This window comes from Mesoplodon densirostris, chromosome 5 (assembly GCF_025265405.1).
Source record: "Mesoplodon densirostris isolate mMesDen1 chromosome 5, mMesDen1 primary haplotype, whole genome shotgun sequence".
Classification (NCBI taxonomy): domain Eukaryota; kingdom Metazoa; phylum Chordata; class Mammalia; order Artiodactyla; family Ziphiidae; genus Mesoplodon; species Mesoplodon densirostris.
The window spans coordinates 12,144,038-12,432,395 of record NC_082665.1 but is presented as its reverse complement, the minus strand read 5'-3'; the positions used below and the strand labels follow the sequence as shown (position 1 = coordinate 12,432,395).

At 45.9% G+C, this 288,358-nt stretch overlaps 2 protein-coding genes across 2 annotated transcripts; both read left to right on the top strand.

Annotated features, from left to right (window-relative positions):
- The first annotated feature begins 132,456 nt into the window (after nucleotides 1-132,456).
- Nucleotides 132,457-133,470, top strand: OLIG2 (oligodendrocyte transcription factor 2). The gene has a single exon (XM_060099824.1). The coding sequence runs from the start codon at nucleotides 132,499-132,501 to the stop codon at nucleotides 133,468-133,470; it is 972 nt and encodes a 323-aa protein (XP_059955807.1). The 5' UTR covers nucleotides 132,457-132,498.
- Nucleotides 133,471-175,399: 41,929 nt separating this feature from the next.
- Nucleotides 175,400-176,239, top strand: OLIG1 (oligodendrocyte transcription factor 1). The gene has a single exon (XM_060100172.1). It carries the CDS (start codon nucleotides 175,427-175,429, stop codon nucleotides 176,237-176,239), a length of 813 nt encoding a protein of 270 aa, XP_059956155.1. The 5' UTR covers nucleotides 175,400-175,426.
- Nucleotides 176,240-288,358: the final 112,119 nt, after the last annotated feature.

The window sequence follows — 288,358 nt, the reverse complement described above, 5'->3', positions numbered from 1 at the left end:
ATTTATGTTTCAGAGCCTTGCTGCCCACTGTGGTACCTGGTCTCCTAGGATCATCAGCAGCACCTTGGAAATGGTTAGGTATCTTGCCCCAGCTCTACTTAACTGAACCAGATCTGCAAGTCCTAGGGAATCCCCAGGTGCCTCCAAGGCACATTAAAGTTTGAGCAGCCCTGCTGTGAGTATACACTGTTTCCCTTCCAAGAGTTTACGATCAAGTGTATCTTTTCTGTTAGGTTTTACCTTCATTCAAAAATTTGCTCTTCCCTCCCCTTTGTGCTACATACAAATCATTTGCTTTCAGAGACTTGATATTTAACATTGCAGCTGCAGAGATCTTTTTTTTTTTTTTTTTCCTTTTTCCCGTTTACTGTTTCATCTGCCTCTAAAAGAGGCAGGAATTAGATCAGCTGGAATTAGAAAAGAAGACCCGCTGCAGAGGTGACTGCTAATTAAGTCCCATCTAGAAGATTATTAGTTTAATACAGGAACAAAGCAAACAAACAAAAAGAGAGCATATTTTAGTTTTGGTTGAGAAGGGTAGGACCCAGGAAAACAGAAGTATGTGAAAAGAATTGCTAAGTGACTGATAAATAGGCTTAAGTTATTTAAACTGGCACCGAGCACGGCTTAAACAGTATGTTTTGCATCATCTAAATTTCTAAATACCTGGAGTATATTTGTAAACATGGCAATCTAACATGTTATTGAACGGCACATTCATATTCAAATGAGCATAAATGAGGATTTAACAGCTGATTGCACAGTGTGAATGATAGTAACTAATTGTCAAGTCGGAAAGTTGCGCAGATAATAGTACTAATGCGATCGGCACGCAGCCGCAGTGATATGACTTACAGTAGCAAATCCATGAATTTTCAGCTGGCTGCCCAAGTCCTCGTACATAAAAGAACGAGTCTGGATTAGGGCAACATGGGCCAAATGGGCAGTCAGAAGGGAAAAGAAGGGCGAGGAGGAAGAATCGCAGCTAGGTTTGAGGGGCGGTGTGAAACTTTTCTTTCCCCCGACGCCGGCCTTTACCTCTTTCATAACAGTCATCAATGGGGCTCCCTGGCCATTCAGCGCTGTCCCTCTTCTAGGAAGCAATTGTTCAGAGGTGTGGCTCATTTCAGGCATTAATCTCCACTGAATGGCGGCTGTGTTACACATTCTGTCTCTACTCGGAGCCTGCAGGCAGCTGGTCAGTGGAAAGTAACAATGACCACAGGAGGAGAATGGGGCAAATGCTTGCTGCAGATGCTGCATCCCCAACCTTGACCTTGGTCATTTCCCTCCCAGGGTGGCTTAGTCCTTCGCAGCAGGAGCCTGGCTTTGCGAGGCTGCCATGGCGGGCAAGGTGGCAGCTACCTGCGGATTTGTCCCCTCCTAATAACCCTTAGACCCGACAGGCAGTCACCGTGAGGACTGGAGACGGAGGCCAATGTGGAGGAGGCTGCTAAGGGAAAACATGAAAACAAAACCCTTAATTTTTCAGGCAGGGGCTTTTCCAGCAGGGATGAGGGGCTCCAGTTCCCAGCGGGTTTGGTCGGTGATCCAAGCCTGGGTGTTGGGCATTGGTCGGGGCAGTGGCTGTTCTTTTAGGCCAGCACTTGCCTCCTGCATCCTCTGTCACCCAGTCTCCAGCCTGTGCAGAACGCTGGGAGAGGGAGAAATGTAACAAAAAATCCTGTCTTCTGTCCACCCCTAGTGCCTTCTATACCTCCACCCCCAGGGGGAAAAGCATATCCCTATTCTCATCCCTATCCCATCTTCAGCCCATCTCCATTCTCATCCAGTCTCCTTCTCCATCTTTCTCTACCTCTGCCTTTCTCTCTCTCATCTATCTATTATCTATCAATCAATCGATCATCTATGTATCTATTTATGTATCTATTATCTATCAATTATCAATCAATCAATCATCTAGGTATCTGTCTAAGTATCTATCAATCTATCATCTATGTATCTATTTTCTATCTCTGTCCATCATCTATGTATCTATTATCTATCTCTGTCCATCATCTATGTATCTATTATCTATCTCTATCATCTATGTATCTATTATCTATCTCTATCTATCATCCATGTATCTATTATCTATCTCTGTCTATCTATCATCTATGTACCTGTTATCTATCTCTATCTACCATCTATGTATCTATTATCTATCTCTGTCTATCATCTAATACAGAAACGCAGATTCAGTCTACTACTGCTTATCACTTCCTTGATTAAACCACTAATGACTGCTCATTGACAACAAAAAATGCAAACTTTTTACTAGAACCCTGCGAGTCTTTCATAACCTGAACCACCTTGGTTTTTCAACTTCTTCTTCCCCTTCCCTTCCTCCCTCCTCACTTCCTCTCTCCTTTCCTTCCTCTGAGGTCACAGACATGGTGCCAGGCACAGGACATCCTGACACTCCCTCCCACCCACTTCCTGATGACTGCCTTTCATCACACCCTGCCTCTGCCCTCATCTCCATCACCTCCAGGGTTTGGTCTCAGAGCCACGCTGGACCTCTTGTCTTCCCCCCAGGCTCCCTGCTCCTTCCCCTCTCCCAGCCTCTGTCTTTGAGGTTTCCTCTCTAGCATGCTTGTTCCTGAACCCACATTCTGGCCATAAATCGTTCCTTCTTTAGAGCTCTCTTTGTCAAGAGCAAGCACAGCTGTACCTCTTACCAGACTGAGGGTCCCTTTCTCATTTTATCCCAGTGCCTAGAAGGGTTTCCAGGTTAATAATATGTGCATGTGAGGGAGAAGGGGGAAGAAGCCTTGACTGCCACTTCTACCTGGATGGAAGTCAAGAACTCGGACCCTGGAGCCAGGCTTCCCACTCAGACCTACCTCGGCCATTCACCGGCTGTGCATCCTTGGGTTGGTTTCCTCATTTTCCTGAGCCTCATTTCATCAAGTGTACAGTGCAGCTTGTTACTGTGCAGGATTTGGTTTTGCTCTTACTTTTCTATATCAAATAGAATTGTTTTTCTGTTTGTTTTTGACATTTCTATTTTTTCTTAACCTTTATTTTTTAGAGCATTCTTACATTCACAGAAATAGAATTGGTTTTTGTTATAGCTTTTATATGATTCCAATTTCACAGAAATTTTCTACAATCTACACATTTGTATTTGTGCCATGGTAAATTTCATTCAGTTTTACTTTTTAACTTTTCATACAGAAGAATAAAAATAAGAAATTTTAAAAAATCACTGATTCATGAAACACTGGTTTGGCAACAGTACAGCTATTGAGATGGGACTGTGGCGACCTTCTTTTGACAGAATGAGGACAGATTATTGTTCAGATTAGAGTAGTTTATGAAATTAACCAAAATCACCAACAAAATATTAGCAAATAGAGTACAGCAATGTATTTAAAGAAGAATATATCTTGACAAAGTGAGGTTTATCCAAAGTGTGAATATTTGTTGAACATTAAAAAATCAATGTCATGGGCTTCCCTGGTGGTGCAGTGGTTGAGAGTCCGCCTGCCGATGCAGGGGACACAGGTTCGTGCCCCGGTCCGGGAAGATCCCACATGCTGCGGAGCGGCTGGGCCCATGAGCCATGGCCGCTGAGCCTGTGCGTCCGGAGCCTGTGCTCCGCAATGGGAGAAGCCACAACAGTGAGAGGCCCGTGTACGGCAAAAAAAAAAAAAAAAAAAAAACCCTCATCAAAAAATCAATGTCATAAGGAATAAAACCTTGTGACCATACTGATAAAAGCTGAGGAAACATTTGATAAAATTCAACACCCATTCTGTGTTAAAAAAAAGAGAAAACAACAACAAAAACAAAAAGCTCTCAGCAGAGTAGAAAATCAAGGAAAGAAACCTCCTCTCTAATAAGGGATATCTATTGAACACTTAGAACTAACATCACACTTAATGGTAAAATATTAGATGCTTTCCCTCTACAGTCAAGGCAAGGATATTCACTCTTATCACTTCTATTCTACAATTCAGTAGAGGGCCTAGCTAGTGCAATAAGTCAAGGACAGAAATAAAAGGCATAAAGATGAGAAAGAAAGAAGAAAAACTATCTTTATTTGCATTTGACTTCACTGTGTACATGAAATATCCAAAGGAATCTACAAACTACTAGAATTTTTTAGTGAATTTAGTAAAGTTGCAGGGTAAAAGACCAATGTATAAAGATTAAATTGTATTTCTCTATACAGGCAACAAATGATGGGAAAATAAAATTAAAATACACTATTGAAAGTAACCTAAGAATCAAATACTAAGAATAAATTTAATTTTAATGAAAGATATGAAAGGTCTCTACACAGAAATTTATAAAATATTGCTGAGACAAGTTAGAGAAGTCTTAAATAAATGCAGAGATATACCATGTTCATGAATTGGAAATTTAGTATGTTAAGATGTCAGCTTTCCTCATATTTATCTATCCAGTTAATGCAATCCCAACCTAAATCCCAGCAGAGATTTTTGTAGAAATGAATAAGCTGATTCTAAAATATTTATGCAAAGGATCTTAAATAGCCAGAACAATCATGAAAAAGAAGAACAAAGGTGGAGGAGTTATGCTAGCTGATTTCAAGACTTACTAAAAAGCTATAGTAATCAAGATAGTGTACTATTGGTATAAGGTAAAAAATAGATCAATAGAACAGGATAAAGAGTCCAGAAATAGATCTACTGTGGTTATTGGGCAACATATAGATGCAGGGTCAATTGCTTTTTGTCAAAAATGTCAAAGCAATTCAATGTAGAAAGGCAAATAAGTCACATGTCAGTAAATATCAGGGGAAAATGGTGGAAAAACTAGATATTGGCACAGGAAAAAAATTAACCTTGACTCCTACCTCATACTATACATATAAATTAATTTGAAGTGGAAAACATACGTAAATATCTTCACTATTTGGGATGGGGAAAGATTTCTTAGAAAGTCATAAAAGACACTACCAATAAAAGCAAACATTCATACATTGGACTTTATCAAAATTAAATACTTTTCATCAAAAGAAACATCATTAAGAAAGTGAAAAGTCAAGATACAGTTTGGGATGAAATATTCAAGAAGCGTATATTTGAAAAAGACTTCATCTAGAATATATAAAGAATTCCTACAAATCAATAGTAAAAACCCAATTAATAAAAAATGGACAAAAATCTTTAACAAGCACTTTCAAAGGAAGATACCTGAATAGCCAAGAAATATCAATATATGAAAAGGTGTCCAACATCATAAGGCAATATGGGATTGCAAATTAAAACTACAATGAAATACTGCAACACACTCATCAGAATGTCTAAAATTACAAGACTGACAATACCAAGTGTTGGCAACCATACATTGTTGGTGAAAACATAAAATAGTAAAATTTTAGTTCAACATGTTATCTAACTTATGAGCAGAAAATCCACTTCTAGGTACATACCCAAGCGAAATGAAAACATATTCCTCAAAAAGATGTGTCCAAAACGTTCATGATAGCTTTATTCATAATAACTGGGAACATCAGCAAGAGAATAGATAAACAAATTATGGTATATTTTTACAATGGAATACTACTCATCAATCAAAAGAAACAAACTCTTGATGAAGGCAACATCGTGGATGAATCAAAAACATTATATTGAGCACAAGAAGCCAAACACAAAAGAATACATACTTTGTGATTCTATTAATATGAAGTTCAAGAACAGGCAAAACTAACTTATGGTGATAGAAATTAGAACAGTGCTGGGTGACTAGAAAGAGTCACAGAGGAATTTTCTGGAATGATGGAAATGTTCTCTATCTTGTATTGCGGATAGTTATATGTGTTCCCATTTGTCAAAAATTTAAAGAGCAGTAGACTTAAGATGTGGGCATTTGACATTATCAAGGAGTACTGTCAGTATAGAAGAAAGAAAGAGAGGCCAAGAGAGAAAGAGAGAGAAGTGTATTGCGGGAGGATTGCCTCTTACATTAGTCAAGTCATAGAAAATGAAAACAGCCCTTAGGTTATAAGCACTAAAAATAAACCGTGAAGCCTCTATCCTATGACTTTTGGTTCCTGGATGGCTTAAACTTTCTTTTAAAAAGTAAACTAGGGACTAATGATTCTCATTGGGGTAGGAACTCATTGAACTTATTTCTAAATTCAAGTCAAGGCAAGAGTGTCCAGCCTTTGGGACAGCCTCCCCACGATCCAGGTCCCTAGTGGATCTCTAAATAAGTTGGCAGTTCTGCAAGGAGACATTTGCTACAATCAGCTTCCTTAACTTGAAAGCCCCAGTGGCTGAAGTTAATTGCGTCTGGCCTTGGCCCCCTTGGCCTTCCCCCCCTTTGATGGGTTTCTCTTCTGTTCCAGCTATGCCACAAGAGGCATTTTACTAGGCCTTTCCCAGCAAGGAATAAAATTGCAAACATATTGGAGGTATCCTTTTGTTTTGTTTTGTTTCTAAGGAAGGACTGCTTATGGCTGAACCCTGTGATAACCACGAGTATTAAATTGCAGTTGCTTATGTGGCTACAAGGGGGGAAGCAAGTCGGATGGGTAATCTCTTCAGAGAAATTGACATCAGATTTGGGTAAAATGTTGGGTGACTCCAGGCAATGTGTAAATCAACAGTTCTTATTGTTAATCCTGGAAGCCTGGTATTTCTTTGTAAAAGAGGAAAAAAGGAAAACTGGAATCCTCAGCAGCTCTTTGTACCCACCAAGGTAGAGACCAAGTCCATATTAATCCATGTAAACAAAATCGATACTTCTGAAAAAGTCAAGGTTTGGGGAGCAGGCACACACATACCTGCAGGGCCTCAGGTATCTTGTGATTTAAGGATGAAGGCCACATGATGAGGATGGTTGGTCAGGGTGACAGAAGAGCCTCCCTCTTTGATGACATTGTTGGTCTGCCTGCCTCTGGTCTTCTTGTTCCATGAGAAAAATTAACATTTTACTTTTTAAGTCATAGTCAAGATTTCTGTCACTCAATGCAAAACCCACTTCTTATTGAAAAAGATTCTTTCATAAAAAGATAATAGAGAGGTAGATATTGCATGTTAATTATTTTTCAAAAAGTGTCAAAGGTGGAAGATGGCAATCTTATTTGCAATTCTTCCCCCCTCCACATACCCGTGCCCTTTGCCATGCCACCTGGCCATTCCTCTCACTTGTGGCAGCACCAAGTATTGTAGTTTCCCAACTTATTGGTACAAGGCTTGGCCGTGGACTTGCTGTGGTCATGGAATGCTGGTGGACGTAAATGAGCAGAGGCTTTAAATTTGGTTATGGGTGGGGCTTGTTCCACTCTGAGAATGTGCCCCTGGGAGCTGCTGTCCTGGAGGGATGAGAGACAACGAAAATAGGCCTGAACCCACCTGCAGCTGGGAGCCCATTCCGCTGCCCCAGCCTGAAGAAGAGCCACCCAGCAGAGCCCAGCCCTGATCAGCCTTACCTCAGACAACCTGCCCACTGTGAGCATGAGAGTAACTGTCTGTGGTAAGCCACTGAGTTCCGGGATATTTTGTTTTGCATTAATATTGTGGCTAATGAAGTAATACTAAACCTGCAGTTTTGTAGCTTAGTTTTTCAGTTAGCAATATACCATAAACACAAATATGCTTCTACAACTTGAATTTTAAAGGATGCATAATATTCCATAGTATAGAATATCCTAATTCTTTTCTTCAGTTACCTATAATTAGACACTGGGGTCCAATTGTTTTATTAGGCTTTTGCTAATAAAGCTGCCACAAAATCCTTGTATAAGTCTCTATGCATGTTCTTAGGTTCCCTAAAATAAATCTTTAAAGAACAAATTTCTAGAAGTGGAATTGCTAAGTCAGAGCAGATACACATTTTAAGGCTTTTCGTACATATTACCACTTGGCCGTTCAGAAAGACTGGAATAATTCATGTTTCTACCAGCAAGGAATGAAAGTACTCATTTCCCCAGATCTTTCCAGGATTAAATATCATCATGCTTATCATTTTTGTACAAAATCTTGATGGTTGGATGATAGTGACCATGTTTTAGTGTTATGTGTGTTTTTTCTTATTATAAAAGAAATGCAAGTTAAATATGGAAATATAAGTATGTGAAAAGAATAAAATACAAATCACCCAAAACGCCATTTCCAAATGATACCCAATGCTAACATTTTGTATAAATCTTCAAGTGGCTTATATTTGAACTGTATACACTTAGATATTTACATGTTTTTGCAGGTCACACACGTAGATGTGAGCAGAGAAACTTAGTTCACCTCTCTGTAATGGAAATAAACTTGATCTTGAGCCCCTAATCCAACTGCATAGAAAAAAGCACTTAAATTTGCTACTTGTTATGGACTGACTTTTTGTGTCCCTCTCCACCATCTCTCCATCACCCCCGCCTCCCCCTACCCCCCACCACCACCCAGCCCAGTTCATATGTCAAAGCCTTGACCTCCAGGGTGACTGTATTTGGACTAAGAAAGTATTAAGGTTGGGGCTTCCCTGGTGGCGCAGTGGTTGAGAGTCTGCCTGCCGATGCAGGGCACACGGGTTCGTGCCCCGGACCGGGAAGATCCCACATGCCGCGGAGCGGCTGGGCCCGTGAGCCATGGCCGCTGAGCCTGCGCGTCTGGAGCCTGTGCTCCGCAACGGGAGAGGCCACAACAGTGAGAAGCCCGCGTACCGCAAAAAAAAGAAAGTATTAAGGTTAAGTGAAGTCATAAGGATGGCGCCTTGATCTGACTGGACTGACGTCCTTATAGGAAGAGACACCAGACAGCTTCTCTGTTCCCTCAAACACACAAAGAGGTCATGTGAGCACATAGCAAGATGGCGCCATCTATATGCGAAGAGAAGAGGCCTCAGAATGAAACCTATCTTTCCAGCACTTTGATCTTGGATTTCCCAGCCTCCAGAACTGTGAGACAATAAATTTCTGTTGTTTAAGCCACCCAGTCTCTGGTTATTTGTTACGGCAGCTCGAGCTAATACAGTAACTTAAATTATCATTTGATAATTTCAGGTTTAAATAGCGTCTTTTGACCACTCAGTGTCTTTCAGGTAACTAATCAGTTTTTTCAGGATTTCTCCCTATTTGCCTTTTCCTCCTCCTTTCCCAAAGGGGTAACTGATGGTCAGAGAGGGCAGAGGACTGGTGGCATCTGCTCTTTGGCCTTCTCTAAGTCCCAGATCATCCCTCCTGCTCATGGGCATTTTGGCTGAGTCTACAGAGCTGTGTCTATTACCATCTTATGGGCCTGCTGGCTGGCTCTTGCTGCTAAAGTCTGTGGTCCGTGGGAAAGTCCCTGCTTCAAAGATTCGTACAATCCAAAGCCTCCCTGTCCTGGTCTCAACCCTCTTTTTTCCCATAGATACTCTTGGCACTTCCGCAAGCCCAAAGGGGTATGTGCAGCTTCTGAATGTCTTCCTCACGTGCCACGCTCAGGGGTGGGTGTGAAGGATTAGCTCAGGTCCTCACTTTTGCACCTCCTTCCTCAGACCCTGCTAATCTCCTGCCTGGGAATCATGTTGCCTCCAGACTCTCCTTTCTCCCAAGGTACCCAGGTTCCACTGGGTCTGTCCAGGTGCTCCTGCCATTGCCTGTCCCTTGGCTGCCCAGGACTCAGCAGGATATGGGTGCCAAGTGCTTCTTGAGACTCCTTCTCTCATCCCCTTGGAATTCTTTCCAGGTTCCTCCCCAGGGCCCTGGAAGGGCCTGTCTTCTTCCTATGGGCTGGGAGCTCCCCTCATGTCATAGCCTACACACTGTGACCTACTCTGTGGCCTCTCCTCAAAGCTTTAGTTCTTTTTTTTTTTTTAACTTGGCTGTTTTCTTTTTTTCTGCAGCTTTATTTTTTATTTTTTATTTTTTTTGGCTGCACCAAGCGGCATGTGGGATCTTAGTTCCCTGACCAGGGATCGAACCCACGCCCCCTGCATTGGAAGTGCAGAGTCTTAACCACTGGACAGCCAGGGAAGTCCTCAAAGCTTTGGTTCTTGATATATAAAATGCAGCTTTGGAAATTCTAAGAAATCCTTTTTCTTTCTCTTTTGAAAACTTGGCTTTCAAGTCTACTGCCTTCCTTTTCCCCCAACTACTCACCAAGGACCTTGAAAAATTTAGTTTGAAGCACCCAACAAATTGATGAATTCTCTCCTGAGCAGTATCCATTCTCTTTGCAAAGCAGTGAAACTTTCAGCTTCAATAAGCTGATAGTCACCCAGTAAGTAGGAACAAATCGTGTCTTAATATTTTAAAAAATATAATCCCTGCTACCTATGATATATACATATGTACAACACTGACCTTTTTAAAGGCTGCATCTTCTTCAGGATGTTCAATATTCCATAATGAATTCAAACAAGCTTGTTTCTCTGACTGTAATTCCGAGTCCATGTCCTGCTATGCGTGGGTAAGGGACTACTCCCCAAACTGGGAGACCTTAGGTCAGGGTTGATTCAGGGGTGTTGCACCCAATATTGTCTAGGAAGCAGAGTATGAGTTGAAAGTGGTGGGTTAGTGTACCAGAATCAAGGAATAACATAAAGTAAAAAGGTGGCCTTCAGTGACAGACGAGGCATGAGAGTGGGGCAGGATTCAAGGTGAAGTGGAGGTGGCAGAAATGGCTAATACACCTTCTCTTCTTCTGGAGCAGTGATTCTTAACTGGGGGTGATTTTGGCCCCTAGGGGACATTAGGCGATGGCTGGAGACATTTTTGTTCATCACACATAGGGGGCTGCTACTGGCATCTAGAAGGTAGAGGCCAGGGATGCTGCTAAATGCTCTACAGTGCACAGGGTAGCTTCTGCATCTAAGACTCATCAGGCTCAGCAGTTGTGCCAAGGTTGAACAGCCCTGTCCTATCTTACTGGAATCACTGATTTTTAGGTCCCATGGCTGCCAACACTGAGGACTATATTTCCCAGCCTGTTTTGTAGTTTGGTGTGACCATGTGACTAAGTTCTGGTTAATGAGACCTAGGCTAATGTAGCAACTTCTGGGAACTGTCCTTGAAGAAAGAAAGCATGCTCTTCTCCTTCCCTTTTGTCCTTCCTCATGGCTGGAATGCGATTGTGTTGGCTGGAGCTCTGGCAGCCATCTTAGAACAACAGGATGACTTTGAGGCCATCTGAAGTGGAGCAAGAAGGAAAAAAGGGTTCCTGACACTGTGAAGCATCTTTCTACTCTCAAATGTCCTCCCCTAAACCCCTTCCAACTAAACAGAGACCCTCTATCTTGCTTAGTCTTCTATTATTTCACGGTTTTTTTTTTCCTGTTACTTACAGCTGAACTTAATTCTAATTAGTACAGTGTACTATTTGCACCTACCTTCTGCACTCTGGAATGTTCTAGTTATTGAGATCTGCCATGCCATGATGGGTTAGGGCTACTTTCTGGAAGGAGCTGAACTTGGCAAGGAGTAATCTGGGTGGATTGTGGGCAATAGCACAAGAAGTCAACGTGGAAATGGGCTAAGAAAAGGAAGGGGTTGGATTTAAGCTTCATCTTTTTCTGCAGGCTTGCTTAGGTTTGTCCTGGAGTCGGACCAGTGTCCACAACCAGACTCTTCATATGTTTTACACACCAGCACTCTGTCGCAAAGATGTCCCCAGCATCCTGGTGGCTAAGGTTGGATCCATCTACCTGACCAGGCCTGGCAGCCCTGATAAGCTCAGCCCTGTGAACAAGCCATAGAGGTAACAGGAAATGTGGGCATGGCTCTTGTTCATGGTTAATGGTCGTGGATGAAAGGAGCTAAGATAATCTGGTAGATTGTAATACTAGGTATAATCAATTTTGAAACCCCATAATTAACTGCAAATTCAAATATGGATAAAACCACAGTTAGCCTCAGCAAACTGTGATGTAGGGAGAGCTTATCTTCAACACCTTCTTGACCTTCAGTTTAGAATCTGTCCTCAACTCGCTAAGGTTTCTGGTGCTCTTAGGTTAGCCCTCGGGTTTCCATAGCCATCATGGAAACACGGCCTCTGACATGCCCTTTGCTTGCACCACCCTCTCCTCTGGATCTTCCAAGCTTTCCCACTTTGACACATTTTCTATTCCTTTAAAATGCTGTTCTTTGCCAGGTGATAATAGCTAAAGCACCCATACTTTCTACTCAGTTGAAGTGTTGGTGTATTCGTTTCCTGGGGCTGACATAACAAAGTATCACAAATGCGGTGACTTAAACAACAAATTTATTCTCTCATATTTCTGGAGGCTGGAAGTCTGAGATCAAGGTGTCTGTGGGGTTGGTTCCTTCTGAGGACTATGAGAGAAGGACTTGCTCCCGTCTGCTCTCCAAGATTCTCATGGTTTGCCATCAGTCTTCGGTGTTCTTAGACTTGTAGACTCATCACTCCAATCCTCCACCTTCACACACATTCTCCCTGTGTCTCTTTCCTCTGTGTGTGTCTGTGTGTGTTTGTGTGTGTGCGTATGTGTGTCTAAATTCCCCCTTTTTATAAGGATGTCAGTCATATTGGATGAGGGCTTGCCCTAATGGCTCCATTTTAACTTGATTACATTTATAAAGATGCTGTTTCCAAGTAAGGTCACATCCGAAGTCCTGGGGGTTAAGATGTCAACCTATCTTTTTGGAGGCACACAATTCAACCCATAAAAGTTGGTCAGCTGAGTGGCACAGTTACATTTTAACAGAGGTTTCTGCATCTCCACTTGTAGGAGTATCTGAGCTATTTAATAAGGAGGGAGTCCATTCTCCCCTCCCCATTCTGAGCCCAGGGTGCATACCCCTCAGTCACCTGTCACGGGAGCTGTTTTCTCAGTGTATCACAGGACAAGGCCAGACCTCAAAGCTCCATTGACATTCAGAGATTCATACTCCCTCGTCTCTACAGAAACCTCATGGGAACAGTGTTGAATTATTGCTTTTTAAGAAGTATAGACTGAAGCAGGACGAGTATGTCTAAGGAGAAGGCTGTGGACCTGAAACCAGTGGGCAGTGACAGTTGTTTTCAACCAGAAAAGAAGCTGGTGATAAATATTAACAACATAGAAAATGTTCCAGAAATCAGGCCAGCAAAACTTAGGCAGGAGTGTCAGGTACAGCTTCTTATAAATGCTTCTTGTTGTCATTAATCCCAGTTTTAATTTCTAGCCTTATTAAAGACTTAAGGCTTTATCTCCATGTCTTCCCCCTGGAAAACCAAATGCATGTAATGATCTTTATTTCTGTAATTTTCCCAGTGGTCACAGTGTCTGTGCTGCTTAATCTTTTCCATGTGGATTATTAATGAGTGCTGGGAAACTCCATCTTTGTCCCCCTGATGAGTCCCAGTGACAAGATCTGTGGATTCAGCATCGTTTCTCAGAGCTAGATTTTTACCATGAAGACAAATATTGCAGGGGAGGGGGCCAAATACCCATTTGCTGACCTGGGTCACAACAGAATCCAGTGTCACCACTTCTATGTCTCCTTATGAATGTGTTTACATTCCACCCATGGACCTTGTCTGAACACCTGTCCCAATTACAGATATCCACAATACCCACAGTATCACAGAATAACAGGGAAAGGAGCATGATCATATAAGTAGAGTCTTAAAGCCAAAATTGACCTCAGACATGATTTAATCCAGACTGCCTCAAATAAAACAAAACAGAACAGAACAAAACACCAGAGAGGTTGTGTGATTTTCCAAAGGACACACAAGGAGTCTCTGAAAGAGACGATTCAGCCTTAATCTAATGCCCCGTTGACTGTAGCCTAATGACCTATTTGCAACCAAGGGTGAATATTTGTTTTGCATCTGCTTTAAGAACTTGTGAAAAATTAGGGGATTAAAATGTCAGATACCTGCCAGGGACATGTTCTTATGTTATGAGAAGAGCAGAAATCTTGATAAATATGTACTTTAATATATACTTTGCAGGGAGGAAGGCTTAACATCAATATTATTCTTCTTCCCTAATGCAATATTGTATATCAACTAACTTGAATGAAAAAAAAGAAAAAAATATTATTGTTCTGCCCCATCAAAAAAAATCTATTTGAGGACATTCCAAAGAATGTAAATAATAGGTGACCTATTTTTTAGAGAGGATGTCATGCATTTGAACAGGGAAGTAGCAAAAAATAACTTTTAAAGTATACCATTACACTATATATAAAATAGATAACTAATAAGAACCTGCTGTATAGCATAGGGGACTCTACTCAGTACTCTGTAATGGTCTATATGGGAAAAGATTCTAAAAAAGAGTGGATATATGTATATGTATAACTGATTCACTTTGCTGTACACCTGAAACTAACAAAACATTGTAAATCAACTATGCTCTAATTAAAATTAAAAAAAAAAAGTACATGATTAGTAAAAGGCAGGGTATATGCATGCTTTTGGAATTAAAAGAAATAAGAATGTTTTAAGAGCTTTATTCTGGTTATTCATGATGCATTGGCCACAATTAAAAGTATCTGGGATTTAGATGAAGCCCCTATCTTTCTTGCTCCCCTAAGCTACTGAGGGTTGGAGGTATTGTCATGGGTACTACGAAGTTTCTAGAAGAAAGTTGGTTCTCACCTGTGCATGGAGCTGATGATATCTATAGGGAATTTCTCTAAGGACAAAAATGATGGTGGTGATAAGGCAGTTGGAATTTTACCAATAGGAAAAGAACGTGATATAGAAAGTACAAATTAGGATGTAGGATTACGAATACTGCATTTTATAAATAGGAAAGAGCTTGGTTCAAAGAGGACAACTTGGAGGCCAAGCTTTCGTTGGTTGGTTTGTCTTTCTTGAGTCAGAGTAAGAAGGCTGAACACTGGGGTGAAAAGGAGTGACAGAAATGAGTGGGTGGGACCTTGGTTTGGAGGGCTGTAGAAGCAGCAGTGCTGAAGGCTTATGTAGAGTTGTGTGTTTGAAGGCGTGATGACTCTGGCCTCCCCAGTCTTCATTTTGAGTTGACTGTTTTATACAACTGCAGCCTGGTGGCCAAAAACATGAGCCTCACCTTCAGATAAACCTGGTTCAAATCATGCCCCACTCTATTTGCATGTGGCGTTGGATGAGTCCCTTAACTTCTCTAAGCCTCAGTTTTCTCAGCTATAAAATGGGGTTAATCATATGCACCTCATAGAGTTGTAAGAGTTCATGGGATAATGGATGTAAAGCACTTTGTACTGCGCCTGGCACATAGTAATTGCCCAGTAATTGATGGCAATTATGACTATTATTACTAATAAGAAAAAAAAGTTCTTTAAAATTCTTTAAAGAGAATGGAATAATTATCACAATATTTGTTTGTTTCAGGGGCTTCCCTGGTGGCGCGGTGGTTGAGAGTCCGCCTGCCGATGCAGGGGACACGGGTTCGTGCCCCGGTCTGGGAAGATCCCACATGCCGTGGAGCGGCTGGACCCGTGAGCCATGGCCGCTGAGCCTGCGCATCCAGAGCCTGTGCTCCACAACGGGAGAGACCACAACAGTGAGAGGCCCGTGTACCACACACACAAAAAAGAATTTGTTTGTTTCAAAAATTGTTATTATGGATTTTACTGGTTGGCTATTTGCCCTGCTTAGGGAATCAGGGGCATTTCCTGCCTCTTTAAGCAGATAAAATAAGACTTGCCCCCCACGTTGCCATGGGGCACTGCATCCCCGGTCTTTTGTTCTCCCTACCTACCCAAGGGACTCCCATTCCAGGCTCCTTCTCCCTAAATGACACAGTCACACATACAGCAAGCCATTTCTTGGAACTATTTGGAAGCTTACCATCATACTTTTCCTATACAGAGCAGGTTGTTGTGATTTCTTAAGTTAAATAGCATGTGATTCAAAGGAAACCATGGAAGTCAACAAACAATAGCCAGAAAAAGGGCAACAATGGCCCTAGTCTCGTCTGTGTAGCCAGACAGTGACTGCGGCATGACAGCCAGCTCTGAGGCACCCACGTGACAGGGGATGCAAAAGACATGGAACACGTGCAAAGGAGAAGAGCTGGTGTGCTCAGGGGGAGCAGAAGCTGTGTCATAAGAGATACATGTTTTGGGGGCTTCCCTGGTGGCGCAGTGGTTGAGAGTCCGCCTGCCGACGCGGGGGACACGGGTTCGTGCCCCGGTCCGGGAAGATCCCACATGCCGCGGAGCGGCTGGGCCCGTAAGCCATGGCCGCTGAGCCTGCGCGTCCGGAGCCTGTGCTCCGCAACGGGAGAGGCCACAACACTGAGAGGCCTGCGGACCGCAAAAAAAAAAAAAAAAAGAGATACATGCTTTTGGTTAAAATGGTAAATTTTATGTTGTGTATATTTCACCACACACACGCAAAAACAAACAAACAATGACAGCCTGGCTGATATGGAAAACATCAAAAACTGCCGCTGTGAAGAGGCTTCCTTGACTTTAAGCGCCTGGAGATTAAGGGTCCAGGAGTTAGACTTCAGTAACTCACTGTAACTCAGTAACTCAGCTGAAAGGAACGGGATGGAAAATTGAGGGAAGAAAAGACACAAGGACACACGACAGTACCTCCTAGTAGTGGAAAGGCTGTCATGGGGGAAGATAAATTGGATAGGGACGACCTCAAGAGGAGCATATGCAGTCAGTAGGTGTAAGCTCTAAAGAGAGAGATTTTGGGTTTGTTACAAAAAAGAATTGTCCAAAGATGGAATCAGTTGCTTCAGAAGAGTGGATATATGTATACATATAACTGATTCACTTTGTTGTACACCTGAAACTAACACAACATTGTGAATCAACTAGGCTCCAATAAAAAATTTTTTAAATATATGTACTAAAAAAAAAAAGTGTAATAGTTAGGGTTCTCCAGAGAAACAGAAACAATAGGCTCTTTCTATATCATCTATATCTACCTGTATAATGAGATTTATTATAAGCAGTTAGCTTATGCAATTATGGAGGCTGAGAAATCCCACAATTGTCATCTGCAAGTTGGAGACCCAGGGGAGCTGGTGGTATAAATTCCAGTCACATGCTAAGGCCTGAGAACCAGGAAGGCTGATGGTGTAAGTTCCAGTCCCAGGGCAGGCAGAGAGAGAGAATTCAACCTTCCTCAGCCTTTTTGTTCTACTTGGGCCCTCAAAGGGTTGGATGACGCCCACCCACAATGCGAGGGCAATCAGCTTTACTCGGTCCATCAACTCCAAAGCTAATCTCTTCTGGGAACACCCTCACAGGCACACTCAGAAATAGCGTGTAACCAGATATCTGAGCATCCCATTGTCCAAGCAAGATGACACATTGAATTAATCATCACAAGAGGGCTGTGGAGTGATTTTCCTGTTCCTGGAAGTATGTAAGTCTCGATGACAGGGTTTCTTGACTGGACCGAGAGGGAGGGGACGAAGGCATTAGATGGGAGTTCTAGATGGTCCAAGAGGCCTTTTCTATCCTGTGTGGATAACTTACCTAACCCACCACCATATTCCCCACTCTGTATGCAAACCCAAGCCACCTCTGTATGAGTTTTGTGAGGCTGCCAAAAAAAACACAAATACTAAAAGCAACAGAAATGTATTGCCCTACAGTTCTGGAGGCCAAAAGTCTGAGATCAGTTGTTGGCAGGGCCACATCTTCTGAAGGCTCTGGAGGAATCCTTCCTCTCCTCTTTCAGCTCCTGGGTGCCCCTGACATCCCTTGGCTTGTGGCTGCATCACTCCAATCTCTGCCTCCATCTTGACAAGACATCTCTGTGGCCTCTCCTCTTCCTATAAAGACACAGTCACTGGCTTTAAGGACCATCCTAAATCCAATACGATATCTTGAGATCCTTAATAATATCCTGAGGTTCTGGATGCACATGAATTTTGGGAGGATGCTATTCAACCCACTCCATCCTCATTTTGGATTATTTCCTTTGTCCTTTAGTCAGAATATCTGATAAAGGATGTTGCTGCTATTTCTTTTCCTGGTAATTTGTCTGGGACATTTTGCCGAACATAAACAACCTCTACCTTAAAGATTCAGTTTCAATTAGAATCCGCTTTCAGGAGATGTTAGGAGGAAATTAGGTCTTTTTTGAACTCACCTTAGGAAGGATGAAACCGTGAGAGGATCAGATGGGCTTGCTCGTGATAGGCCAGGTGTGTACGATGCCTAAGGGTCCTGAGCACACCATTCCACAGGGGCCGGGGTGGCCAGCTTCTTCCAAATGGCAGGGCTCAGGAATTAAGCAGTGGGAGCTTCCACTTAGAGGCAATGCATTTCTTCATTCGTTTTATACGTACAGATGACCGAGGACCCCTTATGTGTATAAAGACTGAAGGTGTCTTCTTTTTCTTTTCTTTCCTTTTCTTTTTTTTGTTTTGTTTTGTTCCTAGAGGATCATGGTTGCAGTTGAAACCTCTCTCCAAATATACAGCTGCTAGAGCTTTTGCAGCAATGAGTGACATTTAGAAATTGTTTTTCTTCCAGCTTTATTAAGGTATAATTGACACAAAACTTTGTTTTAGTTTCAGGTGTACAACAATGATTTGCTATGTATCAAATAACCACAATACTTTTAGTTCACATCCATTATCTCACATGGTTACAATTTTTTTTGTGTGTGTGATGAGAACTTTTAAGAGCTACTCTCCCAGCAACTTTCAAATATACACTGGCCACCACTCCAAGTCAAAAATCCATGTATAACTTGATAGTCATGTCTCCGTATCCACATGTGTGGATTCAGTCAACCAGGGATCGTGTAGTACTGTACATATTTATTGATAAAAATCTTCATGTAAATAGACCCGTACAGTTCAAACCCGTGTTGTTCCAGGGTCAACTGTACAATACAATTGTTAACTATAGTCACCATGCTGTTCATTACAGTCCCAGAATTTATTTATCTTATATCAATAACTAGACCTTTGTACCTTTTGACCCCCTTCACCCATTTCCCCAACCCCCATCTCTGGCAACTATATCTGTATCTATATCCATCTATATCTATACCTATATATATCTCCACATCTTCTTTATCCATTTAGCTGTCAATGGACACTTAGGTTGTCTCCATTGGCTGTTGTAACTAATGCCACAATAAACAGAGGGCAGGGGGATGCGGATACCGCTTCAAGACAGTTATTTCATTTTCTTTGGATATATATCCAGAAGTGGAATTGCTGGATCATATGGTAGTTCCCTTTTTAACTTTCTGAGGGACTTCTATGCTGTTTTCCATAGTGACTGAACCACGAGTAACATTTTTAAAAATTGATTTAATTTCATGGGTTTTTAAAGGATTCTCCATTGTTTCTGAATTTAGGATAGGCTCGTTTTTTTCTGTAAAGAGCCAGATAGTAAATACTTTACAGTTTTGGGGCTCTGTCACAACTACTCAATTCTGTCTTTGTAGCACGAAAGCAGCTGTAGCAATTTGTACACAAAAGAGTATGTCTGTGTCCCAATAAAACTTTATTTGGATTTCATATAATTCCCACATGTCGCAAAATATTTTATTCATTTAATTTTTTTCAGCCATTAAAAAGATGTAAATTCTTACCTTGTGGACCATGCAAAACTAGGCAGCAGGCCCTGGAAGGGCTTATAGAATCTACGGAATCATTGCCCAGCCAAGATGCAGAAAGGAAGGACAGAGCTCAGCTTCAGGAGCAACTACCACCTCCAGGGACCCTAGAAGACCCAAGAACTTCCCTCTGCTTCTTGTCTTTGCTTCTTTCTTCTCTCATGTAGGAAACTCGATCACTGATGGCTTCTGAGCCTCACGTCTCATAGCTGTGGCTGTGGAGACTTGCTGAGCTGTCCCAGATCTATACATTTTGGAGCAGGGAGGCGCTGGTCTACTTGGGTCGAGAGCCGGTCGAGAACAGATATCTGAGGCTGGCGGGTAGGGGGGTGGTAGGAACATGGTAGATCCCATGGGACTCCTAGAGGTGTGAAGCGCAGTTCCCAGACAAGTGGGAGTTTGGGGTGGACTAAGCAATTGTTGACTTGCCCAATGGCTCATAAAACAGGGTGTGTGTGTGTGTGCGTGTGGTGGATGAGCTAAAACATCCATACATTATTACAGGTTCCCAGAGTGTGTTCTAATAGGGTCTCTAGAACATGCGCTGGCTCAATAATTGCATACACCAGCTTTTAAGCACTTGTAACTGAGCAGGACCCTATGGAGCCTTCCCAGAACGGGACCCCTGCCCCTACTGTCCTCCACCTGCCTCTTGTCTGTAGAAAACCTTTAGCCTCCCAGGCCTCCTCTAAGTTCCAAAGAGCAAATTTAATCAGAGAAGTGAGAAAATGCAGAAAGAAAGGAAAACAGTCAAGCAAGAAAAAATAATAATAGCTTGGCCATTAAACAAAGTCAAGTCCCTTTAGTTTCTCCTCAAGGGCCAAAGATAATATGCTGAGCCATGTCTTTGAGCTGTTTTGCAGATACTGAAACCCCCACAAGGTGGAAGAAGTTAATTGCATGCTGCCCACAAGCACGCAGACCCCAGACAGGTTGGAACCAGAAGGCTGATGATGTTGACTCCTGATTACCTCACCACCAACCAATCAGAAGAATGTCCACGAGCTGATCACGCACCCCACACCCCTCTCCTTCACCCTGTCTTTAAAAACCTTTCCCTGAAAGCCATCAGGGAGTTCAGGTCTTTTGAGCATGAGTTGCCCATACTCCCTGCTTGGCCTTGCAATAAGCCTGCACCTTCCTTCGCCACGCCCTGGTGTCAGTAGATTGACTTTACTACATGCAGGCAACTGGACCCATGTTTGGTTCGGTAACAGAGGACTGATTAACAACACTCCCAGGAAAATAGGCTGCTGGAGCCATGTTGGGAAGATATGTTGACACCAGGTATTTTTCATTTGCAAGTTTAAATATTCCTCTTTGTTTGGGCCCAGGATTTGATAAGCATCTTTCATAGAAAAACTTTTTCTGCATCTGTACGCAACATTTGCTCTCATTTCAGAGAGAAAATTTTAACGACTCCTGCTCTTCTCACAGGGAAGTGGCTGCTCTTTTTGCAGAAGTTTAACTAATGGCTTCTCAGCAAGATCAGAGCAGACAGGTCACTACAATCTTCCAGAGGTCTTGCTCTCAGATATAAGTCAAAGGGGTGACAACACAGGGGAGGACGAGTGCGGTCATGCGGCCAGCTGGCTGTGTGCCTGTTACCAGCCTGTTTGCTTGTTAGTCCCTGGAAAAGCGTGGGGTTTCACAGTCTGATCAGAGGAACAAACCCACATGTACAAAACACTCTGCAACAAAAAGGCCAAGGGTGGGTTGTGAGGCCGTTTGTGCTAATCAGACTTTCTAAATTTATACTTTTCCTCTTCATCCTTGACAGTAAGGGTGGAATGCTGCCGCAGTTTTTGGTTGAACAGCATGCAGGGAGCAAGAACGTCAAGCACTCATGGGTCCATCACAGTGAGGCCTGTCTCTACAAAAATTATCTGCAGCCACTGGGGAGTAGGAATTGTGGTAAAGGGGAAAACTAAAATATTAACCAGACCAATCCATTCCAAAGCTATTGGGTGCCAATGGAAGAGAGTTGAGGCCCATGTGAAGAGGGAGCAAAGTGCCTTTATGCCCACGTAATACCAAGGCAAATGCAACACACAACACACATAGCACCCTCATTCACTCACCAAACTTTAATTGAGGACCTAATATATGCCAAAGACTGTTGGAGGGGGAGCTGCGGTGGATAGAAAGGATAAAATATCTCCCACCCTCAGGAGATAATCACACATGTGAGCCAATAATAGGATCCGGTAGGATAAATAGTAAAAGAAGGGAAACCAATCAGGATGGGATTCAGAGAGCAGGTGACATTTGACAGAGGTCCTGAGTGATGAATGCACTTTGCCAGGTGCAGAAGAAGAAAGGCTATTTCAGGCACAGCGTGTAGCAAGAGGTGAGAAAGGATCATGAGTTTTATCGGGTGGAGAATTGGTGAGTAATTCAGTGAAATGAGACTTGATGGTACCTGACATGTACCTGAGGATACATGAGGGAAGTCTGGATGGTTGGATTGGAGTCAGGCTGTACAGGGCCCTGGGCACATGTTAGGCATTCAATTAATATTTGCTCAAAGTTGAAAGATAGAAGAATAGCAAGCATGCAATAGTAAAAATGATAATGACAATAAAAATAATAGCTATTTGGCTTCCCTGGTGGCGCAGTGGTTGAGAATCTGCCTGCTAATGCAGGGGACACCGGTTCGAGCCCTGGTCTGGGAGGATCCCACATGCCGCAGAGCGACTAGGCCCGTGAGCCATGGCTGCTGAGCCTGCGCGTCCAGAGCTTGTGCTCCGCGGCAGGAGAGGCCGCGATAGTGAGAGGCCTGCGCACCACGATGAAGAGTGGCCCCCGCTTGCCACAACTAGAGAAAGCCCTCACACAGAAACGAAGACCCAACACAGAATAAATAAATAAATAAATAAATAAATAAAATCCTACCCCCAACATCTTAAAAAAAAAAAAAAGTGATAGCTATTTACTGAGGGCCTACCCATTGTTTTACAGATTTACAAGGTATCAGGAGAGAAATAAAGAATTACAGAAATTCAACTACTTATTACATTACACTACATCATATCTATCTATCTATCTATCTATCATCTATCTATCATCTCTCTATCATCTATCTATCTATCTATCTATCTATTATCTATCTATCTATCTACCTATGAATGAAAGAGATAGTAAAAGAGAAAAAGACAGTAGAAGAGAACTGTGGGCTTCTCTGATCTTGAGTCCTGTGATGGGACGACAGTGGGTAAGAGGGCAATGTCAGACCATCTGCCCTTCCTGTCCCAGCATCTGTTCTGGGCAGTGGTCCCTCTGAAGATGGGACCAGGCCCCTGTGTGATGCTGAGGCCAGTATCTTAGGGGAAAGCTTCCCTCCCAAGGGTCTGGACCATGCCCATTCATGGAAGACTTCCTGCAGGGTAAGAGCATGACCTCAGACAGAGTTCACCGAGCTAGCCAAGTCTGAACCTTGACCCTTGGGTAAAGAGGGCATCGAGTTATCTGGCCTGAGATGATCTTTTCACCTGTTCCGAGGGTCAGGTCACCGCTCAGGGCACTGTCATCTGGCAGGTCAGAGGGAGGGAGCTGCTCTTGACAGCGCAAGGGAAAGTGTGTAATGGATCCTCCATGTCTCAGAAACTCTATCTCTGGAGTAACCGGAGAGGATGCACAAGGACTCAGCACTAAGGAAGGAGGTGTCACTCACATGCTTCGTGTAGGAGGCGGTTAGCACGCATGAGAGTAAAGCACAAACCTGCCTCGTCCTTCTCAATATAAAAACTCCTGTCCGCCATCATCCTGGGAAGTTCAACATGCATCTACTCTACTGACGCTGCCACTGTGCAAGCCTTTTTTGGAGCTCCCCAAACTTCAGAGCCTGTTTATGAGTCATAAAAGAAATTTGTCTCATTGAATCATGTCTCATTTTGGACCCAAATTCATATGGCTCAGACGGACCCCTACCTTATTCCCCAGACAAGTTCAACCAGCACAATGTAATAGCTGAGATCTATGAAGCTCTTATACATGCCAGGCACTGTGCTAAGCGCTTTGCATCATTTAATGCTCTCGGGGATGCTAAGAAGTATAAATGATTGTTATATCCATTTGACAGATGAGGGAACTGAAGTACAGATTTGTAACCACTGATTATAGACAAAAGAATGTGCCTCTGGAAAAAAAAAAAAGAATGTGCCTCTGGCTCTGAAGAGAATTCAGAAATAGGAGCCCCATCCGCTTTAAGTCCTTTTGCTGTTGAAATAAGCATATGAAAAGCCTCTCCTGTTTATCACTTTGGAACAGCACCCATTCTGAACTTTAACTTGCACGCGGCAGGTGCATATACCTGGATTAAATGCTCTGAGTCTGCATTTGATGATGGAATATCGTGATGAGAAAGAGAGAGGCTGCATGACAGCTCATGCCTGGGTCATTCAGCCAAAACATCATTCACCTTTCAGCATTCATCCGGGCCCTGGAGCTCTCAATATTGCAATCTTTTCTTTTCTGTTTTTAGGTGAGAAGATCAGCATCCACAGTCACAGGTATAAGCAGCAGAAAATTTCCAAGACACTAGAAGCAGAGTCAGAAGGAAGTCGATTCGAGTTATGGCCCTGCATTTACTAGCTGTGTTTATGGAGAGTTGTCACATTTTCTAGTTTCCCAGCACCCTTTAATACGCCTCTTGTCATGATTTGGGACTTTCTTCTCCCTAAGGTAGAAGCAACCGTCACAGCCTTCTTGTTGGTAGGGCTTAGGCTGGGCTTGTGGGTGCACCTGTGGGAGGCCCCAGTTTGGAGGAAACCAGAGTGAGGAAACAGTTCTCACTGCAGAGAACTCTGTCTCTGGCAGGTGTGGCGGCGAAGGCATCCGGCTGTGCACTGACAGCCATCCTGGGTCCAGTCCCCCTGTGGCAAGCGCCATGTCTGTGCACAGTGGGCCAGGGGTGAGATCTTTGTTCTGGGATGTGGTTGGGTTTTCCAGCTCTGGGTCTGATCTTCTGGCCTTTCTAGAAACTCTGAACTACCTAAGGAACACTTTGAAGAGCAACTTCTCTCCTTAAGCTACGCAGAGTGGGTTCTGCTATTTGCTGCTTAGAACCCACTGGAATCTCTGTGATCCTACTTTCCTGCCTACCCTTGATTTCCTCATCTGCAAAATGGGGATTGAAGTAACACTCATCTTGCAGCATTTTCATTAGGATTTTATGAGATTTTTAAAGGAAAGATGACTTTGAAAATTCTAAGTAATTGAATCAACATCAGTTATTTGAATTTAAAAAGAAGCAATATGACACAGCCACTGTGGAAAGCAGTTTGGCGAGTCCTCCAAAAGTTAAACAGAGAATGACCTTAAGATACAGAAATTCCACTTCAAAAGAATTGAAAGCAGGGACTTAAATAGATATTTGTACACCCATGTTCATAGTGGCATCATTCACCATAGCCAAAAGATGGAAGCAACCCAGGTGTCCATCAGTGAATGAATGGATGAACAAAACGTGGTCTATCCATACAGTGGAATATTATTCAGCCTTAATAATGAATGAAATTGTGCTACATGCTATGACATGGATGAAACTTGAACACATACTAAGTGAAAGAAGCCAAACACAAAAGGACACATACTGTAGGATTCCACTTATGTGAGATACCTAGAATAGACAAATTCATAGACACAGAAAGTAGAACGGTGGTTGCCAGGGGCTGGCGGGGACAGAGGAATGGGACTTGCTGTTTAATGGGTATAGTTTCAGTTTGAGATGATGACAAAATTCTGGAGATGGATGGTGGTGATGACTGTACAGTAATGTGAATGTATTTAATGCTACTGAACTGTATCCTTAAAAATGGTTACCATGGTAAATTTTATGTTATGTGTATTTTAGCATAGTAAAAAAAGTCCAGAAGAAGAAGAAGGAGGGGAGGGAGAGGAGAGAGGAGAAGAGGAAGGGGAAGGAGAGAGAGGGGAGAGGGAGAAAGGGAAGAGGAATTATCCCAGTGACACACTTGATATGCAGAAACTTTGGTATCAGCCCATCTTCATTTAGTAGATTGGGAAAAAAAATCCATGAATTTGGTAATTCTCTGCTACGCAGACTGGGAGGAGACAAGGCACTCTTAAATAAGTCTGAGGATGTGAATGGGTACAACCCTAACAGAGGGCAGTCGGGCAATACTATTAAAAGAGCAAATGTATATACATATCCTTTGGCCCGGCAGCTTGTGTAACTTAGCCTGACTAATACCATCCCTGCCTGCTCATACCTGGTCTCTGGTCTCACCATCCTCAATGCTACCTCTGGATTTTAGCGGGAAAGAAATTTCAAAGAGTGGGAATGACCTCGCCCTCCATATCCGCGAGTTCTGCATCCATGGAAGTGGAATCTGCAGATGCAGGGTGGGAGGTGCGGGGAAACAACTGTACTATGCCTTTTTATAAAGGGACTTGAGCATCTGTGGATTTGGGTATCTGCTAGAGGTCCTGGGACAAATGCCCCACAGAGACTGAGGGATGACTGCATGTGAAAGTTAACATTTCTTCTTCTGGAATAGCTGAATGAGAGGAGATGTTTGTTAAGAAAAGTTTTCACAAATCCTTCATCAGGAAGATTTTCAGGAAAGGTGCTGGTGAACCTTGTTAAGGTGACTTTTTGCACACCAATTAAATATCTTGATTCAAGGACTTCAGGGCACGAAGGGAGCTGGCAGCCGCCTTGGGTGTTCTGATCTGAGCCGCTCATCAGCACCTAATAGCCCCTTTGCTACATGTGGATACAAATGACCAAACTCAGGCTTTATCACCCCCCCTCTCCTAGATTTTCTTTCCCTAAGGAAATATGAAAATGTCACTGGTTGCTGCCTCTACATCTTATAAGTTTATGTCTCTATTTTATGTTTCAGAGGGAGAAAAAGCTCACAGTCAGAGAGAAAAGTAATTTTTCTTGTTGCTAATAAGCTAGGTATGTGCAGAAGGTTAGTTTCTGAATTCATTTCAAAGATTCTCTGATTCAAGGTAAGAGATTTGGTAAACTATAATGGATAATTGTGAGAAATGAGAAATTAAAGGGAGTCTGAAGTCTCCTACGTATTTCTAGTTTAAAAACAATTCAGTCTATGCATCATTAAAACTAAACTTTCACCTGCTGCAAATTTCCTTCCTTGTTCCGAAAGCTATTGTTTGTTTGAACAGAGAGGAAAGGAAGCTGGCGGAGGCCTTTTATACAGTGCAAATGAGAGCAAAAATCAGCCGGACCACAAATGTTAATGAGAGAATGACTGCTGATCAAGAGGGTGGATTGGGACACAGAAACTTTATCTTGGATCTAAGAAGTTTTTCAGTTGGTGATTGCGGGTCACAGTAAAATGAATTACTTTTTGAAAATAAATATTAAGTGATTCAAGATATTTGAAATTATTATGACCACACTTTGTAGATCTTGCGTTGTGACCTATACCTCACATTTAAGCAATCAACCTACACTCAGAATTTTTAGATCTTATGTATTACTGCACATATATTTTAGAAATATATACATAAATATATAGTATTTAAGTCAGTACATATAAAAATGCATTTCTTTCAAAAGACAGGTGAATACTATAGTTTCTTGCCCTATGGACTCACCAAAGTATGCTTTTTGATCCTCTTTTTATGGATTTAACATTTCATATATCAATCTCTCAAATGTTTTTTCCATCCAATAATGTCTCGTTTTACCTTCAGAACAACTCTGTAGGTCAGGGATTATTATCCCTATTTTATAGATGAGGAAATTGAGGCTCAGAGAATGACATTGACTCACTGCTGAGAAAAAAGTTCAAACCAGGCAGACACACAGGAAGATGAAGGGTCTCTGAGGGGGGCAAATAAATTAAAATGAACAGGTGAATTCTTGTGAATACTGTGAACTAATTTTAAAAGATGAGAAATGTCTCTCTCCCACTGGAATGGGGAAGCAATATCAGTGCAAGATACTGACATGCAGAAAGGCATTTAATCTAGAGAATTATGCTTACATAAGTGCTAGAAGGTCCAGAGTAGCAGAGGCAGAAGGCATTCCCTGGGCTTCGAGGTCACATCACAACAACTGTGTCCAAAGAGGAGGAACTCTCCATCATCATCATCAGAACACCCTGGTTGGCAAAGCCAGGTGCCAGAGGGGAGCAGGAAATCTGGCTGGTGTGATGCTAGCATCTGTTGGAGCCTACCCATCAGACACCTCTCACTGGAAGAACAGCTCTGCCTTATCACTGACTTCCAAATGGTGCACAAGTGCATCTGATTGGCAGAGCCTAAATTGTGTCCAGAAACCTTGTGGGAGAGAGTCTGGGGGATGGAGTTTAAGGCTTCCAATTTCTGAATACAGGAGGGGACAGAAAAAGAGGATAGGAGTCAGGGTGGTCTGAACTATGGTAACAAATAGACTCCACACATTCAACATCTTTAAGAATAAAAAGTTTATTACTCAGTTAATAGTCCAAGGCAGGGGTGAGGGTAATGGAAACTCTGTTCCATGCAGTCATTCAGGGACTCAGGTTGATGATGGCTTTGCTATTTTCAACATGGGGCTTCCAAGGCTGTCCTGGGTGTTCATCCTCTCAGTCAGCTAGAAGAGGGACACAGCATGGAGGAACATGTGTGAGAAGCTTTTGTGGGTGGTCCTGAAAGTGGCAGGCATCATTTCCGTCTGTATCCCATTATAAAGAATGTGGTCTTGTGGCCACATTTACCTGTGAGAGAGGCTGGAAAACATCCATTTGTAGCTGGACAAATATATGCCTGGTGCCTCCACTAAAATGGAACAATAAAAATATGGATTTAAGACAGCCGGCAGTCTCTTATAGTGGATGGAAAGAGTACCAGTATCCAATAGATGATATCCAGCACAGGGAAAGAGAGTCTCTCTTGCCAATCTTCATTTCTATAATCTGCAGGTATAATTTGGAGTAAAGTTAGCCCGGAAAATCTACATGTCTCATTATAAGGGGACCTGTGCATTTTCTCTCTTGTTCCTCACAAAGTTAAAATGCACTTTCTGTAATTGAGAATTAATATTGGTTGGCCAAAAAATTCATTTGGATTTTTCATAGGAGGCTACGGAAAGCCCGAACGAACTTTTTGGCCAACCCAATACATTCTACTCAAGCTGTGTTTCCACTTAACGGTCAGTTGTGATAATATTGCAATTAATTTCTCTTGTCAGAATGAAAATCCCCTGTGCTGATCTATGTTGTTATATGTTTTGGTTTGTAAATTCACTACTGGAATATTTCTCTTCACCCTTCACACACCCTCCAACACAGACACAGACACACTTTATTTTGTTTTGCCTGCAATTAGAGGTGCTGCCAGCAGGTGGTGACAGTACACTACTCAGGCGGATGTTCTGAACTGAGAGCACAGGGTCTTAGAAATAAAACATGGATTTTAAACTGATTTTTAGAAAATAAATAAGAAATAAGAAAAAAGAATTTTGTTAAAATTCCTTAACAAAATAGTCATCCTTAAAGAGCATTACTCAGCCCTATACTTTAAAACCTACCCTCCTCAGATATATACATACACACCCTTGGAAGTCAGATTAAACTTACTAAAGCACAGGTCAGATCTCCTGGGACTCTGTTAAAGTCATGATCTCCTCTCTAGTTTAATCCCCAATTATTCCTATTCACTTAACTGTGTCCTCTGGTCAAACTCCACAGCTTTCAGTTTCCTAAATCCTAGCCTTTGCTCAAGACATGACTTCTGCCGGAGAATCCTTCCCCCTTCTCATTTTCCAAGGACCAGTTCAAATATTGCCTCCTCCACGATGCTTCCCACCACACCATGGTATAAGGGAGTTTCCTTTCTCTAGCCTTTTACCTCTCTCAGGTACGAAGACCATTACTCTCCCCATTGTGGTCAAGTTATTTGTCAAAGTCTGATATTTTCCATTAGACTATAAGTTCCCTGAGGCAAGAGCCATATCTTACTTACCTCTGGGCTGCCAGACAACCCATCTCCCCTTTCTATTTTTCTAACAACTAAAATCAGAGTTGTTAACAAATGAATAAAAAGGTAAATCAAAACAATGCTTGGGCCTCCCTGGTGGCGCAGTGGTTGAGAGTCCGCCTGCCGATGCAGGGGATACGGGTTCGTGCCCCGGTCTGGGAGGATCCCATATGCCGCGGAGCGGCTGGGCCCGTGAGCCATGGCCGCTGGGCCTGCGCGTCCGGAGCCTGTGCTCCGCGACGGGAGAGGCCACAACAGTGAGAGGCCCGCGTACCGCAAAAAGAAAAAAAAAAAAAAAAAACAATGCTTAAGGTACAAAATTTGATACCTTTACCTTTGGGACTCAATTCTTCCCCCCCCATATTATTTATTTATTTATTTATTTATTTATTTATTTATTTATTGGCTGCACCCCGTGGCATGTGGGATCTTAGTTCCCCAACCAGGGATTGAACCCACTCCCTCTGTATTGGAAGTGCAAAGTCTTAACCACTAGACTGCCAGGGAAGTTCAGGACTCAATTCTTAGCAGCCATCAGCCATGACTCAGTCTAACTCTTATCCCTAGAATTAGTTTGCAGTAATTCTGATTGCTACTATCAGCAACTGACTTTGGTTAGAGAAATTTTGGTGATCTTTAATTTTTGGCTTACCTTATTTCTACATTTTTTTCCTTTTTTGTGGTAAACTATGCATAACAAAAAGTGCCATTTTAACCATTTTAAATGTACAGTTCAATTACATTAAATACATTCACACTGTCATGAAGGTATCACCACCATCCATCTCCTAAACTAAAAACTCTGTATCCATCAAACACTAATTCTGCATTCCCACCTACCTCCAGACTCTGTTAACCTCTCTTCTACTTTCTGTCTCTATGAATTTGACTATTTTAGATACCTAATATAAGGGTAATGATACAGTATTTGTCCTTTTGGGTCTGATTTACTTCATTTAACAAGGTTTTCAAGGTTCATCCATGTTGTAGCATGTGTCAGAATTTCCTCCTTTTTAAGGATGCATAATATTCCATTTATGCAATATCTATCTATCTATATGTATGTATGTGTACATACATATACAGATAAAATGTATATACTACATTTTGTTTATCCATTCATCTGTTGATAGACACTTGGGTTGCTTCAATCTTTTGCTTATTGTGAATAATGCTGCTGTAAACATTGGTGAATAAATATCTGTTCAAGTTCCTGCTTTCAGGTTTTTTGGGTATATACCTAGAAGTGCAATTGCTGGATCATATGGTGATCCTTCCTTTAATTTTTTGAGGACCCACCATACTGTTTTCCACAGCAGCTGCACCATTTTACATTCCTACTAGCAAGGCAGAAGGCTTCCATTTTCTCACATTTCACACACATTGTGGTATCTGGGGAAAGTTTCATAAAGGGACCACTTACAAAAGTGTGGGCTGGGAGAAGGGCAACCACAAGGAATAGTGTGGCATTTTGGGGCTAATAAATCATGGGCGATGCTGTTACCACCCTCAGGCCTGAGAGCCCGGGAGCTTGAGACAGAGAAGCCTGGGGGAGTGAGGACACCTGACCCTGGTCGCCTTTGGAGGGACTCGGCCAGCCTGCGGCGGCCCCTAGAGAGGGATCTAGAGAACACAGGGCCTGGCCTCACGTCTCAAGCACCCTCTTGACTGAGGATCACGGGAAGTTGGGGATCCCGGAAGCCTTTCCATACCATCCCCCCACCTCAGCCTCCTGGGCACAGAACAGCAGAGAGGGGTGGGGAGAAGACCTGGGGGTGCCAGCGGAAGATATTCGGCACAGGTCACCCCTCTACCCCCCAGTTTTTCCTCTTGTCTTTTGTCCAGTTGAAAAATGGGCATCCCCAGCACGGGGTGGAGAGTGCAGAGCACGTTAAGTCCCGTCAGTGACTGCATCATTGTGGGGTGACACCAGTTCAGTCAAACTCCTACCTGAAACGGAAAACATTAGCTGCTTCCTTCCACCATCCTCCTGTGCCCTTCCCTTATCTCATGCCAGCCACGGTTAGGCTGAGCTCTTTACCTAGAGGGATCACCTGAGCCTTCATTCCAGAAGGATCTAGACCTCGATGATCGTTTTTCCACTGTCCCGGACTATTGGACATGGAAGTACTCAGAAGTACCCCAGTGAATCTCCTGGGTCCACACATAAGAACTCCATTCCCTTATTATATCATTTGCCCCTTGCTTTTGGGGATCCATCGCCCTGGTCAACACAGTGATCCCTCCTCTGCCTGTTGGTTAGGCAACATGAAGTTCCCCCCCAAAACAGTCATGACTCATCTCCTTGGGCAAGTCATCTTACCCCGGACACTATATCAGTCAGGGTTCCACCAGAAAAAATGAATTATTTTTTTGCAAAGAATTGGCTTACCTGATTGTGGAGATGGGCTAGGTGAGTCTGAAATCCACAAGGCGGGCCGTCAGGAAGGACAGGCTGGAACTCTCGGCAGGAGCTGAAGCTGCAGTTCACAAAGGATGTTTCGTCTTCTGCAGGGAAACCTCAGTTCTGCTCTCAAGGCCTTTCAACTGATTAGACCAGGCCCACCCAGGTTGTCAAGGATAGTCTCTCCTTTACTCAAAGTGGACTGAGTGTAGGTGTTACTTGCATCTACAGAATACCTTCCAGCAACACTTAGACTTATGTTTGGTTGAATAACTGGGGGCCAGGCCTAGCCAAGTTGACACGTCAAACTGACCACTACAGGCACTAACGACAGCTCCAAACCCTCCAAGTCCACAGCACCAGGGATGGGAAGCAAGCATCACTTCAGAGGGTGACACAGTGCAGTAATGAGAGGGACAGTCTCCTCTGCACCTCCTTGCTTCCCAGGCCCCTGCATTCTGGCCAAGGTAAAGATAGTCCATACATTAGCTCTCTTTAAAGGCATGTGGGACAGATGTGACAGCATTCTGACCCCTAGCTTATCATTTCTCCATTAGTACTGCACTTGAGCCTTCAGCTAGCTCTTACCCTCTTCCATTAAGCCAGCAGCTTCTGAGTAATGTGCTATTTGGGCATTAGCTCATTGCCACTCTTCCTTTACCCTAAAGTGGAGGTGAACAAAAGGGGGACATTTTGGTAAGGGATGTGCTGGTCCCTTACAAGGTAGACCTGATTTTTGTCATAGATTACCAATAATCATGATTTCTACAGTACATCAAATGATACATAGCAACAAAAAAAATGTTCTCCCTAGCTCTTAGGCACTTCTATTTGAAAAATAAAGTTTCAAATCATCTTCTTGATTTCTATGAAAAGTTCAGTGAAACTGCAGAAAAAATAAAATGAAAGATTTTTGATACCTTGTCCAAATAAACCCTAGACTTTTGTTAATCTACTCCCACATTTGGCTGATGGTGCAAATGTAAATTCTGGAAAACTCCTTTCAGACTAGAAACTTCTTACCAAAGAAAATGAAAAGATCTTACCTGCTAATGGTCTTGCATTCAGGGAGTGTAATTTGCTTATTTGGGATACAGTAAGTTCCCTACATACAAATGAGTTCCATTCCGAGTGCCTGTTTGTTAAGTCCACTTTGTTCGTAAGTCCAACAAAGTTAGCCTAGGTACCCAACTAACACAGTCGGCTATATAGTACTGTACTGGAATAGGTTTATAATACTTTTCACACAAATAATACATTAAAAGCAAACAAACACAAAAATTAAGGAAAACATTCTTCATCTTAAAGTACAATACCTTGAAAAGTACGCTAATACCAGCTACATCACCGCTACTTTTATGTATGCTTCCGACATCCTGGGCTTGAAATAAAGATACTGTACTACTGTACTCTATACAGTCCTGTACAGTAAAGTACACAAAAGCACAACCACTTGTAGAGGATTCATACACATGACAGCGTATGCCAGACACGTGAACAAACTTAACGTGATTGGACATGTGAACACACGTTCGCATCTTCAAAAGCCCACAACTTGAAGGTTCATATGTAGGGAACTTACTGTATTGGTGCTTTCATAATGAAATTTTTGGTCACCTTGTAGCTTTCTTAAAACGTGCAGAAGCACTTAGTGAGACTTTTGACTTTATAGAAATGCAAGGAGATAGCCTCCCTTGCCGTGTGCCTAGGAGATGGCTCTCGTTATCTCCTGCCATAGAAGGGATGTTGACCTGTTACAAAGTCATATTTTCAAAGTTTGGGAAAAGAAGAGTGTCCTTCTCTAATTTGGAAAGAACATTGAGGATAAGAATGGAGAAAAGGATTATAGCAAAGCAGAATTAATCTGCTCTTTCTCCAACTGTTTGATGATCTTTGAAGAGGCCATCAGGAGCCTAGCAAAGGATGAATCGACTGAACCTGGGTTGTTTTATGTTATGTGAAGGTTAAGACAAAAACTCATTTACAAAAAAGACTTTTTAAAAAATAAGACTGTTTAAAAACTAAAACCAAACCAACCAAAAAACAAACCAAATCACCAGAAAAGGGCAACAGGATTTTCTCAATTTCTTTACTAATTTTGGACATGAATACCCATACAGTGAATTTCTAGATGCAAAGGGCCTGACAGAGAAACAGCTGGTCAACCTAGACAAGCCCATAGATACAGAGTGGATGGGCATTTTTGGAGAGCTGGAAATGAACTCTTGCAAGTCTAAAAATGCCCTCTTTATCATGTATTAGTCAGGGTTCTCCAGAGAAATAGAGACAGAGAGCCAAAGAGACAGATACAGAGAGATTTTAAGGAACTGGCTCATTTGACTGTGGAAGCTGGCGAACCCAGAATCTCTAGGGTGGGCAGGCAAGCTGGAGACTCAGGTAACAGCTGATGTTTCAGTCTTGAGTCCAAAATTCATGTGACAGGCCAGCAGGCCGAAAACATAGGCAGGATTTCTATGCTACAGTCTTAAGACAGAATTCCTTCTTTCTCAGGAAACCTCAGTCTTCGCTCTTAAGGTCTTCAACTGATTGGATGAGGCCCACCCACATTATGGAAAGTGATCCATTTCACTCAGTGTCAACTGATTGAAATGTTAATCTCATCTAAAACATACCTTCACAGCAATGTCTAAACACCTGGGCTCCATGGCCCAGCCAAGATGACACATAAAATTAACCTTCAGAGCCAATAAAAAGTATCCCTTGTTCAAACACTTTTGTTAAGAGACTATTCAGCTCAATGTCATCACCTTGGACTGGTATCAGGCATCAGCGTAATGTGGGCTTCATAAGAGGAGTGCTATAAGTCAAAGTGAATTTTACTTTGGGCTATGTTCAGTTTTATCAGTACATAGATGAAAAAGGCAGTTCAGAGAAGTATTACTAGAGAAGGAAACAAAAAGGATAAAAATATCCTATTATAACACTGCATAGGAAGAAACATATTATTGCTATTTTTTTATTAAATATAGGTAATATCTACTTAATTAGGCCTTTTGTGTTTGTTTTCCTTTCCTTTAAAATTTTACATTTATATACCTTAATATAGCCTACGAGATTTAAATATCCAATAAAGAGCTGAAATATATTGCTCTATCAGAGGACCGAAAGAAACATGACAAAATAGTTTTATTTTCTCACATATATTATGTTTAATTAGTGCATCTACTAATTACAGTCAGCCCTCCACATCTGTGGGTTGTGCAGCTGCAGATTCAACCAACAGTGCAGGTTGAAAATATTTTTTAAAAAATTCCAGAAAGTTTCAAAAAGCAAAACCTGAATTTGCTGCACTCAGGCAACTATTCACATAGCATTTACATTACATTTACAACTGCTTACATAGCATTTACATTGTATTAGGTATAATAAGTAATCTAGAGATGATTTAAAGTAGACAGGAGGAGGGAATTCCCTAGTGATCCAGTGGTTAGGACTCGGTGCTTTCACTGCCGTGGCCTGGGTTCAATCCCTGGTTGAGGAACTAAGATCCCACAGAGCTCGGCCAAAGAAAATAAATAAATAAATTAAATTAAATTAAATTAAATTAAAATAAAGTACACAAGAGGATATGTGTAGGTTATATGCAAATACGACACCATTTTATATAAGGGGCTTGAGCATCAGAGCATTTTGGTAAGGGGGCGGGGGTCCCCCCATGTATATCAAGTGACAGCCGTGCTACTAATTGCCATTGTTAACTAGTCCTAGTGCTGTTTTGTTTAAATAATAGCACTTACATAACAGAGAAGTAAGTAATATAGAATAATATATCATTTTGGATAAATGCCTATTTTTCATATTTTCCTGTTAAAGGAATAAAACACATGTATTTGAGTATTGATTATATATTATATTACTATAGGTAGTGGTGGTTGTTTTCTAGTCTTTTTTTTTTTTTTCTTTTTTGCAGTATGCAGGCCTCTCACTGCTGTGGCCTCTCCCGTTGCGGAGCACAGGCTCCGGATGCGCAGGCTCAACAGCCATGGCCCACGGGCCCAGCCGCTCCACGGCATGTGGGATCTTCCCAGACCGGGGCACGAACCCGTGTCTCCTGCATCAGCAGGCGGACTCCCAACCACTGTGCCACCAGGGAAGCCCTCAGCCCCTACTTTTGACTACTAATACAGTGCTTTGTAAAGCCAAGATAACAACCAGGAACTATTCCCTGTAGAGAGATTTTTGATAAAATATTGCAGAATGGTGATGAGATGTGTGTACTGCAGAGAGTATTAAACTCCATCAAGATTCAGGCTTTGAGCCTTCCATCGGCACCAACAAAGAGTAATGATAGATTTAAAAAATTGCCATGCTCAAAAGAAGATAACATCTTCATCAGCCAGCGAACCTAAAGTGAAAGCAAGACTGAAGCTACCAGCCTCCTGGACTGTGGGCCTGGAAGCAGTTAAAGGAAGCAGGGAGCTTGTTTCCTACACAGTGGTTGAGAGTACAAATGGCTCATACAAGGCAGGGAACAGAGCCAAGGATGGGGTGCAGCTCCCTCTTTATAAAGAGGATAAAAATGCTTCTATCAACCACTGCCTAGACTCAAGATACATACCTATTAAGATGAGGAAAAGCATATAACAACTTGAAGCCAAGAAAGATCTGGTCAACTTATCAAATGGCTCAGTGACTGGGATTGCAATATTCCCAGTTACCTCCTTAGGATGAACACTCTGAAAACCCACTATAAGATGTGATTCTGGGGCTTCCCTGGTGGCACAGTGGTTGAGAGTCTGCCTGCCAAGGCAGGGGACACGGGTTTGTGCCCCCGTCCAGGAAGATCCCACATGCCGTGGAGTGGCTAGGCCCGTGAGCCATGGCCACTGAGCCTGCGTGTCCGGAGCCTGTGCTCCACAATGGGAAAGGCCACAACAGTGAGAGGCTCACGCACCTCAAAAAAAAAAAAAAGATGTGGTTCTGAACTGGAGACTCTAAGGGGGCTGATAGAGGCAACAAAACCCCCAGAAAGGGAATGGTGAGTACAGAGCCATGCAACTACAACAAAATGAAACAGAACAAAAATAAACTAACTCTTTTTTTTTTTTGGAATACTTACACCTGGAAATGTTTTTTTAAAAAGAATATTTATTTATTTATTTGGTTATGCCAGGTCTTAGCTCTGGTACGTGAGCTCCTTAGTTGCGGCACATGGACTCCTTAGTTGTGGCACGTGAACACTTAGTTGCAGCATGCATGTGGGATCTAGTTCCCTGACCCTGACCAGGGATCGAACCTGGGCCCCCTGCATTGGGAGCACGGAGTCTTAACCACTGTGCCACCAAGGAAATAGCAAAATAAACTAACTCTTGATGAACTCACACTAAATCAACAAAATCAGCAATCAGGAGATGAAATCACTTTAGAGAAAAATTTACTATGCTGAGTATCTTCTAAGAGTTAAAGGCAGGAGTAATAGAGATTTAAAAAAAAAAGGAGTAAAAAAAACACAACTAAGGAGTTGAACCTGGTGGAGATGAAAAAAAGAAGAGATGGGTCTGAAAAAGAACCACTTAGAAATCCTGGAGATAAAGCAGCTTATCACTAAGATTTACAAAGCTTGATAGAATTGATCAAAGTTTAAATTGGAAGGCTAAAGAGAGAATTGATGGGCTGGAAGATCATTAGGGAGGAATTCATCTAGAATGTAGCACAGAGTGATAAGTGATCCAAATGACCAACAACATGGGCAAGTATTTGACATCAATATTCTCAGGTTGCATTTTTAAAAATAGCTAGATATTGGTTACAAGTCTTAAAACAAAATGAAGCAGAAATGTTGAAAATATGAGACATAAAAATTCACCATGTGTAAAAGCTAAACGAACTGCTATATTAGTCAGGATTCTCCAGAGAAACAGAACCAGTAGGATGTAAATGTACAAAGAGATTTATTATAAGGAGCGAGCTCACATGATTATGGAGGCTGACAAGTCTCAAGATCTGCAGAGTGTGTTGGCAAGTTGGAGACACAGGAGAGTCAGCAGTATCGTTCCAATCTGAAGGTTTGTGCAATCTGAAAATGAGACCCAGGAAGAGCCAGCGTTTCAGTTTGAGTCCAAAGACAGGAAAAAGCCAATGTCCCAGTTCCAAGGCCATCAGGCAGGAAGAATCCTCTCTTACTTGGGGGAGGCTCAGCTTTTTATTCTATTCATACCTTCAACTGACTGGGTGAGGCCCACCCACATTAGGGAGGGCAATCTGCTTTACTCAGTCTACAGATTCAAATGTTAATCTCATCCAGAAACACCTGCACAGACATACCCAGAATAATGTTGACCAAATATCTAGGCATTCTGTTGCCCAGTCATGTTGACCTATAAAATGAACCATCACATGTGCCCATGGGAAACTTACCAGGCACAGCACCCTGGTCAGCCAGGGAGATAAAGGGAGGAATTGCCCCTTCTTTTTGGAAAGAGAGGTGAATGGATCATAAGGCTGGGGATCTCTGGGTGCAGATGTCTGGGATTCTGGGTGCTATTGTAGAAAACACATGTACTTTGAAACTAGAGAGACCTGGGTGAGACTCTCTCCCCCCCACTAGCTGTGTGACCTTGGACATGTTACTTAATTCCTCTGAGCCTCATTTTCCTCATCTCTTAAAAGAGAGCAATAATAGTACCTACCTCAAAGGGATATTGAGAAGATTTTACAAGATGATATGTAAAACCCTTAGCAAAATATTTCAATCTACAATAGCTCTGCAATGGTCAGCACTGGGGATGTGGACAGCAGACCCACCTCTGGTCACAGCCAGATCCATCCTTTTCGTGACCAGGGAGGACTGTGCAAAGGAATGAGATCTGATGGACTTGCATCTAAATCCCGCTCTGTCTGCTCTGTACTACCTGCAAGAGTTTGAGTTCTCCCTTTATGCTCTGTTTGCTTCTCATCTACAAACTGCGGGTGGCACACCTGTCTCTAGAGCAGTGTTTCTGAACTGGGGACCACTTTTCCCCCAGGAGACTTTTTTTTTTTTTTTTTTTTTGGTACGTGGGCCTCTCACTGTTGTGGCCTCTCCCGTTGCTCCGGACACGCAGGCTCAGTGACCATGGCTTACCGGCCTAGCCCCTCCGTGGCATGTGGGATCTTCCCAGAGTGGGGCATGAACCCGTGTCCCCTGCATTGGCAGGCAGATTCTCAACCACTGCGCCACCAGGGAAGCCCCCCAGGGGACATTTTTGACTCTCACAGTTGGGTGGGGGTTGCTTCTGGAGTCTAGGGGGTGGAGCCTAGGGCTGCTGCTCAACATCCTACCATGCATAGGACAGGCCCCCACCCATCTGATCTGGCCCCAGATGTCAATTGTGTTGAAGTTGAAAAACCCTAGGAGAGAAAACTTAAGTGAGATCATCTTTATAAAAGGCTTGACTTAAGAAATACAGATAAAGGCTGTCATCATCATCATCACCATGATCCTCATCACATGAAGTGGGCAGATAGACAGTGGGTGGGTTTCTGCTCTTCTTGCCCTCCCTCCCCCAGCCCTCCCCTGTGGCTGGGGGCACTAACGAGGAGAGGAAGTATGACTGCTCAGCTGGCGGCATTCCCCCTGCTCAGCACCTACTTGCGACCTCCCATAGAGAAAGCCTGCCGGCTGCGGGTTCTATGTGCCAAGTTCTGGAATGCGGCTTCCGGGCAGCCGCATCTGCAATGCTTCCTGGCTCACTCTGCAGACCTCCAGCCTCCTGCAGCTCCTCCGCTGACTCAGGGGGAGCCTCAGGCCAGGCAGGACCCTGCAGGTCACCCCAGCCCCTAGATGAGCCTCTTCTCCAAGGGCTCCCACACACCTCCCAGCTGCTTTGGGGGATTTGGGCTCATTCTGCTCAGCCCTTAGCTGCGATCCTTTCCTGAAATCTTAAAGAAGCCTTTTCTTTATGATCCTGTTTGTGCTTGTTTTGTGTGCAGGCATCGAAGGAAGAGACAGCTAGGGAGAAAAGCAAAGGGGATAGAAGAGCCATGGGCAGCCCGTCTGCAGGAGCGCCGTGCCCGCGCTCCAGACTCAGTGCCCTGAAATTTCCCAGAACAGAAGTTCTTCCTCCCACCTCTGCAAGGGAGTCCAGGCGGAAAGACCCAACCCCGCACTCCCAGACGAAAAACACAAACAAAAGCAGCGTCCCCCTGCCAACGTGCATATGAGAGCTCTGGCCGTCCCTCCGAGCCTTCCCGGGGAGCCCAGCGTCCCCAGGTCTGTCCTCAGCTGGCTTCAAAAGACAGGGACAACAGACCACACTCAAATCCCTCCAGTGGAGCATTGCTGCTTCTCATCTGTTTAGCCACAGTCGAGAAAAGTCTAGTCGCAAAACCTTCCCCCCAGGCTGCAGAAGATTTCTCCTTTGAGGTAGTTCCCAGCGATAACACTGTAATGGAAACAAAGCCTGCTTTCCTGGAGAACCACAACTGGGGTTACAGGGAGAGAACAAGCCTTCTTCCCCAGAACATGCTTTCCTGGCCCGCGATGGGTCCAACTTTTTTCTCTTTTTCCACAAGAGAGCCATAAACACAGAGATACCAAAGAGTTAATTTGCGTTTTTTAAACCTCCTTCCCAATGCCCGCTCTCATTCCTGCATAAAATCCTCATGTCCAGACATCAAATCAGTAAGCCCTGTTGCCTGTCAGAGAATACAATGTCAGGCCATTAGTATGTTAATAAGTCCGGAGGGCGACAGGTGGCCTACTAGACAGCTCAATTAAGCTGCTCATTAAACACACGCTAACGAACAGCCCAGGCAGGGCCTGAACAGCACCATTCTGTAATGACATGATGTCAGAGTGAACAAATGAGGAAAAATAACAAAAACATTACAGCAGGGACAGACGCCACTAATAAGGACCCCTCGCACTACATCAGCCCGCAAATCAATGAGCCACAGGGATCAAAAAACTCGACCCAACATTCTCAGGAGACTGAATGCAGCAAGATTTTTTTCGGGCAGTGCTGAAAAAAAAATCCAACCCCCCAGTGGAAAATTATCACAGAATATCCCAAATTAGCTGCTAAAAAAAATTAAAAAGAGCAAAAGTTTGACACGGAGCTAATCACAAAGTCTGAGAAATTTGTATTGTTGAGTTTGAATGAAAATCATTATTTAATGGGATCATCATTTACATTTGATTGGCATCTTTTTTTTTTTTTTTTTAAAGCCCACAGGTTCGAATCATTTGCCTGTTCTTCTCCTCGGCCAGCATAAGGGCGCAGCGGAATGTAAAAGAGCATGGAGCCAAGTTTCTTAGGTGAAGATCCTACTTGTTATTATTTGAAAGGAAGAGATTTCCAGAGGTTGCTAGAGGTTTTTCTCATTTTCAAGTAAGGGGCTTCCTGAATAATAAAAAAACCAAATCTCCACCAGGCATGGCTTTGACGTTGGAGACACATATTGCTAAACTAATAGGCTGGTTCACCATTAGAAGGTCATGACCTTGGCTCTTATCTTTGTCAAGTTAGCAGCTGACGCCTCCTCTGTGAGTAGCTTTCTTCAGGCCTTAGGGAGGTGCTGCTCCTCTCGAGGGCGAGGATGGTAAGCCGAAGACAGGCAGGAAACTCCTAACCATGGCTGTCGGGTTTGCTTTTGTGAGCTGGAGCAGGGATCCTTGGAAGCATAGTCCTTTCCACGTTGGTTGAACTTCCTCTGCGCAAATTTATGGTCCCAATCTATGATGGGGGCTGGCAAAGCTCTCGCCTAGGAGTAGGTCACTTTGCCTCCCTGACTCTATTTATCTCCGTTATTTATAAAATGCAATTAGATTGGGTGTTCTCTCTGCCCTTCCGCTCTAAGAGGGTCTTTAGTACAAAATAACTGTAAGATGCTCACGGAATTGGCCATTTGGTTGGAAAGACAAAGCTAGTACAGTAACTGAAAATAATCCAAATTCAAGAACAAAGTGCAGTGTGTTACCTGAAGATACACTAAGAATTTAAAACTGGAAGACACCAGCAGTTCGTAAGGCTCTATGTCAATTCCCTGAAAATCAGCTGGGCCTCAGTGGACTCAGAGGATACAGGGGGTAGGGGTTCTGCTCACTCCTCAGACACAAGCAGGACCAGAAATTGGAAGGGCAGGAGGTATTCCAAGGCAATTTCACACGTACTCCTATCAATAAAAATAAGTTAGAGTATACCTCAAATATGTGTATTTAATCTATAAATAAGCATCTATTACTATACTAATATATTATTAAAATATTAAAACATACAGCAGAACAAGATAATTTTTCTTTTTTTGGCCACACCACGCGGCTTGTGGGGTCTTAGCTCCCTGACCAGGGATTGAACCCAGGGCCCCACCAGTGAGGGTGACAAGCCCTAACCTCTGGACCACCAGGGAATTCCCCAAACAAGACAATTTTAAAAGATGAGATTAAAAAAAAAACCCAGGGGCTTCCCTGGTGGCGCAGTGGTTGAGAGTCCGCCTGTTGATGCAGGGGACACGGGTTCATGCCCCGGTCCGGGAAGATCCCACATGCCGCGTAGCGGCTGGGCCTGTGAGCCATGGCCACTGAGCCTGCGTGTCTGGAGCCTGTGCTCCACAATGGGAGAGGACACAACAGTGAGAGGCCCGCGTACCACGAAAAAAAAAAAAAAAAAAACCAAACAGGGAATTCCCTGGTGGTCCAGTGGTTAGGACTGGGCACTTTCACTGCCAAAGGCGCAGGTGCCCAACATTGAGGCAGGACAACAACATGCCTGTTCCCTATTTGCATATTAGATAAAACCCCCAAGCAGAAGTCCAAACATTTTCTCTCTATACTCCAGAAGATCATAGTGGGCAACTCCTGGGGATGCACACACCTCAATTTAGAGACCACTCTTCCAGGTGCGAGGAGGGAGGTCAAAGGAGGTCAAAGAACAAGCATGGAGGGCATGTGTGTGTGTGTGTGTGTCTGTGTGTGTGAGTGTGTCTGTGTGTGTGTGTAAGGTGTGTAGGGATGATGGTGACCAGACCTCATGGGGAAGCAATGAGAAAGTAGGTGGGATGTGGCAAAGCCTCAGGAGACATTATGTGTGAGGACAGAGGTGAGGGGGAGTTTGGTGAGTCTGGGGAGCACAGCAGTCCAGCTTTTTTTTTTTTTTTTTTTTTCCCTTTTTGCGTTATGTGGGCCTCTCACTGTTGTGGCCTCTCCCGTTGCGGAGCACAGGCTCCGGATGCGCAGGCCCAGCGGCCATGGCTCACGGGCCCAGCCGCTCCGCGGCATATGGGATCCTCCCAGACCGGGGCACGAACCCGTATCCCCTGCATCGGCAGGCGGACTCTCAACCACTGCGCCACCAGGGAGGTCCTAGTCCAGCTTTTTGTCTTAGTGGGTGCTAAGTCCGTCCTCAGGCTGACAGTGCTCAGAGCATGTGACAATCCAGCAGACATTTACTACGGTTCCTCCTCTGCTCAAGGAACTGTGGGGAACACAAAAATGAGAACATTTCATTCCTGCCCTCAGGAAGTTTATAATCAAGCCACTCATTCAGCTAACATTTATTCAGAAACTTCACTTTGCCTGTTTCTACTCTGGGGGTTGGGAATAATAGCAGATGGCACAAGATTGGTCCCAGCCCTCATGAGCTTATTATGGTCAAGTGGGAGAGACAGGCGTATTATCTAACTAACTCCATTTCAAGTCGGATTGTAGTAGATGTGGCGGCAGAGGTGGGAACAAAGACTTGTAGGAACATGGGTGAGGCTGTGGTAGATTCTGTCTGTGAGAATCGTCCAGGTACCAGTAGGAGCTCTGGGTCAGTGCTGTCCAATAGAACTTTCTGCAGCAATGGAAATGTTCTCCATCTGTGCTGTCTGATATGGTAGTCACATGTGGCTATCAAGCACCTGATATGTGGCTAGAGTGACTGAGAAACTGAATTTCTAATTTTAATAAATTGACCTTTAAACAGTCACACATGGCTAGTGGCTACCGTATTGGACAACGCAGCTGCAGAAGATCGTGGGGTGAAATGACTGGAGGTGAGTTTCATGTGGATGACATGTCTTCTTTCTTAAAACTTGTACTTTTCCTTTTGTACAGGGTAGTGACAGCCTAGAAGTCAGGAAAATAGTTTTCCCACCATAATGCTAAATCCCCAGTGATAATTACAAGGCCACAGACAGTGGGTGTACTGATTGATGCTGGCCTGGACATACTGATTGATAAGAAATGAAAAAGAAGTTTCAATTTAGAACACATTTTCCCCCTCTTCTCTTCTGGTCTGAGTTCAAATCTCACCTCCTCTGGCAGTAGTATCTTGACCTCACATCATCATCTTGGAAAGCATGGAGAGGACCTGAAAAGCAGTACCAGCTTGTCCACCAGGAGGCAGTGCATGTGCATCAAGATCACACAGATCAAGATCTCTTGGACCTTTAGACAATTGTTTTCCAGAAAATGGGGAGAACTACTTAAGTCCAATTTTAGATATTTTTTCTCTCTTCTCTATTGTGTTAGGTGCTCTAACAAGCACAAGTGGAGAAGTAGAGAAATAAATTTCTGTTCATATGTTAAAGCAAAGTTAATCAGAAGGCAATGGATACTGGAATGGGCTTTTGTTTTCTTACTTGATTGTTGCTATGATAAAGACAGGAAAAGTTCCAAAGCCAAGGCCATTGAGAGGAGATTGGGGGAACCTCTATTCAAAGATGGTAAGTTGAATGCAAGGGTTATTCTCCAGTCCCTCCTGAAACCCCACTACAACAACAGCAGAGGAGATATTTTGGAGAACACACAAACCTACAGGCTGAAGAGAACAAGAGTGCGATAATAGCAATAAACTTTGGTAGCTGGAAAGTAAATGTATGTTTGGTAACCGATGTAACAGAACCGAGAAAGCTGAATCATAGCCGCCAAGGGGGGAAGCCAAAAGCAACCCAACTGCTCAGGAGTTGGTGGCATTAGGGATGAATGGAAGTGGGAATAAAGGTAACTCTATAAGCAGGATGACTGATTAACAGTCCTTTTGAGAAGTGGTTAGATCTCCTACCTTCCTTTCCTATTCTGCAAAACCAGGCCAGACAAATGTTCACATTCTGAATGTTGACATCTCCAGCCAGGTTCTCCATCTCGTTTCCAGAATAATGATAGTAAGGACTATAGCTTCCACATGAGAGATAGTAAGAGCTTTCACTACAGTTCTTCTAAAAATGCAAGAGAAAAGACTTAAAAATAGTGATACCCAGGGTTCCCCAGGAAAATGACCCAAGAAGGTCACCCTACTGAATCCCATAGTTGCCAACGCTATGCATGTGCACAAAGCTTACCATCAGCTCTTAGCGTCCCATTTGTAAATATAGAGAGATGCTTAAGGATCACTTGACATTTGAGAATGGCCTCTAACAGAAAAGGCCGAACCAAAGAGGAGGGGGAGTCATTTGGAGGCAACAGAAGCTATAGAAGTTATATAGGGAGAAGAAAAAGTTTAAAAATCATTATTAATATTCTCAGAGAGCAAGAAGAAAATGTTGTTTTCATGAAATAAGAATACGATTCTATTATGCTATATACCTTAAACTTATATAGTGATGTATATCAATTCAATCTCAATAAAACTAGAAAAAAAGAAAATAGGATTCTAATTTAAAAAAAAAATTCAGAGAAAAAACAAAAGTGCTTGGAAAGAGCAGAAATGAAAAAGGCAAGGATAGCAATCAGAATGCGTAGCAAAAACACAAAGAAAAAAATAGAGAGAGTAATGCAATTATAGGACCACGCCAGAATGTCTAAACCCGAATTTGGAAAGCAGATCCAGAGACAATGAGAGAAAATTCTCAAAGAAATAATTCATGAAAACTTCCCAGATATCAAGAGCCTAAATTTCCCAATTATACCCAGCAGCATGGATGAAAATTGATTCACCAAGACATATCATCATGCAATTTCATCACACTGGGTCAGAGAGAAGATACTAAGCGTTTCCAGGAAGAAAAAAGAAAACATGCTTTATGCAAAGGGTCAAGAATCAGAATGGCTTTGGACTTCTCAACAACAATATTATAGAAAACAATGGATAAATGTTTCAACATCCTGGAGGAAAGTATTTCCAAAGGTAGAATTCTATACCCAGCAAAACTATTAATTAAAAATGAGGGTATAATAAATATGTTTTCAGATATGCAAGTCCTTATTGAGGAAGCTGCTGGAGATATTTTTACTTTAAAAGGATTAAAATTTTTAAAAATTTTAAAAAAGGAAGATGTGGGGTCTGGGAAACAGGGGCTCCATCACAAAAGAGAAGTAAAGGTACCTCTAATACAACAGCTGCTAGTAGACGTAGAGGGTAACCAATCCAGAAGGTTCTGGAAAAGACTTCTTCAAAAAGATGGAATTAGTGTGTGAACACATTGAAAGGAGGGCAGAGTTTCATGATAAATTATTAAAACTGATCAAAAATATAAGAAAATTGTTAACTTCAGGAAAAGCATAAGTTGTTGAGGAATACAAAAAGAAACATAATATTTAGGGTTCCACTATTCACAACATTTACAGAATTATAATAATGTAAAAGCTTAGTATCAGTCTCCAAAACTTCAGTGAAACTATAGAGGGAGAATGGAGGAAAGGCATCTGTGTGTGTGTGCACGTGTGTGCATGTGTGTGTACGTGTGCTCTATGTGAAAGAGTAAAATCCTTTTCTTCTGTAGAGAAGTTAGTAGGCAATGCCTAAAACCAAAAAACCAAGAAATAGCAATAAAATCATGTTATTACAGATATATAGGATGTAAGTATCAAAAGAATCTGTTAAAATGAAAGTGATTGCCTCGGATTAGGACATGGTAGAGGGGAAACGGAGAGTTGAGGAACTCCATTTTATTATAAGCTTTTCAAACCTACTTGACTCTCTAAATTCTGTGAATTTATAACTTTGATTTTAAAAAACCAAATTACAATAAATTTGACATAAAAGAAAGAGACAAAAGGCCCAGAGCAGGGAACAGAGTAGGTTTTTCTGGAGACCTCGCATTCTGGATCAACACACTGGTTCTGGGAGGAGATCACACCCACCTCCATGCTGCCAGGCTGCTCGCGTGGGGTACAAGGGAACAACTCTGGTGCTGCACGGCCTGCGTTTAAATCTCCATGCTGTGACATCACAGCTGTGTAACCTTGGGCAAGTCCCTTAACCTCTTTGTGTCTTGGTTTCCTCATTCATAAAATAGGTAGAATGATAATCATACCTAGTTCTCAGGGCAATATTTGGAACAACCTTCTCTAAAAAATTATTCATTGTCCAAAATTCAAATTTAACCAAGCTTCCTGTATTTATCTGGTACTTCCCCAAGGGAAGGTAGACCCTTGAAGAACCCAGCTCAGGGGTTGTTGTCTGTGCCGGCACCAAGTTTGCCTTGGTCAGCTCATTCCACGGGGTTCCTCCGGTCCTGGGCTCCAAGGCAGTATCGGGGGATGCAATGGCCTCTGGGCTCCAGGTAGGCACAGACATGCTTGCTTTGATCACCAAGGTGCCCAAGCACTCTGCGTAGAGTAGCACACAGACCAGGCGCTTTATAAAGAATTGACAAATATGCAATTAATGAATCTAGCTAGACTCTTAGAAAAATAAACTGGAAAGAAAAAAGTCAAGTATTTTCTCGGGTATAAGCCTTTCTTAGAGGGTGTTTTCCTAAAATCCTATTTTAGAAACTGTCATAGAAAAATTAATTTCACCCAGAAATGATTGTAAATTGTGTGCTTTGTCAGGAATTTAATTGCAAGAGGAAATTTGGGGTAGACACATGTTTCATCAGGCAATGTTCCCCCAGGGAGTTGTTGGGGATCAACTCTGTGCCCCAAAAAGGTGCTAAGACAGCCTCTGCAATGGGAAAGGCCAGAGCTCATGCAAAGCAGAAACCGGGCCCCAGGATTCCCACCGACCAAGTCCTCCTGCTCATTCAACTGGGCTTCAGAACATTTACGAGAAGATTAATTCTATGGGTCCCTGAGCCTGGGCCTTAATCTTTCTATACCTTTGTGAGGCTCCTGAATGGAATAATCTAGACAAAGGATAGTTTGCACCACTTTGTAAAGGTGGTAATGATTTTATGCAGATTAAGATGCTATAAGTCTGGGACAAGGCAAGACAAAAAGGGATCAGAAGCCAAAGGTCTAAAAGAGTAGCCTTCACACTTTGGTGAGCTTTTAAATTACTTGGACTTTACCTGAAACCTAGTGTATCCAACACCAGAGGATGGGTCCATGGATCTGTCCTGGGCTACTGCCCTAGAGTAATCTGAGGCAGCTCATGGTATTTATATTCCAGACAGAAGTGTGGGTCTTCAGGCTTGGTTTCCTGAGACAACCAGAGGCATCCTATCTCTGTCTGTCTCTGTCTCTCCTTTCAAATGTGAATGTCATATGATATTTGTCTTTCTCTATCTGAGATCACTTATATGTGGAATCTAACAAACAGGAACAGACTCATAGGCGTAGAAAACTTACGGTTACCGAAGGGAAAAGTGGCAGGGAGGGATAAATTAGGAATTTGGGATTGGCAGATACAAACTACTATATATAAAACAGGTAAACAGGGCTTCCCTGGTGGCGCAGTGGTTGAGCGTTCGCCTGCCGATGCAGGGGACACGGGTTCGTGCCCCGGTCCGGGAAGATCTCACATGCCACGGAGCAGCTGGGCCCGTGAGCCATGGCCGCTGAGCCTGCGCGTCCAGAGCCTGTGCTCCGCAACGGGAGAGGCCACAACAGTGAGAGGCTCGCACACCACAAAAAAAAAAAAAAATTAATTAAAAAAAAAACCAAAACAAAACAGGTAAACAACAAGGTCCTACTGTGTAGTACAGGGAACTATATTCAATCTCTTGTAATAACCTATAATGCAAAAGAACCTGAAAAAGAATAGACATACATGTATATGTATAACTGAATCACTTTGCTGTACACCTGAAACATTGTAAATCAGCTATATTTCAACTAGAAAAAAAGTGACTGTCCCCTTTCACACCCAATGCTTGATTGCTACCTGGGCTGAACCAGAAAAGTAAAGTCTAGTTAGTCTGGGTGTAGGTGGAACCATAAAACATTAGAGCTGGAAAGAGTATTGGAGGTAATTGATCCAACCAGATGAAGAACCAGAGACCTGGAGATGGAATGTGCCTTGCCCAGATCTCCAACCTCACACCCAGGCTCCATCCCATCCACCCATCTCTCAGGGCAGCATCCTGTTAAAGGAGATTCCAGGCCCTGTGGCACGGGCTGTGGCCAAGAGGGTGCTGTTCATTCCACCTGAGGTGACCACGCTCAAGATGCTTGTGTTTGTGGTTGTAGCATTTCGCTTTTGCCTGCTTTGGGGGCTCCCCACATCCCACTTCCTTCCACCTTCACACCCTTATCAGTAATAAAGAAGTGAAGGGACTCATGGGCTGCTCAGCATCTGCAGCACTGGGCCTTGGGAATGCTAGGTTTCCTCATGGTGTCGGGTGGGCTGAACCCTTGCCTGTGACCTCTCAGAGCAGGCTGCCCCCAAGGAGCAGGAATCCAGCCCACAGCAGGGTACTCTCGCAGGCTCTGTGGCCCCTCTTCTTTGCCCCCGTCAGGTGGCCCCATGTGTGGGTTTGCTGGCCTTGCTTCTAGTCTCCAGCCTTGCAAGGAAGTGGGTGAGGATGGTGTAAAAATCCAGACCCCTTTGCAGGCCCACAGGGAGAACTCTGTGGCTACATGAAAGCGCCTGCTTCCTTCTGAAAAAGGATTAGGTGCGACAAAGTGCTTGAGCCCTCAGCTCTTTTGAAAAGAAACTCAGTCTTAAGTGCTAAGCTCAGATTCCGGGAAACCAGGCCTGTGGCCTCTGCAGCTGCTCGGATTCCAGCGCCACTGGCTCCCGCATGGGGGGATTTGCACCAGCTCTTGGGCTGGGGGTGGGGGGAACAGACCAGATGTTTTAAGGGGATTATTGCCTGAAAGAAAAGTCCAGATTTCCTGTATGTCACCCACTTCTTAACCGCGCTTTTTCCACTTAGTGCCACCAAAGTGGGAGGGAATGGAAAATAAGGGTTTGCAACTTCTGATCTCATCCAACACCCTCAGCGTCATGTGTCTTATCTTATTAATCCTCACGATGACCATATTACCTCCATTAAGGGCTGAATTTTGTGGGCCTCCCCAAATTCCCCTGTTGAAGTCCTAAACCCTCAGGACCTCAGAATGGGTCTGTATTTGGACATAGGGCCTTTAAAGAGGTAATTAAGTTAAAATGAGATTATTGGGGTGGGCCCTAATCCAATATGACTGGTTTCCTCATAGGAAAAGGAAACTAAGACACAGACACATGCAGAGGGGAGACCATATGAGGACACAGGGAGAAGGCAGGTAGCTATAATCCAAGGCAGGAGGCCTCAGCAGAAACTAACCCTGCCGACACCTTGATCTTGGACTTCTGGCTTCCAGGACTGTCGGAAAATAAATTTCTGCGGTTTAAGTCATTCAGTCTGCGGTATTTTATTATGGCAACCCTAGCAAACTAACACAAGCCCCATTTTACAGAAGGGGAAAGCAAGGCTTAGCCAGGTTCAATAACTGGCCCAAAGGTAGATAGCTCCTAAGTAGCCCATCTTGGGCCCAGATTTGGTTTCTAAACTTATTTTCAAATTAAAATCTTGGGAGCAGTTTGAAAAAACAAGAACCACCTTTCTGGGCTTGGCTAAGAGCCACTTGAGGTGAACACCTGAAATCGGCATTTTTGACAGATTTCCTAGATGATTCTAATGTATAGTCTAGTTGGAGAATCAGTTCAGGAGAGAAAGTGCTCACAAGGCATAGCTCCTGGTGGAGAATAATTTTCATATGTGAAGGACCATTTATTTAAGACAATTTCACAGCCATGTCCCCTCCCCCATGACTGTGGAGGGACATCCGGAACTCATGGCGGCCTCTGCTGGCCTTTTAAGCCTCCTACGAGCATCGGGGTCACCCCAGCACAGAGGTGGATCCACCACAGCCCCGGGAGTGGGATCCGTGCTTTCCACCTTCCAGGCAGCAAACAAGTCTCCCTTGAAAGGTCTCCTGCTGCAGGTACTGCCGTTCTCCCTTGAAGAACCTCAGTAGAGATACAGCATGCATTGGTCACGACCCTCACAGTGTGCCTCTGAGTCATTAACATAATTACTAGGCTGTAGGCCAAGCTTCTCTGATGGGCCCGGGTGCAGCTTCTTCAGCTCAGAAGTTGCAGTTGGCCACTTACTTAGAATTCAGAGGAAACCTTGTTGCTTGGGGCCCTGAAACCTCACAGCCTCCTAGGGAAGGGATTCTGCTCCCCTGAAGTCCTTTAGATTGGAAAGGACCCATCAGGTTCCAGCCATGAGGGGTATTTTCTCAGTCGTAAACTCTGTCGTACCTGCCTTATGGGTTGTGGGGAAGACCCACTGTATTAGTTAGCCATTGCTGTGTAACAAAACACCCTAAAACTTAGCAGCTTAAACTAAGGAGAAACACTTCTCGCCTCACAGTTCCAGTGCACCAGGAATTCAGGAGCAGCTTAGCTGGGTGGTTCTTGCTCAGAGCCTCTCACCTGGCTGCAACCGAGATGTCTGGGGTTGCAGTCATCTGAAGACTAGATTAGGGCCAGAGGACCTGCTTCCAAGGTGGCCCGTCACATGCCTGGCAAATGATGCTGGTGGTTGGTGGGAGGTCTCAGTTCCTCCCCTGTGGGCTGTCCACAAGCTACTTGAGTGTCCTCAGAGTACGGCAGCTGGCTCCCCCTCCCCGAGAGATAGTAACCCAAGAGGGAACCAGGCAGAAGCTGCAAAAACTTTTATGACCTGGCCACAGATGCCACGCTGAAATATCCTACGGGTTACACATGTCAGCCCGATTCATATGGGAGGACACTACAGAGAGTGTGAACGCTGGGAGGTGAGAATCCCTGAAGCAGCCGCCACACCACTGAGATGGGCTGGCTGAGAGATTTTGCCATCGAGCAGTACAGACGGTCAAGGCATGATGGTGCAGCTGTCAAAGGCTGTGCTCTGTGGTGAATGGTCCTGGCCCAGCTGTGAAGAGCCTTCCTCCATGTTGCAATCGCCATTTGTGACTGAGTCTTGTTTGCCTCTGGGGAGTATCCAGGAGAGCAGTGGTTCTCTGAAAGAAGCAGCCAGACATTGCAGAATAGACACAGTGTGTCTATCTTGTATCCAGTTCCCAGAAAAAAAAAAAAAATCCACAAGCATGTACCCCCTGATGTACATTTGACAATACCTGGGACCATCTTTGGTCATCACATGTTGGGGAGGAAATGCTAGTGGCGTTTAGTGGGTGGAGGCCAGGGGTGCTGTTAAACAGCGGCGAGATACAGGACGCCTCCACAGCAAGGATGACCAGGACTGAATGTCACCAGTACCAAGGTTCAGAAGCTGCCTTAGAGACGAACCCAACTCTCCCAATGGGTCCAAGACAGTGGAGTCAGAGTCACATTCGTTTTTCTTGGCACGGCTTGATGTGAGGGTGGGGGCAAAGTTAGTGCAACTTGGACAGGCTTCGTACATCCAGTAGCAACATTCGAGATTAGAAGGAGCGCTGGGAACAGTAAGAAAGTAAACTAAGATCTGAGTTCAGAATTGCTACCTCTGTTGTCCTTGGGGAGTTGGAAGATGCTAAACTCGGCAAATGAGTTTCCCCAAAGAGCTCCTCCAGCTTTCTAAACGAAGAAACTGCGAGTGACTTGAGACCCCTTTGGACTCGGTGAATGAGTCCTGTTGTCATTACCTCAGAACACCAGAGGGCGCTCAAGAGAGGAAGAGGTGATCAGGTGCCCGCCAAGGTTCTCTCGTGTGTCTTTAGATGGCGCATGCCAGGTGCTGGGGAAGAAGCTAGAGATTCAGCCCTGCCCCTTTCATCTCAGTCACCTCACTGACCAACACTGGGTCCTCCCATTCTTCTGCCCAAAGCGGCTCAGCAAAACTTCCTGACATCAAAGCTAAAGAAACCACAGTGAAACCTGCTGGCTGAGGGGCTGAACCTTGGGCACTTTCATATTCTCAGCCCCTTGGTGCTACAGAGGGAGATTTTAATTGAAAAAGAAGCCTTGGAAACTGATGCTACAATGACCTCTCAATGCAAGGACTAGGATTATTTCCTTGACCGTGAGACTGATGGTACAGTAGTGGAAACATCATCGACTGCAACTCAGGATCGAAGAAGGCTCCATTTTACCCTTACTGCTTATTTCTATGGGACCCTCAAGACTCAGAGGCTCATCTGTAGACGTGGGTGGATTGGATGGTGGACTGATTTCCCGGGGTTGCTGTAACAAAGTACTCCCGACTGGGTGGTTTAAACAACAGAAAGGTATTCTCTCACAATTCTGGAGGCTAGAAGTCCAAGATCAAGATGTTGGCAGGGTTGGTTCCTTCTGAGGCTGTGAGGGAGAAGCCGTCCCCAGCCTCTCCTTTAGCTTCTGGTGGTTTTCTGGCCATCTTTGGCAGCCCTTGGCTTGTAGGAGCATCACCTTGTGTCTGCCATCATCATCACATGACGTTCTCTCTGTATGCGTCTGTCCTGTATCCAAATTTCCCCTTTTTATAAGGACACTAGTCACATCGAACATCCTTTTAGCTTGATCATCTGCAAAGACCCTATTTCCAAGTAAGTTCACATTCCCAGGTACTGGGGGTTACCCTTCAGCATCCTTTGGAGGAACATAATTCAATCTACAACAGATGACTTCTGAAGTCTCCGCCGGCTTCTTGCCCTGACAGCTATGGAGTCCTGAGAATAGGACCGACTCCATGCTGTGCTAACCATGTGTCCAGCGAATGCTTCCCAAGAGGAAGGGGTAGTGGTTCCAGGCAGGGAAAACTGATTCCAGCTAGGCAGCGGCTGGAATGTTCAAGCTGATCGGTGACGATCCTTCCCAAGGGGCGGTTCCCACTGTTTATTGCCACCCTCAGTGTTTCAGAATCACTTTGTTGCCAGTTGGAATAAATGGAAAACGTGTTTAACTTAAAAAGCGAAGCGTACAATGCTATTGTATTGCACAAGCAAACGTGCAGCGGGCCAGGGGCAACGGCCGTTTCAAGATGATTGAAGAATTTGATCCAGTGTCTGGCTGCACAACTGCATCCTTTGAAAGGCACCTCACAGATGGGTTTCATAATTGAGAAATGCATTTGTTCTTTGTTCGCGTATAAAAATAACGTGATTCAAAGCTTAGGGTCGGATGTCTTTCTGAAAGTGATTTCCTTCTATCATGCACACAAGTACTAGTATGTTTTCACAGAAATGACAGGCAGGTGGAAAGGCAGGGTTATTACTGCACTCTTTAGGAAAGAGTGCATGTCCATCAAAAAAAAAAAAAAAAAAGTCCAAGGGTTTGTAAGCAGACAGTGCAAAGGGAAAATGATAACCAAATAGAGCATCTTGCAAGCCTTGCTTTGTGTTTAGAACACTAGTTGCAGAAAATGAAAGGCATGGCATACGCTTGGTGCCAAGTGCTTCACAGAGGGTGGGGAGTCACAGGCTTGATAAATTTTCAGGTTCTGAGACATACAATATAGAGCAACCTTCTCCAGTAATTAATTATTCCCTACTCAGCATTTTCCAAAGCCCACAGTACATGACCAGCTTCACATAATATTTCAGTCTCTCCATCAGCCCGTGAAAACAAATGATTTACTTCAAAAAGGAAGAAGTAAGCCTGTCCAAGAATCACACGATTAGAACTTCCTACTGGTACCTGGAAAGTGGGGCATTTTCCGAAGCCCGATGACTCTGATTCCATCCTGTTTGGCTGATTTTGGACCCCAAGACATCACAGGACTATTCAGTGTTCCCAGGATCACTGACTTTTTTTGTAGAATAAAAAGGAAACCTGTCTGATGTTTTCTTTCTTGAAAGACCTACATACAAGAAGGCTCTGAGGGTTTTTCTGGAGTGGGAAACACATGGGTTCTGGTTTTCAAACACCTTCATTTGGTCTGAGCAAGTTCCTCAAATCATAATTTGTGAATCGATGTGTTCATAACGGGCCCTGCCTGAACCCTTTTCAATTCGAGACACAGGACCCCCTTGGTTACTGACTCACAGCAGGATACAGAGAACGGAAAGGGCACTGCTGATTCAGTTACCCACAGCAGAGGTTCTCCAAAGCCAGGGAGCAGGAGAATCATGTCAGGGCTTATGAAAGCACAGACTGCCTCCGTGGGTCTCCCATCCCACCCTGGGAGCGAGGCTAGCGTGCGGGATGCAGGAAAATGACCCAGTGACAGCTACCATACCTGCATGACCTGAAAACAGACACAGTCACCCCTGGTTAATTGCAAGCTGGCTCGGCATCTGATTAGGAGAGCGTAACAGAGACAGACCCTCCAGGAGGGACCGTGGCCTGCGCGTCCGACGTCATCAGAGGGTGGGATGTGAGATGGGGATGTCTCTGGCTGAGTCAGCTCAGCTGCTGCAGGCTGAACAGTGGGAGCAGGGAGGGGAGTTCCCGAACCCCTCCTTGACAAGGGGATTTCAAAGACTGTCTGAACAGCAGACTTATTTAAAAATATACAAAACATGGAGATAGAGCTTCTCTGGTTGAAGTGGGAAGCAAGTGAGTGAGGAGTCTGGAGGCAGGAGAGGGTGGGGAGAAGGACCCCCCCCTTGGCATCGCCCTTCTCTTGATCCCCCAGTGCTGGACCTTGTAGTACCTCCAGGGAACCCCCCACCCAAGTTCCTCGGAACACAGTTTGGAAACCACTACATGGTTCTTTCCCTTCTCCTTCAACCACACATCCTCCAAAAGCTTTCCAAGCTCCTCTGTAGGAGGGAAGTCTGAGGTGCTATGAGACACACAGATGCCCACAGCACCCTTTCCACCTTCAACAAAGTAGAGACTGTCTAGAAAAGATTGGACAGAATTTTGTTGGAGAATTGCTGGATGATACAAAAGAATGAGTATGTCTGGGGGCATCAGCAGGTAAGAGTTGTTCTGTGTGGGTTTGCCCAGTAACGGCAGTGCTATCAGAGACCGAGAAGCTTAACCAGAGAGAAGCAATCCCAGGTCCTGGTAGAAGCCCGCATGAGTGAGTGTATATGTGTGCTCACGCACGGTAATGGGGGTCCTTTCGGACAACTGGACTTCTGCACGTAGCAGGCCCTCGGGGGATAAGGCTGGGACTGCTCGTTTTGCCTACTCATAAGACCACTCCATCCGTTACATTATGGGGAGACGGGATAGCCTTACAGTTAAGAACAGAGACTGCAGAGCCACACTAACCAAGTTCAAACCCCATCTCCACCGCTTTCTGCCTGGGTGAACTTGGGCAAGTTACTTAAGGTCTCTGACCTTGTTGCTTCATTTGTAAAAACGGGGATGATGGTGATGACAGAGCTTGCTTCACAGGGTTGTTGAGAAGATTAAATGCATTAATATATTTCACACCTTAGTGTGTGACAAGGACTATACAAATGTTCGATATTTTTATTTGATTACAAGACGCTTTTTATACTTACCTATTAAACTCTCAATAAATATTTTATTTTTATTTTTAGGGAACAGGGCTGGAAAAGCGTTTGAAGCTGGATTCTTAGAGGACTAAATCCTCCAGCTTCTCCTCTCAAATCTTAAAAATCTTTTTTAATGGCACGTGGCACCTTCAAGGCCAGATGTGAACATTTTTGCATGATGAGAACAGGGATTATCTGATATAAGAGCTGGGTAGCTCTTAAGAGAAGCCAACGGGGGTGGGACCCAAGATTGACCCCTGATCTCTAGTTTTTTGTTCTCCCCACCTCTTTCTCGTAATTCAAGAATTAGTGCTAAAACTGAGGGGCAAGTAGGAGAAGAGAAGGGCATCCTTCAGAAGCTTTGGTCACCAGAACAGCAAAGCTCATAACGGGGGCTGTTTAATGAGCACATACTACGTGCTCTGGGCTGTGTTCAGTGGTTGACATATGTTCTGGCCTAGGCTAGGTTTCCCAGGAGACCCAGAAGCAAAGGTTCACGTGCAAGTGATTTATCAAGGATAAAAATCCTTGATAAATCAAGGGAAATCCTTGATAAATCAAGGAAATCAGTAAGGAGGTAAGGAGGCAGGACAAGGTTAAGGGAGGAAACCAAGCAGAGATGTCATCTCAGGCAGAATTGTTCCGAGGCAGTTTCCACCTGATTCTGCAGGAGACTGTGGAGTGTCAGTTACACCTCAGAGTCAGTTACACCCAGTAGAGGCAGGGAAGCTGGGGCTTTCTTTTTTTGTTTGTTGTTTTTGGTTCTTTTTGTTTTTTGTTTTTGCGGTACGCGGGCCTCTCACTGTTGTGGCCTCTCCCGTTGCGGAGCACAGGCTCCGGACGCACAGGCTCAGCGGCCATGGCTCACGGGCCCAGCCGCTCCGCGGCACGTGGGATCTTCCCGGACTGGGGCACAAACCCGTGTCCCCTGCATCGGCAGGCGGACTCTCAACCACTGCGCCACCAGGGAAGCCCTGGGGCTTTCTTAATCACACTTCACCAGTTAGACAATAAGCACCACGTTGGGGGAATATAAATTCCCAGGCACTTCAGCTCTACATTGTTGAGCAGGGTGAGTCTCCAGTAGCCAAGGGAGGCCACAGGTGCAGGCTAGGGGAAGCAGAACAATTGTCGGGGGAAGAGTGGAAAAATGAGAAAAAGGGATTCTAGGAGATCCCCAAGGGGAAGGACTTGAATAGTCCAGTCCTTCTGCAGCAGTGTGCCTTTGTCCCAGGAGACAAGACCTAGAGGTCACGATCTTGGCCTCCATCAACCGACTGTCAACAAGTGCCAGCTGAGGTAAAGTGGTACATGGCTGTCTCTTGAGTTTGATTCGAATCCTCCTTCTCTGCCTGTGTGCACTTGGTCATCTCTTTGACCTCATTTTCCATATCTGTCAAACTGAGGTCATAATAGAATACATGACAGCTATTACTCTGTGGATGCAGAGTAGTTCCATCAGGAATAGACACAGTGAGACAGGGGTTGGCCAGGAAACAGCGGGGTCAGGCACTAGCTAAGCAGACAGGGGCTGGTGGACTGTGCAGACGGGGTAGGACACGAGTCAGAGTCCATGGAGGTCCAGTCCAGGCAGGAAGACTCAGGCACCAAGTGCAGATGGCTGGCAGGCTGTTTGGATGCACACCCAGGAGCTGAGGCAGTTAGCAACAAGAGCGCTGGAGAAAATCCCAGGTCGTGGGTAAAGACTCTTTGCTCTTGGGCCCATTTCATTTTGGTTGCCGGGTCAACCCTACTTCCCTTTTTAAAAAACATCTTTATGTTTTTTCCAAAAGTATTTTAATTAATTTATTTTATAAATTCTTTGATCGTTGAATTAAAAGGAAATAACATAATGCTGAAAATATTTTGGTAATGAAAACTCACAAATAAATATCACATGTCAGCTAAACGCCAAACAAGAAACATCTTTATTGAGATAATAATTTGCACGCTATAAAACTTCCTCATTTAAAGTAGACAATTCAGTGGTTTTACTATAGTCACAGAGTTGGATAACCATCATTTCAAACTAAGTTTAGAATATTTGCATCACCCTCCACAAAGAAATCCCATATCCCTTGGCAGTCACTCCCAATTCCCACTTCCCAGCGACACCTGGCAAACACTAATCTATTTCCTTTTTCTATAGATTTGCCTATTCTGAGCATCTCATAAAAATGGAATCATACAATGTGTGGTCTGTTGTGACTGGCTTCTTACATTTAGCATAATGGTTTCAAGATTCTCCCATGCTGGAGTATGTATCAGTACCATATTCCTTTTTATTGCTGAATAATATTCTGTTGTATGTATATGCTACTTTTATTTACTCCTTCTTTAGTTGATGAACATTTGGGTTGTCTCCACTTTTTAGCTAATATGAACAATGCTGCCATGAACTTTCATGTATATGTTTTTGTTTGGACGTATGTTTTCATTTTTCTTAGATAGATACCAAGAAGTGGAATTATTGGGTCATATAGACCTCTGTCCTTAAGCTTTTGAGGAAAGCACCTGTAATTACATATCTTTTTTATTCTAGTCCATCCTAGTGGGTATGAGGCAGTATCTCACTGTGGTTTTGATTTGCATTTCCTTCGTGGACAATAATATTGAGCATCCATTTTTGTGCTTATTGGCCATTTGTATATATTCTTTGGAGAAACGTCTATTCAAATCCTTTGTCCTCTTTTAATTGGGTTGTCTTTTATTATTGAGTTATAAGAGTTCTTTATGCATTCTGGATACTTCCCTTATGAGATATATGACTTGCAAATATTTTCTCCCAATCCGTGTGTTGTCTTTTCACTTTCTTGAAGGCGTTATCCATAGCACAAAACTTCTAAATTTTGATGTAGTCCAACATACCTATTTTTTCCTTTGGCTGTTTGTACTTTTGGTGTCATGTCTGAGAAGTCATTGTCTAATCCAAGGTCACAAAGATTTACTCCGATATTTTCTTCCAAGAGTTTTATAGTTTAACTCTTATATATAGATTTATAATCCATTTTGAATTAAATTTTGTGTATGGTGTGAGGTAAGAGTCCAGTTTCATTCTTTTGCATGTGGATGTCCATTGTTGTTGCTGCATGTGGATGTTCTCATTGATTTATATATGGTACATTGGTTTATACATGTTCTTTTCACCAGTGCAGGCCTTGCATTAATTGTGGTAGAAAACATGAAATTGGAAGCAAAACTCTTAAATGTATATCCTTTCCATTTCACAAAAGAAAATTGGTGAAGCTGAAAATATTCACCATTCAGCATTTACTTTTGGAGACCTCTAGCCTCTATTATTTATTGTTTACTTACTTCTTTTTCTCCAAATATATTTGAAGTATCTCTCTTCCTAGTATCTCTAGGGCCTGTGTAGCCAGTTGAAGAAGCCACACAAAGCTACAAAAACCAGCAGAAAATAAAAAACAGTTGAGAATCAATTTTCTTTATCTATACTACAATCCACCTGAAAGAACAGCATTCCTGGGTGATTTGGCTTCCTGTAGGGGCAGCCTTTACTCACAAGAGCTTTCTGACCCAGCCAGCTTGTCACCTGGGACTGGATTCCCTTGGTTTTATCTTTTCATTTTGCCTTTCCAGAGACTCAGATTGAAATGCACGTTGTAGAACTTTGATCTGGACTTGGCAGGACTGAGAATCCCCTGAGTGCCTGCCTTTGTTAGAATTAGGTTCATCTGTCTGAAACCAAGGCCCTAAATAAAAGTGGCTTGAAAAAGACCTGAGATTATTTCTCTCTCATGTGTCCAGAGCTGGTGGGATGGTTCTGCTCCCTTGGTCATAGGGGGCTGCTTTGCCTCCTTAGCACAAATTTGTAGTGTGTGAGGCATCCAGCCATCCCATCTGCATTCCAGTCAGCAGGAAGAAAGGAGAGCAAAGAAGGGAATGCCCCTTCCCTTTAAGGACACTTTCCAGAAGCTGTACACCATTTCTACCTTCAGCCTTTGGCTAGAACTTAGTTACGACATCATACTTGGCTGTGAGCAATTCTGTTAAATATGGTGTTCCTTGTCTGGGCTGACATGTGCCAGGCTATGCATCGGGGTCTCCATTGCAAAGGGACCAGAACAGAACGGACATTGCAGGGGGTCTGGACTTCCCTACCAGAGTCCAAGGGCGCTCTTTCCCAAGACTCAAGGAATCTGCTTCCAATTGCAATTCTGCAAATGATTTGTCAGCCCCTTTGGGGAGCTGGCTGGGGCAGTGTGCGCTGCTGCTGTCTTGCTTGATTTAACACTTCTTCATTCCTGCATTTTCATTTCATATATTTGGATTTAGTACAGAGCGGGAGACTAGAGTTCTAGACACTGAAGGAAAGGAAACCCCCAAGTGGCTCCGAGGGCAGTGGTTTCGCTGCTTGAAATACGGTTGTACTCTGCACTTTCAAATGAAAATACTGACATTGTTTTTCAGAACAATTGCACCACCCAGACTAAGGGACCCACAAAAGTGTCAATTCACCACATGTTAGCTTTTTTTTTTTTTTTTTTTATAACTAATTGTAACAAGTGGTTGCTGTGAAAATGGCAGGCTCCCTAAGGCTGCCCTTTCAATGACCCATACCCTGACCTGGACAGACCACCTTCTGTCCAAGGGAGGAAAAGTTTTGTTCCTAGATCAGATGAAACCCTGGCTTTACCCCTGGTGACCAGTAGGATTAATCAGACACCAGTAAAACAGCTGACAGAGACACTGAACCAACGGGCAATAATTAGCACACACACCAGGCAACATCCGTCCGAGGGGTTCAACTTGTCCCTTTCTTTGCCCTAAGATGCAATACCTGCTCTGTGGCTGGGCTGTCCGCGCTCCATAAAGGGAGCACTTGTAAGCTAAGAAGCTGCACGTTTTTAGGATCAATATGGTATTCACCCGAGCTGGTTAGGAAACACAATGCCAGGGACAGAGCTTGCTGTGGGAGCTTGTGTGGGATTAGGCTATTTCCCCAGGATTTACCCCCCAGCGCACAGCCAGCGCTGAAACTTGTATGGACAGCCCTGTGGTTTAAGATGGGCCGAAAGGCGTTCTCTTCAGTTTTGGGCTTTTTCAAAGTACAATCTCCCCAACATGCAAAAAGCAACCACTAAAACTGAAGCACATTCAGATGCAGAGGAAGAGTGAAAGTCAGCAAAAGGAAAACAAATTTCTGAAATTTTACTTGGGAGGTTCCTGTAAGAGTCTTTCTTGGAGAAACCATCAGGCTTGATACCTCTGCAGCAGTGTAAGTGTCAGAACTTAACTTGCCAATGCAAATTTCTTCTTCACCTTACTACCTACAGAGCCACTTTCTTCACTCAATAATTGTTTGGGTTCTGTTTTACTTTTTTCTCTCATTCTGTTTTCAAGGGCAAAGAAGAGAGGAGATAAAGTCTCACTTGTGCTAAGAACTTAATATCAAATTGACTTTATTTCCAAGTGATTTCCCTCCAATTTTATTTTAAAACATGTTTGAGAAGAAAGCAAACTTAGATTTTATTTCTGGTCCTAAATACGGCTATCTCAGAATTGCTATGGAAACCCTGGGGGTGGCATGGAGGGATGAGCGTGATGCTTTAAAAAAAAAAGGTGACTAACAGACACAGAAAGAAAAATATCATATGATATCACTTATATGTGGAATCTAAAAAAATGGTACAAATGAACTTGTTTACAAAACAGAAATAGAGGCACAAATGTAGAGAACAAACTTATGGTTATGGGGGGAAAAGTGGGGGACGGATAAATTGGGAGATTGGGATTGACATATACACACTACTGTATATATTAAGGACCTACTGTATAGCACAGGGAACTCGACTCAATACTCTGTAATGACCTGTATAGGAAAAGAATCTAAAAAAGAGTGGATATATGTATATGTATAACTGATTCACTTTGCTGTACACCTGAAACTTACACAATATTGTAAATCAACTATACTCCAATTAAGAAAAATAGGAGATGAAATTCTCCAGATCAAGAAAGACAAAGTCAAAAAAAAAAAAATAAGGTGACTTAGAAGGGCGGGCAAAATATCACCCAGTGACTGTTTTTGAAAGTGTTATACTGGGGACAGGAGAAACAGTTAAGAACCAGCCGTATTTGAGACATAAAGACTAGACGTGGGGAAACGTGGTTATATGGGGGAAGGGATTTAGTGAATTTAAATCAGATGCCAAAAAAAATCTTCCTTGGGGAAATAAATAAATAAATAAATAAATATGTGCTTAGGAGGAAGTGTTTCAAAGCAAGACAATCTCTATTTCCAAAAGCCTTCTGGAGGCTCTCCCCCAAGGACACAACACCAGTGCTATTAATCTTGACTTAGTGAATGAAAGTATTACACAGATTTCAATCCAGACCTTCCAGCCTTAAAGAGCTCTGAAGAGCATGGATAAAGCGACCCGTTTTTCGCTTTGGCGATTCCACAGGGGTAACTCACTTTAATTTCCCTTTCATCTCTTTGGGAGGGACTCGAGACTTTAAAAGCAAACAGGTTTCCTTTTCTCAGCCCTGGAGAGAAGTCTTCTGTTGCTTTCTTATGTGGCAAGGCTGAAGGTGGGTGACTCATCTTCATTTGTTACCTTGGAAGACGTAGAGAAGCAGAAGTAAGTCCGAAATAATAGGCAAACAGGAGATTCCTCCCTTGTTCGAGAAAAGTTATTGCCCTTCCAAATGCCAGTTTGTTTTTTGATTTTCCACGGTCCAGCCCTGTATTTAGCACAGAAAGCCACGACACTGATAATAACCCCAAACATACACAAGGACAAAGCCAGAAGCCCTGGCCATTTTGTTCTGTCAGGCAAATTATGATCTAAGTTTTCTGCCAACACTACTTTTCTCGGATTGTTTATGGCAACACCAGCCTGTTTGCTGAGATTCTAAAATGCAGCTAAATTTTCTGGGATTAAAAAAAAGAGTGCGTGCTTATTATGTAGATGTAAACTGTTTCGAATGCAAACACTTCCCACTGTGAAAAAAAGAAAAGCGTCGTGGAAAAGGATACCAGGTTATCCAGCCTGAAGGAAAGATTTTATGCCTCGCTGTGCTGCTTTCCAGGGACCCGGGAGGAAAGGGTACACCTGGAATTGTATGAAAATAAACGACTAAACCAGGGTGCAGGGACAGCAGCCTCTGCTAGGTTTAGTCCAGCTTGTGCTGAAATGATAAGCACCCACCCGCCGTTACTTTCCAACCAAGTGCCCAGGAGGAAAATAGCTCTGGGAGGGTTAAGTTTCACATAAAATAAGAAGACAGGACAAACATCAGCATTTTCCCCCCTAAGGCATTACTAAAAGACACCAACTTGTCTAAACATGGTATGAAAATTGAATGATGTTTTAATTGATGCCATATGTTTTATTCTTCCATGTGTCCAAATCCTGGGCTAGGCTAAGAAAAATAGAACCTGGAGCCTCAAAAAATTTTTCTTTTTTTCTTTTCACAATAGTTGTCACATGTGTGTGAGAAGATTGTAGGAATGGGAAAAAATTGGGTAAAATGGCATTTTTAGTTATGGAAAAGAAACTTTTAAACTGTTAATGTTTCTATGAGAGTAGTATAAACCTGATGGCTAAATCACTAAATACTGATCACATCATGGGTAAACATTAAAATGAAGTCACTTAAATTAAAAGAGGGGGAAAGAAAGATCCTACTTCTCGTTGGTTAATTGTGGCTTGGCAATGTGCATTTTTTTTTTTTTACTCAAGTAAAGGAACTTCCCAAATGCTTGGACCACAATTATACAAGGGAATACAAAAATATAGAGATTATGCAACAACGCGAAAAGGTAGCTTTTGTCTGATTTTGTTAAACTCTAGAAGGCTTATTTTTGATGTGAATTAGTCAAATGGGTCTAATGTGCTCTCTTTCCACCCACCAAAAATATCTGTGAATTAAATTAGGTAAACAGGGTCCTCAAAAGCTGAAGTGTTGCTACGCACCCCTCCCACACATGAATAGTCACATATGAGTTTCCAGAAAAGTCTGCAGTGTGCATTTTTGCAGTGAGCAGAGCCTTCTCTGGGCTGACTCAGAAAGCAGCCCCTTTCCAGTGGCTTCTGAGATGATGTGCCAGAGACCAACACATCTGACCAAGAGGTCTCTGAAGTTGTAGCCTTTTGTATTTACACTTTTGAAATATCTCTATTGTGATGCAAATCTTGATTTTCAATCAAAATTGGCTGGAAAAAAAAATCTTTCTCTGGAAACTGTGGTAGGAAGTAAGTAAGCCTAAATCTCAATTTTCTCTCTCTTGGATTCCTATTAAGCCAGAAAACAATGATACTAAACACAAGCATCTTTTGCAAATGCTGATGGAAAACTCCACTGTGTCAACCAGTACTTCAACTGCCTGGTGTGAGTCTCCAAAGGCACCAAGTTTATCCATTTTAAATGACCAGTTTGTGTTTTTTTTTATCTTTTTGTAATTTGGGTGCCGATGTAAAAAACATCTAAGAACAGTGGCTTTTGTTGACTGTTCAAAATCAAATCCATTTTAGAGAGTTTGTCCTTCTGGGCATGGATCCTTTCTTTAAGTCTAAACAAATAAAATAAAATGGAAACAAAGGAAAGCGTCATCAAAGGCACGAAGGCTTCCCACTTTTAGTTTATTTTAAAAGCTGCGTGTTGAAATATGGAATCCTCTGAACCTCCACAGCAAGTTTGAAGACTTTTAGGGCTGAGGACCTGGGCTCCTCGCAGAAGCCTTTCTTTCATCCGCTCAGGTTAAAGATGTTTGTGTGTGTCCGTGTGTGCGCGCCTGTGTCTCTTACGGTACCCTTCGAGATGGAGTTCTGAGGGAGGGTTTCTCCGACCAAAATACACACAGCCTGGGATTAAAAGGGCTGAAACCTACCAGCAAGTTCTTAACGCCCTCCCACAATCATTAGACCAAATCCACCATCATTCTAGATTCATTTTTCCCTTATTCATCTGTCCAACTAATTCCTGCCGCATTCACCAGGCTTATATCTTAATCTTTTCTGTTACATAGAGAATACATAATGAAAAGCTGCATTTTCTGGGTACATGCACACATTTGGAGCGGATGAACCATATGTGAAGTGACATACAATGCTGAATGCGGGCTGAATGGTGTCCAGTGCGAAAAACACTGCGAAGGCAGGAACAAAAAGCAGCGAACAAGAGCCAGTGCAGGGCTGGTCTCCGCTACAACACCAGGGGATTCGCCGCTAAAACATGGGTATAATTTCACTGTTTTCACTCACACAAGCTGTGGGAAAGGAGTCACCATCTGATGTTTGATTGTGTGGGATATGGTTTTGGCAGCGGCCTTGTATTCCGCATTGACAAAAAAGAAAAAGAAAAAAGAAAGAAAGGAAAAAGGAAAAAAGGAGGCGGGGGGAGGAAAATAAAAAAGAATAGAGGTACATTGGCTGTTTTTAATTTGCCGTCTGGGAGACTGGCACAGCCGACGGAGTTCTGACCAGTGGCCACCTGAAAAGTAGGGCCGGGGCCTGGCTAGTGGCCCCTCTTATGCTGATGCTACCGCAAGGGGACTTTTATCTGTCCACCCCTGTTGTCTGGTTAACGTATTCCTGAGCAGCGGGGTCGACGTGTGCCTGATTTAATAAAGCCTTTTGTCCAAGATAGTGACTGGGGAAACATGCCCAGGGAAGCAGGGTCCTGCCCGCATCGACACCGACGTGGCACTCAGGTAGCACTCAGGTAGCACCAAGGCAGAGAGGCCCACACTTCACAAGGAGGCATTTCCTGGAGCCTCAGAGGGCCCCTGGGAAGTGCATCTGGGTTGCCAACCCAACTGCCAGGTGGCTACAGGTATCTCACAGGAGGACCCCGGCTTGAAGGTTTCTCCTGTGGTTTGTGGCTGCAAGCAGGCAGGGTCCCCACCCCAAACAGAGATTTTAGAAAGAAATGCATTGTCTTTTGTCCCTTCTCCATCCTCCCCTCATCCAGGAATGCCAGATGGAGCAAATAAAGAAGGATGCCCAAGTTAAACTTGGATTGCAGGTAAACAACAAATACTAAAAAGTGACGTGAGGTTTACCTGCAATCCACATTTAACTGGATGTCCTGTATTTTATCTGGCAACCCTCTCCCTACCCCTCTGGGCCTGCTGGGCTGCCCACTTCCACCTCTCCCCAACCTCCTGCCCCTCACCTGTCAGGGCGGCAGCCTCCTCTGCCTGCATCTCAGAGTGTTAAGAGGATAATGAGAATATAGATGGGTAGCTGCTTTCCAGAAAGATCCCTAATTAGCCTGGCTGGTTAACATGTGGTTCCCACGCCCCAGGTGTGCTAAAAGACATTCCTCTTAACTTCAGCTTCAACTCGGAGACATCACCAGTGCTGCTGGACAGAGAGAGTTTGGTGTCCTCACCTTCCGCTCCCCATGGCCTCTCCTCCAATGGTTTTGTATCATTTTATGCGGACCACGTTTTTAAGCCAAACCAAACTCCCCAGAGGCAGATACTGTGCTTAATGGAAGATCTGTCGAGAGAGCCACCTGTTCCCCACCCGAGTATGTGCATACTCTTCAACTACCCTGCTCCCACCATGTGCCCTGTCCCCACCCCTGCCAAGTCCCCTACCTTCAGTGGCAATTGTGGCTACAGCTCCTGTTCGTTGGGATATTGGATTGCTATTTTTGGTCACTGGTGTTTGTTCATAAGCTGCTTCCAGGATTTGTCCTGAGTCAGCGCACTGCTCTGAGTTGCCCATGTGTAGATCTATGAAGCATATCTGATTAAGGGTAGCAGGAAAGAAGGAGCTTCCCCTGCGAGCGGCGGGTGGGGAGGGTAGGGAAGGCAAATCTTGTGGCCAGCCAGTGCTGGGCTCCACGCTGTCCTTTGTCTGCAGGTGGAAGTGGGCAGGGGCTTAAAAGCTGGTGACTCTGCAGTAACCTGTCCCAAGCTCTGATCCTCAGAAGTGCAGCTGAAAAGAAGATTTCCTAAGGAGCACTGCTGTTTTGAATGCTTCCGTGATTGGAGACGGTAGTGGCTGCATGTATCGGCCGGGACTGGAAGTGTGGTTTTCTCCGTGTGGCGGAATTGGTCTCATTTCCAAACCTGATGCAGGGCCATAACGGCCGTTGGTAATGACCACATTAGCATCCTATGGAGCAATATATCTACAATAAATTAAGACGGCTTTGCAATTAGTACCGATGATCACAGCTGTGGAGACAAATGGCATATGTGCTAATTAAATAATTTGTCACTTGACTGCTAAACAAACAATTCAGCCTCTTTACATTACAAACTGCCATCTCCAGAGCACCACCATGGGCCATTAAACCCAGGAAGGAATGGCGTGCTGTGCCCACAGGGCTGGGAAGCCGGGTCTCGATAGCAGGATAAAATGGACAGAGGAAAACTCACTTGGATTAAAAATCCGCTCATCGGATTGGTAGGAATCAACAAACACGGCGTCACATTGTGTCTCGACTTAGTCTCGTGTCTTCGGCCACAACATCCTCCCCGTTGGCAACACCTTTTTTATGGTTTCTCTCTTTCCCCCCCACCCCACCAGCCCTCCTTCCCCCACCTTCACCCCAAATGCTAATCCATAAAGCTGAATTGTGGAATATGCCTTTAACGGGGGCCCCTGCTAGCCCATAAAATGGCTTTGTGTGAATTAAGGGGGACTCAGCCTTGTGCAGAGTGCAGGTAAGCAAGGTGCAGGCTGGATTTCAGTCTCTGCTCACCTCCTTGGTCCAGGGCTCTTGTGCAGTGAACAACCCGCCCAACCATACGGGCAGTCCTGTTCTCAGCTGCTTCTGAAAGCAGGAGAGGTTTGGGTAATTTCAAGCCCCAGAAAATCCCAAAACCAATTGTCCTTTCTTCCTTGCTCTTTTATCAGACTTGTTAACTAAGGGAACTTGATTTCACCTTCTTATTCCTACCCCTGCTCACGTTCAAGCAGCACTTTGGTCAGACAAGAGGAGAAAGGCAAAGCAATGAGGATTTTGTGTCGTTATCCATTGGTCAAATCTCTCCTTGGGTGCCACATTTCCAAGGAGCTTTCAGCACTGGTGTGGTGCTGAGTGTAAGGCTTCGTGTGATGTAACCATTTGGGGCAAAATACTCCAGCATCTAAGTTTCATGCAAAGTGATTCTATTGCAGTAAATTCCAAAAGGCTGGAAAAAACCTCGAAGCTGGAATACTGAGTCTTCCATAGGAAATTGAATCCCTGGATAATTTCATATTAGGCTTTAATAACTACTTTTGGGTAGACTATGGGAACAGAAAGGAACCCAAACCGTGTTTTATCTTTTTGAGAACCTGACTGTTTGGACATAAAAGTCTGTAATGGAGGCAAGTTTGTCAGCCAGATGATGCCTTATGCACCAAAAAGCCATTCTGTTTCTTTTATAAGGTGAAATCTAGCTTTATCCCAGAAGGACTGGGCACAGAGAATCTCAGCTAGCATCACATAGGAGCGAGCTGGGCACGTGGAAAGTGCTCAATAAAAACCAGCTCTTGTTATTGTTATTATTATTAATATTATTACTGTTACCGTTTATAACTGAATTTTGTATCATTGAGTGTCTTCTTCAGCACTTGTTAATGTTGCCTATCTGGTGCATGCAGAGTGGGAGAAGCAGATTACTATGAAGCAATGTTTTGTTTTGTTTTCTCACATCTTTATTGGAGTATAATTGCTTTACAATGTTGTGTTAGTTTCTGCTGTACAACAAAGTGAATCAGCTATACGTATACATATATCCCCATATCCCTCCCTCTTGAGCCTCCCGCCACCCTCCCTATCCCATCCCTTTAGGTCGTCACAAAGCATCAAGTTGATCTCCCTATGCAGCAGTTTCCTACTAGCCATCCACTTTACATTTGGTAGTGTGTATACATCAAGGCTACTTTCTCACTTCGTGCCAACTTCCCCTTCTCCTGCTGTGTCCTCAAGTCCGTTCTCTAAGTCTGCGTCTTTATTCCTGTCCTGCCCCTACGTTCTTCAGAACCTGTCTTTTTTTAGATTCCGTATATATGTGTTAGCATACGGTATTTGTCTTCCTCTTTCTACTTCACTGTTTTCTGTTTGTTCGTTTGTTTGTTTTTGCGGTACGCGGGCCTCTCACTGCTGTGGCCTCTCTCGTTGTGGAGCACAGGCTCCGGACGCGCAGGCTCAGCTGCCATGGCTCATGGGCCCAGCCGCTCTGCGGCATGTGGGATCCTCCCGGACTGGGGCACGAACCCGTGTCCCCTGAATCGGCAGGCGGACTCTCAACCACTGCGCCACCAGGGAAGCCCTACTTTACTGTTTTTAAAAGAACTTTTTCCTGAAGGCTGTTCACACATCAGGAAATGCGGGGGAGCTCAGGGGAAGTCAAGAGGCCTTTGAAGCGCTACCAGGACACAAGATGCTTTTGCTACAGTCACAAGATACATTACTCTCTTCTCTGTTTTCTTGGCAGCGTCCCATGTTCTGGGACTGACTTTCATCTGCCCAGATGGGACTGAGATGCGAGTTGGGAAGCACCCAGACCAGCACCCAGACCCTACTCATCCAGCCTCTGTTTTCGCCAGAGAGAAGAAATGGAAGTAAGTGTGAGAAAACAATGTCCCTAAATCATGCTGTTCGCATCCTTCTCTCTGTGTGTGGTGTGCCCCCTCCACCCACTCCCACTCTATTTGCTGATATAAGATGAAGAGGTCCAAAGACTGTCCTTTCCTCTTGATGTTAATCAGGGCTCAGAGATTCCACCAGCCATTTTCTTCTTTCTGGTATAAGGTATTTTTGACCATGTAATCTTTTTGCCTCTTAAAGGAGGTGTGTGGTGAGAAACCTGTCTGGGCAGGGTCTTGTGTAGCCCCAGTGAGAACAATGCTGGAGTCTGAAAAGGTCATTAGGAAATAAAAGCTTAGATTCTTGAATAGCTTCTTGACCATTGTCCTAGGACGTGCAATCTGGGACACAGGGGATACCAGCTAGCCCCTCACCCACTGGCCTACCCAGTTAGATCACATCCTGTCTTTTAAGAAAATTCACTAAGTTTTGTACCATTCACTTTGAGAATCAAGTTAAGAATTTTAATCTTCAATGTCATTTATTTATACTGAGTCCCTAAAGCATATACAATAAGTGTATGTTTAACTTAGGTTATGTTAAATTTTTTTGCCATACATTTTTAGAATCTTGAAAAATATTGCCAGCACTTTAAAAACTTATTTTTACCAATATATATTCTCTCATTTGAGAATCAAATAGTACTTAAATGGATTATAAGGAATAAACACAATACTGTGTTCCACTTCTGGAATCTCACTTTCATGCCCTTGCAAGGAATTTCAACTATTTGATCTGTTTTTTTTTTTTTTTCTCAAATTTACCTCCATATTTCTAGATGGTATGCTTCTAGGAGATTTCCTTGATTATATTTTCTAACACTTCATTATATTTTATTTTTAATTCAGTTATTCTTTTTTAATTTTCAAGAACTCTGGTTCTCTGACTGATCCATTTTTATATCTTCCTGTTCTTGTTTCATGAATGAATATCCTCTTTTGTATTTCTGAAAAAGTCAGTTTTATTTTTTAAAAAGTCTACTTGGTTAGAAAAGTTTACTGAATTGTCTCTATTTCCTCTGAGTTTATCTGTGTTCATTTTTGTCTTCATCTTTCCCTTTGGAGCTTTCCTTGGACATAAGAGGGAGGCAGTAAGCAGCTCACTGGATCTCTGGTTACGTGATGAGCTGGAAGCCAGATTTTATATCAAGAGCAGTTGTTAAAGCTTTCCAGCACTGGATCAACACCTGACAGAGCTACATAATTATTTCTTTGTTGTGCAGCTCATCCTGGTCTTGTGTAAGTGCCATGAGAACAAAAGTTGGTTTATGTGTTAACTACTGCAGTCCCAGTGCCTAGGACTGTGCCTGGCACATAATACATGCTCAAAAAATACTTGTTGGATGAATGGAGAAATGTGAAAAAGTGCTGTACAGAGCACAAAGTGAATGAGACACTAGGAGAGGGAGAAATTCATTTTGCCCTAGAGCATGAGAGAGGCTTTTTGGAAGACAAGGGATTTGACCAGAAACCTGAAGAATGGATAGATCAACGTCAGGCGGGGGTAAGTGGGGAGAGGAGAGAAAATGGTCTGAAAGGAGGCACAGGGCACTTGACTTCCCAGGGCCTTAAAGATCATCCATGCAGTGCTCTTCAAACTTACCTCTCATAGATCATGAGATCAGTTTAATGGGTCTTGACTAGCATTTTAAAAAATGGAAATATCAGACTGCATCATAGATAGCTTGGTGAGTTTGGTGAAATTTATTTCAGAAGTGAATGTATATGTGTGTTATATATATGTGTATATATGTGTTATATATATGTGTATATATGTTGTTTTACTATTGTTGCTTTTAATCAGACATTGCACTAGGCTATGGAGACACAGCATTGGATAAAACCTGGTTCTGCCCTCAAAGTTTCATAGTTTAGTAGGCTGCCTCTAGATTCTTTACTCTTTTTAAAAAAATATTTGTTTGTTTATTTCTTTATTTAATTTTCCTTATTTTTTTATTTTTTTTTTTTTGGCTGTGTCAGGTCTTAGTTGCAGCACGTGGGATATAAATCTAATCTAATCTAAAACTTTTTTCAAAAAAGTTTGAAAAACACTGTTCTAGAATGATCCTCCCTTCAAATCTAGGCCCTTCCTCTCTGGGGAATATACATCCCTGCCACATAGTCACCGGCCCCCTCTTCTCCAGGACTACTGATGAACGCTCGCTGCCTCACAGGGAGCCTACTGGCAGCACCAACTGCTAGAATCCACCCCGTGTCCTTCGTTCAGTCCAAGAAATTATGTAAATCAGCCCACTGTGTCTTTTTTTATTTTGATAATTTTAAAGACACAGAAAAGTCCATAGAATAACATATAATCATCGAGAATTCACAACAGTTAACATATTTTCAAGTTAGCTTTCAGTGTTTTTTTTTTAAAAGGAAAAAAAACATTCCTTTCCTCATTCCCCTGTTTGTTGGTATCCTTCTTGTCCAGTTTTAATACTTTCATATGCATCCAGGAACATAAGGTATAATTATTTGGTTTTTGGATTTGAGTTTCTATCAATGTGTAAAAGTATCAGTCTGGGTCTTGCTTTCTTCACTGAGACTTAAAGTCTTGAGATCACAGGGGATGTTCTCAATCCAAAGGAACTAAACCCAGATTTCAAGGACATCATCTGCCCAAGGATTCTGCTTAAGGGGATGATCTTCTGTTGCTAAACTTGCAGATGAAGCATCTGCTTGCTTGCACAGAATGAGATTTCCTTCTTATTCCCTGGAATTTCAAGGTTGCTCCCAGTAATCAGGCAGGGAAAGGAACTGTTGAATTGCCCTTGATATGCCCTGAGGGAACATGGGCATCCTCCCAGCCTGAGGGTTTGCACAGCTCCAGTCCTACTGTTAACATCTCTGTGGGAAAATCTGGGGTCTGGCCCTGAAAGACTAAAGACCAGTTTTGGCAAAGAAGGAAGTGTAGCTCTAGGATGAGATAACATAAGTCTGAGTTTCTTTCACAACCTAGACTGAGAGCATTCCAATAGTGCCAAGACACTTGCCCAGGTGTTTTCCAGACGTTCTTTTATTCATGTCACCAACATCTGTTGAGCACCTACTATGTGCTCTGAAGCAATGTAGCCAGGTGGTTAAGGGAATGGGGTTTGACATTGAGATCTGAATTCTAGCTCTGGCTGTGTGTCTTTGGGCAAGTTACTCACCTCTCTGAGCTTTAGTTCCTTTACCTCTATAAGGAAAGTTATCATAGTACTTACTTACAGGATTGCTTTAAGGATTAAGCGAGTTGATGCATGTAAAGAGAGCTGGGCACAGAGAAAGAACTCACCTATTAGTTGTTTTGTTTTACTATTGTTGCCTTTAATCAGACATTGCACTAGGCTATGGAGACACAGCGTTGGATAAAACCTGGTTCTGCCCTCAAAGTTTCATAGTTTAGTAGGCTGCCTCTAGATTCCTTTCTCTTTTTTAAAAAATATTTGTTTGTTTATTTCTTTATTTAATTTTCCTTATTTTGGGGGGCTGTGTCTGGTCTTAGTTGCAGCACGTGGGATCTTTTTGCTGAGGCATGCAGGATCTTTTCATTACGGCATGCGGTCTGTTTGGGTTTCTCTCTAGTTGTGGTGTGTGAGCTCCAGGTGTGTGGGCTCTGTAGTTTGCATCCCGGCAGCCTCTCTCTTTGAGGCGTGGGAACTCAGTAGTTGTGGCACAGGCTTAGTTGCCCCACGGCATGTGGGATCTTAGTTCCCTGACCAGGGATCGAACCTGCGTCCCCTGCATTGGAAGGCAGATTCCTTACCACTGGACCGCCAGGGAAGTCCCTAGATTCCTTTCTTCCTTAATATCTCATGAAACTTTTTTAAAAATAGAAAGTACAAATTACCTCCATAGGCCAACAAAATGATTCTTGAAGGTTTTTTTGTTTGTTTGTTTTTCTTTTGAGGGAGGGACCAAGGATTCACATTAAACTGGCTTACCATCACCTCAGGAGAAGGCAAAGACCAGCAAAGGGAGAGGAAAATAACAAGTCTACAGCCTTTTCCCCAGGGGCTCTGGCTGCACTGGGGCTATAAATAGCAGAGACTTGCTCAGGATTAAGGCAACATTTCAATCACAAATCTGGGAAGTTGTGATTTTCCTCAGTGACAAACCCTATTGCTCCTGGTGGAAAAAGAAAAAAAAAGACATTGCAACTTTCTCCTACATTTGATTAGAACTTTGGCAAAGTTGAGAAGAACACTTCGTTTTCTCCAGACTCCTACTTGTTCCCACCCTGACCTTGTCTAAATATTGCTTTATTATTCTGTAAAAGGATATTTTGAAAGATAGAATTGCTGACTTTAAAATTTACTAAAACGTCCATTTTCTTGGTTGTTCGGTTTCCTTGGTTGTTGTGGTAATATCTACATTTTTAAATGCAGCCCATTTTCATTTGCACCTGTACCCGACCTCTATAAAATCTATAGCACGTATATTCATCCAGGAAGGCAGCACAGAAATCCCCAGACAAAGAGAATGGTAAAGGATCAATTATAATTATTAGCTATGGAAATAAAATGTATAGTATTATGTCTTCTTTACGAGTTTTACAGTTAATTTTACAACTTACTATTTAAAATAGATCGGTGCCAGAATTTGCTTGTTGGGATGTCTGTTTTGTAAATGAAATGGGCCCAAATATTCATGTCAATGGTAGACAAACCAAATCAAACCAAAAAATGTTCGGGTGTCAGGGGAACATCCTCCCCAAACTTTGAATCAAATCTTTGGCCCGGATTCCAGCTCCATGCAGAGTTTCCTTGGCAGTCAGACACCTTCTGAGGAAGGTACCGGGAGGGAAGGGATCTTTTAATGACACCCATGGGTCACTTTTAAATGAGGTCAGGACCCAAGCACAGGAGGAAGGAGGAAAACCAAAAATGTTAGGGTATTCTGATGGAAGCAACCACTAAATTCTTATTCCCAGTGTTATTTTTACTTAAAATGTTTTCACTTTTGAAAAGAAAACTTTAAAAAAAATCATTGTTATAAGGCTGGAAAATAGGGCTTCCCTGGTGGCGCAGTGGTTGAGAGTCTGCCTGCTGATGCAGGGGACACGGGTTCGTGTCCCGGTCCAGGAGGATCCCACATGCCGTGGAGCGGCTAGGCCCGTGAGCCATGGCCGCTGAGCCTGCGCGTCCGAAGCCTGTGCTCCACAACGGGAGAGGCCACAACAGTGAGAGGCCCATGTACTGCGCAAAAAAAAAAAAAAAAAAGCTGGAAAATAGAGGGGGAGAAAATCACCCATTAAAACCCATTATAACATAACCGAAATACAACCATTGTAATGTTTCTGTATTCCCTTTCGTTTACTGGCCCACAAGCATTTATAATTTTACAGTTATAATTATATTATGCATAACAGTTTATGATCTACTTTTCCCCTGAGCATTGCCAGGCAGCTCCAGAGTCTTCCAAGTAATTATTTTAATGGGTGCATAATGTTTTGTTGAGTGGATATATCATCATTTAACCACTTCCCTATTGATGGGCTTGTAAAAGAGGAAAAATAACCTCCTTCTACCTTTCTGAGTTGTTAGCTGAGGCTTCTATAATAAAAGATAGATTAGCAAGAGAAAAACAAACAGAAGTTTATTCATGTGTCTACCTCATGATACATGGGAGATACCAGGGAAAAATGAGTCACTCCTGAGGTGGCTTAGAATTCAGGATTAAATACCATATTTTTTTTTTTTTTTTTTTGTGGTACGTGGGCCTCTCACTGTTGTGGCCTCTCCCGTTGCAGAGCACAGGCTCCGGACGTGCAGGCTCAGTGGCCATGGCTCACGGGCCCAGCTGCTCCGCGGCATGTGGGATCTTCCCGGACTGGAGCATGAACCCATGTCCCCCGCATCGGCAGGCAGACTCTCAACCACTGCGCCACCAGGGAAGCCCTAAATACCATCTTAATAAGGAAAGGGAAGGAGGGAGGCAGGCCTCTTAGGGGAGAGTAAATGGTTTTTAGGAAAGATGAAGGGACCCTTAGAAGACGAGATGGAAGGTATGATATTTGTGACAGTTTGTCTGGGTGTGGTCCTGACTTCTAGTCTCCTCTCCTGTGATATGGGGCAGTCTTCCCTGGTTGATGAAACCCCCCAGGAAGAGACTGATGTGTTGTGTTCCTTTTGGAGGATCTGTCTGGATAAATGGAGTTCAGAGAAAGCCTCTTCCTGCATTTGCTGTTTTTCAAGTGCCTATAAAACCAAGTCCCCTTGAAATCGAGTTCTCTCACTCAGGTTAGGATTTATCTCTTGATCCAAAATTTTATTCCTTTTCTTGTCTGCTCTGACCTCAATTGTGTGCTAATTGAACACTAATCACCCAGAGTCAGATGACTAAAATTGCTGTTGTCGATAACATGGTTAATGTACTAAAATTGCAAGTATTGGTATCATCACAAAGGTACAAACTCAGATTGTATCTCCAGGACAAAATAGGCTCACAGACCTCCGAGTCATGGACCACCTGACCTGAGAATCATAAACCAGAGACATCCTGACTCCTGAAGCTACGATTAAAACATGTCACAAGGCAACGATTAATCCCAGCCTCTTTGTTCTTCCCCTTGGAAAGAAACCTCAGAGACCAGGTGGGAGTGGATCTGAGGCTTGTCTCCCACTCCCTTGCTTGACGCCCTGCAATAAACACTGTACTCTTCCTTCACCACAGCCCCGCGTCAGTAGATAGGCTTTACTGCACTTTGGGTGAGTAGAACTCAGTTCAGTTCAATAATACCTACAGCTCAAAATAATCAGTATACCAAAGTGGCATATTTGGGGGTGACATGTCCTGAACTCCTAGTCACATTTTGGGGTGGCACATTCTGCTACCACTCAGCACTGAGATTGCTTCTAGTTTTCCCCCATTATAAATAAATATACTGAAGATTATATATATATATGTATATGTATATATATATATATATATATACACACACACACATATACAGAAGTAACCTAGACACGTATGTGTATATACATATATTTACACACATATATTTGCCTATCTTTGCATATATTTACATATATATGTATACACACACACTTTTTAACTAAGATAGGAAATTTCTTAGCTTTCAATAGTCATCCTTCCACGATTAACGCGTATATGGATTTGCTCATTTAATCTTGATAACAGCTGTAAAGATAGGTATAATTAACATCCTCTTTTCACAACTAAGAGGACAGAGACCCAGAGAGTTTAAATAATTCACTAGGAGTCGATAGCAGTGAAGCAATGCTTCAAACCCCAGTCTGACTGCTGAGCCCTTTCTCCTTGACCACAGACTATGCTGCCTCTCACTCTCCATTAGGTGAGATTCTATACTTAGTGCAGTCAAATAAAAATGTGGCAGAGAATTCACACCTTCCTCCTGTCTTCTCTACACACACACACACACACATACACACACCCATCCACCCCACATACAGTGTTAATACTCACACCCCTGAATTTCTTCCCTACAACTGGGTTGTGACAGGACTTTAAAATAAACAGAATGCAGGGGGAGAAAGCCAGGTCTGTATTTTCATTTTTGTTCAAATCTGTGAATTAGGAGTCCCCATTTTCCCATCCTGGTCACGGAGTAGTCCCAAATGGTCCCTGAGTAGAAGAAGAGAGAGATTTATGGACTGAATCCTGGTCCAAGTCAGAGAGAAAAGTATTCTTTAGAAAGACATCTTCCGATGATTATTTTGAGAGACTTTCTGGTAATCTCCAGCAAATCTGCATGTTAATAGGAATCATTTACTCAAAGCAGGGGTCCAAGGAAATAGCTTTACATAATAACAGTAGCTTGATTTGATTACTTCAATTTGGTTCTTCAATTGAATTAAATGTAAAGCCAAGCTTTTGGAAGTTTTACAGGACGATAAACAAAGCGGGAATAGTAAATTAAGACTAACTCTGGTTTCAACCTGCACATCTTTATTACTTCTAATGAGCAGGGAGATGTAAACAGGGTCGGGGAGTAAAAACCATTGATAATCTCCTTAGCATTCTGGATAATTTATTGGTTTCTTTCCCACACTGAGGGCTCTAAGCCTGCCTAACATTCGTTAAGGCTTCTTGGCAGTTTCTTCATAAAAGAAACAATTTTCTTTCTTATAAGCTCGATGTCATTTTGTTCACTTGCTCCCAAAAATGCTGATAGACGTTTCCAGTTGCACTTGGCCATTTTGGGTCACAACAGTATTTTTTTTTAAAGATTTTTTTTTGTTATTGGTTGCACCGGGTCTTAGTTGCAGCAGGAAGTCTCCTTAGTTGCTGCTCACTGGCTCCTTAGTTGTGGCATATGAATTCTTAGTTGTGGCATGCATGTGGGATCTAGTTCCCTGACCAGGGATCGAACCCGGGTCCCCTGCATTGGGAGCACAGAGTCTTAACCACTGCACCACCAGGGAAGTCCCTCAGAGCAGTTTTTTTAAAAAAAAACAATGTTATACTTACAGAAGAGTTGCAAAAATAGCCCAGAGAGTCCTATATGCCTTTCACGCAGTTTCCCTTTAACACCTGACATAACCTTAGAGCATTTATCAAAATTAAGAAATTAACCTCTACATGATACTATTCACTAAAGTACAGAACTTATCACATGTCATCAGTTTTACACTAAAGTCCTTCTTCTGTTCCAGGGTCTGATCAAGGGCACCACATTGCATTTAGTCATCATGTCTTCTTAACCTCCTCCAATCTATGACAGTTCCATAGTCTTTCCTTGATTTCATGACCTTGGCCCTTTTGACGAGTACTGGTCAGTTATTTTATAGAATGCCCCTGTATTAGCTCGGGCTGCTCTAACAAAGTACCATAGACTGGGTGGCTTACACAACAAACATCTATTTCTCACAGTCCTGGAGGCTAGAAGTTCTTGGTGAGGACCCTCTTCTGGTTTACAGACACTCACCTTCCTCTTGTATCCTCATATGTGGAGAGAGGTATCATCTCTTTCCTAGCTCTTCTTATAAGGGCACAAATCTCATTCATGAGGGTACCACCCTCATGACCAAATCACCCCCAAAGGCCCTACCTCCAAATACCATCACACTGAGGACTAGGGCTTCAACATATGACCACTGGGGGGACATACATATTCAATCCATAGCATGCCTCCATTTGGGTTTGTCTGATGTGTTCTCATGGTTAGACTGGGGTTATGCCTCATTGGAAGGGAAACTCAAGGTGACGGATGTGTCCTTCTCAGCTTGCCATGTCCACCCTGATGACTTGGCCAAGGTGCTATCTGCCAGGTTGTCCACTGTAAACTTACTATTTTTTCTCTTCGTGATTATTAAATACTTTGAGACTATGTAAGTACCCTATTTCTGCTTAAACATTCACAGCACTATTTTTTTTCCTCCACAGCGACAGTTTAACCTCAGTTAAATGGCAAAATGATGGCAGTGGGGACTTTGGACTTTGTGGAGGGCACAGGAGCCTCACAGCCATTCACTCCTCCTAGAAACCCAATGTTCCAGGAAAGGGCTGACAGAGCTCCTGATTTCCTCCACCAGCTGTCTGATAGATGGATACTGTGACTTGGGGTTTTCCGAGCCAGGAGTGGAACCTTGTTTCCTACTGTAGCATGACTTAGTTTTCTCTCCAGAATCACAGCCATGTTCCCGTGTGACTTAAGAATAACATATGATTGCTGAGGGAGGGAGAGACGTGGGCCTAAGTAATGAAATAAACTGTGTTAAAAGACTGAGGGTGGGATGAACTGGGAGAGTAGAATTGACATACATACACTACCATGTGTAAAATAGATAGCTAGTGGGAACCTGCTGTATAGCCCAGGGAGCTCAGCTCACTGCTCTGAGATGACCTAGATGGGTGGAATGGTGTGGGGGATGGGAGGGGGGGTCCAAGAGGGAGGGGATATATGTATACATATAGCTGATTCACTTCACTGTATAGCAGAAACTAACACAACATTGTAAAGCAACTATACTCCAAAAAAAAAAAAAAAAAAAGACTGACCGATTAATGCCACTCTTGGGCAGTTACAGATACTGATGTCTGCAGCTGTTCCTGAAGAATTTAATTGCACAATAGATCTGCAACTCAGAAAGATGATGGTTGGGGATGTCTCCTTTGTGAGGATATTTTTCTCCTTTTTTGTTGTCTTTTTAAAAACAAGTATATTTGCAATGGATTAGAATTAGAAATGAAGGATGAGGGAAATTAAAACAAATGGGGAAAATGGGAGACCCAGTGCCCCCATGGCTATGCAACTGGGGGCTGACGGTGCCAGGCCTGGGAAGCTCCTTGTTTGAGATCCATATAACGAGAGAAGGAAATAGGAAAGATGCCTTTCCTCTCTCTCCCTCATTTTTGTTTCTATTTTGGGGCAATACAGTTTTCAGGGTTCTTCAAAAACCCTTCTCAGGGTTCTGAAAAAGGAGGATACTAGTATTTGTTTGTTTAGCCTCAGACTTGACTCTTGCATGTCTGCTAATATGGCTGTATCCTTATTTACCAGGGGTACCCAACTAGAATCTGATGATGAGGTGAAGAAGGAAGAAGAAGAGAAAAAGAGGAAGAAGAGAAGGACCCAATCTAGAAAAATTAACAGATATTTGTACAGAAGGTAGCAATATATACATATGTATATACATATATATGTATACATATATCCACATCATAGCATATACATCATATATATGTGTGTATATATATCATATATACATCACTACCTTGCTAAAACCTCTTTACATTTTCTCTGATCTCTGCCTTTTACTTGTACCCGAGCAGCAATACCACATATCAAGTATCTGTTTCTCTATTCAGAAATAAAACACACAAACCAGAAGGTGGGTGAGGCCCATGGTACTGAACAAGTGTTGCTAGTTGGCCGCTCTGACCTATAACTGACCTTCACGAAGTGCAAGGGTCTGAGCCATGGAGTCCAGCTATGACCTCCCAGCCAATCCATCGGGGATGTGGGTGGGCAGGGAGCTAAATAAATATTCAGCTTCTATGAGTTCTCTTCATGGTTAAGATCTCACATTATACCTAAGTCCTTGACCGGTGGGTTCAATCACTGGGGCCGCTTTTGAGTAAATAAAAAGCAGTTTTTCTTCTGAAAATATGAAAGGATAGGTCCAGGTACTATAAGAAAGAATAGTTGATAATGAGAGAGGGCAGCATAAAATAGAAAAAAAAAAAACAAATAGTAAAACTATACCATAAAACAAAAATCTAGCTATTCACATATGAACAAATAATTTTAAAATTCTAATGAAAAGCCATCAGGAGAAGTTGAATCTGTGTTTATAAAACTCTGATTAAGAAGGCAGGGATGGGCTTCCCTGGTGGCGCAGTGGTTAAGAATCCACCTGCCAATGCAGAGGACACGGTTAAAGCCCTGGTCCGCGAAGATCCCACATGCCGCAGAGCAACTAAGCCCGTGTGCTACAACGACTGAGCCCACGCGCCACATCTACTGAAGCCTGAGCACTCTAGAGCCCGTGCTCCACAACAAGAGAAGCCACCGCAGTGAGAAGCCCGTGCACCGCAACGAAGAGTAGCCCCTGCTTGCGGCAACTAGAGAAAGCCCGCGCACAGCAACGAAGATCCAACACAGCCAAAACTAATAAATTTTTTTTTAAAAAGGCAGGGATGTGTACAAATGTTTTAGATTAGTTTTTGCCTAAAATTGTTAGTTTTAAAACAAATTTTGGCACCATATGAAATAAGTATTAGTAATTTAGAAATGTAATTAATGTGAAGCCCCATTTGCTTTTTTTTTTTTTTTCCCCCTTTCCTTTCTTTTTTTTGGCTGTGCCGCATGTGGGATCTTAGTTCCCTGACCATGGATCCAACCCGCACCTCCTGCAGTGGAAGCGCAGAGTCTTGACCACTGGACCGCCATGGAATTCCCAAACTCCTTTTGCTTTTATTATGCCAGATAATCAGGTATTATTTGGGGTTCCCCACAAAGTCCACTGACCAAAAGGCAGTGAGCCCTCTCCACTTACCGGAGCAAAGTAGGGGAAGATATTTCCGCTGATAGTCTAGCTGGGAGCACACGGTTAGAAGAGGCTCCCAGCAGCATCTGGCCCCGTCCCCCATCACACACACACATCTGTGCCCCCCACTTTGCAGGGACCGACACAGACGTCTCCACAGCAGCTGGTGGGCTGGATCCAACCGGCCAGTGTGGAGCAAACAGAATGCGTGATTGATGAGGAACCCTCGGAGAACAGACCCTGGGTCTGGGAGGCAAGCGGTTCCTTGCACAGAGCAAAGGATAAGGGTGGCCAATCAGTCTGGGGGCAAGAAGCCATATCCCACCGACATGCGATGCCTTTTCTTTCCCTACACAGTCCCGGTATTGTCTGTGTTATAAAGGTGTTCAGTGTCCCTCGCTGCAACATACAAGGTCTGGTCCTGTCCTCTGTGAGCAGCTCAAATATGAATTTTGAGAGCAGTGGGTGTCCTTCACCCACAGACTGAACAGATTCCCCATTCGCTGTGCAGAGGAAGGAATAGAGAGTGATAGTTTGATGCTTTTTGTTTGCTTGCTTTAAATTTGGTGGCTGGGTCTTCTTGCTCTTAAAGCAAGCTTGTTTGGGAATATTGAAAACCAAGACCCACAGTCCCTCTCTGGGTGAAGGCCACAAAGTCCAAGAAGTCACACAGGTCAGGCTGCCAGGATGTGCCATGATCTGGGCGTAGAGGAAGCAGGGCTGGAGGGGGCATGGCTTTTACTCCCTTCATCCCGGTTTATGGTCCTTCAGTATCAAGATGAGCTATTTTTACACATAGGCCAACCCTATTTTGTTCTGATTGGAGTCTCTTTATTAAAATAATCATTTAATTTCAAATTAAGAATCCAAGTTACTTGACAAGGTACAAAGATGAACAGATAGGTAGGTGAACGGGGTAACAGAATGCTTAATACTGTAGCAGTGCTATAGAAGGTCTCTCCCAAATTAAAACTAATGTTTCTTCAAAGTTATGGTTACTGGGGGTAAGGTGGGTGGAAGTGATAAACTGGGAGATTGGGATTGACATGTACACACTACTATATATAAAATAGATTACTAATAAGAACCTACTGTATAGCACAGGGAACTCTACTCAATACTCTGTAATGGCCTGTGTCGGAAAAGAATCTAAAAAAAGAGTGGATATATGTATATGTATAACTAATTCACTTTGCTGTATACCTGAAACTAACAAAACATTGTAAATCAACTAAATTCCAATAAAAAACTAAAAAAAATAAAAATAAAAACGATCCTACGTACGGTGGTTAAAAAAAACAAAGCTAATGTTTCTTGTTAGACAAAAGTGAAAACATAAAAAATGGCCACTTTCAATTTAAATGAATTTTTGCCCATATTTCTACTATCCTATATAACAACTACCTTCACTTCTCCATGTTCTCATTAGATTTTTACTTAACAAAAGTAATGTTTTAACATCGCTTCAATAATTCCGTAGATATGACATTGTGTTCTTTTCCATGGTCCTAAATACTTAGCAACTTTGTCATTTTTAGTAATAGGTAATATTTCATTATACGAATATTTCATAATTTGTTTATCCATCACCTATTGCTAAACCTTTAGGTTATTTTCAGTTTTTCACTGTCAGAAATAACGCTGCTATAAATATAAGAATACATGCGCCATTTCTTCTTCTAAATTACTTCCCTGAGGTAAATTCCAAAGAATGAGATTACGGGGTCAAAGAGTACAAGCATTTTTATGACCTTTGACCTGCATTGATTGCCAAATGCCCTCAAAAGGCATTGTACCAGTTTCCAAAGAATGAAATATCTGCTTCCCTCATGGTCTCATCAGCATTGAGTTATAGGATTTTCCTGTATTTTTATTTCTCCAATCTCAATAGATTGAGATTAAATTATATGCCCACGGGAGTATTATTATAAGTAGCTACATAACTCACTGATTACTTAAAAACACTTAGGACATAAAGAAAGGAAAAGAAAACAGAAAAAAACAAGCCGAATCAAATACTTTCTTAGTAGTGCTAAATGCCTTTGTATATTGAATATCTGTGAACTCTCTAAGCTTCAGTACGAAGAACAAAGAAATTGGTCCTGAAAGAGCTAGAATCACTTGGGTACCCCAGAGTCAGATAACTCAGTTTTCATTTTATGAATACATTCACACACTCACAAAGCTCAAAACTTTGCTAAAAGATTAAGGGGAAAGAATGCTCACTTATTTTATCAATGCCTAAAGTACTAATTTTGAGCAGCAAAGATTTTACTCTCTGTGACCTCTTGCAAAGACTTCCAATTATTTCACAGTGGCTTTTCTGTTTTTGTTTTGTTTTGTTTTTTTTCACTATGTCTCAAGAGATCTTGAATAGGGAGAGAAAAGATAAAGGGGTGAAAGTAAAATAACAGGGACAGGAGTCTTTCATTCCTTTTGTAATTTTTGCATTAGGCCTGGCCCTGTTTTATGGAAATACTCTTGCAAACACAGAAATGGGTAACTCATTTGTCAATGCACTTTGCAGATGGAGTGGTTAAAAGAAAAATCCCTAAATATCTAATTCTTTGTAACCAGCCCAGCTCAAATACTGTTCCTTCTTAAAAATATGCCTTAGGATTTCCATGACCCAGTGGCTCCGAGTAGACATACTATTAATTATACCATTGTTATCTGAGGAATAAATCTGCTTCAGATGAATGGTCATCCCTTCTCAGCCTCACTACATCACAGACAGTGTACTTGGTATTTGTAGCTAGGAGGGCAGGAGAAATAAGAAGATATAGATTCAGTACTTTAAGGCTCCATATTGGTAATGGAAAAATATAAAGCAAGAAGCACAGATGGTAACTCAGATCCATCACTACCTTCCATCCCTGCTACCCAGGAGGAAGGGCTGGAACTGAGCCTGGAGCCATCGGAAGAGGAGGGGAGAGGCATTTGTATTCACTGTTAGATTCCAGGGCGGATGGACCAGCGGGACACTGCTGAACCCCGTGTGGCTGTGAATTGCCACCGTCTTGCTTATTGCTGGGCTCTGCCATTGGTGGGGTGACCCCCAGTTGGAGAAAGGCTGGGATCCAGCTGGCGGCCTTTCCAGGCACACCAGGGCTGGGTTAGGGGAGGAGTGGGAAGGTCAAGTACTGGGAAGGGTGGACTAGCGAAAGGCATGGTAATTTGCCAGAGTGGACCCTTCAGTTGGAGTGAGGGATTGTGTGACTGAGGCCCCTCGGGCTGGTAAAGAGCTTGTTCAAGGAGAGGATCCATCAGTGTCAGTGGCCGATTCAGAACACGGCAACCCACTGATTTCCATCCTCCCCGTCTTCAACAACTTCTCTCTCTGTCTCTTTCACTGCCCCCAAAACATTTTTGTAATAGGGAAGAAAATTTGTATTCTATTACAAGTTAATCACGATGGGAATGTTGCCTATAAGCTTAAATTATACATCATGGCCCGTCTCTGGGAACCCTGCCTCCCAGGTAATGAGCATTAAGCTAAAATACCTTTGTTTAGCTCACAGCAAACACCCTGACCAGGCCCACCTATGAATGACTGCAGGGAGGAAGAAATTAACACATCCCTTCCGGAGGCTGATGGGAACCAGGAAGCGTTTGATTTTACTCCCCCCCCGCCTTTTAGCATAAAAGGAGCCTGACTTCTAACTCAGGCAAGATGGTTCTTTGGGGCACAAGCCCACTGTCTTCTCGGGCTGCTGGCTTTCTGAATAGAGTCACTATGCTTTGCCCCAACAAGTCGTCTCTCGATTATTAGCATGTCATGGGGCGAGCAGTATGAGCTTAGACTCGGTAACATTTTCATTCCCAGCCCTCCCCTAGCCCACCGTGAATAATAAAGTCCAGGAAAATGAATACGGAAGTGGCCTGGGCTATAGAGATCACCCCCTTGGCAAGCAAGACTGGATTTCCCTGTGGTTCTCCTCCAAAATGGGGTAGAACGCATGTGAATCTCACATGCACTCTTAGGCGGAAAGTCATCTAGCCCCAAAGCTATAGCCCTGGGTAAGGAGAAAATTGAAGGAGAAAGGAAACATCTCACTCACCCCACCCCCAAAATCCTCTCTCCCCGTGTCCTGCTCTGGCAGAATCACCCACTCCATCCTCTCTCCTCAGAGAACGTGCATACATACGTACCCCTGTTGAACACTCAGCCCACTGTGTGGTAATTTGTTTCTGTGCTGTCTTCCCAGCAGGCAGACCTGGGTTCACGTTCCAACTCCAGTCTCCTCGTAGCTGCGTGACACTTACAAGTCACTTAACTTCTCCAAGACCTTTGTTTCCTCATCCACACTGGGTTGCTGTGTAGATCATATGAGCTTCTACAAAATGCTCAGCCCAAGTCGATTCTTTCATTCATGGGGCAATTCCTAGCTCCTAGCACAGGAACTAACAGATAACACACTCATGAAAATATAACTCCTCCAACCTGGTGGCTCTCGGGTGCTGTGGGTGAGCATGGGCTTAAGGGCAGACAGAGTCGCTGGGCACTTTGGGGATGAGGACTTTCTTTTCTCAACCTTGGAAAGTGCCACGGAAACCTTTTTGGGTCATCTCTCCCAGTACTGGCTCTTCATACCAAGTCCCTTTCCTTCCATGCCCCCCCAAACAGGGCGGGGAGGTGCAAAACTTTCCATAAGCCAGCTAAGGCTGGGGCTGTGTCACTTAGTCGTTCCTTTGTTTTCAACACGTATTTATTGACACCCGGGGGCTCATGTAGAAGAAAGAGGTCCTCCATGTCCTGCAGCAACTTACAGCCCCTGGGACCCCTATGAGGATCATGCAGTGTAAAAAGTAACCTATTGAGATTCAGGGGTTTCTTCCTGGGATATCAGGGAAGGCTTCATGGAGCAAGTGCACAGTGAAGATGATCAGGACCCAGCCATGAAGATACTGACATTGACCAAGTAACCCACGGGGGCAGAGGCCACTTTATGGTGAAGCTGATAAAACTCAAGCTTAATGGACCCTCATTTGCATAGTCCCTTCCAAGGCTTGGGAAGGGCCCTACCAACTTGTTCACATGGTCCCGTTTTCAAAAAATTTGCATGTTAGATGTTTTAACCACAATCCATCGAGACCACTGTCTTTTTCCACTCTGCCCCTTTCCCACTTCCCTGTGTCTGTCAGTGTTGGAGTGGCTGAGAGCATTTGGAGAGGTGGCTAAGGGGCCGTTGAATTGGGAGGTATGTTTAGTTCAGTGGGATTTATTCGCGTGCTTTGCTGCCACTTCTCTATAGTGAAGTTACAAGCCATCGGGATACGGAAATGTCTCCCAGGAATACCCCTGCTGCCCACTGTGTGGAGTCCCCCAGCAGGGTGACAAGAGATGGCAGGATCAGAAACCATACTGTGACACAGACACATCCTTGGTCCCCAGCACCAGAATCTGGTTGGTGGTGGAGGAGAGACAAGGTTTGAAATGTATCAGGCTAGAAGCAGTCTATGGAAAAGTATCACAGAGGGTGTCCTAAGCTTGTGTTCATATTTTGTGCAGTCTTTTTCTTATCTGCACAAGCTAGATTTGCCTAGCCTGGTCAGCACTTATCCTGGAGGGTCCAGTAGGGAAGCACGCAACCAGAATTCCATCTTTGTGCTTCATCCCAAAGTGCTGTTATAGAGACACCTCCCTGGCCCGCTGGGACCCTGGCTCTGGCGTCCTAGCAGGAGACATTCCCAGGGGGGCTAGGGGGCACTGGGACCCAAGAGCCTGATTCCTGGGAGCCCGGGCTTGCCCAGTCGCCTTCCTTCCTGGCCACATGGCTGCTTTTGGCCAACAGCTGCCGTGTGCAGCCCCTCTCGCGAGAATCTGTGTGGCCATTCATCTCAGGCCTCCTCTTGGAAAGGCAAAGAAGGTTGCATTATATTAGGTAAAGCTTATCTTTCGCATCTGCCAAGATCCACGCATTTCCCCTCCCTCTCTGCCCCAGCCCTCCCGCCTCCCCTCCCCTCTTCCTTTACCCTCTCTGGTGGGTTTTCAATAGTGTGTGCTTTTTTTTTTTTTTCCTTTCTCCTTTCTTTCTGGTCAAGACAGGGTTGTCTCTCTGGGGGAAAAAGGCAGCGTGTTTGTGGAGTGCAGCTGCATTTCAAAGGTACTTTGTTGGCGAGTTATGAATTTGCCTTTGCTAATGTGGGGAAACAGGGAGATTCTTTGGCTTTTTTTCCCCCAAACTGAAATTGATGTTATTTCTTTGCCAGTGGTACCCAAGGAAATGTTTTGTCCCATTTCCTCCCCTTTCAGGCTGAGCCCTATTTATGTTCGGAGCTGGGGCACTGCCATTAAGAATCATTGTCATTACCACCAGGGGCTGAGGCTGGCCAAATCCAGCAGCTGTGGTTTCATGCCTACCCTCACCAAGGTTTATTTCCTTGACAACTTGTTCTTGTTTGGACCAACTTTCTTAGTCTTTCTCTTGTTTTTTTTTTTTTTTTTTTTTCCCTTTCCAAAATCCTCCTTACAGTTTCGTGGGGCTTAAAATTAGAAAAGAAAAAGCATGTGTATCTGTGTGTGTATGTATCTGTGTGTGTGAGTGTTTGTGTGTTTTAGGGGCAATGGGCAGAGGACTGGAAAGGAGATAAAGACCCTGGGAGTTGAAGAAAGGGTACAGGGGGCCGGAGCAAGGGGCGAATGGTGGGAAGTCTTCACCGTAAATAACGGCATTAAATTTGTTATTATTTTGATGGTCACCACTCTTCTCCACCCCCAAGCTGAGTGAGACTCACCCTCGGCTTCACCCACCCTAGCCTTTCAAATGGAATACCTAGGTGGCCCATGGGACCCCTGACCCCTATATCCTGTTCCTTTCTCCCTGCTTTGCTACTTTTCTCCTCGATAAAAGGAGAGAGTGAGAGATAATTAACAAAAAACATGGCCCCAGGACAATGAAACAACTGGCCTTGGCCGGCAAGAAATTTATCCTGGTTTTCTAGGTGAACTTTCTCCCATCAATCTTCCCTTTAACCTCCATGTTAGTGGAAGCAATAGGAACACCGCTCCCCTCCCCTGAGTAAATGCTTTCTTTTGACTGGGAACAAAAAAGGGGGCTCTGCGAAGGCCGAGGTGAAATCTGGGTGGTATGGGGCGCCGCACAATGGGGCCGCTGTTCCTTGGCCAGGCTGGTGTTTTACAACAGGGGAGGGGCGGGCGTGACTGGTCTGATGATGGAAACAGTCTCCCTGATTCAGGCTACAAACGCATCTTCTGTTCCACACCGAGACGGACAGAATAGAGAAAAGTGACAAAGAAAAGAGGAGGAGGCAGAATTCAAACAAAACACGTGAGGCTGAAAAATCTCCCCTCTCCTATGCATCCTAGAAAGGAAACGTGTCGGAGAGGCTTCAGGACTTCTCGGCTACATCTGAATAGCTCTAGCTGGACTCTGATTTATCGATGAAGCTTAAGCGACTCGCTAGAGAAAGGCTTGGGGGCTTCTTTGTCTTTGGGAGAAAGTACAATAGGCCACAAGGGCCCAGATCTCTTGGGATGCTCTCAGGGCCTGCCTTCCTCTTGCCCTCTTCTCCCTGCAAATGCCAGCAGCAGTAAAAACGATTGGTGGTGTGTCTGGAAGAGCTGGTGACAAGGCCAGGCCACTTGAGGTCTCCTTAAGAGGGTATTATGGTCAGGGAAAATATTTGCGCTGTGAAGATGGCACACTCCATTTTGTTAATGGCTCTCGTCCGTGTGGGATAATGGTCCCCCTGCTCGGCTGTCAGGGACGCAGCCGTGGCCAATTCATGGTGCCCTCAGAGAAAGCCCCTCTTCTGCGGTGACCAAGATGGAAACATTGTGTTCACCTCCTTGAGCGGAGGGGAAGGTGATCACGAGGGCAGCCTGTGTTGTAAATTACCATTAAAACAAAAACAGACAGTGCCTTCTCCGCCCCGGGACCCCCTCCAATAAATTATGGCTGGACCATGGGGGAGAGACTGGGTGCTGGGGAGTCCCTCCCCTCCGGGGCTGGGAGTGAGCTGCTGGGGAATCAGGAGTCTGAGAGGATGGGCTGGAGCATCCATGAGGGTCTATTGTTTGCCTTCAAGGAGAGGCAACAGGGAGAGCCTAACATCTCACACGGTTGCTAAGCCACTTAACTCGGGTCCTCTGCAGCCCAACACCCACCTCTTCTTGCACGTCTCCATCTGCCAGCTTCCAGCCTTAGGCAACTTCCAAAGGAAAGGAGGGAGGGAGGGAGGGAGGAAGGAAGGAAGGCCAAAAAGAGAAGGAGAGAGAGAGAGAGGAAAAGAGAGAATGCATGATAAAGGAAATGTGGCAAAATGTTAACAGTTGGTCAATCTGGGTGAAAGATACAAAGAAAGTGATGAAAGAAATGTTCAGGTATTGAGGTGTGAGGAAGTCATTCTGGCTTATACATGGGTTAATTTGAATGTTATGCTAACTAAACCAGCCCCTTTGTGGCCTATCAAGCGTACATCGTACATGTGCTTTAATCGTTAAAGGAAAGGGAGCGGAAGTAAAACATGTCCGTGTTAAAAATAAAGGTTAAATGCCTCTCTTCCTGGGACACCAGTGCTGGTTCTCCTTTGATGATAAGACTCCCTTCCCAGGTGCCAAGGCCATGCTGACTTGCTGTGTACGTGCTGATCTGTTGTTTTTTTAAACCCTAAAGGAACGTATCCCTGACTTGTTTGATAGCCTTTGTTCTGACAACATAGAAAACTGTGCTGAAAACCATGCTTCTTGGAGCAGTTCCTCAGAGTTATCTGAGAGGCTGTCTTCCAGGCTATAGTCCTCAGTTTGGCTCAAATAAAAGTCTTTTCTATTCCTATTATAGATGGTTTATTGATTATTTTTGTTGACAGAAGAAAGGAAGGAAGAGAGAGACAGAGAGAGAGAAGGAAAGGAAGGAGGGGAGGGAGAGAGGGAGAGAGGGAGAGAGGGAGAGAGGGAGAGAGGGAGGGATGCCACTCTTAGCTAAGAATGAGGGAGAAGTAATTTTTACTAAAATGAGTTCCTCACCCTTGATCTGAGGTCTGAAGATGCGAGCTTTCTCTCTATAACATGCTAATACCAAACGGATGCTGGCTATCAACCAGGACTGGCATCACCATGTACATGTCAGGCTCCTCATAACCTGGCACCTGCATTATGTTGTTTATCTAAATTAACTTCTGGAGTAATGGATAACTTTTTTCACACTGTTAAAACAACAAGTTCTCAAAACTATCAATCTCCCTTCCTTGATTGTATTGCGCACATCCTTGGTTTTATACAGAAGATACCAAATTGAATTGAACTTTGTTGACTCAGGGTCGAATGAAACAGAATGAAAAGGTTCAGTAAACCATACAGGGGCTTCCCTGGTGGCGCAGTGGTTGAGAGTCCGCCTGCTGATGCAGGGGACACGGGTTCGTGCCCCGGTCCAGGAAGATCCCACATGCCAAGGAGTGGCTAGGCCCGTGAGCTGTGGCCGCTGAGCCTGCGCGTCCGGAGCCTGTGCTCCACAACGGGAGAGGACGCAACAGTGAGAGGCCCGTGTACCACAAAAAAAAAACCATACAGCACAAGATAGCCATGGGCCAGTTTTCCTCTCAGTGACTGTGTCCCCATGCTGCATGACCCAGGCCATGCTGGTTTGGAAGGTGTGGTGTCTACTTTTTATAGCTTCTCTGTGTCCTTCAGCCGTCACTTTTTCTTATGGGAGCAAGCTGCCTTCATTCTGCTTTGCTGTCTCTGTTGGCTTGTGAAACCAGATCACCATGCCTGTTGACAAGATCCCTGAGTGAGTGTCAAAACACTTTGGCTTTGTGACTCTGGACAAGTTATGTAATGTCTCTGTGCCTCAGTTTCCCCACCTGTAACATGGAAATGGAAACAGTATTTACTTTGGGGCATTGTTGAGAAGATGAAATAAAATAACATATATCAAGTGCTCAGAGCAGGGGCTGAAATACAGTAAATACACACTAATTTTAGTTATGATTAAAATGATAATTTAGCATGATTAGGAAGGAAGGAATTGTCCTGTGAATAACAGGCATGAATTTCAGTACTTGCATTTTGTACAATAGGAAGGTCTTTAGTATTTTATGGCTCATTTCCAGTTTCTTGGTGTGGTTCTGTACCGTTCGGTTACCTATGTAGTGGGCTCCAGAAAATTCATATCCTGAGTCTCAGCCCTCGAGGGCTGGACCAGCCTCATCAGCTGAGGATATTTTCTAAAGTGCCCAAACCCCAGACTTGTACCCCTCCTGTGCTCCACCTGCCCTCACCCTCACATCCGCGTTTCAGCGAGAGGTAAGAATAACAACTAACAGCGACGACAATGACTGTTACTCATCTAGCACCTGCGCCACACCAGGCATGGTGCTCAATGCTTTATCTACATACTAAGTTTTGTAGCCTCACTAGTGAGTTTTTTTTGAGAGTCCATAAGATCCTGGAGACCCATTCATTTTCCCATAAGAAGCTGATTTCCGGGAGGTAAAGGGAGGTGTGGGGCATCACCCAGCCAGCTAAGAGCACCCACATCTCCTGACTCCCTATTTGGTGCTGTGCTACCACATTATGTCATACTCTTGGTTGGCCTCCTGGCCAGTCTCACCTAAGGTATGTCTTTTCTGAGCACCTTGGCGAAACAAAGCACAGGGCACATGGAGATGGCACAGGGTTGAGAGGGGCTGGCGGAAAGGTGGGAGCTAGATTGTAAGGGGCTCACTGGCCCAGCACATGACACAGACCTGCCTGCCTGTGAGCACCTGAAGGATATTTCTCAGAGGAGCGGAGTGAACTTCACTCTTCCTCAAGCTTATTTTTCAATTAGCTGAATAATTTGGTTTTACTGATAATACATGAACAATGTAAGCTAATCTTGAGTTCTAGAAAGAACCACCATTGAAAGCTTCATAGATTTCATTCTATATATATTTAAAAAAATCACACATATACACACATGTGAATGGGGTCATGCACTTGAAAATGCTTTGTCTGTTTTGTTTTGTTTCATTAGCAACAGACTGTGATGTTCAATAACATGGACCCTGGAGTTTTTTATGCCCCCATAGGGCTGTTGTAAACAGTGAATGAGGGGCTTCCCTGGTGGCACAGTGCTTGAGATTCTGCCTGCCAATGCAGGGGACACGGGTTCGTGCCCCGGTCCGGGAACATCCCACATGCCATGGAGCGGCTGGTCCCGTGAGCCATGGCCGCTGAGCCTGCGCGTCCGGAGCCTGTGCTCTGCAATGGGAGAGGCCACAAGAGTAAGAAGCCCGCGTACCACAAAAAAAAAAAAAAAAAAGAGTGAATGAGTTAATATCTGTAATATATTTATTGATACAATAGCATCTAGCACATTGACATTATTATACAAGTGGGAGTTTTGTCATGAGTAAAACAAAATATGGTTTTATGTATCAACACATAAGTTTCCATCTTTGCTTGATCAAGAGTTGCATTATATTGCATCTTATTATTTATTGGATTAATTTCCTAATGATGGACATTTTGGTTTTTCCAACTTTTGATGTTATAAACAATGATTCAATGAACATCCTTATATATATACCTGTTTTAATACCTGTCATTATTTCCTTTAAGTAACTTCCTAAGAGATAGAGATACTGAATCAAAAGACACACAATATTGCTAGATTGCAATCGAGAATGGTTAGGTGAAATGTTATTCCCACTATAGCGTATGAGACCATTTCCCCAAACCCTCACTGGTCATGTCAACATCATTCTTTGTCATCACTGGTATCCTACAAGAAAAAAATTAAGGTCTCATTCTGATATACTTTCAGTTGATTAAAAGAGAAGATGAGTGTATTTTCACATGTTTTGTTCATATCCTCTGCCTATTATTCTATTGAGGTGACTTATTAACATTACTATCACTTTGTCCCATATGTTGAAAGAATTTTTTCTAGTTGGTAGTTTGTGTTTTAACTTTGTTTCTGGCTCCTTCTGCCATGTAAAGCAAGGGTGATGGGGGCAAAGCAGAGAAAGCACCATTTCAGCAGTGATAAATAAGCCAAGTCTTGATTCATGACTAAGCGTCCTCTGAGCAGAGAGCATGGGGGATGGATGTCTTTCCAAGCAAATGGAAAATCGGGTTAGGTCTCAAGTAGATTACAAAATGAACTGAAACTATCCATTTTCTTCCTGTCACTGAAAGCCAGATGAAACTTACACCGAGTCCTTGTACAGAGGACACTAGGTCCCTTTCTGTTCCATCCTCTTCCCTGCCCACCTTCCCTTCCCTTCCCACATGGAGGTGTCAGCAGCAATGAGCCTGGTGTCCAAGACACCAGGTACTTGTAGGGGCAGATGGTGACGGTAGGCGGGAAAAGTAGTCAAAGTGATTTAGAGATGGGTTACATTAAACAAATATGTTAAATGATTGAGCAAATAAGTAAATATATTGAGGATAGTGGGAAGGTGGTTTCTCACTGTCAGAGAATGGACTTAGAAAGAACCCTTGGGTATTGGATTAGAATTAGAGCTATCATTTTAAACTAATTTTAATATGCATATTTATGTATTTTATTAATGTATATATAATATAAACATATAATAGGTATGTATATTATATGTACACATACTGATAGATATGGAAATTCTTATAGATGTATGTGTACCCTTACACATTCATATATTTACTAACTCTTTCCCCTGAGATAGGGACACCCTAGTAACAATGAACCCACTGAGCAGCCAGATCCTGGTTTGTAAATACTCCTACACCAAAAAGGAACAAAAGCCCTGTGGAATGATTCAGGGCTGGGACAGAGGAAGTCCCAGCCTGGAATACCTTATTGTGCCACAGAGTAATGAAATGCTCAAAAAATGTTGAAGACCGAAGTCAACTTGAACCAGCTCCCACTGGCCAAAGCTACGACAACTGAGGGTCAAAATAAGTAATGAGAGTATCAGATTACTATCCATTGAATAAAATGCATTAACTGGTATAAATAAATGAGTAGCTAAACAAATGAAGAAGAGAAAGATTTTTCTTTACAATAGATGCCAACTAACAAATGTAGAAGGAACAAATCATATATCTGGCAAGGGGCTTATATCTAGAATATACAAAGAACTATTGCAACTTATTAATAAAAAGATAAATAACTCAATTTAAAAATAGGTAGGGCTTCCCTGGTGGCGCAGTGGTTGAGAGTCTGCCTGCCGATGCAGGGGACACGGGTTCATGCCCCGGTCCGGGAAGATCCCACATGCCATGGAGCGGCTGGGCCCGTGAGCCATGGCCACTGAGCCTGCGTGTCCAGAGCCTGTGCTCGGCAATGGGAGAGACCACAACAGTGAGAGGCCCACATACTGCAAAAATAATAATAATAATAATAAAATAGGTAAAGGACCCAAACAAACATTTGTTATAGGTTGAATTGTATACCTCCAAAAATATATTTTGAAATTCTACCCGCCAGTACCTCAAAATGTGACCTTATTTGGTAATAGGGTCATTACAGATGCAATTAGTTAAGATGAGGTCAAACAAGAGTAGAGTGGGCCTTAATCCAATATGATAGATGTCCTTATAAGAAGACAGCCATGTGAAGACATAAACACAGGGAGAAGACCATGTGAAGATGGAGGCAAAGATGGGAGTGAGAAGCCAAGGAATGCCAAGAATTGCCAGCCATCACCAGAGCTCAGAGAAAGACAATGGACACATTCTCCCTCAGAGTCCTCAGAAGGAACCAACCTTGCTGACTCCTTGATTCAAGCACACTGTCACTCTTAACTCTCACAAGCACTCTATGGGATGGATATGTTATTATCCTTGCTTCATAGATACGTAAAATGAGGCTCAGAGAAGCCAAGAAACTTGGCCAAGTTCCCACAACTAATGAGTGATGGAATCGAGATTCTAAGCCAAGTCAGCTTGGTCCAGAACCCAAGTTCATTACCACCACCACAAAGCTCTTGATACAGCAGTTCAAGAAATTACTTTCATCTGTAGAAGAGTCTGCTGATTATTAACTATGTACTCAGAGCCACGCTAGGATCAAAGAGTATTACGATGGTCCCAGCCCAAACTAAAGATCTAACTTTCTAGTTGGAGAGACCAGTCAAGGGTCAAAAGGACTTCAGGGCTCACTTCTCACCACTCCCTGCAACTACGTCACTGAGGTACTCTGTCTGGGCAGCTCTTCCCAGTTACATCTGTAGCCTCACCCCTTCCTCCAGCCCCTGTTGGAAGGTCTTTAGAGTTCTCAGGCTGGAAGGGGAGAGGGTGGTAACTCCATGATTTTCACAAAGTGGTCGATTCTGTGGCAATGACAAGCCATAAGCTTGGTTTTAAGCCATCTCTTCCAGAGTAGTATGATGGCTGGAACCTTCCTGGAGCAGCTGGCTTCTTGGAAAAAGCCTCCTGGGGCTGTGAGTGTGGTTTGGGAGGAATAATACAAGAGACTTCAAAAGGAACAATACAGGAGCTTCCCTGGTGGCGCAGTGGTTGAGAATCTGCCTGCCGATGCAAGGGACATGGGTTCATGCCCCGGTCCGGGAAGATCCCACATGCCGCGGAGCGGCTGGGCCCATGAGCCATGGCTGCTGAGCCTGCGCATCTGGAGCCTGTGCTCCACAATGGGAGAGTCCACAACAGTGAGAGGCCCGCATACCGCAAAAAAAAAAAAAAAAAAAAAAAGGAACAATACAGCCAAAGTGTGGGCAAAGAAAGATGACATCAGAAGCCTTATTAGGGAAATGAGCAAGGGAAGAGGTGAGAATGTAAAGAAGGGGCGGGGCAAAGAGTTCAGGTTTCAGGCAAGGGGACCCTGGGTTTCCAAATGAGCACCTAGATGAAATCCTCAGGTTCCCTACTTCAAAGACAAGGTCCTCTTGACATGTGCTTTCGGTGCCTCATACCTGCCTCTGTTTCATCACACACGCTTGGGTTTTTTCTCTTTTATTCATTTCTCACTATCTAGTCTTCCCCCCTATTTTAAAATAATATGTTATATTCCAAACACAGAAAAAAAAACCTCATAAGATAAAATAACAAACACCTGTGGACTTGACGTTGACATTTTAAAAATAGTGACATTTTGTCTCATTGCTTGGGATCTGTTCTTTTTAAGACAGGGAACATTCTAGATCCTGTGGGTGCATCCTTGGAACCACTCCCTGATGTCGTTCTTGATCTCTCCCCGCCACCTGTCCAACAAGCAGACTAACTGCTATGTTTCCTCACTACTTTGGAGATATTCCTCTGTTGTCTCCTGACATCCACTTCTGCTAATGTGATGTCTGTTCTCAGTCTAAGTTTTATTCATGTTCATCTTCTTTCTAAAATCTTGTAAGACTCTCCTCTTTATCTTTGCGTCTCATTACATTATGCCTAAGCAGGGATTTACTGATGGATGGACGCTGGCACAGCATTTACTGTATACTTGTTGGCCGACGGTTTATGTCTCTCTTTAACTGTGAACATTCTCATCTGAATTTTCCATCTATCTCCTTCTGAAACACCTATGTGATACATGCTGGATCCTCTCAATCAGGTTTTCAGATCGCTTAACTGCTCTCACATTTTTTTATTCTTTTCATCTCTCTGAGATGCATTTTTCTCTGACTGCCCACAGTTGTAGTTTGAAGTTGTTGATTAAGAATAACATGGGAGGTGGTTTAATCCTCATGAGATGTGTTGTGGCAGTTGCTATATAGCAATTGCTATGATTTATATAGTCAGATAAAGCATTTCTCACAGGAAACAAGAACACTAAATAACAATCAAGACACTTTCAACATTGGATACTTAAGAATATTTCATTTATATATGCCAAATGGTATATTAGCAAGATGTATAAAAGGAAAATAAAAATAAATATAAGAAAAAACATAAACTGAAATATACCTACAGTGGACTGAAACATCCCAAGAAAATAAAAACAATTAGGCACATAATTATTTTAGAAATCATAGAGAGTAAGACAAAATTGACGTATATATATAGAAAGAACCAAATGGGAAAACAAGGCAACACATTTCCCTCAACTTTGTTAATAAAAAAAAAATGTTTTCACAAAAGATGAAACATTCTTCCAATTAAATACTTAGTAAATGCCAAAAGGTAGAAATTCTATATATTGTCATATTAGATTTCAAAGCAATCAAATTAGAAAATTTTAAAGTATATCAGAAATTAATTTCAACATAATACCTGAGTAGCAAAGAAACTCTGGACACAATAACCAGATAAAATATCAAGTCAAGATAAAATAGATGCTACTTACCCTCAAACAGTTCAGAATTTATTTAAAGAGAAAAAGAAAATGATTAAGAAAATGTGATCAAATGGGTTTTTTTAAAGATTTTTTTTGGATGTGGACCATTTCTAAAGTCTTTATTGAATTTGTTCAATATTGCTTCTGTTTTATGTTTTGTTTTTTTGATCATGAAGCATGTGGCATCTTAGCTCCCTGACCAGGGATTGAACCCATACCCCCTGCATTGGAAGGCAAAGTCTTAACCACTGGACCACCTGGGAAGTCCCAATCCAATGTCAATATTTGGGGAACCTGAATGAAGTGTATATAGAAACTCATGGACATTATTCAGTTTGATATTCATTTATGATTTTTTTCCCTGTAGAATTTCTTTACCTTCTTAAAAAAAAAGATTTGTTTATTTAAAGCCCAGAAATATGGGACATCAAAGTTATTCCATTTCTCTCTCCCTCTCTCTCTCTCCTTTCTTCTTCCTTTCTACAAAAGTTTTTTAAGCATATAACTGGAATCCAGATGCTACATTAGGTACCAAGGATACAAAGATGAGAAGATCGATATCTTGCCCTCAAAGTGTTTATATGTCTTTATCTTCTGAAATTATAAATCCACCTCAAAGTCTATATTTTTATACATATAACCTGTTTCCCAGTTAAGAATCATTTCTGCTGCAAAATGATTGCAATGTGCGTATGAGCTTCACCTGGGGCTGAATTCACACAATTGTGCTTTATTTTGGAGTCTGTGAAGTGTTCTTACATATATTATTTTGTATGAGTCTCATAATGGTCCATCATAATCTCCATTTTACTGGTGAGGCAATTGCCAATAAAGAATGTGAAGGCTCAGAGTTAATGAAAAGAACAGCCAAAATTAGGACCCTGGGTTTCTGTCTCTCCAGACTTGATTATTCCCTCTTCCCCAATATGTTGTTCCCCATTTCTCCAAATGCATATCCCTTCATTTCTGATTGGGAAACCAGGCTGCAAACTCTGGAATTTAATCTCTTTTTGACAACATGTAAACTTAATAGTGAGCATTGTAACCTAAGGCTGAAACTCAACGAAAGTATCAACACTGTGCCATCTAAATTTGGGGTAAATAAGAATTCATAGAAATAGCCTGAGACCAAGAGAGTTTGGTAGAAATGCAATTTCAGGCAGAAGCAGAAACTGAAGTCCTTTCTTCTGGCAAAAGTTGAAAGAATCATCCTGGATCAAATGGGAGGGAGACACAAGAGGGAGGGGATATGGGGATATATATATATACATATAGCTGCTTCACTTTGTTATACAGCAGAAAATAACACAACACTGTAAAGCAATTATACTCCAATAAAGATGTTAAAAAAAAAAAAAGATACAAAGCAAAAAACCCAAAAAATACAAAAAAACAAAAACCAGAAAAACCCCACAAGGATCCTAACTGGGTCTGAGTTGATCAGTAAACAAGGTGTTGAAGGTTCCAACATACCATCATACATTCAGGTGGACTGGTTAATCATCTCTGTTTTATAGACCAGGAAACAGAACCCCCCCAGAGGTATGGTCCTTTGTCACATTACACAGCAAATCATTTGGAAAAGGGAGATAGAAGCTGCATTCTTACGTGGCTCAAGGGCCAGCATCAGGTGAAAAAAGTCCTTCACCAGTGTGAGTGAGGCCCATTTTACTTAAAGGACAGAAAGGAGTTGCCTTAAATTTATACATATATATTAAATTAATTAAGGTACTCTCTCAGTATACATTTGAATTATACATAGAAGTTATGTATTACATAATATGATATCTATCTATATATCTATCGATTATCTATCTATATTTAACTAGAGAGAATGAAAAATGTAGCCACGGACATGGATATATAAAACCTAAGGTGAATCCACAGCTATTTGAAATATTAACCTTGTTTAATAGAGGAGAAATGGAACAGCTCATGAAGTTTATTTAGCTTGTTTACCAGTCTGGCTTCTCTAGTAAATTGTCCAGTTAGTAAGTTCACAACTCTTAACTCCTCCACTCAGAGCCTTCATTCTCACCTGGCAGAGATCTTATAAAAGACAGGCATGAACGGTGTTACACCATGTGCTTAAAAACACACCACCACCTGGACCTGCAGATCTCCAGAGGGGATGATGCTTTGCTCTCAGCTCTCTTCTGGAGGATACCTCATTGGGCAGGTCAGCAGCAGCCAGATTTTTCTCCCACTGTGGGTTTGGATCCTAGAGGACCAGAAGCTCCACTGAAGCTGCATAACTGGCAAATCTGTCTCTATGGAACTAGTGTTTTATTCCCCCAGCCCTGGATGTCTGCTTCTTCACAAGCCTGGTTTCTATGAGCTTATATTTCTCAGGGTATAGTATTGATTGCTTGCTTCAGCTGGCCCCCAAATCTCTTTCTTTTTTTTTTTTTTTGTAGACCTGATAAATCTCCCTGATTCTACTCTGTCAGTGGAATCTACAAAGTCACCTCCCTTCAGTTTGGTAAGTTCTAAGGACCAACTGGTATCTGATTTGTCTTAAGGAATGCCAGCCCCAGGGACACATTTGCCCAGAGCCACACTCTGGAGAGGTTTGCTGTTCGTAGGTTGGTAGGGAGAAAGCAAGGGACACAGAGGAGGGACGTCTTAACTTAGGCTCACATCCGAGCAGATTTTTTAAATGGCAAGTAACATCCATTCAGTTTCTCTAATCAGTTTCAAAGGCCTCGCAAGGCTCCCTCTACCATTGTGGGGCTGGCAATTCTGTGTCACAACTAATTACCGATTAAAAGCTGTCATGGGTGCAAAGTCTCCAGTTTAGAAGCAAAGTCGATTTCTTCCTGCATTCAGACCTCAGCTGCCCCTAAATGGAGATTTACAGGAGGTATTACCGGCAGTTACTTCTACCTGCTGCAGTCCATCAGCTCCATCTCCAGCTGAGCTAGCTGCCCCCCCCGCCACCACCACCCCCCCCCCCCCGCCACCCCGTCCTTGGACAAAGATTACTTGTCATTAAAATGCTCAGGCTCACTCCGGCTCTCTTTTTACAATCTGGATGTTGCCTACACTTTGAGAAAGGTTTTTGAAGACAGATTAGCAGGATTAGGAAAGGTTCACATATGTTCAGCCTCACTCTTGGTATTCAAGACATCACAACTCTGCACCACCCAGGAAGCACAAGAAAACGGAGTGAGCACAGGCAGAGTTGGGGGAGGGAGGGAGCAAAATGGTCGGGGAGGGAAGCCCTGCCGTTCTCCCCTAACAATTCAAAACTGGAGTCAGATGCAAATCTGGGAAGGTTGCATATTGGGGAATTCCCAGTTCACTAGAAATTTTGTTTTTAGCGCTGTTTTCCCTTCACTTCCTGTGTGATTTTTTTCTCTCCTTGAGAACCTAGCCAGAGGAGGGGAGGTGTCAGAGGCAGAACTCAACACTTCGGCCTTTAAGCAGGTTCTAAGAGCTATGCCCAGCCCAGTTGCTGTCCCTCAGCATCCCCCGTCCACTTTTTCTCACGCTACCTACTTTCCCAAAAGCACTAAGTGAAGCAGGAGTCATGGCTCCTGTGAGAAAACCCATCCCCGAGTTGGAATGTTTCATTGAGTTAAACTCTAATTAATCCGAACTGATGACCTATCTACTCCCTTGGGATGTCACACTGGGTACCAAGAGGAAGTAAAAAGGAAATGAGAAATAGCTGGGTAGTTTTAGAATCTTCCCAAATGTCCCCATAAGCAACTAGACTAGCAGAGCGAAAGAGCCATGGACAGTATCTACAACAATGATGAGGTAATCCCCCCAGCGCCAATACTAACAGGTCTGGGCAAAGCATCTAAAGGTCAAGAAATGTGTGGTAACAGCATCAGTGCTAGAAGAAAGAAGGGAAGAAAACTGTGGTTCTGAAGATGCCGAGAATGGGGGAATCACAAAATCACCAGTAGGTATTTACTGGAGGGCATAGCAAGCCAATCTGAGCACAGCAGCTGAAACTTGGAGAGGGTTCTACCAACCTAATACATGGTTAAGTGCAATGGGACTATGACCCAGTCAGCCCGATGGTGCTGGAGGGTTTGGGCACTCTATACTCTCAAAGTGAATAAATTTCCTTCTAATCCAAAGCCCTGTACTGAGGAACATTTGAGCAGAATGACAGAGGAAAGGAAAAAAGATCTAGATAAATGGGGGTGGGCATGCAGAGCAGAGAGGGCAGCTCTCAAAAAGCTGGAAGATTTTTATTTCTTTGTGAAAACAACAGAAGAGAGAGGTCTAGAGCCTTTAAGTTAGAAAGGCTGTCCTCGCATACCCTTTGCTCCTAAAAGTAGAGAAAAGTTTATTTCATTTAGCAAATGAACAACAGAAAAACACTGCGGTGGAAATCCATAAAAAGTTAATTTAAGAGAAAGAAAAAGAAAAGAAGATGTAGGATAAAATTCTTACAGTGAAAGCCTGCTAGGAAGAAATGTTCATATGACATTTCGAATATTCCAAAACAAGTTACAGGAAATTAAGAAAGTGAGAGAAGCTATGAAAAGACAACATACCTCAGAGTTAGGGAAAAAACTCAGAATGAAGGTGATTCAAAAAAAGGAAGCTTGAAAAAAAGGTGACAGAATTTAGAAAATAACTAGGAATAAAAGAAAAAATGACCAGAGAGACATTGACATACAAACTGGCGGAAATACAAGGGACAGAGGAAGACATTAAATGACACCATAGGATGAAATAAAATCCAGACTGTGGGAAACTCTATAGGACAAATGATCCAATCTCTTCAACAGAAACAATAAAAATTTTGGAAAAAGCAATAAAGAGGAAGAAATTGATATAGATAAAAGAGATTCATAAGTCATTTCAGAAATTGCAAAGTACAGAACTTATTTGGATGCTGATTCAAACAATCTATTTAAAAATTGTAAGACAACTAGGAAAATATGACCATGACAATAGTTAAAGATATTAAGGAATTACTGTTATTTTTAAGTATGACATAATATTGTGGTAATTGTTATTAAAATAACAATTATCTATTAGAGGCGTATACTGAAGTGTGTGCAAATAAAGGTGTTTAATGTCACTATAAAATTATCCAGAAAAAGAGGATGGGTAGAGGTATAGATGAAGCAAGATTGTACTGTATTGGCATATATTGAAGCTGGTTGATGAGTACTTAGTAGTTCTTTATATTACACTCTCTACTTTTATATGATTATTACTGTTATACAAAGCTTAATGAACAAACAAACAGTAAAGGAAGCCTTACAACTTAGCACCCATCAGGCAGGAGCATCCCGTGATTCTATCGGGCTGTGACACCTGTAGAGGATTTCAGTAGATACAGACACACTGTATAACCTGTCCCCTCAGACTTTCTTCCCTTTTGAGTTTGGCAGTGTCTTTGCCCCTAAATTGACCTGGAGGTGTTACTCCATCACTTGCTAGAATGTAAGGTCTATGGGAGCAAGGATTTTGTCAATTTTATTACCCTTGTAATGAACTTACAATAGTACCTAGCATGTACTAGGCTTTCAGGAAATAATTTGTTGGTTAATTGAACGAATTCCTACATGTAATTCCAGTACATAATTCCAGGCTCTAATTACGCTTGTGGTAATTAAGAAATAATTTCTTGAAGAGAGGAAAAGTGTTCTTCACTTCATAATGGCCTAAGCTTGGACTAACGCCTGAATTGGCCTCCAAAGTGTGAGATCATCGATATCTGACCTTGCCACCATGGAGGACTTCGGGCAGCTGCTGAGCTGCTGAGGGTACCACAGAGAGCAGAAGGACTGAGGACCATGGATAGTGACTGTTTTCACATTGCTGTGTATCCAGTATCCTGTCATCAGCCAATGGGCATTACTCAGAATTAGCATTATATATGTTGGTAACTGATGGGAATAAATAAATGTAAATCTTTTATATTAGTTATTTGCATTGTTATTTGGTTTATTTATTTCATCAATGAAGATACTTAAAAACTACATGCAACCCTTTCGTCCTTTCAGTTGAGAAGCAGTAAATTGTTGTGGAAGCATGAAAATTTTCATAATACACAGACCCAAGTTGACATCCTGGCCGTAAAAGTTAGCTATTCACACTGTGGAATATGTTAATTAATCATTAACAATAAAATAGGGTTAATGATATCTCTCCACAGGGACTTCCCCCGTGGTCCAGTGGTAAAGAATCCGCCTTCCAATGCAGAGGACGCAGGTTCAATCCCTGGTCCTGGAACTAAGATCCGACATGCCAAGGGGCAACTAAGTGCGCACGTCACAACTACTGAGCTCACATGCCTCAATTAGAGCTCGTGTGCTGCAAACTACAGAGCCCACGCATTCAGGAGCCCACGCGCCACAATGAAGAGCCAGTGCGCTGCAGCGAAGATCCCACGTGCCGCAACTAAGACCCGACACAGCCAAATAAAAAATAAGATCCCTCCACAGACCAATATCCCTCCTGAATAATAGACACACACAAAAATCTTACCAAAATTTTAGGAAATTGAATTCAATAATACATAGAAAAGATAATACACTATAATCAAGTGGAATGCAAGCCTGGTTTGAATTTTGAAATAAATCGATGTAATTCATCATATTAACAAATTAAAAAGGAAAAATCATACTATCATCTTAATAGATGCAGGAAAGGCATCTGGAAAATACAGATGCGTTCTTGATAGAAACTCTGAGACAACTAGAAATAGAAGGAAAATTCTTCAACCTGATAAGTAGAATTTCTGAAAAGATAATAGCTAACATTATATTTAATGGTTAAAGAATGAATACCTCCTCCCTAAGATCAAGAATCAGGCAAAGATGTCTGCTTTCACCACTCCCATTCAACAATGTACTAGAGATTCTACACAGAACAATAAGGCAAGAAACAGAAATAAAAAACATTTATATTGGAAAGAGAGAAAGAAATGTCATTACAGATGGCATGATCATCTTCATAGAAAATCCTAAGGAATCCACAAAGAGGCTACTACAACTAGCAAGTGAGTTTAGTAAAGTTGCAAGATATAAGGTCAATATACAAAAATCAATTATATATCTCTATACTAGCAACAAAAAATTAAAAATTGAAATAAGAATACCTTCTATAATATCAAAAAAGTAAATGTTTAGGGATAAATCTGACAAAATGGGTAGGACCTGTTCACTGAAATTACAAAACATTGTTGAGAGAAATTAAAGAAGTCCCAAACAAGTGGAGAGATGCACCATAGTCATGGATCAGAAGACTCAATATTGTTCAGATATAAATTCTCCCCATTGAACTATAGATTCCACACAATACTAATACCAGCAGCTTAAAAAAATAAAATAAAATAGGCAAGCTGATTCCTTCTCCACCCGCCACCTCTCTCCTTCTCTCTCTCTCTCTCTCTCTCACACACACACACACACACACACACACACACACACACACACACACCTTTTCTGTCCATATGCATAAAGAGAGGCCTGGACTTATCTATAGCAAATATTAACTGGTTATTTCTAATGGCAGAATTTTGGATGATTTGCTGTTTTCTTTTTCTATTTTAATCAATCTTAGAATGACAAATAAGTAAATATTGAACTGAAGATGCCCCCAGGGAACTCTATGCAATGTACTTATGGTGGTCATTTAAACCCTAATCTCTTTCCTTATATTGAGACATTTGGGATGGAATCAACCTGTGATTTCCCTCATTGAAAAGATCAAGCTATGTTGTTAAATAAATTAAACATCTGGATAATAGAAATCAAATAATTGTTTTGTTGTCAATTGCTAGGGAAGGGATTCCTACTCATCTGAGAGTAGAAAATGCCTATCAGTGATTTTGTTCTCTCTAGACTGACATAAGAGTTCAGATTATGTTTGGCCAAAGTAACAGAAAACCTTATCAATATGGCTTAAGTTGCTAGGGGTGTCACTTTCCTTGCAGCGCAAGAAAGCAAGAGGTAAAAAGTGGAGGCCTGGGGTGGCTGCTTCACCAGCAATGCACACTGGGACTCAGATGGGCTTGCTCTTGCTACTCTGCCATTCTTAGCTTTCATCTTCTTAATTGCAAAATGGCTGCTGTGCCTCCATACATGGTGCCCACATTTCTGACAGGAAGAGAGGAAAGGACTGTAAGCTTTTTTTCTCAAAGTTTTATGTTTTTATGTGAGAATGTATGCTATTCCTAGGATTTCTGCCAATATTGCTTTGGCCAAAATGGTCACATGGCCATCCTTAACTGCAAGAGAGTCTGGGAAGATAATATGGTCAAAATGGCACCGTAAAAAAAAAAAAATGGCACCGTAAACAAAATTCGGTCTTTGTTAGAAAGAGAGAAGAGGAAGTAAGCTTCAGTTGGACAATCAAGAGGTCTGCTACGCTGTCTAAAACTTTGCCTGTATTATATTATTTAGTTTAAAAATACCCCAAAGAAAAGTTTGACATGTGATCTCGGAAGAATGGTATAATAGGAATGTCACATGAAGTTAGAGTTTAAGGCCTTTGCCTAGTGGTCCTTAAGCAAAATCTGAGCTTCATTTTCTTCACTTGTAAAATGAGATTAATAATACATAATCTGTGTAAAACTCACAAAATTATAAATTCCACTGGATTGGTGAAAGATAGGTTTATTGCTGAGCATTCCTGAAGCTTCCCCTGAGTCAGGAATATGAGGTGACTCAACTAAAACTTGATTGTGCCTGTTTTTTTTAATAAATTGTTTTTTTCCCTCAGCTCATTTCATAAGAAATATGAGACAGCCAACAATGACAATACACCTTGTAAAAACACTTAAAATATTTGGAAATGGAATTAAAGAGTAAGAACTGAAATCTAAAATAAGAATAGAAGAACTTTTGTCCTGAGCTTTCTGGCCATCAAATTGTAAAGGGAATATATGACTATTTTCTGGTCACCAGCAAACACAGACATATGAGCTCATCAGAGGAAGCAAGTTTTCCTTGTTGCAAAATAAATTTTTACCTAATTGAAAGCTTGTCTTTCAAAAGTAATCCTAGCATATAATTCAGTGCCTAATAAAAAGAATGCCCTTGGGGCTTCCCTGGTGGCGCAGTGGTTGAGAGTCCGCTTGCTAATGCAGGGGACACGGGTTCATGCCCTGGTCCAGGAAGATCCCACATGCCGCGGAGCGGCTGGGCCCGTGAGCCATAGCCGCTGAGCCTGCGCGTCCGGAGCCTGTGCTCCACAACGGGAGAGGCCACAACAGTGAGAAACCCACGTATCGCAAAAAAAAAAAAAAACAAAAAAACGAATGCCCTTGGTAAATATTTATTGGATTGATGGGTGGACAGACACGCAAACATGGAATGAAATCTTTCTACACAGATTATTTGATTAGTTGGAGGACAAGGAAAATACAAAGAAACAGGGTCTTTCCTATCCATCACTGAGCCACAGGATCAAGCCTAACCTAAAGTTCACTTCTCCTCTGGACTTTCATTTATGTGAGCCAATAAATTCCATTCATTCATTCATTCATCTACTTATTTTTATTGTGGTTAAAAAACACATAGCCTAAAATTTATCATCTTAACCGTTTTGTAGTATTAAGTATATTTACATTGTTGTGAAACAGATCTCCAGAACTTTTTCATTTTGCATAATTGAAACTTTATACCCATAAAACAACAATTTTCCTTTTCCCCCTTACCCTCGCCCCTGGGAACCACCAGTCAACTTTTTATTTCTATGAATTTGATTACTTTAGATACCTCATATATCAATAAGTAGATTCATAGTGTATTTATTCTTCTGTGACTAGTTTATTTCACTTAGTATAACGTCCTCAAGGTTCATCCTTATTGTAACATGTGACGGTATTTCCTTCCTCTTTAAGGCTGCATAGTATTCCATTGTATGTATATGTTACATTTGTTTATCTATTCAGCTGTCCATGGACATTTGTGTTGCTTCTACCTCTTGACTATTGTGAATAATGCCAGTATGAACGTTGGTGTCCAAATATCTCTTTGCGATCCCGCTTTCAGTCATTTTGGATACATACCTAGAAGTGGGATTGCTGGATCATTTGTAGTTCTATTTTTAATTTTTGGAGGAACCACCATACTGTTTTCCACAGCCATTGCCCCATTCTACAGCCCCACTAACAGTGTACAATGGTTCCAACTTCTTCACATTCCTCTCCACCGACACTTGTTATTTTCAGGATTTTTTGATAGTAGCCATCCTAGTGGTTGTGAGGTGATACCTCACTGTGGTTTTGATTTGCATTTCTCTGATGACTAGTGATGCTGGCATCTTTTCATATACTTATTGGCCATTTGATATATCTTTGGAGAAATGTCCATTCAAATCCTCTGCCCATTTTTTAATCAAGTACCCTTTATTTTTTTAAACCAGTCTGAGCTGGGTTTTCTGTCCCTGGTTACTAAAAGGTTCCAAGTTGTGTCTATTATAATGTTTTCCATGGCAAATAACACTTGAGGATTTCGGCTTCTGGTTAAAAGTCTATGTGTGATTTTTCAAGCTTGGCCGTAAGCAGTTACAAAGGCTTTACCTGGCAGGACCCATGGGGGAAAAGCTGCCCTCTTGTACTGGACTTGGTGACAGCCAGGGCCTTGCAGTCTCTGAAGGATCACACATCTGCACTCTCAGCCCCTGTGCTCTCACTCCTGGTCTCCTTGAGCTGAGGTCTGCAGGCTCCTCTGCTGAGCCCTCCTTATGAGGGCAGGGGTGAGGGAGGGAAGACCTTGAAGGCACTTGGCCCTTCTCTGAGTCAATACCCAGTACTTTTCCACTCCTAGCCCTCCCGCTTCGTCCCCCGCCTCCCACCTCAAAGTCCATAAAACTGCCGGAGCCTTTTGTTCAGGGCTCCCTCAACAGGGAGACAACCCTACGTCTGCACAGATCCACCTGACCCTAGACAGGTGTGATCTTCATGGAGAAAAAGGAACAGGGAGAGACAGTGCATCCTCCAATTTCAGACTCTACTTGTACCATCTTGTACCCTCACAGCAAATGGTTAAAGGCTTAACGCTCTCATTTTTGGCTTGTTGCTTTCCTCAGCTACTCTGACACCTGACAGCTCTCTCTCTCTCTCTCTCTCCCAACTGAGCTGAGCTCCTGACACCCCTCTGCTGACTCAGACAATGAGAAGATTGACTCAATCACACGACACGAAGTCCTTGGGCAGAATGGAGTCCAGGCACTGTGTCTTAGTACTCTGTTTTCCCTTTCTCTGAGCTTCTCTGTGGACTCAGCCCTCCTGCACAAGCTGGCTTCATCCTCAGGCTGTTAACAAGATGGCTGGCACAGTCCCTGATCCAGGAACATTCGGCTAGAGACCAGGAGCTGCCTCCTAGTGTTTCTTCATTCTTCAAAAGAATGGTGACAGCCAGGGCCAGGGTTCTTTTTAAGGATGAAGAAACCTTCCTCAGTGATTTCCCCCATACGTGGCCCATAAATGAATAGCACAAATGTGCAGGGGAAATGGGGTCACCATGACTGGCTTGGATGATTCAGAATTTACTCCCAGCAGGGTATCAGGTCACCTTCCCAAGGGGATGGATACCTGAACAAAACTGAGACTCAGTTAGCAGGGTAGACAGAGGGAGTGGATTTGGGGTAACCAAGAGATAGCACCTCTCAAACCAACCATGGAGCAACTCCAGCATATGCCCAGTAAATACATATTGAACGAACCCTTCTGTAACACAAACCGATAGACATGCTGACACATGGTGAAAATTAGACCTCTAAAGACATCAGACACACTCCAGGACTCAAATTCAAGACACCCTAGGCTTAGCAAATGCCATCTTCTGCTTGGGGTGTGTGCTGTGTTTAGTGGCAATCGCTGTACATGCGGCACAGAATACCCCCTATCTCCTTGTTCTATCCTGGGAGTGACCATTTCCCCTTAGGCTGGGTGGCATCAAGTTGTCTCCAGTGTATTGTTACAGCTCCCCGCTCAGCCACGAGGACATACTGATGGTCAGCCTCTGCATTCCCGTGAGAGATGAACTCGCCTGCTACATGGAGTAATTCTTACTACTGTATATTGTATTAATAACAATAACTACCACCCATAGTGCTTGCCTCCTTGCCCTGGTCCTTGATGGGGAAGGGGGTTGAGGACAATTACCCCTACCACGCTCTCAGTTCATTTGGGTTTAGTGGGGTTGGACATCTGTGCCCCCATCCCAGGTGTGGATGTATGATCTGGGTCTGGCCAGTTGGTTCCAGTGACTGCTCTGGCATGCACACATGTCTTGATCTGGCCAATAGGAGTCAGCCCTGGTATGCTTTAGAAATGGAAAATTCCCAGTCTGTTGGGAGCCTGTAGCTTCTGGTGGAGGAGAAGCAGCACAAAGGACAGCAGAGACAACAAGTCAGACTCCCAGCAACAGCAGGCGGGCACTGAGGTCCAGCCATGCCTGCGGGGACATGCTAGGCTGTCCTATGTATAAGCCCACAACCCTTGCCTTTTGTTTCAGCTCCTTTGATTGGGAATCTGTCCTTTACGAGAGAGGGCATTCTAATGAATGCAAGCGCTTCCTATGTTCCAGGGGGTGGACTTTAAATGCATTGTCTTTTCTACTCTTCAGAATTCCTTAAGCTCCATGAAGACAGGGACCATGGAACATGTTTTGCCTGCCCTGGTACCCCTGGCTACTAACTCAGTACATGGCACTTGGTAGGTGCTACACAGTATGTTTTAAGTGATTGAATGGACTACCCTATGGGATAAGTCCCCTCTTGCGTATGAGAAAACTGGGGTGTCTGAATTGGCATTGGAGCCCCGTGCTTTTAGATTCAAAGCCATGCACTAAAATCTCATGCAGTCTGCCTTAGGGTCACGTTTGCTGCATGGTGAAGGTGTAGTCATGGAGCTGCCTCACAATAGATTAAGTCCGCTGCCCTGAGCCCAGGGAAGAGCTCGCCAAAGGCATCACCACAATGGCCTGAAGTGGTTGGTGATGACAACTCAGCCCTTGGTAGGTGGGGCCGGCCACTGGGACTCTGCAGGGCCCTCCACTCTTTGAGTTGCTGTGTGCATTTGAGTTTCCGAGTTTCAGTCAGACAGACCTGCAGTTGAATGCTGGCTCTGTTACCCACTAATGAAGTCACTTTGGGCAATTTCTTAACAATTTTGTGCCCCAGTTCCCTCATCCACAAAATGGAGACGATACCAGTACCCACCGTATAGTCACGTTCATTCATTCATTCACTCAAGAAGCATTTACTGAGTGCCCACAATGTCCCAGAGATTATGGTTGAAAGATAGGAGGGAAGGAGAGAGAGTATTTGCACAGTGTATAGGCTCCTTGGGTGAGTCCAATATATCCTGGGTTGAGAACCACCACGGTAGAGGCCTAGTATGATGTGGTGAGGTTGTCCAGGCACATTTCAGGGGTCAGGGCAGTGGTGTGCTAGGAAATGTTTTACAGCCAACTCTCAAAGGGCAAAAAGTCCTGGCAATTTCCCTGGGATAGATGCTCCCATCCTGGCTGATGTCAAGTTACACACGCGAGGTCACTGACCATGGAGGGGGGAAAGATGCCCTGGATTGGCTCTCCAAGGCAGGCCACTCCTCCAGTGGGTCAGAGGAACCTCTGAGAAGAGGCTGGTAGGTCCCCTGCTGGAGGGTGATCGAAGGATTCCTTCAAGAGAATAATAACTGAGGACTAGCCCAAACACTCAGAACAGCGAATAACCTGAGAATTCTATCATCATTGCATCCCCGGACTCCTAACCCTGCTCTCATGTCTGGAATTTGCTTCAAGATCATCTGAGGTGAGAAGAGTGAGGGTGGGTGTAGACTGGTCATGAGTTGATAATTGCTGAAACTGGGTGGTGGGCATACGGGACTTCACCTTCAAATTTTGTAGGTTTAAAATTTTCCAGAATAAGCAGTTTACTTTTTTTTCTGTTCCCTCTTCTCAGATGGAAAAATAGCAAAAACAAAGAGTTGCTTCTGATTCTCTTAAAAGTCACAGCCACTCCCCTAAGCCCAACCTAAAAGTATATGTGGATCATGGCCACCCAGACGAGTGTGTGAGTACTGTAAGATCTTAAAATATATATTAACAGATCAGTAATATTTAAGGAATGATCATGAGAAAAACCTTGGAACAAGGTGCATATTGCTTGTTTTTAATATATATAAATTTATTTATTATTTATTTTTGGCTGCACTGGGTCTTTGTTGCTGTGTGCGGGCTTTCTCTAGTTGCGGCGAGCGGGGGCCACTCTATGTTGCGGTTGTGCGGGCTTCTCATTGCGGTGGCTTCTCTTGTTGTGGAGCATGGGCTCTAGGTGCGCGGGCTTCAGTAGTTGTGGCTCGTGGGCTCTAGAGCACAGGCTCAGTAGTTGTGGTGCATGGGCTTAGTTGCTCCGCGGCATGTGGGATCTTCCCGGACCAGGGCTCGAACCCATGTCCCCTGCGTTGGCAGGTGGATTCTTAACCACTGCGCCACCAGGGAAGCCCATGTATATTGCTTTTGATTCCGATTTATTAAGGAAGAAATTCAGTGGTGCTTGAAACTAAAAAAGACCAGGAGTGCAGGTACTGGACGAACCATCAAGGGGTGGAGGGCTTTTGCCGTTGGCTGGGACAGGAGGTGACAGGGTCGAGCAGTGGGGAGAAAGGGCCAAGAAATGCAGGTCAGACCCTGGCTCTGCCACTGGCTTGCTGTGTGGCCTCAGGCCAGAGTCTTCACCTCTCGGAATATCAGCTGCTGATCTGGAAATTAGGAAACTGGGGAGCAGCCAATTTCTAATGTATTTTTTAGCCTGGATGTGCTGAGGCAATGAAGACATAGCTGATCACACACACACACACACACACACACACACACAGCAGCAGCAACAACAACAGCAACCAACTGACCAACCAACGAATCCTGCAGCACACACTGCAAGTGTGGAGGATGGAGGACAGTGGAGTCGTGCTAACTGGGCCAGAGTGAGGAAGTCGAACAAGGACATGAGTCCTCCTGGGAGGGGGGTGGCTGTGGGAAGCCCCCTGGCCAGCAGCACAGAGGACATGGGTCAGCTACTTCCAGGGCATCAGTTTTAATCTAAAGTAAAAATGGGTGAACTCATAGCCCAGACCAGAGAGATCCAAACTCTCCAAGGATCTAGAGGCCCAGCAAAGGGGTACATGAAACAGAGTAAGGTCTACCTGGAACATGGGCTCTCAAACTTGAGTACTCATCCAAATCAATAGGGCAGTTTGTTGAACGGAGAGATTCTGAGGGACCACCCCCAGAGGCTATGATTCGGTGGGTTTGGAGTGAACCTCTACTTTTTTTTTTTTTTTTTTTTTTTGCGGTACACGGGCCTCTCACTGTTGTGGCCTCTCCCGTTGCGGAGCACAGGCTCTGGACGCGCAGGCTCAGCGGCCATGGCTCACGGGCCCAGCCGCTCCATGGCATGTGGGATCTTCACGGACCGGGGCACAAACCCATGTCCCCTGCGTCGGCAGGCGGACTCGCAACCACTGCGCCACCAGGGAAGCCCAAACCTCTACTTTTTAACAAGCTCCTCGGCCATCCAGATACAGGTGACTAGTCCATGCACCAGTTTAAGAAATGTGGCTCTGAGGGATGGAGCCTGTTGACAAGGACAGGGAGGGACATGAGCACCAGTGTGCTCACCACATCTGGACAAATGACCTGAGTCACTTGAGACGATACCTCTGATTGTATCCAGGTGCAGTAGCTGGTGGCAGGAATTCTATTACCGCACTCCCAAGAAGGACAGCTGGACCTCAAGGGCTGCAGTGAGAGGAAGTAAAGAAAGGTGGTTCCCTGGCACACAGTCTCCAAGGAGAAAGCCCCCCGCCCACTTTTGCTCCCACGTGTAGACAAGAAAGAGTTGAGCGTAAGACAGGGTGATGGGGAACCAACAAGGGTAGCCCCCCGTATGGGAGTATGGAAGCTAGTCTCCAAAGATGGCTCTGAATGAAGCACACCTCCCGGGACCCATGCCCTTGTGCAGTGCCCCCTCTCACACTGGCCTGGGCTGGCCTGTGACTCATGGATCAGCAGGATGCAGTGAAGTGACATAGTGTCACCTGTGAGGCTGAGCCTTAAAGGGATCTGCGGCTTCTGTCTTCACCTCTTAGAATCTTTCTTCTTGAACAAAGCCACCATGTGGCGAGGAAGCCAAAGCAGCCAGGTGGAGTGCCACAGCAGAGAGGAACTGAGGCCTGGACCAAACAGCCCCAGCTGAGCATCCATTATAGACCTTCTAGCTATCCCCGCATCTCAGCCAGCACCAAGTTAATCAGAAGAACTGCCTGGTAAGCCCACAGAATCATGACAGACAATACATTTTCATTGTTTTGAGTTACTAAATCTTGGCCTAGTTTGTTACACAGCAACATATAACTGAAGTAGGGAGTTTCCCCCAGAACTGACATCCTCACATCTAAATTCTGGGCTTGAGCAAAATTGAGATGGTCATCTATTGTGTGCTGATGCTTAGACCTGCTTGCAAAACCACACTATTTTCAGGAAGAGTGGTTTATTCTCAAGCACATTACTGTGATCCTGCTTATTAGGAAAAAAAAAAAAAACTGCTGTTTTTCCTACCAATTTGCCAAATAATAGTACAAGATTGAAAGATAATGAGAATTAGGAAGTTTTGAGACATACTCACGTTCACACACACTTACCACTAACCATAAAATAAAAGGAATTATTAATACTAAAATTTTCCAATTTTAACATTAATAAATTATAGCCAGGACTGTGTATCAGACCATCCAGTTGTTTCAGAGGAGTTAGGACGACTCTTTGGAAGACATATGTTTGTAGTGCTCAGTAGAAAGACATAATTACTATCTTCAGGTTGCCTTGTTCCCTATCCTTATAATGAGTAAGATATTTAGAGTCCCGAACTGTTGATGTCACATTTCAATAAGTAATGCAGAGATTTGACAACATTTCCATATTCCTCTTTTCAAGTCTGAATGCCTCTGCCTTAATCCAAGCTCCTTGGCATTTATTACTGTTTGTTACACTAACAAGTAAGATTATGAGAATTCTAATGAAGGCTTCCAGTGAAAACTCTGTGATTAAAATGCCATAATAACAGTTGCATGCATTTATGTGCCTGATTACCATAATCTATTTAGCACAAGTAAACATACAAACAGAAGGAGAAAAGCAAACCCACTGACACTTCAGCTAAAGGAGAATTTGAAATGCGAGAGAGACAATGTAAATATGTAAATGTCTTTGTGTATCCTTTTCATCCCTCTCCTCTCTCATCCTTGTCTTTTTTTTTTTTCTGTTTGCTAATGAGAAGACTATACCATCACATGTGGTCCCTGCTCTACCAGGCTGAGGTGCATTTGGGGGCCATCTGCTGGGACCAGCATCCTAAACAATGCCACCCAGAAAGGGCTGGATATATTTGAAGCCACCTTTGACATCATGGACTAGAAGGAATGGTATCTCAAAGACTCCAGCCTTTGATGCCTTCAATGTGAACACTTAGTTCAGCTGTTACTCCATGAATGCAGGGCCTGGAGGAGCGGGGGCCATGCGTACCCTGCCCATCCCCTCCCCACCATCGCCCTTCTCCCACCAACACCACACTGTCAACAAATTAGCAGCAATCATGCCAGATTTCTCAATTACCCTCCCTCTGGATCTCTGCTGGCTTCTTTATTTTTCATTCTTAATAAGATGTCAGGCAGGAGAGTGCCTGGCATCTTCCGCTTGGTAAGGGTTTTTACAAAACTTTTAAAAAGTGGAACTGAATACTTTAGTTTAACAGTGGGTTAACGGTAACAACCCCTCTGGGGAAATAAATGACAGAAACTTGCCAGAATCCCAAACATGTCGTGCTAAGGAGATGGCATAGGCATGTTCTTTTCTCAAAGAAGAAAATTTCTCAAACACAAACATGAGGTATTTATCCTCATACAGAGGGAACATTTACAGCCAACATCTATTGAGCTGTTACTATGTCCAGGCCCTACTCTAAATGCTTTCCACGTATTATTAGACTTGACCCCACGATAAACTTGTGAGGAAGATCAACTACAGATGATATAGATCTACTACAGATACCTTACAGAAAGTTTAAATAGTTGCCCAGGAAAGACTCTAGTTTAGTAAGTGAGGAAATTAGAATTCTAACCCAGGCAACCTGAATCCACAGCCTGCACTTTGAAACAGAAACCTATCTTAAAGTTTTGTAGCCTCCATAGTTAAAGAACCATATGTCTTAGTGGAAAGCGATATATCCTAGAAACAAGAGCGTGTAGTGCCTGATGCATAGTAACTCTGTAATATATGCTAGTTACAACCATCCACAGAATCATCATCATCACAACAATAATACCATTGTTCTTAGAAGAGATAGCTGTTTCCACCTCTACACATTTCCAACACACACATGCATTTTTCAAATTAAAAGATTTTTAAAGGAAGGAGGTCAGTGGGATACAAAGAGGTAAGAACATTTATCACTAAAAGCGAAATAGCCCATTGTTGGCCCACCCAGCTCCACATTTACCTGCACATATGGTGGGTCCTGGAAACCAGCATACTAAGCACCATAAATGGCAAATAATCACAAGGGTAGGTTAAAGAGACAGCCTGCCCCATAATTTAACCAATTTAGCATTTGGGGAGTAGTCTGTCTGTGCCTATCTTGGGAATTTTGTAAACAATAGATTGAAAGAGAAATTAGGGGAGGCAGACAATATTTTGGAATCAACCTAATAAACACGAACAGCTGAGATGCAGACCATCCGCACTATAAATGAGGGGCCCTTCCTCGCAGATGAAAATCAATGTCGGCCTCCCCAGGGTCTGTCCTCCGGCAGCGGCTCTGTGCCTGAGCAATGTCATCTACCTGCAGGATGATTTCCACTCACCCTGATGTGCTCTTGTACTCCCCTCCAGTCCTCTTGCTTGATCCCCTGGACAACACCCCGAAGTGGGCATTGGACATCGCTTCTGTGTGTCCCCCTTGCATCTCTAACTCAACGCGCCCAAAACATCAACTCCTTCTCATCGAATCTCCATCCAAGTTGATGACTTGGGATGACATCCCTCCCATCAAGCCACCCAAGCTTAGAAAACTATTAAGATCCTAGACTACCCCGCACCTCTACTGTCCACAAGGCTTGCTGATTTTACCTCCTAAGAACGTCTTCATCTGTCACCCCTTCTCTGTATCCCCATCACTGCCCACCCTATTAGTTTGCTAGGCTTGCCGCTACAAAGTACCACAGACCGGTGGCTTAAACAATAGAAAGTCGTTGTCTCACAGATCTGGAAGTTCAAGGTCAAGATGTAGGCAGGGTTGGTGTCTTCCGAGGAGCTCTCTCCTTGGCTTATAGATGGCTGCCTTCTCCACATGTCTTCGTGTGCTCTTCCCTCTGTGTGTCTATGTCCTAACCTCCTCTTCTTTTAAGGACATCCTAACGACCTCATTTTAACTTGATTACCTTTTAAAGACCCTATGTCCAAATGCAGTTACATTCTGAGGTACTGGGGTTAGGGTTCAACACAGGAATCAGTGTGGGGGGGACCATTCAGCCCCTAATACGGTCCTTGTCACCTGCCACTGGACTACAATCAAACCCTGCATTCTCCAAGTTTTCTATAGTATGAGACCCTTATTTTCCAAATTTCCTAACAAGGACCATGCCTTACTTCTGTTACCAGAAAAACAATAATCAACGCATTATTTTGAATAAAGTGGTGGTCACCATTCAACTCAGGGAAGCCTCCTTGGACAATCTCCGTGTTCTCCTTGAAGCCTCTTCTCTCCTGTCATGTTTCTCCATTTGCCGTCCCATGACCTTGAATCTGGTCTCTCCTCTTAAATTGATTTCCTTTTTACAGGCTGACACATCAACTGGGTGGTCAGTCGGATTTTGGTGTGGGGTCACCCTCCTCAGTGTCACATGTAATAGTTGACAGGCACCAGAAATCCTGGAGAGCACAGTGGTCTTGAATGGGGTGGTTAGTCATGATTTAGCTCTTGTCAGGGAACAATTCTGAAATCGAAACATGGTCTTATGTTCTTCCAGGCACATAGTAGATTTCATGGATCTTTATCTTAATTCTGCAATTTAGAAAATTGTGGTTGACTTCCCCTCCTAGGGGGGTAATGGAGACACACAGCCCTGCCCGTGTCTATCTAGATCCCAGCCCTCCAGGCTTCACCAGGCAGGTGGAGCCGCACCGTGGCTGCCCCCCCATACCTCATGGGGGGCAAAAGTAGCACCTCTAGATTCTAGCAAGAGGCAGGGGGTTGGTCCTCTGGAAAGTGGAGCTTGGATCCTGGTCCCTGAGATAGAGGGATACTTGGGACAGGGATAAGAAAGCCTCTGCAGGGCCCCATCCCTGAAGCCCTTCCTTACCCATCCTTTCAGAATGTGTAGATCTCCCCTCTTGAAGGGGTCTAGCCCTGAGGAAGTTCACTCCCACCTTCTGAAGTTCTACACTGACTTCCACCCTGGACAAAACTAGGGAGATGGGGACCACTGTTGGACTCTATCAGTCAGGATCCCAACAGGAAACAGCACACCCGAGTTAGGATACTTTGAGGAAGGTTAATTTACACAGGGATGGATTACAATGATGGGGTCAGGGTGTAGGGGGACTACAAGAAGAGGTGCAAGGACTGAACTAGCAGCATCCAAGTTATCCCCACCCTTTGGCCCAAAAGGACAAGGGGAGAGAGAGGTTACCGGAACCCAGAGGAGAGAAAGTCCTGCGGGATGGGATGCCTTAGAAGGATGTGACCTACTACTGTGGGACACAGTCAGCCGCAGGAGACCTCAGAAGCCAGGCTGATTAAGGTCCCAGTTTCCTCCCTCCCATCAGGTTGACTGAGGTCAACCAGAGGAAGCCAGGGGCAGAGAGCAGAGTGGAGGCAGTGGAGAGAGACCCTGGAGAAGCAAAAGCTAGTGACCTTTTCTCCAAGCCAATGGCTGAGTCTATTTTGGAAGCATTTCCAGGAGCTGCTGTAACAACAAACGTGGTGGCTTAAAACAACAGATATTTATTCTGTCACAGTGTGGAGGTCACAAGTCTGAAATCAAGGTGTCGGCAGGGCTATGCTCCTTTCAATGTCTTTAGTTAAGAATTCCTGCTGGCCTCTTCCAGCTTCTGGTGATTTCAGGTGGTCCTTGGCTGTAGCTGCATCACTCCAGTCTCTACCTTCTTCTTCACATGGCCTTCTCCTCCTCTCTATGTCTCCCCCTTCTGTCTCAAATCTCCCCCTGTCTTGCTCTTACAAGGACACTTGTCACAGGATTTGGGGCCCACCTGGATAATCCAGGATGATCTCAAGGTCTTGCAAAGACCTTTTTTCCAAATCAGGTCACATTCACAAGTTCCAGGGGTTTGCACATGGACATGTATTTGGGGGACCTCCAATCAATCCACTGCAAGGGACAAACCTCTTTCTTTTTTACATCTTTATTGGAGTATAATTGCTTTACAATGGTGTCTTAGTTTCTGCTTTATAACAAAGTGAATCAGTTATACATATACATATGTCTCCATATCTCTTCCCTCTTGCATCTCCCTCCCTCCCACCCTCCCTATCCCACCCCTCCAGGTGGTCACAAAGCACCGAGCTGATCTCCCTGTGCTATGTGACTGCTTCCCACTAGCTATCTATTTCACATTTGGTAGTGTATATATGTCCATGCCACTCTCTCACTCCATCCCAGCTTCCCCTTCCCCTTCCCCATGTCCTCAGGTCCATTTTCTTTTTTTTTTTTTTTTACATCTTTATTGGAGTAGAATTGTTTTACAATGGTGTGTTAGTTTCTGCTTTATAACAAAGTGAATCAGTTATACATGTACATATATTCCCATATCTCCTCCCTCTTGCATCTCCCTCCCATCCTCCCTATCCCACCCCTCTAGGTGGTCACAAAGCACCGAGCTGATCTCCCTGTGCTATGTGACTGCTTCCCACTAGCTATCTGTTTTACGTTTGGTAGTGTATATATGTCCATGCCACTCTCTCGCTTGGGACAAACCTCTTAATTCTTGGAAATAGTCCTGGAAGGAAGCCGCCACCTTCGGGAGACCTGCTGGCCCCTGCTGAAATCCATCCCTGAGCCTCAGGAGGGAGGCTCAGGTGGCAAGTTCTGCCTAAATCAGCGTCAGAATTAGGGACCAAGGGCAGCTTAATGCACCAGGTTGCCCCTTGGGAGCAGCTGCCTGCCTCACCATGGAAGACCCAGGCAGAGCTCAGTGCAGGCACCCACGTTACCCTGGGAAGAAGGACCCAGGAACAGGCCTTCCTGGCATGAGGACCCAGGGCTGGCTGCCCGCCAACTCTCTCACGCCTTAGTCTTACCAGGGATGCTCATCTCCTGGAAACTCATGCTGCCCACGGCACATCAGCTTTCTACAAAAAGCTCAGCCCGCAGCCTCCCCTCCCACTGGGTTGGCTTCAGCATCACGGCTTCCTGAATGAAACAGTGAGGGACCAGGTTGTGCTCCCTTAGAGGCTCTTCCAAAGGGAAGATGGCCTCATGACATGGTGATATCTTAAGTCTTGTTATGATTGTGCCCCGGGTATTAGTTAGGATTCAGGCTCAGCTGATAGAACAAAGATGTCTGCAGTGGAGAGATGCCTCTTCAGACCTCAAGAAAACCCAACACAACAATGGATTTAACAAAGCAGAAGGGGTTTTGCTCTCATATAAGAGAATAAAGGATTGGTCCTGGGTGGGTCTGGCACTCCATACTGTCAGGGACCCAGGTTCCTCTCTCTTTTTAAAAAAAAAAATAAATTTATTTATTTTCAGCTGTTTTGGGTCTTCGTTGCTGCGTGCAGGCTTTCTCTAGTTGTGGTGAGCAGGGGTGGTGTTGTGGTGCACAGGCTTCTCATTATGGTGGCTTCTCTTGTTGCGGAGCACAGGCTCTAGGAGCGCGGGCTTCAGTAGTTGTGGCACGTGGGCTCAGTAGTTGTGGCTTGCAGCCTCAGTAGGTGTGGCACACAGACTTAGTTGCTCTGTGGCATGTGGGATCTTCCCTGACCAGGGCTCGAACCCGTGTCCCCTGCAATGGCAGGCTGATTCTTAACCACTGTGCCACCAGGAAAGCTCCCAGGCTCCTCTCTTAAAGCTTTTTCATATGCGGCCCCATGGCCACCTCAGGATCCTGGTGGCTCTTCCAGCCCAAGCCATCAGGTCGAAATTAGAGATTCAAGCCAGCAGGAACAGAACGAGAAGGACATCACGGGAAGTTGCACACACCTCTTCTGTTTACATCCTGCTGGCCAGGACTTGGTTACAAAGGAGGCTGGGAAATGTAGTCCTTGTTCTGGGTGGCCATGTGCCCAACCAGAAGTTCTATGCAGAAAGTGGAACAGATTTGTGGGAACAACCAGCAATGTTTGCCATATGACTTGGGGTGGCAGGGGGTTAATCACATACACCCTACTGTAACCACCTTCCAGGGCTGTTGAGAGAATCAAACGAAATTATAATAATATTCACAATAGCAATTACTTTGTTAACATGTTTGAAAGCAGAGATGCTGTCTGTTTTGTTCACTGCTGGACCCCTGGCACCTAGGACAGTTCCTGGCACAGGAAAGAAGCCCAATAAATATCTATTGAATTATATGTTCGAAACATAAATATTCCTCAGCAGAGATAATGCACTGGCAAAAAAAAAAATGCACTGGCATACTTGGACCATTCTACGCAACTACTTGGAAAAGTCATTAGTAAATCATTGAAAGGACTGAAAATGGTACCAGATGTTGAAATCTATTATAATTTATACCTTGATGTTTTGAAGGGGGAAATGACATTTTATTAGTCTATACTGTAGAGTCATAGCGGTCAGCTTGTCACCTATTGTGACATCCAAATTGGAGATCACATTGTCCCTGCACTCAGGAAAATAAGAGTGAGCATTTAAATTAGCTGTCAACCAAGCAGTCTCTCTTCTACATTGTGACATAAATTGGGAAAACACTTAGGTGACAATTCAGCAACATCTATCAAAATTACAACTGCACAGACTGTCTGATCTAATAATTCTAAGTCTAGGGATTTACCCACATGATATACTATATATATGCAAATGACAATTTACAAGATTTTTTGCAGCATCGTTTGTAATAGTATAGGTAATAGTATGTGTAATAGTATAAGGTTAGGAACATTATAAATTTGTCTTTCAACAGAGCAATGGCTAAATAAACAATGGTACATGCCTATTACTGGAACCCTGTTCCTTTTTTAAAGGAAGAAGCTTTTAATGCACTACAAAGAAGTGATCTCCCAGGTATTAATTGAAAAAAACAAGGTAGAGAGCCATATGTATAGTATGTTACCATTTGTATACAAAGGAAAACAGGGACTTCCCTGGTGGTGCAGTGGTTAAGAATCTGCTTGCCAATGCAGGGGACACGGGTTCGAGACCTGGTCTGGGAGTATCCCACATGCTGCGGAGCATCTAAGCCCGTGCGACACAACTACTGAGCCTGCGCTCTAGAGCCCACGAGCCACAACTAGTGAGTCCGTGTGCCACAAGTACTGAAGCCCGCGTGCCTAGAGCCTGTGATCCACAACAAGAGAAGCCACCGCAATGAGAAGCCTGCGCACTGTAACGAAAGGTAGCCCCCGCTCGCTGCAACTAGAGAAAGCCCACGCAGCAACGAAGACCCAATGCAGCGAAAAATAAATAAATAAATTAATTAAATAAATTTTTAAAAAAGAAAAAGGGAAACAGAGAGAGAGAGCGCGCACACACTGGTGGGACCGACAGGGAGTGTGTGTTTGTGTGTGTGTTTGTGTGTGTGTGTGTGTTTGCTTGAATTTGCATAGAATACCTCTGGAAGAATAAACAAGAGATGGTGACTGAGGAAGGGAATTGAGTGGCTGCCCTCAACCCACAGGAATGGGAAGCAAACTTTTCATGATATGCTTCTGAATTTTGAACTATGTGAACATGTTACCTATTCAACAAATAAAGATGAAAATGACTAATTAGTTTCATCTCATGGTCTTATATATATTCTTTAAAGTCTGTCTGTCTAGATCTCTCTGGTTGATTGTCCTCCAGATAGGACAAACTATTGTTTTTGCAATTACAACAAGAAAAAAATGGACTCAACTGCAAGTTTCAGGCAGTGGCTAAAAGCACCATTCTGGGGACCCCGTGGAGAAGCTGCACTCAGTGTAGGAGGCTCCTTGATCTCTCTTTATCTGTGTCTCAGGGTGTCCTCACTTCTCTGTGACTGAAGGAAGCAGAAAGGTACCATCAGGAGCCTGTGTGCCCAGATTCCAACGCTGTGATGCTCGATTTTGAGGTGAGGGTACTTGTCCTCCTTGAAAATGGACAGAGGTTTGTTGCCCCTCTGACTGCTCTGGTGAGCATTTTAATGAGCAAGTGTATTATTGTAAATACGTGTATTGTGGGCATGTGTGTGTGTGTGTGTGTGTGTGCGTGCGCACGCACCTTGTAAGGTAGAGAGTAGACTCTATTCAGGGGAAAAAAATCAAAATAGAGAAGAGCGTACGGAGTATGCGACCACTTGGGTACGAAAAAGGAAAAAAGAGATCTTTAAATATATAGTTTGTACTTTCAAAGAACATTTCTGGATACACAAGAAACTGTAACAAGAGCTGCCTCTGGGGGAAGGTCCGTTGTACCTGGGAGACTAACTTTTAATCAAATACTCTTTGTGCTATTTGAGTTTTATTTTAAGCATGTGCTACATAGCACCTATTCAAAACATGTTCTAAAAAAGAGAGAATCCAGTTTATATGATGTAGTTTCTCTTCCTCTTCCTCCTCTTTCCCTTCCCATCCCTACCTCCCCCTCCCCCTTCCTCTTCTTCTTCCTCTCCTTCTCCTTCTTCTTCCGATGGAAACTGTAAATACGACCAAAGCAGAATGGCTTCTTTGCTTACACTTAGCCTCAGAAGTGGATGACCTTTTTTGTTGTTGGAAATGGGGAAAGAAAAAGGAAATCGAATGTTTAAAACTCCTGCATCTTCTGAAATCACAGAACTTCTGCCCTGGTCTCAGTTCCAGACCAGAAATGTTCTGTTCACACTTTGATCTTTTCTCCTTTGAGCCAATGCAAGCTACAGACGGATGGGTCAGCGCTTCCTGCACATCTGACTCCAAGCAAAATGGGAGCCAGTCTCCCTTACTGCACCTTTGGGTAGAGACTCCTCCAAGGAGATCCAGCAACTGGCAGAGAGGCCAGCAGTGGCCAAGAGGGGAGCTCACTTTCCAGGCTTAATCAGGCAGCAATCCTGACCCCATGGTCCTCCCACCACAAGGGCACACACATTGGAAACCTGTTTTCAGGGTTTCTGGCTTTGACGGGCTTTTCAGGGCTGGACAGGCAAAAGAGGGAAGGATCCAAAGGGAATAGATTGGTGCGGGCCTATACTGTTAAAGGGGTCAGGTGGATCTTGTATGGTGGAAAGATATCCAAGAGACGCTAAGAAATGAAAGAACCAGGTTACAAAGCCTGTATACAGTCTGGAAGGACTTCACGAAAATCTTTGACAGTGACTTGTTCTGGAGGAGGAGACTTGGGCTAATGGTGACTTTTGCTTTCTCTTATTTCAAAGGTTTTGTTTTGTTTGTTTACAATTGGGCAGGCATCTTTTTTTTTTTTTTTTTTAATGCTTACTGAATTTTCTTTGACCGATAGTCGAGGGAGTGGGAGCAAGGACTATTCAAAAGCTGGGGAGAGGTTGTGGAATCTTCAGGAAATAGCCTTGTCAGCCCCAGAAAGGGTCTGTGTCTGGAACTGGAAGCCCCAGGGACCCTGGGGAGACGAGCATACCTGAGGATGAGCCCCCCCCCCCCGCAAAGACCGAAAACTGCCTCTCAAACCCCAATGTGCCCATGAATCACCTGGAGACCTTGGTTAATTTAGATTCTGTCTCTCTGGGCCTGGATGCGCCTGCGACTCTGCGTTTCTAATGAGCTTCCCTGCAGCCCTGATGCTGCGGGTCCCAGACCACAAGAAGCTGGAGAGAGGTGGGCGCGTGCGCGCACGGAGTCCCCCTGAGGTTCCCGGCTCTCGGGAGCCCGGCAAGACTCATTTTAATAACGGGAGGTGAGGACGCTGGAGGTAGGGGGAATGTCAGCCAAACGCACTGGAGGAGAACGAGAAAGAAGGATAAAGGGGAGGGGGAGAGACTCACAGAGGCAAGAGGAAGAGAGCGGAAAGGCAAAGAGGAAAGGGAGAAGCAGGAGACCTTGCCCAGCTCCCGTCTTTCCCGCCGCCTTCTTCAAGCCCAAGGCCATGCGCGCGGTGTAGAGCGCCCCGGGGCTCCCGGCGGGCGCTGCCCGCTGCCCCCATCACTCCCATCCCCCGCGGTGGAAGTTGCGGCCACTGGCCCTGAGCGGTGGCCAGTTTGCGGCGCCCACGCGGCGGGGTCCCGGCTTCCCGGTGCGCTCGGCGGCCCCGCGCAACCCGGGGCTCGGGCCGGGGAGACGAGGCTGCGGAGTCCCTCGCGGGCTGCGCGTCCGGGCTGACCCTGGGGAGGGCGCCGGGCGCCGGAGGGCCCTGCCCGGGTCCCCGGCCACGCCGTTGCCCCGCGATGGGGACGCCCTCGTCTCCTCTCGCCCCGCGCGCCTCTCCCTTCCCGCTGTGGCCTCGCGCGGCCTGAAGCCCGTGGGCAGCGGCCTGAGCCCATCTCCGTCCGGGGCCCGCGCATTATAAGACGACCCGTTTGCCTTGAAGGTGGGGTGGCGGAGGGATCTGTCACCCTGCCTCCACATGACAGGGGGTGACAAAAAATGGTCCTCATCCGGCCGTTTTGAATTAGGTTTAACAAGAGGGAAATGTTGTACCCCTGACGCTAAATTATTTTTGTCTTTTGTGGTATGTGGAAACTCCAGTAAAACTCTCTGGGTGTAACTGGCTTACCACCGAAGCTTCTATTTATTGAGCACTTCTGGGGCCTCTCCCTGCTCTGGGCCCCCCGGGGATGCAAAGTGAGTTGGGGCACAGACCCTCAGGGACCTCCCCTGCTGTAAGGGAGCCAGGCCCTCACAACAGAGCAAGGTGGACCCTGATGGGGCGCAGGGAAAGCTCTGGGTGCTATAGTGTCTTAAGAAGGAGGTGATCCCTGAAAGGCTAGAACAAGACCGGATGGGCCGGAGGAAGGGCAGGAGGGGGGTGCTGGGAACACGTGAAGATGAGGAAAGAGCAGAGCCCATCAGGTACTCCGGGTCCTGAGAAAGGGAGGGTGGAAGGGGAACAGGATGAGCCGCCGCCGGTGGAGGCCGGTGGGACCCGGCAGTTGGCGTCAACGGGCTCTGGACCTGATCCTTAAGGCAACAATCGGGAGATGCCATGCTGCTACATTTTCCAATATAACAAGGCAGGCCATCCATCCAGTGCTCAGAGCAGGCGTTCACCCCTCTGTGTGTGGAAGTAAGAGACTCCACGCCCGTCACGCCTGCAGCTCCCCACCCGGACCACACGGGGTACGGGGTACGCATGCATTTCCTGTCCCATCTCCGGAAACTGGCCTCTCAGACTTGTCACCTGTAGCCTGGAAGAGACTCTGCCACACCCAGAAACCTGTTGCTTCCTCTAACGGAAGGTCTTAGCCCCAGGCAGGGTCGGGGACTTCCTGGTCCCCTTTGTGCATGCCATCCTATACTCTAGTGGAGCGCACCCCACCTCAGGACTCGCTCTCCAGATTCATCTCTCTGTTCACCCTGATCCCCCATCTTCCAGATTAATCTCAATGGGGGGAGGGTGTAGTGGCCTAGTATCTCAGGGATGGAGGGAGAGGGTGGATGGAGGTGTCAGACTAAGCCACTGAGGCCCCTAGGACTTGGGATCTTGTGGGCTGGAGTTTGAACTCAGCCCCTGCCCTGATCTTCAGTCTTCAGTATCTTCATCTGTAAAATGGGAACAATGTGCCTTCTTCTTAACACCAAAGGGCTGTTGCGGAGCTTGGGTAAGATAACAGTTTGTAAGGTGAGATCTATAAAAGTTAGCTCTGGGTCATTCCTTGGTCCAATCCCAACTTCATTCCACTGAGAACTTGGGGGGGCATGTTAGCTTCAATGGCAGGGATCCTTAGGAGCAGGTGACAGTCATGGGCTTGATGTGGGGGCAGGTGATCCAGATGCAGGGATTGACTGGAGGGAAGGGGCTTTTAGTTTGGGTTTTTTTTTTTTTTTTTTTTCTTTTTGCGGTATGTGGGCCTCTCACTGTTGTGGCCTCTCCCGTTGCGGAGCACAGGCTCCGGATGCGCAGGCCCAGCGGCCATGGCTCACGGGCCCAGCCGCTCCGCGGCATATGGGATCCTCCCAGACCGGGGCACGAACCCGTATCCCCTGCATCGGCAGGCGGACTCTTAACCACTGCGCCACCAGGGAGGCCCTAGTTTGGGGGTTTTTTGTCTGCTTTTTTGTTTGTTGTTTCCCTTTTTTTTTTTTTTTTTTGTCTCCTTTTTTGTTGGTTGTTTCCCTTTAGGTGACACCTAAGCATGAGCCAGGCCAGGGCAGGGGGGTCCTTTATGCTCAAAGCCTCACAGTCACAAGTATTAGCAGAATAAAGAAATCACAAAGGGAGGATATTATTCAACCCTCTCACCCCCTCCTCAAATCTCACAGCAGACACACACTTAGAGGCCACAAGTAGCTTCTAGAAACCCATTTTAGCAATGAGAGCCTGAGGCCAAGAGCGGACAACCCGAGATCCTAAGTTTTGGATGCCCACCACCTCACTGGCTCCATCACCATGCTGCCTTCCGGGACCTGCCCCTCTGCTCAGGGGACCTTGACCGAATGGCCACACTCCTCTGAGGGTCAGTTTCCCCATCTGTAAAATGGGAGTAAGTAATACCTCCCTCCTAGGTCAGGGAGAGATGAAATGAGATGAAGTCTGTCCAGACCCACTAGGCACAGCTTAGGTCACCTCTAAGTGGTCATTAGGTGGAAGTCACTACCCCTGTCATTCTAAATGCTCCCATATCCCCAGCAATCCAGATTACAGACCTCCTGGTTTACTGTGTAGACCGAAGAAATACACACGCACCTTCCACCACATTTACATGAACTTTGCCAGTTTGGTTTCACACCAGCATATTTGCACGTGTGTGCATTCCAAATTATTTAGCAAGCACCCTCCACGTGTCAGGTCCTGTGCTAGGCGCTGGGGCCGGGGATGACCCGGACCACTCCGGTCACTGAGTCTCACAGGGAACACAAGGTATTTGTTTGCAGAGTTCTGCCTTCCAAGCGGTCTAATCGCTCACGTTTGGACGCCGAACGCTAGCATTCCGCTTCCCTTCTGGTTTCCGGACCGGGAGCGGTGGCTGCTATCTTTTTTCTTTTCTTTCCGGGAGCCTCGCCTCCCACCACCAGCCCCGGCCCGCCCTGCGCAAGGACGCCGCTCTCCTTGGCACCCGGGCTGAGACGCTGCCTGAATGTGCGCAGGAACTCGGAGAAGGGAAAGGCGAGAAGAGGAAAGAAAGGCCCGGGAGGAACCCGGGAAGAAGTGGGAGGTCTGCGCCTTTGGAGCCCCGCGCCAGCCCGCCCCGGCCCGTTTGGCACCAGCTCCTCCCGGGCGGCCAGGCGGCTGAGCAAAGGCCGGCCTGACGCTCACCCGGCCTTTTGTGGGAAGGAAACACAAAGGAGAGGGAAAAACACGTCTTCCGTTTTGACGGAGGAGGCCGACAGCTCCAGGACTCCTGGGCCAGCCAGGAACTCCCGGAGCCGGGCCCATTAGCCTCGGCAAGTGAGCACTCAATTTCGCGGGAAGGGGCTGAGGCCCAGCTGCGCGCGCGGGTGGGAACCGCGGTGCCCGGGACACTCCCAGGACGCGCACACCAGGCGCCGGGCGCAAGACCTGGACAAGTGCCGGGCCGCCTCGAGGACCCACAAGACAGCAAGAGCCACTGGCCGAGCTCTAGTTTCTGATTATTCCTGGAGTGGGTAGGAGGACTCTCGGAGACAGAGCGAGAAGTGTTCAGCAAACGACTTGCCCAAGGGCTGAAGAAGCCCAGGGGACACAGACCGCCCCCACCTCCCGAGCAACTCTCCGGAGACTGGAGGATGTTGGGGAAAGGATGCCCGGAGAAGGGGCCCGCAGCCTCGAGCTGCCAGCCCGAGCTCCGGAAGTGGGGAGTGAGGCTCGCGAGGGGCCGCTGCACCGCCTCCGAATAGCCACCACTGCCTCGGCTCGGTGGCGCGGCGCTGGGGCCCGGAGCGTCCTTACGCGCGTCCACGCGGGAACCTGGCCAGTAAGCCAGCTCTCCTGCCTCCGGACTGTGCCTTCCCAGGCTCGGAACCCGCGCCGTGCCAAGAGGGCCCCCCCACCCATCTTCGCCCCTGCTTCCGACTCCAGGCTTTGGAGCCAGCGCGTAAAGAACCGCGCACTCTCGCGGACCGCGCAGGACGGTCGCCGGTGGCAAAAGCAACAAAAGGAACGGGGGCTCCAGGACACGTGCCGCCGGCTGGACTAACCTAAGCGGCTGCAACCCAGGCGCGCACTCGTTGCGCCCGCTGGTGTTTATTAGATACACTGGCGTGCTCACAAGTCCACGCCCCGGCTGGTGGCCCAGAGCTCACAGCCCCACGAATGTCCTCACCGTCGGTGGCCGGGGAAGCCCAAGGAATGACCCGCAAATACCCGGGCTCTGCCAGCTCCCCACCCCCTCTCCCTGCGTTCTTCCAAGCGCCAGACTCGCCTAACTGAACGGTGCTGGGTCATCCTCCGTGACCGGTGGACGACACATCTCCACGCTTCAGTTCTTCATGTTTTAAATACATATTTAACGGATGGCTGCAGAGCCAGCTGGGAAACGCGCGGGTGGAAAAATAATTCCCCAGAAGGCACGAACTGGGGCATGGGGGAGAGCCCCCTTGGCTTTCTAGTGGAGACAGGGCTGGAAGACTTATCCAGAAACTGGGAGCAATAATATGGGTTTCTTTTTGTATTTGTTTATTTTGTAACTTTCCTACTTGAAGGCGAATTATTCGCTAAGTTTATTTGTTTGCCTTTTTTTTTTTTTTAAAGCCGTACATGCAAGTTAAAAGTTCCCAAATAACGGAGGTAACCAGAGGCCGGTCACATTCCCTGGGAGAGAGGGCTGAGGCGCGTTTGTGTGTCTGCAGTATAAAGGGCTAGGGTCCTGGATCTGAAGAAACAAACCTCTGTACTTGAAATGTACAGGTGTGAGAAATTCAACTAGCGAAAATGTGTGAGGTTAGGGAGACGGCGGCCGCCTCTACTATAAAGGAACCACCAATGCTCGCATCTGCAGTACTGGTAGGGCTGCGCTGTAAAGGGTTGGCTTCCCCCCCCCCCCGCCCGTAGGCTTGCTACAGACACAGTCTCTTGATCTTTCCCATCTGTAAAATGGGTGCAGGCGCCAGTACCACACGGAACTACCTCAATTAGGCGCTTCTCCAGATCGGGTTGAATTCCTCACGGTCAAGGATTTCCGGGTTTGGGAGCTAGGCTGCGATGGGTAAAACGTGATCCACCGCGGCCGCAAGCGGTTGGATCTTTCTGTCTGGCCCACGGTGTGGAGAGATTTCTTTTTACAGACAAAACAGCTTTGTCCCCTACCCCATGGCGTGGTGACCACCACAAAGATGGTGCAGAAAATACCGTCACCTGGTTCCCGTGCTGTGAGGGGATGCTTAGCTCTGAGCTCGACTCTCCCCTCGTGTTAGCGTGGTTACTATGCGGAAATACCTCGTCCCTGTGTCTACACCACCGTCAACTTTATGAAGAGTGTGATTTTTTTCAAAACACCGTTCTGGAGTCGGTCCCCTCTTTTCTTCCCCGCCTTCTTCCTCGCAAGGCCCTGCACCCAGCTGGGGGCGCTACTGGCCGCCGGCCGAGCTGCGGCAGCCGCCACCTCTTAGAGGCGCGCTTAGAGTGCGAGAAAAGTAGGAGGTTTGTGCCTGGTTATCTTGTACGTTTGCGGCTCAAAATGCCCACGTGTTGATGAAACCCATGAGGTGGGAACAGGTGGCGAGAACACACACACACACACACACACACACACACACACACACACACACACATACAGAGAGAGAGAGAGAGAGAGAGAGAGAGAGAGAGAGAGAGGAAGGGCGGAGACTCCAGCCCCAGCTCCTGGGTCGCCAGGGTTATCCGCGCGCATCCCCAAGATCCGAGCGCCTTGTGTATCAGGTTAGTTTGTGTGCAGAGCCCCCATCCCGTCCCATCCCATCTCCCAGGCTGACTTTGTGTTCCCGTATTTTAATAGAAATTTGACCATGTTCCCCTCCTCTCTCCCTCGGTCCCAACCGCTGCCCTCTGCACTTCCCCCGCGAGCCCGCCCTCCGCCTCCCCTTAGCCTCTCACACGCCCCCTCGGGGTCCTTGCTCCAGTCCCTCCCCAAGAATCTCCCGGCCGCGGGCGCCCATTGGCTGTGAGCGGGGAGGAGGCGTGTGCCCGGCCCGGCGAGTTTCATTGAGCGGAATTAGCCCCGATGACATCAGCTTCCCAGCCCCCCGGGCCGGCCCAGCTCATTGGCGCGGTGGCCCCTCCAGGACCTGCACTTTGTTCCCCGCCCCCGCCGCGGCCACCGCCGCCGTCGCCGCTGCCACCGGGCTATAAAAACCCTCCGAGCCGGCAAAGGTGCGGATGCTTATTATAGACCGACGCGACATCAGCGCCTTGGCCCGGTTCTCTGCTGCAGCTTTTGGGAACGAGCTCCTCTAATTGCATCCACAGTAAGTGTCCCCGCCCCCCAGCAACTCCAGCCTACATCCCAGGGACAGACGCCCCTCACTTCGGCTGCGACCCGGGAAGCTCCGTTAAAGGGGACGCAGATCCCTCCCCTGCCCGCCTGTTCTCCCGAGCGGCTTCGCTGCTCTGACCCTTCCCACAGTGACCGCAGCACACCTTTCGCCCAAAAGCGAGAAGTCGGGGCAACAATAGCCTCTTCTGCCCAAGTCCCGGTCAGCTGGCGAGTCCCCGGCTGGCCCCGGAGGCAGCGCGTGGAATCTGGGCCCGGCGCGGACGCTGGGTGCCGGCCTATGAGCGTGTGTGTGCTGCGCGCTGTCGATGGAGATAAGGTGGATGCTTTTGAGGAACCAAGTAAATAGTTCTCCATTTAGATCTCCACCGTCCGAAAGAAAAGCCCTCACTTGACACTCTTTCATTCCAGCCCTGGAGATCCTGCTTCCCCATTCCTAATAAAAGGCATAAAAACCCTGGAATGCCACCCTCACTGAGGGGCACCCCATCCTCCCTGGATTAAACCACCTGTGGATGAGAGCGGGGGGAGGTAGCAGGGAGGGAAAGAGAGATGACTTTAGCGCACCTGCACGCCGCAGGAAGGAAGGCCGGAGACAGCGAGGTGCACCAGAAGCGACCGGCCCCACGCGCCTGCACCCCGCGCTGCGGTGCAGGCGGGAACAGCTTTTCTGTCTCACTGACCGAGTGCCTCTCGATCTCAGTCTCGATTCTGATCTCTCTCTCGTGTTTCTTCTCCTCTCCGCAGTAGGCGTCCGTGGAAGCTCTGAGGACCGAGGGAGGGAGGACCCTGCGAAAGCTGCGACTATCCCTCGGGGCCATGGACTCGGACGCCAGCCTGGTGTCTAGCCGCCCGTCGTCGCCAGAGCCCGATGACCTTTTCCTGCCGGCCCGGAGCAAGAGCAGTGGGGGCAGCGGCTTCACAGGGGGCACCGTGTCCTCGTCCACGCCTAGCGACTGCCCGCCGGAGCGGAGCGCAGAGCTGCGCGGCGCCATGGGCGCGGCGGGCGCGCACCCGGGGGACAAGCTGGGCGGCGGTGGCTTCAAGTCCTCCTCGTCCAGCACCTCTTCGTCCACGTCGTCAGCGGCCGCGTCGTCCACTAAGAAGGACAAGAAGCAGATGACTGAGCCCGAGCTGCAGCAGCTACGCCTCAAGATCAACAGCCGCGAGCGCAAGCGGATGCACGACCTCAACATCGCCATGGACGGGCTGCGCGAGGTCATGCCGTACGCGCACGGCCCGTCGGTGCGCAAGCTCTCCAAAATCGCCACGCTGCTGCTGGCGCGCAACTACATCCTCATGCTCACCAACTCGCTGGAGGAGATGAAGCGACTGGTGAGCGAGATCTACGGCGGCCACCACGCCGGCTTCCACCCATCGGCCTGCGGCGGCCTGGCGCACTCGGCGCCCCTGCCCGCCGCCACCGCGCACCCCGCGGCCGCCGCCCACGCGGCGCACCACCCGGCGGTGCACCACCCCATCTTGCCTCCGGCCGCTGCGGCCGCCGCCGCCGCTGCGGCCGCCGCCGCGGTGTCCAGCGCCTCCCTGCCCGGCTCCGGGCTGTCGTCGGTCGGCTCCATTCGGCCCCCTCACGGCCTGCTCAAGTCTCCGTCGGCGGCGGCGGCAGCCCCGCTGGGGGGCGCGGGCGGCAGCGGCGGGGGCGGCGGCGGCTTCCAGCACTGGGGCGGCATGCCTTGCCCCTGCAGCATGTGCCAGGTGCCGCCCCCGCACCACCACGTGTCGGCCATGGGCGCCGGCAGTCTGCCGCGCCTCACCTCCGACGCCAAGTGAGCTTGGCCGGTGCAGGCGCGTTCTGGCGAGCGGGGCGGGAGGGGGCGGGGGGGGCGGAGGCTGCGGAGAAGCAAGGACTGGCCGGCGCTGGGCCCTGGGAGCTCAGTTCCAAGGAGGAGCGCGGCACCGTGGGCTGGGGGTGGGGGCAATGGTGAGGACGCAGCACCCAGGAACGGAAGCAGTGGGGGCGCGCACTGCACAGTGGGGAGTGACAGGGGCATTTGCTCCGGGACCTGGTTCAACCCCCTCTGGCTTTAAACAGCGCTGCTCGGGTAGACACCGTTTTATATGAAGGCACAGCTACGTGCATCCCTTCCTCCAAACCCCCCTTCCCCCGAAAAAGAGGTGATTCTAAAAACTGTAGTTTCCCTGCGAACTTGGCCTCACACGGCCGGGGCAGCCCTTGGTTATACCGGGGAGGAGAGGAGGGAGGGGAGCGTTGGAGACTTCCTTTGCTGCCTCCTCTCTGGGCGGGAAGGAGACTCTCAGCCACACTCCAGAAGCGGCTGTCCGGGCCTTGCCCTCACGGGTCGTCCCTGGCCCAGGGCCAGGGGTACCAGTTGGTCAGAAGCTGGAATTTTGTACCAGAAGCACTTACGGTCGTGTCCAATCTCCATATGTGGATAAACCCACAGCTGTCTCAGAACTATTACCGTTCCTCCCTGTCGCTCCTATTGGTTTGGGGGCTTGTGGCTTTCTAATAAAATCTGTCGATGTTCCTTTTTCAACAGTATGAGCAAGCTTTATAGACGATCAGAATAGAACCACTTGTGGATTGGAATAACCTAAAACTGTCGACTTTAGGTGCGGGTGTCTTTTTAGTTACTTTAAAGTAGAATCTCCCTCCCTTTCCATCTCTGAGCACAAAGTGATTTGATTTCTTACCTGATTGGGAGCAGTCATTTCCGTACCCGAGGGTTTGACAGAACTCAAAGGAGGTTGCTGTGAATATAGTTTTGGTTATTCGGGGAGTTCTGTTGGCTTTTTAGTTTTTTCTTTCTTGGATGTGTAAATATCAATAATGAGGTAAGTGCGCGCTGCGGAGCTGTTTGCTCACGTGACTGCCAGTCCTACCCCCTCACCCCCCAGTCTAAGCCGGGTTTCTTCTATATTGGTTTCTTTTTGCCAGTTTAACACAAATGACAGACTCCTCCGTGCTTCCTGTCTCCCGCAAACCGCCTGGGCGCTACCGGAGTTGCAATATGGGCTTCACGGCGTCAGCACGTAACATCCCGCCTCTGATCGCTGCCCCTTGCAGAGAGTGTATCATCTGTTTTATTTTTGTAAAAAGAAAAAAGTGCTAAATAATATTTATTACTTGTTTGGTTGCAAAAAATGAAATAAATGATCGAGTGTTGAGATTTTAAATAAAATTTAAAGTAAGTCCGGTGTTTTCCAGCCTTGTGGGTGGGAGGAGGTGCGGGGAGCCGCCTGGGGAAGGGGGTGCAGGATTCCATCCCTTTGGGCCGGATTTGGGGACCGTTCTGCTGGTTTTGCCCTGGAGAAAGATAAAAGGGTTGTTTGCCTGTTTTCCTCCCCCATAACAAACATACTCACATTCTCTTTAAAACACGTTCTGAGCACATCCTCCGGGTGCTTCTCACAACTCACTTGTTTTTATTTTTATTTTCTAACGCCTAATCCGGAACTCCTTTTCCCTTTGGTTGAGGATTATGTTAATTGAAAGTGAAAATTTCCCTCCATGCTGGCGGAACTTTGGGCCTCCGGAGTGAGGCCCGTGCCTTTGACTGGGGGTCCGGGCGCTCAGGTCTCCTGCCCTGCCGCGATTCCATTTGCTCTCTGCTGAGAGGTGGTCGCCCACCCGCATCCAGCTCGGGGCTTCAGCTGAGGACCAGCCACGTGAGGCCACCCCCGCGACCGGCATCGCCACGGTGTTCCCGGCAGAGCGCTGCGGGAGCGTTTGGCGCGGGATCCGCTAACGCTTCACTCCCTTCCCTGCGCTGGGCACGACCCTGCCCCGGCGCCCGCCCCGGCCTTGAACTGCAATATGTCAGGGGCTGGGAACTGCCCGCGGGGAGCGAGACTGTTGTGAGCGGCGCTTTGGCCTCGTGCTCTTCCCCCAGGGCCACCTCTGTTTTGTCGCCGCTACTGGGTTCCTCACAATCCAAAACTGCAATACAAATTTAGGACGTGGCTCTTAAGAGAGATTCTGGGTAAAAGTTAAAAAGCTTCGGCCTTTCCCGGTCAAGGAAGAGGACAGGCCATTTTGCAGTCTTTCAGCCCGCGGGCTTACGGAAGAACGCGCACCCTTGAACGCAGCGGAGCGCGGACGCAGTGGACTGGTCCCGCGGTCCTGGGCCCTCTCGCCGCCGACGTCTTTGGTGGCCACCGGTGGAAGGTCCCTGCGCCTAGGGACCCCGGGGCGGAGAAGGTTTCCCCGGTTGGAACCCCATTTCTTGAGGTCGCCCCTGAGCCTCAGGAGGACTCCCCTTGCCCGGGAATGAGGGTGGCTCCATCCCCTCGCTCGGGGGCAGGTGCTTCCAGGTCCTCCAGAAGGTACTATCGGGCTGCTGACCTAAACAGCAGGCGGGCGCCCAGGGATGGGTGCTGTAGGCCTCGTACCCGGCTTCGCTTTTGACGGAAGGCTGGGAAGAGGCCGAGGGGCTGCGGAGGGGGGAATAAAGGGGGTGGGGCCCAAACCGCACCACGCGAATCCAAGAAGAGAATAGGGCAGGATCTAGTAGCTTTTATTTCGAAATCCCATTTGAAACGAAATTTGTTACGAATTCAAAGCTGGGTCCTGCTCCAGCCGAAGACACAAACAGAGGGCACCCCGCGGGATGCGGGTAGGGGGTGGGGCTCCGTCGCAGCCTCAACTTCCTTCACCCACCTCAAGCCTTGGCGTGTGCAGGCGTGGGCTCCCGGCGTGCGCGGTGTATGCACAGAGGGGCAGTTGCTGAAAGAAAATAAATCAAGTCTTTCCCCACAATCCCCATACCCAAGCTCTCGGCCCGCGTCCAGCCGCCAGTCTCGCTAGACCTGGGCCTCCAAGGAAGGAGGGCCTGGATCCAGCCAGGCTCCGGGCCCTCCCCGGAGCCACCCACCTAAACCTTGCGCCCAGCCAGGGATCTGGGCCACCACTTGGGAGAGCGCAGCGTCCTCGGACTCCGAGTCGGCGCGCACAGGCGCACACGAGCGCGTACTTCCGCCAGGGGCAGGTGGCTCCTTGCAGAGTGGCCTTAGACTGGGGGCAGCCTGGGTGGGTGACTCAGGCCAGCGGTTGGGCTTCGCAGTAGAGCGAGAAGGAATGTTAGGCTACCACGCAGACTTCCAAGGCGCACCCACCACCCCCAGTGAAAGCAAGGGGAGGGGAGAAGGCGGTGGCTAAACGGTCCCGGGAGAGACGCGGTCCGCAGGGCACTGGGACGAAGGGCCCTCCTCCCGGCAGCATTAGCTTCTCTCGTGCGCTGGTCTACAGCTCAGCTTCCCCACGCCCCACGTGGCCCTCGCAGTTCCTCAGCTCTCAGCCTCGGGGCCCAGAGACTTCTGTCACCAGCCCCCAAGGTCTTCGAGAGTCTCTCCAACCCCACCCCCACCATAAAAAGTCGCTGACTTGAGGCGGAGGGGCACTGCCTCCTCCATGGCCTCTGTCCCCCAGAGCACTGTCCTACCTCGTCACTCCCTTACTGGGCAGCAGACACAGAGAAATGACTATTCCCTGGATTCTGTGTTGGAGAGCACGCCGGAACCCCTGGGAGTTGTCCTGCACCTCTAGCGCCCATAGAGCAGAAACTCTGAATCCCAGGAACAGGCAGTAAGCCAAGGGGCAAAGCAAAGCCTCACACCTAAAGCACATCTCAGTTGGGAACGTTGCTGAGACCCAAGGTGTCGCACTCCTAGAGGATGGCTGTAGGAAGGACTGTACCAGGGACACTCATGCGATCTGGGGTTGGACAGCCCAGCAAGTAAGACCCGCCCTTCTCATTCCCAGACTGAAACCAGGGAAAAGCCCTGAGGCCAGGGCATTGGGTTTTAAAGCCCCCAAGACACTCTCAGTGCTGGAGAGCTGTCTGTCTGCCTCGCTTTAGGGCAGAACCCACGTAGCAATCTGTCTGAACTCCCTCTACTAAGTAAACACCTTGATGCCCCCTTGAAGTTCACCAAAAGCAAAAGATTCCCCCTATACAAGCCCACCTCTCATTTTAGGTCCTTCTTTTAGTATGGACTTTGGGCCAAGTCTGGGTCTCCATACATGTGCTTCACGGTACCAGTAAGGATTATGGGGGTCTTTGACAGGGGCCCTACACCAAAGGTCTCAAGACCTTGTTGGTGACAGACTCTTCAGTCATTGATTGTCTCTGCAAACCTGTAAGAGAGGCCAGAATCAGGCCTGGCGGTTCTCAGGGTAAGTTGTTGCTGCACTGAGTCCCACCCTGGCTGGGGAGGGGTGCCTGTGGAACAGCAGAGGTCAGCATGCCACTCCTTGGTTTGGAGGCTGCAGACAGTCCATAGGCTAGAGCCCTGGGGCTAAGCCCTCCACCCCCTGTCAGAGTAACGGGCCAGCCTAGGCAGGGCAGAGACCAGAGACGGGCATCACCCCTCATGCCCATCGCTACTTCCCATATCTCTCTTGTGACTGCGTTGTTGCTATAGGGCCGCATCCATTTGTGGCTGGGGTTAATGGGGGGAGGGGACGCTGCAGAGAGGAACAGATGTGGCGGATCGGGGAGCAAGGTGGCAGCGCGAGGAGTCGGGGAGTTCAGGATACTAATAATAAGCGGAGGAGGCTGGAAAAGGAGGCACCAACATTTATTGAAGGCTAGTTGGTATAGAGCATCGCGCTGAGAGCTTTGCGTGTGTTATTAATTCATTCAATCCTCCCGGTAACCCTTTGAGGATGATGCTACTATTATTCCATTTTACAGGTGAGGAAACTGAGGCACAGAGAGGGTAAGTGGCTCGCCGAGGGGAGGAGACAGTAAATGGAGGCGGCAGGGCTGTAATCTGGTAGTCTGGCTCCAGAGCCCACCTCGGGGAGGTCGCCCCATCCGCACCAAGGCCCCCCTCGCCGCCTCCCTCTCCACGGCTGTCCCCAGATTCTGGATGAGCCGCCAGCCTCGGGGATCGTCGGAGCTCCCGCGCTGCAGCCCGCCCGCACCACGCCCAGCCCCCTTAGGTGACGCTCTCAATGCTCCCCCTGTGCGCCTGGACCCCATCTGGCCCCGATGCCCCCATCTGGGCGGCGGGCGGTGCCGAAAGGCCTTAGCAATTAGCGGGCTCGGGTGGGCGCGCGGCGCGGGCGGAGAAGGGCCGCAGCGGGGGAGCTGAAGCGGCCCCTAATTAGGCGGCCGGCGGCGCCGAGAGGGACTGTCGTTCGTGGCGGGACAGCTGCCACCTCCGCTGGCCTGCGGGCTGCATCCCCTGCCCGGTTGCGCCGTCCACACCGCGTGCTGCAACTCGCAGAGGAGCCCTGCACGGGTCGGGCTGTGGGACATCCGAGGAAGCGGTGGGGTGCGCGAGCAGGGAGGGCGCGCTGTCCTCTCCGGGGGCCTCGGGCCTCACTTTACAGCACGTCGAGGGCCCCACAGACACGGGAGGGGGCCGACTGCCCCGCGGGCTTCCAGTTTGCAACCACGGAAAGTGGTGCGGCTGACCAGGACCGCCCAGCTGGGCGCCGGCGTTGGGGTCCTCCAGCCTCCCCGTCGACTTGCTCCGTGATCTCGTGCCGAGCTGTGAGCCGGCATCCCCTCCACCCCTTGCTTCCTGGATCCCGAGCAGGCAGAACGGGCCCGAAGGGGATGCGCACCCCCGTCCTCACCCGCCGGGGCCCCAGCGTGACCCGCTCGGGCTAGGATTGAAGCAGCTGCCTTGGACCGCGCGCGGCTTTTCTTTGGGGAGCTTTGAGTCTGCGGCGGCCACAAGGCCTCTGAGTCCACTAGCTGTGGGCGGGGCTGGGAGTCCCCCCGAGAGGGAGACACGCAGAACCCACCAGAAGCGCCTAAGTTCACGTGGAGGCCAAATAGCATCCCGGACAGCGGCCGGGCACTGCCACCCGGGTCCACGCTCCCTAGTCCACACCCAAGCTTGGGCTCACGGGTATAGGCACACCGGTGAGGCTGGAACCTCGAAGCCTTGGCCTTGGTCTGGAAGCCATCGGGTCCTGCTGAGCCCTGGAGGCCCGGTGAGCCAGTGATCGCTGGCCAAGGACAGCTCCGTGTACCTTCCCCTTCCTTGGCTTCTGGGAAAGCTGGGCATCTGTCCCCTTCCGCTCCTTCTAGCCCTTGTAGGCCCGGCCCACCGCCCTTCCCTCTGCCGGACTCCCAGCCCAAACCTGCTTTCTGAGGCCTCGGTTTCCCCGGGGAAGAGACAGTGGGAACCACGACCATGAGCAACTCACTCCCTCTTCATCCTCACATCTTCTTGGCAGTAGAAGCTTGCCTTGCAGAGCAGGGCTGGAGTGGCCTCCCAGAAGCCTTGCGGGCTCTCTCTGACCTCAGTTTCCTCACCTGTAGAATGGAGCCAGGTTGGGTGATCACCAGAGCTCCGTGGGAAGATCAGGCTAGGCCCTGGGTACCTGAGCCCTCGGGATCCCCTGGTCCACCTCTGGGGAGAGGTTCTGGGAGCCCCTGTCTGGCAGAGAGGGTAGGATGGGTGAAAACAACTCCCCTCAGTGTCCTGTGTGTGCACCAAGGGAATTCACAACCTCCACAATTCTAGAAATGACTACCATTGGTCCTTGGCTTTTCAGCTCCCCCAGGGTACAAACTGGCTTGGATGCCTTTGTATCTAGACATTCCTGCTTGATGTAAAAGGATGAATGGATGGATGGTACACTGGGAGTGAATGGAGGACTCAGAGAAGGAAGAGGTTTCCAGAGTGTGGGGAGGGAGACGAGAGTGTGAGGGGCCAGAGAATCATGCGCTGATAGGGGCCACTGGGGCCTAGAGACTGGTGGGCAATTTCCATTCTTTACAGGGCAGCTGGGTTCGATTCCCCCGCACTACAGAGAACCAAGTTATCAGATCTCCTAGAGCGTCTGTCTCTTCTTATGTAAATAGAATAGGTAATAATAGTACCAGACAATTGTGTTATTGCCAGGATTAAATGAATGGCCTCCTACCTGATCCTAGCCACGAACAGATGCCCTGGGCCCAGAGACCTGGCCAGGGTATAACTGCTGCACCCTCACTCGTGAGCCTGGGCCCCCAGGAAGCAGCCACCAATATTTAGGTCCTCTTTTGTGGGTGGGGAAGCAATCAAACACCATGAAGACCGTGATTGGGCAGCTGGGTATGGGGTGGTGGTAGGCTGCCTTGGCCAGGCTCCACCAGCTGTGTGACCTGGAACAAGAGACAGGTGCTTTCTGAGCCTTAGCTTCCTTATCTGCAAAACAGGGGTGTGATGCTAGTACCATTTCCATAGGGCATCAGGTTTGAAAGGGAGAACAAGGCCCTGGGCCTGGCATACAGGGCAGGCCCAGTGAGGCAGACGAGTCTACCTAGCTGCTGGGGTGTCATCTCACTGAATCTTCTGAGAGGTCCTACGAGGTAGGGTCCCTGTTACTTTGTCACTTGACCAGCCCCGGAGCATCCCAAGGGCGCCTATATGACCCAGAACCCCAGGAGATGCCCAGAAGTGTCCCTGAGCTCTATATACAGAGTCCAATCCCCACACCCACCCTGCAGGGCAAAGCCCCCGTTCTCACCTCCACAGGCCCCAGGGTGCCTGGTACGGGGCCTGGCACATAGTCCTTGCATTGCCTAGTGGAGCAGGGCCCACTCCCTGCGTAGCAACCAGAATTAAGTCTTTTTAAGGGCAGGAGCCAGGATCAGAGAGGAATTAATTGAAGGGAAAGTTGTCTGAGAAGCCGGGGCCCCAGCCCTCTCCCCTCCCTCTTGGGGGGAGCCCTTCCTCTTAGGGCCAAGCCTGCTGGTCCCTCTATCCGTGCCCCTCGGATGCCCAGTGCAAGGGGTCAGCTGGAAGGTGAAGGACCCTTCCCGCTCTAGAATTGCCAAGGACAGCCACAGTGGTGGGGCCTCCTGGGAGTGGGGCTGGGAGCTCCCCATTACCCCACTTCTGAACTCGCCCAGCTATTCAGGCCCATACAGCTAATGAAGACACCAGAGGGCTGTGTGGCTCAGCCCAGACAGGAAGGAAGTGACCTAGTGCAGCCCGTGTGCTGGCAAAGACTGCAGCAGGGGCAGGGAACTCAAAGCTGTTAAACCAAAAAGGCGTGGAAGACCCCTCCAGCCCGGGGGCTTACCCTGTCTGCCCCCCCTTCCCATCATCCCTTCCACCAGATGGGAGTGGGGCTCGGGCCCCAGCCACCCAGGGGCAGATCTGCTTGTCATCACCCCCGCATTTTGGGGGTTGAATCCATCAGCTCCTCTTCCTCAGTCACTTGAAAATTTTTTTTATTGAAATATAGTTGATTTACAATGTTGTGTTAGTTTCAGATGTATAGCAAAGTGATTCATATATATATACATATATATATATATATTCATTCTTTTAAAGATTATATATATATTCATTCTTTTTAAGATTCTTTTCCATTATAGAATATTACAAGATATTGAGTTCCCTGTGCTATACAGTAGGTCCTTGTTGATTTCAGTCACTTCTTTTTGTTTGTTTTAATTGAGGTAAAATGTCCGTAAGATGAAATTAGTCATTATCAAGTGAACAATTCAGTGGCATTCACAAGGTTGTATACCCACCACCTCTCTCTAGTTCCAAAACATTTTTATCCCCCCAAAGTAAAACCCTGTGCCCATTAAGCAGTTACTCTCCACTTCCTCTCCTTCCAGCCCCTGGTAACTGCTAATCTACTTTCTGTCTCTATGGATTTACCTACTCTGGACATTTTATTTAAATGGAATCATACAATATGTCCCCTTTGCATCTGTTTTTTTTCACTTAGTGTAATGGTTTTGAGGTTTAGCCATCCTGTAACCTGTGTCAGTGCTTCATTCCTTTTCAAGGCTGCATAATATTCCACTGTATGGATGTACTGCATTTTGTTTATCCATTCATCTGTTAACTTCTGAGTAACTCTTCAGGCCATTGCATGTGACCTGCCATGGTGAAAAGAAGCCTGAACTAGGAATTAAAAATCTAGAGCAGGCTGGGCGTTCTAAGGCAAGTTGCTTGACCTTTTGGGGCTTCAATCTACACATCTATAAAGTGAAAAGGCCCATTCTAAGTTTTGGCCCTTTGTGACTTTTCACAATGCTGAAGTCCTCCCTGCCACTTGTAGAGAGAAGCCCCATGACTTTCTTGCCAGCCACAACCCTGTGTCAAGGACCCCCAAAAGAAAGCCCTGGGGCTGGACAGGCACCTCCAGTGGATCAGGCCCCCCTAACCAGTCTGTACCTTTGGGTCTTAGAGAGGCCGAATCTTAGTGAGAAGCCTGGCTGAAGTAGGTAGTGTTTTGTGAGTTATTCCCTTATTAAATACCCAGCCAGACTCTCATCAACTGCGACTTGATGATGAAATGTTCAACTTACTTGTTGCATATACAGGACCTCATTATGATATAGTTAAGAGTCACATTTTAAGAAGCGGACATTGAACTACATCATGAGGATTTAACGTAAATCAGGAGGTTGTAGAAATAGATCTCCTGGCTCCTGTAACCTGCATCTTTCATCCAACACACATTTACCACCCTTTTACCCTATCTCCTGCTTTGGGCAGGTTGGAAACATACAGAAACAGAGTTAAGAAATATGCTCTTTCTTAGCATTTAAGGCTTTGAGGGAATTCCCTGGCTGTCCAGGGGTTAGGACTTGGTGCTTTCGCTGCCGAGGGCCTGGGTTTGATCCCTGGTTGGGGAGCTAAGGTCCTGTAAGCCACACAGCGTGGCCCCAAAAAATTTAAAAACAATAAAAAATAAAAATGAAAAAGAGCTTTGACACCTACCCTAATTGGAGGGGGGGGGTTAGCCTACTGCCCTTTCCAATTGGAACTGAACTGGGGTGGAGGTAGACTTTAATGTAAGGGAGGTACCATTATCTCAAGGATGGTTCACATTTCGCTTTGGAATATGGAAACTCCGTAAATTGACATGATAATTTCACCTCCTTCGTTTTCAATACTCCAACCTTACCCTTGCATTTTCAATCCCCTTACTCTGCTCACTGTTCTTTTCCCCATACTATATTTTTAAAAATTTGTTAATTTTGTTGTTTACTGTCTGGCTTCCCCAGTGGAGTATAAGCTCCAAGAGGCAGAGATCTTTGTTCATCCTTATCACTGATATAGATCGGTGCCCAGCACACAGTAAGAGCTCAATAAACAGTAGTTGAATGAATGAATGATGAATGTATATGGAAGATTTTTGCTACCAAGCCCTTTCCTAACTAGAGCAGAAGAGGCCCGAAGTTTCACTGGGACTTCCACACAAGAAAACACAAGCAGAAGCTGATCCTGTGGAAAAAAAAAAAAAAGCATTGTTGAACTCTGCCTTCCCAAAAGTACTTTTTAAAAATCAGCCAAGTCTTGGAGTCTGGTCATGTATTGGTCTTGGGATAAGGGGCAAATAAGGGGTTTTCTGAAATAATTTATCAGTTAGGATCAACAAATTTACTAAAGCTATAACATCTTACAAACTTACTAAAGCTGTAACACTTAACAAACTTACGAAAACGGTAACATTCTCCACTACTTCCTTGAGTCCCTTGGGTTAGTTTTTGAGGATAATTAGGATCCAGACCTTGAGGTCTCAAACTGACCTTTAAATTAAATGGATTCATAGTTGGACAATTTGTCCTAATCCTTTGGGAGGCAAACTCCTTGGGTTAAAAAGAAAATAAAAAAGGCAAATATTCAATTTGATGAATCTTTCCGATGGGAGCATATTTGAAAGAGGAAAAATATTTCCTGGTACATTAGCAGCTCCCCCAAATCATCCACGTCAAAGGGTAGGAGGGTGGCTGCAACTTTTCAATTCAGACAGTCAGCATAAACCTTCACATTACATGTCCTAAGGGAAAAAAAAAAAAAAAAAAAAAAACCTCCTCAGTGGTTGTATTTATCCCGAATGCAAAACTGTCCCCTTTGTTGAGGTCGGCTGAACCAACGCGGCCAGGAGAACAATGTCGAGTCTGCTGGCGGGCCATGTGCTAATGTGCTCATGCATTACAGGCCGCAACAGATGGCTGTGAGAACACCCGGGCCGGCGCCTGCCTGGGTCAGGATGCAACGCCCAAAGCCTGCTTCCCAGTTCTGTCCTGTTATCAAAACACTGCTTCTCTTTGGAGAGATGATGGCTGTCTCGGGGAGGCGGGCCAGGCCCCTGCTGTAATGCAGGGCACAACAGGAGAGCAAAGGTGCAAAGGAATCATTATTGGGGGGGTGGGGGGCGTTGCTGGTTTGTTTGAACAATGTCGCAGAATGGAAAAGTATTCATACAGTTGAAAGTCAGAAGCAAGGAGACACATGCTGTATTGTTCCAACATGTTAGCTCATGGGTACCGCTCACATCTTTCATCTTCTTCTACGCCCAAGATTTGGTGTTTTGGGTGTAGTTCTAATTTCTCTCCCCTTCCCTCTGAGGAGTCTGTCTTCTCTCTTTCCCCGCATCTCAGCGAATCAGTGAGGAGAGAGAGTAACCCGGCCCCCAAAACCAAAACCAAAACCAAACTCAGCTTTCTTGCAACCACTTGGAAGAGTCCAGAGAAATTCCTTTGGAAACGTAACTAAGGGGGATGGATCTGGGCTCTTCTGATGTTGATCCCTGTTTCTCTGCAATGGAGAAGACAACCCACAAGAGCCATCACCTCCACCTTGAAGCAAAGGCTTGAGCAGGTTGGGCTGAGCCGACATCTTGAGGCCCACATGTTCCAGGAGAGGATGCAGGACCGTCAGTGACCGTCTTGTCTCCCTACCCGTGGAGCCAGGCTGGGCAGTCCAGGCAACCCTGCCCACTCTCCCGCTCACGTCCCCATGGCTGGGGACCAGGACTCACTCTGAGCAAAGCCTCCTGGGATGAAAGTAGCACAAGGAGGGTGGTATCTCAGATCCACCCCAGATCCACATAGGGGTAGAGGTGCACCCACAGCACAGAAAGGACTGTAAACCCCTATTCTCTGACTCTCTGAAACAGACAAGCCAGCTTACCCTTGCCATTGGTCTTCAAAGTTGGTTTAAGCTTCACGGGGTTCATGCGGGGAGCCCTGGGAAGCTGGCACGCACCCCAGCCTCTCCTCACCAGCTGCCTGCAGTGCTCAGCATTCTTCCTGCTAATGCCAATGTCTGGATAAGTGTGGTGTCTCCAGAAAGCCCTGTAAAAATGCCCATTGCCTGGGAGGGAATACAGAGCAAGCTGTGAGCAGAGGTCCGTCTATAAAGTATTATTGATAATACCAAGTAGGGTCCCGAGAGCCTGGAATAGGTGAATTCTACATAGAAGGGAAGCAGGAGAGGCCAAGAAGAGAGGGACTTACAGGGCTAGTGCTATGCGGGCCAGAGGCAGGCTTTGGGGAGGGATACTGAAGGGTGTATTCGTTAGGATACAGGTTGGGCGCTATAACCAAGGAAGCTCCAAGACAGTTAAACTTAAATGAAGTTAAAGTCTATGGGAGGTTGTCCAAGGCTTGTCTGGAGGTTTGATGGTAACAGGGACCCAAGTTCCTTCCCCATTGTGGCTCTGCCGTCCTCCACACACAGCCTCCACCTATGGCCAAGAAGACAACTCCAAGCCCTGCCGTCATGACCATATTCTGGCAAACAAGACTGGGGAAGGGGTGGACCCTCCCTTCCCTCCCCTTTACACACATACGTAAGCGACACACCTCACTAGCTCCTGTTTCCCAAGGGCAGAGCTTAGTCGTATGGTCACATCTAATTGCAGAGGAGGTTGGAGACATAACTCTCCTCTGGGTGGCTGTGTGCTAAGTAAAACTCCTGTTACTAATAAGGGGAGAGCAGAAACTGGGGGACACAAGTGCAAGCCACGCAGGGCTGGGGGAGGAAGTTCCCAAAGATCTTGGCATCTGCAGCAACTGACTCACCATATGCGCCTGACAAATGTTTGTTGTGGACCAAGCACAGGCTGGAATCCGTTTTCTAAGGGAAAGGGGATGAATTTCCATATGAGCAGTGGGGAAAAGAGAACTTTTAAATAAAAATAGTACATTTCTATAGCACTTGCAGGTTTGTAGGGCCTTTTACTTTTTTTTTTTTTTTTTTTTTTTTTTTTGCGGTACGGAGGCCTCTTACTGTTGTGGCCTCTCCTGTTGTGGAGCACAGGCTCCGGACGTGCAGGCGCAGTGGCCATGGCTCATGGGCCCAACCACTCCACAGCATGTGGGATCTTCCCGGACCAGGGCATGAACCCGTGTCCCCTGCATAGGCAGGCGGACTCTCAACCACCGTGCCACCAGGGAAGCCTGACCTTTTACATTTTACACTCATTGCCTCTTGAAAATGAGGAGCCAGGGACTTCCCTGGTGGTCCAGTGGCTAAGACTCCACACTCCCAATGCAGGGGGCCTGGGTTCGATCCCTGGTCAGGGAGCTAAGGTCCCACCAGCCACACAGCATGGTTTAAAAAATAAAACAAAATAATAAAAAATAAAAGAAGAAATTAACATTGTTATCCTGATATTAACTGAACTATAGATTCTGTTTGGATTTCACCAGTTTTTCCGCTAATGTCCTTTGTCTGTTCCAGAGAAGAGTGGAGGGTGTACAATCCATGATACCACATTACATTGAGTTGATCTTTATATTTAAGAGCGTTGACCAAAGACTTGCTCAGAGCAGTTCTAGATACTGCTCCTAGGCAACATATTATACAAAAATTCCACTGTTGTGAAAAATGGACACAGAGAAAGCTAATCACCACTGGATTAAGATTTGATGGAAGGAGACTTATAAGATTAAGGGGAAATCAGGTGAGCAGGGTGCACTGGGAGGAAGTATTAAAATCCCTGGGAGTGGAAAAGGGCTGAAACATCCTAAGGGACCACATAATTAAAGCACAACAGATAACAATTCCCCTGAAAAAAAGGATGCAGGGAAAAAGAAGTGCCACCAAGACTGCTCAGAGCAGAGAAGGATCCGTTTTACAAAGTGACAAGAGAATCTCCCTCTTTTTTTTTTTAACTTTTTATTCTATAGTGGCGTACAGTTGATTAACAATGTTGTGATGGTTTCAGGTGTACAGCAAAGTGATTCAGTTGTACATATATATGTATCTATTCTTTTTCAAATTCTTTTCCCATTTAGGTTGTTGACATAATATTGAGCAGACTTCCCTGTGCTCTACAGGAGGTCCTTGCTGGTTATCCATTTTAAATATATCCCTGTGTACATGTCAATACCAAAGAGAATCTCCCTCTTAAAATCTTCTTCGTAAGAGTCTAATTTCCACGGTAATTTATGCTGCTGAGTGATTAAGAGCTTACCAGGGGAAAATGTGAGAGGAGAAAACAGGGACAGGAGTCTATGCGTGGATGCATCTCGATGCAGATAGAAGAGTCACGCCTATTTCAGAGCTGCCAAAAAAGCCTCACTTCTGTAATTAAAAAGAGCCTGGTTGCTTTTAAATCTGCACGGTAAACATCCAGAATCCACTTTATCAGAGTCAATTGATAAGGAACCTTTACTTATTTAGAGACATCACCAGCAAACCTAGCTGGATCACTGAGAAGTTCAGTAAAACTCTGGTAGAGAGCAAGGGACGGGCACCAAGTTTGGACACAGGCGAAATAACATACAGCACATGTCTGTCTCCAAAGCCTCTCATGCAGGCATTCTTCTGATCCCATTATATCGACATTAAACTGGAATTACTATGATTTTTTAAAAGGACTAGAAAATAATAGAGGAGAGAGATGAGATTGGAAAAGAGGAGAGAGATGAGATTGGAAAACAAGGAAACGGGATACAGTGGAAGCAGACTTTCCCCATCTGGCATATGGCGCTGCTCCCCCAGCCCTCGATCCCAACTCTATCTCCACCATTCTCCATGTGTATGTTCCTGATTTGGAGTATTAATTCCTTTCCATTTTCTGGGACGAGAGAATCTAATTAACAATGGGTAAGAAAAGCATGACTCTTACCAGGAGAATGGATGTCACAGTCTTTTCCAAATCAGAGCAGAAAGGTTCCAAGAATACATATCATCTGAGACATTTAACAAGCTATGGAATAAACCTAACCCTTCAGGCTAATGGAAATCACAAGGAATAAATGCACAGGAGATTTGCATGAAGGTGACTAAAATTAATAAAATAGAACATGCCCCGTTGGAAAGGATCGAAGAGCAGATGCTAACTTAGCTGAACTGACAATAACCAAAGTGATGATTAGCTGTACTGTAATGGCTTGCTGACTTGGCCAGCAAGAGAGTGGTCTGGCTGAAGTCAGTAACCATGGTGTCAGGGCAGGTGAGAGACAGGGATCACCCAGTGAAGAGCATGCATGGCCTTCTGGGAAGGCCAGCTAGAGAGACACCAGGCTGGATGATTACACCAAATCTTGTTGTTCCACACGTTCAAGACAAACGATGCATTATGGGTGATTTAGCAGGTGGAGAAGCAAGAACAGACTAGAGGTCCGAAAGGTGGGGAAGGCTTCAGGAAGGATGGGGGACTTAAACTGGCCCTGAAGGATGGAGCCGATTTGAGCATGCAATTGGGGGATGCTCAGAGTTCGTCCACCCTTGGGTTTATTCAGCTCAGAAAACTCTTGCATCCTTCTGACTATGGGGAGAGCAAGGTCAACTTGTAGTAATGAATAAGACCTCCACCCTCGGGTCATGGCTCACAAACCTGGCTGTTCATCAAAACCATGTGGGTAGTTTGTTTGTTTGTTCTTAACATCCACCCCAGGGTCTGACCCCAAACCTACTGAGTCAGCATCTCCGGGGGCTGGTGCCAGGGATGTGTGTGTTTGTAAACATCAGGTCATTCTGACCCAGTGAGGTATTCAACTGACCCCACATCAAAGACGAAGAAACTGAGGCCCGGAGAAAGGACACGATTGGCCTGCGGACACATATAGTGAATTCCTTTGGCAGGTGAATTTCCAAGCATTTCCTCAACGCTTCTCCCCCAGTGTTGTGCTTGGAAACCTCACTGCAGTGGCAAGCAAGTGTGACCCTAACATCTCCTGGGCCGGGTCTGACTGCCCCACGGGGTCCTGGAGGTTATAAGGGTGTATTGAAGCTTCTGTACCTTGTAGTCGCTTCATTGCTAACAACCCACTTACCTGGAAGACAAAGAAGCAGCTTCTTGATCCACTCCCTGGAATTGGACCATTTGTCCCTAGCGAGGTGGGGGGATGGTAAAAACAAAACTGCTGACGTGACAGTTTTGCCTTCTCCTGCTTTGCCTTTGACCTAAGCCTCTGAAGCTGCTCCAGCTGCAGGCACACCATCTCTGAGTAAGTAAGGGTGCTCTGTGGCCCCTTAGCCCAAACCTCATTCCCTCCAGGCTGTCACCCTAGGGGTTCCTTGCAAATGCTTTCAGGCTCCTTTCTTATTTTTAAAAAGGATGTGTATAAACATGCAAGCCCTGCTCTATTTTAACCAGAACAAGCAGATTCATGTTCCTAAATGCTCTCATGCCTCTCCCCGCTCCTCTCATAATTCACTAACACGTCATCCCATCCCCACTTCCGGATTTCTTTCCAGCTGCCTCTGAAGCCCTAAGCCAGGCCCCCGTCAAGTTCTTTCCTCCTGCAGCACTTCCTCCCACCAGGCCTTGCAGCTCCTGCCAGCCCCGTCTGATCTGTTGCACAACTGTCTTCCTCAACTGGTACCCAGGCGGGTGGTGCTCAGACCAACCCTCAGCTGCTTTCCAACGATGCTGGCCTTTTCTCTACATGCCCCACCCTCCATCTCAGTCCTCCCCAAGCTTTTCTGTTTCCAAAGAGAATTTCTTACCTCTCATTCCAAAGGTGAATCCTCCAGGTCAGGAGTCTCTGGCCACCCGGCCCCCCTGCACGTTGTCTCCCACATCCCATCAGCTTTGCTTTGGAGGATGCTCTCTGGCAGGGGCCAGAGGCCACTGGAGAAAGTGGGGTTTAGGGATCACACGACTTCATTTGTTCTTCTTCCACCTCGTTAATAGTCAAAACCCTTTCAGCAACTCATTTGCTCACCAAGTATTTATGAGCCGCCTACTGTATATCAGGCACTGAACTAAACCCTGGGATAGCTGGCCAACTGCTAGGTATTCAGGTTCAATACGAAGGTTTAGCAGATTATTCAGAAATCAACTCCAGAGTTGCCTAAAGAAATAGATCAAAGAATCCAAGTGAGTAAAAAGTCTTTTTTCTACCTTTTTCTAAGTGGACAGTTACCAAGAGATAACAAAAAGTATGTCACGAAATTTGCGTAGGGTCCAGGGACTTGGCTGGGTCATAAACAAGGTCTTAATTATACACAGCTTAGTGTGGTCCCATGGATTTAAGGACATTTATTAAGTGCCCCCCCCAGTTTCAGGGTCCTTCCTCTTCCTCAGATATCTGCAACCCCATGACTGTAGGGTCATGGTGATGGGGCTTAAAAGCCCAACAGGTGCCAAAAAGTTCTAGCAGTCTGTTGTATAACAATATGAATATAGTTAATGCCACTGAACTCTACGCTTAAAATGGTTAAAATGTTGTATTATTTTTTTTTAGCACAACTTTTTTTTTTTTTTTTTTTTTGCAGTACGCGGGCCATTCACTGTTGTGGCCTCTCCCGTTGTGGAGCACAGGCTCTGGACGCGCAGCCTCAGTGGCCATGGCTCATGGGCCCAGCTGCTCCATGGCATGTGGGATCTTCCCAGACCGGGGCACGAACCCATGTCCCCTGCATTGGCAGGCGGACTCTCAACCACTGCGCCACTAAGGAAGCCCAGCACAACTTTTTAAAACCTGACGGATCTCTTCCAACACCCCTCCTCTGAGGAATCATTTCCCTGCTGGAAAGACTCACAAAGAGTGTGGAGTCCAAGGATGAGGAGGCTGCCTCATCTGTGTTGTGTCATAGGGACACAGATAAGCCGCAAGCCAGCGCACCCCACCTGCTCTGCCAGGCAAAACCCAACCGCAGCCGGGGTTCTCAACATCTGGGCGAATACTACTCAAGGCTTTTATTTCTTGTTTTCTGGAGAAGGCAGGAATTTTCCATCTTTACTTCTCCAGAATTCTGATTGCTTCTTCAAATGTGTAGTTCTACAGAGCTCGTTCTCTGAACTGATAGAATCTTGAGTGAAAAAGAGAAAGAAAAAGCCAGCCTTATACTCGGAATGAGAAAAACACAAAAATGTCTTTAGAACGTGGCTACCAGTGCTGGAGATGTGCTTATACTCTTCAAATTCGTCTGGCGAGGATGAGCAAAATAAATTTGGAATCCGTTTTTCACTTCATTTCATCTCAATTGAGTATCTCTGGGCTCATGGGCTGTACAAAAATTAGGATTTAATATCACCTCTCGTCTCCTCTTTCTCTTCTCTCTCTTCCCTATGGAGGACAAAAAATGGCTCTTGGCAGCGCTGGTTTCATGGTTGTGGGACCCCTGCAGTCCATTGCCCAAGTTCCCAAGCTCAGAAGAGCCCCGTGCTTGGTTTAATGCTTTGCTGTCACCCTCTCGAAATCCTTAATGATTCTAAAACCACGGAACCCATATTTTCATTTTGCACTGGGTCCCGCAAATTATGTAGCCAGTCCTGCTCTTGGTGATGAAAAGCTTTTTCAGGTGCTTTTCACAGTTTTTCACATGCAATCTCTCACACCGTCCCCACTTCCATGGCCAGCATCAAAGTTCCTTCCTGGTCATGACAGTAGAAGGAAAAACAATTTCTTAGGTCTTAAACAAAGATTAGGTTTTTCTTCCCTGTTAAAAATTACACCCGTTTTTATAGTAGCAACACAAATCTTAAGTAGGGGATACAGTACTTCAGTTTGATGTACTAAAACGATTTGTCTTTAAAGAAGAAAAAATTTCCTTGTGGGTCCCACCGATACTAAAGAAAGGGAAGGGAAGGCTAACTTAAGAGAAACATATTCACTCCTTAAGCTCAGAGATTCCGGCTCCCATGGAGTGTATGCAAACATTTCTGTTAATACTGAGCAAAATACAACTTCGACCCCTAAGATCCTAACTCATTCATGAAAAGCAACAGGAAAAGAAGTTACACTGAACATCGTAATCAACCAACCAATAGGTACCAAGGGCTTTGTCCTCACCACCCGTATCCCCTCTCCCATTGTGGGATTTAAAGTATTTTTGTGAAAACAGCATTTGTGTTTTTTTAGGGGGTGTAGGATCTAAATCAATTCTAATATATTTTGAATACATTCATCATCATACACTAAAAGCAAATTCCTATTTTGTGGTTCTCAGCGGAGAGTGACAGAGCCTTGTTTGTGACAGCCCCGGGCATAAGCAATCATTGTGTAGCTTAATTAGATATTCCCTGTGCTAGTGTGAGGGACATATGTCTATTCACTGTAACAAACACCAAGAGCGGCCGGGTGCTCTCAGGCTCCTGCTATATGCAGATAAAGGCAACGCAACTGCAAGCTCTCCCAAGGACCTGTGGCCTCAGCCGGCCCCAGCATGCCCAGCCCGCATTCACCGATTGGTTCCAGTTTATTAACAGCCTATGAACTTCTCATCGGCTCCTGGACTGGTCAGGACTGTCACCTGCAACTGCCAGGCCAGAGCCCCCTCTCCAGCTCCTGGGAAACTGGGCGGGTCCAGCTCTGCTGCGCCGGATGCACCGTCGGTTTTCCACACAAAGAATCATGTACTTAGGGAGTTGCAAACTTCAAGAGTGGAAAAGCAGATCAACTCTGAGGCAGTTCCAGACAGGAAGGCCACCCCATGCGGAACAAGCAACTCTAAGCTAACCTAGACTTGGCGAATTTTAAAAGCAACTTAAATTCTTACAATGTCAGTGTTTAAATATCACTTCAACGTTGGACCGAGAGATGATCATACTAAGTGAAGTAAGTCAGATGGAGAAAGACAAATATTACATGATATCGCTTAGATGTGGAATCTAAAAACAATACAAATGAACTTATTTATGAAACAGAACCAGACTCACAGACAGAAAACAAACTTATGGTTACCAAAAGGGAAAGGGGAGGGGGAGGGATAAATTAGGAGCATGGGATTAATAGATACACACCACCATACAGAAAGTAGAGAAACAACAGGGATTCACTATATAGCACAGGGAACTGTATTCAATATCTGATGATAACCTGTAATGGAAAAGAATCTGAAAAGAATATATATATATAAAAGCTGAATCACTTTGCTGTACACCTGAAACTAACACAATACTGTAAATCGACTATAGTTTAATAAAAAGAAGAAAAAAATATATCACTTCAAACTAACGAGAATAAGGGGCAGTACCAAGTGGGTGCAATTCAGCCCATGACTCATCTTCTCTTTGGAAAAGGTAGAAAATGAAAATGGGGGACAGAAACCAGAACGTCCCTGGGTCCCCAGTGGTGTTAGTCTCCTGTATCCATCTCGTGACCATGGTCCTCCATCCTGCTCTCAGAACCGAGTCCAATTTCTTTCAGCTGAAAAACTATCTTACGCTGTGTATTGGTTTCCTAGAGCTGCCCTAGCAAAGTACCACAAACTGAGTGGCTTAACAGAAATTTACTTTCTCACAGACCTGGAGGCTGCAAGTCTGAGATCAAGGTGTCCGCAAGGCTGGTTCCTTCTGAGGTTGTGAGGGAGCATCTGTTCCAGGCTTGGAGATGGTCATCTTCTTCCTGTGTCTTCACATCGTCTTCCCTCTATGTCTGTCTGTCTCTAAGTCCCCCCTTTTATGAGGACACGGTCATATTGCATTAGGGCCCATTGTAATGACCCCATTGTAACTTGATTACCTCTGTAAAGACCCTGTTTCCACATACGGTCACATTCTGAGGTCCTGAGGGTTAGGAATTCCATATATCCTTTTTTGTGTGTGTGTGGTACGCGGGCCTCTCACTGCTGTGGCCTCACCCGTTGCAGAGCACAGGCTCCAGACACGCAGGCTCAGCGGCCATGGCTCACGGGCCCAGCTGCTCCGCGGCATGTGGGATCTTCCCAGACCGGGGCACGAACCCGTGTCCCCTGCATCGGCAGGCGGACTCTCAACCACTGCGCCACCAGGGGAGCCCCATATATCCTTTTTGACAGACACAATTCAATCCATAACACACAGTGTAAGGGACATAACAAGAAAGCACCATTTACTCTAATCCCAATTCCAGAATGATGAAATATTGGGGTTGTGGACATTGTGAAAATACAACACTCTGATTTCCCATCCGCTGCCAAAGAACAGCCACCATGGCAAGCTGATCTTGCTGGTGCCTGGCCAAGTATCCACAATGACCTCTATGGTAACTGCAAAATAAATCAATTTCCAACAGAGAGGGGCACCCTTTGTTTTCGTCCCCTACTGTTCCACAGGGGCTGCTCTGGTGGAACTTGACTTTCTAAGAACATGGCAGTTCTATTTCGAAAGGTCAGATCTTGAAAAGCCCTGATAGAGGAGTGAGTAGACCCCAGAGATGTGATGACTGGAGGTCACCCAGCCGGTAGTGGTAGAATGAAGACTGTAGTCCAGGGCCCCAAAGGCCAGCAAGGTACTCTAGTGAGGGGACAGGGGAGCGGTAGCACCAACTCCTCCGATGGCTCCACAAAGCAGTGGGAAGGCTTGATGCCTGCCTGTGCGGGTCACCCTTCAGTTGAGCCCCCCGGAGTCTGGGGAGCTCCTTCCTGCTCGGCCTTGGCAGGATGACTCTCCTCTTTTAGGAAAGGGTCTCGGGAGTCCAGGAATCCCCAGTCTGGATCTCTAAACAAAGGTACATTGTCAATCAGCATCAGGGCAACGCTGCCAATAGCAAGACAGCTGTGGAATTAAGGTACCAAGGACACAGGTGCGCCTGCGTCAGCTGAGAGTTGATGCTCTAATTCCAAGTTAGTAGTATAGAGAAGAGCTGAGCTCCTGGAGTGAGGCGGATCCTGGTTCGAATCCCAGCACCACCACCTACCGGTTGTGTACCTGGCGCCCACTACTCAAACTTGACTTCTTCTGGAAAATTCCTACCTCTCCCAGTTGCCGTAAGGAGGAGCACTGATCATGCATATTCATTCCTTGATAACAAGGAATACTGATAACAAGTCAACACAGAACTGACCTTGAAAAGGGTCCTTTTTATTCAGCTATTCTTCCTGGACAGAAACGGAGTGGTTGCACGGTGGATGCAGGGATAGGATGTTGTTTTTACACAGATTAGAATAAAACTTTATTTTCATCTTATCCAAAGTTCTTTCAGAGAATGAATAAAGAGGAAGCAGCTGTCAAGAGGGCTGTGTGGAGGATACGTTTTCCTTCCCCGAGGCATCAGTTGATTCCACTCCCACAGGCTATGAACTGTCAGAGTATATCGACAAGAATAATTTAAGAAGCCAGCTGCAGTGACTCCAGTGAGCTCCCCATCCGCCTCCATCGTAAACAGCCATTCTCCTTGGTCAAAGGAAAATAGGTGGAATGTTAATACATGTACCTATTTCTCTTGAGAAGATCCTGGCAAATTAAATCATTAGCCTAGAAGAAACCCCAGTATGTAATGAGGATTTGGCGTTCCATTTGTGAGGACATGAGTCTCTTCCAAGAGGCAGGTCCCTCTGAACGCTTCTGTCGACGTTTCCCATAACTGTTACCTCTGTGAGGTCAGCAGGGTGAGTTACCATCGCTCCAATTTTGCAGGGGAAGAGATCAAGGCCGAGGGGGTCAAGAGATTCCCAGGATCACACGGCAGATCCAAGACCGAGACCAGGAATAGTCCTCTCCACTGTTTTTAACCTCATTAATGTCTCCGGATCTCTTAGACACAAGGAAGCTGGGTGGCCCCCTACATGAGGTTATTTCAGAGTTACCTGAAGGTCCTCCATCAACTCACCTCCCAAATAATAATTTCCCAACTTCTTTTATTTTTATTTATTTATTTATTTATTTTGCGGTACGCGGGCCTCTCACCGTTGTGGCCTCTCCCGTTGTGGAGCACGGGCTCTGGACGCGCAGGCTCAGTGGCCATGGCTCATGGGCCCAGGCGCTCCGCGGCATGTGGGATCTTCCCGGACCGGGGCACGAACCCGCATCCCCTGCATCGGCAAGTGGACTCTCAACCACTGCGCCACCAGGGAAGACCCCAACTTCTTATTTCCTTGTTTATCTCAGATATCCATAGAGCTGAAATGCAAATTTTTGTAGGAAAAAAAATACTCAATACAAGTCTCCTCATCAGTCATTTATTTCCCTCTGTGTGAGCCAGCTGATTAGAGATGTATAAGACAGAAAGACCCCGCAGAGATCACAGTGCAAACCCTCATTTCACCGATGTGGAAACAGAGGTCCAGAGGGGTCACAGGCAGGACACAGCCTGTGACAGTCTCTTCACTTTGAGTTTGGTGCCAGTTCCAGAAAACAAAGCTCCTCCCTGGGCCTCTTTCTAGGAACAGGTGTGGGAGCCCAGGGCACAGGGCCGCAGCTGTGGCCAAGGAGCCACCCTTTGTTCCCGGGGCTGGCAGATACCGCTACAAGAGTGAGTCTGCCTGGGGGCCAGGCCGGCTGGGAGCAAATCACTTCCCTGAGCCTCAGTTTCCCCACCCGAGGAAGAAGGAATCATAATAACAACACCACCAGCCTCACAGGGCTATGGGATGAAATGAGGCTGTCTGGGTGAAAAGCTTAGAACAGGGCCTGGTGGGAGCCAACCACTCAGCAAATGTGTTTACTCATACCTCCAACCACCCACCTGACTCAGAACTTTCTAACAATAGAAGTTGGCATTTAAATTAAATCTCCATTCTCAGACACCCTGGGTTCCCCGAAACAATCCACGGCAACGAGGGGAAGATTTTCTTCTCCTGGCTGATCTCTCTCCATCCATTCATGTCTGGGCAGAGGCCACCAATATCCTCGGCGGTCCTGGCCACCCTGGGGGTCTGGCCCTGTCCCGCTGGGAAACCGATGGTCCTGGTGGCTCTGGGAAGGTGGGCTGTCCTGTAGGCCATCAGCGACCAGACATGTCCCTGAAGATGGGGCGATCCTTGGCCTCCTGAAGGACTTACAGTCTGGCCAGCAACAGCCTCCAGCCCTCTGCCCTCAGCTCCGCTCCCAGAACAGCAGGGGGCCCAAGCCCTGCCGCTTCCCGTTTATGGATCAACAAGCTCCCTGGTAATTCCCTACTTAAGTGTGTGCAGTTAGCCGTTGATAATAATGTCTTCTCCGCTGGAAGACCCGCCCCCCCCCCCGAATTTCCCTCACATTTTCAGGTGACCAACTGCCACAGGACTCAAGTCTGTGAGTTCCAGCTCTGCCCCTGGGATTCTAACAGGGTAATAAAAGCAAGATGCAAGAAGTGTTATTCGTATGACCTTAATTTTGTGACGTAAACAACGGCCCCTACGAATCCCAGCATATATGGTTCAACTACATTGATACACACCGAAGCATATTAGAGCTTAGATGATTTGACATGGGATAGATTCCATTAAGTCACAATAGACATTGGGTCACTTAGACAAAAGAGAATTGGAGCTCTGTCTACTGTCTTATCAGGATGACCGATAATCATCAAGCGACACACTCGCGGTGCAGGGTAATCTGACGGCCCCCGCGTACAGCCTGAGATGCTATAGCTCCGTTAAAACAGACACAAAACAGAACACTGAGGTCCAGCGCCAGCTTCTCTGAGGGCTCTCCCTGCCCCCGCTACCCGAGCTGCACCTCAGTCCCATGGGTCTGTCTGCCTTCCTCTCCCCTGCCTTGTCCCTCTCTGTACACTCAGAACCAAGGGCCGTCCAGCCCAGGGCAGGCCCTCCATACTCTTGTTGAGTGAAGGGCATCTTGAGTCGTGGTGGACAAGGCTTGGGGGATGGATGGTCTTTGCAGAGACAGGTGCTGGGTGCTGAGAGCCCAGACCTCCCCTCCCACCTCCCCATCCCCCCAGGAGAGGCTGGAAGCAGGAGAAGAGACCCCCATCTTCTTCCTCTGTTCACACCTTAGCCCTACTCATGAGTCTTCTGTTCATCCCCGCTCAGCAGCAGAGACCAGTTTAAAACATTTAAACCACATTTAAATAATGTTAGAAGCCCAAGGACACCAGAAAGAAAAAAAGAAAATAAACAGAATAGAGTTAATCATATGCAACTTGGGTTCTATGATATGGTTCCATGCTGGCCGCCCTGGTGGTGGAGACCATCTTTCTTCTCCTTCCAGGAGCTCCTTCCACCCACTGAGACCTCTCAACACCTAAGGGAATGGGGGAGGAGGGCTCTCCTGCCTGCCTGTCTGAGGCCACTTCTGGGTCCTAGTGTCATGCCTAAGAAGCAACTTCCCCAGAAGACTGAGAATGGCAAGGTAACCCCCTTCAGGGGGGATTCCTCCAAGGTTGTGGCCTTACCCTGTGGTTTCCATGAGACAAGCACAACAGAGTATAACACGAGGAGCCCAACAGTCACCAAAAAAAATACTGTCAAACTCAAGTCAGGCAGTGGAGGGGCTGCTGCAGGACTGGGGCACCTTCCCTCACTGAGTGCCACTGAGAGGCAGATATGCACCCAAGACAAACAGGGAGCCTGACCCCACAGGGGCGAGAGCCCTGAAAGGCTGCAACTGCTTCCCTCAGGGCAACCAGGGTGGTAGGAGGTTCCTGGGGGCAGAGTTAAGAAAAGAGGAGGCTGGGCTTCCCTGGTGGCGCAGTGGTTGAGAGTCCGCCTGCTGATGCAGGGGACATGGGTTCGTGCCCCGGTCCAGGAGGATCCCACATGCCGTGGAGTGGCTGGGCCCGTGAGCCCTGGCCGCTGAGTCTGCGCATCCGGAGCCTGTGCTCCGCAACGGGAGAGGCCACAACAGTGAGAGGCCCGCGTACCGCGCAAAAAAAAAAAAAAAAAAAAGAAAGAAAAGGAGGAGGCTACACAAGCAGGCTTTGTGGAGCACATGGGGCAGGAGAGAGCAGAGAAGTTCCAGACAATTTCTGCAGCTGTCTGGGACATGGCAGCCCACAGCCACCCCAGGCTCTGTTCCCTCGGCTCAGAAGGCCTCCTCTCCTCTGCAGTTCCTGCTCTATCAGAACTCCATCCTCATTTGGTCACTTATTACCTCCTTTTCTTCTTTGGCAACAGAACCTTGGTTTTATGAAGGGTCACAGTGGGCTGAGACATATGATTACATTCCCCCGTGTTCCTTGCAGCTAAGTATAGCCACACAATTAATAAGTTCTGGTTAATAAGACCCAAGTGGAGATATTAACTCAGTCTTCAGGGAAAGCAATGTAAAGGATGCTGATGTAACTAATGTAAAGGAAGTTGGTATACTTTTTTACCTTCTGTCATTCCTTTTTCCTACCACTTGGAATGGAGGCCTAATGGCTGGAGCTCCAGCAGCCATCTGGAGAGGGAGGTGATCTTGAGGATGGAAGCCAAATGTTAAGATAGTAGAGCAAAAAGCTAGAGGGACTCACCGTAGCAGCCCTGGCATTGCCAATCCTCAGATTTCCTTTACAAGAGAGGAAAAAATCTATCTTGTTTTAGCTACTGTTATCTTGTGTTTTCCATCTTATGCAGGTAAACCTAATACTGATACACCTGGCCCATTCCACATCCTCTGCCCAAAGGGATGAGAGCTCTTCTCGTTGTATGTGGTCAGGGGTGGGTCAGGCCCCTGGAAACATTTTTCCTAGTTAGGAAATGCAGACAAGAATTACGCACAAACTCTTGTGGGCTTGCAGCTGTTTCGATGATATACTGTGGTAGAAAAACTATCTCCAAATGTAGTGGCTTGAAACCACCATTTTATTATTTCTCAAGATCCTGAGGATTAGCAATTTATTCTCAGCCACCCAGGAGCACTGGCAATGGACGCACATGGATGGCACCATCCAGCCAAGGATGGAAAATGCTCTCTGGCGCAAAAGTGAACAAAAGCAGTTTGCAGCATGAAAGCAATTGCTTAAGCCTGCGAACAGCCCGGGGGGAAGTCCAAAATGAGAAATGGGAGGCGCTCTAGTCTCCTGCCTCTCCGTGGGACTTATACGGGTTCAGCAGAGGAAAGGGGAATGTGTGGCCGCCTTCACGGCAGGCTGGAGTCGACCTACCACAGGATTTGACATCCAGTGATAAACGGAGGCTGGCTGCAGTCGGACACTGGCTGTCTGAGGCTGTACGGTAACCCAGGAAACTGAGAAGAGGGAGAACAGGGCTCAGTTACTGTATCCACTGTGGATGTTCAGTTTCCCAAAATTCGCAAAGCTATCTATAAAAAGATGTATGGCATCTTTTGCTGTAGAAACAGCAAAACAGTCTGAAGGTGATAAAGGAACATGATGGCTGGAATCCGTCCATTCATTTGTTCATTCATTCATTTAACAAGTACTTATCCAGGACTTTATATGTCCAGGCACAGTCCTGAAAACAAAAATATTTACATTATAAAATATTCATAATATAAATTGGAACAGGAAAGAAAACGAAGCTCGCAGGTAAAGGGGTGATGGCCACCGTGTGGTTACGGGGTCAGCAGGAAGAAGAAATTGACAAAAGTGTGAACACCGGCAAGGTGATCCCAGGAGAAGAAGCTACAAGAGCAATGGAGCTGAGGCGGGGCAAGGCTGGGTGTCGCAGGAAGGTCCACAGGGCTTGGGGGTTGGGGGGCGGGACATGGAGGAACAGCAGGATCAGGGGTCGAGAGGCAGGTTGACCCCACGGAGTGCCAGGCCTCTCTCTCCCTGGGGCCCTCTGGCACAAGTGCAGGGCTTCAAACATGGCAGCCGGATACAAAAACACCAAAGCTCAAGGGCAGAATTGGGTGGAGCCTTTGGGCCCTTGGATTTCATTCTAAGTGCGTTAGGAAGCCTCCAAAAGCTTTTTTTTTTAAATAAATTTATTTATTTATCGCTGCGATGGGTCTTTGTTGCTGCGAGTGGGCTTTTCTCTAGTTGTGGCGAGCAGGGGCTACTCTTCCTTGCGGTTGCTCGGGCTTCTCATTGCAGTGGCTTCTCTTCTTGCGGAGCACGGGCTCTAAGCACGTGAGCTTCAGTAGTTGTGGCACACGGGCTCAATAGTTGTGGCTCGCGGGCTCTAGAGCGCAGGCTCAGTAGTTGTGGCTCACGGGCTTAGTTGCTCCACAGCATGTGGGATCTTCCCAGACCAGGGCTCTAGCCCGTGTCCCCTGTATTGGCAGGTGGATTCTTAACCACTGCGCCACCAGGGAAGCCCCTCCAAAAGCTTTTGAGTGAGAAGGACTGACCTGACCTGTTTAATTTTGTTAAGAATTGGGGGCTGGAGTGGTCTTGTCTTGCATTCATTGGAAGAAGCTTTAGTGTTAGTCATTTGTCCAGAAAAAAAGTAAAAACTGAACAGTCAGGTTGGCTTCTAACATCGTGGGGCTCAGGAGGAAGAGTGGAAAGGCCCAAGGCCTGCGTCCCATCCCGCCCCTCTCCCCAGCCCCACTCCGTCCTGCACTGCAGGCCTCATGCACAGCCATGGAAGGAGGGCAAGCTCTGGGGGGGACACAGGCCCTTAGCCCTGGACACTCTTCTCCCCATGGGGAGGGACACAGCCAGAGCAAGACCCAAGCGGGGCCCCTAAAGTGTGGGCATGGGGCAGGCTGCCTGAGTCTTAGCATCCAGACCATGACCTCAGGGAACTGGGAGCATGAAGGTTTGACCGTCAGGCTGTAATCTGGATGATCAATTAATTCCCCAACAGACAGCATCTCCTACTGAATACAGAGACTCCCACAGATGTGAAGCCACAGTGCAGCCGTGGGGAGATATTTCCAACACCCATACAACACCCCAGCAGAAGGAACAGGGAGCAGCATGGTGAATGGTGGGCCCAGAATCCCACCCAGAGGCGCTTGGTCATGGCCGAGAACCTATCTTGGGTACAATCCTCTTTCGCTGATTTTAGAAGAAGCTGGGTTTTGAGGCCACATGGTTTGAGACCCACCCCAGGACGCCTCTCACCCTTGCTCCCTTCCACCTCTCTAAGGCCAGTTGCCTGACAACATAAAAGAGACAGGTAGGAAGAGCCAGGAAGGTTGCTAGGTACGAGGACAGGCAGGAGGGGACATTAAGGGAAAGTGGGCCCGAGCATAGGAAGCGCCCACAGAGTGGACACAGTTTGGGGTGTTGCTTGGCTCCCTTTCTTGGGACTAGAGTTGGCATCTCTTATTCGTGTAATAAAATAAACAGAGTTTTATTCACCAGGAGTCCTGTTGGGGCCGGCGCGGCATTTGGCTAGAAGACCGTTTGCAAGGGTCCGCTCAGATGAAAAGTATATCGGAAGAGGGTGAGTTCTGTTAACAGGAGGGCAGGGGGATGGGTTTGTGCTGAACGACTGCGTGTCATGATGCGGTGAGGAGTCAGAGAGGGGGACGGGAAAGAGAACAGAAATTAAAACCGGTAGTAGAGGGGCTTCCCTGGTGGCGCAGTGGTTGAGAGTCTGCCTGCCGATGCAGGGGACACGGGTTCATGCCCTGGTCTGGGAAGATCCCACATGCCGCGGAGCAGCTGGGCCCGTGAGCCATGGCCACTGAGCCTGCGCGTCCGGAGCCTGTGCTCCACAACGGGAGAGGCCACAGCAGTGAGAGGCCCGCGTACCCCCCCCCCAAAAAAAATTCGGTAGTAGATGCTGGTGGGGAGTCTGGGCTGTGTGCTGTTAAGGGCGATGTGTACAGTGCAAACTCAGAGGCCCGGGAACAGCTCCTGAAGCCACACTATTGTGGTGGCCTGGAAAGAGCCTACAGGGAAGGGGTGACAAAGAACAACTGCACCCCAGAGGGTATCCCGGGGCCTCTGGAGCAGCAGCAAGTCCCTCTGCTCCCACTATAGTCAGAGAAAGCAGGAGCAGCCGTGGAGGAGACCAGGAAGAAGCCGGGGGCGGGGGAGGGAAGCGGGAGCAGCCCAGCTGGCTGGAGCCACGCCCAGCACAGGAGACCACAGAAGCTACTGTCTTGATCTGGGCTGCTACTCACAGCACTGCTTTCCCGGTCCCTGCTACTCTCAGCACCCCAGGATTTTAGACCTGAAGACTGGTAGCTGCCTCAATTCTTCCCTTGATAAAGGGTACACGAATCCCACTTTTTTGATGAGTGGTCAAGTATCTGAAAATGCAGGCAAGTCCCTGCTTTATGAAAGCAAGTGAAAACTTGCCCTAAATGCCCCCCATCACTTTAAATGGATCCACTGTTAAAAGTGGGAAGAATCAAGTGAGTTAATGATGGCGTTTTCGCTCTCCTCGAGGGTCATTACCCACAATATAATACTTCCTGTCTCCTCATTTGCACACAAGCAGCTGCCATGTGCCAGGGAAATAAAAGTCGTAATAGGGGATGAAGGAGCGTGGAATTGGCCCTGACCTTAGTCTCCACCCAATGTAGGAAGCAGTGCCAGTTGCCACAGCTACACGCATTTCCCTCCCATTGGTGGGGGGAGCTGATGGAGGCCAAGGCCACCCAGGGGAGATTCTAGAATATTCTGGCAACCCAAAGACCATTCGGCTAGACAGGGTCCCATCCTGGTGACCAAGAGCTCATCATTCTACACACTTCCTGGGAGGCTTTCTCTGATAGAAGAACTGCTTGACTCCAACCCTGTCCTCATGTTAACATGTATGAACATCAAGGCAGGAGGCACTGTGTGAAGGAAGCAGAAGAATTCCGCCCTGTCTCAGTGAGAGCTCCGCACCCAGTGAGACTAGGCTGGCCTCAACCTTCTCTGGGTCTCGGTTTCCTCGCCTGCAAAACAGGCAGCTTCCCTCCCAGCCTCCCAGCCTCATGGGGACACCATAAGGCTCAATGAGATGACAAATGTGAAAATGGTTAACAAAAAATAAGGGCAAGGGTGTCCTTGGGCAGGTCACGTGGCCTTCCCAGCTGGTTAGAACCGGCCACGTGGCCACGGGTGCAGGACACCTGCCCGCACGCCCGCAGCTTCGGCAGCATCCCGCACAGAGCTTGCTCGCTCACCTCCACAGTGCCCTGCTGGGCCACCTTGGGTTCCAACATTTCTGAAAATATGTTTTGGACGAATTGACAGATCAGAGGAAGGCAGTATACTGGCGTCTCAGTCCTTCTACGAACTGCCTTTAAACATAGAAGATTGTGAAGAGGGCTTCCCTGGTGGCGCAGTGGTTGAGAGTCCGCCTGCCGATGCAGGGGACGCAGGTTCATGCCCCGGTCCGGGAGGATCCCACGTGCCGCGGAGCAGCTGGGCCCGTGAGCCATGGCCGCTGAGCCTGTGCGTCCGGAGCCTGTGCTCCGCAACGGGAGAGGCCACAACAGTGAGAGGCCCGCGTACAGAAAAAAAAAAAAAAAGAAGATTGTGGAGGGAGGGTGTGTGTCACCACGGCTATGGCTGGTGTTCTCCCTATCTGCCCCTCCTCCGCCCACCGCCCTCCTGGCTTGTCTTGCTCACCCTGTTCCCATCCTCCATTCCAGCCCCCACGGCCTGTTCCCCGCCCTCCTGTCCCACAGCTCTGCCTGTCCCCTTCTCAAGCCCCGGTCCTCCAGGTCTGCCTCCTTACCAAACCCTCCTCCAAGAGGCCTCGGCTGTAAGGTCCTGCTTCCTGTTCTAAACACTTAAAGCCTCGCCATCCTCAAAAGCAGGATCCTCGGACCAGCAGCGTCGGCATCACCTGGGCACTGACTACAGAGAAGCATCCCAGCATCTCAGGCTCTGCCCTGGCTCCTGGACACAGACGCTGCACTTAACAAGATCCTGGTGCTGCAGGTGCTCTGAGCCCCAGCAGCTCCGGTTCCTTCCCAGCTCATGGGTACCCTGTAACCTGACATTGCTAGTCAGGTGTTCAGATGTGTCTAGCCCATGCCCACAAGTGGGTTACACGTTACTAGCAGGCAGGGAGCCTGCACTTTCTCAAGGGCCTGGCACAGCGCTCTGCACATAGTGAGCACTCAGTGAACTCGGCCAGTCCGTCTAGATTCGGCCTCTGCACTCATTCATTCAAGTATTCACTGAACACCTAGTAGCCAGGGGCCCAGCCCTGCTTAAGGCACTGGGGTACATACAGCAGAGAACACCACTCCCGTGCAGCCTCCCTTCTCGAGTGGGAGCAAACAGACGTGTATAAATACATGGGCAAGTAAGTGACCGGGCCATTCTAGCTGCTGGTAAGCACCACGAAGAAAAGAAAGCAGGGAGGGGTGAGAGTGGGACGGGCGGGAAGGGGGCTCCACTAGGGTGGGTGGTCTGAGAAGGCCTCTTGAGGGGGTCATATCTGCACCGAGAACTCAATGGTGAGGAGACCTGGGCAGAGGTTTCCAGCAGAGGGAACGGTGGAGGGCAAGGGCCCCAGAGGATGGGCTTGGGCCACGTTCCGGCTCCTGTTCTCTCTCCCCACCCCGTTCCAGGCAATCACACACCCTCTGTGTCTCATCCGTCCAACCGCACCCGCTTGGAGCTGGAAAAACCCCAGGTCTCAGGTCCAGCCATCTGTATCTGTTCACCTCCCCAATGTGCATCGCTGGTCATTTCTTCATTCTTTTCTCCAAAGCCAACTTTGCTCTTTCTCTAAACATAGTTGAGAAGCCAAGGAACAGGCATGAGGAAAGAGGGCCTCTTCGAAAAACACTCTTCTTAAATCAGTTTCATTTTCCTAGATGGGACCAGGTGAGGCCATCACGGCCCTCGCTACACACGAAGTGTGGTCCTCCAACTCAGCTGGGAGCTTCTTAGAAATACAGAACCTCAGGCCCCACCCCGACCTACTGAACCAGAATCTGTACTTAGCAAGACCTCCAGGTAATCTGACGTGGGGCAGAGTTCTGCCTCCATTCTCCACTATCTCTAGAAACCTCCAAACGAGGTTTAGAACGGCTAATCTTTAGGTCTAGGTCTAGAACAGCTAACATTACTGTGAACCATACACCCATCTAATTCTCACTTTAAAAGGTACCTGTGACCCTCCTACATTGTTGCTGGGAATGTAAATTGGTACAGCTACTATGGAGAACAGTATGGAGAACAGTATGGAGCTACCATATGATCCAGCAATCCCACTCCTGGGCATATATCTGGAGAAAACCATAATTCAAAAAGATACATGCACTCCAATGTTGACTGCAGCACTATTTACAATAGCCAAGACACGGAAACAACCTAAATGCCCCTCGCTGGATGAACAGATAAAGAAGACGTGGTACCTATATACAGTGGAATATTACTCAACCATAAAAAAGGATGAAATAATGCCATTTTCAGCGACATGGATGGATCTAGAGATTGTCATACTGAGTGAAGTAAGTCAGACAGAGAAAGACAAATATCATACGATATCACTTATATCTGGAATCTAAAAAAAATGGTACAAATGAACTTATTTACAAAACAGAAACAGAGTCACAGATGTAGAAACAAATGTATGATTACCAAGGGGGGATGAATTGGGAGATCAGGATTGACATATACATATTACTATATATAAAATACATAACTAATAAGAACTTACTAAATAGCACAGGGAACTCTACTCAATATTCAGTAATGGCCTATATGGGAAAAGAATCTAAAAAGGAGTGGATATATGTATAACTGAGTCACTTTGCTGTACACCTGAAACTAACACAACATTGTAAATCAACTATGCTCCAATAAAAATTAATTTTAAAAAAGTACCTGTGAGGTAGATGTAAGTAAAATTATCAGCTTCATTTTGCAGATGAATTAACTGAGGCCCAGGGAGGTTAAGTAAGCTGCCCAATTTCATAAGCTTGTAAGTGACAGGCTGAGTTGGAGCCCCAGTGGCCCGACTATATAGAGAGCCTGCCCACCGACTGCCTCACCACTTTATGGAGTGGTGCTGCTCGGACTGCTGTAACAAAGTACCACATACTGGGCAGCTGAAACAGCACAAAGGTAGTGCCTCCCGGTTCTGGAGGCTGGAAGTCCAAGATCAAGGTGTCAGCAGGGCTGGTTCCTTCTGAGGACCATGAAGAAGGATCTGTTCCATCCTTCTCTCCCAGCTTCTGGTAATTGGCTGGCAATCTCTGGCATCCCTTGGCTTGTAGGAGCATCACCAGATCTCTGCTTACATTTCACCTGGCATCCTTCCTGCCAATATCTGTGTCCAAATTTCACCCCCCCCCTTTTTTTTAAGGATCAGTCATATTGGATTAAAGCCCACCCTAATAGCCTCAGTTTAGCTAATTACATCTGCAATGAGCCTATATCCAAAGGTCACAGTCTGAGGTACTGGAGGTGAGGATTTCAATGTGAATTTAGAGGGACACAATTAGTCCATGACAGAGGTTAATAAAACAGTTGTGGGCCTCCCTGGTGGCGCAGTGGTTAAGAGTCCGCCTGCCGATGCAGGGGATACGGGTTCGTGCCCCGGTCTGGGAGGATCCCATATGCCGCGGAGCGGCTGGGCCCGTGAGCCATGGCCGCTGGGCCTGCGCATCTGGAGCCTGTGCTCCGCAACGGGAGAGGCCACAACAGTGAGAGGCCCGCATACCGCAAAAAGAAAAAAATAAAATAAAAAAAAAAATAAAAATAAAACAGTTGTAACGGCTAACATTCTGCTGTGCAGAGCGCCTTAAGGGTATCAACTCACCCAGTCCTCTCCACGGAACTTCTATCTAAGTTCTATTTTCATCTTTGTTTTGCAGATGGAGGGAACTGGGTCACTGACAGGTAACATCTCTTGTCCTAAGTCACACAAGGAGCTAGGATTCAAACCCGGGTTGTCTGGCCTCGAAGTCTGCACTACAGTTGTCTTAATATATTGTACGATTATACTGAGGTCCTGTTTATATAGCTTCTTTAGCAAGTTGTTGATGGATTTTGGTTCAGTGTGTTCAGGAAAGTGTCTCTGAAGCAGAGCCCTGTGGGTGGAGAATCCCTGGTGCTCAGCAAGCACAGGGACAGAAGGGGCTAGAAAACCCCATATCCTTGGTGCAGAGAAAGCAGGCACTTAACTGGGACATCACCTCAGTCTGAATGAAAACCATAAAATAAGTGTCCTTCCATGGTGCCTGGCATGCAGTCAGTACTCAATAATATTAGCTACTGATATCATTTTACTAAGCAGCTACTATGTGCCAGGCTCTGGGCTAGGCACCTTCCTCATAGTTCCTTCTAATCTGTATAACAGCCCTAGGATAGAAATACTATTATTCCCATTTTATAGATGAGGAAACTGAGGCTCAAATGAGTCTTGCGGAGGCTACAGGCTAGCTCCTATCCACCATCCAGGCATCAGGACTCTTCTTTGTAAGACATAAATAGGCTGAGCCTTTGAGCAGAAGAGCCTCAGAATATTCCAGCGGAGGAGATTTGCATGTTTAACGTGGATCGTCTTCACTGGAGTTAATATTTCCAGGTCAGAGCGCCTTCAGGAGAGAACGGAGGTGGCCTCCCAGCTCCAGTCTCCTTAACTGCACCCTGGGAAGTCTCCACACTGCCTTTCTTTCTCCCCTCGGTGGTCTAATCTGGAGTCAGATCCAGCCGCTGGCTCTTGCAGACGGAGAAGGACTGCAAGCCAACAGGAAAACAACAGGTGAGTTCTGAACAGTCCCCTTCTGTGCCTCGGGCAGCGTGTCTGCCTGGGCGACCGCGGGGCCACACTGACTTCCAGAACCTTCTGTCTCTGCAGGTGTCTTAGGAACTTGGCCTCAGCGCTTCAGTGACCCATATTTTATTACCTTTCAGGTTTCTATAATTCATCATTCACTCCTTTCTGAAAACCTAGAATGAAAGTTTAGCAGCTCAGTGCCCCGGCCTCTCTCCATTCTCTCCCCAAACACATCGGCCTGTTTGTTCCCTTTCATCCGCACTCTTCCTGTTGCATTCTGTCCGTTCAATGGGGAAAGAGTGAAACCGGATGGCTGGACCCAGTGCGGGGAAATGACTTCAGAGCCACCTTTGTTTCCCTCATTCCTTTGAGCACACTTGGCCCTGCGTCTCTATGAAAGGGCTTGTTTGAACCATTTGGAACATCTAGCAAGCGGGAGATGCTGTGGCCAGAATCGCTCACATCTTTTCAGGCTGCCTGAGACTCTGGGTGAAACTGCCAAATTTTTGCAACAAAACTAACCATGACATTGGACATTGTGTTATAAATTAGCCACAGCCTTCCAAGCAAATTGTCTCTTTTCATTGTGTCGGCGTAAGCCTTTGGGACGTTTGGCTTCAGCTACTGACTTTGGGGAGACTCAGAGAATATTTTTGTTCAGTCCCAAACCAACCCTTCAGACACCAAGCTGCATGTGCTACGTATCTTAATTCACAGTTATTCTTATCGTACTTACTCAGAGGATCCCTGTTAGTTATATTCCATTTCTCTGCCTAAAATTCTGCCAATAGGATTTTAAGTTTTGATGTGGCAGGAAATATCTCCATTCATCTTTAAAACAAAAAGATGTACTTCTCTTTTTCTAGTCTTTTCACAATGATTATTTGAAGTTTCTTTTAAGGAAGAGTTCTTTGCAGATCTACAGTGAGAGGTATTAAAGTCTGTTGTTATAGAGCTCTAGGTGACCTGTAGAATTTCAGCATTTAGTACTCACAGAAGCAGTGAAAACTTTCTGTTTCTGTTACATCACCCTGGGTTTCAAAAAAAGAAAAAAAAAAGAAGGCATCTATCCATCAGCTTGAGTTATGTCACCAATAGCCAAATCAAGCTTTTGTTATTAAAAGGAAATCTGAAAAAATCCTCAGATGCTATCTAATTTCTTTTCTTACTTTTAACTTTTTTCTACAGAAAAGGTGGCATGGGATGAATCTGGACTCAGAAATAATCTTTAAGTAGTAAACTTTATTAAAATCAGGTCCAAATGACCTTTATTAAAAAGAAAACAGAGGACTTCCCTGGTGGTCCAGTGGTTAAGACTCTGTGCTTCTACTGCAGGGGATGCGGGTTGGATCCCTGGTTGGGGAAGATCCCACATGCTGTATGGTGCAGCCAAAATAAATAAGTAAGATAAAATAGAATAAAACTTCTTATACTATGTGTAAAACACATCCACTAGGTTTGATCATCTGTAGTGTTTTAACCAGAAGAGAGACCACCGCGTTGTGCCGCCTTTGCCCTTCCACACTGGTCACAATCACAAAGCCTTAAAATAACATTGTAAGTAACTATTAACACCGTGTCAGGGCATGACAACTCGATTAACTTGCACTCCCTTTTGAAAATGAACAAAATGCATATTCTTTCTTATTTTCCCAGCAGGAATCTTTATTTTTTTATTTTTTATTTTTTTAAATTTATTATTATTTTTTTAAGATGTTGGGGGTAGGAGTTTATTAATTAATTTATTTATTTTTGCTGTGTTGGGTCTTCGTTTCTGTGCGAGGGCTTTCTCTAGTTGTGGCAAGCGGGGGCCACTCTTCATCGCGGTGCGCGGGCCTCTCACTATCGCGGCCTCTCCCGTTGCGGAGCACAGGCTCCAGACGCGCAGGCTCAATAGTCGTGGCTCACGGGCCCAGACGCTCCGCGGCATGTGGGATCCTCCCGGACCGGGGCACGAACCCGCGTCCCCTGCATCGGCAGGCGAACTCCCAACCGCTGCGCCACCAGGGATGCCCAGGAATCTTTATTTAATCTGAACTGTTTCGAACTATGACTTAGAGTCTGTTCAGATGGCCCCCAAGTGACAGAGAGGACCAAATGTGTCTAAGGAGCTGTGCTCCACCCAGGAACACTTACCAAAGGGAAAGTCACCTCCTCCTCCCCATCGTCTCTCTCCACTCCTCTCCTCTACCCAGAAAGGAGCTCAGTGCCCCTCTCTCTGCAGCTCCTTCCCCGTCTTCTGTGTTCCAGGCAGAGTTACGTGTGGATGGGATGGGGGAAGCCGATATAGGGCGAACATTAGATGGGGCGGCCACTTCTCCTAGCGATAGTGTAAATTTCAACACCTCTTGGGTAATGGACACTTTCCAGAGAATTTTGCTCTTCTTAGAAGAAAGCAGCGCTTCAAAGTGAACTCTGTTCTTTCAGGACAGGTCTAAACTCCAGCCAGTTTCAATAGGACATTTTAGCCAAGATGACCTTTTACACTTAGCTGGCTTTCTGCAAGAAGACAGTCTCTTCAGGGACAACAGGGGGCTTTGCAGCCTGTCTGTTCTTACGGAGGGGGTGGATGGTGCTGTACACTCACCAAGGCATCGGGGCCCCATTGTCTGTCACTGCAACAGTTCCAGCTTCTCCATCCAAAGCAGGGGTGGGCGGCAGGGTTGGGGGAACAGGCAGGAGAGGTTTTAGGTTTCTATGAAAGAAAAAGGAAGCCTGACACACCTACCTCCTTGGGGTGAAAGGAGTCACTAACACACACACACACACACACAACCCCTTTAGGCAGAGACAAGAGTGGTTGTTATGGTGGATGCAAGTTTCTCCCCAAGAATGTCCTGTACGTGGGAGGCCACGGCAGCTGTCCCCCTTGAGCCGGCCCACGGGGCCCCTGCCAGGGGCTATAATGGCTTGCTGGCCCTTGCCAGCTGTCACACTTTGCATGCCGCTGGAGCTCCGGTCCAGCAGAAGGGGCATCCAAGTCACCAGCATCAACAGGCGCCAAATCCTGTGCCCATGCTGGGCCCACACGGCCACCTGGAGCCCTCTTCTGGGGCTCACCCGAGAGCACTTTAACACACACTGACCAGAGTGTCTTACTGACAGTGTCCTGGGCTGGGGAAGGGAGTTCTCCTTCCCCTAGACAGAGATTTGGGTAGGTTAAGGGCTAAAGAGAAACATCAGGGACACCTCCAGTAAAGAGGGGCACTTCTGGAGGGAAGAGCAACGTGTGTGTTTCCATCTCTGATTCCCGGGGCACCCCTGCCTATGGAGGGGGATGTTTAGGCCACTGTCCCAGGTCGAGCTTTTGTCTTTCTCTTTCACTTCCCCTTCCTGCTGGCAGAGGAAGGCCCCCGGGAACACCACCTTGGATGTGGAAGGAGGAGGAAGCCAGAGGGTGAGGTGTCCGGGGTCTACCCCAATCTGGCACCTCAGCTACAGGACAGAGGGGTCCTCAGGGTGAGGACGAGCTTTGCCAGAGGGGGCTGTGCAGGATTCATGGAGGTTGGATCCTGGGAGCCACCTCTTCTAGGACATGCCTGAAACCCATCAACTCCCCAGTACTGGCTTGGCATAGGCTGCTCCCTCCATCCATCCTTTCACCCCATCCCCAACCATCCCCATCGTGGCCCCCTCCTCAGCTTCCTGGAGGCCTGGTCCAGCTGGAGAGAATTCTGGAAGCTGGCCACCCATGGGGCAGCTCTGCCTGTCCTGTCTGAAGGCACATTATCAACCCCAGAAACCCACCACCCTCTGGGAGCCTCAGTTTCACCACCTATGGCAGGGTTTTTTGTTTTTGTTTTTGTTTTTTTGTGGTACGCGGGCCTCTCACTGTTGTGGTCTCTCCCCTTGCGGAGCACAGGCTCTGGACGCGCAGGCTCAGCCGCCATGGCTCACGGGCCTAGCCGCTCCGCGGCATGTGGGATCTTCCCGGACCGAGGCACGAACACGTGTCCCCTGCATCGGCAGGCGGACTCTCAACCACTGCGCCACCAGGGAAGCCCAGGGGTTTTTTTAAATGCCCAGCTCATACGGTTCCCGTGAAAATCAGATGCAAGTGTCTGTTGAAATGCTTTGGGAAACAGGATGCTTTAACGAAAGAGGGAATGATTAGTGAGGTCTTAAAACTTGAAGGAAACTTTCAAGGTGATTTCCTTGGTGTCTCTCCTTCCTGCCCCTTACAGTTCTGCTTGGAGACTTAGGTCCTTCCTGCTGAGGTCTCTTCCTCTCTCCCTAAGTGAGTCCCCCAGCCTGCTAGGGGGTCCTACCAGGCCCCTTCCCTCTCTATGAAACCTAGGGGAACCTCTTGGATTAAAGCACTGTTGGGAGTTTGTACATTTCAGGGATGAATCTGTGAGCTAGTAGAGATTTCACAGCAATTCTTAGACACCCGCGGGACACACAGTCGTTTTAAAGCTTTGGGAGGATGAAGAAATGAACAAATGATTCCCGCCCTCAAAACAATCACAACCCAACGCAGAGATGTCCTCCACATAACACCATCTACGCTATGGGAAAAATGATATCAATGGTCTCCCGAGCGTGATGAGAGGAAGAAGATGAGGAATCACCAAGACTCTGAGAAGAAAGTTATGTTGGAGCTGAACCTGAGTCCTGGGCAGGATGTTACAGGCAAAGCTGGAGGTCAGAAGCAGAGATCAGAGTGAGTCTATGGGGAGAATGTTGGTGGAAGAAAACGGAACAAAGCAGCCCTGAAATCAGCAAGCATGGCCAGTGGGCTCTGAGAGCTGAAATCAGTCCTCATTATGAGAGGCCCTTCAACAGCCTCCCTCTTCTTACACCAAAGGGGACTGTGGTAGAGAAGCTCATTTTCTTTAAGTTACTGTCAACGTCAGCACTGTCCAGTAGAACTCTCTGTGATGATGAAATGGTCTCCGTGCTGTCTGATAGATGGCCACTATAGCCACTACTAAGCACTTGAAGCAAGGCTGGTGCAACCAAGGAACGAAACTTATAACTTGATTTTATTGTAAATAATTAAATTTTAACAGGCACAGGTAGCTGGTGGCTACTGTATTGGATGGTAGAGGTTCAGATGCCAAAAGGTTCTCTTTCCCATGCCATTTGGCCAAGGGATAATGACAAGCTGCAATAGTATGCCCTGGTGTTGGGATAGAAGACTTCCAGGGTCACTGAGTAATCTCTACTTTATTTGGGGAAGAGAAAAGTTCAGTTCCACCCCGAACAGATATGAGTGTGTGGGTGGGTTGTTGTTTTTGGATTTTGTTGTTGTTGTTGTTGTTTTTTCCCGCTAAAAGGCCAATTTCTACGTGAGTTTTTACTTAAGCAAGAGTCGAGTCGCTGACAGAATGAATACGTGTCTCTTTGGGGAAGGAAAGAAATCCCACCCCCAGAGCTCCTTGGTCCTTAAAGACCTTTTAATCAGAGAGAGGGAAGAGGGAGAGGCTGGGAGTAACCATTCTAATGCTACTGGTCCTTGAGCCCAGAAATTTAGTTCTCAAACCTCGCAGGAAATCACGTATTTTAAAAAAACCTGTTACAACCATGCTCACAGCGGCATTATTCACAATGGCCAAAAGGTGGAAGCAAACCAAGTGTCCATCTATAGAGACCTGGATAAACAAAACGAGGTATATACATATAATGGAATATTATTCAGCCTTAAAAAGAAACAAAATCCTGACACATGCTAAAGCATAAATGAACATTGAGGACATTATGCTAAACGAAAGAAGCTGGCCACTAGAAGATAAATACAATATGATTCCACTTATATGAGGCACCTAGAGTAGCCGGATTCATTGAAGAATAATGGTTGCCAGGAGTAGCAGGGAGGATGGGGAATTGTTTAATGAGGGACAGTTTTAGTTTTGCAAGATGAAGAGTTCTGCGGATTGGATGCACAACAATGCACTTAACACTACTGAACTGTACACTAATAAACGGTTAAGATGGTACATTAAGTTATGCGTATTTGACCACAATTTAAAACAAACCAATATGCATATGTATCCCAAAAAGTAGAGGCAGAGGGCAGAAGGAGGTAGGCACAGGAGTTTTAGCCTCACCATGCCACCAGTCCTCCAAGAACAGCCGCACTCCACCCGAAAAGGCGCGTCCCTCCCTCCTTCCCTCCCTCCCGGCGGCCTGTCCTGTGATTCTCCATGGGGCGCTCACAATAAAGTCCTTAAGCGGTGCCAGCGGTACCTCCGCGCCGGCCTGAGGAGCGGGTGGCCAATGAGCACGCGCCTGCGCCGGACCTCGCGCCCCCATTGGCTGCGCCCAGCAGCCCGCGACCCCTCAGGTTCCCAAGCCGGGTTTAAAGGGGTTGGGCGCGGGCTACTGCCCTGCCATCCGCTCCCCGCGCGCAGGTCTGCGGGGAGGGGCGGCCTGCTGAAAGGTCCACCCCGGGGCGTTCCTGAAGGGCGCTTCGGCCCTCCCCACCGTCCCCCAGATGTATTATGCGGTTTCCCAGGCGCGCGTGAACGTGGCCCCTGCGACCATGCTGCGGCCACAGCGGCCGGGAGACGTGCAGCTCGGGGCCTCCCTCTATGAGCTCGTGGGCTACCGGCAGCCGCCCTCCTCCTCCTCTTCCGCCACTTCCTCCTCCTCCTCCACGACGGCCCCCCTTCTCCCCAAGGCGGCGCGCGAGAAGCCGGAGGCTCCCGCCGAGCCGCCGGGCACGGGATCCGGGCCGGGCGCGCACGCGGGCGGCGGCTCCCGGGCAGACGCCAAGGAGGAGCAGCAACAGCAGCTGCGGCGCAAGATCAACAGCCGAGAGCGGAAGCGCATGCAGGACCTGAACCTGGCCATGGACGCGCTGCGCGAGGTCATCCTGCCCTACTCGGCGGCGCACTGCCAGGGTGCACCGGGCCGCAAGCTCTCCAAGATCGCCACGCTGCTGCTCGCCCGCAACTACATCCTGCTGCTGGGCAGTTCGCTGCAGGAGCTGCGCCGCGCGCTCGGCGAGGGTGCGGGACCCGCTGCACCGCGCCTGCTGCTGGCCGGCCTGCCTCTGCTCGCCGCAGCTCCGGGCTCGGTGCTGCTGGCGCCCGGCGCCGTGGGGCCGCCCGACGCGCTGCGCCCGGCCAAGTACCTGTCGCTGGCGCTCGATGAGCCGCCGTGCGGCCAGTTCGCGCTCCCCGGCGGCGGCCCGGGCGGCGGCGCGGGCAGCCCCGGCCTTTGCACCTGCGCCGTCTGCAAGTTCCCGCACCTCGTCCCGGCAGGCCTGGGCCTGGCCGCGGTGCAGGCGCAGTTCTCCAAGTGAGGGCTGGCCCGGGCCCGGGGCGCGACCTCGGCCTGGCCTCCCGCCGCCCAGCTTCTGCGCCTCCCCGCGCCCTGCGCCCCGCGAGAGCAGGGCCGAGCAAAGAGGGCATTTCGAACTTTCTCGCCCAGAGAAAGGGACTGTTGGGCGTCCCCTCCCCGCCCCCACCCCGGGGAAATTAAAGTGACCCGAGCGGATGTTCGATAGAGCGTCGGGGCTGTTTGGGGTTCTGGGCGGATTCCAGCTGCTTTGCGCAGCAAGTGCGCATTCTCACTGCCACTGTCACCCAGCGCTTGTCTCTCCCGGCTCCTGGAGTCGTGCGCTTCGCAGGGGGTGATGTGGACTTCCGGGCGCCAGGCTAGCCCAGGGTGCGGCGGCAGGCCAGGCCCGAGGGGAGAGGCTGCTCTCGGAGGGCGGGGGCGGGGGAGAAGTGGCGGTGTTTTCTTCTCCTCGGCCAGAGAGGTCATAGGCGCCCTTGTTCCCAGCAAACAGCCCCTGTTAGAGGAGGCTGCCCGACCCCAGAAAGCCGAGAGAGACCACTTAGTCGGTGCAGAAGGTCTCGGGCGTAGCAGACGGACCGACCCTCTGCGGCTGGACGTTTGGCATCGCGGTGCCAAGGGAGGGGGCGCTGACAATTCCCGGGTCGATGGGTGTGCTGGGTTGGGAAGTCCGCTTTCGTACCCCGACGATTACAGTGCTTTTGATAATCGCATAACCGTGTGTTTTGTTGCGATTATTCGCTTTGAAATTCTGGGGTCTTCTTAGAAGGGCAGTTTAGAACTCAAGATTCATCGTTTTGTTCCCCCTTCCCCAAAGGTAGCGTAACCAACATTTGAGCTTGCTTAAAAACAACCACCTTTCCCCCGCAGAAGGGGTTCCCGGTGTCCTAAAAAATTAGGTAACAATGCGTTTCGCCGTTGCCGTCCTGTCAGAAAGCACGATGTCTAATTAACGTTCTGCCTCGTTAAAAGACACGGAGGGGGACCGGGAGCCTCACACAGCAGGCTGCTCGGAGGGGCCCCGCTGCGGTGGCGACGGCGGGATGGCGTTTTCTGCGCTGTCCCTTCACGTGCGGGGTCTTGGACCAGCGCGTGGGGCGGGTCATCTGGCCTCTGTGCGATTGAAGAACTATCAGTACATTGATTTGTTACAGACGTTAACAAATTACTCCACCCAAGATGATTTTATGATCTTTCAGAAGCTTGCTTTGGATTTTATGTTTAAGGTTTTTGGTTGTTGGTAGTAGCCGAATTTAACTGGCATTTTATTTTTTTCTCTAACTTTGTTTCGTTGCGCTGTGAAGAATCAACAAAATAAACGTGTAAAAACCTTATATTTTCCGCCTGATTTGTTTGTTAATAAAAGTGTAAGGTGCCCTGGTGGATCCAGAACCTCAGGATGAAGGGTAATCATTAAATGACGCGGGCCAAAATTTTCAACCTGTCTTCCTGATTTGTAACGTAATCCAATGGAGTCAACTGTAGGTCAAATTCAGGCATCGCAGGTGAATGGGTGGGTGAGAGGAGGGAGGGAGGAATTCCAGGAATTAGTTCTTAGCCGAGCTGGGGGTGGGGGGGAGGGTCTTTTTACACTACAGTTTGAAAAATGGGCTATGAAATACATTTATGATAAAATTATTTTCTATCTCATCATATTTCTCAGAAATCTACCTTTTTCTGTCTTAGTGGACAGAAGCTTAAACAATATCTCACGGCCATGAGCTTTCCCCCCATCATTTAAATCAGGTTGGAGTTGTCTCCCAGGAAATTATGACCTTGGACATCATTTTATTCTAACAAGTGAAGAAAACTCTTCTGTCTGATGATGTTACAAAGAATTTGGAATGTGGACTTGCTCACATGCAATATTTAAATATTCATAGTTATTAATGAAATACAACCACATTTAAAGGTAGGGGGATCGTAGGGGAGAGATAGTGTCCCCTTTAACCTGTGGGAAATTAAAGAAAGGCCAGATAAGGTGATTTACTCAATTTCATCCACATTGGTTAATGTGAAGCATGTATACATTTAGGAAAAATGAGCATTCACTTTGGGAACACAGAAGGGATTGGTGGGGAGGAGTGCCAGCCAGACGGAATTGCCTTGCCTACCATCCCGGCTAAGTGTCTATTTACTCAAGAGGAGGGGCAGGAGAGGACTTGAGGGAAAGTAGTGCTATGCACCAACCCATTTCGGGGAAGAATTTCTCATTCTTCCTGACTCTGCCATCAGAAAACTCACAGGCTTCTATTATAACTAAATTTGAATTGTGGCCTTCTGTGTATTTAACAGCTCTCTTTGCTTACCTTGCATCTTGACAATGGACAGAAAGAAAATGAACAACTAAATCAAAACCAAATCAGGTCGCCCCTGAAAAAAAATATTTCTAGGATATTAGAAATAAACAATTCCTCCAGTAGTCCCGACTATATCACCTAGATGCCATCCTCATTTTGAAAACCATCTCTAAAAGAAGCAGAAAGCTATAGGGCAGAAAAGGGATGGGTGGTCTCCCTCCTGTCTCTACTTATAAACTGGAGCAAGTACCAGTGCCTTATAGGAAAGGTAACACTACATGTGATTTTTTTATTTAACTGAGAAAAATCACAACCTATCATGCTTTCCAGAACCGCTAAAGATAATGAGTGAGTTTCACAAGAATATGCAGGGCTATTTTGAGTATCATCAAAGTATTTAAGTTATCTGCCTGCATGTAGCACCTTATTGCCCCATGTGCCAAGCAAGATTAGCAGACCCCCTCCTTACAAGGAATTGATATCTCGAAAAATAGCATCAGAGGGCATTCAGCAGTCCTGTAGAATAAAAGGCAATTATATACGGTGCCCCAAATGCAAAGTTAGACCTCTGAACATATGTCTATGGGAGGGTAGCATATTCTGCAGGCACAGTATTTAAGTGTAGACATGTATGTTGTAGAGCAAGGAGCTGCTTTTTGAAATCTGCAGGCAGGCTTTCTGCAGAAGGAACAAGTTTAGGCTGGTCTTGGAAGCAGTTGGGAAAGCAGAGATGGTGTAAGACAGGCTCCTTGAGAAAGGTTCACCAGGCTTCAGAAGCACGATGAAAAGAAACATGTGGCTCAACGCCAAAAAAAGTTCCCTGCATCCAGCCAACCACCAATTTGTGATCCCAGGGACGAGAGTGAACAGAACCTAAGGGGAACATACACAAGGCCCTGAGAAGTTATGTTGTTATATGTGCGGGAGGCCAGGTGAGCAATCAATCAGTAAACAGAGAGCAGATTAAATGCACTGTGAGATTTCCGTAGCCTGTAGTGATGGTCTATTTAGAGGTGTTCTCCTCCAAGGGAAACTGATTACACCAGGTATGAAAATACAACCTTGTAAAATGTATAACTTAGAAGGTAAGTGTCCCCATCAAGAAAGAGGCTCCACCCCAAGTATGGGAAGTACTTCACTTTACCAAAGTTCAGATTATTAACAACAGTGCTTCCATGTTGCCCGTCTGGTTCAGGGTCACCCATCTAGTCTTTGCTGACTTCCCAGATAGGCAGGTGAGGCCGGGTCCAAGCTGGCAGTCAACACTCAAAGTCTTAGCCTGCTAGCTAGACCTCATAGGCCATAAAGGAAGCCAGCCAGAAGAAGGACTTTTCTTTCTGCCACACAAGCACACATTATGAACTTGCTAAGAACAAGGTGATGGTTAAGAAGAGCTTTTTCTCACCACGGCATACAGCGCATCTATAGGGAAGATGCATTTCCTCCAGAAGGCACTTTCTTGCTAGCTCACTGCCCCTTCCCTCTTCTGCACGCTCATAAATATCAATAAGACGATTACCACCTCCACTGAAGGAGGCTCAAGAAACCACAGATTGAAAAATGTCATGTTTTTCTAACACACAGACTCACTTTTATCAAGCAACTTTTAGTTGTAGGGAAATATTGTTTTCAAGCAGGGTCCAGCTTCTCCTACCAAATATAAGATGTGAAAACAGAGTAGCAAATTAATCCTCAAGACCCAAACTAGCCTCTTTATTTATGGAGATGTTGCAAATGACTTCTTCAAGCAGTTTCCATTCTGCCCTTTTTAACTAAGCCCAGCATCAAAGCTGAAATGCCTGATCAGAAATTAAGCCAAATTCTTTCTGCTCATGTGGAATTGGCCCCGCCATTAGAAAACTTTCCCCTTTGCCTCCAGCTGATGTTGACAGGCCAGAGCTCAGACTCTGAGTTCAGGACAACCAAGTCCTTAAACATTACAGGCTGCTTGACGCTTGGGGGCATCAAGCAAAGGGAGTGATTTCTCCTTCACACTCAGCTTTCCTCAGTGACCACAGAGGACAGTGGACCACTGCCCGGGACAAAGGCCACAGATGCCAGGTCATCTCTGAGTCCCACAGAATGCCAGTGGGGCAAGAGACCCTAGGGGTTATCTTCCCACCCTCCGCCCTACCGAATAAGGCAACTGTGGCCCAGGAAGGTCATGAGCACGCCCGAGGTCCCCAGGTAGACAGAGTCAGCTATGCCAGGGTCCAGTACCTGCTTTGAAGAGGCAAAAGCTGCTTCCTTGGTTTGTCCTGGTGGGACTGGAGTTTCCTGGAAACAGGAATCCCGGCAGGAGTTGAGCACATCCTTCCTGCCCCGTGGAAAACCGCTGGCCTCTGGCCCCATCCAGCCTCTGCGCTCAGCTCTCCGTCTGCCCCTGCGAGCAGCAACCAGAAGAGGCAGGCTCAGGGCCAGTCCCCTGCCGGGTGACCTGACTGCAGTTTAGTCACCTGAACTTTATCCAGCAGCCTTGTCCCAAGCCCCGAGGGAGGCCCAGATTGGTGACAGGGAATGGCAGAGGCGAAGCAAACCTTTTGAGAGATCCTCTGATGGTCACATGTTTGTCATTAGGGTTTCAGAAAACGCGGCTCAGAAGGCAAGGGAATAGACAGCTGACGGACAAGGGCGGCAGGGCAGAGGGGAAAACGGTGTCTGAGGGGCTTCCACTTTGGGGGCTGCCTTTTAGTGTTTCCATGGTGACACTCAGTGTTCTCACACTGATGGACCCTGATTTTCTCATCAGTGTGGGCATACTTTTTGCCGAGTGTTTTTCCTGGATGCAAATGTTTCTCCAAGAGGCTGCTCGGCAGTAAGTGCTGGCTGCCACCAAACCTCAGGATAGAGGCACCCCGATGGGGGCCCTGCACGTGGAACACCAGCCAGAGGTAGATGATGGATGAGGCTGAGAGAAAAATGCTCACCATAGGCTCCAGCACTGGGATCCAGAAGGGTTATTGTGTCCCAGATGCTTCTAAGTAATATGGGTAACTCCTTAGAGGATGCTAAAGTTATACAGCCAGGAGACTCCAAAATAAAAAGATCAGATAAGAACACATCGGTGGGGAGAGTGAGAGAGAGAAAAGCCACCTCACCTGGAAGCAGGCAGGTGGGAAAGTGGAGCAGCTGGTAGTGGGAATGGCAGAGCAGTACCAGTAGGAATGAAAATGGTCTTGACATTGACAAGGGCTAGCATTGCGTTTATCAGGTACCAAGCAGTGTTCTAAGCATTTTACGTGCATGACTTCATTTTGTAGGCGCTACTATTACCTGATTTTACAGATGAGAAAACAGAAGCATGAAAAGGTAGAAACTAAGGAAGCTGAGGCCGGCTAAAGAAAGTCATGGAACCAGACACTGAAAGAAATGAGGCTTTGCTGGGGGAGGGAGAGCTCTCCCTCGGTTTCTTTCCTCATCCTCAGTTCTCAAGGTCAGCACTCCCATCCACCGCTGCTCCTCTGGGCCCAGGTCTGGCTGTGGTTGATACTCTCAGAATGCGTCTAATCAACGTGAAGTGGAGATTCAACACGTCCCCGCACACAGTGAATAGACGTTCCAGCTAATTCTTCCTCTTTCTTGAGTTAGAAATGCCCTGAGATCAGTGTGGTTATTTTGGATATTTCACTTCTAGCTTTTTTGTTTGTTTCATTTGTTCCACTTTTTTTTTTTTTTTTTAATTTCCAACGTTGCCAGATCTGGCTGCTATGAGGAAGGACGGTAGTGAAATATCAGGGATTGTGGGTGGGCCAGAAGGCAGACCTCACGCAGCCTGCACCTTCAAGACGGTGTGTCCCTGGTCCTGCTGGTGTTCAGGCAAAAAACCAAAAAGCAAAACAAAAGCTTTGAAGGTAGTGATCACCAGGTGTCCTCCAATTCAAATCTTAAAATCCAGAGTTGAGCCGAAGTAGAATCCGTAAAGAAAATTTTGAAGATAACTTGATAACACTTTCTCTACCTAGGGAGTATTTTGTTGCTGTTATTATGATCGTTCGGTTTTGTTTGCTTGCTTCTGGCTCTCTTAGTCACATCATTCCCTGTGCAGTCCTGGTTCTTCATAGCTTTTTACTTTATCAGGGACAGTTACAGTCAGGAGGCAAAACCAACAATCTTCTCATCACCGGTGGAGGGCACAAAACAAAACTGGACATCACAGCATCTCATTTAATAGACAGCTTTTGAATTCACTCATGACTGTGTAATCCATGGTTCTAGGGGCTCTGAGATGCCCTTTGTATTTTATACTCACAAAGACCCAAAGTAACTCAAAGGGAGAGTTGTCAGCTCTGAAACATAAACCATCCCCAGGGAGTGTGTGAGGGAGGGATGTGCTGAAGGGGGCTAGTGGGGCAGACCCGCACCCACGGGAGGGACAGAGAAGGGGGTCCCTTCATCTCCCCATCTCCTCCACCCGTGGAACCCGTGCTGTGCTGCAGTGCAATCAAATAGCAATCTCCTCTCCCATCTCCTTTCCACCCTCCTGTTCTTCTCTTCCTGTAGAGTCTTTTTTTTTTTTTAATTAATTTATTTTTTGTCTGTGTTGGGTCTTCGTTTCTGTGCGAGGGCTTTCTCTAGTTGCGGCGAGCGGGAGCCGCTCTTCATCGCGGTGCGCGGGCCTCTCACTGTTGCAGCCTCTCTTGTTGTGGAGCACAGGCTCCAGACGCGCAGGCTCAGTAGTTGTGGCTCACGGGCCTAGTTGCTCCGCAGCTTGTGGGATCTTCCCAGACCAGGGCTCGAACCCGTGTCCCCTGCATTGGCAGGCAGATTCTCAACCACTGCGCCACCAGGGAAGCCCTCCTGTAGAGTCTTAACTATGCACTGCCTCGTGCCTCGCCATCTGTCATGCTTCGCCATTGGTTACTCTACTCACTGGCCACGTGACCTTGGAGAGGCTACTTGAACTCTTGGTGCTTCAGGCTCTTCCACTCTAAGATCTAATACTAGGAGCCACCTCACTGGGGGTTAAACGAGGCAGTGCGTGTCAATGGTTAGCACAGTGCCTGTTGTAATGGTGGCTGTTTTTCCTGTTGCCACTCATACAGTTTTTTCCATCGGCTAGAAATACGTTAGTTACATGATTATTATCCTGTTGACAGTTCCTTCAGAAAGCAGTGGTGTGCACTCAATGATTCCCATCTTCTCTTGCAATTCATGAATAGGGCTCACGACAGCATTGGATGGTGCCAAGTAAAAATCCATTTCTAATGAGCAAAGCTGCGTTCTAAAATCTCCAACTCCTTCCGGCACTAGCTCGAGCCCAACGGTGGCTTTCAAGGGGCTTCTCCTAGGGAGCCCTGTACTGGGCTCTGTCCTTCCAAGTTGGCACTCAGAGCCCAGCTACGACCCCCTGCTACTGTGGAGCCAAAATGCTTCTCCAAGACAGAGGGGGCTGGGCCCCGGGATGTTCCTTCTCCTGCCGATCGACTAGCAGACAACGGGTTCTTCAGAAGCCACAACATTTCAGCTGTTTTGGCCACAATAGCCACAAGCTGAGTGGGTGTCGTTTTGTCCCGGTGGAGTGTCAGCTCAGGACAGCTCCAAACACTATCAACTGGTTTGTGGTCAGGGGCATAAACACCAGGCTGGTTGAATGACGTCACTGCCTGAGTCATCTCTGTACACAGAGGCCAGAGAGCACCCAGGCCTACGGGGCTCCGGGAAGGTGCTGGGGCGCCTCCCTGCACCCAGTGAGCCCGGACCGGACTCAACCATCAGGTCTCTGTCCAACACGGGAGCAGCTTCCTGCTAGGTACCTACACACACTCATTTCTCAAATAGTGCTGTGGTCATCTAGCCTCAGGGGATGGTGCCCAGAACAAGTGTCAGCCTGTGTTCAGGAATCTGCCTCATCAAAAATACTTGTTGAATGAGAAAGGAAGGAAGGAGGGAAGGAGGGAAGGAGGGAAGGAGGGAAGGAAGGAGGGAGGGAGGAGGGAAGGAGGGAAGGAAGGAAGGGAGAGAGGGGGGAGGGGAAGAAGGGAGGAAGGCCTTATTAATATTCAAATTTTATTTTATTTTATTTTATTATTATTATTATTTTTTTTTTTTTGCGGTACGCGGGCCTCTGTTGTGGCCTCTCCCGCTGCGGAGCACAGGCTCTGGACACGCAGGCTCAGTGGCCACGGCTCACGGGCCCAGCCGCTCCGCGGCATGTGGGATCTTCCCGGACCGGGGCACGAACCTGTGTCCCCTGCGTCGGCAGGCGGACTCTCAACCACTGCGCCACCAGGGAAGCCCTTCAAATTTTAAATCATAATTATGTTTTGTTTCAGACTCATTAATTAAATGATTATCTTATACTGGTCAACAGGACACAGTCAGAAAAAAATACTCTGATTAATTAAACTTGTCTCCCAAAGTAAAATAAAATACATGAGACCTGGTTTTTGCTACTCGGGTCTTAGGAGGAAATAGGGCACCGAGAAGCAAGTAGCGCCTGGACTCGGTTGAGGCCAATGAAGCACTTCCTTAGATACAAAATTTAAGGGGGCACCAAAAACTCAGTTATCACAATAAAATTTTAATGTGATATTTTTTAAAAAATCAAAATTGATGCAAAAATCCATGAACAAAATATCAAAAGTTTAAATACAGACAGGACCAGTGTCACTGATTTTTTCCCAGCCTCCAACACAACAATGGAGGCAAGCCTCCACCCGCCCCCTCCCAGTTTGGAAGGGCCATTCCCATGTCACTCATGAGGACATAGCCTCCCCACTGTCCCTGCTCTCCTGGGCCAGGCCAGGGAGGCTAGAGGGAAGCACTTCAAATGCTGAAGGCAGCTCTCTGTCCACTGATTCCAGGGTCATAACAGGGGCGTAAGGGGCAGCCCTGGGCAAACTGGCTGGCATCAGAATGTTCCCTTCCCAGTTCCCCTCTCCCTAGCTCTGTTACCTTGCACAGCTTTATACGGAAACTCTTTAAGCCTTGATATCCTCATCTGTAAAATAGGAGTGATAATGGTGTTTGCCTCTCAGGATTAAATGATGCCTGTGAGCAGAGCGCTTGGAACCCTCATGACTGCAGACAAGCCCAGGAGCCCATGTCTCCCTCTCCTCGGGAGCACAGGCCGTGCAGCAGCAGTGCTGCTCGCAGAGGGAACAATTCCTGTTCCCTTCAGCTGTTTGTGCAGAGACCGGTGTGGCTGCCTCTCCTGAGGAATGCAGGATGGAGGACACAAGTGTGCCTGGAGTTGTCTGTGTTTCTAAGGAACCCCGAAATGGTAGTAGTAGAAGTATAGCAACAGTGGTGGGCCGCGCTGTTACTGAGCATCTCACGAGGCATGTTATTTAGCAACAAGCCTGTGCTAAGGGCTTGGGGTAGACAAAAGAGTTCAGAGGAGGGAATCCAGCCCAACAGGAGGGAGGGCAGGTCCTGGGGCTGGAGTGAGCTGCGCCCTGTGCTCAGCCCTGCTGAGCACAACTTCCAGCCTCAACGTCTGAAGCCCTGGGGGACGAGGGAGCTCCCTCTGCCAGGCCCAGAGCTTCATCCTCTCACCTCACCAGGTGGTGGTGTCACCTGGGGCTGGAAGCCTGGTGACTTCATGCAGGGAGCCTGGGGTCACCATATCAGGGCACACTTGACAATTAAACATAAGGAGGCTTGGAACACGATCCCATGTCACCCAAGGCCCAGCTGGGTAAAATAAAGGGCTTTGTTTTCTGAGCAATGGCTGATCCTCCCACACTCCTGCCCCTCAGACCAAAATCTTAACCCTGGGGAGATGGTTCACCAAGGCAAGGAATAGATAGCCCACCTTTCCCGCTGTCTTTGTTGTCTGAAAGTTTTCGGAATGTCGTGAATATTATACATGTCAGATTTTTAAATTCAATCTATTCATTTGAAAAATGCTTGCTGTGGCTTTTAAAAGGAGGGGTGCCTTGTTTAAGTGCATGCAGGAATAATCAATTACACTCAGTAGCCTCATCAACTGGAACGATCCCCCCTCCAAAGGAAAAACTCTAAAAGTTTACGTTCATTTTTAAATTAAAAAAAAAAAACCAAATTGGAAAAGACCCCTCCCCCTTAGGAGAATTTGTTAAATACTTGGTCATTCAAATGACCTTCCCTGATTCAGCAACTAAAATAGTGTGTTAAAAAGCCTTTGAAACAAGATTTGCAGACACTGGGTCCTGGTCAAGCTGCCCTACCCAGCCTTATAAAGAGCCTGCATAGATCAGGGATGCCAGGATGACCATTTTACTATTTCTACTTTGGAACTGTTGTGTGAGAAACAGAGAGGGAGACTCTGGAACTGGCTTCTATGGCAATTTTTGAAAGGGAGACCTTTATTACTTAGATATACTCATTGTAAATAAATTAGACCATTTCAAAAAGAATGCAGAAGAAAATAGAAATTGTCTACTATCTCCCCGCTCTGAGAAAACCACTGCTAACAATCCCCCAGTATAGACTGTTACAAATTTTCTTCTCTGCACACATAGTCAAACATACGAAACAGATCAGAGTTAAACTAGACACTGTCTTGTAACCTGCTTTATTCCTTTAACAATAGATTGTGGACAGCTTTCTATGCCAAAAATACGTTCCTATGTCACCATTTAACCTGGATTCTACTGTATGCTGTCCTGTGATTGATTGAAGTAACTCCCTATAAATGGACATTTCATTCTCCCCCTCAATGTTTTACTACTGTAAGTCACACAGTAATGAACATTGTGTACATACATCTGTGTGCCCTATCTCAGTTTATCCTAGAATAAATTTCTAGAGGTGAAGTAACCACATTGAAAGCTATCACGTTGGTCAGGCTTTGACTACATTTGGAAAATAGGTCCGTCCAGGAAGGTAGGACCAACTGAGAACATGTGTCCTCATAGCCTTGACTGCACTGGGTACTTTTATTTTGAAATATGTCCGTGTGTCTCTTTGTATTTGATATCTTTTTATGATTATAGAAAAAATACAAGATCATTATAACATTTCAAACATTATCAATTGATATAAAGTAAAAAGTAAAACTCCAGCCTAAAGCTTTCTATTATAACCCCGCGCCCTCAGATGACCTGATCATATATTTTCCAAAAATTTTTTTCCATACCTATACAGGAAAAAAAAAGTTTTTTCTTTCTTACAAAAATGGTTTATTATTCAGATTGTTTTGCAACTGGCTTTTCTCTTTCTGCGTTTCTGTATATACTGTGGCTTCCTTTCCACGTCAGTTATCAATAATTTACAAATAAATAAATACATGTCTCATTTTCAGTGGTTGCCGAGTGTCCCACAGAAAGGACATGCTATAACGCACTGCCCCAGTCCTCAGGGATGCACACTTCAGCTGTTTTCAATATCTGAATGAACACCTTTGCTCATAGATCTCTGCATGTGTATAGGACCTTCCTAAGATTATTCTTAGAAAGACACTCACGCCAGAGGGTTTGCACATTTAAAGTGTCAATAGCTGTTTATCAAATTACCCCTCCAAAGTTAACACTCCTGTCAACAATATATGAGAGTGCCTGTTTCCGTGAGATAAACGGGGTCTAGACCTTCCCTTGGCAGGTGTATATTGTAGATATATTTTGGAGTGAAGGGAGAACCAGTCTGGAAAGGCTGTAAGAATCCTTTGATACCTTTGCTCACACGAGGGACCTCAGCTGTCCTGTCTCCTCACCCCCTCCTATCTCAGTTCACGCATGCATACGTTTTCAAAGTTATGTCGATATTTTCTGCAATATTTATAATTGGTGCATAAGAAAGATCTGTATGAATTGACCCACTTTCTATCCAAATCAAGCAATTCAAATGGCAAACACATAACTCACTTTTATGCAACCTTGGGATTTCTGATTTTCCACATCTGTAAGAGAAGAACACAATCTGTTCCTTGCAAGCCACCACTGGGAGATGGTTTGAAGACCGTGGCCATTCTTTTTTTTTTTTTTTATTTTCCATCTTTTATTCCCAATTTAGAACATTTGTTATTTCTTTTTTTTTTTCATTTTTTTTATTAGTTTCTGCTTTATAACAAAGTGAATCAGTCATACATATACATCTGTTCCCACATCCCCTCCCTCATGCATCTCCCTCCCTCCCACCCTCCCCATCCGTGGCCATTCTTGAACTGCTCTAAGCCTGCATTGTTCAATATGGCAGCCAGTGGACACATACAGCTATTGAGCACTTGAAATGTGGCTAGCCTGAACTGAGATGTGCTGTAAGTATAAAATACACTCTGGATTTGAAGATTTAGTATGAAGAAAAGAATGTAAACTATATCTTTAACAATTTTTGTACTGATTACATGCTGAAAGGATAATATTCTGGACACACTGGCTAAATAAAATATACTGTTAAAATTAATTTTACCTCTTTCTTTTCTTTTCAAGTGGTGAATAGAAAGTTTCCAATTACATATATCTATATGCGTAGAGGAGAAAATGAAAAATATAAGATTAAGTTTGGGTATTCAAAAATATAAAAAAGTACCAGGTTAGGTCTGGGCATTAAAAGACAGTGTTTAGTCTGAACGCAAGGAGACACTTGGAGACTAAAATGAATAAGGACAAGTGATAGGCTTGTGAGTTTCTCCTTTTTTTCTGTTTTGCCAGCCCTGCATCTCTTCCTTTCAATCAATAAATAAATACATCTGTGGCTCGAATTATATTTCTCTTGGATGGCACTGCTCTAAGCTGTCTTTACACCTGCAGAAATATACCCAGACTTTGTGTGCGGTCTCTTTCTCTCTCCTTTCTTCCTTCAACTCGGTTCAATCCTCTAATTTGCAGAAATCACTGATTATTTTCCCAGGAGAGTTGACCTCTGTCACTTTGGCTATCTGGTATATGAACTGACTCTCTGAAGAGAAAACAAAGCCCTGATCTGTAATGTTTGCTCATTTCCACGGTGTCAATACTCCCATCATCCATGGCCAGTTCCAAGCTGTTGATGTGATGCCCCAGAACGTGGAGCTGGGAAGAGAGGTAGTGTACCCGGGTTCTGGTGAGCGGATACAGCCAGCGCCAGTGCACCAGTGCTTATGAATCCTCTTCCTGTTGAGGCTGAATCCCCAGCCACATGGAAGATAGGACCCCCACCGCCACTCAGCAAGTCAAAGGTCGCATACATTCCCTCCCCCCCATCCTGGGCACCCAGAGCTTGGGCTCACGATCTAAGTGAGGCCAATCTGATCCCCCTGCACAAGAGGCTGAATGTGGAGGCTGAGACAGGCGGGGGGGGGGTGTTAGGGTGTACTTGTGGTGGCCACAACTGACTCCCATATTCAGTGGTGTGGAAGCTGGAATGGTAAATGCTGTCTGGGCCAGAGTCCGGTGGGGGGAATCCAGCTGGTGCAGCAGCAAGTGTCCGATGACAATGGTGACCACAGTGGCCTCCAGAGCAGACTGTTCTTGTGGCAGGACCTTGCTTGTCCCAGTTACCCTTGAACCCATTTTCTCAGCCTCCTCATTGATGCAATAAGCCAGCCAATCTCCCTCCATTAATTCCTTATCTGCTAGGTTAACCAGAGTCAAGAATACAGACTAGCTATTTACCTATAACAATCAGGTGATGTGATATAACAGGTGCTCTGGCTGAAATACAGGGCAGATAGGAGATGGGCTGCCACCAGGTAAGAGAGTAGTTCTAAAAGAGGGGCACTCACCTGAATCATCAGTGGACCTTTAAAAACAGGCATGTCCAGAGGTGAAAGCAGGAACTTGAACAGATATGTGTACACTTATGCTCATAGCAGCACTGTTCACAATAGCCAAAAGGTGGAAGCCACCCAAGTGTCCATCCGTGGATGATAAACAAAATGTGGTATATATATTTATACACACACACACACACACAATGAAATAGTATTCAGCCATAAAAAGGAAGGAAATTCTGATACATACAACTTGGATGAATCTGAAAAACATTATACTTAGTGAAAGAAGCCAGGCACAATATTGTACAATTCCACTTACATGAGGTACCTAGATTTAGTCAAATTCATAGAGACAGAAAGTAGAATGGTAGCTGTTAGTGGCTGGGGGTGGTAGGAATGGGGAGTTGTTTAGTGGATACAGAATTTCAGTTTGGGTATATGAAAAAGTCAAGATGGATGGTGGTGATGATTGCACACCACCATGAATGTACTTAAAGCCACTGAACTGTACACTTAAAAGTGGTTAAAATAGTAAATTTTGTTACGGATATTTTACCACAATAAACAATAATTAAAAAACAAAAACAGATGCACAACTAATTTCCATTCCCAAAGAATTTTAGTCCAGGGTGGAGGCAGGGCTTGTATGTGGGTTTTAGAACTCCACAGGTGAGCACACCTGATTGAGAATGACGAGGGGAAGGTATGGAATGACTTGAATTCAAAGGGTTTGATTTCAGTGACTTTTCTGCCTATAAGTCTTCACTCGTCTCTAAACCAGAGATGGCTTGAGGCGTGAGGGCAGCTACAGATATGTGCTGTTTGTTTGTTTAAAATGAATTAGAAGTTGTCGACATTTGAAAATCAGGAAATTTTACGTAAAAATCCAGAATTTGAATTCCTCTGGAAAAATTGGAAGATACAACCATACTAGCCCAGCTTCTGCAGGCCCAGTGAGTTAGAGTCGAGTAAGGATGACCCTCCTAAGCCACAGTCTCCACCATTCCCTTCTATGTTACCCCAGCGCCTCACCTGGTCTTTGAGGTCTTTGGGCTTCCGACCCACACTCTAAATGAGCAAGCTGACCAGTGCTGAGAAAGCCAGTCCCTTTAAACTGTGTTTTCAAAGAGGTTATGAAATCATCCCCACGTTGACAGGTACATAGGCAGCATTAGTTACATAAGCCAAGGTGATATTGACAAATACCAAAACCTCCATCCTCATTTTAACTTTCTTACTGATTTTCTGGGACAACACTGTTTTGTTAAACTGTAAATTCAGTCTGGTTCTTCAACAGTTAAGCTCTGCTTGAATTTTGTTTTTTTTTTTTAATTTAACACTCTTCCGTATTGGATCAAATTCATCAAGTCAATCTTGGATCTTATTTACCGAGGCTTCCATTTCAAAGTAACCTGGAATACACAGATTTCCTGTAGCCGGCAGAAGGCAAGGAAGTTTGGGGGTTTGGTCGAGAGAGAGGATATAAAAATTATGGGTTCCTTTCTTTTCCATAAAGCAAAACTCGGGCTCCCCCAGACCCTACACAATTATCTCAACTCCACGAAGAAGGGTGAGAATACACTCCTCTTCTGATTTGGGGACCTGTATTCAAGGAATTGCCCTGGGAATATCTAAAACAGGTTCGGCCAACAATAGCTGAAATACTCCCAGTGTGGGGTAGGAAGCCACGCTGCCTCATCATATGGTTGATAAACGAAAAAAGAAGGAGAAAAAGGAGGGAAGGAGGGGACAGCAAGGAAGTTAGTGCCAATTTTCTAATTTTTACTTTTCAGTTGTCTCCCTTTCCTTGAGGCTTAACTTTTTTTTTAATTGAAGTTTAGCTGATGTACAATATTATAGAAGCTACAGGTATACAGTATAGTGATTCACAGTTTTTAAAGCTTATACTCCATTTACAGTTATTATAAAAGATTGGCTATATTCCCTGCATTCTACAATATACTTTGTAGCTTATTTTATACATGGTAGTTTATACCTCTTAATCCCCTATCCCTATCTTGCCTCTCCCCACTTCCCTTTCCCCATTGGTAACCACACATTTGTTCTCTATATCTGTGAGTCTGTTTCTTTTTTGTTATATTTACTAGCATGTTGTACTTTTTAGATTCCACATATAAGTGATATCATCCAGTATTTGTCTTTCTCTGTCTGACTTATTGCACTTAGCATAATGCCCTCCAAGTCCCCCCATGTCAACCGTCTCCCTTTTAGTATGAGATCCCAATGCTGCTTTCCTATCTCACCTTACAGGTAAGGCTTATAAGACCTGAAAATAAATTGCTTTAGGTTGTGGGTACAAAAGTTGGTTTGTGGGTGTTGCACTTGTGTGAAAGATACCTCAGCTTCAAAACCCAACTGACCTCAAACCTCTGCTCTGTGTTGGTTTCCTGAGGTCAGCACAGCACTCACCGTTGGCCTGTGCAGCATCCCCATAAACACACACACACACATATTTATCCTGAAGCATGATCACCTCGCTCCCGGCAGGTGTGAGCAGGCCTGCCAGGGCCTTTCTGATTCCATCTCAGGCTATCACTTGTGTTCTAGTCTTACAACTCCTCTGAGACTCCTAGGCTCCCTGTAGGCTCAGGGATGGTTTCTTTAGGGAAGCAGATATTATTTATATCATAAAAGCAGACTAGATCACGCAATGTCACTTCAATGATATAAACAGGCTCATGATAGATTCAAAATAAGCTTCCAGCTCAGCAGAAGTGAAATGTTCTCTCTGTGTGTTCTTTAGACCGTGTTGGGGTGAAATATGTGGGTAACACACATACCTAGGTGGTAGCTTCTCCACCTTTCGTTGGAAGCTTGGGAAACCCTCAAAAAGGCAAATATTCTGTCCAATACGTGTGTTGCGTTCTGTTGAGAGCTTTTCATTACCATTTATCAGGATGACGAGCCAAATCCCAGCAAGATAGAGTCCCCAAAACACAGGAAGTCCCACCTCCTTGGCCCACTCTTCCCCTATTCCTCTCTTTCCTTCAGGTCCCACCCTGGCCCACTCCACCTATAATTCATTCCCTCCCTCACACCCGCCCCCACTTTGGGTTCTTCCACATCCACCACTCCCTTTCCACCCTCCTGTCCCTGTCCTCCTCCATCCGCCACAATCCTACGAGCCCTTCAAGGCTTGGCTCCAATGCTGCTTCCGCCTTTATGCTGCCTTTTATTACTCAGCACCCTCCCCCTCCTTTGCAATTCCTCCTCTACAGGGATCAGATCTAACTCCACCTTCTCCCCTCCAACATGACCAAAACAGGGCAAACCCTGGATGCACGTGGGAGGAAGAAAGAGGGGAAGGGGGATGGGGGCGGGAGGAGAAAAAGAAGAAGGGAAGCTCTTAGAGTCAAGGGCCGACATGCAATCCTAATCGAACTCTCTGATCACCTGTTCAAGAAGAAACCAAAATCGCTCCAGAAATTAAACGATTTCCCAGCTTTCTAAGGAATTTCTATCAGGGAATTTGAGTGTTGAACACAATACTGATAGCTCCTCTGGCCACCAATTTTATGCTCTGACATAAAGAAATGATGGTGGAATGTTGCTTAGGAATCCCCAGGGTTACAAAATGCAGAAGAAATGAGAGGCCATTCATGTTTCCAACACATGAAGGGCCAGTTCCACAGGTCACATGGGTACCCAAGGTAGTTCTCTTCTCCATACCTTATGACCTTATCATTCATCTTTCTGTTTTCCTGGCCCCTGTTTTCATTTACTCCTGTTAAGACATTCACTGTTTGGTTTCTTCCTTCCAGAAATTAGAGGTAATAGCTAGAAATATCGGGGACTTTGCAGCATTCAATCAATTTAAAATCAACTCCAAGTATAGAGGGTGGTGGGTGTAAGATGTGTGTTTTATCAAACTGATAAATTTTATTTTTAGTTGACATTATGTTAGGACACGTCTCTGGGAGGCTGAGATATTTTTAGCTTCTTCTATTTTCCTACATCATTTTTTTTTAAGTCTTCTTTTATCACTGATAAAGGCTTTGGGAACCTTTTTTTAAAAATCATATATCTAATCCCATAGCTTATTTAGTGTAAAGTGAACTAAAAACTAAGCAGCAACTCCCACTGAGTAAGAGAACTGTTCCATCATCAATTATAGATAATTCAGATAAATTCATCTGTAAGTTCACAGCAGCATCAAGCCCAAAATTCTACTGGAACGGAGAGCCCAGAAACACAGCGGTAATATCTGCAGTGTCAAATCCTAGTTCTGCGTGAGAAAGGGAACAGTTTGGTATTAGTTATACCTGCTTGTATCTCGTTGATGGGTTCGAACATGTTGGATACCTCACTATAGCACTAGGGGTTCTGATCCGCCGAATGACAATTTGTGGTGGCTCCTTTTTTTAATGCTCCTTGTTTTTATTTTGATCACCTTTCAGCCAAGTCCTGGGAGGTTCCTTGTGTGCCAGTGTTCCTTTTCAACACCCCACAGGTGTACACATCTAGCTCCTTGTGTGAGAGCCCCTGGGTATCTACATGGTTGACTAAACAGAAACTTCTAATCAGTGAATCACCAAAGCCATGATGAGAGGTTGGTCTTTTCTTCTGAGAATCACATTTCCACCATGGTTCCCCCTCCACATGCAGTGAAATTCTATTTTTTTTTTTCTGTAGCCCTTGCAAAACACCACTCAGGAAAGGCATAAATTGGGTAACCTTGATCTAACCCATTAATTCTACCTTTGAGGATTTTTCCTGAGGAAATAATGAGGGATATTACTTAGTTGCACCCTCTATTATTATATTATATTGTATTATATTATTATTATATTAGGAAAAAATAATACAACAGAAAAATATAAACTAGGAAAAAATAATATAGGAAAAATACCACAATACCCTTCACGATGGGAAAAAGCTGGAAATACCCTAACTGTCCAAAAGTATGAAATGGGGTTAAATAATCATAATAAAGTTATAGGATAGAATTCTGTGGAGTCACTGGGAAAATTTTTCTTATAAGAATATTAAATATTAGGAGGAAATGTCATGATATAAGTGGAAAAGCAGATTGCAAACCAGTATGACCCCAAATACACATCCACATGTTGACAATGGTCACCTCTGGGAGGTTGTGTTAGCGCTTTTTTGCTTGCTTCTTTATATATATTTTTTCTCTAATGAGAATGTATTTCTATTATAATTTTTAAAACAAAGGCTGAAAATGACAACATCTGCACTCCTTTGGCTCACACACAGAATCTTCTTTGCAGAGGCTGGACCAGGCCCCACTGCTGATGCCACAGGCACCAAATGGGCCCTGCTGAGATGCCAGGACAGATGCAAGTACGCAGGGTGGGGTGCTCCTGGGTAAGGCTTCTCACCGTAGGGTACCTCCTCTTCCCCGTGACCGGAGCTTTTCTGGAAGCAGCTTTCTAATTACACACTATCAAAAAACTCCCTAGAACCTAACTCATTGGATAGTCATGCTTGTTACCTTAGTTTCCCCTTTAAAAAAAAATGACATTTTTACAAGAATGTTTGATGACATATGAGGATATTTATTTATATGACAGACAAAGCAGGTTAAGAAACTGTATGCGCCTCAATGGAATCTTACTCAGCCTTAAAAAGAAACGAAAGTGAGTTATTTGTAGTGAGGTGAATGGACCTAGAGACTGTCCTACAGAGTGAAATAAGTCAGAAAGAGGAAAAAAAATACTGTATGCTAACATATATATAGGGAATCTAAAAAAAAAAGATGGTCCTGAAGAATCTAGGGGCAGGACAGGAGTAAAGATGCAGACATAGAGAATGGACTTGAGGACACGGGGAGGGGGAAGGGTAAGCTGGGACAAAGTGGGAGAGTGGCATGGACCTATATACAGTACCAAACGTAAAATAGGTAGCTAGTGGGAAGCAGCTGCATAGCACAGGGAGATCAGCTCGGTGCTTTGTGACCACCTAGAGGGGTGGGATAGGGAGGATGGGAAGGAGATGCAAGAGGGAGGAGATATGGGGATATAGGTATATGTATGGCTGATTCACTTTGTTATAAAGCAGAAACTAACACTCCATTGTAAAGCAATTATACTCCAATAAAGATGTTAGAAAAAAAAATGTATGCTCTTAACTGTAGTTTTTTTAATTACCGGTGTTTCCTGATTGTTGACAAACGTGCCATGGTTATATAACATGTTAGCAACAAGAGCAATGGGGTAAGGTATAAACAGGAAGATGCTACTGGCTTTGCAACTTCTCTCAATCTAAAATTATTCCAAAATTAAAATTTATTTAAGGAATAAGAGAACTTCTTATTAACTCTAGGGCACACATTTCTCAAAGCCTCAATTACTTAACATTTAATAAAATCCTTTGGAAATTAAAAAAAATGTGTCTGTATTTTCATGTAGATTATGAGTCTATTCATACGTAAGTTACAGAGGAAAAATATATCTAGAAAACATACCAAAATGATAATGGCAGCTACATCTGCGGGATTTTACTTTTTCTTTAGTTTTTATGAAATTTTAAGATTTTTCTATAATGAATACAATTACTTTCATATAATCATTACTTCTATAATTATACATTATACACATCATAGTTATATAATATATAAAAATATAATCACTTTTATGAGGTTTCTTTCATAATCAGAAAAAAACAGTTAATAGGCATGTGGATTTCCCAAGAGCCCTGGGAGCAGCAGGAAGGCTGAAACTGGACACAGCTGGGCAAAGCTATTGGTAGACCCAGACGGTGATGTATGCGCTGCAGCTACTGTTCAAACTCTAGGTACTCTATGTGGTTAATATGAATTAGACACAAGCAGCTAATAATACTTTTGGAGCCACAAAGTTAACTTGGTAATGATAGTATTCCTAAATTAGCAGAATGAAGAGCTTAGCAACTATTGCCCACCTAATGAATGGATGGCAGAAAGAAAAGACTCTTTTCTTTGTGAAGCTTAACATTAAAATTAGCTGTATCTGTTACCTTGGGTGCAAAAAAGAAAGACAGAATGCTGTTCATTCAACTGGTGTTTTGCTTCTCGGAGATCTATGCTCGAGCAATTCATGGGACACATAACAAGCAAGAGAGCCCGAAGACTCATCATCGAAAACAGTATTTTTGGAGGAAATAATTTCGAACTTTCAAGGAATGAATGGTACCTCTCTGGGGTCTAATAATTTTTCCCAGAGAAATGACAAGACAGACAAACAGAAGATGGATAAAGTAACATCATGGCAATATTGCAATTGATCCTGCGGTGGTCATGAAAATGTAAATAGCAAGACAGCAGTAAGAAGACCCCAGACTTTGCCTGGAAACAAAATATTCAGCCTGTTGTTGCTGTTTTTTATTGCAGGATTTTGTGGAAAAGTAGTCCCACTTGTCAATCAGCTAAGTTGCAGGGGCTAATAGATTCTGGTATTTAGGGGGGGTCAACACAGAATTTAATTTAACATCTCACAATACGCCCACATGCCCAGAAAATGTGGACAGCTTGATGGGGTTCACTGAGCCAAAGAAGCAAGACCCAAACAGTGCATTAATGTATAGGGGAAGAATGGTTGCAATCAGCCCCTTGTGAATTGGACAGAGGGCTTGGAGATGAAGCAATTATGAGCCATCGGGGATTAATAGTAAAGTGTGAATACCAAGCTGTATATGTTAGGGGCAGAATATGTTGCCTATAGAAAACAACAAAGGACGTTCCTTACTATTAAGTGAGATTAAGCGTAATGGCCTGATTTAATCACAAAGGCAGAATTAAATTCAGATGGCAACTTCAAAGTGGACACATGAACACAGGGAACACAGGCCACTGCTTACATTTACATATAGCTGGCATAGCTTGGCCTGTCTTACAATAGGATAAAGTTTCTTTGGCCACTTAAACAATTTTCTATTCTTCACTTTTTTGTGAATACTCACTGTATTTATTCCGCGATTGCATTTAGTTAATAAGAAGGAGCGAAGAGTTCTATTTATTCATGGATGTTATAATTTTTAATTCTTTCAAATTATGAAAAAAATGTTGCAGAAGAGTAGTCATAATCAGACTGACAACAAAACGAAGAAGAAAAAGAAGAAGAAGCAAAAACAAAACAAAATAAAACCAAAAAAATCCTGGTAGAGTGATCCACTGTCTTAAGTTTTATCTGCCTTCAACTTAGGAGAACTCACCATTTGAGGTCCAAACTTAGCTCATGGGAAATGCAGCTTTTCCCCTACTCACACCCAGGTCTGCATTACCATCGTGGAGTCCAGGCGAGTTATTTTTCTTTTTAATTTTAAAGTACACTTAGTTTTTCTTTTCTTTTTAAAAAATTTTTTCTTTTGTTTTTAATTTTTACTGGAGTGTAGTTGATTTACAATGTTGTGTTAGTTTCAGGTGTACCACAAAGTGAATCAGTTATACATATACATATATCCACTCTTTTTTAGATTCTTTTCCCATATAGCTCATTACAGAGTATTGAGTAGAGTTCCCTGTGTTATACAGTAGGTCCTTATTAGTTATCTATTTTATATATAGTAGTGTGTATTTGTCAATCCCAATCTCCGAATTTATCCCTCCTCCCGCTTTACCCCTGGTAACCATGTTTTTTTTCTACATCTGTAACTCTATTTCTGTTTTGTAGATAAGTTCATTTGTACCCTTTTTTTAGGTTCCACGTATAAGCAATATCATAGGATATTTGTCATTCTCTGTCTGACTTACTTCACTCAGTAAGACAATCTATGTTTTTATTGTCATAGACACAGAGATTGTCTATGACAATCTCTAGGTCCATCCATGTTCAAGCGAGTTATTTTTCAATACAGGCTCTTCCCTTCTTTCTTCTTTGCTACTGAAAGCTTATTTCCTTCTGCACTCCTACCTTAAAGACAGTTCTCTTAAGAGGTTTGGGAGCTCAGGGAGACAAGTCTGTCTCAGGGTTCAGAGGAGCTGAGGCCCTAATTGTTATTTGGTCCCTGGGAAATTTTAAGAACCCATGACTTAATTTAAAAATTCAACATTTTAAAGTCATGATTGCCTCTGTGCAATGCCCAAGTACATCAAAAGCTTTTGGGGGGCCTCCCTGGTGGTGCAGTGGTTAAGAGTCCGCCTGCCGATGCAGGGGATACGGGTTCGTGCCCCAGTCTGGGAGGATCCCATATGCCGCGGAGCGGCTGGGCCCGTGAGCCATGGCCGCTGGGCCTGCGCATCCGGAGCCTGTGCTCCGCAATGGGAGAGGCCACAACAGTGAGAGGCCCGCATACCGCAAAAAGAAAAAAAAAGAAAAAAAAAAAAAAAAGCTTTTGGGTTCATAAAAGTCCTGTGCAAATTTTATCTATCTATATAATATAAAATTATTATTTTACCTATATCTATAAAACAATTACTATATAATTTTATATACCTTTATAAAATAATTGTAATTTATGATTACACATATTATAATGATCATATTATAATATATTATACATTAAATAATGTATACATTATATATTACATAAATGATTAATGATCCTACCCTTCAAGCCAGCTATCCTCCTTCAAAGAATTTATTCTAAATTGGTGTAGCATAAGGACTCAAAAATTTAGGTATGAGGATATTCATCATAAAGTTGCTTTTAATATTGAAACCAAGTAGGAGCTGACCAAAATGCCCATTCTTAGGATGAGATTAAGAAACGTTGCTGTGAATTTAAAATAAAATTCCATGCAGCCATTTTAATAATCTAAATCTGAAATGATCTGAAATAATAATCTGGAGCTTTAGTTGATTAGATTAGATAGCCAGACAGACAAATTAGAGAAGGATGTTGTAACATATTGCAGTTTGTAGAATTTATGTATAATATCACCTTAAGTATATCTAACTCTGTGTGTGTGTGTGTGTGTGTGTGTAAAGAAATGTTTAGGAAAATGTTACTGGTGTTTATATCGGGGTGGTGGGATTTTGGGTGATTTTTTACTTTTTTCTTCATATTTATTGATGTATTAACAATGAAGAAGAATTACTTTCATAATCAGAAAAAGAAATTTATTTTTGAAAAAGAATTATGTTTTTGAGAGGATTTGGTAAACATTGGAAGTTATTTTTTTGTTTTGTTTTGTTTTGTTTTGTTTTTCAGTACGCGGGCCTCTCACTGTTGTGGCCTCTCCCGTTGTGGAGCACAGGCTCCGGACGCGCAGGCTCAGCGGCCATGGCTCACGGGCCCAGCCGCTCCACGGCATGTGGGATCTTCCCGGACCGGGGCACGAACCCGTGTCCCCTGCATCGGCAGGCGGACTCTCAACCACTGCGCCACCAGGGAAGCCCTGGAAGTTATTTTAAGGGCAGAAGATGAGATATTCTGAGGCCAAAATGAAGCAAAATGTCACATAAATCTTTGGTGTCTCCCGTCCCTAAAGAGCCCGGTGCCTGGACCACAGCGTTCTCGCACTTGTCATGCTTCAGAGTCTCACTTTTGGTTTTGGAGAATTTATTTTCCCGTTTTCAATGTCCCTTCGTGTTGGCAGAGACTTTCTGAGTTTGACTCGCCCTCCTTGAAAAGAATAGGTTGATCGCCTCGAGTGTGTTGCAATCTGATTTCAATCCGACAAGATTTAGGGAAAAGGCGGGGAGAGGATGAGTCCCTGAGGAAGAGGCAGGGTCGGGGATGAGGTCCTCCGCCTGTAGAGGAAGCCAGCTCGGAACTGTGCGGGCTCTCTTCTGAGCAACCGGCAAGCAACGTAAATGAATGAATCCTCCGACGCTGGACAAACCGAAGTGTCTGAGCTTTGGTAACTTGCCCAACAGCAAGTGCAACTGAGAAAATATCCCCAGAAATGTCTTCCAGGCTTGCACCACTTCACTCTGACCCCTTCAACCGAATTCTCTGGCTCCAGTTAATTGCAAGACGCCCCTCTGCTTAGAAGAATGAGAACAGACAGGGTGGAAATGAACAAAATGCACTTCGGGTTTCTAAGGGTTGCTTGTTACTGACGTAGCTTATTTACCAGAAGTGGGAGCGGACCCTAACCAATTTCCCTCCCTACCTGTGCTCTCCCTCAGGCACCTTTGGGCTAAAGGTCCTCTGGCTGATGGTACAGCTGGACCAAGCTGAACGGGGGGCAAGTGAAGGACAGCTCATGAAGCTGCAGCATCCCTACTCCCCTGGGGACTTACTCCACCCATTCTCCAGCACAGAGCATCAAGTCCAAAAGAGGAAAATTGGCAAATCCAAACAAACTCGCTAGATTATTCAGAGAGAGGATGAGACAAATAAAACATGGCATCTCTCCCTTGATGGCTCAGGTGGTGTGTCAGCAAACTCCTCTCTCTGCCCTTTTTGAAGTCATCTCCTGAAAGTGGAGTGGATATCAGGTCAGAAAGCCCCTCTCACAGCCACCCTGAGTATCCAGAAAAGCAGCAATTGCTTCATTTCCAAACAGCATAGGAGTAGAGAAAATTTCTAGGGTTTTTAGTACTCACACAGACTATAGATGAGCATTTTTTTAAAACAACATTTAGCGTTTCTTTCTGACAAAAAAAAATGCAGGTTCATGTTAAATTCAAAAAAATACTGAAATATAGAGAAAGAAAATATATGGCCTGTGTAATCCCATCTCCCAGAGAGAACCATCTAGAAGTTAACGTCTAGAAGTGTTTCCCTCTGGTTGTTTTCCTATGTATATATAATTAGAACATACACCTTTACTTTTTACAAAGCTGGGATTATATTATTTCATTTCCTCTGTTTTTATTTTCATAGTTTTTCAGAGCCTAAGGAAAATACAGAGCCCTGAGGAATTCTAGTAACAATAATACTAGTAATAGAGTTAGTAATTGTGCAGTAGTTTGTAGTTTTTACAGTCTGGATTATACACAGGACTTTTCTCCAGGGAACTGGAGGTATTTTTTTTTTTTTTTTTTTTTTTTTTTTTTTTTTGCAGTACGCAGGCCTCTCACTGTTGTGGCCTCTCCCTTTGTGGAGCACAGGCTCCGGACGCGCAGGCTCAGCGGCCATGGATCACGGGCACAGCCGCTCTGTGGCATGTGGGATCTTCCCGGACCGGGGCACAAACCTGTGTCCCCTGCATCGGCAGGCGGACTCTCAACCACTGCGCCACCAGGGAAGCCCAGGGAGGTATTTTTAACTTACTTTCCTAACAGACCTATAGATAAGGAAAAATGCACAGCTGAGACTGTCTAAAGAGATGAGCTGACTTCTTGGAGATGCACAGTCAAGTCATAACTGGGAGCGGACCTGAGTCTCCACTACATCGTTGGGGACCAGTCACCTCAGGAAATCTGACATTCCTCTGGCCACAGGCAGGTAGTAGTCAACGCACAACTACTACTTGGTGATGAGGAAGGTGTATACACACACACACACACATGCACACACACACGCACACACATACACACACACACACATGGACCACAGTCACCCCAGAGGTTGGGAAGGAGGGGATCACTGTCCTGGCTTCTCTTGCTGCCACTCTCTCCCAAGGCTGTGTGACAGTCCCTGCCAGCTTGTCACCCCTGCTGAGCCCAGGGCGGGCTGACACTTGTAATGGCATCATCTGTGTCTTCACAGAAAGAGCAGGAAGACCAGTTGCTCCACACAAAGGCCTGAAGTGCTCATGTGAAAGGTCAGTAAGTACTGTCATCTGGGCCTGGGAGGGGACCGAGAAGGCGGTGCCCATGAGAACAACAGACCAGGGGCTCGGTCTTAACCTCGGCCTGTGGCCTGGGCTGCCCAGGGGGAGGGGTGGAGAATCTCAAGTAGGAGCTGGAGGGACTTGGGAGTGAGGGCAGCCAAAGGGATGTGAGGCGCCTGCCAGGTCCTCAGGCCTCCGCGACTCTGCGAGGAGACCGGCCACGCTCACTCATTCCCCAGGCTGGGCAGGTGGCAGGGTGGCCTGAAAGGAGAGAGGAAGCAGGATGACCATCCCTGGGGACACTTCAGGCTCCGACATGAGGCCCCATCCGTGATCCGCCTCCTGTTCTTTCAGGAACCACATGAAACACACAGTTTCACGAAACCTGGAACACTGTTTGGTGTCAAATTCAACACCTTTTACGGTAAGTCCGCTACATACGAAGTTTTGTTCCGAGAGCACGTTCATAAGTCTAATTTTGTTTGTAAGTCCAACAAAGTTAGCCTAGGTACCCAGCTAACACAGTCAGCTATATAGTACTGTACTGTAATAGTTTTATAATACTTTGCACACAAATAATACATAAAAAACAAACAAGCACAAAAATAAAGAAATTATTTTCACATCTTTGAAAGTTCACAACTTGAAGGTTCATATGTAAGGGACTTACTGTAATGCCACATTTGAGTATATAAATGAGGCAAGGAATTAAGAAAAAAACAGTATATATGTGTTAGCATACATATATATATGGAATCTAAAAAAAAACCCAAAAGGTTATGAAGAACCTAGGGGCAGGATGGTAATAAAGACGCAGACCTACTAGAGAAGGGACTTGAGGACATAGGGAGGGGGAAGGGCAAGCTGGGACGAAGTGAGAGAGTGGCATGGACATATATACACTACCAAATGTAAAATAAATAGCTAGTGGGAAGCAGCCGAATAGCACAGGGAGATCACCTTGGTGCTTTGTGACCACCTAGAGGGGAGGGATAGGGAGGGTGGGAGGGAGACGCGAGAGGGAGGGGATATGGGGATATATGTATACGTATAGCTGATTCACTTTGTTATAAAGCAGAAACTAACACAACATTGTAAAGCAATTATACTCCAATAAAGATGTTAAAAAAAATAAAAGAAAGAAAGAAAGGAAGGAAGAAAGAAAGAAAGAAAAGAAAAAAACCGAAAGTTGGAAATGTAGGAACAAGGAAAAAGGGCTGCTCACTTGCCTAATCATCTCAGTGAGTCAGGGACAAGGACCACTGTCCGTCATTCCCCTTACGACACTCCAGTGTAGCCCATCGCACCGAAAGCTCGAAATCTTTCCTCCCACAGACTTGGGCTCTTCCCCTCTTTCCCCATCTCTGTGGATGGAACCACCATGCAACTAACTACCCAAGCCTTCTCAACAGGCTTCCTTCGCTTACCTTGGAACAAATTCAAAATGATTTTTCCATTGCATTAACGTTTCATTAGCCTTTTCTTTGTTTTTGAAGGGTAGAAAAGACGTTATTTGTGTCTCAAGGCTTAGGAAAATTCCAGAGCTAATGACATAGGATACAATTTGAATTTTTAATCAAATGCTTTGCATTTCCATGATAAGGATTCTGTTAGGGCCATTATCCAAGGACCTATCTTGATTTTCCATAGTGACCCAGGATTTATGACTTTTCTTGGATCTTGATTTCACAGGAGGAGATAATTTGTGGAAAACCCTTAAATCACTGTCAGCCCCAGATTGCCTTGTCATCCTTTCAGGATACAACCAACTGACCATTACAATTTCTGCAAATATTAAACCACGTGATAATTACTGAATAAAAATAATACAAATTTTTTGAGGTGGAAAAAATGACAAGGAGATACATGAAATAGAATTCCTGGGGAAGAATAAAATAAGAAATTTGTCATTTACCTATGTTTTTAAATTTAGGTATTATTTTCATAGGTTTTGGGTTTTGTTTTTTTTTTAACCTAGCTGAAAAGATGTCACCAGAGAAAAGAAGAAGAAAAAGACAAGATCAGACCTGATTGTAGGTGGATAAAGAATAACATAGATGTCAGCTCTATGTAAAATGGACTAATAAAGTTTACACTATGCTAGGTTATTCCTTATTGGGTCTATTGATCTCAAGGGGCTCTGGTCTAAAGACTGATCATTTTCTCAGCTGCAAAGAAAACACTCTCTGTTCCATCTAGACTCAAGCACTGAGTTTAAATTATTGACAAAGAAGAATTTCAAGAAGAATAAGATTTGGGTGTTTTGTCAAGATTTTGCACAAGCATCAGGCTCTTCCTTGGAATTTTTTTAGAATTAATTTACCTCTATAACAGACAAATAGCCAGAATTGTAGGTATCATCTCCAAATGAGAAATAGTCTGGAACTCCATCAACCTGAGTTGGTCATTCACCTCACCTAAGTTCATCTTCACCTCTTACTAGCTGTGTGACCTTGGGCAAGTTACTGAACCTCTCTGAATTTCCATTTCCTCACTTGTAAAATGGTCATAATTAGATTTGCATCATAGGTGTATTGTTAGGATCAAGTGGCATTAAATATACAAAGTACTTGGCATATTGTCAATATTAAGTTTCCTTTTAAATTTTTTCTTTGATGATAGTATATAAGCCCTAATGATCATCCCTCTTGTAAACGTTTTAAGTATAACATTGAAAACTTGCTAAGAAATGCCCATAACGAAAGGAATCTTTAAAGCTTCTATTATTTTCATGAAACTTTGCACGTTCACAGCACTTCACAACTGCAGCGTGCCCCTTCTCTGAGGTCGTGTGGGTTTTATGTAACCCCCTGCTGCCTTCATAGTTGAGTAAACTGAGGCACAAAGTGACATATAAAAGGTCACCGCCATTAACAATAGGACAGCAGGACACTCCAGGGAGCCAAACTCGTTTGCCGGAACATCAGAACCACCAACCCGTGCATATAAAGCCAGGCTGAACCAAGAAAAGCCAAGAGAATGCAAGACTGGACCCCAAGGATGGCTTTTTTTAAAAGTGGTAAGGTGGTCTATCTTTATCATCTGACCAGTATTTATCACGATTGTACGATGGCTCTAGGGCTGCAGCTATGAATAAGAAAAGCATGCTCTATGTGTCATGGAGCTTACATATTAGCAGGCGAGACCAATATTAAGCAACTAGCTAGACAGTTAATTTTTACTGAATTTCTATATGATGACTACCAGGACGGTGAACACACGTAACAGGGAGATGTCACACGGTCTGGGAGGTCTGAGGTTTTGCTCCAGGGAGGCGATGTCTGACGTAAACAGTGAAGAGGGAGTAGGTCTTAACTAGATTGTGTGTGTGCTGTAGGGGTGTAAGAGTGCTCCGTGTAGAGCGTGCAGCTGTGTAAAGGCAGGACGGAGCATGGGGAGCCCCACGGGGTCCGAGGTGAGGCTGCTGAAGGAGCCGCATCTCCCTGGGTCTGGTTAGGAATGTGCATCTTGGGACTTCCCTGGTGGCGCAGTGGTTAAGAATCCGCCTGCCAATGCAGGGGACACGGGTTCGAGCCCTGGTCCGGGAAGATCCCACATGCCACGGAGCAACGAAGCCCATGTGCCACAACTACTGAGACCGCGAGCCACAACTACTGAAGCCTGTGCACCTAGAGCCTGTGCTCCGCAACAAGAGAAGCCACCGCAGTGAGAAGCCTGCGCACCACAACGAAGAGTAGCCCCCACTAGCTGCAACTAGAGAAAGCCCGTGCACACACAGCCTCAAAGACCCAACACAGCCAAAAATAAATAAAATAAGTAAATTTATATATTTTTTTAAAATGTGCATCTTTATCCCAAAAGCAGCAGGGCCACCGTGGTGAAGCCAAGAGCAGGTTGGAGCATCTGAGTACTCCGGTCATCGAGAGCTGGGACTCGCTCCTCCCCGAAATAAAACGTATTGGTTAGGTCAATTTTATTTTAGTAAATGGTTGCCCAGCTTAGCTGAGTCGCTAGTCAAAAACTTATTCCATTTGTGACAACAGGGATGGACCCTGAGGGCTAAGTGGAACAAGTCAGACAGAGAAAGGCAAATACTGTATGATCGCACTTATATGTGGAATCTGAAAAAAACAAAAAACCAACAGAACTCACAGATACAGAGAAAAGGTTGCTGGTTGCCAGAGGTGAGGGAAGTGGGGTGCGAAATGGATGAAGGGGTCAAAATGTACAAACTTCTAGGGAGGGTGGGAGGGAGGGAGATGCAAGAGGGAAGAGATATGGGGACATATGTATATGTATAGCTGATTCACTTTGTTATAAAGCAGAAACTAACACACCACTGTAAAGCAATCATACTCTAATAAAGATGTTTTTAAAAAAACGGTACAAACTTCTAGTTATAAAATAAATAAGTCCTGGGGATGTCATGTACAGCATGGTGACTATAGTCAATAAAAGTGTATTTGATACTTGACAGTTGCTAAGAGAGTAGATCTTAAAAGTTCTCATCACAAGAATAAAATTATGTGACTGTGTGGTTATGGATGTTAACTACACTTATTGTAATCGTTTTGTAATCTATGCAAATATCAAATCATTATGTTGTACCCTTGAAACTAGTATGTCAATTATATCTTAATTAAAAATATATTCTATTTTATTAACTACCTGCCACTCTTCCCCAGTAAGTAACCTCTTTTCCTCTCCTTCTCATCTTGAAATCTGTATGTATAAGTCTGAAGTCAAGCCCACTTTTCAGAAGCTCACTATGGAGTAGTTGAGGCCCTGAATGTCACACAGGGCTGACGGTGTGGGGCTGAGCCAGTGGTCCTCAAATTTTGCTGCATATTAGCAGATCAGGAGAGCTTCTAAAACCCAGATACCCAAGCCAATTAAATCAGACTCTTTGCAGGGTGGCACCCTGGCATCAGTTTTGTTGTTGTTGTTTGTTTCTTTAACTGTGCAGGGGATTCCACTGTGCAGCCAAGTTTGAGAAGCTTGGGTCTCTTCTAGACGAGTCTATCCTTCGCCCAAGGGGGAGGAAAAAACAGTAGCAGTGACAATCCTCTCAAAGGATTCGGGGCTTTATTTCAGCCAAAGACAAAACAAATACAAGGAGGACCAATAACCCTAACTCCCGCAACGCACCACCACCACGTCTCTCCCAGGCTCAGCAATTCTTTCTTTCCGCGGAGGGCACTTGTGGGGCCGTCTCCAGACGACGCATACGTAGCACAAGCTGGGCCCCAGCAGATCCTCAGTCCGCGCCAGGCTTCGGTCCATCTGCGAGGCCCCGCGGGCCACTTGGGGGGAGGCGTGGGCTGCGCGCATCAGCAGGTGGCCCGGAGGCCCCCTGCGCAGAGCCGGGATCCCGGTGACCCCTGGTCCCCGCGCCCCGGCGCGGGCCACGCAGGTTGTCATTCCGGCATCTGCGCGCGGTCCCCGCTCCCGGACATCTGGCCAAGTGGTGCCTCCCCCTGCCTACTTCCTCCGCCCTCCCGCCCCTCCCCTCCCCACCCTTCCCTTGTTTAGGGCGGTAAGGTCAGAAGTGTTCAACAATTCGACGTGGGAAGTCTCCCTGAGGAAGTGCCGGGTCATAAATTTCATCCAACAAGAGGTTCCATCAAGCTCAGGCATTAGGAAACTTCCCAGCCACTGATCGCCAGCGCAGCTCCAGCGCTCAGGCGGTGCCCGGGCACAGACTGGGCGGGGCTGGGCTGGGCTGGGGGCCCCAGAGCTGATTCACGGTCCATGCGCCCAGTGCCATGATCGTGAGTGTATGTGTCTCTCTGCCTCTGGGAACTGGCCGACTTTCTTATGACTTTTTCTTTACACACATTTGGAAGGACAGTAATGGACATTCTCCTTACATTGAAGAGGTATGTTAAACCCCACCTGGCCGGTTTCAAGCCTGAAGTTCAGACCGTGTTCAGGACAGGAAACATTTGAATGAGTGTCATGACGTGTTGAGTGCTGTATTACATACCTTGCCATCTGAGCGTGCCGATGGTACCCAGCTAAACCTTACAGCCAAGGGTTAAGGACAGCTTCTAGTTCCAGCCCTGGCTGTGTGACCCTGGGCCAGTCACTTTCCATCTCTGATCTCCATTCCCAGCTGTGGAGTGAAGGAGTTGGAGGGTGGGGTGAGAGATCGCTAGGTCCCCTTGGGGGCTAAGAGACTCGTGGTCTTTGCCCCCCTCCTCCGCGCAGCACCATGCGGCGAAGGAAGGGTCAGATCACATTCAGCCTCTGTCCTGCCGTCATTTGCTCAAGGGAAACCTTCCCAGGGCCTGGCACTCTGGCTTAGCTGGAAAGCGTGGGGTGTCCTGGGGAATTTGGAGGTTCGCGCCTGGCACTTTTGTTGAGTGCCCCGTGGAAGTGCTCCAACCCATAAAGTAATGCTCCAGCCCTGAAGGAGTCTGAAGGCCCACGGGGCGATCATAACAATTGCTACGACATAGCAGGCACAGCTCTACCCTGTTAGTTGAATTAACTCAAGCCTCACAACAGCCCCTGAGGTAGTTACTATTATTGGTCTAGCTTTACAGATGGGTAAACTGAGGTACAGGGGCATTAAATAAGTGGCCTAAAATCATACCACAGTTAAGAGGCAGAGTGGAGACTTGAACCCCTGGAGCCAGGGCCCATACTCTAATTGGTAAGAAACACAGAGAGTGGCCTTGGGCCTCTCTGAAGAGAGCACTTCCTGTTCTGGGGACTGAGTGAGATGTCTGGGGCATTCCCGAGAGCAGGAAGCCAGGACAGGGGTGCAGACAGGGTGAGGGGCCCAGGTGTCTGGCTGCCTGGCCCTGCAGGACAGGATGTGTCCTTGGGGCATTATGCCCTTTGACTCAGATTTTCGGTCAGACCCCAGAAGAACCATTTGGGACAGCACAGAGACCCCTGTGGGGGGATGAAAGATGCCAACCAGAGAAGCATCACCCTTCAGACCAAAAAGAAAAATCCCTTTTGGGACCCAAATTATTGGGGAAAAAAGTTAGAAATATAGGCTGCTCCCAGATCTTAGAGCACCCAATGGGACATGTGGTTCATTTTCTGTAAATATAAGGAATCTTTAAAAGAATAAGCCATTCTTGTCCTGGGTGTTGAGTTTTGAAGGCTTTTGCTTGAACCATCTGTATTCTGAGGACCAAATAACTCTTTTGAGATAAGCTATCTGGATAATCGTCAGATAGAAACTCCCGATCACATTTCATCACTGATGTTCTCTGCTTTCCCGGACCAGCACGTTTTGCTTGTGTTTCAAACAGTTGGTGGGAAATTTCTGCACTGGAAGCATCTTTCACTTTTGGTGGGGTTTCATGCTCAAGAGGGAAACCGTTTTAAAATCAGAAGAGGAAGCCATACTGGCCTGTCACGTGCCGGACACATCTGTAGTGGGCGCATGGTCCTTGCCACGGCTGCCTTTTGCACGGGGCTCTGTTAATTAGTCTTCTTACACCAAAATTCTGCCAGTTCCTCTGACTGACTGACCAGTCTTTTCTGTCTGACCAGACTTTCAATACGGGCAAGGTTCCCCAGCTTTTCTAGCAAAACTTGTGTGCATTTATTCCAAGTGGCAGAACAAACAAAAACTGCCTCTATGGTCTTCGGATAATTCAGCCACATTTGAATCTTTAACTGGAAATATCTCCACACCCAAGAACACCCGCAGTAGATATCAGGGGTAAATGCCTCTTCATCAAACGGTTCCTTGCATCACAGGGGTCGCAGAAAGATAGGACCCCTGGTTGTCCCCACAGAAAAGCACTGGTGCATCAACTCATCTGGGAGAGACCATTTCTTTCTGATGTCTAACTGGGAGGCCTCCAACCTTTAAACACTGGTGTATCAGCTTCCCTGCAAAATTGGGAACTGAAGGCCTGAGCCTGCGTTTCCCTGCCCAGAATGTGGGACGATGTAATTATAACTGGGGGATACTTTGGGCATAGAATCATCCTCTACCATGACTTGCTAAACACTGAGAAAGAGAGAGAGGGAAGGAAAGAATGAATAATTGGGAAGAAAAATATCACAATCTCATGGCCTCAGTGCCAAACTGGTGCCGATCCAGTTTCTCCCCAAATGAATGGTGGTGCTTCTGAATTCACTCTGGTTGCCCCTGAAAGCCCCTGCTTTTTCCGTGACTGCAGGAGGCTCTGATGGGGTGGGGAGAGGGTTGGCGGTCGGGAGAAGTGCTGGGCCTTAAGCTCCAACCTGGCTTCACATAAAGGAAGAAAAAATCAAAACCCAAGCCTGGAAAAAAAAAAATCCTAAATTTAATTGGCTAGGAAACAGGATTCCTGGGGCCTCTGCTTTCTCAGCTTCCAGAGAAGGATTTAGGCAGGGGCACTTCCCCGCCCTCAGGATAAAAAAAAAAAAAAAAAAAAAAAGGATTAAATTCGGGTTTGGTCTGGCCAGTACAAATTGCATGCAGAGCATACAGTTACTTTGCATATTGCATGTGCTTTCATGGAGAGGGAAAAGGGGCAGAGAGGGAGAGCAGGATATTGACGAGGGGGAAAAAAACTAAAAACAACTTGCTGTTTTCATACGGTGGGCGAAAACTGTTTTGTCTCCGTAACTGTGCAGAATGTCAATGGTGAGCACTGTGTCGTGACAAGATTTTCTTTTTTTTTTTAAATTAAGCTAAACTCACACCCGAGCTGTAGCCGCCTGAGGTATTGCAGCTTTAATTGTGTTCAGTATGATCTACTGAACAATATGTCTTGATCAATCTGAATGGCCATCCAGTGCACGGTTCCCCTTGGCATTGCTGCAAAGCCAGCCTGGCTTTAGTGAACCCGTTCAGGAATGTGGGTTAATTCCGCCGACCCTTTTTACCCCGGCAGCTCTGTTTTTGTGAGGTTGGCAGAAACTGACACGTTTTCTTTTGCTTAATTAAGTTGTTCAGTAGAAGGCTGGTCAAACAGTTGCATCTACGTGGGGAGTCTGCAGATACACAGAAAGCCGTGGGCGTTTCCAACATAAAAAGGGGGATTCTGTTATTGTTTGGGTGTAGACGGGTCATTTTTTCAAAGTTACTGCTGCCTGAGTGACCACAACCCTGCAAAGACATTAAAGCTGGTTAAATACGGCTACCTTGGGTTCTAAAGTGTATTTTTAAAAGAGGGAGAGAACGCGAGAGAAAGGAAACCGTCTCATTTGTGTGGCATTTTATTTCTTTCTGGTCTTCCTTTTTTTAAAAAAAGGCAAACAGTGGGCTCATTTAAGTAAGAGGTGCCCGTGCATCATGAATTACAGCTGGTGTGATGAAACTCCCTTTCCACTTGGTAAAACAAAACGGGTGCCCAGGGAACTTGCCCTGGCACCGAGGAGTGGGATCCAGTCACCTGTCTGCCAGGCATTGGGGCTGGGAAAATCCACCCACAGCCTCGCAGCCGATGACATTCCGGCTGTCCTTCATCGCTGATGTTATGACAACCACAAACAATATCAGTCTCACAGATATTCAAAGGAACTGAAAACTTGACAGGAGACCTCCCTATTGCGTCTCCATCCCTTCTTGAAGCTTCCAGTATTTCCAGTTTAAATCACCTTCATCTTTCATGTGTGCGTGCCCCTGAATTCTATGACTATTTGGTCCTACCAAGATTTTTCCTCTTTGCACATACTGCATGATATAATTAACAAGAGACATGGATGGAACTTGAGCTGGGCTTCGGTGTCCTCTTGTTAATGATGGTAGGACCCTGAGTGAGTTCTCTTGGATGCCTTTGTGCCTCTGTTTATCCATAACAGCAGATAACTAATGCTGGGTACTTCGCAGGGACCTAATATACCTTTCTGAGCTAGCCTGCCCTCTCTCCCTCTGCAGTAAGTCAATATCTGGAAAACCACTGTTCCCACAAGCCCTTGGCACCATTGTGCTTTTATCGATACCAAGATGTTTACCAGTTAGCCAGCCCTGGCCCTAGGCAATCTGTCGGCCCCTTGGTTATGCATCAGGGCCTCAGCACAGAAAATTCATGTCTGCATTAAAAGCCACGCACTCAAATTTCCCCCCAGGACCCAGAACAGCGGCTTTTGGGAAGCCCAAGGGTATGCTTCTTCCTTCCAGAGAGGAAGACTGGATGGGCAAACACCTTAAGAGTCTTTGCTGTGATTTTTTACTTCTCTTCGTATACAGGAAAGAACAGGCAATTATCTGACTGACTGAAGTTGCATGAATGTCAAAATGATTCTTCAGGGGAAAAAAGATCCACTTTGGAGTCTCAGTTACTCGGGTCAGCAGTCTACACTGACATCAGTCACATTCATTATAAGAAATGCCTACTTATTCCCCAGACATTGCCAGAGCTGGTTACAGACCTATATGCAGGACACCGTGGTCCTATATGTAGGTTATGTATGTTCAGGTGCCCTTGACATATGTCAGAGTCCTTCCAACCTGTAAGTAGTTGGCGGGGGGGAGCTTTAGAAGTCCTCGTTTGTGCAACCACTCCCCAAATGACTTGTTCTTCTAGAGGACCAAAGCCCAGCTGCACAAAAAATGCAGAATGCTTTCCCCAGTTCTAGTGGCGGATATTTAAGGACCACATAGAACACTGGTGTGCAGCGTCCCTGCCTGACTTCTTGGTCCTAGAACACCGGGCTTGTCCACCAGTACTCGGTTGTAGGGCCCTGCTGGTTGGGTCACTTTCCTTACCTTCAAAAAGGCCAAATTTAAAACTCCGCAGTCCCATGCAACAACTTTTCAGTAACAGCTGACTGGCTGGTCCCCGCAGCCCTTAAAGAGAGGAGTTGTCAGAGGCCAGCGGAGGCCCGAGCAGATGGGAGCCGAGATGGCTGGGCAGCCAGTGGACGTGGGAGTTGGCCGCCTGGCAGCCTTCCCGTAGTCTGGAGGTGCTGTGTGTGACTGGCAATTTGGTTCCCACTCGAGGCGACGGGCCCTCTCCCCCTTTCCAATTCCCTGACAGGCCGGGCAGATTTTTCTTTGGCTTTTGAAAATCCGGGGCACGCTACGGTTCAGAGTCACCAAGTTCCAGCTGCTAGGGAGAGCCAGCCTTTCGCTCTGCGGCCCCACCACCAACATGATGTCTTTACACCCAGCGAAGCAGAAGGCCTTCCTTGAGGCGGGCGAGCCCACAAGAGTTCGGATGCTGCCACTCGGGTCCTGGAGACAGAGGGGAGGACTCACAAGGGCTGGCCGGGAGCCATCCCACTATCCCTGGCACTCGCAGTCCCACATGGAGCTCTGCGGCTCTTCAGGACAAAGAGGGGTGTTTCTATCAGCCCAACGTTCTGCTGACAAATGCATAATCAACTGACAGAAAGCGACCGAGCAGCGTTTCCAAACTCCCAGTTACGGGGAGGCCGAGCCCAAGCGGGGATGGTCACTTTCTGCAGGTGTTCGGCCAGTGTCCCTTCATTTGCATGTATTTGCATAGACTGTCAAACAGTTGGCTGACAGAAAGTCTGAGGAGGTCTGGACACAGCCCAAACCTGTCAGTGGCTTTCTCCTTGCCAGTCAAGGTTGGCTTGGGCTGCAATTAAAGCAGGAAACGAATACTTCTGACATTGCAGTATACCCAGCCACAGCTGGGTGAAGTTAAATGGTAGAGTGTGCTTCATTTAGAGGGACAAGATGCAGGCTGGGGGTGGGGGGGGAAAGAGAAGAAAGAAAGGGGGGGCAGGTAGTGTTCCATGCTCAGAAAGCGACTCTCTGAATGCAGTCTTCAAAGGGAGGGAAATAGGCTGTAATCCTTCCATGTTGCTGGGCTGCGTTGTTTGTTTGTTGTTGTTGTTGGGGGTGAGTGAGCAAATTCCCCCGCCCCCCGTGGTGTGAGGTCAATTCCGCGTGTGAAAGGAGCTTGCCAGACACTACACCTTCTATCCTCAGCCATCAGGCATCATCTCAGAGCAGAAGGGAGGAACCAAATCCCGAAACTGCGTTTCCGTGGCACGCTCTCTCCCATGTGAGGCTCCACTGTGCTGCCCGGGGCTGACAAATAGGTGGGAGAACTTCAGAGAGGGTGAGAAAGTTGGAGGAGACCAGGCAACAGGCATCTTGTTGTTCCCCCATCTCGCAGCCTGAGGATTACAGATCATATTAGCATATGGATTGCGGTGGGAAAGAAACAAAAATCGGAGCCTTGGCCACTACTGTAAAGCAGTAGATGGGGGCGGGGAAGGCAGAAAGCCGTCAGAAAGGTGGTGGTGGTTTTTAGGAACACAGGAGATTTCTATTTGGGGAGGCCTGCCTCCTTCTGCGATGTAGTTTCATAGATTCTTTGAGCGAGACCTAACAATTTATTAAATACTTCATCTCTAAACAGTGGTGGGCACTAGAGTTTCATGAGCAGGAGACAATAGATTCTGTTTAGTCGCCAACAATACGGACACTGTTTAGCTCTGGACTGCAAGTGGCTGAGCCATCTGGCACGTATCTCCACAGTAAAACATTGTCTGTGACACAAAAAATGACTACATCCCCAGGACAAACTAGTGTGACCTCTAAATAAAGCCTTCCTCTGAAGCTATGATATCACACAGCCCAGGGGACACCAGCACAATTGAATCTGGTCACCAAAAGCCCAAGTGACATAGGACTATGTAAATGGAATTTTATAGGAGACTTTTTGTCTTCCGTGGCAAACCATCCAGATCCGTCCACAGCACTGAAACAGCTTTTTCATTCACCCCTGGGACAACAGTGCGGTTCTATTTGGGGGTTGGCAGTCCTTTTTCTCCAGCACCCGACCCAGGAAGCACACGTCCGTGTCCACAGGCAGCACCTGCAGCCACGGCTTCCAACAACATTTCACTGACGGGGTCCCCACCTGCGCCAGGCTTTTTCCTGATATTTCGGAAACAAGTGGCCCTTTCTCCTCCCTGCCAGGGGGAAGGCCCAAGTTTGCCAGCTTCTTCACAAATAGCCGAACAAGTCACTCTCAGCATTGCACCACCTGAATGCCCGCTTCACTGGGCAAACAAGCACACACACACACACACACACACACACACTCACTCCCCATCACCCCATCCAAGAAAGGGGCCATTTCAGTGAAAGAAGTGTCACTCTCCGGAAAAGACCCATTTCAGTCTCCACAACCAAGACATTTGTGTTGCTGCTGGGTGGGAACATTTCATGACAGAAATGGAGACATGATGAGAAACAGACCAAAAGCTGGCTTGGCTTAAGCATTCTACCTGTTCCAACCTCTGCTGGTTTGGTTTGGTTTTTTAAAGAAAGAAACCCTGATCCTTTGCTGTGCATGAAACTTTTGCATAAAGGATGCCTCAGAGGATAAGATCTCTAAATGCTTTCCAAATGCAAGGAGGCATTAGATCATTTTGCAGCCAGACTCACCTGTGGGATAACACATGTGCACAGTGATGAAACACCATGTTTGGGAATAAAGGGAGGAGGGTTGAATTCCTACATGAACATTTCCCAGCCCCGTCATCTTGGGCAAATCATTTAGCCTCTTGGTGCCTATCCTCATTAGTAAAAAGAGATAACATTTTCCCCCTTGCCACAGTGGTGGGGAGGTGAGAAACATAGCTACTATTATATGTTGTAAAGCGGATGTCTTCTAAAAATTTCCTGAGAAGATGGCAGAGTAAAAGGACGGGCGCTCACCCCCTCTCGCGAGAGCACTGGAATCACAGCTAACTGCTGAACAATCATGCACAGGAAGACACTGGAACTCACCAAAAAAGATACCTCACATCCAAAGACAAAGGAGAAGCCACAGTGAGATGGTAGGAGGGGCACAATCACAATAAAATCAAATCCCATAGCTGCTGGGTGGGTGACTCACAAACTGGAGAACAATCATACGACAAAAGTCCACCCACAGGAGGGAAGATTCTGAGCCCCACGTCAGGCTACCTAACCTGGGGGTCCGGCAATGGGAGGAGGAATTCCCAGAGAATCAGACTTTGAAGGCTAGCAGGATTTGATTACAGGACTTCAACAGGACTGTGGGAAACAGAGACTCCACTCTTAGAGGGTACACAAAAAGTAGTATGTGCAACAGGACCCGGGGGAAGGAGCAGTGACCCCATAGGAGACTGAACAAGACCTACCTGCTAGTGTTGGAGGGTCTCCTGCAGAGGCAGAGGGTGGCTATGGCTCACTGAGGGGACAAGGGCACTGGCAGCAGAAGTTCTGGGAAGTACTCCTTGGTGTGAGTCCTCCGGAGTCTGCCATTAGCCCCACCAAAGAGCCTGCAGGCTCCAGTGCTGGGTCACCTCAGGCCGAAAAACCAGCAGGGGGGCAACTCAGACCCCCCCATCGTCAGGCAAGCAGATTAAAGTTTTACTGAGCTCTGCCCCCCAGAGCTACACCCAGCTCTACCCACCACCAGTTCCTCCCATCAGGAAGCTTGCACAAGCTTCTTAGATAGCCTCATCCACCACAGGGCAGACAGCAGAAGCAAGAACTACAATCCTGCAGCCTGTGGCACATAAACCACATTCACAGAAAGATAGACAAAATGAAAAAGCCGAGGACTATGTACCAGATGAAGGAACAAGATAAAACCTCAGAAAAACAACTAAATGAAGTGGAGATAGGTAACTTTCCAGAAAAAGAATTCAGGATAACGATAGTGAAGATGATCCAGGACCTCAGAAAAAGAATGGAGACAAAGATTGAGAAGATACAAGATATGTTTAACAAAGACCTAGAAGAATTAAAGAACAAACACATAGAAGAATTAAAGAACAAACGAACAGAGATGAGGGCTTCCCTGGTGGCACAGTGGTTGAGAGTCCGCCTGCCGATGCAGGGGATGCGGGTTCGTGTCCCGGTCTGGGAGGATCCCACATGCCACGGAGTGGCTGGGTCCGTGGGCCATGGCCGCTGGGCCTTGCGCGTCCAGAGCCTGTGCTCCGCAACGGGAGAGGCCACGGCAGTGAGAGGCCCGCGTACCCCCCCCCAAAAAAAAAAAAAAAACCTAAAAAACAGAGATGAACACTACAAAAACTGAAATGAAAAATACACTAGAAGGAATCAATAGCAGAATAACTGAGGCCACAGAATGGATAAGTGACCTGGAAGAAAGAATGGTGGAATTCACTGCTGCAGAACAGAATAAAGAAAAAAGAATGAAAAGAAATGAAGACAGCCTAAGAGACTTCTGGGACAACATTAAACGCAACAACATTCACATTATAGGGGTCCCAGAAGGAGAAGAGAGAGAAAGGAGCCCAGAAAATATTTGAAGAGATTATAGTCGAAAACTTCCCTAACATGGGAAAGGAAATAGCCACCCAAATCCAGGAAGCGCAGAGAGTCCCAGGCAGGATAAACCTAAGGAGAGACATGCAGAGACACATAGCAATCAAACTGACAAAAATTAAAGAAGAAAAATTATTAAAAGCAACAAGGGAAAAATGACAAATAACATACAAGGGAACTCCCAGCTCTGGCTTTGCAGAAACTCTACAAGCCAGAAGGGAGTGACACAATATATTTAAAGTGATGAAAGGGAAGAAGCTACTACCAAGATTACTCTACCTGGCAAGGATCTCATTCAGATTCAACAGAGAAATCAAAAGCTTTACAGACAAGCGAAAGCTAAGAGAATTCAGCACCACCAAACCATCTCTACAACAAATGCTAAAGGAACTTCTCTAGGCAGGAAACACAAGAGAAGGAAAAGACCTACAAAAACAAACCCGAAACAATAAAGAAAATGTTAATAGGAGCATACATATCGATAATTACCTTAAACATGAATGGATTAAATGCTCCAACCAAAAGACACAGCCTCGCTGAATGGATACAAAAACAAGACCCATATATATGCTGTCTACAAGAGACCCACTTCAGACCTAGGGACACATACAGACTGAAAGTGAGGGGATGGAAAAAGATATTCCATGCAAATGGAAATCAAAAGAAAGCTGGAGTAGCAATTCTTATATCAGACAAAATAGACTTTAAAATAAAGACTATTACAAGAGACCAAGAAGAACACTACATAATGATCAAGGGATCAATCCAAGAAGAAGATATAATAATTGTAAATATTTATGCACCCAACATAGGAGCACCTCAATACATTTAGCAAATGCTAACAGCCATAAAAGGGGAAAATGACAGTAACAGAATCATACTAGGGGACTTTAACACCCTACTTTCACAAAAGGACAGATCATCCAAAATGAAAATAAATAAGGAAGTACAAGCTTTAAATGATACATTAAACAAGATGGACTTAATTGATATTCATAGGACATTCCATCCAAAAACAACAGAATACACTTTCTTCTCAAGTGCACATGGAACATTCTCCAGGATAGATCACATCTTGGGTCACAAATCAAGCCTCGGTAAACTTTAGAAGATTGAAATCATATCAAGCATCTTTTCTGACCACAACACTATAAGATTATAAATCAATTACAGGGGAAAAAACGAAAAAACACAAACACATGGAGGCTAAACACTACGTTACTAAATAACCAAGAGATTGCTAAAGAAATCAAAGAGGAAATCAAAAAATACCTAGAGACAAATGACAATGAAAACACGACAATCCAAAACTTACGGGATGCAGCAAAAGCAGTTCTAAGAGGGAAGTTTATTGCAATACAATCCTACCTCAGGAAACAAGAAAAATCTCAAATAAACAATCTAAACTTACACCTAAAGGAACTAGAGAAAGAAGAACAAACAAAACCCAAAGTTAGTAGAAGGAAAGAAATCATAAAGATCAGAGCAGAAATAAATGAAATAGAAACAAAGAAAACAATAGCCAAGATCAATAAAACTAAAAGATGGTTCTTTGAGAAGATAAAATTGATAAACCTTTAGCCAGACTCATCAAGAAAAAGAGGGAGAGGACTCAAATCAATGAAATTAGAAATGAAAAAGGAGAAGTTACAGCGGACGCTGCAGAAATACAAAGCATCATAAGAGACAACTACAAGCAACTCTATGCCAATAAAATTGACAATCTGGAGGAAATGGACAAATTCTTAGAAAGGTATAACCTTCCAAGACTGAACCAGGAAGAAATAGAAAATATGAACAGACCAATCACAAGTAATGAAATTGAAACTGTGATTAAAAATCTTCCAACAAACAATAGTCAGACCAGATGGCTTCACAGGTGAATTCTATCAAACATTTAGAGACGAGCTAACACCCATCCTTCTCAAACTCTTCCAAAAAATTGCAGAGGAAGGAACACTCCCAAACTCATTCTATGAGGCCACCATGACCCTGATACCAAAACCAGACAAAGATACTACAAAAAAAGAAAATTACAGACCAATATCACTGATGAATATAGATACAGAAATCCTCAACAAAATACTAGCAAACAGAATCCAACGACACATTAAAAGGATCATACAGCATGATCAAGTAGGGTTTATCCCAGGAATGCAAGGATTCTTCAATATACACAAATCAATCAATGTGATACACCATATTAACAAATTGAAGGATAAAAACCATATGATCACCTCAATAGACGCAGAAAAAGGTTATGATGAAATTCAACACCCATTTATGATAAAAACTCTCCAGAAAGTGGGCATAGAGGGAATCTACCTCAACATAATGAAGGCCATATATGACAAACCCACAGCAAGCATCATACTCAATGGCGAAAAACTGAAAGCATTTCCTCTAAGATCAGGAACAAGACAAGGATGTCCACTCTCGCCACTATTATTCAACATAGTTTTGGAAGTCTTAGCCACAACAATCAGAGAAGAAAGAGAAATAAAAGGAATACAAATTAGAAAAGAAGAAGTAAAGCTGTCACTGTTTGCAGATGACATGATACTATACATAGAGAATCCTAAAGATGCCACCAGAAAAACACTAGAGCTAATCAATGAATTTGGTAAAATTGCAGAATACAAAATTAATGCACAGAAATCTCTTGCACTCCTATACACTAACAATGAAATATCAGAAAAATTAAGGAAACACTCCCACTCACCATTGCAACCAAAAGATTAAAATACCTAGGAATAAACCTACCTAAGGAGGTAAAAGACCTGTACTCAGAAAACAATAAGACTGATGAAAGAAATCAAAGATGACACAAACAGATGAAGAGACATACCATGTTCTTGGATTGGAAGAATCAATATTGTGAAAATGACTACAGTACCCAAAGCAATCTCCAGGTTCAATGCAATCACTATCAAATTACCAATTGCATTTTTTAAAGAACTAGAACAAAAAAATCTGAAAATTTGTATGGAGACACAAAAGACCCCGAATAGCCAAAGCAGTCTTGAGGGAAAAAAATGGGGCTGGAGGAATCAGACTCCCTGACTTCAGACTATACTATGAAGCTACAGTAATCAAGACAATATGGTACTGGCACAAAAACAGAAATATAGATCAATGGAACAGGATAGAAAGCCCAGAGATAAACCCATGCACCTATGGTCAACTAATCTATGATAAAGGAGGCAAGGATATAAAATGGAGAAAAGACAGTCTCTTCAATAAGTGGTGCTGGGAAAGCTGGACAGCTACATGTAAAAGAATGAAATTAGAACACTCCCTAACACCATACACAAAAATAAACTCCAAATGGATTAAAGACCTAAATGTAAGACAGGACACTATAATACTCTTAGAGGAAAACATAGGAAAAACACTCTTTGACATAAACCACAGCAAGATCTTTTTTGACATACCTCATAGAATAATGGAAATAAAAACAAAAGTAAACAAATGGTACCTAATGAAACTTAAAACTTTTGCACAGCAAAGGAAACTATAAACAAGACGAAAAGACAACCCTCAGAATGGGAGAAAATATTTGCAAACGAATCAACAAAAGACTAATCTCCAAAATATATAAACAGCTCATGCAGCTCAATATTAAAAAAACAAACCACCCAATCAAAAAATGGGCAGAAGACCTAAATAGACATTTCTCCAAAGAAGACATACAGATGGCCAAGAGGCCATCCTTCTCTAAACTACCCTGCTTCTCAGCGACATGACTAAAAACCTCTCGATCACTCTTCTATGGGACTTTAGAATGTACCAATTATGTGTATAAAATGGAAGGGTACTCAACCATAAAAATGAACGAAATAATGCCATTTGCAGCAACATGGTTGATATCACTTATATCAACTATGGAGAACAGTATGGAGGTTCTTTAAAAAACTAAAAATAGAATTACCATATGACCCAGCAATCCCACTACTGAGCATATACCTAGAGAAAACCATAATTCAAAAAGAGAAATGCACCCAAATGTTCATTGCAGCACTATTTACAATAGCCAGGTCATGGAAGCAACCTAAGTGCCCATCAAAAATGAATGGATAAGGCTCCCCTGGTGGCGCAGTGGGTGGGAGTCCGCCTGCCGATGCAGGGGACACGGGTCCGTGCCCCGGTCTGGGAGGATCCCACATGCCGCGGAGTGGCTGGGCCCGTGAGCCATGGCCACTGGGCCTGCGTGTCCAGAGCCTGTGCTCCACAACAGGAGAGGTCACAACAGTGAGAGGCCCACGTACCGCAAAAAAAAAAAAAAAAAAAAAAAAATGAATGGATAAAGAAGAAGTGGTACATATATACAGTAGAATATTACTCAGCCATAAAAAGGAATGAAATTGGGTCATTTGAAGAGACGTGGATGGGCCTAGAGACTGTCATACAGAGTGAAGTAAGTCAGAAAGAGAAAAACAAATATCGTATATTAATGCATATATGTGTAATCTAGAAAAATGGTACAGATGAACTGGTTTGCAAGGCAGAAATAGAGACACAGACAGAGAACAATCGTATGGACACCAAGGGGGGAAAGCGGGGGTGGGGGGGTGGGGGGGATGATTTGGAAGATTGGGATTGACATATATACACTAATATGTATAAAATAGATAACTAATAACCTGCTGTATAAAAATATAAAATTAAATAAGATTCAAAAGAAAGAGATAACATTTTCTTTTTCATAGGAATTATATTTGGAAAATATATGACACATGCTTAACATAATACCTGGCAGACAGTAAGTGTTTATTTGATAAATGGTAGCTATGACGATAATGATAACAGATAATGGTAACATCGCTTATATGACTCCTGGTTAATTTCAGTAGGAAAATATGTTCCAGGGTACCAGTCATCCATTTAAATGCACATTGACCCTTGATAATAGTAACATTTATTATCATTATTATTTAGCATAAGCCCAAATAATTTGGCAACATTGGATTGTCTACTGTCCTACTAGTTGGCTTATCCTCTACCCTATTTCTGGATAAAACTTTCTTCATGCAGCATGAATCTGGCCATAATTTTACATCAAATTATTCTTGTGACAATCATATTTTTAAAAATAATGAGAAACCACACGCACAATTGCCACGTGTTAGGTGTAGAGTTTTTGCTGCTGGCTGGTATCTTAAAATGATTCTGTCTGCTTTTGCTTTACTTCCATCAATCCCAAGATTTTAAGTGCTTTCAATTAATTTAAGAGTAATCTTTATAGTTATGACAGGTTGATTTCTAAAAATGAAATCATTTGGTTGAAATTATGAATGCTGATTTTTCTCACAATCAGTTAGCTGAGAGGATGCGATCCAGACTCAGAGCCTAGGGAACAGTTCTTCATAAAAATGACCACAAATGCCACATTTAACCAACTATAAATTGAGGTCTGGACTATTTAGTAACAGGTATTAAATCAGTTTAGGAGGACATAATTATAATTTTGATTATCTTCTATATGACTCCTCCAGACATTTTCAGCAGAAATTCAAAGTGTTCCCAGAATATCAAAGCTAATGGAAATTTCCGTATGGAAAAGCTTTCAACTTTATATCTTTGGAAAATGTAAAATATTCAATGCCTATGCACAAATCTCCACCTCTGTTTGGTTAGGGCTTTTTGGTTTTGTTCTGTCTTTTAATGCTTGAATATGGAAGCTATGGTGTAGGTGGCATTATTCCTATGAATCCTGGTTAATTTTAGGAAGAAAACGGTTCCCAGGCTAACAGTCAACCATGCAAACAAACACTGACCTGGAATCATGGGAGCCATAGAAAGTCAAGCTAACAACAAATACAAGTGTAATTAAACTTAGCATATACCTTTGTGATGGGAGCGCAGAATCAAGTCCTCTCCTATGCTGTTGATGGCAAATTTTTTGAGAGTAATTTGGCAGTCTTTACCAACATGTAAAATGTTTACACCCTCTGATCCAGAAATTCCACTTCTGGGACTATATCCTACTGAGCTATTTCCTCAAGTGTATGAGAACATATATACAAAGAGGTTGATTATAATATTATTTGCAAAAGAGAAACATTGGAGATAAGCTAACTGTCCATCCACAGGGGACTGATTGACTAACTTATGGGGAGCATTATGGGGAGCCATACATATAGCATGCTCTATCTCTACATCTACATCAATACATAAAATTCTCTAAAGCAATGCACATCAAGCCATTAAGAAGATGAATGATCATTTTTTACAGCATGCCCTTGCCTATTACTCACATTTTGAACCAAAACCACACAATCCTTTTGTACTTTAAAAAGAAATACAAGTTGAAAATATGTTTCCCAGTAACAGTTCACTGTTAAGGTGCTCATACTCCTTGGCATGGGGTACCTCAACTTCACAAAGGGGAAGAGAAGGAGGAGTTGGCCAGCAAAACTTCCTGGACGCCCACGGGGACAGGGGTCCAGTGACAAAGGCTGAGGGAGTTACAGCCAAAGAGAAAAAAAATATCCCTTTCCCTAAGGGACTTACTGGGCGTAATAAGTCTGTGGCTAAAAAAAAAAAAAAAAGTAACATGAGCAATGATTTGATTTACTCCAGCTGTAGGGTTTTAATGGTTTGTGGTTATTATTGATTCTGTGACAGTAGCACATGTCATACAATGTAACATTCAAGAGTCCAGACACTGGGGTCAGAGTATGGTCAACTCTGCCACTTACTAGCTGTGGGGCTTTGGTAAGCTTAGAGTCTCTGGGCCTCAGTTTCCCTCTCTGTAAAATGGGGATAATTGTATTATCTATCTCACAAGGTTAATGTAAAGCACTTAATGCAAAACCTAGTGTCCATCATGTACTAGGCACATGCCATTAATTCAAGGGCCATAAATCTAGCTATTATTATTTTCGTTGCTTATTGTTATTACAACTAGTTTGGTGATCCATCCACTGCCTTTCACACAAAAGGACAGTGTGATATAGTCTACATTTCTGAGGATGCTCTGACCCACCATTGGTTAGATATGGGTTTTAAGCCACTCGACCAACAAAGAAATTCATGCTTAACCAGCCCCAGGCTTTGCCTACATCACTGATCCACATTTTCAACGCGACAGACTGGGGTGGGTGGGTCTGTGGACCTGAAACAAAGGCGGGCTCACCTGTAAATGCTGACAGAAACAGGCAGTGGTTTAACCAAGATGTCATTCAATCTGCAGAAATGGATACTTCTCCTGCCTACAGCCGGGCTCCCAGGTGACCCTGACCCATGGGACAATTGCTTCTGCAGAGGACACAGGATTTCCAGCTCAGGAGCTGTTCTGTGGCAAAGCTGGAGCTGGTTTCAGTGATCAGACACTCTTGTCCCTCCCACCCCCCACCCCCCATCTTCCAGGTTTAAGTCCTAAGACGACTGTCAGGGACTCCCAAATCCATTCCCTTTGCCTGAGGGTGGTGTTAGGCAGGAAAGTTCCTAGAATAGAAACTCACTTAAGTCACCTGGAGGAGATGGGGGCTCAGGGTCTGGAGACACAGAGACACAGACACAGAAGGCTGGGGGCCCCAGGCAGCCACCCTGGCTTCCCCTCATGGTGTTTCTACATCTTTCTGGAAACCCAGTCCGTGCTCCTGCCTTCACTCCTCCAACTTACACATGAGCTTCACCGGCCACTGAGTCCTAAACCACAAATCCTACATGCCCTTTTTGCTGCTTCACCAGATTTCACTTGACTAATTCATTCTTCCAATTCTAATCCCCATGAGAGCAATTAGACAGTCCCACTCATCTTTTGCAAGCTAGAGAAACTAGTCAGACACTATAGACCCAGGTCAGGTGGTGTAGACAATGGCTATTTAAGCCTATTAGGGAGTTATGAGTGGACAGGCAATGACTGACATCTCTAGTAACCAATAAGACCTAGGGAAGAGACTCTTCTCCCTTCTCATTGGCCAGCACAATGTCTAGAGGCCCTGAACTGACAAGAAGCTGTTCTCATATATGGGTGCAGGGGACCCATGGGGCAGGTAGAAACCTTGGCTGTCTTTTCTGTGACTAAAATACAATTGTATTTTTCTGTGATCTAGACTTTATTCCATAGCTTTTTTCTTATCAGATGTAACTCATAACAAGGATGACCCAAAAAGTCATTTTTTATGAGATTATCTGCCTTTTACTACTAATACCGGTGCTTTATGTACAGCTCTTTACCCTTTATCAACTCAAACTGCTTTCACATATGTTCATTTGTTTGGATCATATACAAGGTGAGGTGTATCTTTTTTTTTTTTTTTTTTTTTTTCTTTTTGCGGTATGTGGGCCTCTCACTGTTGTGGCCTCTCCCGTTGCGGAGCACAGGCTCCGGATGCGCAGGCCCAGCGGCCATGGCTCACGGGCCCAGCCGCTCCGCGGCATATGGGATCCTCCCAGACCGGGGCACGAACCCGTATCCCCTGCATCGGCAGGCGGACTCTCAACCACTGCGCCACCAGGGAGGCCCGAGGTGTATCTTATTATCTCCTTTCTATAGAGGCAAATGCAGCTCAGAGGGGTTGAGGGATTAGCCCAAGGTCACAGAGCAAGAAAGTGAGACTGGAATTAGAATCCAGGTTTTCAAACTCTTGCGTCGGTCTTCCTTACATGTTTTTGAACATTCTGTGGGATATTCAAAAAACTATTTCTGAAATGAACTAGATCTCCCTTTTTCCCTGTCTCTCTTTTCCATTTTGGAAATCTTTTTACCTTAAGGATCAAGATAAAGTTAAAAAGCAAAACCAAAAGTAAAATGTCTTAATAAATGGGAAAAATTGACAGCAGATATAAGGACACAGTAGTGACACAGTAACCCATTAGCTGGGCCTGTCAGGAAGTGAAAAGTGTCCCACAGAAATTCTCCTTGTTGAAGGGACGCCTGGTCATGACCACTGGGGGCAAGGGAGGTGTGTCTCAACCGCACGCAGATTTCAGTGACCTGGGAACCTGGTCCCCAGGCTGTGAACTCCCCTCCTGTGCCCCCATTTCCTAGTGGAAGACATCTGCTCCTCTCTGGCCTCTGAGCAGAGCTGGGTGACCCAAGCCATAGGTGGCCAGACTGCCTTAGACTCTGTCCTCCTCCTCGGCCAGCAAAAAACAGTCGCACATACATCGGGTGTGTGGCCACCTCAGTGGGAGTCTGCACCCACATTCTTGCTTTCAGCCACATTTTTATGGCTCGGAAACTCATCACTGGGTGGCAGTTTGCCAAAGAATGAGTAAAATGGGACCAGCCTTGCCATGTAAACAAACTCATGTGTATAGGCACATGTTTCTGAAACGTGGTAAAAGGGAAAGGTATTTTCTCACTCACAAGAACCCTGAAGCCATTCAAGGCAAATGACTTGCCCAAGGGCAAGCAGCTAACTGCTGGCAAGGGCCGGGCCAAATAGAACCTGGGTCTCTGGATGACTGGAATGAAGCCCAGTGCCTTGATGGAGCCAACACCAAATGATTCACTCACCCCAAACGACAGTGGCATCTGCCAATGAAAACCAGAGCCAAGATGCAGAAACTGTGAGAGGGTCCTCCTCTTACCTTTCCAAGACTGGTCACTAGCACTCAGAGTCCTTTTTGTTTTTTTCTTAAAATTGAAGTATAGTTGATTTACAGTGTTGTGTTAACTTCTGTGGTACAGCAAAGTGACTCAGATATATATATATATATATATATATATATATATATATACACACACACACATTCTTCTTTATACTCTTTTCCATTATGGTTTATCTCAGGATATATAGTTCCCTGTGCTATACAGTAGCACCATGTTGTTTATCCATTCTATATGTAATAGTTTGCATCTACTAACCCCAAACTCCCAGTCCATCCACCCCCCATCAGAGTCCTTTTTGGAACTCCTTCTGAAGCCTGGGCCCCTCAGGGAAATAGCCACAGAGTGAGTAAACAAATGAACACAGACCAATCATCCCCAAAATAATGGAATGAAGCCAAGGTGTCAGGGCTGGCCGAGGGCTTAAAAACGTGTCCATAAGAATTCATCCTGAATCCACATGTGTTGAATCAGAAGACTGTTATACTGTCCCGTGCCCCTTAGGAAAGTATGTAGAAGAACAGTGGGTGATCCATGTTGCCGAGCAGGAAGCAAGGACAACGGGATAAACCTCTTTCTGGGCGTCTGGAATTCTGGAAGGTGCTTCTGCCCTTAACAGTGATCACTGGGCATGGCAAGAGGTAGACGGTCCCTGGCCAAAACTGTAACTGGGATGGCATGATTTTCTGCAGAAACACAGCAGAGAGGCAGAATACCCCTCCTTTCCTTGGAGCCTGCAAGGGCTCCTGTCTTAAATAGCTGCCTGTTTGGGACAGGCTTTCTACATATAAAAATGTCAGGTGTCAGGGGCTGGGTGGAGGGCAGGGAGAGGCAGGAGGGGGACACTGGTGCCTGACCCCATGCACGACAGGCCCTTGCACCCCCAGCAGGCGAGGTGCACTGTTGACATCAGGTAGGGGGTCCCTCCCCACCTGACTTGCCCCAGGTAGGGCAGGACAACGCCTCCTTGTTTTGGTGGCAGACAAGTGTCTGTGGTCAGGAGCCACAGAGACATGTGACACAGACTACACAGACCATTCCCAAAGACCAGCGCCACCCAGATCAACGGGGGCTCCACGACATTAGCAAATGAAGAATGTTGAAACAGGGACAAATTGTCATCCACTTTATGCGTTCACTTTCCACCTAGAAACACAAGGCATAAACAGTTCCACTCTTCACAGAATAATGACAGGTATGCAAAACATTCTTTCATGGTGCAGTTCAGCGTGGCTTGGCGTTGGGACCGAGAGTAAGTTGAGTTCTTTGCAACAGGTTGGCCTTCTGGGACCAAATCTGCAGACAGCCTTGTTCAGAAAGAGTGCCCAGAGTCTAAGCTTGAAGTCTGGAAGAAGTGGGCCCAGGCGATGCCTCTCCAGGCCCTCCCTTTATTGGATCAGATGTTTCCTCCATAAACAGGTAAGCTCAAGTTCCCCAGACTCTGGCTTCGGGATGGGGAAAGCGGGAACAACCCTGGCTTCTATATAATATGAGCATTTGTCTAAAGCCACTTTCTGGATGCTTTGCCACCTGGAGATGTAACCCAAGTCCAAGGAGCCCTCATTTTCAATTTCGGTGCAAGCACATGGTACCCACGTTATCTGGCCTCGAGGTCACCCTGTCCTCCCATTCCTGGTTCAGTTCCTGAGAGGAGACTGAACTGCACACCCTGGGCCACTGGGATCCCCTTGGCGTCTCCTTGCTGCCTCACACCCGCCCCATCTGGAAATTACCAAGTCCTTACGGACTTGGCTCTTTATTCCTCCACAAAGAATGTAAGAATCCGTTTTTCAAGAACTGAATAGAAACCCCCTCGTCACCCTATCAGGGCGGCTGTTCCACGCCAACTCAGTAATTGCCCTGTTTCTAGTGCCTTTTTTCCCTCCACCAAAACCAACTTAAGCTGATTACCATCATCTCAAACAACCTCACTGGGCTCTAGATATATCCATTTAATATGGCCAAGACAAGCAGACAACTGCTGTTTTCAAAAGACGATCTGACAGATTCTATTCACTTTCAAAGTAGCTCTCCACGGCTGGAATAATTATCTTTCATTTCCCTCATTCTGACACCTTTCAATGATTTGTTGACATCTGAAGAGTTATGGGCAATCTTAGAAGAGGCAGCTGGACTTTCCACCCCCAAAGACACAAATACAGAAAGGATTCCCATACAGCATCTGAAATAACTCTGTTCTTTGCAAATGGATATCCCAATCTGCATGTTAATAGGGGCACTTTTATCTTCAAATATAACCTCAGAAGGAGAAAGGGGGACGGTATTCATTTAACTGGTTCGCTGCCAGCTCAAGAGAAAATGCACCTTTCTCTCAAAACCTGGGTTCCCTCACTTGACCAATAAAAACAAACAAAACAAAACCAGAGCCAATATCCTGAGTTTTCAAACATCTGATGTTTGGTGCCGTCTTCTGTTGAGGGGGAACAGCAGGAGAAGCCCAAGCAAATGGCAAGAGGCCTCCACTGTTTCATCTGTGGCCAACAGGGTTTTAAGTGAGCATCACTGCCATAATGGACTATTAATAACGTGCACTTCTATAGCCCTTTCTTGAGGGTGTCTCTAAGCGCCTTCCCAGTGAACACAGGCCTCGGGCTGCTGGAAGGAGCTGGCCACAGGGATGAGCCTCCTGCCTTGGGTCCCGGCTCCGGTTCCTATCTCAGCACAAGGAGGTACACTGTCTTTCAAACCTGGACTAAATGGGGTCGGGGGAGTTTTTAAAAGACAATATGTATAACATTTTGATATATTATCCAACTACAAGAATAGAGTCTATCACAAGCAGGATAGATAGGTAATGCCAATGTCTCTGGATTCTTTTCTCTCTCTTCTTGGATTTCTCCCTCCCCCAATTTGAAAACGTCAGTGGGCAATTCTAGTAGTCTGTCAGGCTGAGTGCTTGGTAGATTTCAGCATAGGGAACTAGTGCCCTGAGTGCAAGCAAGGATGGGATTCACCTGCCATAGTTCTCCGAGGTCAATAAACAAAAAGGCAATAGAAAAGGGAAATGGAACAAGCAGGCTGAAGTTTTCAGCCTGGAGTGATCACAGCCCGGAGCCTGTCTGTGGTGGTCGGGAGCCTTCCACACCCACACTGCTGGGGATCCAGAGGTGGCTGGACCAGGGTAGGGGCTGCCAGGGAGGACTTGGCAAGGAAACCGGCGGTGGGGGTTGGTTTGCGCTCAGAGAGCGCACGGCATTGAGACTGCTGGAGTTGAAGGCACTCATCTGAGTTTTCCAGCTCCTATCAGATCGCAGCCACCCCCCACCGCGTCTACCCGCCAAAAGAGGCAAGCCTCCAAGGACCTGAGAACACATCCTCCACTGGTCACTTCTCTTCCCCGGCTTTTAGCCACAGTCTCTCAGTCAACAGCGCCCCTTACTGGCCAGTGGGCTGTAAAGCCACACAGCACTGGGGCTCCTCCCCTGATTGCAACCTGGAAATTGACATTTATTTGTTTCAACTCTATTTATAGAATTTGGAGCACAGGGGGAATAGCAGCCCTTGAAATCCCAGCTCAAGGCTCCCGACAACCCCTCTGTCTTGAATTCTGGTCTTGGCAAAGTTGGGTTTATCTGAAGCAGGTTTATTATCAAGGGAGCTGCTTCTCCCAGGAGACCAATAACCACAAACACACTGTGTGTGATCCTAGCAGATCCAAGCATCAAGAAGCCTTCATCAATATCAAACATCCTGGCGGGAGAATCTGTTCCCTGCGAGCAGGATGGATTTGAATTCTAAGTGGTTGAAGTCAGAGGGCAGTCATTAAAAGCCAGAGAGGGATTGGTCCCTTGCTGAATTTCTCCAAAGAAACCCTCCGGATTAAAGGTTCATTAGCAAAGCGTAGTGGGTCAGCTGATCACCGGAGAGAGATGAAGGCTGGCAGAAGCAGCAGCTGGGCGGGTGGGGAAAGCTGACCTGGGTTATTTTGGGTGAGGGGCGGCACACAGGGAGACAGAGAGGTGGAGGGAGTTTCTTTTGGTTGAGGAGCTTTATTTTGCTTTCTTGCTTGCGAGGACTCGATCCCCCTGGGTAATTTAAAGTTTGTAAAGAACCCGGGAATTCCCTAGAGGGAAAGCGCCATCACAGATAAAATAAAGAGGTCACCGTCCTCGTGTTAGTGGAGAAGCGTGTCCAAGGCGGTGCCGTCAGGTTCTTAGGTTTTTAGCTAACAGGGTTAGGTACCCCTTGCAGGCGTTTTAGGGAAGCTGCTTCTCACGTTTGGGGGATTGTTGTGTGTTTGGGGAGCATTTATTGTTCTGGTGACTGCGCTGTGATTTTCCGTCTGTTAATTCATTTAATTCTCACAACAGATCAAATGCACTAATTAATTTATTCTCAATCCATATGTGCTTAATCAAAATAACTTTATCATGGCCGCCACCGCCCTTGGAAAATGGGGGTTAGTTTAGCTGGCTGCTCTGAGTCAGGCTTCTTAATCCCTCCCAAGGCGACTGTCAATATGTTGTACCCTATTCAGGCGTCAGCAGTGACTTCCCACGCCTGCTCCATCAAGTCTGACTTCCTCTGCCTTCCTAGCCAAGCCTTTTTTTCTCTCTCTCTTTTTTTTTGCGGTACGCGGGCCTCTCGCTGTTGTGGCCTCTCCCGTTGCGGAGCACAGGCTCCGGACGCACAGGCTCAGCGGCCATGGCTCACGGGCCCAGCCGCTCCGCGGCACGTGGGATCTTCCCGGACCGGGGCATGAACCCGTGTCCCCTGCATCGGCAGGCGGACTCTCAACCACTGCGCCACCAGGGAGGCCCTGGCCAAGGCTTTCATAACACTCTTCTTCTGCCCCCTCTTCTTCCAGCTTCTCCCCTATGTCTCTGAACAAATTTATAACCCCAGGACTGGGTCCAGTGTCCCAGATGGGAGGGGCGTGACATTCCATAATCAAACAGTCTTGCTGTTATCTAGTAAAATACATCAAGACTCATAGAACATACACATTGTCTTTTATTTCAACTTTGGATGTTACTTCCCAACACATACAGAGTCTGTGGGCACGGGGGGCTCTGGAGAGTGCTTTCCCAATAAGTGTGCACACGCCTCAGTTCCGGACTCCTGAGGAACACCATGCAATCATCTGCTTAAGAAGAAGAGAAAACTATACTCCCTGTTGTAAAAATGTGTCCAATGCTGGGAAATAAAGCAACAGACTGTCCTTCAAAGCCAGGCTGAAACACTAACAGGCCCACTCAGGGTTATCATGTTATCCATTAATTATTATTGAGAAGGCCCATTTTCTGATGTCACATGTAACCTTGTAGATTTTTTAAAACATCCTTCCTTTAATTTTTAAATAATTTCAGAAGTATAGAAAAGTTGCAAGGATAGTACAAAGAATTTTATTTCCTAATTTATTTGAGAGTAAGTTGCGGATATCATGCTCCGTCACCCTAAAATACTTCACTGTGCAGTTCCTACAAACCAAGACATTCTCTGTCATAAAATACAGCCCTTAAAATGAGGAAATTAATATGATAGATGCTACCATCGAATCTTCAAATGCCATTCAGTTTTCTCCCGTTGTTTCCATAATGCCCCTCATGGCCAAAGGACACAATCCAGGATTCTGCATCGCACTTAGTGGTCACATCTCTCAAGATTCCTCCAGTCTGGAGCAGTTCCCATCTGCCTTTCATGACCTTGACACATTTAGAGATTACAGGCCAATTATGTGGTAGAATGTGTGGATTTTTCAGATGACTCCTCATTATTAGACTCAGACTATGCATCTTCTGGGTATATAGTGAAAATAATTGAAAGCAGGGATTCAAAGAGGTATTTGTACAACCATGTTGATAATGGCATCATTCACAATAGCCCAAAGGTGGAAGTAACCCAAGTGTCCCTCAACAGATGAATGGATAAACAAACTGTGGTCTATCCACCAATGGAATATTATTCAGCCATAAAAAAGGAAGAAAATTTTGACACAGGCTACATCATGTGAACCTTGAGGACATTATGCTAAATGAAATAAACCAGGCACAAAAGGACCAATACTGTGTGATTCCACTTACACAAGGCACCTAGAATAGTCAAATCCATAGAGACAGAAAGTAGAATGGTAGTTGTCAGAGGCTGGGGGAGAGGAGGATGGGGAGTTGCTGTTTAATGGGTGCAGAGCTTCTGTTTTACAAAACAAAAAGAGTTCTGTGGGTGGATGGTGGCTAGGGTTGCAGACAATGTGGATGTACTTAACGCCAATAAACTATGCCCTGAAAAGTGGTCAAGTTGGTAAATGTTATGTTATGTTTACTTTACCACAATTTTAGAAAACAAAAAGTTGTCTCTTCACCTCTAGAGTGGGGAGGGGGTGGTTGTGAAAATTAAATGAAATAATATACATAAAGCACCAAGTACGAGGTTCAGTGCATAGTAGGTGCTTAATAAATGACAGCAAGCATGATGGTTTTACAAGGTGCTTAGGAAATACTGGAGAAATTCATTAATTCATTAAGAGATACATTTTGTTCTCCTTCAAGAAAAGCCTTCTGAGTTTCGTACGATGGGGAATGGAGGGGAGGAAAGTTGGAAGAGTTCGGCCAGACTTTGGTGCGGAGGTAAAACGGGGACTGCTGACAGAGCATGTGACCGACCACACTGCAAGGGTCCCTCCCACTGCCTCTGAAGTTGGTCCTTGAGAATCATTTCTCTGGCAAAAGCATCATCTCCAGCAGGCCCCGCCATAGAAGTACCTATGTTAACCTAGAGGGAGAATCCAATAGCACCCTAATCCCCATTAGCAAGGAGCATGTGGCTGGATTATCTTGCTGTCACCTGGCAGGAAGCAGGATCCTGAAGAGAAGGGCACCCATTAGGCATATTGTGATGGGGGAGAGGAGTAGGGAAGGCCAGGAGAACGGCATGTGGTCCAGAGGCGATGCCCAGATGGAGGGCACAGTTGGCTCCCAAGTTCAAAGGAAAAGCCCAAGCTTCGCTCTAGACCACCTGCTCTAACGCCATCCACGCTCAGCACATCACAGCCTACAGTATGCACCGCCTTGTTGATGCTTCCAACAGTTTTGTGAGGCAGGTATCATCAGCTCCATTTTACAGACAGGAGACTGAAACTCAAAGCAGTTAGCTGGCTTTTGGTGAACAGCGAGCAGCCCGCCAGGACTCAAATCCGGCTCTTCTGATTTCTCCATTTGGAGTTCTTGGCAAAACTGGTATCTGTACATTACTAATAAGAGCAAACATTTAGCCATTACTATTATTATTATAACTACTGCTACTAGGATGGGCACTTTTAGTGCCCATTTACATATGCAAGCTCATTTAATCTCCATCACAAAAGTGCTATGTAGGTGTGATTGTTATCTTCATTTTACAGATGAGGAAAGAGCTAGAATTCGTCACCACACAGCCAACAAGGGTGTAACCAAGCACATGGCAGTCTAGATGAGATGCCACACAAGGACATTCTCCACGGACAAGTCATTTTTCCAGCAGTCCTGTGCGCTAGCTTCAGTGCTGGGGGCCAGGCCCCGCCCCACCCATTTCATCTTTTCACAGCATCACAATGTCCAGTCTGCAGCTGCCCACCAACACCTGCCCCAGGGCTTTTGGGTGGATTTTTCCCCTGAGATGGGGGCAGATCTCATCATGGCATTGGTTTGGGGGACTAAGTGAATTTGGGTCTAAGTGAATTGCAGTGCAAACCATCATATTTGTCTCCTGAAAAGTTTCAGTAGAAGAAAGTGCTATTTATTTTGCTGATTTTAGAGCTTTTACCTGATCGTTATTTTGTTTTGTGCATTCCTCTTATTTTAATATGCATATGTTATTTATAGCTTACGTAGATGTTTGTGTATTACAATAATACTCATATATTAAATATTGTTATATTTCAGAAAGATTCATTTTGTTTTTTTCTTTTTTATTGAAGTATAGTTGATTTACAATGTTGCGTTAATTACTGCTGTACTGCAAAGTGATTCAGTTATACATATGTGTACATTCTTTTTCTATATATATTCTTTTCCATTATGGTTTATCATAGGATACTGAACAAAATTCTCTGTGCTATACAGTAGGACCTTGTTGTTTATCCATTCCTTATATAAAATCCGACATCTGCTCACCCCAACTTCCCACTCCATCCCTCCTCCAGCCCCCTCCGCCTTAGGAAACATCAGTTCCTAACACCTAAAGTATAGAATAATGAGCCGGCAAAATTATCATTATTGGTTGTCATGCAAAGTTTTATTCTACCCTTCAACCACCCAGAAAGTAGTTTTTTTGTTTGTTTGTTTGTTTTGCGGTACGCGGGCCTCTCACTGTCGGACGCGCAGGCTCAGCGGCCATGGCTCACGGGCCCAGCCGCTCCGCGGCATGTGGGATCTTCCTGGACCAGGACACGAACCCGTGTCCCCTGCATCGGCAGGCAGACTCTCAACCACTGCGCCACCAGGGAAGCCCAGAAAATAGTTTAAAAAAATTTTTTTGGATATATAATGTATATGTGTGTTGTACATCAAAAGAAATAAAATGTTTTAAATCTTTACTTAGAGTATGAGAATCTTTGCAAATCTTGCGGCACCAGGGTATCTCATATTCAGGTTTTACAGAACTGTGAATTCCTGGCATTGTATGAAAGACCCGTGCCTCCTAGGTTGAGGATTTGGTTAATTGTAAGTCCCGACTCTGCACTTTAGCCCACAGAATTGCTTTGGAATTACTGGACTACTTCAATCTTCATTCTTATGTCCATAAACTAGCCTACCAGAGGGGTAGGAAGGAGGAATAACTACTATTTATTATCTCTCCATGTGTATGTATGTACATATGCATAAAGATGACTCTCCCCTTCCAGAGGAAAAGAACTAGCATAAAGCATCTCCTGGAGAGAAGACAGGGTCAGGCCAGAAGGATGCTGGCTGAGACAGAGGCAGGTGGGTACCATGTTGTCCAGGAGCTGAGCTGGAACTGAAGTGCCCAAGTGCCCACGCCTTTGCTTCTCAGCTACATCTCAGGTAAGGGGATGTGTCAATTCACTGTAACAAAATGACCCATTGAGAATGTTTTGCTGGCCAAAAACACCCCCCCCCCCAAAAAAAACAGTAACATCATCTCAAGAGCGAAGGCACGTAATCTTGAAATTTAGGAATGGTATTTTCCCCCTGGTTAGCTGTTTTCCAAATGAGTTAACATCAAAAATAGAAGCCATTTCTGACAAGGGGCTGAAAATATGTGTTTGGCACACATTTATCAGTGACATGAGTCTGTTGCTGAGGTTTTCACTGTGCACAAAGCTCAGGACTTCCTGCCACGCGACCCTGGTCTAAACAACACAAAAACCTTCATGGAGCCTAATTTTATCTTGGTCTGCACCTCATTACTGCGTGGTAGCTTGTTTCGTGCAAACGATCGCCAGTTTCTAGCATAACAAGGAGGCCCATGGTGTCTGTATGGAACATATTCCTCAGAGAATGAGAAATCTCCAACCGGGAAAGAGGAGATTCTTGTTAAGCCCTGGAAATAGGCTGAAATGTAAATCTGCGTTCCCTTCCACACATGCCTAATTGCCCATAAATGTCATTAAGTTGAGAAATGTTTTCCACCAAATTAATGACTCATGATGTCTAATTAGCAGAAGAAGCTGTAAGATAACAACTTATCAGTCACTTTAAGAAAACATGTTTAATGGGTGACTTCCGGCTAGGGGCAACGTTGAACCAGGTATTGTAACTGTCAAAATCATGCCTGAGCCCAGCAATTAAGCACAATGTCTCTGTTTTGGTGCCAAGAATTGTACAACTCCCTTGCAGATGTTTAAAAGTTGTGGTGCGAGTGCTATTTCTAGGAACCTATCATGCACCCAAACGAGGGATTTCAGGGGGAAGGAAAGAAGACATGGGTGATGAACTTCTGTGGCAGGAAGTCTGAGGGCCGTGGATGTAAAAGGATTGATTCAGTTTTTAGCCTTTCTCAAAACTTAATGGGAAAAATCTCGTTGGTGATTTAGAGTAGAAAGTACACACACAGTGCTTCTACTGCTTGTAAAATGCATGGTAAGTTCTAGGACCCTCACTTCACCGATGAAAAAGCTGGGTTTAATAAAGACACAGACCTAGTAGAGAATGGACTTGAGGATATGGGGAGGGGGAAGGGTAAGCTGTGACAAAGCGAAAGAGAGGCATGGACATATACACACCACCAAACGTAAGGTAGATAGCTAGTGGGAAGCAGCTGCATAGCACAGGGAGATCAGCTCGGTGCTTTGTGACCACCTAGAGGGGTGGGATAGGGAGGGTGGGAAGGAGACGCAAGAGGGAGGGGATATGGGAACATATGTATATGTATAACTGATTCATTTTGTTATAAACCAGAAACTAACACACCATTGTTAAGCAATTATACTCCAATAAAGAAGTAAAAAAAAAAAAAAAAAGCTGGGTTTAGAGAGGTGAGGTGACCGGCTCTCGTTCACCCAACTAATAAGTGTCAGAAGCCAGCAACGAGGTGAGTTCTGTGTTATTAACACATGTGCTCTTCACCAAGCTCAATGGGAGAGTCAACCGCAAAGGAAGGGACATGTTTCCAACCAGATTGGGAATACTCTGAAGGCATGAATGAGTTCTAAGACTCCTCCTTTCTCCTGGTGCCTGTCATAGAGCCTGGCACTTAGTAGGTACTCAATTAATGTTTGTTGATTGACTGATGAATGGATGAATACATTTCGGTTTCCTGAGGGCATAGCTTCAGAAAGTGTTTCATATCCCACACCTTCTTTTTTTAATTTTTATTTATTTATTTTATTTTATTTTTGTTTGTGTTGGGTCTTCGTTTCTGTGCGAGGGCTTTCTCTAGTTGTGGCAAGCGGGGGCCACTCTTCATCGCGGTGTGCGGGCCTCTCACTGTCGCGGCCTCTCTTGTTGCGGAGCACAGGCTCAGTAGTTGTGGCTCACAGGCCTAGTTGCTCCACGGCATGTGGGATCTTCCCAGACCAGGGCTTGAACCTGTGTCCCCTGCACTGGCAGGCAGATTCTCAACCACTGCGCCACCAGGGAAGCCCCATATCCCACACCTTTTGAGGGATGTTTTCTTGCTGGAGAAATGAAGCAAATGGAAAATCTCTTCTGGAATTTTGGGGTTACATAAGCCCAAGGAAGCCAAGTACAAGAGCAAAGAGGGACAAATGACAGCCCAGCACTCAGAGTCTTGGAGTTCTGCTGGGGATTATTTTTATTTATTTGTTGAATTTATTTATACCTACTTCTTTCCAAAAGGATTTGAAATGGCTAACTGCTGCAGTTGGAGAAGCACATAAAAGGAGCAGAAAACGGAACCCTCCAGAAGTACAAGGGTGGAAGATTTGCTTGGTGAGGGACCTGGGTTCTTCATAGAGATCTCAACTCAGAAGACCAAGTGGTAGCTGGGGCCAAACCAAGAATAGGGATGTCAAAGGAGAGGAGACAAGACATTGGAGGTGTTGGGAAAGGAAGGTGAGCGACCATAACTCCAGAGGCTGGAACTGGGGTGGGGCCTGGCAGGTTGTCCCCTGAGACTCACACCTTGCCGACCAGCCGGGAGCAGTTCAGATGGCACCTCCTAGGAAAGGAGGTGGCTGCACAGTGCTGGACGTTTCCCTGCAGAGTGGATCTTTTGCAGTGGAGCATCTGAGTGCCACAGTGGGAGATATTCCTCCCAAATTCCAGGTTCACAAATAGACCCAGCATTGATGTTCTCAGAATGGAAAACCTCAGGACCACGAGGTCCTTCTGGCAGGCTCCTTTCCCTTTTTATTTGGGGGAGTGCAATTGAATAAGGGGGATTCGTCTGTAGGTTGCAAGCTGTTGCCATGTTTCCTTTGGTTGTGTGACTCTTTGGGGGCCACATTGTGTGTTCTGAGTCTCTTCTGCAGGAGGCTCAATGCGTAATGGTTAGGAGCCTGAGCTTCAAGTCAGACAGTCCTGTTCTCTAAACCTCGCAGGGTCCACCTATAAAATTGCATTAATTCAGAGGTAAAGCACAAACAGCACCTAGAATGCATGGCACATGGTAAGCACTCAGTAAATGCCATTACTGTTATTATGCCCCCATCCTTAGAGTCCCTGGAACTGCAGAAGTTGAAGGATGATTGCTTGGAGGGTAGGATTCTCCTTTGCACTGGACTTTCCACTAGGGTGATGGTCCTTAACCTACTAGGAGGTCACTGATCTCTTTGAGAATCTGATGAAAACATTGATCCTTCTCCCTGGAATAATGCCCATGTGTGTGTGCCTTCAATATCAGGGAGTTCATGGCACCCACCCCGGAGCCCATTCTTGGGGCCGTCTCTGGACCCCACATCAGGTTAGCCCATTTAAGAACTGAGATATGGGTACCCAGTTTGTCCAGGGGATGCTACTTCAACACAAATGGCATTGCAGAGACCCAATCCAAGCTCCAGTCAGATATCGGAACACCTCCCCTCAGTCTGGGGCTCACAGTGAGGGTACCTAGGACTTTGTACACTGAACTCACCAGGGAGGTGAAGGAGAAAAGTATGTGTATGTAACTTGCAGCCTTCATTTCATTCTACTTGTATCTGGGGACAAAGGATTGTCAATATTTTCTGACTTAATAAGGTAACATTCAAAATATTTCAGTTATTGACAATTTCCAGATAAATGTACTCTAACAAGATTAATAAATGTCCTGTTAAACCGTATTCTTGAGTTCAGGAAAAGGGATAAAAATACAAATATCTGAGTGATTGGTGCTGATATATAGATTGTTTATTACATGTCACTTGTTAAACACATTAGGGCCATATTGATGACACTGTAAAGCTATGAATATAATATGAATATATATTAAGAACTAGTGTGATAACAGTAATATCTCACTTGGAGATTCTATAATCCTGTAATCCTCTTTGCACAAGGTCACACAGCCCTGCAACTTGTGAACTTAACCGAAGGAGATTGGCCAATATGACTTACAGGATGCATACACAGTGCGATTTTATAAACTAGTCAAAATTCTGTCCAGTTGTAATCTTTCTTTTCTTGGGGAAGCAGTGAAGAAACTAACACCACTAAGGTCTTGCAAAGGTGAGGTGAACAACTAATTAGCCACTGGTGGATATTTATACTATTGTGGAAAAGATGTATCAGTTTTCCATCGCTGTGTGATGAACGAAAAACTCAGTGGTTTCAAACAGCAGTCATTTATTATCACTGATGTGTCTGCATGTCTGTGGGTGGTCTGAGGTTCGGCTGATCTGGGCTGGCCTGTCTGAGCAGCTGTGTTTCAGGCACCAGCCGCTGGGGTGACTATGTGTCTCACAGCAGGCCTGGGAGACACTGAGCCTGTGGGAGCTGCTCTGTTCCATGTGTCTCTCCTCTGCCTTAGACCAACAGGCTGCCAGACATGTTCTTTTCATGGCATTGGCAAAAGCGCAAGGCAGCAAGCCCAGTCCTGCAAGGGCTTTTCAAGGCCTTTGATTGCTTCAGGTCCACTAACATCCCATCAGCCAAAGTCACAGGGCCACCCCAAGTTCTATAGCCACACCTACAGTCAAAGGGTGGGGTGACCATGGAGGTGGGGGAAGGGGTAAACACTCCTAAACGACAGAGAGGAGGAAGCTTAAGAGAGAGAGGAGGAAGCTTAAGAGAGAGAGGACAGGGGCTTCGCTGGTGGCGCAGTGGTTGGGAGTCCGCCTGCCGATGTAGGGAAAACGGGTTCGTGCCCCGGTCCGGGAGGATCCCACATGCCGCGGAGCGGCTGGGCCGTGAGCCATGGCCACTGAGCCTGTGCGTCCGGAGCCTGTGCTCCACAACGGGAGAGGCCACAACAGTGAGAGACCCGTGTACTGCAAAAAAAAATAATAATAAATAAAAGAATTTTAAAAATTAAAAAAAAAGAGAGAAGACATTTTGCAGTGGTTCTCAGGTTTGTCTACATGTTGGAATTACCTGCAGAAAATTTTTTCCCTTTTCTTTTTTTTAATTGAAGTATAGTTGATTTACAAAGTTAGTTTCAGGTGTACAGCAAAGTGATTTAGATAGATAGATATATGCATAAAAGAACCTTTTTTCAGATTCTTCTCTGTTATAGGTTATTACAAGATATTGAACATAGTTTCCTGGTACAGTAAGTCCTTGTTGTGTATCTATTTTATATACAGTAGTGTGTATCTGTTAATCCAAAACTCTTAATTTATCTCTCTCTCTCCCCCTCTTCCCTTTGGTAACCATAAGTTTGTTTTCTATGTCTGTGAGTCTGTTTCTATTTGGAAATAAGGTCATTTTCATCGTTTTTTTTATTTTTTATTTTTATTTTTATTTTTTTTTTTCTTTTTGCGGTATGCGGGCCTCTCACTGTTGTGGCCTCTCCCGTTGCGGAGCACAGGCTCCGGATGCGCAGGCCCAGCGGCCATGGCTCACGGGCCCAGCCGCTCCGCGGCATATGGGATCCTCCCAGACCGGGGCACGAACCCGTATCCCCTGCATCGGCAGGCGGACTCTCAACCACTGCGCCACCAGGGAGGCCCCATCGTTTTTTTTTAGATTACACATATAAGTGAGATCATATGATATTTGTCTTTCTCTATCTGACTTACTTCATTCAGTGTGTAATCTCCAGGTCCATCCATGCTGCTGCAAAAGACATTTCATTCTTTTTATGACTGAGCAGTATCCCGTTGTATATATGTACCGCGTCTTCTTTATCCATTCATCTGTTGGTGGACACTTAGGTTGCTTCCATATTTTGGCTATTGTAAATAGTGCTGCTATGAACATTGGGGTGCATGTATCTTTTCGAATTAGTTTTAATCTTTTCTGAATATGTGCCCAGGAGTGGGATTGCAGGATCATATGGTCACTCTATATTTATTTATTTATTATTATTATTATTAATTTTTTTTTGCAGTACATGGGCCTCTCACCACTGTGGCCTCTCCCGTTGCGGAGCACAGGCTCTGGACGCACAGGCTCAGTGGCCATGGCTCACAAGCCCAGCCGCTCCACGGCATGTGGGATCTTCCCGGATCAGGGCACGAACCCGTGTCCCCTGCATCGGCAGGTGGACTCTCAACCACTGCACCACCTGGGAAGCCCTATATTTAGTTTTTTAAGGAACCTCCATACTGTTCTCCATAGTGACTGCACCAACTTACATTCCCACCAACAGTGTAGGAGGGTTCCCTTTCTCCACATTTGTTATTTGTAGACTTTTAATGACAGCCATTCTGAGCGGGGTGAGGTGATACCTCACTGCGTTGTTGATTTGCATTTCTCTCATGATTAGTGATGTTAACAGAAGTTCTAAAAATACTAGTGTGTGGCTATCACATCAAAGACACTGTTCCAGGGTGCAGTCTGGGCTTCGGGGGTCTCAAGATGCAGCCACGTTTGAAAACCACTCTTGTAAAGACCCCTCAGGTCCCTTTCTCAGGACCAGTGGCTCTCAGCACTGGATGCACATGATGATCACCTCTGGAGCCTTCCAGAGCTACCAGAGCCAGAAACCCCACACCCTATTTTTTGGAAAGCATACTGATGGGTCTCCTGGGCAGCCGGTGGGGAGAACAGTGGTCCTTCAAGAGCAGCAGTGCTCCAGGTCTTTCATTCATTCTGTTGATGGGCTTTTTCATTCATTACACAAATATTCATTGATACTATGTGCCAGGCACTGTGCTAGCACCTGGTGACACCCTAAGGAACCCAAATGGACACACACTCTTCCCTCCTAGAGCATAGTGATGGAGAGAGATAATTAAATAATCACATTAAAGAATGAGAAAGGTCTCCAATGGAAAAGAAATAACAGAAATCGACACTGAGGGAAGTCTCGGAAGGCTTCCCTGAGGAGGTGTCATGGGCACAGGTCTGGCTGTAAACCCGATGAGCCAGTACAGCTAAGTGCAAAATATGAGCGTTGTCTGCTTCACATCCTATGCCATCCCAATGTTGTCCCAGTGAACAAAGGTATTTCTTGCAGGAAGATTTGGAGGGCTCTCTGGTGCCTCTGCAGACACCTCATGGGCTGAAAGAGACAAACCTGATGTGCAGACCTAACCAGTCACATATGGTGGGAGGCAGGTAGAACACCCTCCCTCTCTTCCCCTCCCCAGGGACAGCTGTCCTAAGTGGACAGTTTGAAAAGACCAAGCCCTGATCTAGAACTGCTGGGGTGGGTGAGTGCTGAGGGACTGGGGATAGTGAGGGTGCTGACGAGTAGGTTTGGATGGCAGGGCTTTGGGACTGTAGATGTTCGGGGCTGGGAGATTTCCCAGTCAGGTGGGCATTTCAGCTCTTTGGGGACTGAAGTAGTGGTTTGTGGAGCTGGCCTGCACTGGCACCAGTTGTGAGTGTCTCTTCCCAACTCTGTGTTTAGCAATGTTCTCTTGGAGATTCAAAAAACAGCCACTGCAGGAGTGTTTACACCACAGAAACAGGTAAATGCTAAAAATCAGAGCTCTCTCCACCCCACCCCAGAGAACTAGATGTCACACGCCACTGGCTGAAAGGAACTTTTATCCTGGGGGGTCTTTGATGTTGAGTTCTAGACTAATCCAGTCAGGGTTCAGAGGGCAAGAGAAGAGAGCTAATATAGAACCTAAGATGTAGAGAAGAAGTCAAAGCTAAGGACTGATCAGGGATTTCGCTAGAAATCCCCCTTGGCTCAATTGTTGTGGAACCTGGGGATGTAGACATAAGGACGTAAGAGGTTGGGGCCATTCACCATGAGCAACAGGCCCTTGAGCAGGGAACTCTTCTAGTCCTCAGAGCATCATTTGTAAAATAAGGGAGATCCTTGTCTTATTTCAGGAGGAGGCTTTTTTGAGTTCCCTTCCAGTGCTCACATTTATGATTCTAACTACACACATCCTTACACGGAAAGTTAACTAACAATATACAAGGAAATCTACAGGCCCCATGGCTGATCTGGTCCAGGAGCATAAGTAATGAAAATGAACAGATTTATTCATTCATCCAATTCAATTTTTGAAAGCTGCTGGGATGTGGCATCTCTCTAGTCAGCGGTCCCCAACCTCCAAGTTCTAATGCCTGATGATCTGGGGTGGAGCTGATATAATAATAATAGAAATAAATTTATTTATTTATTTATTTTTGGCTGCGTTGGGTCTTCATTGCTGCACGTGGGCTTTCTCTAGTTGCGGCGAGCAGGGGCTGCTCTTCGTTGCGGTGCGTGGACTTCTCATTGCAGTGGCTTCTCTTGCTGCGGAGCACGGGCTCTAGGCATGCGGGCTCAGTAGTTGTGGCTCTCAGGCTCCAGAGTGCAGGCTCAGTAGTTGTGGCACGTGGGCTCAGTAGTTGTGGCTCATGGGCTCTAGAGCACAGGCTCAGTAGTTGTGGCGCACAGGCTTAGTGGCTCCGCGGCATGTTCGATCTTCCCGGACCAGGGCTCAAACCAGTGTCCCCTGCATTGGCAGGTGGATTCTCAACCACTGAGCCACCAGGGAAGCCCCAATAATAGAAATAATATGCACAATAAATGTAATGCGCTTGAATCATCCCGAAACCATCCCCCACCCCCCGGTCCTTGGAAAACTTGCCTTCCATGAAAACAGTCGCTGGTGCCAAAAGGTTGGGACTGCTGCTCTAGCTCTCAGTGTCACGTGCATATTAAGAAAGTTTGCCGAGGCTGCCTCCCTCCCTCCCATTTCCTCGCCTCCTTCCCCTCCTGTGTCCCTCCCACACTTGCCTTGCACACCAAAGGGTATGGAAAAGCAGAACAAATCCAGGTGAGGAATCCAGAAGTCAGGTGGAGCAGATGCAATCAGCATCCCATCAATATCCCGTATATTCTGAAGATTCCTCCAAAGACTGCTTCCTTAATTGAAGGCTTCTTCTGGCCTGGAGACCATGCTTTGTGCTGGTGTATTAATGTCCCTGGAAGCGGCTTCAACCAGTAAAGACAGGTTGCCCCTTGGTTGGAATAACTCTGACTGGGGATTCCTTCTCTGTCCCCAGAGTCCCCCCAGAAGGTTGAGCTGGTTTCCCACAGTGGTAACTAGCTTAATAACACATTTTACTGGCTTCCTTCCCTCCCCCATCTCATTTCCTCCTTCTCCTGTAATGTTTCCTAGGGTCATCTCTCAAATAATGTATTTGCTTCAAACCTTTGTCTCTGAGTCAGCTTCTGAAGGAATCAGAAGGAAAACATCGGGATTCTGAAAATGTGCCATGCAGCTTTAAGCAATTGCTGAACCCATGTGAGGGCTTTTTCTCTCCTCCAAAAAGTGGGTGCACATAAGATAGTCCCTTGCCCCGCTCCCAGGGATGATGCATGAGTGGTGTGAGATGCTAGATGCATCAGGGCTTGAGAGAAGTTAAGAATGCACTGGGTGAGACTTCTTAGGTTGGTTTGGAAGACATTAGAGGTCTCTGAGAAAGAGGTGGTGCCTCTTTGAGAAAGAGCTGCTCCAGGTCTTTGCTCAGAACCCTCCAATCCCATCTTTAGCAGGAGTTAAAAATCTTTAAGTTAAAGGGTCTAGAGATAAGAAAGGAAGCGACAAACAAAAAACCAGATGGAACCAGATGGCAACAAATCTGACCTCCAACTGACCCTGAGTCTCATTATACCCTGATTTTACTACATTAGCATATTAAATGACACACCCACTGGCAGCCAGGACTAGACATTAAGGACCAAACAAGATAGAAAGGGGGTGGCACCGCACTCCCTCGGAAAAAGCCCTGCCCCTTCCCATAGACTAACGCACGTGCCTCCCCGTCATTAGGCTCACTCCTCCTCCCTTTGCCTGTACTCTTCATGCGGGCGAGAACTTAACCTGAGAACTTAGTTCCCACTTCTCCATTCTTTGGCCATTTAATAAAGCTTGTGCTGTGTCGATCTCAGCTTTGGATTCATTATTTGGCTGCTCAAGCCTGAAAGGAGAAAGAAACTCCCCCTCCCAAGGATCTCTAGGCCAGATTAGGGCCCTAGCAGTGTCCATGAGACTTAAATTCGACTCAATTCGGTAACAGAGGAGAGGGATTTAATTCCCTATGGGGTTTCTGGAAGAGCAAAGACAGATTTGACTTAAAGGGGGTTTGGAGTTGGGTCTTGCCCAAAAAAAGAGAGAATGAGGCAGGCAAGAAGGAAGGGAGGAGGGAGGAAAGGAAGGAAAAAAAATAAAATTTGTACCACCTTCTAGTCCTACAACTCAACAATCACTGGTGTTTCTGGACTGTCCCAAAGGACCTGGAGACGAAGGATGCGATACTCAAGACAATAAATAAACTTATGCCACAGAATTGAAATAGAGGGTCTTCAGTTGTCCAAGACACAGAGATACAAACATGTAAAGATAAAATCAGCTGGATGAATAAAGGTTGGCAAACTGCCCCTTTCAAAAGGAGAATCCTCTTTCTAGACATATGTTGTTATAACAAAACATTAGAGAAAGGACAGAAACGTTCAATTAAATACTACTTGGATCAGAAACGACAGTAGGAGAGAAGCGCGGGGTGGTCCCCCGGGGTTCTTGGTTTACCCCTTTGTCTCTGAGCTCCAGCCTGGCACATATGGTTCATAATATTATCCAAACACTGTCACACGTGTGGACAAAGGGGCAGTCACAGCCCCAAGGCTGGTTCTCTGCCTTATTTTTAAGGTGTCGGACCTTCTCTTTGTGCTACAAGAGAAGCATGAAGGTAGGGAGGGAAGAATCGCAAATAATCAGTTTCAAACACAGCTCTAACCCACACACTGGAATATGGGTTTGTGATTAGAGAATTGTGCGCACACAAAGGCCCCTCTCAAGACTCCCCAGGGCACAAGCTGTGGTCCCGGGAAAACGCATGTATAATCGGTGCCCTCCTGCCCACCGCAGCAGAGCCATGAGTGCACAGCTAGCAAGAGATCCTGATTTATTTCCAGTTTTTGAAAAACTGGGAGATACACACCGCAGGGCAAGTCTCAAAACTTTCCAGGAAGCCGTTTCAGACAAGGGATTGGAGCAACCAAGGAGCCCAGAATTCTTCCAGCGATGCTGCCCTTGCGAACACTTGGTGAGTTCTTAAAGTTTTGTTCCCCTTTTTTTTAATTCGTAAAAGCTCACAGTGAGCCAGACAAATTTCAATCCCGTATAAATTCAGATGACGAATCCACACAAAGCCCCCGAAGATTTGCAATGGAAATGGCAACCAGCCCTTAACTACAGAGCCCAATGTGACACTTGCTGCGTTATTGCGGTGTCTGATTTGGTATTCAAATGCCACTCAAGACAATGGTCCTTTATTACGTTTCTGACATCATTACCTTGCCTGCTGGCCGGCCACATCTCATGTACCACTGATCCTGGGAGACAGTCTAACTCTTCACTCATACACACTAAGGAGGTGAAGTGACCAGGGAGGGGCCCCCTCGGAAAGATGAAAGGAACAAAACCAAGTCCCCCACGTGCCACGCCCACAACTCCTGCCCCGGCTGGCCCAGGGTTCTTTCTGGGCCCTGAAACCCTTCCAAAAGGGCTGTTTCTGCAGCTGAGCCAGGTACCTGTTGACTGCCCTCTCCCCCTCTCCATTGCAAATCCTCTGTTGCTGTCACTGACACATGCCTCCTGGCTCCTCTGGGTGGCCCAGCCTCATTAGGAAGGGATTTGGTGCCTGTGCGTTAATTGAGGCCCGGCCGCCACCTGCCCCTCGCAGGCCTCATCTGCCCGCTAACAGCTCCTAATTGTCTTCATACGGCGGGGGCCCGGCAACAACTTGAGAACAGATCCCGAGCAGCGGCGCAGGCTCTGCGCTGGGCCGGGAGCACTGAAACAATTTATCAAGGGGCCAGATGTTTGCGGAGGAAAGGCACCTTGCACCAACAGTGGCGTGAAAACTCGCTGTTTATTATACGGTCCGGTGTGATAAATGGAGCGATGGTCTTCTGGGGAGACATCGTTTAGGGCGAATAAAAGGCTTCGCATGGACAGGGACAAACTCAGTGGAAAAAACATGGCTGAGACGCCCGGCTTGCACACCGTTTAGAAGCAGCGTTGCTCATCCTGCACGAGCTGAGCCCGTGCATTTGACCGACTTCTATTCAGAGACCAAGAAATGTTTCGGGTGTCAGAGCACCATCCCATGCCCGGTTTTGAGGAGAAGCGGTGCAGAGGTTAGTACCAAAAGCTGATCAGCCCCTTGGGAATGGTGAGGGGAGGAGACATACAACACAAAGGGAGAAAGTCAGACGCAGAGACGTATAAATGGAACAGAGATGGGAAACAACCTATCATCAAGCTGGAGAGTCGGAAGGGACTTTGGTGTGGCATAGGATACATAACTAGTGAGAGAAGGAAGCAAATTCTAAACATAGAATGTGAGGACTACATCTCTCTAGAGAGAAAGCGAGAAAGAAAAGAAATGAGGAAGGTTCTACCATTATAGGAAATTATGGGATTTAGGGGCTCAGGAATCCACATCTGTAAGGAATCTATCTGGGCTTAATAGAAATCAGACTGTGGCAAATAAGATGGTTAGGTTTTTTGTCTGCTTCCTTGTCTGTTTATTTTCTAACTGTAAGCACAGCCCCAATGCACTTCCCTGAGATTCGGAGGCCCGAGGCTCCTGGGATGTCCCATCACTAGGGGATTTGTCAGGTCTCTCCACCCAGAACTGGGAAGTAGTTTTTGCCTAGAGATTTCTGAGTCATTTCTGACCTATTAGTCCCTTTCTGATGGAGGAGGGACAGGAAAGGAAATAAGACAAACCCGGAATGAACCCCACGAGGGACAGGGCACTGAAAGAAAAAAAAAAGAGAGAAAGGAGAATAGAAAAAGCCCAACACAAAAGCTTGACTGTGGAAGGAAAGCTTCGTAAGACACGTAGCTTTCACCCCCAGACTCAGCCAACTGATACAAATGTCGCTCTGATCCTGAGGGCAGCCTCATCTCCTCACCCCCATCTTCGGGCTTTCAGAAACAAACAGAAAGTAAAAACCTGGTAGTGTGTTTTTTTTAATCAGCCAAGTTCTGGAAATAACTCCCTCCTTCCCAACAAGAAAAGAGAGAAAGAGAGAGAGAGGGAAACTGAGTGAACCCGAAATGGAAAAAGGCCAGGTATGTCAAATCGCTCCCAGAAGAGGTTTTAGAATTTTTAGTAGCCATCGCCAAATGGGGTCCACTCCACCAAATTTCCCCAAACCTCAGGGTAAAGCCAGTTATATTAATTAAACTCCCCGGAGACCCGGAAGCGCAAAGTTACATTTTGCCAGGACGCAGGCTTTCTTACAAATACACCTATTCTTTTGGTTTCCTCCATGAATATGTCAAGTGATTCTTAGGAAACATGATACCACTGGCTTTCTTCCTAAGGTTTTTTGGTTTTTTATTTTTTTAAAACATCTTTATTGGAGTATAATTGCTTTACAATGGTGTGTTAGTTTCTGCTGTATAACAAAGTGAATCAGCTATACGTATACATATATCCCCATAGCCCCTCCCTCTCGCATCTCCCTCCCACCCTCCCTATCCCACCCCTCTAGGTGGTCACAAAGCACCGAGCTGATCTCCCTGATTTCCCTGTGCTATGCGGCTGCTTCTCACTCGCTATCGATTTTACATTTGTTAGTGTATACACTATCTTCCTAAGTTTTGATAAAGAACACTTTAAGTCTTCCCAGAGCTCACAGTTACATCTCAGAAGCAAAGCCTTAAAAATGTTCTCCTGCCTAATTTGCTAAGTGCCTCGTCTACACTTAATTCTGCCCTCAATGACGCAAAGCCCAGGGCGCCTCTGTTCACATCTTTCCAGGCTTGCTGCTGGCTTTCTCGCTCCCCCTCCAGCGTCCTTCTCTGGATGTCACTCACTGCTTTTCCCTCTCACTTCCTCCAGCCTGTGAACCCGAGGGGCCTAGTCCAGGCTGCTTCTGAGAGCTGGCAGATTTCAGAGGAAAAAAAACCACCCGAGGAAGAAAGAATGGCAGTTTGACACTGCACTGTCACAGTTAAAACGGGCCCTGCGCGTGACCCGGGCTTGGACACCGATGCCTCGTGCCCAATCACAGCTGAGGCTGCATCTGCCACGGTTCACGGACCCGCCGCTCCATGCTGGGGGACCAGATGCCTCTGTTTATGTTCCCCTCCTCCCGGCCTTCTGTGGACAGCAGCAAGACAGAGCCGCTAGCCATCACTGGATTCATCTGTCTCCGCAATCTTGTCTTTCAATATATTCTTTCCTTTCCCACAAGACAGCCCGTTGTTCAAAGCTCAGGCCAGGATACCACCAGCACCCCACTCTGTTTTGCCATCGACTTCCGGCTTTAAATTTCACCGGAGTTGTTTAAGAATATCACATTGCAGAACCCGCTTGAAATACCAGTACTTAGCCTTTCGGAGTAAAATTGACCTATTTTGCTGGAAGTTGGAGTCTGGGAGAATGAGTGAGAGGTTTGAAGCCAGCAGTCAGCTGCCATTTCTATAAGGCCCTCAAAATGGTTTCGGTTTAGTATTTTGAATAAGTCATGCTCAGCACACAAGTCTCCCCCTTTTCTCTCGCTAACCCTGAGGCATGTGACTCCCACCTAAGGGATGTCGGGCGTCCCTTCATGACTTGGTGAGCTGAGCGCACAGAGTTGTCTGTCCCCAGGGTACAGTGGCTGCCACCCACACTGCCCACCCTGCAGCCCCGGGGAGCCAGGCTTGGGCCCTGGAGCCTCCGTGTCGTGGGAGCAGGGCTGACCCAGCCCGCCATTCCCTGGCCCCCAAATACCACGTGTCCGGCCAAAGAGGGAGCCTGGTGGGTTTTCACTGACAGTGCTCTCTGGTTTCCAAATGTGATGGCCATCCCTTATGTGTCCATGGTTGACACACACTGCTGAGGACACACATCTCCATCACCGGACCTGGAAATCGTCCTCTTGGTCACCGTATTACTATTGGAAATGCCTGGGATTTATTTCTTCTTCTCACTTCCCCTCCCCCAAAGATCCTTTCCATCACCCACATACTGGAGGCTTCTCTTTCCAACATTGAACTTTAGAATGAATTGTTGCCTAGAAGTGATATTACACTCAGTGGTAGCTTCTAGGCACTAGAGTTCAGCCACATTACAGGTTACACTGACTTATTTTGGAGTGGCTTGCAATTCGAACAAATATGTATATATTCAAGTAAATATTTGTTGAGATACAACCAGGTTTCAGGTACAGAATTAGGTCTTAGGGGTACACAGGGAAGTGAATCAAGGTCCCTGCCCTCAAGAAGTTCACAGCAACACCAGGAAAATCATCACGAATTCATCAAAATACAATGTGATAAGTGGTACGTAGTACAAAATACTATAAGGATGCTGACAGAATGGCAAATAAGTTCTACCTGGGGTCACTGGGCTTCACTGAAGGTGTGACATTTGAGCCGAATCTTGAAGGATGGAAGGGGACATTCAGAGAGAGGGGTAAACTGTCATTCTCTCCACTACAAGGGAGACATGGTGCTGGAGACCCCAAAATGAGTATGATTCCATCCCTGCCCCCCAATGGGCTTTCTGACATATGCCTAAAATGGGTATAATGGTACTTATATTGAAAAATATGCTGTGAATGCCTCGTGGTGATTTAACAAATGAGGTTTTGAAAAGTAACTCATTTATAAATGGGCTGTTGCCTAAATTTGAATGTCAATTACAGACATAGACTTTGCCACATTTAATCCTTCCAAATTTCTGGGACCAGCATGCATGCCACAGAAAACAGAAAAGATCCAAAGAGCAAATTGTATCAATGCTCCAAATATTCAAATGATATTCATCATGCATGGAGTACATGCAAAGCACATACTAAGTGCTCTTAGTGAATTCAAGAGGTATATGGATTTGGTATATTTGAGTTTATACAAACCAATTTATGAGCATTTTATATTATGCTGTTTACCAAACAAGACCCTGTCTGTATTAATAGTCATTTAAAGTATTCAAGCTATTATTATTATTATTATTATTTTTTTTTTTTTTTTTTTGCGGTACGTGGGCCTCTCACTGCCGTGGCCTCTCCCGTTGCAGAGCACAGGCTCCGAACGCGCAGGCTCAGCAGCCATGGCTCACGGGCCCAGCCACTCCACGGCATGTGGGATCCTCCCGGACTGGGGCACGAACCCATGTCCCCTGCACCGGCAGGCAGACCCTCACCCACTGCGCCACCAGGGAAGCCCTTCAAGCTATTATTTTAACCCCTAAGTCTTCCTTCAGACCTGAGGAGTTTCTTAATGACCACAACACCTTCAATGGGCTACCTGAAGATGTAGTCCACATTCGTGGTTACCTGCGACCAGCCCAGACCAGGAAACAAAGCACAGTGCACAAAGGGAACCGGGAAGCATCTCTTTACCTGGGAAGAACTAAAAAGCAAAATTTAACTAAAAGCAAGGACAAGACCATTTATATTACTTATAAGTTACCAGAAACAACTGATGGTCATAAGGGTCTACTTTGAGTTAATAAAAACACATGCATATATCTCTTTCATATCTAAAAATCTAAGGATTTTACATCTCCTGATAGGTAATCATATAAGAAAGCTGATCCACTGGTACTGTAGGGGCCCCTATGACATGAGCATTGAATTAGAGCTCCACGAAACACCACTCCATGACCAGGGCCTGGCACAGAGAAGGTGCTCCAGGAATGTTTGTTGAATGAATGAATGAATGAATGAATGCAATTCTAGCTGCTCTGATGACTATAAAGATAACTAAGGCCCATCTAGTGTTTTTAATGGAAAGATAGGGAGTAAATAATGATTGAATAAACTTGAGCTGTTTAATCTACCAATAAAGACTTCATATTATGGAAAGCCCTGTTTTCTTATATTGACTAAGTATAAGAAAGGAAAAGCAGTCGTGGGGAAGGAAAAAAAGAAAGGTAAAGAAAAGAAGGGAATTTTCTTAAAGATCCTACTGACTCCAATTCTCCCTAGATTTCCAACATATTCCTCTCAGATGTCACTTTGCAAATTTAATTTTAACCTAAAAAATTTAGCTAAAAATAGTCAACATATTTTGGCAAGATGGCATTCATATAGAGCAAAAGAGTGCTTCTGAGGGTGATATTACATGTATGGGTGCCCTACCACTCAGAAACCTTAACACACGCTTTCCCTTTTGAAAAGAGTTCAGCATCTGAGTCATGGCTCCCCGAACATGCTTAACTAATAGTGACTCCAAAATAAGGCACAAACATTGACTAATTAATCCCCATGACAACACAGGGGAGCCCTGAAAACCTATGGGCAGCACCCATCCCCTGGGCATCCCCACAGATTTCTTTTTAAGAATCTTGTTCTTTCTAGACTTTCTCTGATCGGCACATTGCCCCACCCACCCCTTCCAAAGCAAAACCAAAAAAAATAACAAACAACCTGGAATGTGTCATGTGTCAGGTTTTTTCCTCCCCCCACCCCCCATCCCGCTCTCTCTCTCCCTCTATCTCTGTCTCTTTCTCTGTCTCTCTATCTCTCATCAAAGGCACAGATGTTAGTCTTGGGTGTTGATTAACGGATCCCCTTCCTGTAATTCAGCACCAAGGACACCTCCCACATTTCCGGGACCTGCTAGGGACAGACCTCTCCATTGACTATAAATGAGAGTTTTGGTCTAATGATCAAGAAAACCAGCCCACCAAGAAAAGTATCTCGCCCTAGACATGCTTCCAGCCTGCTCTCACTGCGTGACTTTCAGGCAAGAAAAAAAATATGTATCTTAAATATAATCCATACTTAAGCAAACACCTGATAAAATGTTTTCATTTGTAGTGTAACATGAAAGGCACAGATGTCCAGGTGTGTGTGACCTCAGAGAGTGGGTGGTACCACATACGCTTCACTTCCCAGGTGAGCAGACCGAGTTCCATCAAGATAGCGCCACCTTCTTGGAGTCCAGGGACAAGGGACTGGTTTCTACTGACCACACTTTCTAAGCCTTCCTCAAATATTAGAAAACCAGCTTTATGCTTAAAAGAAAAAAAATTCCTTTTCTCTCCTAAGAACACTTCCCCTGTTGATAAATTTTTTAATAAGTATGCATTTGAAAGACTATCCCTTTGGGGATTTATTATAAATTAACAACTTACAAGACGTTTTTATCTCCCTTCTCCCAAACCCCACCTCAGCCTTAATAAGACAAACAGCTTTCTTTTTTTTTAATTAATTGATTGATTGATTTTTGGCCGCGTTGGCTCTTCATTGCTGCGCGCGGGCTTTCTCTAGTTGCGGCTAGTGGGGGCTACTCTTTGTTGCGGTGCACGGGCTTCTCATTGCGGTGGCTTCTCTCGTTGCAAAGCACAGGCTCTAGGTGCGCGGGCTTCAGTAGTTGTGGCTCACGGGCTCCAGAGTGCAGGCTCAGTAGTTGTGGCGCACAGGCTTAATTGCTCTGTGGCATGTGAGATCTTCCCGGACCAGGGCTCGAACCCATGTCCCCTGCATTGGCGGGCGGATTCTTAACCACAGCACCACCAGGGAAGCCTAGACCAACAGCTTTCATCTTTGTGAACCTCCTGTGGTGCTAAGCCCTCTTCCCACAGGGCCACCCTAGTTCTCACAGTCACCCTGTAACATGGGGAATATTGTTCTTATTTTATAGATGAGGAAACAAAGGCAAAAACAGCTGAGCAACTTGCCCCAAAAAGCACACAGTTACTAAATGGTAAAATAAGGATTCTCATCTGTTCAGCCTTATTCCAAACCCCCTCCACTCAATGACCGCCCCCCCCCACCAAAAGTCACTAACTGCACACAGACAGGTGCCTAAAAGGATCAGTGATGTATGAGGGCAAAAGAAAAATACTATTCTTTAAGTGTCTGCTATTATATCCCTTCTTTAGAAGAGAACCAGTCCACCTCTTAAGGACTGCCCCTAGAAGCTGTGGCATTACTCTTCTATTTACGTCCTGACCCATAGGCCAGAAATTACTCTTATGACCACACCTATCAGCAAAAGAGGCTGGAAAAGGTAGTCTTAATTCCAGCAGTCTGGTACGCTCTTGGAGTCAGGAGTTCTCAGAGCAGATCAAGGCTTCTGGGTTCAGCAATTAACAACTGCTGTCAAGGTGGCCAGGAAGCTGTCTGCTGAGGCTCAAAGCCAGGGCCATTTAAAATGTCCAAGCAGTGTTACAGCTCAGCCCTTACACTCCAGATCACACCTTCTCACTCACCACAGCCAAGCATAAATCAGTGAGTCTCTCCTGTTGTTTCCCACACTCTGGAACTGGGGAAGGTTTATTGACAGGTGCCCAAATAGAGCAGCAGATCTATCTGGAATGGCCATTCTCAGCCTTGGCTTTATAAAGCCCAAAACATCTCCAAATGCCTCAAACAGCACAGTAAAATCAATAAAATATTTTCTTAAGAAAATTACATCAGGGGGCTTCCCTGGTGGCGCAGTGGTTGAGAGTCCTCCTGCCGATGCAGGGGACATGGGTTCGTGCCCCAGTCCGGGAGGATCCCACATGCCACAGAGCAGCTGGGCCCGTGAGCCATGGCCGCTGAGCCTGCGCATCCGGAGCCTGTGCTCTGCAACGGGAGAGGCCACAACAGTGAGAGGCCCGCGTACTGCAAAAAAAAAAAGAAAAAAGAAAGAAAATTACATCAATGTTGCTTTAATTGAAACATACACACACACACACACACACGTGTGTGTGTGTGTGTGTATCTTATATAGCTCTTTTAGAAATAGGGGGGAATGTCACCAAACCAAATATCCAATAAGAAACGGTCACAGTTCCACAATGGTAAGGATCACAGCTCTAGGAAAAGCAATGTTTGTTTTGGTCACTCACCCAAATGCCACAAGCCTGACCAAGTTAAATCTTTGCATTCAAAATTTCTGGTGGCTATTTTGATTTTGATTTTTGTAAGTTTTGATTCAGTCACCAGTCTTATTTTGCCCGTAACACTGATGCAAACTTAGTGAAGCCAGGAGACAGTCTTAAAGAGCCATATTTGCTAAGGTCTTTGCTCAGCAAAAATGATAAAATCAGGGACAACTAAAAGCCACCACTGAGCTGGCCAGAGCTGCTTTAGTGGCCTTGATCCTTGCAGGATCAGTATTTCTAGACAGCCTTGATTCACAGGGTTCTGACAGTGGTAGAGGTCACGATGGCGGTGGTGGTCATAGTGGTGATTCTTTATTGTTTCAAATACACTTATGTCTGTAAAGCACTTCTACCACTTGGAGGTTTTGCATCTAACATATTTTCATCAAAATTACAGAATGCGTTATTTGCTTTCATTTCTATCAAGGTCACGTAGACTAACCTAAAGTCAGGTGGAATTCACCAAGATGATGTTACTGTTGCCAGAAACGGTATTGCTAACGTGGCTGTGATTCCTGGGTCTCATCTGCTAGGTTAACAAGAAAAGTATAAGAAGCGTGAAGTTTAAAAGGTTCAACAATATAATTCCAGCACAGTCATAAAAATGGACCAGCAAACGCTGGCTCAAATGCATCCAAGTGTTGAATCGAATAATTCTCCAGAGGGACTTGTTGCTAGTCTCCCACATTTAGAAACACTAAGAAAAGTCTCAAGGTTTTTAAGGACCTCAAAGTAAAACCAGTCTTTTCCTTGGGGGCTTCTTAACCAACCATGGGGAATTCAACAACAATTTAGAAGACACATCCCCCGACTAGATTGACTGTAATCGCTTAGAAAAACAGGGTCCATATTTTCTCATCTATTTCCACTTATTTAATCTGAGTTATTAAAATAAAAGAATAGGGCTTCCTGGTGGCGCAGTGGTTGGGAGTCCGCTCGCCAATGCAGGGGACGCGGGTTTGTGCCCCAGTCCGGGAGAGGCCACAGCGGTGAGAGGCCCGCGTACCGCAAAAATAAATAAATAAAAAATAAAAGAATAGGAAATAAAATGCTTTCAAACAATTAAAAGAATTCATGTTTTGCCCATTTCAGCTCCCCTCCCATGAGCTGGAGGTTGAAATAAGACTCAGTTTGCGTCATTCCTTGGAGCCCATAGGATACATTTGTAGTCACTCCATCTCATTCCGACCAAATTGGAAGGAACTGCTGTGAATTTTGCAGAAGTCGCTGCTCTGTGACAAAGTTCACGGCTCCGCGCACCACCTGCCTTCCACTCCCACCAGAAGCCATCATTCCTCATTAAAGCAAACATTGTCAATTCGGCCGCGGCCCGGGCCTTCCAATCCCCTCTGAAAACATTGCCAGAACAGATCTCTGACTGGGTCATGTCAGGTCACAGTATCCGTGGGTGGACAAAATGTAGTAAAAATTTTATGGGCCGCTTAAGACACATAGGATGGGTGCAGAACAAGCACTGTTCGGAAGAGCGCACTTGGCTTCAAGTTCTTCCACAAACTCCTCGGTGTACGGAAACTTCCCCAAGATTTCTCTTGCCCCCTCTGCAGCCTTTGTCCGCATCATTCCTCTGTCAGTCCAGACAGCCAACCTATTCTCTTTCAGCTTCACGCCTCGGGTGGAACACAGGAAATTTCAAAGTGGGTCTCCCTCCTTTGTTAAAAACCACAAGAGCTCTTCAAGAAAGAGGGCGTGGGTGTTGGAGGTGGGGTGCGGAGAGCAATGGAGCAGCTTCTTCAGAAACTGTTATCTTTACCCAATGCCTGTCGGCATCCATCAAGTATGGATTAATTTTGAGGAATGATACATACAAGAAACTGGTTCATTTCATCCCCCTGTAGTTATTGACCATGTGAGAGAGGTAAGGAAAGCACCCAGTCTCCCTACTGGGTCTCTCCCTTCGCAGGCAGACGTTGAGGGAGCTCATCAGATCATGGAGAGCCCTGAACACCCAGCAAAAAGATTTAGACCTGATCCTGTGTGTGCCGGGAGCCACTGCAGAGCTCCGAGCAAGGAAGCAAACTGTCCTCTGTTTTGTCTGGGTTTTGTTGGCGTGCCATCAGATCCTGTACATTGCAACATGAGTCCTGGAAACTGTGAATGGCTTCCCCACACCCATGGGGGTCACCTGATGGAGGCTCTAGTATGGAACCCAGAAATTCTTTTTTTTTAATTGTGCTGAAAAACACATAACGTTAAATTGACCATCTTAATCATTTAAATTGTACAGTTCAGTAGTGTATTCATGTGGCAACCAGAAATTCTTAATCCTGGTGAGGCCTGGTTCTGTTATAATGCTGGACCTTGGGTCCAGCTGGGTCTCTTCTCTGAACCTCAGTTTCCTGACCAATAAAATGGGAAGCGGTGTTTCTTAAGCATCCATCCATGTATAATTAAGCAAATAATTTTTAAGTGATATCTGAAAAAACACTATTTATGGCTTAGGCTTCAAAAATTCCTTGGCATATTTTCAGAAAAATAAAGACTTCCCAGCTCCTCATTTTCAAAAGGGAAAGCTCCAACTCCCTGAGAACAATCCAAGGAAAGGCATTTATACATATATTGTTTTCACACCCTGAATCAAATATATATTATATATATATATACACACTATATATATTTTTTCACACCTTGTATCAAATATATATTTATATTGTATATATACTTATATTTATATTATATATAAATATATAATATTCCAAGATGGCTGCAAGAACATCTTCCATCCCACATGACCTTCTCTAGTCCATGACTCTGATAGTCCTTCCACAGAGACGTGGGAGTCTGTGCTGTGCCTACTCTCTTTGAGTCTAGACAGGCTTGTGACTCACTTGTAACCAACCAAAAGTGACAGAGGTGATACTGCGTGACTTTCCAGGCTGAGTCATAAAAGGCGATGGAGCTTTCCACTGCAGGGGCAAGGGTTTGATCCCTGGTTGGGGAACTAGGATTCTGCATGCCACAGAGTGCGGCCAAAAAAAAAAAGGAAAAAGAAAAAAATGGAGAGGATGGAGCGTCCACCCTGTTCACTGGAACACTTGTGCAGGGTCCCAAGCCACCACACTGCAGAAGGGCCCATGAGGCAGCCATGATGTAAGGGAGCCCAAACAATCCCACTCAGGAGGGCCTCCTGGAGAAGCACGTGAGAATACATGAAGAGAGAGAAAGGGCTCCAGATCATTGATGTTCCAGCTCCGACCACCATCTGACGGCAGCTGAATGAGAGACCTTGATAAAACCCCTCAGCTGAGCCTTTCCTGAACTTGTGACCCGCAGAAACTGTGAGAGTTAATAAAATGACTGTTGTTGGTTAAACCCCTAGGGTTTGGGGTGGTTTGCTGCACACCAACCAGAAGAAGTAGCAAGGTGACAGGGCCAGAGCTGTTTAGTAACTGAGGCTCAGGGGATGCTGTCTGGCTCAGTCTTCCCTAAGTAGCCACCAGCACCATGGCACACCCTCCACCCCACGTAGCACATGGGCCTCCTCCTTCCCAGTCACTTAAACTACCCCCCTGCTCCTCAAGAATCCGTAAGTTACGCCATCTTCTCCAGCCTACCTCTACCGCAGAGCTTAAAGTGATGGACCACAGGCCTCAGGGTGTGTAACAATCACCTGCAATACCTCTGCCCCTCCCTGCCTCTATGCAGATTCTGACTGAGCAGATGCTGATGGGACCCAGGTACTTCTGATTGCAGATGGAGTAATTGGTCCTAAGAAGACCAGAAGGCCGGATGGGATGTACCAGTTTTGCTTGAATCCAAGCCTCAAATACCTGTTCCAAGGAGCCGTATTGAGGCTGGCAGCTCCGTTCCCTCTCACAAGAGGGATCTTTTTCTTGATTATTCTGAAGTCCCCCAGAAAAAGATTTTCTCTAAAAACATTTGTTGGATGGAGACCACTGTCTGGTGCTAAGCTGGCAGAGTCATGAAAACCCAGACCTGAGAGCATTCAGTGGCTCTCCCAGGACTTCAGCGATATCTTTGGCTGAAAGCTAGGGAAATGGGGTCACCAACTGCTCTGTCAGCCTGCTCCGCATGGACCCCTCCCCTTCCAGACCCTCACACCACACGGCCCTTCCCTGCTGGCCATTGTGCAGTGGGAGATGGCCGGTCCTCCCAGGAGCATGGTGCCCAGCAGCGCTTACCCCTTCCTCATTGTTTGGTCAACACGTCTGCTCTTCTCTGTTGTCCATATTCTGCCTAGAACCAGAAGCTAACATTCTCCGAAAGCTACACTTTTCAGGCTTTTGATGTTATCACGATTTGAGGCTAAATACTCTGTCTGACATTGTATTTTTGACATGTTAAAGTGTTCAGTTGTTTGATGTAAACAGTTAAAATATCTTGTACTTTATATAAGCCTCTTTTAGCATTCCTTCTTTTCTTCTCCTAATATGTCAGGAGCTTCAGAAAATAGAAGCAGCCCAGCCCTCACTCAACCTCTGATTCTGAGATGTTTCATAAATGTGTATCTATTTGCCTTATACAGATTCTTCCCTTTTCTTTGGATAGTTTGATCCTGACTCCACCATCAGACTTCAGCTTGCTGAACGTAACGCCCAGGATTCCTTTTTTTCTGTATCCCCCTCAAAATTGTCTCGCTCACAGTGGTCCCAGAGCTGGGGATGTGTGATGCACACCACAGGGTGGTCTTATTTCTTAACTAGCTGTGGGGCCTCTCTGAGCTTCAGGCTCCTCTCAAGTGAAAGTGAGGTAATAATACGACCTAGCTGGCAGGGGATGATTAAATATGATTCTACACTCAACACACACAGCACCGTCCTGGACACATAGAAGGTGTTCAGTGAATTGCAGTTGTTTTGGGTTGAATTGTGTCCCCTGAAAAAGATGCATTGAAATCCTAACCCTGGCCCCTCTGAATGTGACCTTCCTTGGAAATGGGCTGCTTGCCAAGGTCTTCAAGTTAAGATAGAGGTCCTACTGGAGTTAGATGGGCCCTAAATCTAATGACCGGTGTCTTTATAAGGAAAAGGAAATTTGGAGACACACAGACGGAAGACGGCCATCTAGAACAGAGGCAGAACTTGGAATGATGAAATTACAAGCCAAGGAACGCCAAGGATTGCCGGCAACCATCAGAAGCTGGAAGAGGTAAAGAAGGATTTTTCCTTAGAGGCTTCAGAGGCAAACATGATCCTGCCGACATCTTCATTCTGGACTCGTGGCCTCTGGAAAATGTGAGACGATACATTTCTATTGTTTTAAGCCACCCCGTGGGTGATACTTTGTTATGGCAGCCCTAGGAAACTCATACAGATTTTGGTATTGGGAATAGACTATGGTTTTGAAGAGGCAGAGAGGAGTCAACTAGACAAGGGCCTGGGTGATGAGGGCAGAGTGAACGCAAAGCCATGCACAGGGGGGTTCGGTCGCCTCCCTGCCCTGACGGCCAGGGACACCTTCCCTAGCCCTTCCTCCCAGCATTTCCCAGCACCCCGCTCTCCTATGGGACCAACAACCACAAGAAATTCGGGCAACAAAAAGTTGGCATCAATGGTGATTTAATTTAGAACTTAGTCGAAAGAGTCATTTCTTGGGTTCCTGCTCTGTGCCAGGTCCAGCGTTAATGGTGGTGATTTAAAGGTTAATAGATGTGGTTCCTGCCCTGGAGGAGCTCAGATCCACAGAGCATTGCTCTACCGTGGAGACAGCAGAGGGCTCTGGCAGAGGCTGCAGGTGACTTCCAAGTTGAGTCTTAAAGACGATGTGAAGATTAGCCAGGCCAGGGAAGGTGGCAGCATTCAGGTAAGCACGTGAGCAAAAGCACCGAGGTGTGACACAGTGTGGCACATGCAGGAAAACTCATGCAGCTTGGAGTTAACAGACCAGTAAACAGGAGGAAAGAAACACCGGCGAGGCTGGAGAGACAAGTAGGGACCAGGCTAGGAGCGTCTTGTGTTCTGTGCTACAGAGCTTGGGATTTATTCTCTGGGCCCCGGGATGCTTCTCAAGGACTTAAAGCAGAGGACTGGCATAAGCCAGATTTTCCCCTTACATAGATCGCCCTGGCTAAAATGTAGACGGATTCAAACAGAACAGGAACAGAGGTGAACTGACTCGGAGCTGCTGTGACTTGGTCCACGTGAGCAATGGCGTGGGTGTGAGTGGGGGCAGTGGTGCTGGATGCAGAGGAAGAGCTCTGAAGGATGCGTCAGGGGTGTCTAACTGGAGCTCCCCCAGAAGCAGGGCCTGTGACACGGGTTTATGGGCAGGCAGTTTAGGAAGTGATCCCAGTGATCCCATGGGGTCTGAGAGGAATGAGAGAGGGGAGGGGGCGTCAGGGGGGTGTGGTTGGGCCGGTCATCACAGTGGGCAGCTGAGGCCGGCTCCCCTGCAGACCCTCTGAGGAAGTGAGAAGGGACCCCAGTGTGTAGGGAGTAGGGACCCAGAATTGCTCACTCAAGACATGGACGGAAGGAATATTGACCGTCAGCTCCCATCTCCACTGGTCAAGGTTTGTCCAAAGGAATGTTACCTTCCTTGGACTTCCAAGATTACACACAAGCCCGGACGGCTAGGCAAGTCCCCACGGGCCTGGGCTGAGAGGAAAAGGCACCCACTGTGCTGCTTCGGGCCACATCCTAGAGTTAGTGGCCGCAGCAACGCCCAGAACCCAAAGGGGAGCCAAGAGGATGCGAGCAGGGGCACAAAGGGGACAGTCAGGAGAAGCCGGTGGGAGAGGAAGTGAAAGGAAGGCCCCGTTTCTGAGTTGGGTGACCTCGTGGTTGGGGGCACTCTGTCCACTCTGCGTGTGGAGCACAAGGAAAGGACGAGAGTTGGAAGGATAAGGGTTTCATTGGAGAAAGGCCAAGTGGAAAGGGCTGTGGGCCCCTGGGAGATGTTTGGCAAGCTCAGAGGAGAGGTCAGCTCAGAGGTAGAGCTCGTGAGATGGAACGAGAGCCCCAGGAAGGGTGTATACACAGTGAGGCACCTCGTAACCGCAAGGCGGGGCCCTCGGACGCCTGGAGGCTGAGAGGGCAGAAGAGCCCATGAAGGAGGGTGAGAACATAAGGGAAATGGAAAATGGGAACAGAGCCATGTCCCAGAGGCCAATTGATTTAAATGCAAGGGATGGTGCCCTGGGGGTGTTCATGTACAAGACCAAAAAATCCTCTTGGCTTCCCTCTCTCTTAAAAAAAAATTGGGGTTTCCCTGGTGGCGCAGTGGTTGGGAGTCTGCCTGCCGATGCAGGGGACACGGGTTCGTGCCCCGGTCCGGGAAGATCCCACATGCCGCGGAGCGGCTGGGCCCGTGAGCCATGGCCGCTGAGCCTGCGCGTCCGGAGCCTGTGCTCCGCAACGGGAGAGGCCACAACAGTGAGAGGCCCGCGTACCGCAAAAAAAAAAAAAAAAAAAAAAAAAAAATTGACCCTGCTCCTGGTCCTAAGTTCCCAGTCTCTACCCCAGCACCCCTTCCCCTGACGCCAAGAGCTGTCGACCCTTCCCCTATGCTGTCATTGCTCCGCCTTCCCTGTTCTTGCTGCCATCATCTAGGTTCAGGACCTCATTACCGCTGGTCTGGACTACCCCCTAAAAGTGTTTCCTGCTCTGGCCTCCCCTGCTTCTCTCCAGCAGGTTGACTTCCCTAAAGAAACATTCTTTTTATTTTTGAGGCAATAAAAATGCATGTGTTTGGGAGGATGGCTTTGATCTGAGAAAATGAACATATACTTTTTAAAAAAATTTTTCTTGGAGTCTAGTTGATTTACAATGTTGTGTTAGTTTCAGGTGTACAGCAAAGTGAGTCAGTTATACATATACATATATACACTCTTTGTTTGTTTGTTTTGACCACACTACACAGCATGCAGTATCTTAGTTCCCTGACCAGGGATCGAACCCGTGTCCCCTGCAGTGGAAATGTGGAGTCTTAACCACTGGACCACCATGGAAATCCCTATCCACTCTTTTTCAGATTCTTTTCTCATGTAGGCCATTCCAGAGTACTGAGTAAAGTTCCCTGAACTATACAGTAAGTTCTTATTAATTATGTATATTATATGGAGTAGTATGTATATATCAATCCCCATCTCCCAATTTATCCCTTCTTCTTGATGCTCTTTCTCTTGCTAAAGAGCATCCTCATGTTTTGCCATCATAAACGGTGTTGCTGTAAATGCTCATATGTTTGTCTCCTGGGGCCCCTGAGCAGAAGTTTCTCTTGGGAATACACTTAGGAGTGGAATTCGGGGGTCAAAGGGTATGTTCATTGCTTTTCTAATTCTCAACATTTTTTCTTCTGCTCATCCCCAAACCCTACATTCTAGATGAGGACCATCTCTGCATTTCGGGGACAGCTCGGAGTCTCTGCCAATGTTGTTTCCATGGCATGGAGCGCCTTTCCTCTTGGTGTCCAACAGTCCAAACCCCGCCCTCCTCTGAGCCCAGCTCAGGTACCAACCCCTCTTCCTGGAAGACCTCCCTGATTCCTCCCCACCAGAATTCATCTCTTCTTCCCATATGCTCTGAAGCTCTTACTTGATTTGTTCCCGTCATCCTATTCTATGTGTTACTGCCACCTCCCGGCATGGTGAAGGGTGTTTCTCCTCTCCAGGGAGCAGAGGCAGCTTCACCATCTCCCACAGCACCCACTAGGATGTGGTGTATGCTGTGTCTCTCCCAAGACTCACATTCTTTTCACACTATCTCATCTCTGAACTAAGAAAGTGTCTTACATTGGAGAGTGTATCATAACTTACTGAGCAGTATTTTTCTTAGTGCTTCTTAGAATAACAGCATTCCTTACAGCCAGTGATGCCTTAGATTCCATTAAATCCACTAGAAGGTGTTGAATCAATATTTGCTAAATTGGATGAGTTTAAGTCACTTGAAGTAGGAGAGAGAATCTAGACCCACTGTCTGGGTTAGAACACATTTCACGGCAATTTAGCACTTCCCCCTGGCCTCTCCTACTCTGTCTGCTCCCTTAGATGATGACAGGTGAGCCTGGAAAGACTTCACACGTTCTGAACCCATCAGGGAAGCGACTCTCTTAAAGATATTTTTCTCACCTGCAAGGTCCTGTCGCGTCCAGCAGCGATCTCAATAATGGACCTCTCCTTGGCATTTCCTCCCTCTATTTCTCAACCCCTTCTCCCTCACCCCCACTTCCTGGAGTACCCCCCCCCAATAAACCACCCACATCCAAGCCCTTGTCTCAGGCTCTACACTGGGAGAGCCCAACTAAGAGGCCAGGTTCGCCATAAACCATCCTCGTGGGTGCTGTGCGTGCACTTGACAAAGGAGGGCAGTGGCCCCAGGGTCTGCGGGCAGCACAGGGAGGGTCCAGCAATCAGCGTTGGGAGCCGCCTCTCCCTTGTCCCCCTGTCCCCCCACCCCACCTGTCTTGCAGGCAGGGTACAGAGCAGGATTTGCCTAGACTGTGACCACTGATTTGGTGCCCCGTGACAAGGCACTTAGGGAGGGATGATCTCCAGGGAGAGTGGGGTGGGAGGATGGGAATTCTGCAGGTCTGGGCGTCAGCGGGGGGTGGGGGGAAATGGAGCAGCATAGTGTGCTGGGAGCAGGTGGGGCTTCCTGTGCAACAGCACTAATTAACCAGCTTAGCCGTTCAGGGCCTGGGCCCAAGCATATTGCCTGCAGCCCCTGGGGGCTGTGCACACGTGGCCCCAGACGGGTGGGAGCCCACCAAGCCAGAGTGCGGCCCAGAGACCTCAGGCCAGAGATAAGGACGGAGGGGGAAGGGGGGAGGCCCAGAAACAGATCATCACTCCACTCCCCAGGCTGGAGGCCTCTGCCTTCCCCAGGCCAGGGAGCAGCAGCTTCTAACATAGATCTGGCCTTATTCAGCAGGTGCCAGGGACCCAGGGAGAGGAGAAGAGGGAGGAGGGGCAGGGAAAAGAGCGAGGGACCACCACCTAAGGAGGCTGCACCCTCACCCACCTGTGTTAGGCCAGCCGGACCCAGGTGATGAAAGTGGAACTTCCAGAGATCCAGAGAGACTCTGTGTGTGCGTGTGTGTGTGTGACAGGCATTTGACAGCTCTTCAGTCATTTCATCTCCAAACCCAAGCAGGTGCTGGCACCTCCCACTACTTGGGGAGGCCCCTGGGGACTTGGTCAGGCTGAGGGCCCTGCTGGTATCTGCCTCCTTCCAGCCTTCCCCGCTGTGTTCCCTCTCTCTCTCTTCCCTCACTTCCAAGAACAGAATTCATTGTAAGTGTTTCTGCTACCAAACCAGAGGCAATGTGTGTGTTAATCGGAGACGAAGCTGGAGAGAAGCAGTGCAAGCCTTTTCATTCGAGTTGCATGCATCGAGAAAGGCATCTCTGGCCTGTTTGTTTGTGATAAGCCTACAGACACCTAAAATGGGCTGTAAATTATGTATCCCTAATTAATTAATAAGCAACACTTGAAAGTTAACCAGTAACACCATACACAAAAATAAGCTCAAAATGGATTAAAGACCTAAATGTAAGGCCAGACACTATCAAACTCTTAGAGGAAAACATAGGCAGAACACTCTATGACATAAATCACAGCAAGATCCTTTTGGACCCACCTCCTAGAGAAATGGAAATAAAGACAAAAATAAACACATGGGACCTAATGAAACTTAAAAGCTTTTGCACAGCAAAGGAAACCATAAACAAGACCAAAAGACAACCCTCAGAATGGGAGAAAATATTTGCAAATGAAGCAACTGACAAAGGATTAATCTCCAAAATTTATAAGCAGCTCATGCAGCTCAATATCAAAAAAACAAACAACCCAATCCAAAAATGGTCAGAAGACCTAAATAGACATTTCTCCACAGAAGATATACAGACTGCCAACAAACACATGAAAGGACGCTCAACATCTTTACTCATTAGAGAAATGCAAATCAAAACTACAATGAGATATCATCTCACACCAGTCAGAATGGCCATCATCAAAAAATCTAGAAACAATAAATGCTGGAGAGGGTGTGGAAAAAAGGGAACCCTCTTGCACTGCTGGTGGGAATGTGAATTGGTACAGCCACTATGGAGAACGGTATGGAGGTTCCTTAAAAAACTACAAATAGAACTACCATATGACCCAGCAATCCCACTACTGGGCATATACCCTGAGAAAACCATAATTCAAAAAGAGACATGTACCAAAATGTTCATAGCAGCCCTATTTACAATAGCCCAGAGATGGAAACAACCTAAGTGTCCATCATCGGATGAATGGGTAAAGAAGATGTGGCCCATATATACAATGGAATATTACTCAGCCATAAAAAGAAATGAAATTGAGCTATTTGTAATGAGGTGGATGGACCTAGAGTCTGTCATACAGAGTGAAGTAAGTCAGAAAGAGAAAGACAAATACTGTATGCTGACACATATATATGGAATTTAAGAAAAAAAATGTCATGAAGAACATAGGGGTAAGACAGGAATAAAGACACAGACCTACTAGAAAAAAAAAAAAAAAAAGAAAGTTAACCAGGATCAAGGCTCGTTTTTTTTTTCTTTTTCTAGAATTCTTTTCTTTTAATTTTTATTGGAGTATAGTTGATTTACAATGTTGTTAGTTTCTGCTGTACAGCAAAATGGGTCAGTTATACATATACATATATCCACTCTTTTTTAGACTCTTTTCCCATTTCGGCCATTACAGAGTATTGAGTAGAGTTCTCCGTGCTATACAGTAGGTCCTTATTAGTTATCTAATTTATATATACTAGTGTGTATATACCAACCTCAATCTCCCAATTTATCCCTTCCCCCCTTGCCCCCAGTAACCATAAGTTTGTTTTCTACATCTGTGACTCTATTTCTGTTTTGTAAATAAGTTCACTTGTACCATAAAAAAAGAACGAAATAATGGCATTTGCAGCAACATGGATGGACCTAGAGATTGTCATACTTAGTAAAGTAAGTCAGAAAAAGACAAATATCATATGATACATCGCTTCTCTGTGGAATCCAAGGTGCATTTTTAAATTGTGGGCAAGAGAAAGAAATATCTTCCAGACACGAAGCAATCCATACACACCTGTGCCAGAGAGCGTTTCAAGATCTATTTGTATCAAGGCTGATTTCCCAGCTCGGGGTGTTCTGTCTCTGAGTCCCCGGTGCTTAGCCCAGTCCTGGCTCGTATAGTAGGAATCAGTAAATATCTGTTGGATAAATAAATCCTCTTTCAAAATACAGTCCCAGAATATACAAACAGAATAGCTAATGTATCCACTTTTATTGAATGGGGCAAGCATGTCCCAAGTAGCAAATCAATGGTGACAAAATTATGCCGGAATTAGCACCAGTCCACAAGCCAGGATCCAAAATAAACCGCCTTTGTTCTATAGTGTTATGTTTTTTTTAAGTCCTTCACTTTTCTATGCGAATGTACTTACGGATAAAATAACCTAATGTCTGCATTTGCTTCAAAACCCCTCAGCAGATCGGGAATACAGATGAAGCACAGCTGGCCAAGTGTGGGTCATTGCTGGATGGACACATAAGAATTGGGAAAACCATTCTCTCTTCTTTGGACACTAAATTTCACAAATAAGTTTGAATTTTTCCACTATAAAATTTTTTTTCATCCCTTTCCTAGGAAAAATTTAAGTGAAACAAAGTAGAAATGTTAGGAAAAATTAAGCTTACAGCTCACAAGGTCAGTATCACACCCTTTTGCAGCAGGAATGCTCACACCCACATCTACCCTCCGTCCAGCTGAAGAAGCATAAAGCTCACAGCACGTGTGTTCAAGGATGCTCTTTGCTGCTAACTTGATGCCCTACAAATACAAATCCTAAGACACCCAAAATGAGTAATGATAAATTCCATTACTACTTTGTTACTTCTTCAATGGCAACTGATTAAAAAGAAAAAAAAAACTAGTAAACAATCCTAAAGACAATGTTTCAGTTTGTGGCTCCACACTGTGGGAAATCATTGAACCCTTCTGGAAAACCGTTTTCGGAAACAAATCTAACAGGAGACATGAACCATCAATATCTAGCAAAGTTCCATTGCTTCCAGAAGTCTTGCCCATTTAGGTCACCACAGAGCATTGAGTAGAGGTCCCTGTGACCTAAATGGGAAGGAAATCCAAAAGAGAGGGGATATATGTATACGTATAGCTAATTCACTTTGCTGTACAGTAGAAACTAACACAGCATTGTAAAGCAACTATACTCCAATAAAAATTAAAAAATAAAAAAAGAAATCTTGCACAAAATGTGAAGCAAAGACAGTGGACATGAATGCTCTTTCTTCTGATGGTGCTGTTTCAGTGTCAAGGAGCATCCTCCACGTTTGTGTTTATAGGATGCTTTCGGTTTTGACCATTTGTGAAGGTCATTCTGTATCTTTTCTGCACAATTTGGACATTCAGTTTTTGAAAACAATTTTTAAAGTACCTGGAAGTTTAAACCTTGATCGTAATTTCAAAAGACAATTCAGTATCTAAATATTGACTATCTAAATAATATTCAAATAAGTGCCATTCATCTGAACAGTAAAATAAGTCAGGGTGCCTGGACATTTTAATGGGCTCCCAAATGTTCTCTGAAAGATTCAAGTTGTCCTGTTGAAGAGATTACCATTAGATTTCCAAAAGGGAGCACACTGCAATGTCACAAAGCCCTTGTTTAGCCTGGGATTTGAACAAGCAAAATCATTCCACAAATGCTGAGACTGTATTTCCGAATGCATTCCAGAATGACCTTGGAAATTCAGTGCAATGAATATACTGTTTTTGGAGCTTGTGGGGTGGAATTAAGAGAAACACAGTTACCAGGGCCTGGAGGCAGAGGGGTGGGGGGAGACAGGAGAGATGTTGTTTAGGAATACAAACTGGCAACTAGTAGATAAATAAGTCCTGGAGACCTAATGCACAGTATAACGATTATAGACAACTATATTGCATTAGAAACATCAAACTTGCTCAGCGACTAGATCTTGATTATTCCCACCACAAAAAAGAAATGGTAATTATGTGATGCCACAGAAGTGTCATCTAACACTACAGTGGCAATCATATTGCAATATACAAATGTATCAAATCAACATGTTGCACACCTGAAACTTACACAATGTTACCTGTCAAATATATTTCAATTAAAAAAAAGAAAAAAATCGCACATTAATTTTTTTATCACTGATACAGAAGTGATATGAAAAAGAGAGCTCAACTCCAAAGGATGGACCTAAAATTAAAAGTAATGGGTTGGCCAAAAAGTTCGTTTGGGTTTTTCCATAATATCTTATGATGAGGACCTACTGTATAGCACAGTGAACTCTGCTCCATGTTCTATAATGGCCTATATGTGAAGAGAATCTAAAAGAGTGGATATGTGTATATGTATAACTGATTCACTTTGTTGTACACCTGAAACGAACATAACATTGTAACTCAACTATACTCGAATAAAAAAATGTTTTGACTAGTTTTCAGTTACCACCACATTAAATATATGCATATATACACTTCCTAAACAAGCACTCAAAATGAATCACTCTGAAGGAGCTCTCTGTGGAAAAACCATACCTCAGTCTTATCAAAAGCAGCTGATTTGTCTGTAGGGTTAAAGCCAGAGCTCTCTGTGGAAAGTTCCACCAAAGGCTGGAACAAACCAGGCCATTTTGGTAGAAATAAAAAGTGATAAACCCCCCCCGCCCCGGGGACGACCAAGCAGGCCGTGACTTTGCAGGACTAGCAGATGGTCCCCAAAAGGTCACTACAACCTTTCCCATCTCAGTGAGTAGCAGCTGTGACTTAGACCAAAACCAGGGAGGCATCTTCCCCTCTCTCTCTAACTCCACATCCAATCTGTTGGCAAATCCTAAGCTTGAAAGTATATCCAGAATAGGACCACTTCTCACACCTCCATCCAGGCCACCATCACACAGTGTCTGGATTCTTCCCGTAGCCTCACCTGGTCTCCCTGCTCCACACGGTCTGTTCTTAACACAGTAGCCAGAATGCTCCCTTAAAAACCTAAGTCAGAACAAGTCAGCACGCTTGACTTCAGTCCCTCCAGGGACGCCTCTATTGCATTCAGAGTCAAAGCCAAAGTCTTTACAATGCCTGATGGCCTCCAGGACCCGCCCCCCGTCCTACCCCAGCCCCAGTTCCTCTTTAACCTCATCTGGGTTCTATGACTCCCCCTGGCTGACTCTGCTCCCTGACCACCAGCCCCCCGTGTTCCTCAAACACGCCAAGGCTGTTTCTCTGCCTGGAATACGCATCCTGGGATATCCTCATGACTCCCACCCTCACCTCCCTCAAGTCTTTGCCCAGATATCACCTTCTCAATGAGCCTATGTTAACCTCCCTATTTAAAATTGTATGCAGCCACTGTGGAAAATAGTATGGATGGTCCTCAGAAAACTAAAAATAGAATTCCCTTATGATCCAGCAATCCCACTCTTGGGCATATATCTAGAAAAAACTGTAATTAAAAAAGACACATGCACCCCTATGTTCATTGCAGCACTATTCACAATAGCCAAGACATGGAAGCAACCTAAATGTCCATCGACAGATGAATAAATAAAGATGTGGTACATATATACAATGGAATCATAGCCAGACATAAAAAAGAATGAAATAATGCCATCTGCAGCAACATGGATGCAACTAGAGACTATCATACTAAGTTAAGTAAGTCATAAAGAGAAAGACAGATACCATATGATATCACTTACATGTGGAATCTAAAATATGGCACAAATGAGCCTATGTGCAAAACAGAAACAGATTCACAGACATAGAGATCATACTTGTGGTTGCCAAGGGGGTGGGGGGAAGGGAGAGTGATGGACTGGGAATTTGGGGTTGGTAGACCCAAACTATTACAGTTAGAACAGATAAACAAAAGCGTCCTACAGTATAGTACAGGGAACTATATCCAATCTCTTGGGATAAACCATAATGGAAAAGAATATTAAAAAAAGAATGTATATATGTGTAAAACTGAGTCACTTTGCTGTACAGCAGAGACTGGCACAACATTGTAAATCGACTATACTTCAATAACAAAATCTTTTAAATAAAATATGACACAAATGAACCTATCTATGAAACAGAATCATGGACATAAAGAACAGACCGGTGGCTGCCAAGGGGGAGGGGTTTGGGGGAGGAATGGAGTGGGAGGTTGAGATTAGCAGATGCAAACTATTATATATAGAATGGATAAACAACAAGGTCTTACTGTATAGCACAGAGAACTATATTCAATATCCTATGCTAGGACTTCCCTGGTGGTGCAGTGGTTAAGAATCCTCCTGTCAATACAGGGGACACGGTTTCGAGCCCTGGTCCGGGAAGATCCCACATGCCGTGGAGCAACTAAGCCCGTGCGCCACAACTACTGAGCCTGCGCTCTAGAGCCCGTGAGCCACAACTACTGAACCCACGTGCCACAACTACTGAAGCCCGCATGCCTAGAGCCCGTGCTCCACAACAAGAGAAGCCACCACAATGAGAAGCCCGCGCAGCGCAACGAAGAGTAGCCCCCACTCGCCACAACAGGAGAAAGTCCGCGTGCAGCAACGAAGACCCAACACAGCCAAAAATAAATAAATAAATAAATATTAAAAATATATATCCTATGCTGAACTATAATGAAAAAGGATATTTTTAAAAAGAGTGTATATATATAACATCCATACCATGTTACAGAAAAACGCGAACAAACTTTTTGGCCAACCCAATGTATATTATATATTTCATATATATTATATATATTGTATGTGTGTGTGTGTGTGTGTGTGTATATATACATATATATAGTATATAGTCGGGGTCCCCACCCCACCCCTGACACACACACACAACAACCAGGTAAGTGCCAAGACAGTAACTTTGACATCCTGGGAGCTTAGGAAAGTACCAGGCTCACAGCAGGGATAATTTGTGAAAAAATTAATAAGTGAATGAATGAATGAATGATCATGAAGGAAAAACAAGAGCTGAAGAGGAATCTTTCAAGAATCTTTCCTGTCTCCCTTCCCACCTCCTCCTCTCACTGTGACAAAGAAGTTGATATGGAGAATGAAGGAAGCCTGATTTACCTGGGGAAAGAGTCATAGATCAGGACTTTTCCCCAAAACTAGATTAAAAGTAAAACAATAACAGTAGACATTGACCAACGATCTTCTGTGCCCCAAGCACCGTGAGAACTGCTTTACCTGCCTCTGCTTCTTGAAACCCAACCCTACGAGGGACTTGTGTCCCCTTTGTGGGCGTGCGACTTAATTTTTTTGGTGACTCTTCTGACACCAGGTTCAATACCGTTCTGGCACAACCACCCAGCATTACCTCGGGCCCCCAAGTTAAAGGCCAGGTCCTCTACAGGATGGCCCTTACCTCAGACACCAGCCACACTTCAGGGGTTCCCAGGCAACCCGCACTTCTGACTGACTGGCTACAAATTCGGAGCTTCCCATGACCCCTCGGGTTTGACAATTCCCTAGAATGACTCACAGAACCCAGGAAGGTGTTATACTTACAATCGCAGTTTTACTATAAAAGATCCAACCCAGGACCAGCCAAATGAATGTTCACATAGGCTAAGGTCTGAGAGATCCCAAATGCAGAGCTTCTGTGCCCCTTCCCCGTGGAATCAGGTGTGTCACCCTCCTGGCACATTGACGAGTTCGCCAGCCAGCGAGTTCCATCCAGCCTCAACATCCAGAGTGTTTCATTGGAGTTTCATTATGTCAGCACGATTGATTGACTCACTGGCCATGTAGTTGAAATCAATCTCCCACCTCCCTCCCTCCCCCCAGAGGTCAGGCTGGCCCAAACCCCAACCCTCTAACCACATGCTTGGTCTTTCTGGTGACCAGCTCCGATCCTGAGTCATCACAGCTCTCAGTATAAACTCAGGTGTGATGCAAGAGGGTCAGGAGTAACAAAGACACTCGTATTACTTGGGAAATTCCAAGGATGTAGAGGCTCCCTTTCATGAACCAGAAACAAAAGCCAGTCAAATGCTTTATTATACAACAGTAAGGTTACCTGGATTCTCTTTCAAGGCCCATTCAGCTGGCAGCCAGGCACCTCAGTCCATTTCGTGGATAACTTTTCTCCAGGAGTAATTCCTATTTGTGGGGAGGGGTGGTGCGGGGAGGGGGGTTCACAGGGCTCCAAGGTGACAGGGAAGGAGAGACCGTGCATCTGGGCTTTTGTCACCTGTGCTCCAGCCACCACACCTGTAGCACTTGGCCTTCCAGGGGACTCTGCGAGGCTTTGAAGCCAGAGACTACCTAGACCCCCGCTGACACCCACAGTCTCATTTCTCTCCCAAAACCCCTGTACTTGTCCATCCCACAGACCTTTTTCTTTATGCCCATCTGGATTCAGCCAGTGGGAAAGAGGAGTGCACAACTCTTTTTTCTCAGGGACCACAAATATTCATGCACCCCCTTCTGCTCCAATTATCCTCTCCCCACAGCCTGGAGCATCCTTTTCTAATTCAGAAGCAAAGAGCCTTGTTCTTACATCATTATGCCTCTCCTATATCTGAGAACTATGCCTGCACCAGTTCCAGTCCTTGCCAAGGATTCAGAGGCCCGTTTTCAACCAGATATCACAATAGGAAGTTCCTGAAAGACTATCTGTACCATGAAATCTCCCCAGGGGGAGCAGAACCTGCTTCCCATGTGGAGGGAGACCCAGAAGCCATTTTGGACTGTTCCCCACTCTCCCCAGGTAAATGTGATTCACCCCAGTTTCTCTGTGAACTTATCTGTACACCAGCTGCTGCGAAAATGCACTTACTCCTCTGTAAAGACTAATATTTCTATATACTTTACATTTTCCAAAGTACTTTCTCGTACACTACCTTACCTTACGTAGTAGCAACTACCAGGTCATCTCCACTTTATCAGTGAGACGATGTGCCCAAGGTCGTAAGCAGTACGTGGAAACCAGCTGAGGCACCAAATCATGAGCCACATCATGCACAGGCTGAGCGATCAACACAGTCAAGTAATTTGCTGAATTTACTGATGATTTATGGAAGTCCTCGTCTCCCTGTAGATTTACTACAGTTTCACTCCAGTCGTTTTACTGCAGTTAATTTGCTCTAAACTTGTTGGCCCAGCACAGCTGAATGCTAGCACTTCTGGTGCTTCACATTGCTAGGGTCAAGCACTCGCCCATCACGTTTTTATACATGAACGCAGGAGCTGTGCCTTGTGTGCATTTCACTGTCCTCTCTCTCTTCAGACATATGTCCTGCCTCTACTCTGTCTCTGCCTTTGGTGGAGAGACCAAAATCGGCTCAGACCCAGACTGAAGAATCTCTCTCACGGTTTCAGCAAAGGGTCATTCTGTGAATTAATCTTCTGCCAACTGAACTCGAGCCTCAGTAACCGGCAGAACCAGGAGGACGTGAATGCGAAAGGCCGAGCTCTGGTTCTCCAACACGGTCACCTCCGTTGAGCTTCCATGATGCGAGCCCTTCGCTCCGAGTCTGGGCACTCGTTCACCCTTCCTGATCTGGACCTGCACAGCCTCCGTGTGCGTTCAGGCACCTCCGATCGAGCCTCGGGCATCCACCCAGGCAGGCCCGCCCTGAGCCTTCCTGTATTTGCTCTCCATCGCCCAGGACCAGTCCACATGCAATTAGGCGCCTAATAACGGCTCTGCCCTGCTGATGACAGTAATGCAGATTCGATGGCTATCATGATGATCACACCTGGGAGCGACTGAACGGAATTGTGCAGCCGGATGTTCAGCTAAATAGCAAAACCTCCTGATGCTGAAATTCACGGAACTGTTAACCCCTCCCAAGGGTGGGTTGGGAAAATCTCCGCTCTGGAGACAACCCATCTCTCCACGTCTGTATCAAGGCATTTTGGAAAGGGTTTCTAAAGATTGTGCTTCCAGTTGCAGGGCACATGAAAGGAATGGCTATGTGCCTTTTGTTTGTTTGTTTTGTTGGTTTTTTGCGGTACGCAGGCCTCTCACTGTCACGGCCCCTCCCGCTGCAGAGCACAGGCTCCGGACGCGCAGGCTCAGCAGCCATGGCTCACGGGCCCAGCCACTCCGCGGCATGTGGGATCTTCCCGGACCGGGGCATGAACCTGTGTCCCCTGCATCCGCAGGTGGACTCTCAACCACTGCACCACCAGGGAAGCCCCTATGTGCCTTCTTCTTTTTTTTTTTTTTTTTTTACTCTGCTTCTAATAGTGATTCATCAGAAATCTGTAGGAATGAGAGGGCTGTGTCTGCGGTGCATTTAAGATGGCCATCCATTCTTCTTTCTCCTCCATTGAGGGGTGGAGTCTATTTCAGTCCCTCCCCTAGACTCTGAGGTGGTCTTATGAGCTGCATTGACCAATAACACAGGGCAGGGGTTACCTTGTGCCACTTCCTGGTCTGCACTGTAAAAGGTCTTGCACTTTCCACCTTTGTTCTCGTTGCTCAGCTGCTGTGCCATAAGCCAGAGTCCTGGATGATGAGGCCGTGTAGAGAGAGGACCTGGGGGACAGGTGCCCATCTTGGACATTTCAGCCCCAGCTGTGCTCCCCACTGAATGTGGTCACATATATGATCCCAGCTGACACCGCTTGGAGCAAAACAGCCTGCTAAACCCTGTCTGACCTCTTAAACCACAGACTCCTAAGAACTAATACATTATTATCATTTTAAGCCACTAAATTTTGGAGTGATATGTCACACAGAAATACATCACATTTTTTTTTCTTTTTTTTCTTTTTTCTTTATGCGGTACGGGGGCCTCTCACTGTTGCGGCCTCTCCCATTGCAGAGCACAGGCTCCGGATGCACAGGCTCAGTGGTCATGGCTCACGGGCCCAGCCGCTCCGTGGCATGTGGGATCTTCCCGGACCGGGGCATGAACCCGCGTCCCCTGCATCAGCAGGCGGACTCTCAACCACTGCTCCACCAGGGAAGCGCCCATCACATGTTTTTGCCCTATTGGAGACAACAGGAAACTAAAAGAGTTTCCATTGTAAACTCTGTGAAATCAATGCCTCTAGAGGAACTCCATTAAAAAGCCCTTCCAGCCAGACCCGGTCCATCTTGGGGACAGATGTGGAGAACAGCAGTGTAGTCAAAGGAACTTTGATTCCAGTTGAACTAAATGGCCCCTGTGACTCCTACCTGGACCCTCGCCTTCCCCAGGGGCATGAACATAAATACTCACAGTGGCTGGCAAGTGATATGAATGAGTTGAGTGGGTGGAGCATTTGCAAATCAATCACACAGAAAGGAGTGTTCTTCACTTCCAAAAGTATCAATGCTTTCTTCCATTTTTCTTGAAACAGACAGACTTCCCTGGTGTTCCCTTGTCACTGCTGCTAGAGACAAGTAAAAGAGGAACGATCTCTACCATCAGTCAAACAGCAGTGCAAGGACAACTACAAATGACAAGTGACACTGGCTTCAGGCTCAGGGAGGTAATAGGGGGTGGTGGTGTAGTGGATGCTGTGGTGTGCTGCCCAGACCCCTGCAGGACGGACACACTGCTGGGAGTGTGGATGCTGGTGGCTTTTAGCAGGGTTACTCTTTGGGAATTGCCCTAGCTGAAAACAGCCATCTTGGGCTTCCCTGGTGGCGCGGTGGTTGGGAGTCCGCCTGCCGATGCAGGGGACACGGGTTCGTGCCCCGGTCTGGGAAGATCCCACGTGCCGTGGAGCGGCTGGGCCCGTGAGCCATGGCCGCTGAGCCTGCGCGCCAGGAGCCTGTGCTCCACAACGGGAGAGGCTGCAACAGTGAGAGGCCCGCGTACCGCAAAAAAAAAAAAAAAGAAGCCATCTTGCCCAAGGTCACGCCCCTTCCTGGGGACAGCCCACATCAAGGAATGGTCAAAGTGGGATATGAAGGTCTGGCTCCCTTCCCTTGAGGTAGGACAACCCTAAAAGCCCATTCTACCTCCTCTGGGATGGGCTGAGCCCTTGGTTGTGACTGATTCACCTCTTTGTGATTCAGCTTTTCCATCCAATCCTTCCTCCTTCATCCCACTACCAGGAATGATCCTGAGACCACTCCCCAAAACACCTCTAACTATAAATCCCCATCTGAGTTGGCTTCCCAGGGAATCCCACTGAAGAGAGCTGGGGACTAGGATGGCCAGAGGTGGGCAACTGCTGCTCCAGCCATTGTTACATGTCATCACTGAGCCAGATCTTGCAATGTTTCAAGAGAAGTAATAAAAATCTAGGAGTTTATGTGAAATCTTGTGATTTTTAAATATCAGCTTGCTTTTTCACTGTCCCATTTACAACCTCTGAATTCAAGCCTCTACAACAAAGGACCGTGAGACTTAATTATGAAATATATCCAGTCTCTTGAACTCAGTAAGAAAATCTACATACTCCTACATTTCACAATATCCCCTCAGATTCTCAGATGATTGATCAAGTATAAAGAGAGATTGTAACAGGGTTGATCTTTGTGTAGGTTAGCAATTTCATTGTATGTCCATTAATGTTATGGGCTGCAAGTTTGTGTCCCTCCTGCCCCAGCAGAATTTGTATGTTGTTGCCCTAACCCGCAATGTGATGGTATTTGGAGGTGGGACCTTTGAGAGGTGATTGGGGTTAGATGAGGTCACAAGGGTGAGGCCCCCATGATGGAATTAGTGCCCTTGTAAGAAAAGGAAGAGACACCAGAGAGCTTGTTCTCTCTCCCTGCTTGAGCGCACACCCAAAGAAGAGGTCATGAGAGCACACAGCAAGATGGTCGCCTCCTATAAATCAAGAAAAGAGGCCTCACAATAAAACCTACCTTGTCAGCACCTTGATCCTGGGCTTCCCAGCCTCTAGAAATATGAGAAATAAACTTCTATTGTTTAAGCCACTCAGTCTATGGTATTTTGTTACAGCAGCCCAAGCTGACCCAGAAGGGCACGTCATTATTCTGCATCATGACACTGTATCATTCAACTCATGGGTCAGTTACCCACTTTGCACACAATGGAAATTACCACATCAGAATCTCAGGTGGGTCACTGGGCAAAACATGGAACATCAGCTCCTAAGTGGTGAAGACACCCCAGCTTCTCAGCCTCACCATCCCACCCGCTTGTCTTGTCCTTGGTTGTTTGAACAGAAAGTCATGTTGATCTTGATCAGTGAAACTCTAGAGCTTTAGCTTTAAATTTTATCTTATTTCTGAAACTGTCGGTCTGGGATCCATGCACACATCTTTGAAAATCAGAATGCAATTGTCCTCCCCTCCAGTTGCCTGCCTGCAGTAACTGACAGATGCTCCCAATAGCTGAGTAAACTAGAATCGGGAAGACCACAGTGAGGGGGGTCTGGCTAAAGGTCTATAGCCATGACTAAGCCTTCTTCATTGCTCAAGTACCTTCAGTCAAGGAGAGATTTCATCTGTATTTCCTTCTTTCAAGCCATCAATCCGAAGGGCAACAGGAAGCTTGTGTGTTGTTCCCTTTCAGTATGAAGAAATTCTGCTGGTTTTGTGCTTTCACAACAGGAAGGCAGCCAGCTGGATTTGCCCATTTACAGCCAAGGTTGTAATGATTGGACAGCTGCATGCCACCACATCTGTGACTCTGGCCATTTAGCGTTTGTCACCACGCAGCTGGCATTAATTTGACACCTTGTCCTGACCACAGGGTGACTGGTGTATCCATTGAAAAGAAAGCAACAGTCCCCTTAGAGGTCACAGAAAAGCAAACACTGGCATGTTAGCCATCCTTTTCATCAAACTGTGCTAGGATTGGCCTGGAGTGTAGGAGGCCCTCAAATAAATATTTGTGGAATGAATGAGTGAGCAGCAATTCAGGAAGTTGCTGAATGATACCCTGATATAGTTATTTGAATATCCAGAATTTAAATGTGGGCCCTTGACTTTATACAAATAATCCTACTTTTTCCCCTAAGTACTTCTGATGTCCAGCACTGCGGTCGTCCTTACATTAAGTGACCAGGTTACTGAAGGCGCTACATGACCAGCCTCCAGCTCACCTCTTCAGCTTCATGTCTCTGTTTCCTCCCTCTCCACCCACGGTGCTCCAGCCACATACGACTCCCTTACTCCTGTGGAGGGGCAGGCCCCTGCCTGCCCCTGGGCCTTTGCACACCCTGTTCTCTCTGCTGGAGCGTTCTTTCACCACCATCACCACCACCACAGCTGGCCTAATTCATTCATACTCACTCTTCAAGTCTCAGATTTGCTATCATTTCCCTAGAACACCTTCCTCAACCCCCTCATTCCTCTGGGTTAGGTGCATCTCCTGTGTTCCTGAAGTTTCCCTATTTTAGCCCTCATCATGCTGCCTTGTAGCAGCCTCACTATGTGTTGTACCTCTCCTCAGGCTGTACACGTGATGCGGGGAAATGAGTTTACTGTTGAAACTTCAGGGCCTAACAAATGGGAGGTACTTGTTAAACGTGTGAGTTTCGGTTGGTTGGTTGAATGAATGCATTAATTGGCCACAAGAGCTCTGTTCTTTTTTTTTTTTTTTGCAGTACGCGGGCCTCTCACTGTTGTGGCCTCTCCTGTTGCGGAGTACAGGTTCCGGACGCGCAGGCTCAGCGGCCATGGCTCACGGGCCCAGCCGCTCCGCGGCATGTGGGATCTTCCCAGACCTGGGCACGAACCCGTATCCCCTGCATCGGCAGGCAGACTCTCAACCACTGCGCCACCAGGGAAACCCAAGAGCTCTGTTCTTGTGCCCTCCAGGAGGGAGGGGATGTGGGATTCGGAGAACAGACTTTGGAATCAGACAGACTTGGGTGTGCAGCCTGACTCCACCCATACCAGCTCTATGAATAAGATAATAGAAACAACTCCAGATAGCTTAAATCTGGGAATTTATTTTAAATTCAGAAGCTCATAGAAGCTCCAGGAAAAGTAGGAAACCAGACAAGTCAGCTGTGCTCATTTTAAAACCTGTCTGAAAATTCTTGGACCCTCATCCCATCAAAGGTGGAGTCTAATTCCCCTCCTTGAATGTGGGCCGGCCTCAGTGGCTGCATGACTTCTGAAGCTCAGTGACACAGCTGCTGCTGACTGTCTCTCTCTGTCTCTCTCTGTGTTCACCCTTGGAACCTGCCTCCATGTTGTGAGGAAGCCAAGCAGCCACATAGAAAGACCGCATGTAGGTGTTCTGGCCACCGCCTAAGCTAAGGGCCCAGGCAAGAGCCAGCACCCACCGCCAGCCGTGCAGGTGAGCAAGCCTGAGACGGTCCAGCCTGCTCCCCACCATCCCCCTAGGTCTTCAGTTCACTCTAACCAACGCTGAGCACAACAGAAACTATTGTCTCCGCGAGCCCTGCCCAAATTGCAGATTCACACGCAAAACAAATGTTGCCGTTGTTTTAGGCCTCTAAGTTCTGGAGTGGTACCTTACCCAGTAACAGACAACCAGAACAACAGCTCCAAGGTCAAGAGCATTGCCCACAGTGCACCGCAGGGGTGCCACAGTGAAGCCCTGTGCACCTCCTGCTGGGCAGAGACCCCCGAAGATCATACCAGGGACATTGGACACTGCATTTGGTGCTAGGACTTCTGCCATGGCTGCTCCCAAGAGCAGGATGCCACCGCCCCAACCAGAAGGGTCCAGTGACCCCAACCCCAAGCTGGGGCATTTGACTGGCGGGGCCAGTCCCACATGGCAAGGGAGGCGGGGGAAGCAAATGCCTGGGAGCTTCCTGAAGGAGGAGCAGACTCAGGGGATGGAGACTTCTCCAGACAAGGGAAGGCGCTCAAAGGAGCCCGAGGGCCAGAGCATCTGGTGGACACCTCACTGCGAGGCTCCGGCCAGGGACTTAACCTGCCTGTAATCTGACACTGCAAATCAGAGGACCAGCACCTCGCAGGACTCTCACTCGGGGTGCGATGACACGTGTAAGGACCCGAGCACAAGCCTGGCACCAAGTGAATGTGCTACGTGTGACGCTCTCAGAGAACTCGCATTATTAGCAGACCCAGGAGTCCGTAGCTGACCGACCTCTGTGATTCTCAGACCTCCTGTATCCGAACATCTGTAGGGCTTGTAGCAAAGCAGATTCTCAGGCCCCACCTGGAATCTGTAATACTAAATCAGGGTGAGGCCAGAGAATCAGCTTTTTAACCCCTTCTCCAGAGAATTCCCTGATGTAGTGTTAGGGTTTCTCTCCCCAGCATTTGTTCATCCACCCATCCATTTATTCAACAACCAACTTCCAACTGTGCGCTTCAGGCTGTGCTCATAGAAGGACTAGAAGAATCTCCAGGGAGTGGGGATTCAGACATGCAGCACGGACGGGAAGGGCAGTGGAGAGAACGGGCATTGTGGGACGAGCAGGTGCTGGTGTGGGTGTGCCTCCCTTTCTGTGCTTGCTTTACACACTTCCCCTGGCCCACAGCAGCCATGGCCAGGTTCGGAGCAAGCCATCCCGTGGGCCTGACTCAGTGCCAAATTCCTGGGAGACACATCTGCCTGGCCCAGCTGGCTGAGGTGTCCTCTGAGGCTGCCGAGAGTCCGCCCCTCTGACCCGGCGTCCTGGGCTGCGCTGTGGCCAGGAAAGGTGGGTTGTCGGAAGCAAGGCAGAGCCCTCAGGTATGTCTACTAATGAGGGATGAGATCCCTTTAGGAGGAAACGGGAAGAGGCCATTACAGGGGGAGCAACAAAAAGGGACCAAAGTGCAAACCATCTGTGGGGAGAGGGAGCAAGAAGGCCAGTGTGATGGAAGAGGATTGAGGCTGCGGAATCAGAAGCACAATCGTGCTCCAGGCAGATCATGGGAAACCTCAAAGGCATCTTTGGATTTTATCTTCCGCAGGTGCTCAGGAGCCAGAAAAGGGTTTGGAGCCTGGGGGGCTGCGATGGGAGCATGCGTCAGGAGGACTGGTCTAGAAGCCCGTGAAGATGCCAACCAGGCCAGCAACCAGCCTGGAGGACTCCTGGAGCGAATGGAATTAGCATTTACCCAGCACCTACTGGAGAGCAGGCACTCAGCTAGGCACTTACACATAATGTCGTTCGGCTGAACCCTTACAGCCACTCCACCACTAGCCCATTTCACAGATAAGGAGACTGAGACTTGGATTGGAAATCCCTGGCCCAAGAGGACCACAACCTTTGTGTGTCCCTCAGGTTTATCCATCTGCGTTACAGTGTGGCAGAAACAAATAGGGCTGGAGGCAACCAGGTGAGTTGGGGCAGGATGAAAATGAGTGGTAGGACCAGGTGGGGTCAGATGGCGCCTGGGTCCAAGGTGGCGGTCAGGAGTCCCAGGGACACAGCAAGACCTGATTCGGTCCAGCTGGGTGGCCAGCTTCTTAGAAGCCCATGAGCCTCCCAGGCAGGGACCAGCCCTCCAGCTTCTTGCCTGCACCTGAGCTGTGGCTGGACCTTCCTGCGCTGCCCCCAGGCTGATCTAAACATCCTGCTCACCTCTGACCAGGTCTCCCACTGCTGGGGTTCCCTGGAGTCGGCAGGGGAGGGGGCAGCACATCCCAGGAGTCTTCATCTCATCATCAGAGCCAAACCCCTCCAGGGCCTCTGCGGCTGTGCAGCTGCAGGAAACCAGGAAGACCAGAGCGGAGAAAGACAGAAGCCAGGTGTCCTGACCCAAGATCGTGTGGGCTTGATCTAAAGTGGGGAGGATGGGAGAAAAAAAAAAGGGGACAGATTCATATGAGTCATTTTGGAGAAAGAAAACCATAGGTGTGCGACCACGTAGTTCATCAAGTGCCTCACTCCAAGGTCTGCTCCAGGCACTGTTGTGGCCGGACAAAAAGGAAGGGAAGGTGACCAGGTACTGACCATGTGACTGTTGAGTAGCTGCGTGACCTCAAGCAAGCTTCCTAACCACTTGGTCTCAATTTCTCTTCTCTAGGGTGGGATTACTAGTGGTACCTAGTTCATAGCAGTGTTGTGAGCATTAGACAAGAGTCATAGATACAATTGACAACACACATGCTCAGTGAGTGTCATCATCATTTTCTAAATTGCTCTTCCATCACCCTGTCTAGTGATATTCTTTCCTTCATAGCTGTTATCCCTATATGACCTTATTATATCTGTTCATGTGTTCGCTTGTTTGCTATCTGCCCTCCTTCCTCCTTGGACTGTAAGTTCAATGCGAGCAGGGAATTTGTTCTGTCGTCACTGAATCTTCAGCACCTAAAAGAGCACCTAGTATGTGTCAAGCTCTTGGTAATTGCTGAGTAAATAATGAAAAGGCTGATAATATCATTGCTAAGATAGAGACTCAAATAACAATAATACAGGGCTTCCCTGGTGGCGCAGTGGTTGAGAGTCCACCTGCCGATGCAGGGGACACGGGTTCGTGCCCTGGTCTGGGAAGATCCCACCTGCCGCGGAGCCGCTGGGCCCGTGAGCCATGGCCGCTGAGCCTGTGCGTCCGGAGCCTGTGCTCCACAACGGGAGAGGCCACAACAGTGAGAGGCCTGCGTACCACACACACACACAAAAAAAACAAAAAAACCCCAATAATATAAAACCGAATACAGTGAGGCTTGGAGGAGAGCTACACAAGCTACAGGGCTTCCAAGGAAAGAGAAGTAGATCAACTGAGAGTTCTAGGAAAGGCTTTGGAGAAGGGGCACCGTGGGGGATGGACCCCAAAGCGGGGAGAGGGTCCCAAGGGATGAAGATGTGATACGAGGTGTGGCTGGAAGGGGAATCAGTAAGAGCAAAAGCCAAGGGAAGGAAAGCCAGAGAATGCTTAGAAAATAGCCAGTGTGTCCTTCAGCTGGTCCTTAGGGATTGGTTGGGCAGAGATTACGGAGGCCAGTTGCCACCATGCATGGAGATTTGTTACAAGCTTCCAGTGTGTGTGTGCCTCAAGGGGTAGAATGTTCTCTGGGTCCCGGTGCAGGCACCTCCTTCTCAGCTCCATCTGGGCCTGACTCTTCCCGTGAGCAGGTGCAAGTTGGGGATGATCCATGGAGCCACTCCCATGGTTGAAAGGATCCCAGTAGCTTTCAGTCTTTTCCATTTTTAAGAACGTAAATGGTGCAGACATTGGGTTTTCAATGTTGAATTCTAAACCAGAGAATACATCCCATGTTTAGAGCAATGAGGCTCCCACCAAATTATTCAGTACTGGAACCAAAAGGCATGCTTCCAAAAATTCCCAGGAGTGTTGTGCACCCAAAGACAGCATCCAAGTTCTACTTGGCCCATCAAAGGAAACTGCCTTCTCAAAGGAACACGTAGGGAACAGAGTGAGAACAACTAGCAAGTGAGTTTTCTCCTATGTCTAGGCGTGGGGGGAAGAAAACCGAATCTGTCACTTCTGCACATATTCACCAAAAAAGGGGTCAACATTGTCTGTTTAGAAGGCAATACCAGTACCAGCTTCCTTGCCAATGAACTGATACTTTGAGGTTAGTAGGGTAGAAAGGATGCCCTTTTTATCAGTGTGTTTAATACCAAACAAGCAGTGAAAGTTAAAATAATTACCTGTGAACAACTGTGTATGTTTCTGTCACCTAATTAGGTAATCTGCCCAGGTGTTTAGCACCAAAGCCTCTATGCTTTAATTAGAAAAAGTCAAGGACAGAAACTAATTAGCGGCATTAATCTAAACCAGAAGTCTAATGCTATTGACCACAAACCACCATTGCAATCAGGAGCCTTTACTCTAAAACATTTTCAAAGTCGGGGAGGAGGGAAAGAAAACAATGTATTTTTGAACTTTAGAATATTGACTTCTAACCACCAATTCCTAGCGACTTGGACCCACTCACTCAAAGAAACTGAAAGAATCGTAATTACGGAGAAGGCAGTATAGAATAAGTGAATGAATACCTCCTCTGTACCTTTTTTTTTTTTTCAGGCAAGAAAGAATTAAATACCATCTTAAACTCAGTAGCACCCCGTTCTGTTTATTTATTCATCCTTACCTCCTTCCTGGAGTCCACTCCAAATAATAAATGATAATCCACCTGCACCTGCAACCTTCAAAGGGCACATAGAATTTTATGATCCTAAAACTCTTCTAAAATTTCCCTTTCATTCATTCTAGTTTCTATTTCAAATCGAGAGGAAAATAACCAGATTCCGCCAAAATAATCCCTAATTCCAAGGTGGCTAATGGGCTACTGGGTTTATAGAAAGAACCACCGGGTTGTTATTATTATGGCCCTTTTCCATTTGCATCTTTGGCTGTTTTCCAGAATGTTCCATTTCTTGTAACATTTATGTAAGAGAACTGGTAGTTTGAAAACACAGGTAGGAACAAGAGCACTCAATTTTGATTTGTTTGGGGTTTTGTTTGTTTTATCAACTTACATAAAATGACACTAGAATAATTTTAGATTCCTAGCACTCTATCTTAAGTGATTAATTAGAGAAAAAGCAAAATGGGATGAAAAAGCCCAATTTGAGACCAGGCTGAAGATAAAAGAAACCCTACTCCAAGGATTAGGAAATTCAAACACAAACCTAATTTGTCATGAGGCGTGCATTTTCCTGTCCCTGCTTTGCCCGCCTATGACCTGGGTTTTGTGAGTCTTGCGAGCCAAATCCCTGCCAGTGAGGGCTAACTAACTCAAACTTGGGCCCCGCCAGGAAAAGCAACCTGAACTGTCATTCTGAGGTCCACTTCTCCTCTGCCTTTCTGTTCCCCATTCCCCACCATCACTACCCCCACCGCTCCTCCCCAAACTCCCCCTAAAAAGACCAAAAGTTAAAGAAGAAAAAAAAACACTAACTTTTCAAAGAACAAAATCTAGGGATGTGCATAATTCAGTATCTGCCTTTGGGAAAAAAGTTTTTAAGGTTTTCACTGCTTTCCCTCTAGAATGTAAATTGACTCTGCTTTGTGAAAACATCCCTGTGTCCCAAGCACTGGCCCTCTAGAGGTTGTGGCTTAGAAACCAGGGTATAAATAAAACCTGTGTATAAGGTAATGCTGCCAGCAGCTGCTTTGGGAAGTGCTCCTGGGTTTGGGGGCTTGTTGTTGTTGTTTTGTTTTCATTCTCTCTTTGTTTGACACATGCCAGGTTTTTCCAGGCTAGCTATCAAACACAGCTTACGTTGAAGGGTTAAAATAATGGGGTCATTATTGGACTATTCCCAAGGAACAGGCCAAAGGGACCCACAGCCGACTTGCTGCAGCTGTTACGCCGCCCAATTGCCATCCACAAGGGAATTTGTTTATTTCTATATCACCATCTCCCACCTTGATAAAAAAGAAAAAAACACACCCATTTCATTTGGACTGTGTACTAAGAATAATTGCCACCAATATTGATTGGCCCTTGGAGACCCAGCTGAATTTAAAAATTGCAAACTGTGAAATCCCAGCTGATGTAGCCTTGCGGAGAACACTGCTTATTTGTGACATGTTCCTATGTTTAAACTTATCTACGAAAACTGTGAAATTAATATCCTCAAGTTGAGTACAATATGGTGACACGCCCGGCTGACACGCACAGCTATTCTTGTTCTTATTGTTTTCATGCTGGCTTCTGTCTGTGCGCCAATGCAAATCTTTCTGATGATGAAGCCTAAGTACATTTGTTTCCTGCTGTCGTCGTTGTCTGACTATTTATTTTCAGGGATTGGGTGAATGGGTGAAGTTTTTCACTTTCTTTGGCTGCCCATTTCGTCGTAGCGGGTCTTGAACCCAGCAACCTCTCGCGATGGCCTCTGGCTTGGGGGTAAATTCATTGTGCAGGTCTTCTCAGTTTCTCCTTGGTCATGCCTGCCTCTAACACAGGCGGCTTGAAGTTAGACATTTCTGTTACAAGCAGAGAGGAAAATGTGCTAGTCTTGACTACTAAATCCACGTAATTAAGTTGCAAGGTTCAAATATGTCAAGGATGGAAATTGCAAATGTTTCTGAAATGAATCACAACTAAACCAGAAAAGTTGATCCTACTTACCCTTTGTTCTTACATCATGAAGATGTATGCTTTTAACCCATGCAAAAAATATGAATGACTCTGATGATGAAAATTTCAGGCTGCCTTGGACCGTTACTTTGACGTAAATAAAAGCAGCAGAGAACTACGGCACTCTGCTTTCTATCTGTCTAGCAGTTCTTTGTTTCATATGTTATTATCAGAGTCACTGCAAAGTCTCATTTTCCTTCCTCTCCCTTCCAGTCTCCTTCTTTCCTC

What these genes read in the sequence shown, in the direction of transcription:
- OLIG2 (XM_060099824.1), top strand. Translation starts at nt 132,499, where the DNA reads ATGGACTCGGACGCCAGCCTGGTGTCTAGCCGCCCGTCGTCGCCAGAG.
- OLIG1 (XM_060100172.1), top strand. Translation starts at nt 175,427, where the DNA reads ATGTATTATGCGGTTTCCCAGGCGCGCGTGAACGTGGCCCCTGCGACC.